A 267,479-nucleotide genomic window follows, 5' to 3' on the forward strand; every position below is an offset into this window, starting at 1 on the left:
CCTTTTGCTATTTAGAGATTTTTATATTTTTATATTTTTGTCGTTTCCATGGAAATATGATGAACTTAGGAAATTTGAGGGTACTGCTCTTGTCCAGAGCATATTTCCTAAACCGTACAACCTAGCTTCACAAAACTTGGTACACTTACCAATTAGGCTCAGAAGTAGTGCCTTTTGCTATTTAGAGATTTTGAGAATTTTATATTTTTGTCGTTTCCATGGAAATATGATGAACTTAGGAAATTTGAGGGTACTGCTCTTGTCCGGACCATATCTCCTGAACCATACAACTTAGCTTCTCAAAAGTTTTTGCACCTATCAAGCAGGTTATGTAGTGGTGCCTTTGCTATTAACAGATTTTATCTTTTTTCAATTTAAATTGAAATTTGATGAACTTAGGGTAATGTCCTCGTCTGGAGCATATCTTCTAAACCATGCGGCAGAGATTCACCAAACTTTATGCACATATCAATCATGTTCACTTGTAGTGCAGTTTGTTATTTATAGATTTTAATCTTTTTAATTTGTAGTCCCTGACATATAATTCTAAGGTGTACTATTTACCGATATCATATACTATATATGATGTGAGCTACATAACCTAGTACATTCTCTTTATGCCTTTGTGTCATGAGGCTACTACAGAGCTATTCATATGCGAATCTGCGAAGTTATTGTTATTACAAGTTCATGAGATCATCAGAAAGTGAGCTACATGAACCAATATTTAATAACCTTCATTATATTTCTGGTTTTGGCATCAAGGAAAAAGATTTCCTTGCCAATCTAAATACATTTGAAGGTACACACAGTTTACCGACATGCCACGTCGGGGGGATATGTCATCTTCGGATGACTCTTGAATTTATACTAGATCGGTACACAAAAATACATCATCTGTGAAGTAGTTTAGTTGACCTTGTAATTAAAAATATATTTCCATTGATTTTATTCCATCAATGTGATGAAAAAACATTCAACATACAGAACTATTTACCATTTTGTACAACAGAAAGGCTGTTCATTGAACTTTGCATTTTAGATTTCTCAACACACATAAATACAACTGCAGTATTTAATAGTGCTTACTCAAAGATATCATACTTTCACATCAAACAGGCTGCAAACATGTCTGTCACGAATTAAAGAAATGCATTTTGATATTTTCTTTCGAGGGTATGCGCCTTAATCATTTCCAGATGGTCTCAAAAGTTTATGTGGTCAACAAATTAATATATTGTTATTGTAATAGATGAATCACAATCATATTTGAATACAAAAATGTCACTCTCGTTTCTTTTGATATCAAATATATCAACACTTGTCAGTAGGAGGAAACCCTCATTGGCCAGCCTGGGAATTTGGCTACTTTAATTCTGCATATTCTGGTCGATCAAATGACACAAAGTACGTTTCTCTATGTAACAGTGTTAGATATTATTGTCAAGTGCTTAGACTACTATTAAAGCATAAGCACTTGAAAATAAGACACATTTGGTGACATATGTCACAAAATAATTACTCCAAAATGTTCATGAAACTCAACAAAATGATCATAAGTTAAGGTGACTAGTTTCAATCGTCATTGTGATTGGTATGATGAAGTAAAGTCAATATTTTCTTTTCTGATAACTCAGTGCTCTGTAATCCATAGATCTCACCAAAGTCAAGTGAGCCTTTGTCATGACCTGCTTGTCCAGCGTCTGACATCATTGTTGGCTTTGTCTATGAACATCATCTCCTCAGAAACCTATGGACCAATGAAGCTGGAACTTCACATGATTATTCAATGATAACTACTGAATTTGTTAAGAGGTTACAATCTATTTTCAGCATGGCCACCGTGGCAGTGATATTGAACAACCCATTAAAAGTCATCTCATGTGTGCCAGTAGTTAGTATTAGGGAGTAACACGTTTTTATTTGCGACATAATGAAGTTTAACCTTGATTCTACCTATACATCCCTGTGGGGATTCCAGGTTAGAATAGGTCCCCAGCAACATTTGCTGGTCATAAGAGATGACCAAATAGATCGGGTGGTCAGGCTCGATGACTTGGCTGAAAGCATGTCATCGTACCCCGACGGCATGGATCTTTGTTCACAATGTCAATTACATGATTGACTCGATCATTTACACATTTCACAAAAAGATGACTAATCTACTTACAAGGTAGAATGCTGAATCATTGCATGAATGGTATGGCTATAAACAGATTCAAGTTTGTTCAAGGCTTCATGATTGGCTGTCAGCCTAGGTATTATAGACGATGTGGCAAAGACTTTGTCTAGCGCCTTTTTTATCCCCCTGGTATATAATGCTGGGGGATATAGCGATCAGCCAGTCCGTCTGTCCGTCCGTCTGTCCGATCGTAATCATTTCCTTTTCCGGGGCAGAATTTGAAAATCATTCAGTGTATTTGATCGAAACTTGGCAAATCTATCAGGCACATACTGAAGTGGTGCCTTTTGATATTATGGGATTTTTCTATTTTATATTTTTTAAAAAATTTTCTGGAATGAAGTTGGACATAGACTCAATTGGGGATGGGGTCAGTTTCCGGGGCAGAATTCGAAAACCATTCAGTGTATTTGATCGAAATTTGGCAAAGCTATCAGTGATATTTTGGGATTTTTCTAATTTTTATTTTTTTTAATTTTCATGGAATGAAGTTGGACATAGACTCAATTGGGGATGGAGTTTGTTTCCGGGGCAGAATTCGAAAACCATTCAGTGTATTTGATCGAAACTTCGGCAAAGATATCAGGCACATACTGAAGTGGTGCCTTTTGATATTTTGGGATTTTTCTAATTTTTATTTTTTATAATTTTTCTGGAATGAAGTTGGACATAGACTCAATTGGGGATGGGGTTCGTTTCCGGGGCAGAATTCGAAAACCATTCAGTGTATTTGATCGAAATTTGGCAAATCTATCAGTGATATTTTGGGATTTTTCTAATTTATTTTTTTTTATTTTCATGGAATAAAGTTGGACATAGACTCAATTGGGGATGGAGTTTGTTTCCGGGGCAGAATTCGAAAACCATTCAGTGTATTTGATCGAAACTTCGGCAAAGATATCAGGCACATACTGAAGTGGTGCCTTTTGATATTTTGGGATTTTTCTAATTTTTATTTTTTTAATTTTTTCTGGAATGAAGTTGGACATAGACTCAATTGGGGATGGGGTTCGTTTCCGGGGCAGAATTCGAAAACCATTCAGTGTATTTGATCGAAACTTGGCAAATCTATCAGGCACATACTGAAGTGGTGCCTTTTGATATTTTGGGATTTTTCTCATTTTTATTTTTTTAAATTTTTATGGAATGAAGTTGGACATAGACTCCATTGGGGAACGAATTCGTTTCCGGGGCAGAATTCGAAAACCATTCAGTGTATTTGATCGAAACTTGGCAAATCTATCAGGCACATACTGAAGTGGTGCCTTTTGATATTTTGGGATTTTTCTCATTTTTATTTTTTTAAATTTTTATGGAATGAAGTTGGACATAGACTCCATTGGGGAACGAGTTCGTTTCCGGGCCAGAATTTGAAAACCATTCAGTGGGTAAACAATGTATGCTTCTTAAAGAACATTCAACTGTTGACTCATTACATACAGTATTGCACATTTACTAGTGGTTACTTTACAGACAGCTGCCGGGGGGATACGTCATCTTTCTGATGACTCTTGTTTCAGAATATATTGCACCAAATATTCAAAAGTCATCATACAAACTTGCCAACATTGTAAGGTTGAAGTGATGTAAAATCATCAAAATTGATAATTGACTTCTTTTAAAGAGAAAAGATTAAGCATTCAAAGATGTTAAGACAACTTTATTCTGAGAAGTCACATGGCCAAGAGAGTGGAGACTTTGTTCGAATGACAATACATACTTTCATATGACATTTGCTACCAGAAAGTCAAACTTCGAGGTCACTACATACAACTGATGAATATAGGAAATAGATTCACGTTTTACAATGTAATGGTGTCACCAAAGTGAAATTATGTTGCATAGGGGAACAGTGACAAAAAGTAGGTTACTCTGTGTAACAGAATTGTAACATCAATAGCAGATGACACTCCCTCCCAAAAGCAAATATACTTATTCAGCCATCAAATAAAGAATGCATGAGGGACTGCGAGGTAGGTTGTCCCTTGTATCTATAGCTGATTGTTTCATTTGTGGCAGACATATATAATGTCCCAAGGGTGAGATAATGCCCTGCTCATGATGTTACCATGTAGACTTGATTATGTCAAGGGATGCTGCCCATTGTATTGTCATGGTTCTCAATTTCTTGTGGTTTCCCACTTGACTATAGCAGCCCTTTTGAGTTTATATATTTTCATAGTTAGAAAGGCTTAAGTAATGAGCTAGAAGGAGAAGGAATAATCTTGGTGAATTCATATCACAAGATTAATGTGTTAACTACATGATGGTTGTCCAACACCTGAAAACAGACCTCCCTGAAACTGACGCCATTATGACACTCATTCCAGGTAGAAATACAAACACAATTGTACTTAATGTTGAAGAAGCTCTTTCTCCAGCTGCAAGCCAAAGGCAGCTGAAACAATTCAATGTATAGATGCGAAGACATATTTCAACAGCAACATTGATGATGGAGAAAACTACTTATGTAACAAGTGTGGTGAATGTTGGCACTATTCATGCTATTCCTTTGTACACAAACTTCATGACATAGTAATAGAGCCACAGGTGTTTTAACTTACCTGAATGTTTCTGGAATATTTGAAACATTAGATCATGAATAAATCAACATACATAAGTTGTCATAAATTCTGCCATGTTAAAATCAAATGAACAAAAAATTACTGGTAATATGGTTTGACTTAGGTCTGCTGGTGAAAAAGAATATATTCATGAAAATGATGTTAATTAACATGATGTTATTTTGACATTACTACAAGTGGTATAAAGCTGAATAAACTAGTATGTTCCCCCAACATCAGCAAGTAACAATTTATAGGGGAGGTGTCCAGTTACTGCTTATGTAAGTGCATACATAATACTTAATCTGTGAACACAATATAACTCATGTATGAAAACCCTTGTGAAATGATCCTTCAAACTTAGTCACACATGGCCCAGTATTGTTATATTGGTGACAAGTTACTGTGCACTTGGTTGTGCCAGTCTTGGGCTTTTGTGCCTGAGGGTTTATGATATTTAAAACCCGAATAGGTGGCATAAGGTTTTTAAGTATGATAAAAACCAGAGGGGAAGTGTTTATCTATCTTATAAACCAATTAAATAAACTGAAAACAACATTTATCAACATTGTTATCTTTTAAACGTACTTTCCATGAACCTTGGGAAATGAACATAAAATATGTGCAGCTGGCATAGGGTACCAGGACACATCTCTTCCTCAGTGGGGGAAATAGGCGATGCTGTGTTCACCAGGACATATCTCTCACCAGTGTGGGAAACAATCAATGCTGTGATCACCAGGACATATCTCTCACCAGTGTGGGAAATAGACGATGCTGTGTTCACCAGGACATATCTCTCAGCAGTGTTGGAAACAATCAATGCTGTGTTCACCAGGACATATCTCTCACCAGCGTGGGAAATAGACGATGCTGTGTTCACCAAGACATATCTCTCACCAGTGTGTGAAATAGAAGATGCTGTGTTCACCAGGACATATCTCTCACCAGTGTGGGAAATAGACGATGCTGTGTTCACCAGGACATATCTCTCACCCAGTGTGGGAAATAGACGATGCTGTGTTCACCAGGACATATATCTCAGCAGTGTTGGAAACAATCAATGCTGTGATCACCAGGACATATCTCTCACCAGTGTGGGAAATAGACGATGCTGTGTTCACCAGGACATATCTCTTCTCCAGAGTGAGAAATAGACGATGCTGTGTTCACCAGGACATATCTCTCACCCTGTGTGGGAAATAGACGATGCTGTGTTCACCAGGACATATCTCTCAGCAGTGTTGGAAACAATCAATGCTGTGTTCACCAGGACATATCTCTCACCAGTGTGTGAAATAGAAGATGCTGTGTTCACCAAGACATATCTCTCACCAGTGTGTGAAACAGAAGATGCTGTGTTCACCAGGACATATCTCTCCCCCAGTGTGGGAAATAGACGATGCTGTGTTCACCAGGACATATCTCTCACCAGAGTGGGAAATAGACGATGCTGTGTTCACCAAGACATATCTCTCACCAGTGTGTGAAATAGAAGATGCTGTGTTCACCAGGACATATCTCTCCCCCATTGTGGGAAATAGACGATGCTGTGTTCACCAGGACATATCTCTCACCAGTGTGGGAAATAGATGATGCTTAGTTCACCAGGACATATCTCTCACCAGTGTGGGAAATAGACGATGCTGTGTTCACCAGGACATATCTCTCAGCAGTTTTGGAAACAGTCATTGCTGTGATCACAGGGACATATCTCTCAGCAGTGTGGGAAATAGGCGATGCTGTGTTCACCAGGACATATCTCTCACCAGTGTGGGAAATAGACGATGCTGTGTTCACCAGGACATATCTCTCACCAGTGTGGGAAATAGGCGATGCTGTGTTCACCAGGACATATCTCTCCCCCAGTGTGGGAAATAGACGATGCTGTGTTCACCAGGACATATCTCTCACCCTGTGTGGGAAATAGACGATGCTGTGTTCACCAGGACATATCTCTCAGCAGTTTTGGAAACAATCAATGCTGTGTTCACCTGGACATATCTCTCACCAGTGTGGGAAATAGACGATGCTGTGTTCACCAGGACATATCTCTCACCAGTGTGGGAAATAGACAATGCTGTGTTCACCAGGACATACCTCTCCTCAGTGATAAGGATTATCAAGGGAATAAAAAACCGGTGGATCACACGTAGTTCTCGTAAATTGCAATCATGATACGATCGCCTGTTCATGGTCTGATGTTTGTCCAAACGAATTCGAATGGTGTAGAGTTCACCTCCTTCATCTGCGCCGACAGAACGTAATGGACTGATGTTTAGACGTGGTTAGGGACACTGCTGGATTACTACACATCATTTTGGAATTATGATGTCTTTTTTGTTTAACCTTGATGTCAAATAAAGGTGATTATGTTGAAAGAAACATACGTCAAGAGTGGTCACAAAAAGACGCATGATCCTACCGGTTAGATATGAATAAACGTTATGGAAGGAAGAAACCAAATGGCTCTACTGAAGGAGTTATTAGTAACAGACAGTTTACAAACAAAATACACAACAATGATAAAATGTTGGTCCTTCACCCAACTATTAATGTACGAGGGGATATCAAAAAGTTTTCAATGCGCTACACCTGATGTACATGAATGTCTTAGCTACTGATGCTTTGTAGAAACATATTGCTGGCTGCAATTATTTTGTCACAACACTTCGTGGGAGAGACCTACCCCTAGTGAATTGGCAAAATGGACAAATCTGAGTACAGAGCGGTGATAAAGTTCCTTGTCCAAGAGGGTCAATCTGCCAAACAGGTGGAAGAGTGATTGACTGCAGTTTATGAAGTGTCTTCCCCATCGTCTGCAACTATCAAACGGTGGGTGAAGGAATTTCAGCGTGGCAGAGAGAGCATAGAAGATGACGCCCGGTCCGGACGGCCATAAACCAGTACCAGCCCTGAAAACATTGACACTGTACACAAACTAGTGATGGAAAACCGCCGTATTACTCTTCATGAGCTAGAAGAAACAACAGGCCTATCATATGGATCCATACATAATATAATTCATGGCAAACTCCACATGTCCAAAGTGTGTGCCAGTTGGGTCCCAAGAATGCTTACAGATGACATGAAGCTATCAAGGGTCACCATCAGTGGAGCCTTGCTAACTCGGTACAACGCCAACCCAGATGATTTTCATTTTAGGATTGTAACCAGTGATGAAACCTGGGTTTATCATTATGATCCGGAGAGCAAACAGGAGTCGATGGAATGGAAACACGCCACTTCAAAGAAGTTCAACGCCACCAGATCCACCAAGAAGGTTATGATGACATCTTCTGGGACAGCAAAGGAGTGATTCACATCGACTACCTGCCCCATGACACCACAATGAATGGGGAGTAGTACGTCAAGTTATTGAAGCAGGTGCGCCAATCCATCAAGGTGAAATGCCGTGGAAAAATCCGTCGTGGGATTCTGCTACACCATGACAACGCACCAGTCCACACGATCCGTGTTGCAATGGCAGCTGTGCAAGAATGTGGCTACGAACTCCTCCCTCACCCACCCTATTCTCCAGACCTAGCCCCCAGTGACTTCCACCTCTTCCCAGGCTGAAAAGAAACACCTCCGGGGCCGGAGATTTGAAGATGACGATGAGCTAACTGCTGCTGTGGAAGGTTGGTTAGGGGACCAGAATGTTGACTTCTACCGATCGGTCATCAGTGACTGGCAAACTAGGTGGAGCAAGTGTGTGGAGTTGGGAGGGGACTATGTTGAAATATAAAGTAGTAACAATCCAATTCTTTTACCTTTTCTGTGTGAGGCTCAAAACTTTTTGATATCCCCTCGCACTTACCGCCAGGTAAGGCTGTTAAAACATGACAGTAATCAATGGTATCATGGAGGTAATCAGCCTCACTGCTTGTCCTCTCCTGGTGACTAGGTCCCGCCATCCTCTGTGGGTAATCAACCCCAGTGACAAGTTCCCATCATCCTCTGGGGGTAATCAACCCTAGTGACAAGTTCCAATCATCCTCTGGGAGTAATCAACCCCATTGACTATTTCCCATCATCCTCTGGGGGTAATCAACCTCAGTGACAAGTTCCAACCATCCCCTGGGGGTAATCAACCCCAGTGACAAGTTCCAACCATCCCCTGGGGGTAATCAACCCCAATGACTAGTTTCTACCATGCTCTTGAGGTAATCAACCCCAGTGACTAGTTTCTACCATGCTCTGGAGGTAATCAACCCAAATGACTAGTTTCTACCATGCTCTGGGGGTAATCAACCCCAGTGACTAGTTTCTACCACGCTCTGGAGGTAATCAACCCCAGTGACTAGTTTCTACCATGCTCTGGAGGTAATCAACCCAATGACTAGTTTCTACCATGCTCTGTTGGTTATCAACCCCAATGACTAGTTTCTACCATACTCTGGAGGTAATCAACCCCAATGACTAGTTTCTACGATTCTCTGGAGGTTATCAACCCCAGTGAACAGTTTCTACCATGCTCTGGAGGTAATCAACCCCAGTGACTAGTTTCTACCATGCTCTGGAGGTAATCAACCCCAATGACTAGTTTCTACCATGCTCTTGGCGTAATCAACCCTAATGACTAGTTTCTACCATGCTCTGGAGGTAATCAACCCAATGACTAGTTTCTACCATGCTCTGTTGGTTATCAACCCCAATGACTTGTTTCTACCATACTCTGGAGGTAATCAACCCCAATGACTAGTTTCTACGATTCTCTGGAGGTTATCAACCCCAGTGAACAGTTTCTACCATGCTCTGGAGGTAATCAACCCCAGTGACTAGTTTCTACCATGCTCTGGAGGTAATCAACCCCAATGACTAGTTTCTACCATGCTCTGGACGTAATCAACCCTAATGACTAGTTCCTACCATGCTCTGGAGGAAATCAACCCTAGTGACTTGTTTCTACCATGATCTTGGGGTAATCAACCCCAGTGACTTGTTTCTACCATGCTCTAGGGGTAATCAACCCCAATGACTAGTTTCTACCATGCTCTGGAGGTTATCAAACCCAGTGACTAGTTTCTACCATGCTCTGGAGGTAATCAACCCCAGTGCAGTTTCATGTCTCAGTTTAGTCAGTTCTGTCACAGTGTTTCAAGTCGAGTGCTGCATCAATATTGTATGTGTCCTCATACAGATCTTATATTGTTACCGTTTCTATAAATCAATCGATAAGTAATCGTGAGGAAAATGAGTCAGGGTCACGCTGACCGGGAATATGGATACTGGTCATCCGTGCTGTGTCTGTATCAACTTACATAGGTATCGATGTATGTTGTCGCTGTGTTGTCGTACAGAAAGGTCATGTATCGCTACAGAAATGGATGATACATTTATTACATAGTGAGCAATTGATCAATACATGTATTTGAGAGACCGCCATTGTTACTTGACATGACACACGTTATCTGGAATTATTCTGGTTGGATCTCACGTTGAGGATGAGCTACGCCCCCTCATTAAGTATCGTCTTTTTCTATGCCACGGTCGGAATATAGGAAAAAGACAGACAAGAAATAAAAGCTTCGTGGTCCAGAGTACATTGAATTGTTGTAACCTTTAACTCAACTGGCGTGTAATGTCAGGTGCGCTTATGTAGCCGCAAGTCGACTGTTGTCCGTCGTCGTCCTTAAGGAGTTTGCATTTGTTATTTTTCTCTCACGGCAGCCAGGACAAAACGCAAAGGGACGGAAACCATTTGGGTGAGATGGTCGCCAAATGTAGTTTGGAATTAGTCAGAGGCATTTTGATCGGAAAATATTGAAAAAAACTGTAATTTACGTGAATACATTACCTCTAATTATTGGGGATCACACTATCAAATCTTTAGATATTCAGACGTCATCTTCACAACCAACAGATCTAATTAGTTTTGATGTAAACCCTATCCTTACCCATTTTATGTTCGCACTGTAACAAAGCAGAGGATTAAATCAGAGAAGGTGTCTCTTTCTGGTATGAAAAAGTCCGCTTCGGAGTGACACCAGGGTGACAAGCGTGACGTTCATACCCCAGCTCACGAGTCAGATCATGACAGATCGTTTTCAACCATAGATTACCATTCGCCCAGACATACCGGGTAAGTCAAGGAAGGGAACGGTAGGAAATATCAAGACTCTCACATTTCTCCATCTACCCATGATTTACATGATAATAATCGTCCACCACGATCGTCTAGTCGCAGGTGGACTGGATTTCATTGTCAATCTCCACAGGCCTATAAGCGTTATGCCTCAAGACGACATGAGGAAGCGAGTGCAGTTGCTTCGAGACCTGATGAATATGTCCCTTTACTACTGGTGGTCAAGCGCACGGGTAGAGTTCAGGCGAACCTAGGTCGCCATCCTATCACGGTTATTCAGCATGCTCCTCATGCAGTTCAAGCCACAGGTAGTTCAAACTGTCTTCAACAGATTAAACTTTATCACTGAAGAAATCATCCACTCAACTAACCAGAAATTTTAACATTCCAACGTCAGTATGGCATCTAGACTTCAGAAACGCCTGGAACCTGGAAACTACTCGGTTTAACGGGAAAAGACATGTGGCTCCAGGGTGGAACTCTTTTCGTGGCCAAACTTGGAAAGGTAGAGCATCACGCCAAAGATGAACATACCTACCCCAAACGTGGCAGAAGCCAAGGTAGAGGCGTCTTCAGAGGCGGACCTTGTTGTCCATGACTATGGTCACGTTCTACAGGCTCATCCAAATCCTGTAGACCTTTCAATTCGATTGCAGATTACCAGTTTTCAACATAATGCAAACCCGGTGTAAGGTGCCAAAATCTACCCCCCTTCAGAGTATACCTGGGTAGATTATGGGAGCTCCTAGAATCTACCCCGGGGTAGTTTTTGTGGACTTCCCAGAATCTACCCCCAGGGGGTACAATCTGGGAGTTACCAGAATCTACCCCAGTGTAGATAATGATAAATTGTTATCGAATCCAAAATTCAAAATGTTGTTTTATACATGCAACAAATAGAGAAAACTAACATAAAATATGAGAGCTATTTTATTCTCAAAACCAATATCCATTGATTCCATGAATTATGACAATGTCACTGGACATTAATTACAACGTCAAAGTGTTCATGGAGGTTGGTCAGATACACTGCACCAATGGAGAGCTTCTCAAGCGTGAATGATGCTGGGTAGCATAGCCATTTCAGCTCCTTTCCATAATGGGCATAGACAACAATGTCAGTGGTCGTCTGATGCAGTACGCTGAAAATTGCAAGTTAAGCAACAACGACCCCTGGCTTCTCGACATTGTAAGAAGAGGGTACAAGCTTCATTTCCTACAAAGCCCATAGGGCAGAAGCCAAGCTAGCAGCCGTGAACTTGGCCACACACAAGCAACTAGACTACAACCGAGTTGCCGACCTTCTCTACGATTCACAGTCAACGGAAAGATGAGTTCCACATTCTACCGTTTGACATGTCAATCGCTTCATGGTTTATTGGGTATTACCACCCCCTTCACCGGGTTTGCTCAACTGAGTCTAGTAAGATTTCACGACAACATCAATGACTTCCTATCGACCAATCTAGAAAAGTAAAAAAATCAAGCACAACACACTCCTACTAATTCAGCTACTCTCATATCGAGGGTTCCTTGTTCACCCCTACAAGTCAGAGCAACAACCAACTCAAGGATCCCCCCCCCCCCCCCCCCCCCCCCCCCCCACACACACACACACACCCACACACCCACACACAACCACCCATGGTTCACGAGATCGCTACTACGTCTCATGGACGAAACACACAACACGTTACTCCTGGAGCATCCTCCTCTTCTGCTATATCAAGGATTAGAAATATTTCATGTCAGTCTCATCCATCTCAACCATCACCATGGAAATTATGACAGCAGAAATGCAGGAGTTCTGTTTCCCTCGGGCTGCATCAGATACCCTGACTTCCTACTCCATCAGAAAAAAGATGTGGGTTTTTGACATGGCACTACTGAAGATCAGCACTGGCCTCTGTACTTCAAAGTGATGGCCTCTCTATAGGTATTCATCCATTACTAAAACGACTCTTGAATTCATTTTCACTTGAATACAATGAAACTTCACGCACATTCCCAAAATGGAATTTGTCAGTACAAATTCATCACAAGCAAGCCTTTGTCAAAAAGGCCATTGCAAAGGCTGCTGTAGCAGGATGGCTCAAAACATGCAACATGTCAGACACACTCTCTACACCAACATTGGAGGTTTGCACAGCTCACGAAATTAGAGCCTGTCTAGATGAAACTCCATCGAACAAGTGGTGGTTAGCTGTCATTGGGAATTTCTAACTTCTATTTGAGTGACGTACAACTCGATCTTGGGGTGCTATTCACTTTGAGGTCAGTTGTGACAGTCCAGGTGGTAGTAACCCAGTAACCGCTCATCCCTTTTCTTGGGAGAAATAGCCTTTAAACCTAGTCCAGTGGTGGAAGGTAAGTCGCTGGCTAACGTCTGGATTCAGAGATCTTGGAGATATATAGCTTTCTACATGATCGTCAACGGACGTAACACTGTACACTGTCAGATCGATCCACGCCAATAACATGTTGGTTTCATCGTGCGTGTAACCTGACAAAGTTGATATTTTCATGACTTTCGAATAACTAATCTGCATTAACTGATAAAAAAAACCGTGCAGAAATAGCAAAAGTACTCATTAATCATTTTTGTTTGGGTTGCTGTGGGTAAATACCTAAGACACGCTCACGCAAGCCTTCCTGTGTGTCACCCGCACGTGAAACTCGTGCCAACTCGTGGTATTCCCGACAGGTGATACGTTCCTGTGGACAGGTATGTTATTGTCTTTATCGAATCTGCCATACACGCATATGTGTTCCAAAATGGATTAGATGTTCAAACAAAGACTTTAGTAAGTATGATGCTTCTTGTGGATGGTTGCTATGGAGATAGGTATCGTGACAATCGGCATTCAAAATAGCTACCTGTCCATCAGTATATCCGGTCGACAGAAAGGTTGACCACTTGCATTGATGCATCCAGTGTTGAGCACTTTCTTCTGTGGGTAGATATTAGACTCTAATATACATCCGGACAATTCTTTTTGGTCGTTCTCGCCTACATGTAGATGGTTACATACTCACTCGTCCTGACAATTCTCTTTGATCATTCTCGTCTACTGGTAGATGCTAAACTGCAATACTCACACTGACAGTGCAACCCTCGCAGTGTCTCGACCACATACAGACGTTATTTGACCACCCTCTTCTCTATATCAATATTTGACCATTCTCGTCTACATATAGATGTTATACATACCCTGGTGGCGTTATTTGACAACCCTCATCTACATATAGATGCTATACATAACCTGATGTTGTTATTTGACACCCCTCATCTACATATAGATGTTAAAATACCCTGATGGTGTTATTTGACCATCCTCGTCTGCATATAGATGTTATACATACCCTGATGGTGTTATTTGACAACCCTCATCTGCATATAGATGTTATAAATACTATGGTGGTGTTACTTGACCATCCTCGTCTACATATAGACGTTATACATACCCTGGTGATGTTATACATACCCTGGCGGTGTTATTTGACAACCCTCATCTACATATAGACGTTATACATACCCTGATGGTGTTATTTGACCATCCTCGTCTGCATATAGATGTTATACATACGCTGGTGATGTTATTTGACCATCCTCGTCTGCATATAGATGTTATACATACGCTGGTGGTGTTATTTGACCACCCTCGTCTGCATATAGATGTTATACATACCCTGGCGGTGTTATTTGACAACCCTCATCTACATATAGACGTTATACATACCCTGATGGTGTTATTTGACCATCCTCGTCTGCATATAGATGTTATACATACGCTGGTGGTGTTATTTGACCATCTTCGTCTGCATATAGATGTTATACATACCCTGGCGGTGTTATTTGACAACCCTCATCTACATATAGATGTTATACATACGCTGGTGATGTTATTTGACCATCCTCGTCTACATATAGATGTTTTACTGTAATACTCACTAAGGGTAGATGTTATACTGTAATAATCACTAATGGTAGATGTTATACTGTAATAATCACTAAGGGTAGGTGTTATACTGTAATACTCACTAAGGGTATATGTTATACTGTAATACTCACTAAGGGTATATGTTATACTGAAATAATCACTAAGGGTAGTTGTTATACTGTAATAATCACTAAGGGTATATGTTATACTGTAATACTCACTCAAGCTAGATGTTATACTGTAATACTAACCCTGACAGTGTTATTTGAGAAATCTCGTCTCTATGTAGATTATATAGTGTTAAACACACCATGTCAGTGCATTTCATCACTGAGTTACGCACATCTGCTATTGTGCATTACCATATTGAAACATTCACTATGTTGCCCTGCAAATAGGGTCCTGTGGAACACAACAGCGTTTCGCCCTATCCAAACTGGGAATGTACTGGTCCTTGCAAACATGGCGAATAATGACGCTGTTCCGCCCGTTGCCGACGAAATTAGTACAAACAACTCCAGTGTCTATTGCTTCGTTTTTGTCCATTTATTCAACTGTTGGAAAATGAATACATTCCAACTATATTCCTATTCTCCCATCTGCACTACAAACTGCGGCATTCATATCATTGCAGCTGCATGCCTTTTCGTTATTCTGTTTCCTACTGACAATAGCTGGTTCAATATTCATGGCTCACTAGTGCCTGTTACCCCGTTATTGAGACGTGGGCAGCGTATACACGTTTTTCCCCCCAGTAATCTATACAGATGCATCTTATTCCTGAAATATACGATATTTTCTTCTTGTGATTAGTCTATACGCAAGGGTATTTCAACGGTTTTATACTTTGTATGTGCACAACCTACTCGTTCTATGAAATCGATACCATTTATTTCTAAGCTTCTTCTCTTCGTAAACGTTGGTTTAATGTATTCCTGACAATACATTTTGGTTTTGATTCAGTTTGAAACACTTCTGTTGGCTTTACACGATTTTACAAATGTTTCACTTTTTACATTTATGTGAAGCGGGGCAATATAAGTATACATGATTTCGTTGTTTTAAACCATGTTCAATGATTAAATGTTCATATCAAGTAGACCGCCTCCGTAATCCTGTGGATAGAGGGTCAGCCCTCGGAGTGGAAAGTCGGTGGATCAATACTTGTTCAGGGGGCACGGGTGGCCCAGTCGTCTAAGGCGCCGCCATTCGTTGTGCAGAGTTACGTCCCTTGGGCACGCCAGAAACCTATGGTTGTTGGTTCGAATCCCGGTTCGCCCCGATTATGTTTCTAGGTTTGTCAGCACCGTACCCATGCTCGTGGGTTTCACCGAAGTCGTAAACGTCTGATACCTACATCACTTCGGGCTTTCCTCCCACATTAAGCTGACACTCCGTCATATAACTGGAATACTGTTAAAAGCGGCGTTAAACCCAACTCTCTCACTCACTCAATACTTGTTCATGTTATCTGTAGCGTGAGGTAGCCTCACTATTTGCAATACATAAGTGCCTATGCAGAGTTTCTGCCCTTGAACGTGCCAAAAATGTACGATGGTGGGTTCAGTTCCCGGGTTCGCCCTGATTGTGTTTCTATGTTTGTCAGAACTATTCCCATGCTCGTGGGATTCATCATCCCAGCCCCGTTTCTCCTCCCACATCAAGCTGACGCGCTGTGATGTTACCGAAGTACTGTTCAGAGCGTCTCTTTTAAAAATTAGTGTGTGTGTGTGTGTGTGTGTGTGTGTGTTGTGAGTGAGTGAGTGAGTATAAATTTACGCCGCTTTTAGCAATATCCCAGCAATATCACGGCGGGGGACACCAGAAATGGGCTACACACATTGTACCCATGTCGGGAATCGAACCTGGGTCTTCGGCGTGACGAGCGAACGCTTTAACCACTAGGCTACCCGGCCGCCCCTTTTGTGTTTCGAAGTGTCCTACATTGTCTGCAGGTGCGCCATTGTTCTTTGCTTATTTTCTGCGAACGGAAGAGTCAGTGTGTATCGACTGCCTTACACTTAAAACACATCTTAATACATATATATGTGATGCGTGTAAGGCCATACGTATTATTCTGGGCAGACTGGGGCTTGTATTTCTCTTTTGTAAGGCTGGAATTAATTAACATTCAGAGTGTATGTGACATCAATGTATGTGCCTTTCTGTTAAGTCGAATCTAATGTACATATAAATGGTGTGTGATAATGCCGTTTGTATCTGCCCGATTTCTAATGGTATGCGATATACCGCGTCTGTGTTGTTCTGACTCGTTCTGTATCGACCGGCAGCATGTAGTGATGGCTGTCACTGGCACAACTTGTAAAATATTACAAGTTCAAACAGAGACCATATAATAGATTATCTATTATATGGTCTCTGGTTCAAACAACCCTTTATATAATCGTTCTTATTTCTGACTGAAGGTTTTATGCTATAAATGATTAAGAAGATTGGATTTGATAGTATGATTTTTTTCTGTTTTGTGAATTTAATATCAGATGCTTAATAAATCTTCATACATGTGCAGTTTTCAGTGAGTCAATGGATGTGTAAAAAACAACAAAAGTTACCATCGTGTCGGGTACTGTCTGTGGGCCGCGAGAGAGTAGAGCGAGGGGCAGATATAGTTCGTACTGCTAGCAGTACTAAAATCAATAGCCAGCTGGCTTTTACCACCAGCACAGGAGGTAAGCATTGAACCGCACGTTATGGCATAAATGGCATGCGCGGCAATCTCTAACATGGCTAAATCTGCAACTAATTTGTACTTTTGATTCTTCGTTTTTGACAATTAACAATGGACTGTTGATGGTCCCTCCAGGTAGTGTGAGTTATCTCCCTCGTGCCTCAGCTCGTGTCGCGAGAGGGCGTCGGATTAAGCCGAGACCAGTGCACTGACAAAGTTGAGGCGAGCAATGGATTTACTTAGGTGATAATACGTCAAGTGAAAAATCTCAGCATGGCGCTTCAAGTCGTGGTTATTGGTGCCACCAATGTGCCGAATCCAGAATCATTCGGGAAATGTGACCCTTATGCCACCATAGACTTCCAAGGTAAGTGGAATTACTTCTAAGCGAAAAGTTATCAAGCGGAGGTCACCGGCTTCCCAAGCATGACTGTAAACACCTACTGGCGATCTTTCAGTATAAATATTATGTTTGGCAAAATCTTATCATACAAAGTAACTCGATGTTTCTCTATGTTTCGCAGGTGCTCGGAAAAAGACACAGGTCATAAAATCTGAACTTGACCCAACCTGGAATGAGGTATTTAATGAAAGTTATTTTTAACTTAACGATATGTTCAGTGGGCGTGGTCGCCATGTAGTTTCGAAGTCGTGGGAGCGGGGGTGGGGTTTATGTTTGTTTAATGGATTGCTTGTCTGCATCCAGATAATACCCAAATCAACATTGTCATAGAATTCTGAAAAAGAGTACCTTGTGAGAAGTCCAGAAGAATATATAAATTCCATGGGCAGTTGACAGATTCGATAAATCAAATTTCAGTGTTGGATGTGTCACCTGCCCTGCCTGCACAATGATATATATTACATTGTATACATTAATGTAAATAGTTGCGAATGGTGTAGGACCATGTGGTATAGTGTAGTGGCATATATTCATTATACAGGTGTGGCTAATGACTGCCATAATGTATTGATAATTAAAGTCACTTTCTTTTATGTACAGTTATGATTGATATAGAAAAAGTTTTGAATATTAAAAATGTACTTGAAGAAAAACATACACGGTCACTTAAGTGGTGCAGCATATTTGGTATGTTGATGTACGTTTGGCTGTAAGCTAATGTTTTTGGCCACTGACTATAAATAAAAAATACATGTCAATGGGAGTATCTGATTGTGCTAATCAATTTTAATTACTTCTCACACCTACTTAGATAGATTTTTTAAAGATATAACTGTCTTAAGTTATTGGCTATATTTTGTTTATATTATTATTACATATGCAGTGAAGTAGTTTCTGAAAGTGTGGGTGAAGGTATAGTGTGGGTAGGCATGTCTGTTAGCATGACCAGTGTATGTTTATGTATGTGCCTGAGGTATGTCAGGCATGTACATGGAAAGAGAGTGTTGACGGTAGGACGCTGGAGACAGGTCCTTTTGTCCCAGGCATAAGTTTGACCTCAGCACACTGTACTGTGTATGTGAACCTGTCCACTCAGCAATGTCTAGTTAAACCTTTAGTTACTGCCTCTTTTCCGCCTTGCACTCAGGTTGAACCAAGTAGTAAATGACCTGTGTCACTGTGGCCTTCCCCTCACCCACGTCATCCTATCAGCAATGTTCAACCCAACTCTCTAATCTCCATACTTATGTCTTCAGGTACATATATATCCTTAGGACAGACAGGGGTTACATATATATCCTTAGGACAGACAGGGGTTACAACAAATATTTTTGGTATTAGGGTTTGTATCGGAAGTACCCAGATGAATCCCTTGAAATAGGTCTAATTACCAATGTCAAGTACACAGTCACCGGGGGCATAGCTGGGGGAAAATAAAATGTAAGCAATTATAATGCAGTACTTATTTTTCTTAAACACTCATAGCACTTATCAAACACAAGCAGACCAGTGCAACATATCTAAAACAGAAATATCACGAAATAGCCTTACCATGTTCCGTTTTGTTACACATTTTAAGTTTAAAACAGTTTCATTATCGTGATCAAACCCAGATATCTTCATAAAACAAAACTTGTCAATGCAAGAGAATAACCACTCCAGATTGTCCACCGAAACAGATTCCATCTGGCATAAATTGCAAAATTGCTGTGAAGATTAATTGAATTAACCAAAAATTATCTTACTATAACAAACAACTGAAAGAAGAACACACTGAAGTACTTTTTTAAAAATTATTTATTTTGTTTTTTAACAATTTTGATGTGTAAGTTACACTACTGGTCACAAAGGTAATACCCTACGGATCTCAAAAATACATTTGTAGCATGGGGTAACGTTTTGTGCACACTTCAGTCATGTTAAATGTATGCCACAGACATTGTTTCTGGGTTTTTTACTCTTTGTACCATTTTTCTTAACTTCAAATGACTGAGAAGTTATTATTTTGGTAGTTTTGATTTATTTTAGTTACACTGTTGAGTACACATTTCCAGGAGCTTTCCATACATCTATAAACACATGGTATTGTTTCCAAAAGGGGTCACATGACCAGTCCCTAATGCTCTATGGTTGGAAATTCTGTTTGAACATGGTTTGGAGAGATACTGTGTGATGAGTAGGGGAAACTGACATGTCATGCAAGCTCTACAATATCTGACTGTGGCAGAGATAAATAGATGTGTACAATAAGATGCTCAATCAGCACATACCACAGGTGCTTGTGACATGAGCTGAACATGCACTGTATGTTGTGGCCATGTGCAGGAAACTTGGAGCTTGATAGATGACAAGTTTGGCTCTATATGGCAGTGATATCACTAAACTATTGCTGACTTGAGACTCAGCTACTCTGTCAGGACTGTATTTCTTTGTGCCAAATCAAACATGTATTTGTCAGGAATGGTTTGTGACTGGCCTACCCCTGCATATTGTACATGTCTACATGTCAGTACCAGAAGTAGACGACTCTCAGAAAGTTTTCAAGTTGTTTAAACACTTTGTGGAACCTCATAATACTGACAAGATCCTGTTTTGTTGTATTTTGACAAGCTTTCAGATAGGGAATAGGACTTGGCTGTGAGTTTCCTGTGTTGTTGACTGCTATGAATGTAGGAGGAAATATCTACTACAGCCTGGAGTTGAAGGTCAAAGAGCAGTGAAACCAGACTAATCATGCACTGCGACACTGTAGTTATCACATTACTCAATCAACATAATTGGTGCAGCAATAGTTTCCTACAAGATCAAAGCCACAAGTATGATATGTGTGTTGTGTGTGTTTTGTGATTTAGTTGAGTGATTGTGATGTGTGATGTGTGTGTGATGTGTGTTGTGTGTGACTGAGTCCAGGAGAATGTGCTGAATGCTGCTGTGATGGCCTAGGGCAGTGTACTGTGTCATAGATAGGTAGACCTGGTGGGCTGGGCCTGTCACACACCACACAGCCAGCCATATGGCCCAGACCATACAGTACATAAGATTACCCATATTAACATAAGTAAATTCCTGAATGATTCAATCCTGACTGTGTCATTTATAACCAGTTTCTAACAGGATACCTTGTAACAAGATACTTAACACACAGGAAGAACAATCATTACCTCAATTACCTGTGTTTGAAAACTGCCTTAACTGGATAGAAAAGTGCAAGTAGGTTACATGTTCTATGTAATGTGTCTGAATCTTTGAGGATGATATGTCTAGGTTTCCAGTTTTGTGTATCTCATATCTGACCTCCACTTACCCCAAAACTCTAGTGATACTGCATATTTGGCATATCCACTGCAAATCCATTTGTGTTAAAATTCCTTTCAATTTTGAGTTTAACAGTTAATAATCATACTGATTTTTATGAAAAGTATTATGAGTTTGATCCCACTGGTACATATAGGCAATATAGACGTCCAGCTGGTTACAGAGACTCATGGTGGATATCCTTTTCATTGATTTTACTACAGCAAGGTTTTCTTTTCTAGAAGAATTTAATGTTCAGAGAAATGATAGATGCTGTTTGCATTATTAAACAAGCAGCACTTGTCATCATGAGTCATTAAGCTTCTTGGTATTTGTAAAACTGTCATTTGTTCCTGAACTGAGTCATTGTCGGAGGCCTAACTGATTCACTGGGGTGTAATCTATTCAAGTTGGCCTTCAAATTAGGCTGGATATTTTCATGATAATTACTGGCAGCTTGTTAGACGATGCATGGCAGATCAGACCTGGGAGTTTGTCTCCCCAAGAGTGTTCATTTGAAGTATGAATTCAGAAGTAACTGGCTTTGTAACATGCTAGTCCATGAACAACATAGTAGATACAGGTGCCTGTGTTTTCTTGTGGGAGTGGCTGGCAAGAGTATGACATGAACTCTACTAGTCAAGGGTAATGACTGCTGTACTAATTAACAGACCACGTGGCTCTGTGCACGTGAACAAGTCCTCCAAGCATGAGATAGAGCTTGCTGTATTTAACATCACTTGGCCCTGCAGCCACCTTGTGGACCACCTCTGAGTATTGCAGTCAATGGTCGTCCTCCACTGTGTATTGGAACACATTTGGATAGTTGAATATGTAAGGAATTAAAGCTGAGAAGATATCAGAGTAGTGATATGTATATGTTCCTAAATGCAAGTTTGAATGTATGCATTAAGTGTTTCCTAACCCTGGTAGTGGGTCAGATACATGGACTGTTATCTAATGTCCTTCAAAGACATCTGGTATAGGGGAACAACAATTACATAACACCGAATTGATACAGCAAGGCAGTCAACTTTTCTACAATGTAACAAATTTTGTTGTTCTTAGGACAGATAAGTCTTCTGATCTTATGGACAATATGATATATGAACATGTGTAGGCCTGAAACCGGAACAGTACATTGTGTTTGTCCTCGTACATAACATATTTTGTCAAAAGAATTCTTTGCTGTTCCTTTCTTGGTTTGGTTTTGTATTACAGAAGATGATCATGCATGCATATACCTTGTTTGATTCAATTGCTGCTTCTATATTCTGCTAACTTGTACAAAGCATTCTTTTCAATATTCTTCTTGTATGGTAATAAGTATGATCAAAGAATTTCCTTCCAGCTTATAAAAAGATTCAGCTTCATTTTTTTACCATCTCGATTTCGAAAATATATTTTATCTAAAGAAACCCCCCACAGAATGCACATATAGCTTCTACTCCCTTTTGGGTGCTGATGGCATAGCACTCAGGAACTACAGCACATATTTTGGCTCATTGGCTGGGTAGAAAGTGCACATGGCAGTACTCCAGTGGAAGGTTTGTTCAATCTTCGGAATAAACCATCTGATTAGAATAAGATTGACACTTTCACTAAACAATGTCATCTACCAAAGGTGCAGGTAGATATATTGGAAGGTGTATGTTCTGTATGCCACTATGTGACAAACAATGATTGTGGACTTGGCCTCAGTAGGAGTTCCAGTGCCCCTCTCACATCTGTTACGATCAAGTCCAGGCACAATCAGGAGGATAATGGAATAATTTGTGTTGGTCAACACTGACAGATGCATTATGTGCTTGATATTAATATGTAAACCTAAATAATATCATTTATTGCATTGCTGAAGTAGCCATACCTACATGTGGAAGCTCGTGGGGACGTGTATTTCCAGCAGCCTGCGGCCACCTGTTGCAGGGATAACTTCACCACTGGGAGTGGCTTAACAGTCACAAAAAGCGGCTCAGTATTAAATATCCCAATGAACATGCACTGGTTATCAATCAAGTATATAATTGGATAATGGAAATGGCCGACATCACCATTGTCCAAACTGAACTTTAGTTCATGCCACACTGTACATGCTGCATCTGCAATTGTAACCCCAGGAGTAGATTCTTGGTGCACACATTTCTCACTTTTGCTGTGTGTACATATCACTTTTCAGAGATTCTGGGTCCTTGATTCCCTGTCTGTGAACTTATCCATTTCGATCAGGTGGTATGTCATTTCGTTGTTTTAGATAAATTGAGAAACAATACAAATGGAACATGTTTTACAGCACCATGACCTTCCCCTCCTCACACTATAAAGCAACTAAAACTGGATACAGAATCCTCTTCTGATTACTTCTGCAGTAAGCATGCTGTATGTGTACCGTCGTAAGCATGCTGTATGTGTACCGTCGTAAGCATGCTGTATGTGTACCGTCGTAAGCATGCTGTATGTGTACCATCGTAAGCATGCTGTACGTGTACCGTCGTAAGCATGCTGTATGTGTACCGTCGTAAGCATGCTGTATGTGTACCATCGTAAGCATGCTGTACGTGTACCGTCGTAAGCATGCTGTACGTGTACCGTCGTAAGCATGCTGTACGTGTACCGTCGTAAGCATGCTGTACGTGTACCGTCGTAAGCATGCTGTATGTGTACCGTCGTAAGCATGCTGTATGTGTACCGTCGTAAGCATGCTGTATGTGTACCATCGTAAGCATGCTGTATGTGTACCGTCGTAAGCATGCTGTATGTGTACCGTCGTAAGCATGCTGTATGTGTATCGTCGTAAGCATGCTGTATGTGTACCGTCGTAAGCATGCTGTCGTACGCCAGCTATGGTGCACCCTACTAAGCATGGTATGATGTTTCGTAGCATCATGATGACACTGGCATCATGCAGCACACTTCATAATCTGGAAAATCTGTCACAGGAAATGAATAATAGCCTGATGAGTCTGAAGTATGTGATGTGATTAAACATGGTAAGGGTGACCATCTGAAAATAAACTGTTTGGGTACACTGGAAGCACCACATGAAGAAAATAGCATTAAACATGATAGGAGTGGTGGGGGTATTACTCAAAATGGTAAATTAATAGGTATTTCCTGACTGAAATGTAGACCTCAAGACAGTTGCCATTACAGTAACATGATGCATCAGTGGCGTCTCAGAGAACCAGGACAGATGACCTGCCTGATGGTCATTCCTCTTGGTGTACATCCCAGCCTGCCTGATCACTCTTCCATGTGTACATCCCAGTCTGCCTGATCACTCTTCTATGTGTACATCCCAGTCTGCCTGATCACTCCTCTGTGTGTACATCCCAGTCTGTCTTATCACTCTTCTGTGTGTACACCCCAGTCTATCTTATCACTCCTCTGTGTGTACATCCCAGTCTGTCTTATCACTCTTCTGTGTGTACACCACAGTCTGTCTTATCACTCCTCTGTGTGGACATCCCAGTCTGCCTGATCACTCCTCTGGGTGTACATCCCAGTCTGTCTTATCACTCTTCTGTGTGTAAATCCCAGTCTGTCTTATCACTCTTCTGTGTGTAAATCCCAGTCTGTCTTATCACTCTTCCATGTGTACATCCCAGTCTGCCTTATCACTCCTCTGTGTGTACATCCCAGTCTGTCTTATCACTCTTCTGTGTGTACACCCCAGTCTGCCTTATCACTCCTCTGTGTGTACATCCCAGCCTGTCTTATCACTCTTCCATGTGTACATCCCAGTCTGTCTTATCACTCTTCTGTGTGTACATCCCAGTCTGCCTGGTCACTCCTCTGTGTGTACATCCCAGTTTGTCTTATCACTCTTCCATGTGTACATCCCAGTCTGTCTTATCACTCTTCTGTGTGTACACCCCAGTCTGCCTTATCACTCTTCTGTGTGTACATCCCAGTCTGTCTGGTCACTCCTCTGTGTGTACATCCCTGTCTGTCTTATCACTCTTCTGTGTGTACATCCCAGTCTGCCTTATCACTCCTCTGTGTGTAAATCCCAGTCTGTCTTATCACTCTTCTGTGTGTACATCCCAGTCTGCCTTATCACTCTTCTGTGTGTACATCCCAGTCTGCCTTATCACTCCTCTGTGTGTACATCCCTGTCTGTCTTATCACTCCTCTGTGTGTACATCCCAGTCTGTCTTATCACTCTTCTGTGTGTACACCCCAGTCTGCCTTATCACTCTTCTGTGTGTACATCCCAGTCTGCCTTATCACTCCTCTGTGTGTACATCCCAGTCTGCCTGATCACTCCTCTCTGTGTACATCCCAGTCTCTCTTATCACTCTTCTGTGTGTACATCCCAGTCTGCCTGGTAACTCCTCTGTGTGTACATCCCTGTCTGTCTTATCACTCTTCTGTGTGTACACCCCAGTCTGCCTTATCACTCTTCTGTGTGTACATCCCAGTCTGCCTTATCACTCTTCTGTGTGTACATCCCAGTCTGCCTTATCACTCTTCTGTGTGTACACCCCAGTCTGCCTTATCACTCTTCTGTGTGTACATCCCAGTCTGCCTGGTCACTCCTCTGTGTGTACATCCCAGTCTGTCTTATCACTCCTCTGTGTGTACACCCCAGTCTGCCTTATCACTCTTCTGTGTGTACATCCCAGTCTGCCTGATCACTCCTCTGTGTGTACATCCCAGTCTGTCTTATCACTCTTCTGTATGTACATCCCAGTCTGCCTTATCACTCCTCTGTGTGTACATCCCAGTCTGCCTTATCACTCTTCTGTGTGTACATCCCAGTCTGTCTTATCACTCTTCTGTGTGTACACCCCAGTCTGCCTTATCACTCCTCTGTGTGTACATCCCAGTCTGCCTGATCACTCCTCTGGGTGTACATCCCAGTCTGTCTTATCACTCTTCTGTGTGTAAATCCCAGTCTGTCTTGTCACTCTTCCATGTGTACATCCCAGTCTGCCTTATCACTCCTCTGTGTGTACATCCCAGTCTGTCTTATCACTCTTCCATGTGTACATCCCAGTCTGTCTTATCACTCCTCTGTGTGTACATCCCAGTCTGTCTTATCACTCTTCTGTGTGTACACCCCAGTCTGCCTTATCACTCTTCTGTGTGTACATCCCAGTCTGCCTTATCACTCCTCTGTGTGTACATCCCAGTCTGCCTTATCACTCTTCTGTGTGTACACCCCAGTCTGCCTTATCACTCTACTGTGTGTACATCCCAGTCTGCCTTATCACTCTTCTGTGTGTACATCCCAGTCTGTCTTATCACTCTTCTGTGTGTACACCCCAGTCTGCCTTATCACTCTTCTGTGTGTACATCCCAGTCTGCCTTATCACTCTTCTGTGTGTACATCCCAGTCTGCCTTATCACTCCTCTGTGTGTACATCCCAGTCTGCCTGATCACTCCTCTCTGTGTACATCCCAGTCTGTCTGATCACTCTTCTGTGTGTACATCCCAGTCTGCCTGGTAACTCCTCTGTGTGTACATCCCTGTCTGTCTTATCACTCTTCTGTGTGTACACCCCAGTCTGCCTTATCACTCTTCTGTGTGTACATCCCAGTCTGCCTTATCACTCTTCTGTGTGTACATCCCAGTCTGCCTTATCACTCTTCTGTGTGTACACCCCAGTCTGCCTTATCACTCTTCTGTGTGTACATCCTAGTCTGCCTGGTCACTCCTCTGTGTGTACATCCCAGTCTGTCTTATCACTCCTCTGTGTGTACACCCCAGTCTGCCTTATCACTCTTCTGTGTGTACATCCCAGTCTGCCTGATCACTCCTCTGTGTGTACATCCCAGTCTGTCTTATCACTCTTCTGTATGTACATCCCAGTCTGCCTTATCACTCCTCTGTGTGTACATCCCAGTCTGCCTTATCACTCTTCTGTGTGTACATCCCAGTCTGTCTTATCACTCTTCTGTGTGTACACCCAAGTCTGCCTTATCACTCCTCTGTGTGTACATCCCAGTCTGCCTGATCACTCCTCTGGGTGTACATCCCAGTCTGTCTTATCACTCTTCTGTGTGTAAATCCCAGTCTGTCTTATCACTCTTCTGTGTGTAAATCCCAGTCTGTCTTGTCACTCTTCCATGTGTACATCCCAGTCTGCCTTATCACTCCTCTGTGTGTACATCCCAGTCTGTCTTATCACTCTTCCATGTGTACATCCCAGTCTGTCTTATCACTCCTCTGTGTGTACATCCCAGTCTGTCTTATCACTCTTCTGTGTGTACACCCCAGTCTGCCTTATCACTCTTCTGTGTGTACATCCCAGTCTGCCTTATCACTCCTCTGTGTGTACACCCCAGTCTGCCTTATCACTCTTCTGTGTGTACATCCCAGTCTGCCTTATCACTCTTCTGTGTGTACATCCCAGTCTGTCTTATCACTCTTCTGTGTGTACACCACAGTCTGCCTTATCACTCCTCTCTGTGTACATCCCAGTCTGTCTTATCACTCTTCTGTGTGTACATCCCAGTCTGCCTGGTAACTCTCCTGTGTGTACATCCCTGTCTGTCTTATCACTCTTCTGTGTGTACATCCCAGTCTGCCTTATCACTCTTCTGTGTGTACATCCCAGTCTGCCTTATCACTCTTCTGTGTGTACACCCCAGTCTGCGTTATCACTCTTCTGTGTGTACATCCCAGTCTGCCTGGTCACTCCTCTGGGTGTACATCCCAGTCTGTCTTATCACTCCTCTGGGTGTACATCCCAGTCTGTCTTATCACTCTTCCATGAGTACATCCCAGTCTGCCATATCACTCCTCTGTGTGTACACCCCAGTCTGCCTTATCACTCTTCTGTGTGTACATCCTAGTCTGCCTTATCACTCTTCTGTGTGTACATCCTAGTCTGCCTTATCACTCTTCTGTGTGTACATCCCAGTCTGCCATATCACTCTTCTGTGTGTACATCCCAGTCTGCCTTATCACTCCTCTGTGTGTACATCCCAGTCTGCCTTATCACTCTTCTGTGTGTACACCCCAGTCTGCCATATCACTCTTCTGTGTGTACATCCCAGTCTGCCTTATCACTCCTCTGTGTGTACATCCCAGTCTGCCTTATCACTCTTCTGTGTGTACACCCCAGTCTGCCTTATCACTCTTCTGTGTGTACATCCTAGTCTGCCTTATCACTCTTCTGTGTGTACATCCCAGTCTGCCATATCACTCTTCTGTGTGTACATCCCAGTCTGTCTTATCACTCTTCCATGTGTACATCCCAGTCTGTCTTATCACTCTTCCATGTGTACATCCCAGTCTGCCTGGTCACTCCTCTGTGTGAACATCCCAGTCTGTCTTATCACTCCTCTGTGTGTACATCCCAGTCTGCCTTATCACTCTTCTGTGTGTACATCCCAGTCTGCCATATCACTCTTCTGTGTGTACATCCCAGTCTGCCTTATCACTCCTCTGTGTGTACATCCCAGTCTGCCTTATCACTCTTCTGTGTGTACATCCCAGTCTGCCATATCACTCTTCTGGGTGTACATCCCAGTCTGCCTTATCACTCCTCTGTGTGTACATCCCAGTCTGCCTTATCACTCTTCCATGTGTACATCCCAGTCTGTCTTATCACTCTTCCATGTGTACATCCCAGTCTGCCTTATCACTCTTCTGTGTGTACATCCCAGTCTGTCTTATCACTCTTCCATGTGTACATCCCAGTCTGCCTGGTCACTCCTCTGTGTGTACATCCCAGTCTGCCTTATCACTCTTCTGTGTGTACACCCCAGTCTGCCTTATCACTCCTCTGTGTGTACATCCCAGTCTGTCTTATCACTCTTCCATGTGTACATCCCAGTCTGTCTTATCACTCTTCTGTGTGTACACCCCAGTCTGCCTTATCACTCTTCTGTGTGTACACCCCAGTCTGCCTTATCACTCCTCTGTGTGTACATCCCAGTCTGTCTTATCACTCTTCCATGTGTACATCCCAGTCTGTCTTATCACTCTTCCATGTGTACATCCCAGTCTGCCTGGTAACTCCTCTGTGTGTACATCCCTGTCTGTCTTATCACTCTTCTGTGTGTACATCCCAGTCTGTCTTATCACTCTTCCATGTGTACATCCCAGTATGCCTGATCACTCCTCTGTGTGTACATCCCAGTCTGCCTGATCACTTTTCTGTGTGTAAATCCCAGTCTGCCTGATCACTTTTCTGTGTGTAAATCCCAGTCTGTCTTATCACTCTCCATGTGTACATCCCAGTCTGCCTTATCACTCTTCTGTGTGTACACCCCAGCTTGCCTTATCACTCTTCTTTGTGTACATCCCAGTCTGCCTTATCACTCTTCTGTGTGTACACCCCAGTTTGCCTTATCACTCTTCTGTGTGTACATCCTAGTCTGCCTTATCACTCTTCTGTGTGTACATCCCAGTCTGCCATATCACTCTTCTGTGTGTACATCCCAGTCTGCCTTATCACTCCTCTGTGTGTACATCCCAGTCTGTCTTATCACTCTTCCATGTGTACATCCCAGTCTGCCTTATCACTCTTCCATGTGTACATCCCAGTCTGCCTGGTCACCCCTCTGTGTGTACATCCCAGTCTGTCTTATCACTCCTCTGTGTGTACATCCCAGTCTGCCTTATCACTCTTCTGTGTGTACATCCCAGTCTGCCATATCACTCTTCTGTGTGTACATCCCAGTCTGCCTTATCACTCCTCTGTGTGTACATCCCAGTCTGCCTTATCACTCTTCTGTGTGTACATCCCAGTCTGCCATATCACTCTTCTGGGTGTACATCCCAGTCTGCCTTATCACTCCTCTGTGTGTACATCCCAGTCTGTCTTATCACTCTTCCATGTGTACATCCCAGTCTGTCTTATCACTCTTCCATGTGTACATCCCAGTCTGCCTTATCACTCTTCTGTGTGTACATCCCAGTCTGTCTTATCACTCTTCCATGTGTACATCCCAGTCTGCCTGGTCACTCCTCTGTGTGTACATCCCAGTCTGCCTTATCACTCTTCTGTGTGTACATCCCAGTCTGCCATATCACTCTTCTGGGTGTACACCCCAGTCTGCCTTATCACTCCTCTGTGTGTACATCCCAGTCTGTCTTATCACTCTTCCATGTGTACATCCCAGTCTGTCTTATCACTCTTCTGTGTGTACACCCCAGTCTGCCTTATCACTCTTCTGTGTGTACACCCCAGTCTGCCTTATCACTCCTCTGTGTGTACATCCCAGTCTGTCTTATCACTCTTCCATGTGTACATCCCAGTCTGTCTTATCACTCTTCCATGTGTACATCCCAGTCTGCCTGGTAACTCCTCTGTGTGTACATCCCTGTCTGTCTTATCACTCTTCTGTGTGTACATCCCAGTCTGTCTTATCACTCTTCCATGTGTACATCCCAGTATGCCTGATCACTCCTCTGTGTGTACATCCCAGTCTGCCTGATCACTTTTCTGTGTGTAAATCCCAGTCTGCCTGATCACTTTTCTGTGTGTAAATCCCAGTCTGTCTTATCACTCTCCATGTGTACATCCCAGTCTGCCTTATCACTCTTCTGTGTGTACACCCCAGCTTGCCTTATCACTCTTCTGTGTGTACATCCCAGTCTGTCTTATCACTCTTCCATGTGTACATCCCAGTATGCCTGATCACTCCTCTGTGTGTACATCCCTGTCTGCCTGATCACTTTTCTGTGTGTAAATCCCAGTCTGTCTTATCACTCTCCATGTGTACATCCCAGTCTGCCTTATCACTCTTCTGTGTGTACATCCCAGTCTGCCTTATCACTCCTCTGTGTGTAAATCCCAGTCTGTCTTATCACTCTTCCATGTGTACATCCCAGTCTGTCTTTTCACTCTTCTGTGTGTACATCCCAGTCTGCCTTATCACTCCTCTGTGTGTACATCCCAGTCTGCCTGATCACTTTTCTGTGTGTAAATCCCAGTCTGCCTGATCACTTTTCTGTGTGTAAATCCCAGTCTGTCTTATCACTCTCCATGTGTACATCCCAGTCTGCCTTATCACTCTTCTGTGTGTACACCCCAGCTTGCCTTATCACTCTTCTGTGTGTACATCCCAGTCTGTCTTATCACTCTTCCATGTGTACATCCCAGTATGCCTGATCACTCCTCTGTGTGTACATCCCTGTCTGCCTGATCACTTTTCTGTGTGTAAATCCCAGTCTGTCTTATCACTCTCCATGTGTACATCCCAGTCTGCCTTATCACTCTTCTGTGTGTACATCCCAGTCTGCCTTATCACTCCTCTGTGTGTAAATCCCAGTCTGTCTTATCACTCTTCCATGTGTACATCCCAGTCTGTCTTTTCACTCTTCTGTGTGTACATCCCAGTCTGCCTTATCACTCCTCTGTGTGTACACCCCAGTCTGCCTTATCACTCTTCTGTGTGTACATCCCAGTCTGCCTGGTCACTCCTCTGTGTGTACACCCCAGTCTGTCTTATCACTCTTCTCAGTGTACATCCCAGTCTGCCTTATCACTCCTCTGTGTGTAAATCCCAGTCTGTCTTATCACTCTTCCATGTGTACATCCCAGTCTGTCTTTTCACTCTTCTGTGTGTACATCCCAGTCTGCCTTATCACTCCTCTGTGTGTACACCCCAGTCTGCCTTATCACTCTTCTGTGTGTACATCCCAGTCTGCCTGGTCACTCCTCTGTGTGTACATCCCAGTCTGCCTTATCACTCTTCTCAGTGTACATCCCAGTCTGCCTGGTCACTCCTCTGTGTGTAAATCCCAGTCTGTCTTATCACTCTTCCATGTGTACATCCCAGTCTGCCTTATCACTCTTCTGTGTGTACATCCCAGTATGCCTTATCACTCCTCTGTGTGTACATCCCAGTCTGTCTTATCACTCCTCTGTGTGTACACCCCAGTCTGCCTTATCACTCCTCTGTGTGTACATCCCAGTCTGCCTGGTCACGCCTCTGTGTGTACATCCCAGTCTGCCTTATCACTCTTCTGTGTGTACACCCCAGTCTGCCTTATCACTCTTCTGTGTGTACATCCCAGTCTGTCTTATCACTCTTCCATGTGTACATCCCAGTCTGCCTGATCACTCCTCTGTGTGTACATCCCAGTCTGTCTTATCACTCTTCCATGTGTACATCCCAGTCTGCCTGATCACTCCTCTGTGTGTACATCCCAGTCTGCCTTATCACTCCTCTGTGTGTACATCCCAGTCTGTCTGATCACTCCTCTGTGTGTAAATCCCAGTCTGTCTGGTCACTCCTTTGTGTGTACATCCCAGTCTGTCTTATCACTCCTCTGTGTGTACATCCCAGTCTGCCTTATCACTCTTCCATGTGTACATCCCAGTCTGCCTGATCACTCCTCTGTGTGTACATCCCAGTCTGCCTTATCACTCCTCTGTGTGTACATCCCAGTCTGCCTGATCACTCCACTCGCTGACTGGGTTGATGCATGTCATCCTATCCCAATTGCGTGGATCGATGCTCATGATATCAATCACTGGATTTTCTGGTCCAGACCTGAATTTTTACAGAGCACCGTCATATAGCGGGAATATTGCTGAGTGTGGCGTTAAACAGCCAACCAACACTAGAGCAGCACTTGACAGATATGCTGGTTCTGTTGTCTCTGCATTTTTAGAACTGCACGAGACGGACATGTTGGTCTCACACTCACAAACAATCTGCACATAGTAGTGGCAGAAATCATTTAAACACAAAATATGAAGCACATATTTTATACATAATTTGTTGATTGAAATTAAGATTATGACTAATTATTAGTTTTATTCTTAAAAGAAATTGAAGTAATGATGACATCCCCCCAAAAAAGACATAGTGGAAACCAAGACTTTCCAGGACACATCCTGCATCTGTGTCCCCCCAACTTTCCAGGACACAACCTGCATCTGTGTACTGACAATCCAGGACACACCCAGCATCTGTGTACTGACAATCCAGGACACACCCAGCATCTGTGTCCCTGACAATCCAGGACACACCCAGCATCTGTGTCCCTGACAATCCAGGACACACCCTGCATCTGTGTCCCTCACATTCCAGGATACACCCTGCATCTGTCCCTCACATTCCAGGACACACCCTGCATCTGTGTCCCTGACATTCCAGGATACACCCTGCATCTGTGTCCCTCACATTCCAGGATACACCCTGCATCTGTCCCTCACATTCCAGGACACACCCTGCATCTGTGTCCCTCACATTCCAGGATACACCCTGCATCTGTGTCACTCACATTCAAGGATACACTCTGCATCTGTGTCCCTCACATTCCAGGACACACCCTGTATCTGTGTCCCTCACATTCCAGGACACACCCTGCATCTGTGTTCCTCACATTCCAGGACACACCCTGCATCTGTGTCCCTCACATTCCAGGACACACCCTGCATCTGTGTCCCTCACATTCCAGGATACACCCTGCATCTGTGTCCCTCACATTCCAGGATACACCCTGTATCTGTGTCCCTCACATTCCAGGACACACCCTGCATCTGTGTTCCTCACATTCCAGGATACACCCTGCATCTGTGTCCCTCACATTCCAGGATACACCCTGCATCATTGTCTCTGACATTCCAGGATACACCCTGCATCTGTCCCTCACATTCCAGGACACACCCTGCATCTGTGTCCCTGACATTCCAGGATACACCCTGCATCTGTGTCCCTCACATTCCAGGATACACCCTGCATCTGTCCCTCACATTCCAGGACACACCCTGCATCTGTGTCCCTCACATTCCAGGATACACCCTGCATCTGTGTCACTCACATTCCAGGATACACTCTACATCTGTGTCCCTCACATTCCAGGACACACCCTGCATCTGTGTCCCTCACATTCCAGGACACACCCTGCATCTGTGTCCCTCACATTCCAGGATACACCCTGCATCTGTGTCACTCACATTCCAGGATACACTCTGCATCTGTGTCCCTCACATTCCAGGACACACCCTGTATCTGTGTCCCTCACATTCCAGGACACACCCTGCATCTGTGTTCCTCACATTCCAGGACACACCCTGCATCTGTGTCCCTCACATTCCAGGACACACCCTGCATCTGTGTCCCTCACATTCCAGGACACACCCTGCATCTGTGTCCCTCACATTCCAGGATACACCCTGCATCTGTGTCCCTCACATTCCAGGATACACCCTGCATCATTGTCTCTGACATTCCAGGATACACCCTGCATCTGTCCCTCACATTCCAGGACACACCCTGCATCTGTGTCCCTCACATTCCAGGATACACCCTGCATCTGTGTCCCTCACATTCCAGGACACACCCTGCATCTGTCCCTCACATTCCAGGACACACCCTGCATCTGTGTCCCTCACATTCCAGGACACACCCTGCATCTGTGTCCCTCACATTCCAGGATACACCCTGCATCTGTGTCACTCACATTCCAGGATACACCCTGCATCATTGTCTCTGACATTCCAGGATACACCCTGCATCTGTCCCTCACATTCCAGGACACACCCTGCATCTGTCCCTCACATTCCAGGACACACCCTGCATCTGTGTCCCTGACATTCCAGGATACACCCTGCATCTGTGTCCCTCACATTCCAGGATACACCCTGCATCTGTCCCTCACATTCCAGGACACACCCTGCATCTGTGTCCCTCACATTCCAGGATACACCCTGCATCTGTGTCACTCACATTCCAGGATACACCCTGCATCATTGTCTCTGACATTCCAGGATACACCCTGCATCTGTCCCTCACATTCCAGGACACACCCTGCATCTGTGTACTGACAATCCAGGACACACCCAGCATCTGTGTACTGACAATCCAGGACACACCCAGCATCTGTGTCCCTGACAATCCAGGACACACCCAGCATCTGTGTCCCTGACAATCCAGGACACACCCTGCATCTGTGTCCCTCACATTCCAGGATACACCCTGCATCTGTCCCTCACATTCCAGGACACACCCTGCATCTGTGTCCCTGACATTCCAGGATACACCCTGCATCTGTGTCCCTCACATTCCAGGATACACCCTGCATCTGTCCCTCACATTCCAGGACACACCCTGCATCTGTGTCCCTCACATTCCAGGATACACCCTGCATCTGTGTCACTCACATTCCAGGATACACTCTGCATCTGTGTCCCTCACATTCCAGGACACACCCTGTATCTGTGTCCCTCACATTCCAGGACACACCCTGCATCTGTGTTCCTCACATTCCAGGACACACCCTGTATCTGTGTCCCTCACATTCCAGGACACACCCTGCATCTGTGTTCCTCACATTCCAGGATACACCCTGCATCTGTGTCCCTCACATTCCAGGATACACCCTGCATCATTGTCTCTGACATTCCAGGATACACCCTGCATCTGTCCCTCACATTCCAGGACACACCCTGCATCTGTGTCCCTGACATTCCAGGATACACCCTGCATCTGTGTCCCTCACATTCCAGGATACACCCTGCATCTGTCCCTCACATTCCAGGACACACCCTGCATCTGTGTCCCTCACATTCCAGGATACACCCTGCATCTGTGTCACTCACATTCCAGGATACACTCTGCATCTGTGTCCCTCACATTCCAGGACACACCCTGTATCTGTGTCCCTCACATTCCAGGACACACCCTGCATCTGTGTTCCTCACATTCCAGGACACACCCTGCATCTGTGTCCCTCACATTCCAGGACACACCCTGCATCTGTGTCCCTCACATTCCAGGACACACCCTGCATCTGTGTCCCTCACATTCCAGGATACACCCTGCATCTGTGTCCCTCACATTCCAGGATACACCCTGCATCATTGTCTCTGACATTCCAGGATACACCCTGCATCTGTCCCTCACATTCCAGGACACACCCTGCATCTGTGTCCCTCACATTCCAGGATACACCCTGCGTCTGTGTCCCTCACATTCCAGGACACACCCTGCATCTGTCCCTCACATTCCAGGACACACCCTGCATCTGTGTCCCTCACATTCCAGGATACACCCTGCATCTGTGTCACTCACATTCCAGGATACACCCTGCATCATTGTCTCTGACATTCCAGGATACACCCTGCATCTGTCCCTCACATTCCAGGACACACCCTGCATCTGTCCCTCACATTCCAGGACACACCCTGCATCTGTGTCCCTGACATTCCAGGATACACCCTGCATCTGTGTCCCTCACATTCCAGGATACACCCTGCATCTGTCCCTCACATTCCAGGACACACCCTGCATCTGTGTCCCTCACATTCCAGGATACACCCTGCATCTGTGTCACTCACATTCCAGGATACACTCTGCATCTGTGTCCCTCACATTCCAGGATACACCCTGCATCTGTGTCCCTCACATTCCAGGACACACCCTGCATCTGTGTCCCTCACATTCCAGGACACACCCTGCATCTGTGTCCCTCACATTCCAGGATACACTCTGCATCTGTGTCCCTCACATTCCAGGACACACCCTGCATCTGTGTCCCTCACATTCCAGGACACACCCTGCATCTGTGTCCCTCACATTCCAGGACACACCCTGCATCTGTGTCACTCACATTCCAGGACACACCCTGCATCTGTGTCCCCCCAACCTTTCAGGACACACCCTGCATCTGTGTCCCTCACATTCCAGGATACACCCTGCATCTGTGTCCCTCACATTCCAGGACACACCCTGCATCTGTGTCCCTCACATTCCAGGATACACCCTGCATCTGTGTCACTCACATTCCAGGATACACCCTGCATCTGTCCCTCACATTCCAGGACACACCCTGCATCTGTGTCCCTCACATTCCAGGATACACCCTGCATCTGTGTCACTCACATTCCAGGATACACCCTGCATCTGTCCCTCACATTCCAGGATACACCCTGCATCTGTGTCCCTCACATTCCAGGACACACCCTGCATCTGTGTCCCTCACATTCCAGGATACACTCTGCATCTGTCCCTCACATTCCAGGATACACCCTGCATCTGTGTCCCTCACATTCCAGGATACACCCTGCATCTGTGTCACTCACATTCCAGGATACACTCTGCATCTGTGTCACTCACATTCCAGGATACACCCTGCATCTGTGTCCCTCACATTCCAGGACACACCCTGCATCTGTGTTCCTCACATTCCAGGATACACTCTGCATCTGTGTCCCTCACATTCCAGGATACACCCTGCATCTGTGTCCCTCACATTCCAGGACACACCCTGCATCTGTGTTCCTCACATTCCAGGATACACCCTGCATCTGTGTCCCTCACATTCCAGGATACACTCTGCATCTGTGTCCCTCACATTCCAGGATACACCCTGCATCTGTGTCCCTCACATTCCAGGATACACCCTGCATCTGTGTCCCTCACATTCCAGGACACACCCTGCATCTATGTCCCCCCAACCTTTCAGGACACACCCTGCATCTGTGTCCCTCACATTCCAGGACACACCCTGCATCTATGTCCCCCCAACCTTTCAGGACACACCCTGCATCTGTGTCCCTCACATTCCAGGACACACCCTGCATCTATGTCCCCCCAACCTTTCAGGATACACCCTGCATCTGTGTCCCTCACATTCCAGGACACACCCTGCATCTATGTCCCCCCAACCTTTCAGGATACACCCTGCATCTGTGTCCCTCACATTCCAGGATACACCCTGCATCATTGTCTCTGACATTCCAGGACACACCCTGTATCTGTGTCCTCGACATTGTTTGGTTTGGTGGTGTTGTCGCCAGTCCCTCAGTCCGATGCGTGTCAGTGGAGATGTTCAGGGTTTCCATGAAGCTGATTACAGCATGACAATCAGAGACATCAATAATGCACAGTGTCAGTCTGGGAAATGGTTCAACCATACCTGGAGGAAACAATACAACTACATCAGCTGGTATTAAGGTTATGGAATGTATGTACATCACATTCCCTTGGGGTACATATTATAGATGCACAATAAAGAAATTGTTAGAGAATTACAGCAACAAATAAGAAAGGCTGGAATTAGATAGTGACAGTCAGGGTCAAAGTCTGTTGTAATAGATAACATATTATCACTGATAATCCTTCCATCAGATACATTCCAGACTTTCCCTTGTGACATGTGAGGTATCAGAGGAAATTCTACCATCATCACCTATATATGCATATAACATGTAGAAAAAACTATATCCTTATGATAAAAAGCAAACTATACAACTCAGTGCCACTTGTATGGTCATTCACCCAGGAAATGGCTTGTTAAATAGAATCATGTTGTCCTCTCAAGACCACTTGCCTGCTGTGCAGAGCATGAAATCAACAGAGCATTAAATGACTAAGAATTCAATATGAGCCTCATTCCCAGTAGACTGACAGTAGGCCCTCACATCAAGGATGTCTAATTAACATGATTAAGGAGCTAGTGTTGCTAGTGGAGAAGATTCAGCCAAGGCCAGATCTTCCGCGTTCCTGCCCCACTCAAATTGAGGTGGGGAAGGTTCAGCCGAGGCAAGATGTTCTGCGTTCTTCCTGGCACCCTCAAATTGAGGTGGGGAAGGTTCAGCCGAGGCCAGATGTTCCCCGTCCCTGGTGCCCATGATATTCATGAAGGGTTTTTTGTGTACTCATTTCTCTGTACTATTCAATAATGATTGTGGCATTAAACAACAAACAAACAACATGATACTCAGAAATACATTCCATTCTCGTGTCAATCTGAGCCTGTCCCTTCACTGTGGAGGACTGACTGATGTAAGCTTCACTCTGATGTCATACCCACTCCACCCCATCCCTTCAGTGTCCAGGACTGAATGATGTATGATCCACTCTGATGTCATACCCACTCCAACCCATCCCTATAGCGTCCAGGACTGAATGATGTAAGCTCCACACTGATGTCATACCCACCCCATCCCTTCAGTGTCCAGGACTGAATGATGTAAGCCCCACTCTGATGTCATACCCACCCCATCCCTTCAGTGTCCAGGACTGACTGATGTAAGCCCCACTCTGATGTCATACCGACTCCACCCCATCCCTTCAGTGTCTAGGACTGACTGATGTAAGCTCCACTCTGATGTCATACCCACTCCATCTCTTCAGTGTCCAGGACTGACTGATGTATGCTCCACTCTGATGTAATACCCACCCTATCCCTTCAGTGTCCAGGACTGACTGATGTATGCTCCACTCTGATGTCATACCTATCCCATCCCTTCAGTGTCCAGGACTGACTGATGTAAGCTCCACTCTGATGTCATACCCACTCCACCCCATCCCTTCAGTGTCTAGGACTGACTGATGTAAGCTCCACTCTGATGTCATACCCACTCCATCTCTTCAGTGTCCAGGACTGACTGATGTATGCTCCACTCTGATGTAATACCCACCCTATCCCTTCAGTGTCCAGGACTGACTGATGTAAGCCCCACTCTGATGTCATACCCACTCCACCCCATCCCTTCAGTGTCTAGGACTGACTGATGTAAGCTCCACTCTGATGTCATACCCACTCCATCTCTTCAGTGTCCAGGACTGACTGATGTATGCTCCACTCTGATGTAATACCCACCCTATCCCTTCAGTGTCCAGGACTGACTGATGTAAGCCCCACTCTGATGTCATACCCACTCCACCCCATCCCTTCAGTGTCTAGGACTGACTGATGTAAGCTCCACTCTGATGTCATACCCACCCCATTCCTTCAGTGTCCAGGACTGACTGATGTAAGCTCCGCTCTGATGTCATACCCACCCCATCCCTTCAGTGTCCAGGACTGACTGATGTAAGCTCCACTCTGATGTCATACCCACCCCACCCCATCCCTTCAGCGTCCAGGACTGACTGATGTAAGCTCCACTCTGATGTCATACCCACCCTATCCCTTCAGTGTCCAGGACTGACTGATGTAAGCTCCACTCTGATGTCATACCCACTCCACCCCATCCCTTCGTGTCCAGGACTGTCTGATGTATGCTCCACTCTGATGTCATACCCACTCCACCCCTTCAGTGTCCAGGACTGACTGATGTAAGCTCCACTCTGATGTCATACCCACTCCACCCCATCCCTTCAGTGTCCAGGACTGACTGATGTATGCTCCACTCTGATGTCATACCCACTCCACCCCATCCCTTCAGTGTCCAGGACTGACTGATGTAAGCTCCACTCTGATGTCATACCCACCCCATCCCTTCAGTGTCCAGGACTGACTGATGTAAGCCCCACTCTGATGTCATACCCAACCCATCCCTTCAGTGTCCAGGACTGACTGATGTAAGCCCCACTCTGATGTCATACCCACCCCATCCCTTCAGTGTCCAGGACTGACTGATGTAAGCTCCACTCTGATGTCATACCCACCCCATCCCTTCAGGGTCCAGGACTGACTGATGTATGCTCCACTCTGATGTCATACCCACCCCATCCCTTCAGTGTCCAGGAGACTGATGTATGCTCCACTCTGATGTCATACCCACCCCATCCCTTCAGTGTCCAGGACTGACTGATATAAGCCCCACTCTGATGTCATACCGACTCCACCCCATCCCTTCAGTGTCCAGGACTGACTGATGTATGCTCCACTCTGATGTCATACCCACCCCATCCCATCCGTACAGTGTTCATCACTGACTGATGTAAGCTCCACCCTGATGTCATACCCACCCCATCCCTACAGTGTCCAGGACTGACTGATGTATGCTCCACTCTGATGTCATAACCACCCCATCCCATCCCTACAGTGTTCATCACTGACTGATGTAAGCTCCACCCTGATGTCATACCCACCCCATCTCTTCAGTGTTCCCCAGCTAACACCCGACGTTGTCACAACGTTGTGGAAAGGTTGTGGATTGGTAATGTCGTGATAATACGTTGTCACAACATTGTAATAACGTCAACGTGCAACGTTATTTCACAACGTTATAACAACGTTGCACATTCACGTTGTGAAAACGTTGTGCATTGGACATCACACAACGTTTTGTAGCTACGTTTCTGAAACGTCGGTGAAACGGTATAGAGTTTGCTTCTCGATAGTCATAAAGGAATAGAACTGCTTTATCAAAATCAACATGAATTTGTCAGAATACCAAGGCAGTAATGCATTATCTTTGTATATATTCGTCATTTAAATTTTCATCTCTTAATACTAAAATTTCCAGAACGTAATTGCGTATCTCTATGACAACGTTATTCCATAACGTAACAACAACGTTGCAAATTAACGTTGTGATAACGTTGTGCTTTGGACATTACAACACTTTTTGTAAATGATGTTTAGGAAACCACTTGTAGATCTACCATCTCTTAGTTTTATTTTTTTTAAACATATATATCTATAACGAAGTTATCTGTCTACAAAATGTTGTCACAAGCAATATTACAGTTAAAAACAATTGCGCCCATTTTTTGCGGCGTGAGTGCGACTGCTGAAAAGTTTAGCCTGTTGCCTAGTGAAGTGACGTCACATTGTCGCGGAAGATTTGTTGTCACCAGCCATCTTAGTTCAAGCTCACTCTAGACATATTAGAAGTCTACAACCAAGAGATTGTGCAGCAACTGGAACTGGACAGATGATCTGTGAATTCGGATGAGGTAAGTTCATTTTTCAGAAGCAGCCTCCGCTTGTTGATATGTTTCTGTACATGCAGATCGTCAAATGATTTAAATGTATCGTATTCTACCATGACATTGATGAATGCTTGATTCTGATTGGTTAAAAAGAGCTTTCCTTTTTGCTACGGAAACCCCTTTCAAATATAGTAAGCCTTTTCACCAAAAAAAACGTGCGTATGAATACAAAGATAGCCTACATATTGATTCACAGAAAATGGCTGCCGATCTATCACCCCCATATGAACTGAAAAACATATCTATATTTCCCTAATACACGCTGGGTCTCTAATACCAGACAGGTCTCTAATACACGCCGAGTCAAGGGTTCTCGCGAAATTAATAGACGGCGTATAGTGTCAAACAGAGGAAATACGGTAGTTTGATATCGGATGTTTTTGGCGTTCTGGGCCGCAACCCTGACTGCTTCGATGATGACATTAAAAGATTTAACGAAGGCATATCTTTTGCATACAAATGAAATGTTTATGAAACTGTTAGATCTACAGAAATGCTCTATGGTGACCAGAATCGGAACAATTTAAGCTATTTCCTCATTGAAACAACCGACAATGAAAGTAAAATATAACATTATAAAAATTGTTTGAAAAAAACAACATTACATCAGCTATTCGTTTAGCATTTTAAAACCTTTTTCTATTACCCGTCACCCCTACAATAGAAATGATGGCATGTTCGATTTCCAAGAAATGACCTCTCTCTCAAATTTCCGAAAAACGACAGCGAAGTCCACAGTGTTCAACAGTGTGCAACAGTTTGATAGAAATTAAAACATCTTTCTTTGGATTAAGTTAGGAGTGTTATTTGTCAACTTCGTTTGAAAAAATATGTGTTTTGAACACTTCTTATGAACTACTCATGACTTTGGTGTTTTTTAATCTTGAACTTTAGTAATATTTGTTACATATATAACTACCTGTGACCACTTTTCGGAATGTTCTAAGATCGCGGACCTGTGCACCTGTGTTATTGCGCGTAGCAAGAGAGCGCCGTTTTCAAAGCGTAGTTGCAGTCATGGTAGAATGGAGATAAACTTACTGTGTTTTGAAATTTGATGTAGTCCCACTGTAGAATAGGAACCTCTTTATTATAATTTGGAACCTTCGCTAAAGCGCTCGGTTTAAAATTATAATAAAGAGGTATCTATTCTACAGTGGGACTACATCAAATTTCAAAACACAGTAGGTTTATCTCCTAATTATTCAGCAGTGGCAGGGTTTAGAATGCAGTTTGCCGGTCACTTTCACTTAGCGTCAGTGATGATATTAATATTTGATACACAGAACATAATGTATATAAAGGTGAAGGAGGCCCAAGACTTTTCCATATTATTATTTTATGGATACCAAGGGTAATTACCAAGGGCAAGCAGTATATGTTTGACCAGAATTCAGTCTGGCGGCATTTTGTGGCCGTCATATTATGTTCGGGTTTCGATCGTAAACGTGTAGGTCTGTAAATAGGTCTAACTTATGCATCGCCTACTGACCACTGACAGTTATCGCCATTTCTTCCGTGTTATTTCGGAAATCATAACTATTCAAAGTTTACTTGTACTAATCTTCGGACTTTGATTTTTGTGAAACAATGTGGCTCATTCAGGCCATGGGAAAGGTTTAGTATATTTCTCTTATACAGCGAAGAGAGGGAATCAAAACAATGGAAGTATTTTCAGATCGACTCTCTGTAGGCTACTAGTTATAGCCGTAGTCTTAATGCGCTCAATGAAGTTATGAAAAATTGTATTTTCGGGAAGAGATAGAAACATAGTTGTTGTTTCCGAACAGGCCTAATTAGCACTGACTGAAGTAGCCTAAATGTGGACCATCAGGTTGTTGGTGCTGTCTATACATTATATTTTAGCAAGGCTCTTATCATGGTGTATATTTATTATTTCCAAAAAAGAATCAATTCATCATTTTCCGATAACTAGATCTATGTCCGACTCCCTTCTAATGAAAATGAGCAAAAGTAAAACGAGTCTCGAGTTGCGCGCTATAACGGGGTGTTTGCGGTATTGTCATATTGGTGATGATAAGCTAGTCGATAGTCAAAAGTTAAATAACACAATATATTGTCAGTGCTTTGGTCATCGTTTGTTGATTATTAAGGTGAGATAGGTGTAGCCAATGTGCACCAATGAAAAATACAATGGAATTGATAGCAACCCTATTCGTTCGGTTTTCGATCTTCATATGTTGCCAAGTAGGCTACCATACTAGGTCTACAGAATTATATTTAACGATATTGAACTGTATTATGTTAATAAACGTAGTAACAAATAAATTTCAATAAATATTTACAGAGCTTTGTAAATATTAGAACATAGATTCTGTATAAATATCCTGGCATATTAATATGGAAAATATTAAGGTTAGTATTAAAAAAATAATCACAATTTTAATTAGGATAAATACCCCAAAGTGTTAACACTTCTATTCATAATTCATATTCAACATTCATGCTTTAAATATGGGAACTATTTATTTTATTTGGCAATACTTATTTTTCATTTATGTATATATTTCTCAAATAAGGTTTTAGAAACTTGGCCAACATATTCACTTGAATCACTAGTTTGTGATGTACAGCAGAAAGGTAAAGTTACTGCTTTTGAATAACTACAGTTGATCTATTGACTGATAAAACTATTTGCCAATACTAACACCAGTTACATCATGCTCTAAGTAAATGTGATTTATCTATACAGTACTGGTTTATTCAAAAATGTGATACTTTGTGGTTTCTGTTTTTCTTTCAGGTGGAGAAAACAGTATTGTGGGAGCATATTTGTTTATAGGGGCACTGATCTAACGCCATTCCCCGGACTGGTTGTTGCCTTTGTTATTGTTTTTTCCCCCGTGAGTACCCGGATGATACGCAACGCAACTGAGCGTGACCAGAGACTGGGCTACCGTCTGCAAGGACAGCTAAATAAACTTGGAGGCAATATTTGTTTTACGCATTTTTGCATAAACACTGATTGGTTAACTGTGATCTATAAAGATTCGACAAAGGGCGCATGTTAAAAAATTTCTTCAGCCTAAACAAACAGACAAAAAGAACGGCGGAAATCATCGGAATTCGTCATTTGGAAAAAACCCAGATGGTTATAGTTTAATACTAAAAAAAGTATCCATGCAGTGAAAGCATTTTCGGATTTCGGATTGTGTAATACGATTACTACTCCCTTGTTGTCATACACGTTTTCTCGTATAACCCTACACTTGTGTATTTGTCGTCATTCACTTGATGCTCAGTAAATGAATTTATTACAGGTACAATTAGTGGTAGCACCACTTACATTACCTGACAAAGGTTCTCATTTGGCATTTATTGTGTCTGGGGTAATTATTCAATCTAAATCCAGGTTTGAAGTGAGGTTATGTAATATGCACGTGGCAGCCCAGCAAGAGATGAATGATCAGTTGATTTACTTTTTTTTGTAAATCAACGGATCGTTCCTAGTCATCAAAGGATCAACAGAAAATACGTTGATTGATTAATCACTGTTATCTTGCACAGTGGATATGTCAAAAGTGAGTGTTTACATGTCTAGGTTTACTAAAACAAAGGGAATACACTCATATCATGGCGTGAAGTGCCGATGTAAAAACAACATACAATTTGTTCAAAGGGTTAACTGATAATGAGTTGAGTTGCTCATTGTTATCAAACTCAATGGATTTTTTAGGAACCGTCAACGTAATGAAAATAGTTGTCACGTGGCCTTTCTCAGCCGACCCTTGAGACTTGACACCGAAACGATATATATCTTTTAGAATATTTGATAGTTACAGAGACACGTGACATCGAATAAGTTATTTTGTATAGCTGCAGACGAGTGGGATATTATTCCTTTGTGTGGATATTCACGGATACATTCCTCGAATAAGGAAGCTGCCTATTTATACACATAAATTTGGTAAGTTGTAATTATGGTATTTGCATTTTGTTTTCCTTCATTTGAACCGATTCGTTCTTGTTTTTCTACGTCTTGGTTGGGAAATTCTTCAGTGCGCGATAGACGTTGTTTTCACAGGTCATTTCCTTTGTAAGCGTGTATAGATTACCGTCAATTTGTAAAATGTGATTCTCTCAGGCAATTTTTAAAATGTGTAAATATTTCAGTCATTTTGACTAAAACATCTGTCCAGATTGATTAAGACGATCAAATGGGCCTACAAACATCACAACAGATTATTATGTAGGATTAGAAGCCAAACAACATAGAAATGTACTTTCAACGTAACATTTTCAGTCTCTTGGTGATGACATTAAACATCAAAATGTTTGGAATTCGTTATCATAATAATACAGATGGAAATGTTTTTCAGTCACTTTGTAAAATAACTGAATATTTAGACGTTTAATAAATATGTTACACATTTTGACAGTAAAAAAATATACACACTATAAAAAAAGCAATGCTCAGATGAAATATTTACTTTGTGTTGCAAGTCAAAATAGTGTAAACGAAGATCGCAAAATTACCAAGCAAGTGACTTATCAAAACTTCGTCACGATTACCGATGCTACCCACAAAGATGCCTACATTTCCTTATTATCTCGAAAACTGTATTTCATTTTGTTGATCAATGTGACCATACGCTCTTATTACTACCGGTATCCATAAAAGTGACTAATGCGCTTACGAATGGCGCAACAGAGGTCGCGAGCTAGTCTAGATTTCTGCTCTACATCCGGGTACTCACTGGGAAAAAACAATAACAAAGGCAACAACCAGTCCCGGGGAATTGCGTTAGATCAGTGCCCCTTTAAAGTACATCACTGACAGAAAGGTATGTATGATGCAATAATATATACAAACATCTTCAAGAATTAAAATTTAGATGATTCTTATTTAATTATACCCACAATCTAAAAGGGCGGGGGTATAAAGTTACACCAATGATTCAGTGCTAAAAGCTTTTCTGCCTATGTATGATCCAAGAGCATGATGGTATTACTGTCAGCGCCTTCTTCGCACTTTCAGAAGTTTTTAACTGTTTAAAGACTGACATCAGACATCAAAATATTATTTTGGGGAATGCAACCATTATTTTGTTATGTCAGAAATATGTCCCTTGCCTTGCCATTTTATAACATTTGTGTCATTTTTTATTCAGTTACCAAGGCTTAAGGAGAGACTATGGATACAGTTGAAGATCATCCCTGTGACTTTTCATTTGAGGATTGAGAAGGCTCCTCAGCCACTCAGCCCAAGTTCTGACTTGTCATTTAATAAATAAATAAAGGTCACCTCAACCAGAATTCTATTGTCATATCGTTGCTGGGAAATGGATCTTAGGACATCAGATGCATATACTATTCTGTGTGTCACAGTGTTGCTCTCAATGCTGAATGTATGGGGTAAGGCCAAGAAAATTTAAATGTTTCAATTTGTGCAGGGCTTATTGTTTGATGGTTTTTAATTTGCAAATTCGTGGGAAAATCAAATATCTTTTAATTGTTTTGAAACATTTGTGAACAGTTTGCACATAGCCTTGAAAACTGTTTGGGAAAATAAATATTATATAACCAAATTGTACATGTAATTTAAAACATTTAGATTTTTATCTTGGCCGTATTTCAAACTCTGCCAAACGAGAGTGCATTTAGTGTCGCCATATGTATGCGATACCTACGTTGTCGCGACGTTTTGGATAAACGTTGTAGCAACGTAAAAAATGGATGTTGTGGCAACGTCTTGATTTGGTTGTATTTTGGTTTACACACAACGTTGTAGCAACCAATCTGGGAGTCTACAGATTGACGTTGTGACAACGTTACATCACAACGTTGTAGCAACGAAAAGTCAACGTTGTCACAACGTTGTCACAACGTAGAATTGTTTGCTGGGTCAGGACTGAATGATATAAGCCCCACTCTGATGTTATACCCACTCCATCCCTACAGTGTCCAGGACTGTCTGATGTAAGCTCCACTCTGATGTCATACCCACCCCATCCCTTCAGTGTCCAGGACTGAATGATGTAAGCTCCACTCTGATGTTATACCCACTCCATCCCTACAGTGTCCAGGACTGTCTGATGTAAGCTCCACTCTGATGTCATACCCACCCCATCCAATCAGTGTCCAGGACTGTCTGATGTAAGCTCCACTATGATGTCATACTCACCCCACCCCATCCCTATAGTGTTCAGGACTGACTGATGTAAGCTCCACTCTGATGTCATACCCACCCCATCCAATCAGTGTCCAGGACTGAATGATGTAAGCTCCACTCTGATGTCATATCCACTCCACCCCATCCCTTCAGTGTCCAGGACTGTCTGATGTAAGCTCCACTCTGATGTCATACCCACCCCATCCCTTCAGTGTCCAGGACTGAATGATGTAAGCTCCACTCTGATGTTATACCCACTCCATCCCTACAGTGTCCAGGACTGTCTGATGTAAGCTCCACTCTGATGTCATACCCACCCCATCCAATCAGTGTCCAGGACTGTCTGATGTAAGCTCCACTATGATGTCATACTCACCCCACCCCATCCCTATAGTGTTCAGGACTGACTGATGTAAGCTCCACTCTGATGTCATACCCACCCCATCCAATCAGTGTCCAGGACTGAATGATGTAAGCTCCACTCTGATGTCATATCCACTCCACCCCATCCCTTCAGTGTCCAGGACTGTCTGATGTAAGCTCCACTCTGATGTCATACCCACCCCATCCCTTCAGTGTCCAGGACTGACTGATGTAAGCTCCGCTCTGATGTCATACCCACCCCATCCCTTCAGTGTCCAGGACTGACTGATGTAAGCTCCGCTCTGATGTCATACCCACCCCATTCCTTCAGTGTCCAGGACTGACTGATGTAAGCTCCACTCTGATGTCATACCCACCCCATTCCTTCAGTGTCCAGGACTGACTGATGTAAGCTTCGCTCTGATGTCATACCCATCCCATCCCTTCAGCGTCCAGGACTGAATGATGTAAGCTCCACTCTGATGTTATACCCACTCCATCCCTACAGTGTCCAGGACTGTCTGATGTAAGCTCCACTCTAATGTCATACCCACCCCATCCAATCAGTGTCCAGGACTGTCTGATGTAAGCTCCACTCTGATGTCATACTCACCCCACCCCATCCCTACAGTGTCCAGGACTGTCTGATGTAAGCTCCACTCTAATGTCATACCCACCCCATCCAATCAGTGTCCAGGACTGTCTGATGTAAGCTCCACTCTGATGTCATACTCACCCCACCCCATCCCTACAGTGTCCAGGACTGTCTGATGTAAGCTCCACTCTGATGTCATACCCACCCCATCCCTACAGTGTCCAGGACTGAATGATGTAAGCTCCACTCTGATGTCATACCCACCCCATTCCTTCAGTGTCCAGGACTGACTGATGTATGCCCCACTCTGATGTCATACCCACCCCACCCCATCCCTACAGTGTCCAGGACTGACTGATGTAAGCCCCACTCTGATGTCATACCCACCCCATCCCATCCCTATAGTGTTCAGGACTGACTGATGTAAGCTCCACTCTGATGTCATACTCACCCCACCCCATCCAATCAGTGTCCAGGACTGTCTGATGTAAGCTCCACTCTGATGTCATACCCACCCCATCCCTTCAGTGTCCAGGACTGACTGATGTAAGCTCCGCTCTGATGTCATACCCACCCCATCCCTTCAGTGTCCAGGACTGACTGATGTAAGCTCCGCTCTGATGTCATACCCACCCCATTCCTTCAGTGTCCAGGACTGACTGATGTAAGCTCCACTCTGATGTCATACCCACCCCATTCCTTCAGTGTCCAGGACTGACTGATGTAAGCTCCACTCTGATGTCATACCCACCCCATTCCTTCAGTGTCCAGGACTGACTGATGTATGCTCCACTCTGATGTCATACCCACCCCATTCCTTCAGTGTCCAGGGCTGACTGATGTAAGCTCCACTCTGATGTCATACCCACCCCACCCCATCCCTACAGTGTCCAGGACTGACTGATGTATGCTCCACTCTGATGTCATACCCACCCCACCCCATCCCTACAGTGTCCAGGACTGACTGATGTATGCTCCACTCTGATGTCATACCCACCCCATTCAATCAGTGTCCAGGACTGACTGATGTAAGCTCCACTCTGATGTCATACCCATCCCATCCCTTCAGCGTCCAGGACTGAATGATGTAAGCTCCACTCTGATGTTATACCCACTCCATCCCTACAGTGTCCAGGACTGTCTGATGTAAGCTCCACTCTGATGTCATACCCACCCCATCCAATCAGTGTCCAGGACTGTCTGATGTAAGCTCCACTCTGATGTCATACTCACCCCACCCCATCCCTACAGTGTCCAGGACTGTCTGATGTAAGCTCCACTCTGATGTCATACCCACCCCATCCCTTCAGTGTCCAGGACTGACTGATGTAAGCTCCACTCTGATGTCATACCCACCCCATCCCTACAGTGTCCAGGACTGACTGATGTAAGCTCCACTCTGATGTCATACCCACCCCATCCCTACAGTGTCCAGGACTGACTGATGTAAGCTCCACTCTGATGTCATACCCACCCCATTCCTTCAGTGTCCAGGACTGACTGATGTAAGCTCCACTCTGATGTCATACCCACCCCATTCCTTCAGTGTCCAGGACTGACTGATGTATGCTCCACTCTGATGTCATACCCACCCCATTCCTTCAGTGTCCAGGGCTGACTGATGTAAGCTCCACTCTGATGTCATACCCACCCCACCCCATCCCTACAGTGTCCAGGACTGACTGATGTATGCTCCACTCTGATGTCATACCCACCCCACCCCATCCCTACAGTGTCCAGGACTGACTGATGTATGCTCCACTCTGATGTCATACCCACCCCATTCAATCAGTGTCCAGGACTGTCTGATGTATGCTCCACTCTGATGTCATACCCACCCCATTCCTTCAGTGTCCAGGACTGACAGATGTATGCCCCACTGTGGATTCGTTGACGTGGTATTTCCTTTGTGGGGTTGGGTGGCGTGCAAACACAAATCAATGGGTTCATGTTCATGAAGTAGTTGCTGGCTGGGTGTACTTGGTACAGAAGTCTGTACAGGTGTTTTGTTGTCATCATTATCTCTGTACATCAGTGGGGGGGCTGATATGACATCTTATTGAATGATAACCCTGTACTGGGAATGTCTTGTTATCTGGCTGTGCTATGGGTATAATTATCATTACATTGTATATGTGTTTAGGGCTAAGAAACTGAATCCTGTGTTGTTGTCTCTGATGTCCATGCATGTTTAGCTCATGGGTAACAGAATTATTTGAGGTATTGTAGGGATTTCAATTCAGCAGGCGATTTCTTTTCTTGGAAAATACAGATTGATTATCTGGTGCATATATAGAGAGCTGACGTGCCTGTCAAAGACAGGGGTAGTAGTGTATATAAAGAGAGCAGATCTGCCTGTCTGTGGGAGACAGTTGGGAGACAAGGGTAGTCGTGTATGTATAATTAGAGAGCTGATCTGCCTGTCTGTGGGAGACAGTTGGGAGACAGGGGTAGTCGTGTATGTATATAGAGGGCTGACCTGACCTGCCTGTCTGTGGGAGACAAGGGTAGTCGTGTATGTATATAGAGAGCTGACCTGACCTGCCTGTCTGTGGGAGACAAGGGTAGTCGTGTATGTATATAGAGAGCTGACCTGACCTGCCTGTCTGTGGGAGACAAGGGTAGTCGTGTATGTATATAGAGAGCTGACGTGCCTGTCAAAGACAAGGGTAGTCGTGTATGTATATAGAGAGCAGATCTGCCTGTCTAGGGGGGACAGTTGGGAGAAAAGGGTAGTCGTGTATGTATATACAGGGCTGACCTGACCTGCCTGTCTGTGGGAGACAAGGGTAGTCGTATATGTATATAGAGAGCTGACCTGCCCGTCTGTGGGAGACAAGGGTAGTTGTGTATGTATATAGAGAGCTGACCTGCCCGTCTGTGGGAGACAAGGGTAGTCGTGTATGTGTATAGAGAGCTGACCTGACCGTCTGTGGGAGACAGTTGGGAGAAAAGGGTAGTCGTGTATGTATATACAGACCTGACCTGACCTGCCTGTCTGTGGGAGACAAGGGTAGTCGTATATGTATATAGAGAGCTGACCTGCCTGTCTGTGGGAGACAAGGGTAGTCGTATATGTATATAGAGAGCTGACCTGCCTGTCTGTGGGAGACAGTTGGGAGACAAGGGTAGTCGTACATGTATATAGAGAGCTGACCTGCCTGTCTGTGGGAGACAAGGGTAGTCGTGTATGTATATAGAGAGCTGACCTGCCTGTCTGTGGGAGACAGTTGGGAGACAAGGGTAGTCATGTATGTATATAGAGAGCTGACCTGACCTGACCTGCCTGTCTGTGGGAGACAAGGGTAGTCGTGTATGTATATAGAGAGCTGACCTGCCTGCCTGTGGGAGACAGTTGGGAGAAAAGGGTAGTTGTGTATGTATATAGAGAGCTGACCTGACCTGCCTGTCTGTGGGGGACAGTTGGAAGAAAAGGGTAGTCGTGTATGTATATAGAGAGCAGACCTGCCTGTCTGTGGGAGACAAGGGTAGTCGTGTATGTATATAGAGAGCTGACCTGACCTGACCTGCCTGTCTGTGGGAGACAAGGGTAGTCGTGTATGTATATAGAGAGCTGACCTGCCTGCCTGTGGGAGACAGTTGGGAGAAAAGGGTAGTTGTGTATGTATATAGAGAGCTGACCTGACCTGACCTGCCTGTCTGTGGGAGACAAGGGTAGTCGTGTATGTATATAGAGAGCTGACCTGCCTGCCTGTGGGAGACAGTTGGGAGAAAAGGGTAGTTGTGTATGTATATAGAGAGCTGACCTGACCTGCCTGTCTGAGGGAGACAGTTGGAAGAAAAGGGTAGTCGTGTATGTATATAGAGAGTTGATCTGCCTGTCTGTGGAGGACAAGGGTAGCAGCGTATATATACAGAGCTGACCTGCCTGTCTAAGGGAGAAAAGGGTAGTTGTGTATGTATATAGAGAGCTGACCTGACCTGCCTGTCTGTGGGGGACAGTTGGAAGAAAAGGGTAGTCGTGTATGTATATAGAGAGCAGACCTGCCTGTCTGAGGGAGACAGTTGGAAGAAAAGGGTAGTCGTGTATGTATATAGAGAGTTGATCTGCCTGTCTGTGGAGGACAAGGGTAGCAGCGTATATATACAGAGCTGACCTGCCTGTCTAAGGGAGAAAAGGGTAGTTGTGTATGTATATAGAGAGCTGACCTGACCTGCCTGTCTGTGGGGGACAGTTGGAAGAAAAGGGTAGTCGTGTATGTATATAGAGAGCAGACGTGCCTGTCTGAGGGAGACAGTTGGAAGAAAAGGGTAGTCGTGTATGTATATAGAGAGTTGATCTGCCTGTCTGTGGAGGACAAGGGTAGCAGCGTATATATACAGAGCTGACCTGCCTGTCTAAGGGAGACAAGGGTAGTTGTATATAAACAACTATCCTGTCAGGGCACTTCACATGAGTTGAGGATTGGTATTTTATTTTTTGACTTTATGAGGTTCTGTTTAGCAAAGGTAGAGGTCACTATTCAGGATTGTTTTTGCATGGTTTTGTCATTGTACATTTCTGAGGAATGTTACCTCTGGAAACATGAGACTAGATATTTGCATGAATATGTTGACTAACATCTTAGATCAGTGTCAGTCATGATCTGAAAAAAAGTTCTTTACAAAACTTGTCTGAGTTAGTTATAGAAGCAATTTTGATAGCTTGATGCAATTGTCATGTAAACATGCATGTTTTTAGTGTAAGTTCCAATACACATGTCATACATTCATACATTAACAAGATGAACTGTGATCCATTTCAGACATTTGACTTTGACCTCCAAGGTGTGGGATTGACTGGAGGTGAGGAAATTATCATCACCGTCAAGGATTGGGAGAGAGTTGGAAGAAACCGGTAAGATATTAGTAACAGATGGCAGGGTGACATATGTGATATACATATATACATTATACAGATTTGATATGTCTGTCTGTGTGATAAAGATGGAAGAAAAGGATGTTGGGGTTTGTATAAAGAGCTGGCATGCCTGATGGAGAAAAGGGTGGTGGTGTATACTTAAGAAATAAATGAAGAGAGGGAGTTGTTTATCGTACATTAAACACTGCAGGGAGAATAAACCATGAGGGACACAGATCTTGAATTCAGATACCAATATTTCAGCAAGTGCAAAGGTCACCGGATATGATGTCACGGACAGGGATTTCTGCTGATAAACTTTCGTAACAAAACTTCTGAAATATTTCTCGTGTCACAAACAGAATAAAGACAAATCACCAGTATCAGTAATCACCAGCAATAGGAAATAACAATGTGACTTTGCCGATATAACTGGCATATTATTTAATCCACTTGACCTTGCATGCTCCTATTACCTGGAAATGGTAGACGGTCAATCAACATGCCATATGCAACTTTCTCGGTATCTTTTATTTGAACCTTTGTTGATGTTATGGTGAATATAAATGTAACTGATGTACACGCTGTCTATAGATGCGTCTATATATATACATACGTCTATAGATATCGTCAATTTGAAATGATCACCCTCCACAACAGGTGCGCAGAAATGGGCATGACAAAACATGTTTCAAAATAACATTCATGCGTTGGTGTATATGGAGGATATACACAAGTGCGCCCCTCATGGTTTTTTCTCCCTGCAGTGTTTTATTGTACGATAAACAACTCCCACTCGTCATTTATTTCTTAAATATATCACACACTGGTTTATTCTCCCTGCAGTGTTTTATTGTACAATATACAACTCACACTCTTCGTTTATTTCTAATATATGATAGCAACATTATGCACAGCCTCTTTAAGGATGATAATAAAATGAACAAGCATTAAAAACATTTACACCTTTATAAATAATGATGAATCCAACGTTTAGCAATTTCAAGCATATTCTCAAAATCTTCACGTGGATTTGTTGTACCTTTTCTCCAAGTACGAAAGGTTAAGTGGTGCATATGTAGAGAGCTGACCTGCCTGTCTGTGGGAGACAGTTGGGAGAAAGGTTAAGTGGTGCATATGTAGAGAGCTGACCTGCCTGTCTGTGGGAGACAGTTGGGAGAAACGTTTAGTGGTGCATATGTTGAGAGCTGACCTGCCTGTCAGTGGGAGACAGTTGGGAGAAACGTTTAGTGGTGCATATGTAGGGAGCTGACCTTCCTGTCTGTGGGAGACAGTTGGGAGAAACGTTTAGTGGTGCATATGTAGAGAGCTGACCTTCCTGTCTGTGGGAGACAGTTGGGAGAAAGGTTAAGTGGTGCATATGTAGAGAGCTGACCTGCCTGTCTGTGGGAGACAGTTGGGAGAAAGGTTTAGTGGTGCATATGTAGAGAGCTGACCTTCCTGTCTGTGGGAGACAGTTGGGAGAAACGTTTAGTGGTGCATATATAGAGAGCTGACCTGCCTGTCTGTGGGAGACAGTTGGGAGAAACGTTTAGTGGTGCATATGTAGAGAGCTGACCTGCCTGTCTGTGGGAGACAGTTGGGAGAAACGTTTAGTGGTGCATATGTAGAGAGCTGACCTTCCTGTCTGTGGGAGACAGTTTGGAGAAAGGTTTAGTGGTGCATATGTAGAGAGCTGACCTTCCTGTCTGTGGGAGACAGTTGGGAGATAGGTTTAGTGGTGCATATATAGAGAGCTGACCTTGCTGTCTGTGGGAGACAGTTGGGAGATAGGTTTAGTGGTGCATATATAGAGAGCTGACCTTCCTGTCTGTGGGAGACAGTTGGGAGAAAGGTTTATTCTTGGCTCCCTCCTCCTGGTTCATGGCTCCTACCTCCTTGTTCTTGTGCTCATGTCTCCTGGTTCATGGCTCCCTCCTCCTTAGGGTCTTGGCTCCTGGTTCATGGCTCCCTCCTTGTTCTTGGCTCCCTCCTCCTTAGGGTCTTGGCTCCTGGTTCATGGCTCCTAGCTCCTGGTTCATGACTCCTAGCTACTTGTTCATGGATCCCTCCTCCTGGATTGTGGCCCCTGCCTCCTGGTTCTTAACTACCTCCTCCTTAGGGTCTTGGCTCCTGACTCCTGGTTCATGGCTCCCTCCTCCTTAGGGTCTTGGCTCCTGACTCCTGGTTCATGGCTCCTAGCTCCTGGTTCATGGCTCCTAGCTCCTGGTTCATGGCTCCTAGCTCCTGGTTCATGGCTCCTAGCTACTGGTTCTTGGCTCCTAGCTCCTGGTTCGTGGCTCCTAGCTCCTGGTTCATGACTCCTAGCTACTTGTTCATGGCTCCTAGCTACTGGTTCTTGGCTTCCTCCTGGTTTGTGGCTCCTACCTCCTGGTTCATGGCTCCCTCCTGGTTCTTGGCTCCCTCCTCCTTAGGGTCTTGGCTCCTGACTCCTGGTTCATGGCTCCTAGCTCCTGGTTCATGGCTCCTAGCTCCTGGTTCATGGCTCCTAGCTCCTGGTTCATGGCTCCTAGCTCCTGGTTCGTGGCTCCTAGCTCCTGGTTCATGACTCCTAGCTACTTGTTCATGGCTCCCTCCTCCTGGTTTGTGGCCTCTGCCTCCTGGTTCTTGGCTACCTCCTCCTTAGGGTCTTGGCTCCTGACTCCTGGTTCATGGCTCCTAGCTCCTGGTTCATGGCTCCTAGCTACTGGTTCTTGGCTCCCTCCTGGTTTGTGGCTCCTACCTCCTGGTTCATGGCTCCCTCCTCCTGGTTTGTGGCCCCTGCCTCCTTGTCTTTGTGCCCCTGCCTCCTTGTCTTTGTGCCCCTGCCTCCTGGTTCTTGGCTCCCTCCTCCTGGTTTGTGGCTACCGTCTCCAGGTTCTTGGCTCCATCCTCCTTGTTCTTGGCTCCTGGCTCCTAGCTCCTAGCTCCTTGGTCTTGGCTTTCTCCTCCTGGTTCTTGGCTCCTAGCTCGTGGCTCCTAGCTCCTGGTTCATGGCTCCTAGCTCCTGGCTCCTTATCCTCTCTCTTGTCTCATGTCGACTACAAAGTAAATCACTATCAGTATGCACTTTAAACTGTGGCGTAGTAGGGTCTCGTGCTATTAAATTGCTATTAGTCTGCACACATGTGATTGCATGTCACTATATAGCTGCAAGAAAGACTGGTACATGATGTTTTCTGTGGGTGAATAGAGATGACTTCGTCTTTATGTTTGCAATGTTATATACCAGTTGTGGTGAAATGATACTTCACTGTGTTTCCTATATTTCTGTTTCCCGTGTGAGTTTCCCTGGGTTTTAGTTGCAGCAATCAGCATTATGCCTGTGTTCCAGAACAGGGTGTCTATAGCTCGCCAATAGGGACATTCAATAAGGAGAGTTATCAAAGCTTAATGCAGGTATTATGACGAACCATTCCCTTTGTCCAAAATAGCTGATGTAATTGTTGATCTGCATGTTGAATACAGCGGACCTCAGAAACTGATCTTGTGTGTTGGATGAGAGAGTCTTCAACAAATATGGCTTGCTACACACACTAGTGACAGTCATTATTCTTAGGAAAACCTCATGACGTCTTGTGTTGGTATACATATTTTGTGATCAACATCACAGATCTCAACTCACAAGACATGACACTCATGCTATATCCATTCATTGTTACATCCATTCATTGTTACTCCATTACAAAGTGTACAATTCTAAGTAAAAAAATTTAATGCCATTGTTGTACTTGAGACTGAGATGCTGTTCTTGAGATGCAAGTAGTCACGATAGTTGAGAGCTTTGTGCTGGTCATGTGTTTGTACTCATTCTTCAAGGTGACTATTTATGTTTTCATTACATGATGCCTAAATCATTGGAACATTTCTGAGTTAATCAAGCTATAAGAATATGGCAGAATGGGTTTCATAACATAACCATGATTTTAGTTGAAGTTGTTCAGGTCAAATATTATTTGATTGGAAAGCCCCACAAATCTCCTGTAATGACAGAGTAAGGAGGCTTACCACAGGCTTGTCACACATTGGAACACACTTTCACAAGCAGGAGTCGGGAAAATGCAAGTGAATAATGTTTCTATAATCATTTCATATTTACATGTAAATATCTTTTGCCACAGAATCTGTCATGCTTATTCAGACTCTGTGATTCTCAGTAATCTGTATTTGTAGTGTTCAGTGACAGCCTGCTGGGAGGCAACTGGATGTACCACTGGTAGTAAGGTTACTGCCTTCTATTATATATAAATATCACCATCTGCAATTAGAGAAGCAAGGCACTGTTAAAACTCAGCCCTACATGGTGGTGTGCTTCTAAAACAGTACTTCTTGGGGTAGGTATGTGGTTTAATATATGGTCTATATGGATTCATTGTTGTATGTATTTTAAACTATACATGAAGGGTACTCGGTAGATGGACTGACTGTCTTTGAACTGAGGTCATATGTTATACATGCAGGGCATCGTGTTGATGTAGAATCTGCCCATGGGCTCCATCATGCTCCATCATGCTGAGGTCATATGTTATACATGCAGGGCATCGTGTTGATGTAGAATCTGCCCATGGGCTACATGATGCTGAGGTCATGTGTTATACATGCAGGGCTTCGTGTTGATGTAGAATCTGCCCATGGGCTCCATGATGCTCCATCATGCTGAGGTCATATGTTATACATGCAGGGCATCGTGTTGATGCAGAATCTGCCCATGGGCTCCATCATGCTCCATCATGCTCCATCATGCTGAGGTCATGTGTTATACATGCAGGGCATCATGTTGATGTAGAATCTGCCCATGGGCTACATCATGCTGAGGTCATGTGTTATACATGCAGGGCATCATGTTGATGTAGAATATGCCCATGGGCTCCTTCATGCTGAGGTCATGTTATACATGCATGGCATCATGTTGATGTAGAATCTGCCCATGGGCTACATCATGCTGAGGTCATGTGTTACACATGCAGGGCATCATGTTGATGTAGAATCTGCCCATGGGCTCCTTCATGCAGAGGTCATGTTATACATGCATGGCATCATGTTGATGTAGAATCTGCCGATGGGCTACATCATGCTGAGGTCATGTGTTACACATGCAGGGCATCATGTTGATGTAGAATCTGCCCATGGGCCCATTCATGCAGAGGTCATGTTATACATGCATGGCATCGTGTTGATGTAGAATCTGCCCATGGGCTACATCATGCTGAGGTCATGTGTTACACATGCAGGGCATTGTGTTGATATAGAATCTGCCCATGGGCTACATCATGCTGAGGTCATGTGTTATACATGCATGGCATCGTGTTGATGTAGAATCTGCCCATGGGCTCCTTCATGCTGAGGTCATGTGTTATACATGCAGGGTATCATGTTGATGTAGAATCTGGCCATGGGCTCCATCATGCTGAGGTCATATGTTACACATGCAGGGCATCGTGTTGATGCAGAATCTGGACATTGGCTCCATGATGCTGAGGTCATGTGTTATACATGCAGGGCATTGTGTTGATATAGAATCTGCCCATGGGCTCCATCATGCTGAGGTCATGTGTTATACATGCAGGGCATCGTGTTGATGCAGAATCTGCCCATGGGCTCCATCATGCTGAGTTCATGTGTTATACATGCAGGGCATCATGTTGATGTAGAATCTGCCCATTGGCTCCATCATGCTGAGGTCATGTGTTATACATGCAGGGCATGTGTTGATATAGAATCTTCCCATGGGCTCCATCATGCTGAGGTCATGTGTTATACATGCAGGGCATTGTGTTGATATAGAATCTGCCCATGGGCTACATGATGCTGAGGTCATGTGTTATACATGCAGGGCATTGTGTTGATATAGAATCCGCCCATGGGCTACATGATGCTGAGGTCATGTATTATACATGCAGGGCATTGTGTTGATATAGAATCCGCACATGGGCTACATGATGCTGAGGTCATGTATTATACATGCAGGGCATTGTGTTGATGTAGAATCTGCCCATGGCCTACGTCATGCTCCATCATGCTGAGGTCGTATGTTATACATGCAGGGCATCGTGTTGATGTAGAATCTGCCCATGGGCTATGTCATGCTCTATCATGCTGAGGTCATGTATTATACAAGAAATGCATTTTGTGGAATGTGGTAAAAATATAATGAAATGTCTACACACTTGTATCTTGTATTTAGAAAGAAAACAATGTAATGTACTCATTCAACTGAGTGTTTGGAAGTTGCTTTGCTTCAAGAAATTTGCTGTTCACGTGATAACTTGTACATAGTAAATCATTAAGATTAATATATTCAAGGTAAATATATTAATTTGATGACAAATGTGCTGAGTTGCTATGTACAATTAGCACATGTCAATTGTTATGACAGCACCAGTGTTATCCCTGCATCTGATGTTTGTTTATTCCGATGCTGGTGTGATGTAGAGAGTGTATTACAAAGAGATTACAAAGTGCATTAATCTGTTTCTTACACACCCTAAAATTGCACCTTTTTAGCATCGAATCGATGCATTTTGTATGTTCTCATGATCGCAGTGGCGCATTAATACATAGTACAACGGTCATGAGTGACGTCGTCCGACGCACTGCTTACTATTCATAAATAATGTGACCCTCCACCTGAGCCTAAAAACGTTTCCGCCATCATTACAAAGGCGATGATGATAGTGCAAACTAGATAAGATCAAAGAACCCACATGAGGAGGATTTTCGTCCAAGAGAATTTGTCAGTTATGCAGATAACTATCGTCGTCGTTGTGTGTGACTGCATCAGTCGTGGCATCACACAGGATGGAAACTTTTACGATTTCTGTTGAATTTACCTGATCATTGTAATGTATATATTTTTAATTCCATAAATCATGCAACGAAACTCTTCCCACAAATATTCTCAAATGCGTCAGCTAATGTATGCAACAATTAGACGAATTGATCTCTCAAAATAGGAGAGTGTAAAATCTGAAGTTACATCTCAACAAGTACAGTTTTCCGAGCAGAGTGTTCCTTTCCTCACCGACCGCCTCCGTGGTCTAATGGTAGAGTATCCGCCCAGAGAGCGGAAGGTCCGGGGTTCAATCCTCAGCCACGTCATACCAAAAGACGTTAAAAGATGGTACTTGTTGTTACCCTGGCAGGCGCTCAGCATTAAGGGGCTAAAACAAGGACTTGTCGGCTCAGAGTCAGTATACTGTGTCTGAGTGGGGTATTCATGTTAAACTGCGGCATGGTATTTCAGTGTGTTAGCACTATAAATCGCTATTAGTCTGGACTAGTACAAGCAGCCACACACACACACATACACATGCATGCACGTCGCTATATAAGTGCAATAATCTTGGACGCGACGTTAAACCCCATTTCACCTCACCTCGTTTCCACACCTAATTTATTTCGTTTGATGCCATCTCGATAATTTGTTTTTGTGACAGACCATTTGTCATTTGGTTCCAAAATGTGTGAGGAATTCAGGGATGCATGTATAGCAGCTGAGTTTGAAATGTACGTGATTTAATAGGTGTCTGACAAAACGTGATTTTGTTAGCACTATCCACTATGGCGGAAAATGCACTTCAGCGTTCATGTTTGCTAATTTCCAAAACATTCTAAACGGTTCCAGGTTCCTCGGCGACGTTTCAGAATTATCATTGGTGTTTTGGTAAAAAACAGATTTCCGTGATCACTAATATGCTATTTTTGAAATTCAATCCTTCGACTAAATATCCGATAGTTAGATTTCTAAACACACAGAAATTTTGCTTTGCCTAAAATGACAGTGGATGATATCACAGAGGAGTGAATTTCCAACATAATTCAAAACGTTTAGTGTGCGTGATGTATTTTGAATTTTAATATATGGAGGTGACTGACAACAGTGATCATCGTCATCATAGGACACACAGCTTGTTGCCTCCAAGGAAGGTGAGGGGTAGATCTCCCGTCATTCCTCCGAAGAGATAGCTTCTACACATATAGTACAATGGAATTGTAGAGGACTGAGAAGTAATATTAACAATTTACAGCTCATAGTTCAGGATTTTAAACCTTCAGCATTTTGTCTGCAGAAAACGTATCTAAAGCAGACAGATATTTTTAACTTACGTCAGTTTAATGCATATCATTATTTTTCCTATGGGTGAAAGGGCCACTGGAGGATCTTCAGTCATTGTTAAGAATGATGTTATCCACAGCCCTGTTATATTTAACACCAATCTACAAGCCGTTGCAGTTCGACTCACTTTGAACGTCGTTTTTACTTTGTGCTCTCTGTATATTCCGCCTTCGTCAGCTCTTCAGCTGACTGATCTTCAAGCTCCCAATGATCAACTCCCCAAACCTTGTATAATCATGGGTGATCTAAATGGCCAAAACCCACTCTGGGCAGGTACAAACACTAACACTAAAGGTAATATACTTGAAGATTTCATCTCTAATACTGGCCTATGTATATTTAATGATGACTCAAGCACTTATCAGCATCCTACAACTGGGACCAACCTACTCTTCTCTGAATTGTCACTAACTGATTCTAACCTTCTCAATGTATTTGAATGATCAGTCCACAATGACCTTTGTAGAAATGACCATTTCCCAACTATTATTAAAACAATAAATCCATATGATATTCCACCTTCAACAAGATGGACCGCCTCCCTTTGTCTAGTGGTAGAGCATCCGCCCGGAGAGCGGAAGGTCCGGGGTTCGATCCCCGGCCGCGTCATACCAAAAGACGTTAAAAGATGGTACTTGTTGATACCCTGTCTTGCGCTCAGCATTAAGGGGCTAAAACAAAGACTGTTCGGCTCAGAGTCAGTATACTGTGTCTGAGTGGGGTATTCATGTTAAATTGTGGCATGGTATCTCAGTGTGCTAGCACTATAAATTGGCATCAGTCCAGACTAGTACAAGCAGCCACACACATGCATGCACGTGGCTATGTAAGTGCAATAATCTTGGACGCGCGTTAAAAAACCCATTTCACCTCACCTTTATTTCAAACATTATGCACAAACAAAATATATCCTGATTGTTTCAATGATGTTGCTGGTCCTATTCCGCTTTTTTCTGAAGTTTTAAACGGAATTACTGATGAATGTTTTCCCAAATCTACTGATCCACATGTTCGTAATCCATGGTTCAACACTGATTGTAAACAAGCCAAGAAAAAAAGTAGAAAAATATTTTTGCCACCACCCAACTGTCATAACTTTAAAAATTTAAATGCAAAAGCTTGTCGTATGTTTAAACAAAATAAACACCAATCTTGGCAAAACTGTGTACATTTCAGAACACCTATGTCTAAGGTTGGGAATATGGTGCAAAGGATTAATGTTAAGGTTCTAAATCTAGTGTTCACCATCTTAAGGATGGTGACACATTATCAACTGCTAAATCTGATATAGCAAATAAATTGGGAGAAGCTTTAGCTAAACATTCATCCTCATCAAATTATACCCCAAACTGTAAAGTTAAAAAAACAGAAAAAAAAGAAAATTAATTCTGATGATAATGAGGATTATGATGAAATCTTTTCCAACCATGAGCTGCATACCGCCTCTGGGCAAGCTTGTGATGCTTCTACAGGTTCTAATAATATCCGTCATCAATTACTTAAACATTTACCTGATTCCTGTTTAGAGACATTGTTAACTACCGGTATGTTTGATGATATCTGGACAACAGGGAATTTCCCTTCATCATGGTGAAATGCTGTCGTTATTCCAATACCAAAACCTGGGCAGGATCATACTGATCCTTCTAATTATAGACCAATATCACTTACCAGCTGAGTTTGCAAGACCATGGAAAGAATGGTAAATAACTCACTTATATGGTATTTAGAAACCAGTAATCTTTTAACAAATATTCAATGTGGTTTTAGAAAAAAAGAAGTACTATTCACCTCTTGGTTAGACTGGAAACATTTGTGAAAAATGCTATCTTTAATAAACAACAGGTGGTATCAATATTTCTAGTTACTTTATTGTCCATTGATGACAGGTTTTTATTTAATCTAAACATATGTATTCTTAATGTATAACTTCTTTTCATGACTGAAATATTGCCGATGAGACGATAAATATTCACTCACTCAAAGAATGTGGCAGCTTCAGAGTGGCAGCAGGGACTTCTTCATCGTAGGGTAGAATCTGTCATCCAGGAACACGGCGGTTACACCCGCTGCTCATTTTCATAATTGTGATTAACTTTGTGAGATAACAATAAAAAATGTGTTTGGACAGTAATGGTTGTTCATACCTGATCATGGAACCTCTTAGGCCCATAGTTTTTGTGGTTATCAATTTTGCTCAATTACAGTACTAACAACGCGTGTCGGTCTGACGTTGATTAATGAACAATTTGCATACTCGTATATGCAAGTGGCCAACGTATGGTTCCTGTAGGAAGTGACAACTTGGAGACGATGGCTTGTGGTAAATACAGTTCTACTTTATACATGTTAATATATACATACAAAAGACAATATGTGCCAGGTCAGTACATAGTGGTAGTGGTTGTTGTCTAGGTGCCCCGGAGCACCCAGCCTAACCCTAGCTAGGCTAAGGGTAAGACCTTTCTTTTTTCTCTATTCTCTGACTGACTGATATAAAAGATTTAACGTGCGCTTTCCGACTGCATCATATTTCGCACACGGGCCTGGCCGGACCATTTAGTGTATTCCGAGAAGGGTGAAAGTGGTGTGTGCAACCCAAGAGGGGGCTTTTAGGGGTTGCTTATATTGATTTTTTGAAATTTTTAAATTTGGAATAAACGCTGAGGTGGGTGGAGGAGGGAACTAAGGGAGCCGGGTGAGGTGGGTGTTTGTATGTTTATTGGATTTTGGATTGGTAGATTAATTAGTTTTTAGATGCGCTTAATTAGGTCTGTTTTGATTAGGAATTACGCCTAGGGCATTGAAGTTTTCTAGTTTATTTTGAGGGTTTAGTATTTCATCTAGAGTAGGAACCTTATTTAGATTGAGGGTGGTTTGTAGTGTGGTTCTGTGTGTTTGGTAGTGGGTGCAGTGGATGAGTGCGTGTTCTGTGGTTTCGGGTTGTTTGCAGTGGGGGCAGTTGCCTGTGATGTGTCTTTTAAGTTTTTTTAGGTGGTTATTTAGGTTTGTGTGTCCTGTTTGGAGTTTTGTAATTAATCTGTCAATTTTTTTAGAGGGGTGTAGGATTTTAGGTTTGGCTAGTGGTTTTCTGAGCACTTTTTTGATTTGGCTATTTGAGTTTTGATATTGATTATGCCATTTTTTGGTTATTTTTTGTTTGTTTACACTTTTAATTTCTGATTTTGAGATGGGTACGTTAAGGTTTATTTCTGGTATTTTGAGAGATAATTTAGCTGCTTTATCGGCGCTTTCGTTGCCGTAAAATCCTACGTGGGCGGGGATCCACAAGAAGGTTATTTGTTTGCCTGCTTTTGTTAGGTCGTTGGAGCTTTTAAGTATTTGGTTTATTAATTTAGGTCGTTTTTTGGTATTTTTGTTTTGGAGGGCTTGTAGTCCACTAAGGGAGTCAGTGAGAATTAGGATTTTTTTTTTTTTTTTTAGATTGTTGGTTATGCAGGGCTGAGGCCATGCCCATAAGTTCGGCCGTGAATATAGATTGGTTGTTAGGGAGTCGGTAAGATTGTGTGGATATAACTGGTTGTGTGGTATGGACTCCGAAGCCTGTGTGGTTAGAGATCGGGTCTGAAGATCCGTCAGTGTATACGTGACACCAATTTGGCCATTTTTCGTGTATGTATGCAAGTGTGGTGGTTTTAGCTATGTTTGGGTCGGTTTGTTTATTTCTTTGGTTAGCTAGTGTTGTGTCTATTTGGGGTATTTTGAGTTTAGGGGTGAAGATATTTTGCAGTTTTGTTTAAGATTTTGAGTTTGGTGTTCATTGAGGTAGTTAGTTATTCTTTGGGATATTGGGGTGAGTAAGGGGTGTTTGCGAGCTAGAGCTTGGTTTCTTGGGCTAATGTTTTGGTTAATAAGGTTTTGTTTGGGACGCGGCCCAGAAATTAAGGCTTAGATGTTCCCTGCATGGATTTAGTGGCATTTCTCCTGTAAGGGCCTGAAGTGAGGTGTAGGAGGTGCCATGTTGGGTGCATGTAATTAGTTTGAGAGCCTGATATTGTATTGAGTCAAGTTTTTTGGATAGAGAGTTGTTTAGGGTATTGTATATAGCACAGCCATAGTCTAGTTTTGATCTAATTAGTGTTGTATATAGTGAGAGGAGGGTATCTTTGGAGGCTCCCCAGTTAGAGCCGGTGAGACATCTTAATGTGTTATGGTCTTTGCTGCATCTAGTTTTTAGGTTTTGGACGTGAGCCTCCCAGGTGAGGTGTTGATCGAAAATAAGTCCTAAGAATTTGGTTTGTTTTATGAATTTGATTGTTTGGTTGTTTAGCTGGAGGATTGGGTAGGCAGATTTCATGTTTTTATGTTTGAATACTACTCCTGTTGTTTTATCTGAGTTAAGGGAGAAGCCCCATTTGTCTGCCCATTGTTGTATTTTATTTAGAGACTTTTGGATTAAGTTTTCTGCCATTTTAATGCATTTAGTGCGGATCCATAGGGCTCCGTCATCCGCGAATTTTGAAGTGTTTAGTTTAGGGGATAAGCCCTCGAATAGATCATTTATCATTATATTGAAGAGTGTTTTATATAGCCAAGGTCACCTGACATTTAGTAAGTAATAAATATAAATGTAAACAGTAAATCATCAGTGACATACTTGCACATCCTGTTCAGGATGGCAGATGGTTAATGTACACAAAAATAGGGATTAACAAATAGGATTAACATCTTAAATAACTGCAATTAAATGTTTCAAGGCATATAGATGTCATGGCTCCAGGGTAATGAGCCTTTGCAATCAAATGTTCTTCAGACAATGGATGTCGTAAATCAGTCGCTATGACAGTACTATCACAACTGTGTTGTTACTGCAATTATAACATGAAACATTTCCATCTTTCCCTGTGTTTTCATTGGAGTCTCAACTGACATAAGACATTTAATTCCCCACAAAAGCTCATTCTTGACTTAAATGAAGCCTTGTTGGTGTACAGATATTGTTGCAACACCAGGGTGTTTGCTTGTCATAAGAGGCGACTAGCGGGATCTGGTGGTCAGAGTCGATGACTTGGTTGATGCATGTCATTGTATCGCAAATGCGTGGAAAGATGCTCATATGATATCAATCACTTGATTGTCTGGTCCAGACTCGATTATTTACAGACCGCCATCATCTAGCTGGAACATTGCTGAGTGCAGCATTAAACAACAAACAAACAAACCAACGACCGGGGGCTGATTAAGTAAATTTTAACTGTGTAGTTCTTTCACATGTTCTTGGTGAATTTCTTCTGTGCAAAACAGACTGCACTTGGTCGTTGTTGTTAGGAGGCAACCTTGGATGTTATTAGGAAAGATGATACTCCAACACCGGATGATGTTACCAAGGTTTGGCATACCTGAAGTTTGCACTTTTCAAGGAAGTGCTTTCATGAATCATTGAATGGCCTCCTCTATTGGCTGCAGTGGACAGCTTGGGCACATTGCGGTAATCGGGGGACATTTCTGTATGCATGTTTCACTGCGTGCCCGATATGTGAGATTTAAGTGATCCACGATCGCTAACATTTTCAGTGTAAACCTGTTCAGCACATCATCTCTTCTGTGTACGTGGTGTATATGGCACCTCTGAGCACCTTATGATGGAAACTAGATGTTTCATTTTGCCTTAAATGTTCTGGTACTTTATGTGGACGACACCATAATGGGGTTTAAAGTTGAAAATTTAGTTTTTGTGAACCTATTTGAAGATATTTTCTTTTGATCTTTTCACGAGTAAATAAGGTAGAGAGTTTCAAAGTGTGTGAAGGCTGTTACAATATATATATATATTGAGAAGCAGTATCTTGTTTTGGATGTCCTGACATTATTTACAAATATTTGAATGATTGATGCTGACAGAAAGACTAGGCACTTAATAAACTTGTTAGTTCCCAGAGATATTCGGCCAACTTCATGATCTTCTGAAGACCTTCGCAACTGATGACACAAACCCAATAAAGGCCAATATTTTGGCATCTCTTTTCAAATGGTATTGAATTTTGACATATGTTTAGTTAAATGGGGCCAACCACACATCTTCTGTTTTTTGTGAAATCTCGAAGTTTGACCTTGATTCAACCTTTGCAGCACGAAAGTAGTTGTCACCATGGTGAAAATGCTGCCGAATACAGTACTTATCGAAGTAGGCCAAAAAATTTGAACAGCATGACCAGGACGCCACCACACTCGCCTGCCACCATATTTCATTATCTGGATAAACTGACTAGGGTTTGACAAATGGTTGCAGTGGAAACTTGATTTCAAGCAGACTGGTGAAGCAACAGGTGAAGACTTTGTTGGTAGCATACTCCAGCAAGTTTTGTTGAAAATGTTGTGATGAGGGGACACAAATTGAAACACAAAGGTGAACCCAGACAACAGTATGTACAGAACTGAATAGTGTTGTCAGTAAATGATCAATGACTGATCAGTAAATAATACTGAAACTCACAGTTTTAGGTTTCCAATCAAAAAGGCAATACAATACAATAGGTCAAATAAGTGTCAGGAGCACCAAGTAACCAGACCTGCGTTCAAAAGGCCTAGGTGCTTTCTTAGCGGTTTTCCAAATGTCGTTGCAGTCTGATTTTAGTAATATTGTTGAACATTGTCTATGTAAAGTATTATTGTTTATAATAGAGATACGATAAACTATCTTGTATTTCTTATATCTTATCCACAAGTTAACTTTCCACTGAAAAGTGATTGCGTATCGTATTTGACTTCACAAAATATCTTGTTCCCTTAGCAATCAATACATCAGTGATGCGGTAGAGTTCATGACCTTGAAAATGTTCCGAGTATTTTGGAAATCCTTAAATCCAATATCCATATGGTTCTCTATTTGATTTCGGAAATTCCACTAAAGTTTGGATGCCATACTGTTCTTAAATCTTACAGAAAATTGCTATTGAATAAAAATAATCAGAATTCCGTCTTATCACATATACTCTTGAAATGGGTCGAACGTAATTTATTAACTATTCCATACTATTAATAAATAATGAAATAATATACTCTTGAATTACTGTTTGTACATAACGTGTGTATGGGTGGGTAATAAAAATAAATTAATCACCAGATTTGCCAAAATGGGGGCAAAATTGAAATGAATAGGCCTATCAGAAAACCTGTATTGAAGCCGTCAGTCTTTATAAACAACGGTGTGGATTTAAGAACCCAAATAAAATCTTATTTCTTAAAATTGAATTCCATATTTTTTATTTTCCCACTTACAAAATGGTTTGATGTTATTCATATTTATTTAATTTCAGTATATTATTGACAGTTATTAAGGGGAATAAATTAAATACACATCTGGTAAGACATATCATATATTGCCAAAAAGGCATGAAAAACGTTTTATAAATCACATAAAAATAATTCATTATTAATAGAGTTACAAATAACTCGTGCAATATCATTCACATGCACTGGTATATTGTTTGCGTCAACCACGATTGTGGTTTTCTACAACGGCAGACAACAAACAAATAAACCAACAAATCGCAATGTTTTAGATTTATGTAAGAAAAAACAAACACCTATGAAAATATATGAATTTACATTTTCATTGAGTTTCACCAAATGAAGGTTTATATCACTTCATAATATATTACAAAAAGAAATCATATGAGTGTTATTAGGATAAAAAACTTCATACCAAATATTATTATACATCTATCTTGTTCACAAACAAGGAAAAATACCCAGTGTTGTTAGGGCTTTCTAAATGCAGCTAAAACAATTGGGTTTTATTTGGTTTAACAAGTGACAAGTCTTCCACTAAATGTAATCACTAATGTGAAAGTATTTAACTTCACCATTAAGTGCATGTATGTCTAACAAGTTCTTCCATGTAAAAAAGGTAATGTTCACAGGTCCCGCATTTGTGCAAGTCCGCCATCTTTGTCCCTCGGCGTACCTCTTCCTCAGTATGCACGGAGGCGCTAGAAAGTGCACACAGCATGCGTTTCATTCATTAGGAAATATTCGGAGGCACTCTCTAGCACTCTCTGGCGCATCGGCACCCAACGTCTTAATGAGTGCACCTCAGCCCTAAAATAAATATAACTGCACTCATGAATGTTAAAGAATGTTGTCACTGCCAAATGTCTTGAAACAGGCCAGGTCTCTGATTAAATGCCTTACATTTCCATGATAAAAAACATCTACATTTGGCTGCAGCATCTAAATACATACCCCTTCCATGGACTGTCTGCCGAGAAGGTTGCGTTGTGGGTCTCACAGCAGCTCTCTCTTGGGTATGATATTGTTTTGTTTAACGTAGCATCCATCAATGTTCGAGCTATTTGACGGCAGTCTGTAGATTATCGTGTCTGTACCAGACAATCCAGTGATTGACTCATCAACCAAGTCATCAAAGCTGACTACCTGATCCCGTTAGTTGCCTCTTATGGCATGCATGGATTGCTGAAGACATGTTCTAACAAGGGGTAGTATTAGTGTAAGATTCATTGATATGACATAGGTTTTAGACTCATATGTAGACATGTTTGTTCGGAAAGAGACACTGGTCCTGTGACATTCATTGGTGCTGTGGTTACAGTGGGTTGTTTTAATGTCCAATGGCCACACCTGTGAGTGTTGGTACACAGTTCTAAGAGAGGTGTTGCAATGTCATAATCTACTTCTGACCATTTTGTTTAAATTGAATTCCATGTAAATGTTACCAAAAAGAAAGATGTGTTTTTGGATAAGAAGAAAATGTTGATGCTGTTTGTTTTAATATTAACATATATATTCCCAAAATTCTGAAGAACATATTATGTGTTAAAGTACCCATTGTATTCATATAAATTAATTTGTTATTGCTTCTCATGGTTTTTTTTCAAGGTGGAATGAAATTTCTGATTTTATATATCTTGATTCCATGGATGACAGAATACTCTTCTATTAAGAGTTGTCTCCCTTATGTCACATTTGGCATTCATTCATCAGTGTGCGTGCCTGCTTGGGACTGATTGTTATTTAGGGTTAAAAAAGCATGAATAAGACACAGACAGTCACACATATTGTATCCCCTGTGTGCTGTATTTTGTTTTGAATCGAGTGCTAAAAATGTTTTTTTTATGAATAGGTGGATGTTAACTGTGTTCATGTCGGTTGGACTGTTCCACAGGCATAGACAAAGTAACATCCAGACATTTTCACTTTGCACTTTATTTTTCTTTATGCCATGTTTCTGTAATCCCTCGCTGATATCATGTATCAGTTTAAATTGTTTGTAAATCTAAAACACTGCCATGTGTAAGTGAATAGACACTTTGTTTAGGTGCCACACCCTACATTCTGTAGAAACAGAAGACTATTGACTAGATTCGTGCCAGGGTAAAATATTGTGTCAAGCTGTGTTTCCATATGTTGGCCGGAAGAGAATTAATGAATCATGTAATCCAATCACTGTCTTGTCTTTGTCATTACATTACATTTTCATACTAATCAGTGCTCAAAGTATTTATTTCAGTGGCTAGTATAGATGGTGCTGATTCACAGAGACACACTGTCTTTAAAGGGATATTGAGCTATCGAGCTTACTTGGCTCTGCTGGCCTTATTCCTTGAGAGAGGACCCTGCCCTTGTGACCACACCATGGTTGTAGGGTCATCAATTGACTACCTAATCTGAAATTAGAACAGAGAGGCTGAATACACGCTTCTAGGTGTGCTTTACATAGTGATTTGATTAATTATGTAGATATACTGCTACAACTGTAACAATGAGGTGCATGACAATATAGCTTTACACATCATTGAGACTGTATTGCTAGCTCTCCTTAGGGGAGAATAAAACACCCACTTGGAAAGGGTTTTCATAGATATTTTCTCAATGAAATTTAAGTATTTTATGATGTGTTTATCGAAATGTGTAGACTCATCCAAACTGAAACAGATGAAAAATGCTTGAATGGACTGTGTAAGATGTAAGGATGTGACAGAGGTACTAGGCTGGCCGCAACGAACTCTGGGTAAGAAAGTGATTGGCTTCATAAGATTGATGCATATTTATTTTGTAATCTAGGCTTTTATGTACACTGGCTTCTAATGTAGTCAAGCTGGCAATTAGTATTGGTCAACTCATTCGCAAGAAAAACATGTAAGCTTTCTCTTCAATTTAACTCTAATAAAAAACATGACAAGCGAGTTTACTCTGCGCAGCGCTTGTGTTGTCGGCAAGAATTGAATCAGGCAGGAACTAAGTGTGTGACAGGCATGATGTAAAAACACTCTACTGTCAACGGAATGTCCCTTTAAGATGTGTTGACTGTGTGGCCTAGATTGTGTTTACTGGTGTTGGTTGTCACTAATTACAGTGGCAATTGAACAGTAAAGCCTTTAGATCTATACAGAAACGTCGCCTTTACAGTAATTGAGTAAATAAAGAAGTTGTTATCCATAAATTGTCTGTACTTTGTCATCCATCAACTACGTTCTATGTAATGCCTATCAAAAAATTAAAGGCTCTATTGTGATTGTTACATGTGTTATCAAAGTCAAGTATAATTGTTGTGCCGACAATGAAAGTAGGTTTTCACATGGTAGTTTTGTAATATCTATTAAACCTAATCTGGATCAGTGCTATCCTCTTTAAATACATTTATCACATCATAAAATAGTGAATTAAGTTTGGTTAACCTAAACCAATTTAAATAAAACTTATTTGTTTTGTACAAATGTAAAAATTGAGTTATTAGTTGTGTCAGCTATTCACCTGAACGTGCAGGAGACATTATCTACATATGTTTCAATGCATGTTTCTTGTTGTCCCCTGCGCAGAGTGGGGGATATAGTATTCACGACCGTTCGTACGTCCCACCTGTTTGTTGCCGCGTTATCTCAAGAACTAAACACCGGATTGTCTGGATTTTGGTGACCTTGACCCAATTTTCAAGGTCACAGCAGGCAAATCTGCTTTTGGAGTTGGAAAACGGTGTTGCCGCGATATCTCAAGAACTAAACACTGGATTGTTTTCATATTTGGAACTATGGTGTATATACAGACTCCGCAGACACCAGTCAGTTTTGGTGACCTTGACCCCATTTTCAAGGTCACAGCAGGCAAATCTGCTTTTGGAGTTGGAAAACGGTGTTGCCGCGATATCTCAAGAACTAATCGCTGGATTGTCTTCATATTTGGAACTATGGTGTATATACAGACTCCGCAGACACCAGTCGGTTTTGGTGACCTTGACCCCATTTTCAAGGTCACAGCAGGCAAATCTGCTTTTGGAGTTGGAAAACGGTGTTGCCGCGATATCTCAAGAACTAATTGCTGGATTGTCTTCATATTTGGAACTATGGTGTATATACAGGCTGGGGACATTTCGTCACTTTGTGACAAGTACTTGTTTGGTCTGTTTCTAAAAGATGCAAATAAACGCCCAGCCATAAATACAGCATTGTTTCCATAAAAAATACTCTGCAAGTTATTCCATGGCTAACAAAGCAAATGTTTTTAGTTTATGTCTCCATCAACCAAAAACATGTTTAGGTCTTTCCCCCCAACAGACCACTGCTTCATGACTGGCTCGTTATTGGCTGGGCTGCATTAACTGTCTGATTGATGTCGCTGATTCATGTTGTTTGTACATTTTATTGTGTTACTATTCTTGATTCTTGTATTAATTTATGAGAATTAAGTCAAAATAATTTTGCGTTTTAAGTAGTTATATACATTAAAGTGAATTCTTAAATGAAGTAACAAAATGCTAACATCGTGCCAGCTGATTAAGTGTGGCTTTGATTGTAAGATCTACATTTTAATCAGATTTTAAACATTTCTCAACACCACTTTATGAGGCCATTGCATCACACAATGAGAGATCATGAAGACATGGTGTGTAAACATGTATGAAATCACACTTTAACCTCATGCCATCACATTGTTGCTCCATCAATGGCAAAACTGAAGGCAGTATTGATTTCGGTATTCCTGTGTCAGCCTGTGGCAAGCTTCATGCACCAGCTGTCCAATATGAAAGAAATGTAGACATTTTTAATAACGTATTGGCAGAAATTGATTATGCCACTAGATGGCTGGAACAATATAGGACATTTACCGTTGTGGATTCAACATACCTGTTGCCCATCCCCTGACAACAGAGCCAGACTGAATGTTACTCATTGTCATACACTGTTGTTACAATGATTCTTACAGATTAAGGAATATTATGGAAAATTTGTTTCAGTTTTAGGATTCTCTGTTAGTTGGGAATATTTGTTGTGGGCACCCAAGGTGTGCAGTCATCTAAGGTGCTCCCTCAGGCATGTCACACCTTGCATCGTGCTTTCAAATCCCAGATTGACCTTTATTATATTTCTAGGTTCCTCAGCAGCACCATACCAGTGCTCATTTCACTAGATTGGCGAACTTGTTAGTCCTAATGTATATCCTTAGTATATCTGTGATCGATATATCTATATATCTATATTTGTGATGCATTACATTACCACAGTCCTGTTATAAACAGACTTCCTTTTCCAGTAACCTGTCACCACAAACTTTTAGTCTGTTTGACATTCTAAAATCACGGGGTGCTTTTTATGGCAACTATGGTAACTGAAATACTGTTCAAAGTGGAATTAAACCAAACTCACTCACTCTGGATATTTATGCAGAAAACGTTTGAACATCCATGATATGTCAGCAACTGATATTAGTGGCTTCTTTGTTCAGTTGTTGACTTTACATATCCAGGTGGCACCACATTTGGCTGACCAAAGGTCCATGTGAGCTTGTGGCATGGTTCCTTATATGGCATCTACCTGTCATTAATTTTCGGGTGCTTTCTCCTACTGAAGGAATTTAGTGTAAGGATGAGAGGACTTTAAGAGGATGTCTTGCGTCATTATGAAGGAACTTTTTCATGGTGATGTTAAAGAAAAGCTCAAATTGTGTCAAATCTTTTGAATTTTCTTCTCAGACACCACTACGATGTCTAAGCTAGTGATGCAATCGTATGTCTAAGCTAGTGAAGTATTGATATGTATAGAAGCAAAGCAAGGGGTTTCAAAGCTGTTCAAGCCAGTAGAATTCACAGATACTCTTACAGAAAAGAAACAGGCGAAAATGCGAACATTTGAAACCCAGAGAACTAAAACAGTTGATAGGTGTCTTGCCCCATAACAACACTTATTTTTTCATGGCATAGCATTGATAGATATTTTTATCCTTTTAGAAAAAAAACATTGATATTATAAGTGTGGAAAATGTGTAAGCATTATTTTGTTCTGTTACACTTGCAAGGGCAGGAAAAGAAACGCCATCTTGTCGATTCGAGTTGACAATTGGAATTATGTCATCCTGAATTGGAACTTTCTCCACAATAAAGTCACCAATGTCATAATCGAAATGACCAAAGTCACCCTGATTATCTCGAACAACTCTACGTCAAATTAAGAGTCACATGAAAATGTTTTGTTTCTCATCATATTGAAGACAAGGAAACTTGCAAAGTTCTTGACAGTTGTTTACAAGCAGCAATCAACTTGGATGCGCTCATGGAGCGTGGGGGGCACGGGTGGCTGTGCAGAGTTGCGTCCCTTGGGCTTGCCAGAAACCTATGATTGTGGGTTCGAATCCCGGTTCGCCCCAATTATGTTTCTAGGTTTGTCAGCACCATACCCGTGCTCGTGGGTTTCACCGAAGTGGTAAACGTCTGAGACCTGCATCACTTCGGGCTTTCCTCCCACATTAAGCTGACACGCCGTGATATAACTGGAATAATGTTAAAAGCTGCGTTAAACCCAACTCACTCACTCACTCACTCATGGAGCGTGGTTGCTAACAGATCAGAAAGAGGGAAAACAAAAAGTTTTAGAAAGTAACACAAGAAATCAACAGTGCAATCCAAAAGTACCATGTACAGGATGTTTTTTGATAATAGTATTCACGAAAACATTTCTTTCCTAAAAATGCAAATTACTTTATTAATTCATCCGAAGGTCGCAACCCTGATCACGTGGGCTTTTGGAAGGAATCTTGTGATGACGCCGTGAATGAGGCTGTGTGTATTACGGGTACATTGTTGAAATCAATTGACCAGGAAGATTGTTGAGGCATTGACACTATGACAGATGCTAGTCGTGGATGGAGAAAATATGCATCTGAGAGAAACATTGTTGCTTAGAGCTTCGAGACCAAACATGTTCATGCCGAAGTAGTTTAGGAAGATCTGTGTAGCCAGTTGCCTGAATAAGTTTGATGAAAATAATGTTGAAATCTATTTTAACGCACATGACAGAATTAATGTGAACAAATATTTATCTGAACATCGTTTAGAAGTATGTGAGGCTGTCCATATTTTATCTCCATTCTGACGTGAAATAATATAAAATTTAATTTTGTATCTCAATTTTTCCTGCCGCTGTTGAAAATTGTGTGCCAATCTAATGAAAGAAATACTACCAGATCTACCATTACACCGTCATAAAAGAACCAGGTCAACTTTATCTTTCTTCAATTAATTCATAGACTAGATTCTAGTACCAAGTGTTCAAACTTTTTTTTTAAATGTCATAAAATTAATAATACAATTATAGGAGGACATTTTTAATAAGTAATATATTTTATTTCGCCTGCCCTCTTTCTTGTTAGTTGAGGCTTGAGGGGAGAAACACATACAAAATATATGGATGGCCTTATGCAAATGACACTTGGCATGCCTATCAACAGGGGATCTGGGTCAATGCATGGCACCTGCCAAGTTTCTAGGATCGAGGGACTTCGGCACGAGGAGCTTTCGGACAAGTGTGAATTTGCAAAAACAATAAAAACATATGACGGAAACAAAAAAACAACTACTTTCATCACTTGAAAGTATTTGTGACCATTACCAGAGTTTATCACACAATCGTCGTCATCCAGGTTCCAGATGAAAGCAAGCCGAACACAATGAAAAAAACCACACTGTTGAAATCACCAATTGCAGTATATGTTGTGAGAAATGCTATTTATAAACTGCAGATATACCATACACCACAGGATTGCGATTGGTGCCGTGATACACATTATGGTGTTTTGTTCATAAACACTGCTCTTATTCATCACGACAAGTGTATTTCGTTCTCGTCCAGAGACTAGGGAAGAACTATAATTTGTGTGTTGGACTGTGTTGGATAAATTGTGGACATTCCTCAGTATCATTTTATGAAGATGTGAAGACACCATGGCAGGTATGTTTTGAAACCCAAAATGTGGTTGTTGAAAAGTCTTGGAATCATTTGATGGATATTTACTACCATTAAAACTTGTTGTCAAACAGCCCACGTGGATGGATGTTTACATGACGTCACCCGTTTATGCATAAAGCAATGAAATTTGTGTGTTATCATGAAGTCATATTGACCTATCAGATCACTCGTATAAGCTCCGCCCATTAGAGTGCTGTAGTTCCTACAGCTGATGCCACTTTAAATATATCCTTTCCTGAGCTGAAAGTGTACAAGAGATATTTCTCTAAAGACGTTAAAGCACACCAGCTTTTTTATTTGACTGTATTGAATCTGTCAAAACAGGTGGGTATTGCTTGTTTTGAGTAGTATGTAATGATTATAAGTTTTTTCAATGATACTTTACCTGAATAGTTGTTACCATAACAGTAAATAATACTATATTGATACTATTCTGCCTAATGACAAAAACAGAACACAATTGAAGCTGACACACTCTTTACTCATTTTCACCACATATAATATTCAGCTCTCTTTGATAGTACCTGGTGAGCTAGTGCCTCGATCAACACAATTCTTATGCTTTAATATGAAAATGTTAAAAATTGAATTCTTTATTGAATTTTTTGTTTTCATTTCATGAATGCCTTGGTATACATGGTATATTTCCATTCTCCATGAGAGATATGAAAAGTATGAAATCAAAATAAACTTTGAGCTGAGGATTTTACATAAATAACATCAAGTAACATGTGTTGTGTATCCAGTAAGGAATTTGATATGATCAAGCTGACAATTTGCATCCAGAAGTTTCAATTCCACCCTCAGTCTGTATGTAACAATTGATGTTGCAGGCAACTTGGTACCGCGAAAGTACCATTGCGTGAATTGGCAAAAGGAGGTCGTCAGGAACGCCAGCTTAGCCTCAACCTTGTTGATGCCAACGAGCGCCCACTGCAGGTAAAACTCTATTTTGAACCTGTTCCACTGTTGAGGCATCTTAAACTAAAGTTAGATTCCTGTAGGTTTGTCAGTACACCTGTGTGTTGTCCAGTACACCTGTGTGTTGTCCAGTACTCCTGTGTGTTGCCCAGTACACCTGTGTGTTGCCAAGTACACCTGTGTGTTGCCTAGTACCCCTGTGTGTTGCCCAGTACACCTGTGTGTTGCCCAGTACACCTGTGTGTTGCCAAGTACACCTGTGTATCCCCCAGTACTGCTGTGTGTTGCCCAGTACACCTGTGTGTTGTCCAGTACACCTGTGTTGCCCAGAATACATGTATGTTCCCCAGTAAACCTGTATGTTCCCCAGTAAACCTGTATGTTCCCCAGTAAACCTGTATGTTCCCCAGTAAACCTGTATGTTCCCCAGTAAACCTGTATGTCCCCCAGTACACCTGTGTGTTGCCCAGTACTCCTGTGTGTTGCCCAGTACACCTGTGTGTTCCCCAGTACTCCTGTGTGTTGCCCAGTACTCCTGTGTGTTCCCAAGATCTCCTGTGTGTTGCCCAGTACACCTGTGTGTTGCCCAGTACTCCTGTGTGTTGCCCAGTACACCTGTGTGTTGCCCAGTACTCCTGTGTGTTGCCCAGTACTCCTGTGTGTTGCCCAGTACACCTGTATGTCCCCCAGTACTCCTGTGTGTTGCCCAGTACTCATGTGTGTTCCCAAGATCTCCTGTGTGTTGCGCAGTACACCTGTATGTCCCCCAGTACTCCTGTGTGTTGCCCAGTACTCCTGTGTGTTCCCAAGATCTCCTGTGTGTTGCCCAGTACCCATGCGTGTTGCCCAGTACTCCTGTGTGTTGCCCAGTACTCCTGTGTGTTGCCCAGTACTCCTGTGTGTTCCCAAGATCTCCTGTGTGTTGCCCAGTACACCTGTATGTCCCCCAGTACTCCTGTGTGTTGCCCAGTACTCCTGTGTGTTGCCCAGTACCCATGCGTGTTGCCCAGTACTCCCGTGTGTTGCCCAGTACACCTGTGTGTTGCCCAGTACTCCTGTGTGTTGCCCAGTACACCTGTGTGTTGCCCAGTACACCTGTGTGTTGCCCAGTACTCCCGTGTGTTGCCCAGTACACCTGTATGTCCCCCAGTACACCTGTATGTCCCCCAGTACTTCTGTGTGTTGCCAAGTACTCCTGTGTGTTGCCCAGTACACCCATGTGTCCCCCAGTACTCATGTGTGTTGCCCAGTACTCCCGTGTGTTGCCCAGTACACCTGTATGTCCCCCAGTAGACCTGTGTGTTGCCCATTACACCTGTGTGTTGTCCAGTACACCTGTGTGTTGCCCAGTACTCCTGTGTGTTGCCCAGTACACCTGTGTGTTGCCCAGTACTCCCGTGTGTTGCCCAGTACACCTGTGTGTTGCCCAGAATACATGTATGTTCCCCAGTAAACCTGTATGTTGCCCAGTACACCTGTGTGTTGCCCAGTACTCCCGTGTGTTGCCCAGTACTCCCGTGTGTTGCCCAGTGTACACGTGTGTTGCCCAGTTTAGGAGACTATTTGCCAGTACTCCTGTATGTTGCCCAGTACACCTGTGTGTTGCCCAGTACTCCCGTGTGTTGCCCAGTACTCCCGTGTGTTGCCCAGTGTACACGTGTGTTTCCCAGTTTAGGAGACTATTTGCCAGTACTCCTGTATGTTGCCCAGTACACCTGTGTGTTGCCCAGTACTCCCGTGTGTTGCCCAGTACTCCCGTGTGTTGCCCAGTGTACACGTGTGTTGCCCAGTTTAGGAGACTATTTGCCAGTACTCCTGTATGTTGCCCAGTACACCTGTGTGTTGCCCAGTACTCCCGTGTGTTGCCCAGTACACCTGTGTGTTGCCCAGTACTCCCGTGTGTTGCCCAGTACACCTGTGTGTTGCCCAGTACACCTGTGTTGCCCAGTTTAGGAGACTATTTGCCAGTACTCCTGTATGTGGCCCAGTACTCCCGTGTGTTGCCCAGTACTCCCGTGTGTTGCCCAGTACACCTGTGTGTTGCCCAGTACTCCCGTGTGTTGCCCAGTACTCCCGTGTGTTGCCCAGTATTCCCGTGTGTTGCCCAGTATTCCTGTGTGTTGCCCAGTACACCTGTGTGTTGCCCAGTACTCCTGTGTGTTGCCCAGTACACCTGTGTGTTGCCCAGTACACCTGTGTGTTGCCCAGTACTCCTGTGTGTTGCCCAGTACTCCTGTGTGTTGCCCAGTACTCCCGTGTGTTGCCCAGTATTCCCGTGTGTTGCCCAGTACACCTGTGTTGCCCAGTGTACATGTGTGTTGCCCAGTTTAGGAGACTATTTGCCAGTACTCCTGTATGTTTGGAAGTATACCTGTATGTGGAACAGTAGACTAGGAGTTGGATCAGTAGATTGGTGAAGTGAAATGGCGAGTGTGCTAGCCAACAGAGACGGTAGATCATTAGATTAGGTGGATCTGTAGACCAGTTGGAACATTAGATCAGTAGTCCAGTAGACGAGTAGCTCAGTAGATGGGGTCAGTATGTGGGGTCAGTTGACCAGTATGCAGGATCAGAAGACCAGTATTCAGGATCAGTAGACCAGTAGACCAGTATGTAGGGTCAGTAGACTAGTATATGGGGTCAGTTGACTAATATGTGGGGTCAGTTGACCAGTATGCAGGGTTAGTAGAGCAGTGTGCAGGGTCAGTTGACCAGTATGCAAGGTCAGTAGAGCAGTGTGCAGGGTCAGTTGACCAGTATGCAGGGTCAGAAGACCAATATGCAGGATCAGTAGACCAGTATGTGGGATCAATAGACAAGTATGCAGGACCAGTTTGTGGGGTCAGTAGACCAGTATGCAGGATCAGTAGACCAATATGTGGGGTCAGTTGACCAGTGTGTGGGGTCAGTAGACCAGTGTGTGTGGTCAGTAGACCAGTGTGTGTGGTCAGTAGACCAGTGTGTGGGGTCAGTAGACCAGTGTGTGTGGTCAGTACACCAGTGTGTGTGGTCAGTAGACCAGTGTGTGTGGTCAGTAGACCAGTGTGTGGGGTCAGTAGACCAGTGTCAGGGGTCAATAGACCAGTGGCAGGATCAGTAGACCAGTGTGTGTTGTCAGTAGACCAGTGTGTGTTGTCAGTAGACCAGTGTGTGTTGTCAGTAGACCAGTGTGTGTTGTCAGTAGACCAGTGTGTGGGGTCAGTAGACCAGTGTGTGGGGTCAGTAGACCAGTGTATGGGGTCAGTAGACCAGTGTTTGGGGTCAATAGACCAGTGTGTGTGGTCAGTAGACCAGTGTGTGTGGTCAGTAGACCAGTGTGTGTGGTCAGTAGACCAGTGGCTGGGGTCAGTAGACCAGTGTGTGTGGTCAGTAGACCAGTGTGTGTGGTCAGTAGACCAGTGTGTGTGGTCAGTAGACCAGTGTGTGTGGTCAGTAGACCAGTGTAAGGGGTCAGTAGACCAGTGTGTGTGGTCAGTAGACCAGTGTAAGGGGTCAATAGACCAGTGTGTGTGGTCAGTAGACCAGTGTGTGTGGTCAGTAGACCAGTGTGTGTGGTCAGTAGACCAGTGTGTGGGGTCAGTAGACCAGTGTGTGTGGTCAGTAGACCAGTGTAAGGGGTCAGTAGACCAGTGTGTGTTGTCAGTAGACCAGTGTGTGTGGTCAATAGACCAGTGTAAGGGGTCAGTAGACCAGTGGCTGGGGTCAGTAGATCAGTGTGTGTGGTCAGTAGACCAGTGTAAGGGGTCAATAGACCAGTGTGTGGGGTCAGTAGACCAGTGTAAGGGGTCAGTAGACCAGTGTGTGTGGTCAGTAGACCAGTGTGTGTGGTCAGTAGACCAGTGTGTGGGGTCAGTAGACCAGTGGCTGGGGTCAGTAGACCAGTGTGTGGGGTCAGTAGACCAGTGTGTGGGGTCAGTAGACCAGTGTGTGTGGTCAGTAGACCAGTGTGTGTGGTCAGTAGACCAGTGTGTGTGGTCAGTAGACCAGTGTAAGGGGTCAATAGACCAGTGGCTGGGGTCAGTAGACCAGTGTGTGTGGTCAGTAGACCAGTGTAAGGGGTCAATAGACCAGTGTGTGGGGTCAGTAGACCAGTGTAAGGGGTCAGTAGACCAGTGTGTGTGGTCAGTAGACCAGTGTGTGTGGTCAGTAGACCAGTGTGTGTGGTCAGTAGACCAGTGTAAGGGGTCAGTAGACCAGTGTGTGGGGTCAGTAGACCAGTTTAAGGGGTCAGTAGACCAGTGTAAGGGGTCAATAGACCAGTGGCTGGGGTCAGTAGACCAGTGGCTGGGGTCAGTAGATCAGTGTGTGTGGTCAGTAGACCAGTGTTTGGGGTCAGTAGACCAGTGTGTGTGGTCAGTAGACCAGTGTGTGTGGTCAGTAGACCAGTGTGTGTGGTCAGTAGACCAGTGTGTGTGGTCAGTAGACCAGTGTAAGGGGTCAGTAGACCAGTGTGTGGGGTCAGTAGACCAGTGGATGGGGTCAGTAGACCAGTGTGTGGGGTCAGTAGACCAGTGTAAGGGGTCAGTAGACCAGTGTGTGGGGTCAGTAGACCAGTTTAAGGGGTCAATAGACCAGTGTAAGGGGTCAATAGACCAGTGGCTGGGGTCAGTAGACCAGTGGCTGGGGTCAGTAGATCAGTGTGTGGGGTCAGTAGACCAGTGTTTGGGGTCAGTACACCAGTGGCTGGATCAGTAGACCAGTGTGGGGTCAGTAGACCAGTGTAAGGGGTCAATAGACCAGTGTCTGGATCAGTAGAGGTCCAGAAGGTGGAACTGAGTAAACCAGTTGTGGGAATACGTTGTTACTTGGTGACACATAAATGTCAGGAATACATGTAAGAGACTTATTTGTCAGTTTTTGCTATTTTCAGTTGAATTTTGAATCTGAATGAATTTATCTTGACAGTAAACAAACCTTTGCAAGTGAGTAAGTAGTAATCAATGTTTGTTCATTACACTGTATTGTTGTGGTAGTACAACTGCCCTAAATGGATCAATCAAATCTCGAATATGCCAACAGCTGGAGATTTTGCATCATAAAACGCTTTGTGTGGCAGCAGTTTAGCCTTGTCGATATCAGGAACTATGTACATTGAAGTGGGCATATCGGACAGTTGGTATCATTGTCAGATGTGTACGTAGCCTGCAGTGCGATTGTGGTCAGGCATCCTACACCTTCTTAGTCTGGAATACCTCTGCACTGTAAGGTAAAACTGGACACTCTCACCACATGACCTAATTCATAAAAATGGATAGAAAAAGATTATACACGAAAACTTCTGTGTAGTTTATGGTAGGATTTTAGGTGAGGGAATGTTGTTGTTTGTGTATTGATGGTACAGCAGTATGTGGCAAGACTTGTCCAGCTGTTGGTCAGGCACGTATATCTGCCCTCAGTGGAGGCACTCTTCATGGATGGTTTTTGATGGTGTTGAAATCAAATGTGGTTGACAATCTCCACAGAAACAAGGCTGTAGTGTCACTGCAGTCAGAATTTGTATATTAATTATCAGATTTTTCACATTAACGTGTGTTGTGTGCATAATTAAACATTTATACACTTTGAGCAAGGTTTGACAATAGGCAAATCTAGGGCAGAATAAGTCCTAAGTGCCCAATGCTTGTCCTAATAGCTCCCTGTTGTGTTGTGTTGTGTTGCTAACCCAACTCCTTTAAGACTATAAGTAGAATTGTGTATTATTCCCCAGGGGCCAAAGGAATGCTTCCATTGCCAGAAGATGTGGTGAGGCTGAGGCTGAGGCTGAGGCTGAGAACTTGCCAGCATGGCAAGATGATACAGACAGTGACAGGCCATTCGGTTAACTCACTAGTCTTCCCTGCATTGCTAGTTTAGCTGTTGAATTCAGAATGGCCAACATTGAAAGCACATTTGCTACCATTAGTTGAGTGTGAGATGACTCATGGGTGACTGGTATGTTGGAAGGTTTAATGGGAGTGGGAGTTTTAGTGTTTCAGTTTTGCCAATGGTTGTATCTATGAGGACTTTTATGTTTGTGTCTTGCTAACAGCTTCAATCCTTCTGCGATTGGAATGTGCACATCATGCTGACCAGAAAGACATTATTTGATTTTGTTGACTCTTTACAGTCTTCATCTGTTCAGTATTAGAAAGAATGATAATAGATAACCAAATATCTGATAACTATTCACAAAGAGCAATACTGTGCTTCCATTAGCTGAGTAAGAAATTGCTGTATGGTCTACAGTGCCCAACCCGACAGGAAGTAACAACAAAATGTTGTCCAAATTTGGAATGACTGGAGCACAAAGATGACTACCTTGCCTCCCCATGTAACACTGCTCCACGTTTGTGTTGCAGGCCAAGGTAAACGTGAAGATCACCTACACTCCACCCAAGGGCCAAGGAGGAGGTGGAGACGGAGGAGTAATGGGAGGAGGTGAGGAATCAATCAGCTTAAAGGGCGGATCAGCATTTTTAGAAGGGAGGATCACCTTGACAACCTCTTCAAAATCTTTTGTTAAAGCACAGGAAGATTCTGTGTCCTCAGGAACAGTTTTTTTAAACTATTTTGTTTGTATGAACTTGTGGTCTTTCATGGTCATAAGACAAGGCAACAGGTGTTTGGTTGGACTAAATATATAAATGCCATTTATTTGACATGATGTTGTTTTTGGTTAGTGGAGTAGTTGGGGTTGTGGGAGGCTCATTGTGGTAAGTGGAGGATGTGCAGGAATAGGACAGCAACATGCAGCAGATTGGCAGGGAAGGCGTTCATCGCTTCAAGAGGTGTTTGCAGTTGGCAGAGACTTCATTCAATGCATTTTGTCAAATATTGGAAATGTTAGGACTATAAATATATATAATACAAATAACTTTTATCTATTTATGTTTTATTATATATTTTTTACTTTGGCTGCGGTAAATAGAATATTAAAAGAAGTGTTGTGTATTGAACATGTATGGTGAAAGAGGACACCATGTAGCAGTCTGTGACATGTACAGGCACAGTGATTGGTGATGTGGGAGAAGAAGAGGAAGAAGGGGAGGAGGAGGAGGAGGACATGGTAGATGCTCCAGTGGACCCTGCTACAGGCCAGCCTAGTAAGACAAAGAGGAAGAAAAAGAAGAAAATGGGGACTCGTCGCCTGCGTGGCAAGATATCACAGAAACCACAAGATTTCCAGGTAGGTCAGATATGTTTCTTTGTCTGTAGGAAGTAAAGATGCTACCAGCTGCAGGCTGTTGGAATGTGTGTATTTCACAGTATCTTACTCCTCTAAAAGAAATGTGAAGTCCCTTGCAAATTACTTTATTCCATGTGCAACTATGATAGACAGGGTTATTTTTAGGACATATCCTACAGGGTGTACCTCAGGTAGCCATGTTTACAGGAGGGTAACAGCTAATGCAGGAATGCACCCTCATGTCCACTGAAGTGTCCTGAAATCATGAAATGTTCACAGCAAAATAAAATCTTGTGAAGTATTTGAGAATGCTACACATGAAGAAGTATGACTGCTATGTTGCCACACACACATCTATTACAACACTGCCAAATAATTCCTAACTTAATCTAAGCAACATAGGCTCAGCATCAAACATCAACAAACTCTGTACTTCAAACAGAACTGTAATAATCAGCTTCAACCCACAACAAGCTGCTATGCTGTAACTCCTGACAGCTGGTGGTGCATCAGGCCAACAGGAAACTCATTTTAGAATGACCATTTCCACTGTACTACGGTGGTAGTTCACTTTAAGAGTGTAAACAATTCTGTTGAAAATGGAAATTTAGTGTTAAACCTAGGGAAACATCTAACCTTTTCTGTCCATAGTGATGGTAATGACAAAGCAAGGCATATTTAACACATGAATTTTAATGTGTAACAGATATATATTTTTCTCCTCCCTAATTGTGTGTCCTGTGTATGCTCTCTCACAGGATGCAGCAGCTGGTGTGGTAGAAGGAGACAACTCCTTTATAACTTACTTCCATGCTATCCAGCAGTATCTCTATTGATCTGGAGCTGATGTTCCTTCTGTAGTTCCAGACACCCTAATATATAGTTGTGGAAGCATAAAAATAAGTTTAGGTGCAGATTTGGTCTGCAGGTTTACCTGTCAATAATATAAGTGTGTATAAGCAGTGTCACGAGGGGAGCATGTGGCTTCATGTGTCCTGCGAGTGGTATAAAACCTAACAAGGGATACCCAAAATCACATGTACCCCTCGTGATACTGCTACAATGAATTTATTTTACTGACATGTTTCAATCTGCCATTGTAAAGGAATTCAAACTAATTACAAATTGACAAATAACAGCTGCTCTATTGAGCTGAGACAGATTTTCACTGACTTGGAAAAGACATGCAGACTTTTGATTCAAAACGGGGTTGGAGGGATATAATCCCCCCGAGCAGAAATCCACGTTGGGTTATAAGGATCTGTTCTCTTGCTCAGATATTTATTGCCATTCCAGGCGCGATACATTGTATTTTATGAAGATCAATTGAACCATCAGATCTGAACATTCTGACATGGAGGTATGATAAGGAGGCTTATTTATGACTCCTCAGGAAGGCATACAAAGCTGTAACTGCCTGAATAATCATTGCAATCCTTTCCCTATGAAGTCTGCCTATTTTAAAACTGTCAGTCTCCAGTAACCTTTGCTTGTCGTAAGAGTCAACTAACATGGTCAAGTGGTCAGGCATTGTGACTTTGCTGATCAGCGGGAATCATTGCTCCTGCTATCTACCCTTGGTTTGCCTTTCCCCGAACTGATTATGTACAGGCCACCATGATACAGCTGAATTAGTAGCAATAACTAGTATGGAAACCAACATCCACTCACTCCATCACATGATGTTTCAGTGTTTATGCACACTGGGCTTTCCTCCAGCTTTCAGCTTACATGCCATCCCTCACACCAGTCCTCTGCCTGCTGTACCAGGATGTGCAGGGACTGGCCTCATATCATCATCTGTATAAGTCTTCATTCATTCTGAACAGCTTCAAACATGGTCATAAGTTTTATAGCAGAGGCACTGCAAAAGTAAGATTCGTCTGTGTTTTTGCATATTATGATTTTAGCCTAAACATAATCACCCAAGCATATGTGTAAATGATACTTGAATCAGTCTCATTCAAATACAACCTTGAAATCAATGTTATTTGGCCCTAATGCAGGTGGATGTTTCATAATATCTTTAATTGATTTATGCATTTTTCAGTTTTACCAAAAATTATTATTTAGGAGTGATCAATGAAGAATCTGTTTGCCTAGTATGTTGGTAGTTAATTGATGTACATGTGACCGACCAGGAATGGGTTGGGGCAAGTAGGCATGGGTTGGGCAAGTAGGCATGGGTTGGGCAAGTAGGCATGGGTTGGGGCAAGTGGGCATGGGTTGAGGCAAGTGGGCATGGGTTGGGGCAAGTAGGCATGGGTTGGGGCAAGTAGGCATGGGTTGGGCAAGTAGGCATGGGTTGGGGCAAGTGGGCATGGGTTGGGGCAAGTAGGCATGGGTTGGGCAAGTAGGCATGGGTTGGGGCAAGTAGGCATGGGTTGGGGCAAGTAGGCATGGGTTGGGGCAAGTAGGCATGGGTTGGGCAAGTAGGCATGGGTTGGGGCAAGTAGGCATGGGTTGGGGCAAGTAGGCATGCTATCTGTCAACAGTTGTACATGGTCTATGCCCATTTCTTGCAAACTGCCTTGGTGAAGAATTGAGTACTAAGTGTGAAAAAGCACTCACTGACTACAGACTGCCTTGATGAAGCATTGTGAAACAACATTCATTCACTGACTACAGACTGCCTTGATGAAGCATTGTGTACTGCTGACATAAGCGTGAAACAACATTCACTCACTGACTACAGACTGCCTTGATGAAGCATTGTGTACTGCTGACATAAGCGTGAAACAACATTCATTCCCTGACTACAGACTGCCTTGATGAAGCATTGTGTACTGCTGACATAAGCGTGAAACAACATTCACTCACTGACTACAGACTGCCTTGATGAAGCATTGTGTACTGCTGACAATAGCGTGAAACAACATTCATTCACTCACTGACTACAGACTGCCTTGACGAAGCATTGTGTACTGCTGTCATAAGCGTGAAACAACATTCATTCATTCCCTGACTACAGACTGCCTTGATGAAGCATTGTGTACTGCTGACATAAGCGTGAAACAACATTCATTCATTCCCTGACTACAGACTGCCATGATGAAGCATTGTGTACTGCTGATATAATCATGAAACAACATTCACTCACTGACTACAGACTGCCTTGATGAAGCATTGTGTACTGCTGACATAAGCGTGAAACAACATTCATTCATTCCCTGACTACAGACTGCCTTGATGAAGCATTGTGTACTGCTGACATAAGCGTGAAACAACATTCATTCCCTGACTACAGACTGCCTTGATGAAGCATTGTGTACTGCTGACAATAGCGTGAAACAACATTCACTCACTGACTACAGACTGCCTTGATGAAGCATTGTGTACTGCTGACATAAGCGTGAAACCTCACTCACTCACTCACTCACTCACTCGATGGACTCTACTGGTTATGTTGGCTGGCCTGTGGGCCTTCAGGGCAGCACTTCATACACACATTCTTATTAGTTATTACCGCCTGTTATTAGTTTGTTTTAGTTATACACATGTGGATGTATCACAGCCTCACACTGGAAGTAGTGTTCACATGGAACATACTTTGGAACTCTATATATAGTTGTTTCCCTTTGCACACCAAACCACTCTGTATTGACGTCCTGGGTTTCCGCGGCCAAGTTTATGATGTGGGAGTTGTGTGTTTGTCAGTACCAAGTTGCTGCATTGTGGTGGTATGGATGCAGGCATGTCACTTGGGCCAGCTGTTGCCATCGGCTGTGCAGCTTCATAATTACACCTACGTAAACAGGCCAACCTGCGTAATGGAGGCATTGTGACCAACATTACATGGAAACGATCAATGCTGTCTTGGAGTTCTTTGGGTTTTTCATCTATTTTTTTCTTTCAACTGATTAATCAATTTTCATTGTGTGTATGTTGATAGTCTCTCAAATAGATTAAGTGTTATGTTCTTTTGGTACATGTACCTTGGATTCACATTTCATTGATATTGCAATATGGAGTTTAGTGGTCTAAACTGTCATTGTGTTTATGGTGGGGGATCTCCTATTTTGACTCAATTTCACAAGTGTATCTTTTTGTTATATGTTAATTTGACGTTTTATATGTAGATTACTTTGGAATAATGATACATTGATGTATGAAGTATTTGTATATGTGAATCTGGTATGAATATAGAAACCTGATAACTAGTAGGAATAGAGGTTCAAATATCAGTTTTTGATAACAATTTTCATTTTGGACCAGCAATAGCTCATGTTCACTTTGAGAATATTCCTAGTGATGTAAGCCTAGTGGTGGGTTTGTGAAGACATACATGGAAGAACTGATTACATGTGTTATCAGTTACATCCATGCTGTTCATGAGCCAACGGCAGCAGGAAGGGACATATCAGTTACACTCATACCTCCTATCTCCCGCTGCACCATCTGCTGTAGGTACACATACTGTTTAACTTCTAATTTGATTAATGGTTGTACAACATACTTGGAATAGCAAGCAGAAATTCTGCATATCACTGAGATGTGTTAATTGCCTGACATACTAAGTTTGGCTGAGAACAGAAGCTAGATGAACATCCTGAAAAATACCCTGGTAAGTTAATCATCAGCTTCCAATTAGACAATTAGTCTGCAGTGTCAACACTTTACCCCAGCCATTACTACCAGGCAGTGGTATATGTACATACATTACATTGTAGCCCTGAAATTACAACCTCTAGTTATCTCACAGCTGCTTGTGTGCTGACTGAGGCAACTTGTGTGCACTGGGCTAGGATGCCTAAATGTCACGCCAGTCATTCTGTCATATTATAGCAGAATCATTCGTTGGCAGGTCATAAAAGAATGTACACGGTATTGAAAGCAGTTTGATATAAGAGCATTCAGTATGACCGACAGCTGACGATGGGAATAATAAAACATTGTTATGCATGAGTGGCAGAATAGAAAAGAGAATTTATTGACAAATGTAATTGAAACAAGTGACGTAAATGATTTCCAGTAGAATATGAGAAATGCTGGAACATGTGTATGTGAGATTGGGGAGTGTTGTCTGGTGTCTTCCACAGAGACAAGTCATATACTAAAGACACCCGGGATAAAATCAATGAGAGTTAACGTCCTAGGTGAAACATTCACTTGAAGTTTATGGCTGAAATGTTTCTGGAAGAGTGACAGCACATCTAAAATACTACCATTGAAGAAAACTGACAGTTAGTGAATCAAGGTGACGGGTTGCAGTGGACAATCCTTGGATGTTGTAATTACTACCAGTTACTACAACTGACCCTTCTTGGACCAGAGAGATATATCAGGCTTATTCTATTGAGCTAACTGCATGTTAATTACCATATTCACGGTCTCTCGGCGCTATATGCTGCTGCAGTAGTGTATGGTATCTCACTGTGGTATAGTTCCATCTGCCGCATGTTTGATCTTTTCATGTACACAGTAATTTGGTGTGACCAACATTCCAGGGAGTAGGCCCCTTGAACACTAATTGCTTGCAGCAGTGTACTTCATGACTGATCAGGAAGGCCTATTGGTGAGTCTTCAGCAATCATCTACTGATATGCTGTGTTTTGAGGGTCACTGGTGTTAGTTAAGACATAGAACAGATGTCAAATTTAAGAGGCCTGTTAAGCATGAGAACTTAATTGTGTGGACTCTCCAGGAGGATTGCGTACTTCACGGATAATGATAACCCAGTCCAACATCACTGATTAACATGGTTTTCTCAAAGAAGAAGAAAAGCAAGGAGGAAGGGAGTGCATCTTCCTCCACCAAGGCAGCTAATGATGACGATGCTGGTGGGGCTGATGAGCTGGATGCGGTGCCAGATGATGAACCAAGAAAGAAAATGCCAAAGAAGTTTGCCAGTGGTTCCAGCAGCCAGCGCAGCAGAGATCTTCTGGACCCAAACAAACCTCTCCATCTACAGGTGGGCAGGGCTTCAGGGCCTGGGTAGGAAAGGGAGTGTGCAGTACTGATGCCATTTGATACTGTGTTAGTGTTAGTATGACCTCCTGCCTCCTGAATTGAAAAGTTAGTGTTTTGTTTGGCATCATGTCCAGGTTAACAGTATTCCCTACGTTCAGAGTACAGCTGGTGGGGGGCAGGGAGTTGTCACATCTTTTCAAACAAGGTTTATGTGGATATTTTAGTGACTGGTTGTGTACTTTCGAGAAGTGTTGCTTAACAGAACAGTCATGTTATTACGTATTTCATTACTGTCAGTATGTGGTGTTGTATTGATCTCATTTGTTTCAACCATTGTAACTGTCATTAAACTGTAAATATGTCAGGTAGTTGTTAACTTTATGTGTTGTAGTTGTTAACTGTGATGTAGTGGTTAACTGTGATGTAGTGGTCAGCTGTGATGTAGTTGTTAACTGTAAGTGTGGTGGTTGTTAACTGTATGTGTAGTAGTTGTTAACTGTGATGTAGTGGTCAGCTGTGATGTAGTGGTTAACTGTATGTGTGGTGGTTGTTAACTGTATGTGTAGTAGTTGTTAACTGTGATGTAGTGGTCAGCTGTGATGTAGTGGTTAACTGTATGTGTGGTGGTTGTTAACTGTATGTGTAGTAGTTGTTAACTGTGATGTAGTGGTCAGCTGTGATGTAGTGGTTAACTGTATGTGTGGTGGTTGTTAACTGTATGTGTAGTAGTTGTTAACTGTGATACAGTGGTTAACTCTGTGGTGCAGTGGTCAGCTGTGATGTAGTTGTTAACTGTAAGTGTAGTAGTGGTCAACTGTATGTGTAGTAGTTGTTAACTGTGATACAGTGGTTAATTGTGTGGTGCAGTGGTCAGCTGTGATGTAGTGGTCAACTGTATGTGTAGTAGTTGTTAACTGTGATACAGTGGTTAACTGTGTGGTGCAGTGGTCAGCTGTGATGTAGTGGTTAACTGTATGTGCAGTAGTTGTTAACTGTGATACAGTGGTTAACTGTATTGTGCAGTGGTCAGCTGTGATGTAGTGGTTAACTGTATGTGTACTAGTGGTTAACTGTATGTGTAGTAGTTAACTGTGATGTAGTGATTAACTGTAGAGAAATATTTAACGGTTTCTGAGTTATGCTCCGGAAACGATTTCGGGACGCACACACGCACGCACACACACATGCACGCACATACGGAAACTTTGCATGTTTACCAGACACATACTGAACTGGTGCCTTTTGTTATTTCTTTCAAAAGTTTGCATGTCTACTAGGCACATACTGAACTGGTGCCTTTTGCTATTTAAGAATTTTATAAATTTTTATTTTTTACGTTTCCATGGCAACAAGATGAACTTAGGTTCTGTGAGGGTAGCGTTCGTTTCGAGCATAACTCATAAACCGTTCAATATTTTTTCATGAAACTTTGCAGGTTTGTCAGGTACATGCTGAACTGGTGCCTTTTGCTATTTAGAAATTTTTATTTATTTATGTTTCCATGGCAGCAAGATGAACTTAAGTTCCAAACTCTTCTTTTTTTTACAATTTCCACGACAAGTTCCACCTTGGTTAAAAAAGGTTAGGGTTAGTTTAGATTTAATTGTGTAATAAATTCTGCAACAGGGGTGGGGAATATAGCCATGTTAGTGGCAAACTCTTGTTAACGATGTAGTGGTTAACTGTATGTGTTGTAGTTGTTAACTGTATATGTAGTAGTTGTTAACTGTGATATAGTGGTTAACTGTGTGGTGTAGTGGTTAGCTGTGATGAAGTGGTCAGCTGTGATGAAGTGGTTAACAGTATAGTTAAGTGATGGGATGTAGGGCTCTCGACAGACAGGTGTTGTGATATAGCCTTATTGAACAGACAAGAAACTGAATTAGATATTAGATGGAATGTGTCATATTCATTTTTAGTATGACACATTTAATCAATATTTCTGGTTTAAGTGTTTATATATGACCAGTGTCTCTGACATCTATTGCAATTATGTTCTTCCACTATATTCATACTGGTATGAACTGGCATAACTAGATACCCAGACACATTAATCAATAATTAATATTATACGTTGTACATAGAATTTTGCCCAGGGTTATAAACTGTTTACTTAATTAACATATTTTTACCTTGATGACAAAAACATAGTTTCCAATGGCTTGATATTGCTGCGTTCATGGAGCAGTAGAGACATCATTCAAACAAAGGTCCAATTCCTTGGATCATTACTAAATAGAGTTCCATATATTTCACCCTTTGTGTGGAATCTCTCTGTAAAGTTTACTACATTGAAAATAGAAAGGAATATTGCCCTGTCATCTGCCTGGTAAATCAGCACCAAGTCCATCGAGCTATATATGAAATCAAGACTACAATTTTTATTCTCTTGAAGTTTAATTATGCCCCCATGTCTGTCTTCACCTGTTTCTGTATGATGTACCCATGTCTGTCATCACCTGTTTCTGTATGCTGTCCCAATATCTATCATCACCTGTTTCTGTATGATGTCCCCATGTCTATCATCACCTGTTTCTGTTTGCTGTCCCCATGTCTGTCCTCACCTGTTTCTGTATGATGTCCCCATGTCTATTTTCACCTGTTTCTGTTTGCTGTCCCCATGTCTATCATCACCTGTATCTATATGATGTCCCCATGTCTATTTTCACCTGTTTCTGTTTGCTGTCCCCATGTCTATCATCACCTGTATCTATATGATGTCCCCATGTCTATTTTCACCTGTTTCTGTTTGCTGTCCCCATGTCTATTTTCACCTGTTTCTGTATGATGTCCCCATGTCTGTCATCACCTGTTTCTGTATGATGTCTTATCTCACCTGTTTCTGTTTGCTGTCCCCATGTCTGTCCTCACCTGTTTCTGTATGATGTCTTATCTCACCTGTTTCTGTTTGCTGTCCCCATGTCTGTCATCACCTGTTTCTGTTTGCTGTCCCCATGTCTGTCCTCACCTGTTTCTGTATGATGTCTTATCTCACCTGTTTCTGTTTGCTGTCCCCATGTCTGTCATCACCTGTTCCTGTTTGCTGTCCCCATGTCTGTCATCACCTGTTTCTGTTTGCTGTCCCCATGTCTGTCCTCACCTGTTTCTGTTTGCTGTCCCCATGTCTGTCATCACCTGTTTCTGTTTGCTGTCCCCATGTCTGTCATCACCTGTTTCTGTATGATGTCTTATCTCACCTGTTTCTGTTTGCTGTCCCCGTGTCTGTCATCACCTGTTTCTGTATGATGTCTTATCTCACCTGTTTCTGTTTGCTGTCCCCATGTCTGTCATCACCTGTTTCTGTTTGCTGTCCCCATGTCTGTCATCACCTGTTTCTGTTTGCTGTCCCCATGTCTGTCCTCACCTGTTTCTGTATGATGTCTTATCTCACCTGTTTCTGTTTGCTGTCCCCATGTCTATCATCACCTGTATCTATATGATGTCCCCATGTCTATTTTCACCTGTTTCTGTTTGCTGTCCCCATGTCTATTTTCACCTGTTTCTGTATGATGTCCCCATGTCTGTCCTCACCTGTTTCTGTATGATGTCTTATCTCACCTGTTTCTGTTTGCTGTCCCCGTGTCTGTCATCACCTGTTTCTGTATGATGTCTTATCTCACCTGTTTCTGTTTGCTGTCCCCATGTCTGTCATCACCTGTTTCTGTTTGCTGTCCCCATGTCTGTCATCACCTGTTTCTGTTTGCTGTCCCCATGTCTGTCCTCACCTGTTTCTGTATGATGTCTTATCTCACCTGTTTCTGTTTGCTGTCCCCATGTCTGTCATCACCTGTTTCTGTTTGCTGTCCCCGTGTCTGTCATCACCTGTTTCTGTATGATGTCCCCATGTCTATCATCACCTGTTTCTGTTTGCTGTCTATTTTCTATCATCAACTGTCTCTGTTTGCTGTCCCCATGTCTGTCATCACCTGTTTCTGTTTGCTGTCTATTTTCTATCATCAACTGTCTCTTGTATGATGTCCACATGTCCATACATTAGATTATGTATCTTTGCTTGATATATATGTAGTGAAACCAATGTTATAATTTTAAAGATGCAGTTAGATGTCCTTTGGATTATCTTCATTGTTTCTCTTTGGAGTTGTTAGTTAAGGAACACATAGGGAGTGTAGGTTCTTCCTTGTCATTCTCACGCGGTAGTGTCAAATAGGCCTTGGTTATATAGCACTGATTCTTCAATCTGACTAAGTGCTGTATGTTGTTATACTGTCAAGTGTCATATCTTTAATTAGCATCAGAGAACTTGTTTGAATATTACGACTGACATTTTGCTGTATGTACTAGGTCCATGTTTAGTTGCCATTATGGTGCACACTTAGCAGATATACTTAAGTGGAATAATTGTCTGTAGGGCAAGTATGCAATGTATAGGTCATATTTAGACCAATTGTGGAGTTTTCTAAGTGTGCAACATTCCATGTGTGGCTGTCGAGATAACTCCCAAGCTTTAACCAAGACAAGTGCTAGTGCTGGTGCATAGTCTGACTGTAAGTGGCACCTATATGTATGTGGATCAGCAATACCTTTGACCAGGGGTCCGGAAAATTTAAAATCCCAATCGGACATTTGCATTTAGGCCACGCCCCCTTCAAATGGTGTATTTTCGTATAACTTTTCATACACATTAAAAGTTGTTACGTATGGTGTTCCCTCGTTATTGCAACTTTGGTTACAGCGCATGGTAAAGTATGGCTCCCCAAATTTACCAACATTTTAAATAAACTCAAGTTTTCCAATCACACGATATTTTCCCCCCATCTCAGAAAACATTATCAGCTGATCACCACGATCACGTAACACCGGAAGTACCAGTCAACTGAGGTACGCAATTTAATCCTATCATTATAATATCTGGTAATAAAAAAAATGTTCACTGTTTACCTGGACTAGAGTTTGCAATATATATTCAATATTTCATTCAAAAATTATAATAATGTTTACAATAATTTTGGCGAAATTGTATGCGAAATTTACAGCAACCACGGTCAGTTTACGCCTTGAAACGAACTTTAGTTGCAAGAGAATGGATACACATATCATAAATACTGTACCATGACTCGCTAAAATCGAAATATATGTAGCGCATGAAGCCACTACGGTGACAGGTCAAAATCGTTCCATACATAAAAAAATATCCTGCATACCATCTGTACCAAAGTGCTACGCTTATGGTTCTTAAAATTTTAAGCATATATGGTTGAAACTGCAACTAAAAGAACACGATATTGGAATATATTATTCCTGATAAAATAATAGTTTTATATACAATTTCTTCCGACCATTGCATCAAAATTCTTTGAAGATGTATCTTTGTGTACGTTTTACTGAATCACCGGTAGATTTGGAGAAAACGTGTGCACAGCTGATTGCTATTTCCGGCTTAGTTTACGAGAAAATACACACGGTAATCTTAATCTCTGCACATAAAACAATGTCTTGGAGAGCAGGAAATACATCTTAAATGGTAAATTATCATGCCTAGTGATGTTTTATGTCAAATTTCATACTTTTATTGACCAAGTTTGACCTGTTTATTCACCTGAATTCGCTGAAGGGATATGATAACGCTCATCAATTATTTGGACTCCGAAGGTAGTGTTGTTTGTTTTTTAAAATGTCCGGAAATTTTTTTTTAAATGTCCGGTTAGCAATATTTTAAATCGGATATTTGAGATTCCCTATCGGACATGTCCAGCGCATATGACCGTTTCCAGACCCCTGCCTTTGACTTCTTAAAGGGACTTTCACATCTTTGCCCTAAGGTAAAGACAGAAACAGACGGAAAATGTTTTGACAATTATTCATCACAAACAAACTTTTCAATGAGTATGAATGTAATACAAGACACATTTATTTTGTCCTTGAAATGTTACCCACCTTTTGAACATAATGATGTGACTTGGCACTCATACAGTTTGTAAATGATGCATAACACCCTAATTAAAACTATCCAGCCTATGTCTAGTGACTTAGCACTCATACTGTTGGTAAATGATTTTGTAAATGATGTATAACACCCTTATTAAAACTATCCAGCCTATGTCTAGTGACTTATCATTCATACTATTGCTAAATGACTTATAACACCCTAATTAAAGCTCTCCAGCCTATGTTTAGTGACTTCTCATTCATACTGTTGGTAAATGACGTATAACACCCTAATTAAAGCTCTCCAGCCTATGTTTAGTGACTTATCATTCATGCTGTTGGTAAATGACGTATTACACCCTAATTAAAGCTCTCCAGTCTATGTCTAGTGACTTATCATTCATACAGTTCGTAAATGACGTATAACACCCTAATTAAAGCTCTCCAGCCTATGTCTAGTGACTTAGCATTCATACTAATGGTAAATGACGTATAACACCCTAATTAAAGCTCTCCAGCCTATGTCTACTAACTCAGTGCTTATGCATAATCTAATCACATTCCCATAGAGCATCATTTGTCTGTACTTTGCTGGTGGATATTTTACAATATGTGTAACTTTCTCATTGCTGTACAGCTAAAAGATTGCTGATGTGACATGAATTGTGAGCTCACTCCCCCCTGCTTGTGTATATGCTGTGGGAGGAACCCTGTATTCATTATTGTATTCTGTGGGTTGTTTTCACACAAACAACAACACACAACTGTACCCCTGCACAGTGAATGTATTTCATCATAGTTCATGCAGATACACTTCAACGTCAAGCAGAGCTGACGTATGCTGTCTCAGTGTGAAGTCCTCAGAATCATTTAGTCAATATAATACATAACTTGAGACATCAATATATTAAATTGCCATAGAGACTGTTCCCAACTGTTGTGTATAATGTTTATCTGACTGTCAATATTCCTGTGTCTTGGTTGTGTGTGCTGCCCTTGCATGGGCGTGTGCCAGCTGACGCCAGTGTAGACAATATGTGGTATTACCAGACTGTTCTACAAGCAAACAACATCAGCAGTAGATACAACAAAGTCAGTGCTTGACAAAAGACAGGTTCTCCTTAAGTAACATAGACTTTAAGTTTATGCTAGATAATAAAAAGACATTGATACAAATTACGAAGTAAGACTTTTTTCCAGTGTCCCAGCATGAATATGTGTGTGTATGAAATTATTATTGATATTGTAACTGTATGACGCTGCATCTGTAGAAATAATGTCATTTGGCCTGAGGTTTTATATGTTCTATGGTACTATGGTTCTGGTGTTCTAAACCTTCCCAGTGGGGTGCTGGTTCCCGGGGAGTCACAAGACACTAAGTTTGTTATGGATAGATATAGGTGTATATATCTCAACTCAGTAAATGGGGTACACATGGAGTGGTGTAGGTAGGCATGCAAGGCTGGGTATATGGAAACATGCAAGTTAGGGTATTCAGGATGCATGTTTGTAGGTAGGCATGCAAGGCTGGGTATATGGAAACATGCAAGTTAGGGTATTCAGGATGCATGTTTGTAGGTAGGCATGCAAGGCTGGGTATATGGAAACATGCAAGTTAGGGTATTCAGGATGCATGTTTGTTGGTACTGGGTAGGTATGGAAGTGAGAGTAAACACTTTGTCAGAGGAAGAGGTCAGGGCATGAATCCCTATGCATGGAGGTACAAATCTGTGTGTGTAAATGTATATTTGTATGTTTTAATTAAGAAAACAATTGAGGATTTCTATCATATCAGGATTTATTCATGACTGCATGTGATATTGAAGGTACAAGGTAAAGGTGCCTTAGAGGCCCTGTGAGGCTGTGAGGCTATAGGACTAAAACACTGCATTTAGCACATGTTATGTACTTTTAAAACACAATACACTATGATAAATTATTGTTATTATTATATATTTACAAGAACAGAATGAACAATATCTTAAATATAGCTGAGGTTGACACAGAGAGTGTAGCAACAACCCAAGGCCGTAGGTGAGAGCTCTCCTTAGTTTGACCGTCAAAGCCCTGTTGTTGTTGCTGCTGCTAAATCAAGTCTTTCTGAATACCATGGAAAATGATAATCACTCTTATGTGGTTTTCCCTGACAACATTCTCTGCCATTGCCTCCCTTGATCCAATCCTTGCTATCACATCACCTCACTTCGCTCGGGGGCACGGGTTGCCCAGTCGTCTAAGGCGCCATGATTCGCTGTGCAGAGTTGCGTCCCTTAGGCACGCCAGAAACCTATGATTGTGGGTTCGAATCCCGGTTCGCCCCGATTATGTTTCTAGGTTTGTCAGCACCATACCCGTGCTCGTGGGTTTCACCAAAGTGGTAAACGTCTTAGACCTGCATCACTTTGGGCTTTCCTCCCACATTAAGCTGACATGCTGTGATATAACTGGAATAATGTTAAAAGCGGCGTTAAACCCGAACTCACTCACTCACTCACTCACTTCACTCACTGAATGCAATATTTTTGTGTCTTGGAAAACTTTCTACATCTGTTCTAAATAACTGCCTTAATAACATTTTAGAAAGTAATAGACTTCTTAGTGAAGCACAGGCAGGCTTTTGAAAAAGTTTTTCTCCTCTAGATAATATTTTCTCTTGAATAGTTTGACTGATATGCATAAATCTAAAAATAGTAAATTACATACTGTTTTTGTAAGTTTTGAGAATGTCTTTCATAATGTCTGGCAGGTAGGTTTATGGCAAAGTTATTTATTAAAGGAAAATTAGGAGAAACAATTAAAGTAGACTACAATATGTATCGTACAATTGAGTCATGTATATCATCATGAGGATTGATTCTGCATTTTTTCAACTGTTTTAAAGGTCTACGCCAAGGAGCACATTTGTCACCTCTGTTATTTTCATTGTGTAGAAATGATGTTGAATGATATTCAGTAAATAGTGCCTGTGAGGGTGTTAAAATTGGTGATATAATTGCATATGTGAAGGAATTTCCAGAGTTAATGATGGGACTTTTTGTCAGTCTTGAAAAGCACTTTATCATCCAAAACTGGCTCCCACAGGAGATATGGCTTGGATGAGATCAAGCGATATCTACACTGTAGATATCGCTGCAAAGAAATTACATCACAATGCTTTGCAGACCATTGTGACATCACTGGTTACCATGACGTCACAATCAAATGACATCACTAATGGCTCTGTTACTGAAGCTGTTAGCAGTACTTTTTACACTGAAGACACAGCTAATTACTGTCTCCAAATTGAAAAAGTTGGAAGAATGATGTTGGATGATAAATAAAATCTCACCCTCGTGTCTTTTGACATCAAATATATCAACACTCGTTGATAAAAGTGGCAAAAAAACATCGGCATGCCTCGGAATTTCTCCACTTTTATTAACTCGTGTTGATATATTTGATATCAAAAGACACTCGGGTCAGATTCTCTATGTTTGTTATAATTATCTTGGAATAATATTTCATAAAAATAATAAGTATAATTCTGCTATTAAATCATTGAGAGGACAAGGTTTGAAAGCAATGTTTTGTATACAAAACATGAAACAAAGCTTGAACTTTACTCTTACCACCAGATTATTAAGGCATATGACCAGATGGTTGTTCTGATAATGTTATATGGTTGTGAAGTCTGGAGGATCTAGTAATTTGAAATGTTAGAATTAGTACATAGAATGTTTATTAAGAAGATTTTATAACCACTCCTACCTATATGCTGTATGGTGAAACAGGGCGCCTTCCCTTCAGTATCATTATTTTAAAAACGTATATTATTTTATTGGTGTAATTTACTGAATTTTAAAATCCGAGCAAGCTTTCATGTATTGTTTATGCTAAGTTATGAGAGATCAATAGTGGCAATGTATATCAGCCTCCTTTGTTGAAGAAATACTTCAGATGAATATGGCTATCATCTATTTGGATAACTCAGATTGTAATCAGTGAGAAATGGTTAGAAAATGTCCTATATGTAATTCTGGAGAAGTGGGTGATGAATACCACTATATGTTCGAGTGTATATGTTTATAACAAGAAAGAAAGAAGTTATTACCTGAGTATTGTTGTAGTCGTCCTAACTTTTTTAAATTCATAATCTCTTGACGGAATGTAATAGCTAAATAATTGGTCATTTAGTAAATATATTCCATGTGTTTTTAATTCAGAATTCGATTGAACGTAATATCCTCACAAGACCGATACATATTCACTGCAGCCCAGAATGCCATCTGTGATGTATTTCAGTGCCGTATGAAGGATTGCATGTTTCATTTCGCCAACCTACAGACTTACGGTACTTTAAAAGGATGAGGGTCTAGATTTTAGAAATGATCTTAGCTACGATTAATCTAAACAACTTATGTTTAAAGATAGGATATCTTAAGTTTAAGATAAGATACATTTTCAAAACTATCTGAAATCTGTCGCAGATTGTACAAGGTTACGATACCTATCGTAACTCTGACAGAGAACTCATTTGTGTCAGAGATTTTAAAAGGGGGGTGTTTCCCAGTCACGTCACAGGGATTTCCCAGCCACTGACAATAACAACAACATGGAAAAGTGACACAGAGTTCATGATCACATTGTCAGGTCACTCTGTTTGACATGCAACAATTTGAGTGACAATCTGTACAATCCTACATATGTCCTACATGTAGACATTTTGGTAGTATGATAAAAGATGCCATGACTACCCAAACACACATAGGATTCATGTGCTGGGCATTTTTCAAACCCAATAAATGTTATACCGGTATTCAATGAGTGTAACACTATAGCTACATGTATTAGAATCGAAATGACATGCAAAAAGATACTTCACTATTTTCCCTTCAACTGGTCCTCTCGTGGACATGGAACTTTATGTAAACATCGCATACAAAGTCAAGGACGAAAGTAAAGGGGATATAGTATTCACGACCGTCCGTACGTCTGTCTGTCCGTACGTCCCACCTGTTTGTTGCCACGATATCTCAAGAACTAAACTCTGGATTGTCTTCATATTTGGAACTATGGTGTATATACAGACTCCGCAGACACCAGTTGGTTTTGGTGACCTTGACCCCATTTTCAAGGTCACAGCAGGCAAATCTGCTTTTGGAGTTGGAAAACGGTGTTGCCGCGATATCTCAAGAACTAATCGCTGGATTGTCTTCATGTTTGGAACTATGGTGTATATACAAACATCAGTCGGTTTGGGTGACCTTGACCCCATTTTCAAGGTCACAGCAGGCAAATCTGCTTTTGGAGTTGGAAAACGGTGTTGCCGCGATATCTTAAGAACTAAACACTGGATTGTTTTCATATTTGGAACTATGGAGTATATACAGACATCAGTCGGTTTTGGTGACCTTGACCCCATTTTCAAGGTCACAGCAGGCAAATCTGCTTTTGGAGTTGGAAAACGGTGTTGCCGCAATATCTCAAGAACTAATCGCTGGATTGTCTTCATATTTGGTACTATGGTGTATATACAGGTGGGGGACATTTCATCACTTTGTGACAAATGCTTGTTTTAATCTGTCTGAGGAGCGAAATAACTTCATTGTAAATGTGTGAGATTATTGTGGTGAAAATGTCTATTTCATATTGATCAGTACATTTCATTCAATAAACGTTTTCTGCAAAAATATATTGGAAAGTGAATTTTGGACAATGTTCAATATATCCCACTTTTTGACAACATCTTAATTCCAAACGAGCATGAGATTCCATTTTTCTTAATTTGATTTTGCAAATCGTCATTCTCTAAAATATGATACGAAAATCTGTGCTTACCTTTTGCTGTCACAATTGCTATATTTAATGGAATACATCTATGCCGTTAAGCCCCTGTTTTTGAAGCATGCACATGTTCAACAGATAATATTTAATCACTTGAAATCAAATATTTGTCTTTCAATAATATATACATGTATAACCTAGGTGTTGTTATTAAAACAAAACAAAGTACAATTACTTTGGCTGGAAAAATATGAAATGTACTCTTTATACAAATATGCTATACAAAATATCTGATCATATGTATTTCCTTGTCAGATCAAGAAATACTACACTGTAAAGTTAAAATTCAATTGTTAAAACCATTAAAATTAAGACTAAAGCATTGACACAAATTCAATCCAGAAACATTGTTACAGCGGAACACCACACTTTATGAAAATGGACACATTGAGCAAGATCTCTCTCAACTAGTGTATGAACTAAGATTAGACCCTGAGTTATCAATAAGGTCACGGCCATTACTTTAGTCTTCTGATACCTTCCGCTTTTATCCTTCCCCAAATTATGGAAAAGGTATGTTGTTTAACACTTCTTCAGCATGGACTTGGATAGAAATATTTTGTAAGTTATAGGCTCCATAGTTATATGGATCGCTGTCACGATAAAGGTCATTTCTGATGTTAAATCTTTGATGCGTTCTTCATGTTTTTGAAGTGTCAATTTAAATCACAGAGTTTAACGAAATAGAATGTCAATGTTTGAACATAAAGCAGACTATATGTTACTTAGGGCTACAACAGTTTCAAAAATAGGCTACGATAGCCTTCGATGTCTTCACAATAACTTTATGATAAATTTAGGGCTGCGATCGTTTCTAGGCCCAGAGCTACACAGAAACCATCATGGCCCAGATGATGTCAGTGCCTCAAATGAAATATCTGCTATCTATAAAGATGCTATACTTTTTATGGGCCCTTTTTTGTTAAGAGATGTAGATACAGACACAACATAAATATAGTAAAAGATTCATCTTTTGTTTACAAGTTCATCCTTTCACTTATTACCATACTTTCTTTACTTCATCAGTTTTGTCTACTGTGTCCCTTCCATGGGAACCTTCTTAACTATTTAATTGTAATTATTTCACAGATAGTTTTGTGGAAGATCTTTCCTTACGCTACATATCAAATGAAGCAGAACATCGTACTTCATGTTTCTTGTGATAACATTGTCGGACCCTCAGAAGGCCTTCAAGTTCTGGTACTGCAACTTGTCCAAGTACGATTTCAAGCTGCAGTTTTGGCATCTTCCATTGCTATATGAGATGTCTGTCACACAAGGTTCAACTACAGTGCATATTACAGTGCAATGTTTGTTTAGACATGAAATGATGATAGTTGTAGTGGGTTATTTGTGCAGCATTAACATGTATGATGCTTGTTGCAGATCCGCATCAAGGTGATTGAGGCCCGTCAGCTACAAGGTGCCAACATCCAGCCTGTCTCCCGTGTCACAACCTTCAACCAGACCAAACAGACACGTGTCAAGAAGTCAACCAACAGTCCTTTTTGGAATGAGTCCTTCTTTTTCAACTTCCATGCATCTCCAGCAGAGTTATTTGATGAACTCATAGAATTTCAGGTCAGGAAATTTCTCTCAAATTCTTTGGCCCCTGTTTTTGAAAATGTATTCAACTTCAATGATTTTCCTATACATCTGCTACATACATGCAAGTTGCACCAAAATTTTGACTCCTTTTGTCTGTTGCAGGTATTCAACTCCAGGAAACTACGATCAGATGCTCTCATTGGATCTTTTAAGGTTTGTACTCTTTGAGAGATATTTTGGTGTATGTGATGATGTTCTTACAGGTCTGGGTTCGAACAACTACTAAATTGATATTGATATTATCTGACACACTGCTTCTATGCAACAATTCAATATCATACAGTTGACTAAATAAAAAAGTTGGTTTAAGAATCTACACCAGATAGTTGCTAAAATTTTAATTGAGAAGTAGATCATCAATACTATCTCGACATTAGTTAGTTTATCCGGTGGCCTTAACACAGCAACAACAAATTTCCCCTGATTGGCTGAGTCTTCAGTATAGCTAGTGGTCTATGAACAGATTTCCCCTGATTTCCAAATTTGAGATACAGATAACAATATTTGCATATGCATGAACATGTTGTATGCTGGGTATGGAAAGAAACTGAAGCTATTGCATTCGACAACATGGTGTTGTTAGTGTATCGGCACACCAGGCCATTAGCTGAGCTACATGCAGAGTCAGTGGCTGAAGGTTAATGTGAGTATAGACATATGTTGATGTTGATGTACTTCCCCACCAGTCAGTACTGTCGATGTGTCTTGTGGTTGCAGTGCGACATTGGACTGGTGTATGACGCCCCACAACATGCATTCATCAACAAGTGGCTGCTGCTCAGTGACCCCGAGGACTCCATGGCAGGGGCCAAGGGCTATCTCAAGATTTGTGCTGTGGTGCTTGGGCCTGGGGATGAGGCACCGGTAAGTCCATCTTTCCCTGGTAAGGTCTGGTGAAGCGTTTTTATTTGGCAAAGCAAATCTATGTCAACACAGGCTGATCAACTGAGCATAACTTATACATACATTATACATACATTATACATACATTATAAGCCTTTACCATCATAGGAAAGCTGCCATTAAAGTCATCTGTGCTGAAGTGCAAAATTTGCTTTTAGAGTTATTGATTATCTATGTCATCAAGACCACAAGGTTCTTTTACTGTCAACATCTTCTCCCTAGCTACTGGGTGTATCAAGACATAGGGGTGGGGGCATCCCCGACCAAACAGTTGCTCTATTGTTAGATGGTAAATAGTGATTGTAGATGTAAAAAACGTGACAGAATTAAAGAATGACATTATATGATAAAGAGGTTATCACGCTTGTGTGTTTGGGGATGGTAAATATCCTGTATTAGGAATAAACACTAAGTATTTAGCTCGCCAAGGCTCGCTAAATACAATGTTTATTCCTAATGCAGGATATTTACCGTCCCAAAACACACTCGCATGATAACCTCTATATATTCCCCACTTACCACTGTGGCAATGAGCTCATCACTAGGTGCGCAGTCAAGTTCAAGGGTAAGGTCACTTGACATCATTCTATAAAAAGTTGAAATAAGGCCTTGACAAGACTAATAATGGCCATAGAAGATAAGTAAAAATACATTCGTTCTTATTCCATACCACATTCATACAGTTATAGGCTTAGGAAATGTTTGAATTATAATTTGATTTACTTAAGTTTATACCGGTATAACCATATTTAACTAAATAACATACTGTATTGATGCTATACGATACAGTTTAAATTTAAATGAATTAAAATTTCACATACAACCAACTGTACTGATGGTTGAAACACCTACTTTTCTGTGACCACCAGCTAAATTTAATCATACACCGGTGCATTATTCTAACACCTCTTAAGAAATACGATATACACAAAACCATATACAATACATGAAATACACCAATCAATAAACTAACCTGGATAATGAAATCCTCAAAACACAAACACTAAGTTTCAAGAATATACACAATATTCCAAATCAAAAGGGCTGCTGATGAAGAAAATGATGAAAGTGACTTCCTCAAACCAATGTGGAAGGCTGCCTAAGCTTATTGTTGTGAGGGCTTGTATGACTCTAAGGGTTTGAAGTGTACTGTCTGTGAAGTTAAAAGCTGAATGAAACATCTAAAATATCAAACGAATATATACAAATATTTAAAACTTGACTTGGCTGCATAGTTTTATGAAACAGATAAAAGACTGATATATCTTGCTTTCTAAGTAAAAGAAATAAGGACAGACCAAACCCACAGCTTAATATTTGTATCTTAAATTGAAGTTGCATCAAATCATTTCCATGAGATTTATGATGTTCTGGTGCATGCTTTGTTTAGAGTATGAAATCAACATCAGCAGACGAGGATGAGGACATCGAGAGGTAGGTGTTTGTATTACTTTGTCCTTGCCAATCCCAGTCTCCTGAATGCCTGTGTGTGCATGTAGATCTATCAACATCTGTTAAAATGAGTTCTTATATCACCTGACTGAAAGTCAAGTGAGGTTATGTCATAGACTGTTTGTCCAGCGTCTATGGAAAACATAGTCTCCTCATAAACCACTGAACCAAAGTTGAAATTTCACATACTTGTTCCCACAAATGATCCCACCAATTCACATACGATTTTCAATATGGCCACCACAGCAGCCACATTGCAAAACCTATCAGGGCCATTATTCTGTCATTTTTGTACAAAATATCCTTACAGTTGTCCATGTGTAGTAAGTAGTCTGGGTCAACATATATGTTGCATATATTGAAATATTTTAAATTTTGGCCTTTGACCATGCTCCTAAATTCTTTCGAAATGCATTCCCTTTCACTAAAACATCCTCTCCTCGTAAACCACTGGACCAATGAATCTTGACATAATTATTCTCTGATGTCACCTGAATTTGTTCAAGAAGTTTGATCCTAATTCAGATATGGCCAGGTGCACAGGTGGCCCAGTTGTCTGAGGCACTGCAATTTGCTGTGCAGAGTTTGGCCCTTGTGCAGGCCAGAAACCTTTGATTGCAGGTTCAAATCCTGGTTTGCACGGATTATGTTTCTAGGTTTGTCAGCACCATACCAGTGCTTGTAGGTTTCACCAAAGTGGTGAACATCTAAGTCTTGCATCTCTTGGGGCTTTCCACCCAAATCAAGCTGACACACTGTGATAAAGCTGAAATACTGTTCATAGCTTCCTAAAACCCAACTCCCTTACTCACTCAATATGGCCACCACAGCAAAAAAAACCTGGGATATGTTTGAGCAAAATGTAATGTTAATTTTGGGACTCAATCGTACATTCTGTCTTTGCAATATTTAAAAATTTGACCTGGTTATTGTCATGCTCTTGTATTAACTCAAAATTCATATTGGCCCTGTAAACATCTTTTCTGCAAAGGAGGAGCTGAGCTTTGACATGTCTGTTTCTAAATATGTTGAAGGATGTGTAGTGTTGTTAAATAATATTTTGAAGAATGTGAAGTGTTGTTAGATAATATTTTGAAGAATGTGAAGTGTTGTTAGATAATATTTTGAAGGACGTGTAGTATTATTGAGTAATATTTTGAAGGATGTGTAGTGTTATTGAGTGATATTTTGAAGGATTGCAGTTTTATTAAATAATATGTTGGAGAATGGGTAGTATTATTGAGTAATATTTTGAAGGATGTGTAGTGTTATTGAGTAATATTTTGAAGGATGTGTAGTGTTATTGAGTGATATTTTGAAGGATTGCAGTTTTATTAAATAATATGTTGGAAAATGTGTAGTATTATTAAATAATGTGTCCCCAGCAACCTGTTGCGCCCAGCGGGTGTACAGCTACGCCCGGCCACCTTCTTGATGCGTCTCTACCGTGCTGAGGACATACCGAGAAGTAAGCTTCTGATCACATATAGGATTCATAAACAGAACATGACTGCTGATCAAACTGAGGAATATGAACAATTCAGTTACCAACACTTACAAGCAACATGATTTTAACACAGTATTTGTAAATCTATTGGTAAACTCAAATCCTGTTCATGCCAATGTACGTTGACATGCACACAATGGCCCTGTGTTGGGTGTGTAAGGGAGTTTCGGGTAAGCAGTGTCTGTGTGTCTGTTACAGTGGACTCGGCCTTCATGGAGGGAGTGAAGAAAGTGTTCAACATCGGCGAGGAACAGAAGGAGCTGGTTGACCCCTACTTCGTCTTCTCCTTTGCAGGGAAGGAGGTCAGTGCTCGTCTGTATTGTACATAGACTCAAAGAGGGTAGCAGATGGGTTTATGATTGTTATTCGGTTGAAGATCGACCCATAGGGGTTCTGATTATATATTTTGTTCCAGTTGAAATTAATCTTCTTTTTGAAATTTCAACTGAAATCTTTTCCAGTAATTCTCGTGTTCTTTACAATTGTGGTACATTTTCCATTAAAACATTTAAGATGTTCCTTTCTTTTCCACCCAAATACAAGACAACATTAAGCTACCCTGGTCTACCTGTACAAGAGGAATGTTGTGTACATATTTTGAAATTAAAAAATAACACAATTTTTAAACTTATCCTGCATTTCTCTTTAATGCATTTACCGCGGTGCTTTGAAAGAAAGGCGAGGTTCTGAAAGGACCAGCTGAAGAAGACATTGTTCCAGCTAGTTGCTCCCACATGACCATGTACATGATGACGTCACACACCATCACACTACTGCTGTCAGTTAGACGGAACAGTCCTGTTGGAGTTCTCGAGCTCCAATCCATTGACATCCAACACTATTTGTATTTTTTGTGATATATATCCTTCTTCTGGTTTGTGATTTCATGTCTTGATTACTATTTTTGCAATTGCATTAATATTTAATGCCTGATGGTGGCTTTTTGTCACAGTAAATATCAAACATATTTTATTCACATTCCCTTGCGTAATCTTATCCTTTAATCTGACCGAGGAGTGAACTCACTATGATTACAACTTCTGCTTCATTGCTGATTAATGTCATGTTGTACTCAGTACCATGGTTACAAGTCGGGCTGTGACCCCCACCCCACCCTTAGTGTCTGGACTGTTCCGATATTTGAAAACAGATGCTAAGTGTAGCTTTTGTATACCCATCTCTCCCAAAGCCTTCTCCAAGTACCTGTGGGTTTCTTGGAAGCGCCGCTCACAGAAACCTCAGACACAGTAAAAAGGAAATATCTGACTCCTATGAGACTGCTGAATCTCCACCAGCCGCAGCTACCCTGTCATCTTTGGGTTGGAAGTTCCCACCAGTGTCTATGCCTCTGAGTAGCACCAGCAACCAAGAGATCGGCTTTCCCACAAGCAAACGACCTGTCATCAGCACTCTTGCCAGAGCTCCTGAGCAGCTACATGGTGCTGCTGGTGCTGGCGCCTCTGGGATTCAGCCTTCTGCCATTCCAGCAGACGCCTTAACAGCTCCTCCAGGCTACGTATGGGAATCCCACCTGGTTGCAGATGATGCAGCCTCTGGCGTCTTACACACCCGCCAAGGCCTCTGGTTCACAAAGCTTCTGCTGCACTACCGGTGCTTTCTATGTCGCCTGGTTAGGGTACGCTGTCTTTCTCTTGGGTCCCATTATTACATGGGTCATTGGGGGGTTTTCCTCCAGGCAATCTTTTAAGTCAGCTCACTTCAAGCGCTGGTCCAGAAGCCGTTCACCTATCCGCCGCTCGCAGCACTACCACTCAGATTCAAAGCTTTTGCTGCACTACCGGTGCTTTCTATGTCGCCTGGTTAGGGTACGCCGTCTTCCTCTTTGGTCCCATCATTACATGGGTCATTGGGGGGTTTTCCTCCAGCACGCTTCAAGCGCTGGTCCAGAAGCTGTTAACCTATCCGCCGCTCGCAGCACTACCACTCAGATTCATCCTTGGTAGAGGATTTTAATATTATTCTCTGAGTGGGACACCCATCCCAGCCTTACCCAGATGCCGGATTGGATAGCAGACCACCTGACTTAGGTTGCGCCTTCACCAAGTCCAAGCCTAGCTCCATTTCGCCGAAACCAATGCTAAAGGATCTGGTCTCAGCATTGGATGAAGAATTTGTGTTTTTATCTTTATCGTTGGCGTTGAAGGTTCCTGGGTTTAGGAGGGACAATTTCCCAATCCATGCTTTGGATATGGTGGACTGGGCACACATCCGGGATGAGGATCTCCATTGTATGGCAGGGTTGTCTAAACCAACAACTATCCAGATACTAGACACACGATTTGCCTATCATGCAATGGTCTGAAGTATCCTTAAGCCCTTGGCAGCACCTGGCCCCATGGTGAGGGTTCCCCCCAATATCTCCCTGTCTAATCGACGTTGGCTGAATGATTCCACAGAGAGGGCAATAGAATTTGTTTCATGTGGTTTCATGTGGCTTCTGGTCGACATGATCTGCACCAAATTTGTGCATTTCTACAAGGTTGGGGTGCGCATCCTGAGGACCAGATGACCTGAGGGCTGTGGGCCGGTGCACGGCGCCTTGACACATCAAGAACCTCGGAGGCACTCATTGACATAATCACACTGGAAGGAGCGCCTCAGTACACTCAATTCGCCTTTTCCACTGACAACTTCATGGTAGTTTGGAGCCTTGCCAATCAGGGGACGACACACTCTCCCTCCCACCTTCATCAGTCGTTCCAGTTCTACAATCTGGTAATTTGGCTTTGGTCCAGCACATTCCCTGATGTTGGAACATTTTGGCAGATCCATCTTGGCTGAATTTTCCTTTATCTGTGTACCAAGCAACACCTGGAAGGCACCACCATTACTATACTCTTCGCAAAACGGATATATTTTACCATAAAAGCAAAATTAGCAGACCAAAAGGTGCAAAATGAAGAGGTTTAATGTGTTATAGTTTCAGTGACAAATCTCCCACCGGATCAAAATTATCACAACAAGGACATGCAAACCATTAGTCAGGAAACACGTACGATTCGGAAAAATGCACCCAGTGCATTAACAAAAGGGCCAAGCAACTGCACGCACTGCGTGTGCAGCAGCACTATGAACGGTATCAAAATTTGGGTTTGTGATTGCCTGGCATCTGCGTCAATTGAACAGTGACAGTTCAACAACATGCCAAGATTAACAGAAGTGCAAAGAAACAACGTCATAGTCCGCTTGCAGACAGGGGAATCGCGATCAGCTGTAGCCAGGGTTTTCAGTGTAGTGCAATGGGATCAGTTTCAACAACATGGCATACTTGTCTCTTCCATGGGAATTAAGCCGCTGTCAATTCCAACAGGGGACATATGCGTTATTGATGGTAGCTGACCTTCACCTTGGACTTTTCCTATGTACCGATAACTGAGATGACTGCAATCACCAAGTGTTCTCTCCACAAAATTTTGGCTCAATACCTTGTACGGTTCCTCGTATAAATGTATTTTCCTACCTCACACAAATCTGACTTCGCATTTCCTTATTGGTGGCTCTTAGCTTGGTGTTGGCAGTTCCGGAAGATCCCGGAACTGCTATTACGCTCATTGCGCCTTGAAGATCAGAAGGCCAAGACCGGTCTTTCTCCATTCCACCTTTATCATCGACCGTGGGAGCCGAATACAAGGAAGAACTCTTACTTTGCCCTGTGTGTGCATTATGAGTTATATCCATCACAGACTTTGCTTGGGGCTTGGAATGCCTTTTCATTCCTGTATCCCTGACCTCCATAACCAAAGCCAAAACCACACCACATTGTGGTTGCGAGTTATCAGCCCTTCAGGCTTATGGAATCGCCAACTTGGATCCGCTGAGAGCTGATAACCCTCATGAGATTCGATGGGTTCGCTCTGCACAGTAGTTGCTCTCTTTGAGCCATCATGGAAGGATGATTTTTGTGGTCAGACACTGTCTTCGCAAGCCACTACCTGATGGGAGATGTCAAAGGCGTACAAAGTCTTGGCCCTCTGGTTGCAAATCAGTTTCTAGACTTTAGCGCACACTAATTTCTCCTGCTGCTTTTTACCGGGACGTTCTCATACGCTCTTACCATCTGTGGACAGGATTGGATGAAGTTGTTGCAGATCTGCACAAGTGATGCGCTCAAGGACTGCCATAAACTACTGGAGGGTTTATGTCACTGATGACTGCATCTGAAAGTATGCTCTCCACTGTACCGTCCGCTAAAGATGCATCAAGGAGTAATGCAGGATAAGTTAAAAAATCTTGTAAAAATCTAGATGTTTGTTATATTTGTATACTTATCCTGCATTACTACATCTTACTGGCCCACCCGGCACAAAGCGGCTTCCTACGATGTCTTCAGATGTTATGATCTAGCAGTAATGTGATGGTCTGTGACGTCCACGCTTCTGTGGTCACGTGGGCGCTGTGTGATGGGATTGGCTGCACAACTAGTAGGAACAACAGGGCTCCAAAAATCCACTCGTCTGCTCGTATTGATGAGTGGTAACTGATGTTGGGCAAGCTGAAATTATCAAATACTCGTCCTGACGGACGAGCAGATACTTACAGCAGTTTAATTTATATTTGTTTTGATGTGCGATATTGACATGGAAATCACGTATAGCATTAACAATTAGGCTGAGGTTTGTCTATTGATGTATCTTTGCACAGGCTTTGCGCTTAAACCAGTCTTTATTTATTGATGTAAGCGGCCGGTTTCTAACGAAACCAAACTGGCGGATATGAGAAAGTTTTTCTCGTCGGAGGGTCGTGCTGACAAAAAGTTGACTGCACAGGCGGAGAAACGAAAACTTAGTAAAAAACAATACGATACTGAAAAAGCGAAAACGTGTTGTACAATCTGCGTGGTTGAGTGAATTTGAATGGGCAAAATTTGACCTGAAAACTTTTGAGGATGTTGTGAAAGGAATCTTTAAACTTTATTACTACTCTCCTAAAAGGAGAAGGGAATTGTATGCTTTTGCTGAAATTTTGGATAAAGAGTTAAAACACTATGGAGGAGTGAAAGAGGTGAGATGGTTTTCAAGCCAAAACAGAGCACTCAAATCTTTACTGGATAACTATGAAGTTACCATAGTGCACCTGGGAGAAATTGCATCTGGGCGGGATGATTCTTCTGCAAAAGCCAGAAATTACCTTAAAGAAATGAAAAGTGAAAGATTTCTGAAAATGCTGCATTTTATGATAGACTTTACTGATCTTGTGAGTGAAGTATCCAAAGTGTTCCAATTACAGAAGACACTCATATCAGAGGCCCAGAGACGAATTGAGGCTTTAAGACTGAAGTTTCTCAAGATGAAGACAAGAAGAGGGAAAATGTTTCAGAAATTCCTAGAAGAAAGTAGAGAAGGGAAGTTCAGAGGAGAACAGATTACTACTGAAAAGAAGGGAAGAACAAAGAAGAAAGATGAAGGAGAAAATGACCTTTACAGGGACATTGACTGCATGTTGGAGTCAATTGACATAGATCTCCAGGAGAGGTTCATCAAACACCTTGGTGGGGAACCACATTCTTTATTCAATGTGTTTGATTTCAAAATGTTGCCAAATTATGAAACAGAAGTAGAGAAATTTAGAGAGTATGGAGATGAAGAGATTCAGAGGCTTGTTGAAATATACAGTCCCCTCCTTACAGGTGAAGAGAAGACCAGTGCATTTGATGAATGGCTTGACCTCAAGATGCATATGAAAGATTTGAATGACAGACCAGTGGTTGATGCTTATGAAAGTGTTTTGGCCAACTACAAGTCACAAAGCAACATGACACACATCTTGCCTCTGGTATCAATCATGCTAACAATTTCACCAAGTACAGCTGAATGTGAAAGAGGATTCAGTCGGATGAATATGCTGAAAACCAATCTGAGAACATGTATGACTCAGGGTACCTTGAGTAATTTGATGCATATTAGCATTGATGGCCCCTCTCTGGATAAATTCAATCCTCAAAAGTCTATCCTACACTGGATGCAGAGTGGAAAAGGTACCAGGCTTGTTAGCGGACACAGATGTCCAGGACCAAGAGTCAAGTCATCAACCATTACATCATGCTCTACAGAATCATCTCCAGGAGTCTCCTCTTCCACAATCACCCTGACCGAGTGACAGGCTGATGTGAAACTTTTGCTCTGAACTTTGGGGTCTACAGTACTGTTTATCTCCCCTCCCCTGCAGCTTAATATAATGTATTAATATCACACTGACAGTGACAGACTTATGTGTCTTTCATCATAACTTAACTGTTCAAAATAACTTAACTTATTATTCCTTAATTTATTCAATATTGTCTTACTGTGGAAATAAAAACACAAAACACAAAATAAATCTTGAAACAATTTATTTACTTTGTTTTCAGTGGTTACATGGTACATGATACATGATATTGTCTGTTCAGCATTGAGCAATAGGGCAAGTGAAAATTTGGCAGGACGAGTACAAAATACAAAGTACTTGCCCTGCAGGACAAGTAGGGTTGCAAAAATTGTTCGAGCCCTGAACAACGTCTTCTCCTTCACACAGCTTTGTCTTTCTGTCATTAAAGAGTAATGCAGGATATAAATATAAAGAATATCTAGATGTTACTAGTTTTACATCTTAATTATTATTCCTGCCACCAATAATGGACATGATCATAATTTTCTATCTGCATGATGACAGACCTTGAGTAATCAATATGTTGTGGTTGCAGGTGAAGTCGAAGATCATGTACTGCTGTGATCATCCTGAGTGGAACCAGGAGCTCCGGCTGGGATTGCAGGTATACAGTTGATATTCTCACAAGCTGACCATGTCCAGAGTCCGGGCAAGAATACCTAGGTCCCCAGGCAGTCACTATCGAGGACAGTATAGCTAGATCCCCAGGCAGACACTGTTGGGAGTCCCAAGCCAGAATAGCTAGGTCCCCAGGCAGACACTGTCCAAGCCAGAATAGCTAGGTCCCCAGGCAGACACTGTCCAAGCCAGAATAGCTAGGTCCCCAGGCAGACACTGTCCAAGCCAGAATACCTAGGTCCCAAGGCAGACACTGTCCAAGCCAGAATACCTAGGTCCCCAGGCAGACACTGTCCAAGCCAGAATAACTAGGTCCCCAGGCAGACACTGTCCAAGCCAGAATACCTAGGTCCCCAGGCAGACACTGTCGAGGCCAGAATAACTAGGTCCCCAGGCAGACACTGTCCAAGCCAGAATAACTAGGTCCCCAGGCCGACACTGTCGAGGACAGAATAACTTGGTCCCCATGCAGACACTGTCCAAGCCAGAAAAACTAGGTCCCCAGGCAGACACTGTCCAAGCCAGTATAACTAGGTCCCCAGGGAGACACTATCCAAGCCAGAATAACTAGGTCCCCATGCAGACACTGTCGAGGACAGAATAACTTGGTCCCCATGCAGACACTGTCCAAGCCAGAAAAACTAGGTCCCCATGCAGACACTGTCCAGGCCAGAATGACGAGGTGCCCTAGCTGTGACCAACTGTCCTTATTGACTGATTTTCTTTGTGCACTGAGAGTAGCAGTTAACTCTGCACCCACGACAATCATAAGATGACTTATTATGTACTGTGAGTTAGCCTTGGACTATGTGTTGCAAGAAACTGTTGTCTGTTTCAGTTTCCAAGCATGTGTGAGAGAATTAAGTTCATGATCCGAGACTGGTAAGTTTTCATTGACATCTGCAAATGTTGGACCAGGTCATACACCTTTGTGTCATGTGTGAAATTACACAATCCAAGGAAACGATATTCATGTTTTCATGCTTGAAATCTCTACTTTTGAAATGTTGATCAGTTAGGTTATGGATGCATTGTAACTCTCATCCTGAAGTGTCATGTGCTATTATGTAAAAGTATTACTTCTGTAATTCAAGAATGAAATGATTCTGAATGTGGTGACCAATGTGGGCCTCTTGCACACAATAGATAACTTTTTATACAAGGCACAGCAAGGGACTCCGATGGCCCACAATTTGGACTTTGCAAATCCTCTGAAATGTTTTCCGGTATCTCAATTTTTAATTTTAAACAGTTGCTATCATGCCTATTTTCTTTATCTTCCTCTTTTATTGTTTTGGCCTTGCTTGCTTTCTTTGCGGGAGAATGAATCTATGATGTGTTTCAGTGTGTTTGTTATACAGTGAAGTAAGTTAGCTGCTGCTCATTACCTTCAGCCTGAGTTAGTTTGGCAGTAAGTTACTTGTGTAGGTTCAGAGGGAACACTGCAGGATATTTATTTTTTGTCAGTAACACTTTTGCCAAGAGTTACCTGTTTCCAAGAAGACTTTGTACCCATCATAAGGTGATTGCAGTGTCCAGAGAATACATACCATAAGAAACTGAACAGTTGCACATTTTGTTATTTATTTAAATTCTAGAATGCCAATCAAACATACGATTTTAGAATAGTTAATACAGCCAATGTATTTACCAAATTTGCATTTTATTAGTTTTCATATTTTTGTAACTCCTCAGTGATTAAGGAGTGATCAAAAAGTGATCGATGTTGAAATCCTATCTCATCCACCAATTGTTTATGGATGTATGTCTTGATACTGGTACTAGACTGAACTCAACTGGCCTGTTTGCATTTATGTATACCATCTCTGATAAAATTGAATGAAATAGTTCTTTTTAAAGATTATGTATTGTTGATATTTCTTGTGACTACAGGGACCGCGTCAACGATGATGATACCATTTGTTCCTGCATTCTCAACACCACTTCAGTTTCTGCTCCCGGGGAGCTGGGTTGGTTTTGTTTGTAGTCCCAACCCCCCCTCCTTCACACCACACCCCGCACCTCACCCGTGCTCCCTGGGCACCACTCAGTGTCCCCAGTACTGAGCTGCTGCTGCTGCTGCACCGAGATGCGGTGGTGTTGTGTGGAGGTCCGGGAGTGACTGTATTCCTGTAGCTGCCCAATGTATCGGCAAACCCACACCCATACCCCTTGTTTCTCCCTAGGGTAGCTTCACATACAGTAGCATGTTGTGTGTCTGTAATAACCTGTAATGATGTGGTGGCTCAGTGACCGGGCAGAGCTTTATGGTTGTCATATTGGACAATGTGGTATATCCCTGCTTGGCTTGCTCAACATGATACCTCCTAAACTGAGATCTATAATATTGCATGGGGCTCCATCTGTGCTTCTAACATCCAGCCTTTCTTCATGTATATTTCTTCTTTCTATATTATTTCTACAAGCTGTATGTCTCACTTTCATGTGAGATTGCCCAACAGAATGTTTATCTTGGAATCACAGAAAGAAACTGGTAATGGTTGTAGCTCTCTTGTTGTGTGACAAGCCATTCCATGACGTAAAAGGCGACTATGCTTGTCGTAAGAGGATAGGGTGGTCAGACTTCGTTGAAGCATATAATCGATTCTAATTGCGTGGATTGATGCTCATGAGGTCCAGCCTCGATTATTTACAGACCGCCGTCATATAGCTGGAATATTGCTGAGTGCGGCGTTAAACAACAAACCAAACCAAACCAAACCATGACTGTTTAGCAGCAGTGTTAAGTGCCACACAGTAGGTAGAACTGTTGAGTACCTGTCTGACTAGGGAATTACTGACACCCTGACTGTTTGACAGCTTGTGTCTGTATAACTGTTCAACCATGTGACTGGCATGCCTGTACTAGGGAATAACTGACACCCTGACTGTTTGACAGCTTGTGTCTGTATAACTGTTCAACCATGTGACTGGCATGCCTGTACTAGGGAATTACTGACACCCTGACTGTTTGACAGCTTGTGTCTGTATAACTGTACAACCATGTGACTGACATGCCTGTACTAGGGAATTACTGACACCCTGACTGTTTGACAGTGTGTGTCTGTATAACTGTACAACCATGTGACTGACATGCCTGTACTAGGGAATAACTGACACCCTGACTGTTTGACAGTGTGTGTCTGTATAACTGTACAACCATGTGACTGGCATGCCTGTACTAGGGAATTACTGACACCCTGACTGTTTGACAGTGTGTGTCTGTATAACTGTACAACCATGTGACTGACATGCCTGTACTAGGGAATTACTGACACCCTGACTGTTTGACAGCTTGTGTCTGTATAACTGTACAACCATGTGACTGGCATGCCTGTACTAGGGAATTACTGACACCCTGACTGTTTGACAGTTTGTGTCTGTATAACTGTACAACCATGTGACTGACATGCCTGTACTAGGGAATTACTGACACCCTGACTGTTTGACAGCTTGTGTCTGTATAACTGTACAACCATGTGACTGGCATGCCTGTACTAGGGAATTACTGACACCCTGACTGTTTGACAGCTTGTGTCTGTTTAACTGTACAACCATGTGACTGACATGCCTGTACTAGGGAATTACTGACACCCTGACTGTTTGACAGTGTGTGTCTGTATAACTGTTCAACCATGTGACTGGCATGCCTGTACTAGGGAATAACTGACACCCTGACTGTTTGACAGTGTGTGTCTGTATAACTGTTCAACCATGTGACTGGCATGCCTGTACTAGGGAATAACTGACACCCTGACTGTTTGACAGTGTGTGTCTGTATAACTGTACAACCATGTGACTGGCATGCCTGTACTAGGGAATTACTGACACCCTGACTGTTTGACAGCTTGTGTCTGTATAACTGTACAACCATGTGACTGACATGCCTGTACTAGGGAATTACTGACACCCTGACTGTTTGACAGTGTGTGTCTGTATAACTGTTCAACCATGTGACTGGCATGCCTGTACTAGGGAATAACTGACACCCTGACTGTTTGACAGTGTGTGTCTGTATAACTGTTCAACCATGTGACTGGCATGCCTGTACTAGGGAATAACTGACACCCTGACTGTTTGACAGTGTGTGTCTGTATAACTGTACAACCATGTGACTGGCATGCCTGTACTAGGGAATTACTGACACCCTGACTGTTTGACAGCTTGTGTCTGTATAACTGTACAACCATGTGACTGGCATGCCTGTACTAGGGAATTACTGACACCCTGACTGTTTGACAGCTTGTGTCTGTATAACTGTACAACCATGTGACTGACATGCCTGTACTAGGGAATTACTGACACCCTGACTGTTTGACAGTGTGTGTCTGTATAACTGTTCAACCATGTGACTGGCATGCCTGTACTAGGGAATAACTGACACCCTGACTGTTTGACAGTGTGTGTCTGTATAACTGTACAACCATGTGACTGGCATGCCTGTACTAGGGAATAACTGACACCCTGACTGTTTGACAGTGTGTGTCTGTATAACTGTACAACCATGTGACTGGCATGCCTGTACTAGGGAATTACTGACACCCTGACTGTTTGACAGCTTGTGTCTGTATAACTGTACAACCATGTGACTGGCATGCCTGTACTAGGGAATAACTGACACCCTGACTGTTTGACAGTGTGTGTCTGTATAACTGTACAACCATGTGACTGGCATGCCTGTACTAGGGAATAACTGACACCCTGACTGTTTGACAGTGTGTGTCTGTATAACTGTACGACCATGTGACTGGCATGCCTGTACTAGGGAATTACTGACACCCTGACTGTTTGACAGCTTGTGTCTGTATAACTGTACAACCATGTGACTGGCATGCCTGTACTAGGGAATAACTGACACCCTGACTGTTTGACAGTGTGTGTCTGTATAACTGTTCAACCATGTGACTGGCATGCCTGTACTAGGGAATAACTGACACCCTGACTGTTTGACAGTGTGTGTCTGTATAACTGTACAACCATGTGACTGGCATGCCTGTACTAGGGAATTACTGACACCCTGACTGTTTGACAGCTTGTGTCTGTATAACTGTACAACCATGTGACTGGCATGCCTGTACTAGGGAATTACTGACACCCTGACTGTTTGACAGTGTGTGTCTGTATAACTGTACAACCATGTGACTGGCATGCCTGTATGTTGTGTGTCAGTGCTGTATGTATTGTTGTTCAGCATGTTTACATTACAGCCAGGATAATTGTGGTCAACAACTGGAGACAGGGTCTTTGTTCATAATTCAAGCAACCATTCAATTGATTATTTTTTGCATATTCCTTACCATAGTAATATAAACTCATGCTGTAAAACTTCCAGTTTTGGAACTATCCTTTGATTTCCTGAAAAAAATGTTGATGTTAAAAACAAATATGTATTTGAGATAAGACCATAAGATTTAATCTGAAAGTGATACTGTGATTGTACAAAAAACAAAAACAGTATTATTCTAGACATCCGAAAATGAACACTGATTTAGTATGTTCATACTTATATATGTCAGCAAATGACTCTTGACAACATGGTAGTGTCCCAGGGACTGATAGAGCCACTGGACTGACAACATGGTAGTGTCCCTGGGACTGATAGAGCCACTGGACTGACAACATGGTAGTGTCCCTGGGACTGATAGAGCCACTTGACTGACAACATTGTAGTGTCCCTGGGACTGATAGAGCCACTGGACTGACAACATGGTAGTGTCCCAGGGACCGATAGAGCCACTGGACTGACAACATGGTAGTGTCCCAGGGACCGATAGAGCCACTGGACTGACAACATGGTAGTGTCCCAGGGACCGAAAGAGCCACTGGACTGACAACATGGTAGTGTCCCAGGGACCGATAGAGCCACTGGACTGACAACATGGTAGTGTCCCAGGGACCGAAAGAGCCACTGGACTGACAACATGGTAGTGTCCCAGGGACCGATAGATACTGGACTGACAACATGGTAGTGTCCTAGGGACCGATAGAGCCACTGGACTGACAACAAATATATATGAACAAACTTGATTAGATATAATGTGTATACCTTGTTCATACTGCAGGGATCGACTGAATGAAGATGACAACGTTGGAACATTCTGTTTACCAGTATCAGTAATTTCATCACAAGGAGACACTGGTGAATACTTTACTCCAGGCCTCTCTCCCCCATGTCAAGCTCACTTGCTCGCACCTACTTGTACATGCCGCAGTCATGCTGGGGAAACCAAGCAGTGATCCATTGGTATTTGGATACTCTGAGCTCAAATGTTTCCCACTGAAATGACAAATGAAAGGAATAATGCATACATCTTCAGTGTTTTTTCACTATTAACCTGTGAAGTAATTAAGAATCACATGTTAAAGTTGCACCATGTGCACCACCTGTCACATTTCTCCTGACATTTGGCTTCTGACAAACTGGTGGTAGTGCATGTGACTAGACCCAGCTGAATGCAGGGCAGTGACATGGGTGAGAGAGTGTTCGGTGAATAGCAACTCCGGCTAACATACAGGCTGCCCCCATCGGGACCACGTACAGGCTGCCCCCATCGGGACCACATACAGGCAGCCACCATAAGTACCACATACAGGCAGCCACCATAAGTACCACATACAGGCTGCCCCCATCAGTACCACATACAGGCAGCCACCATAAGTACCACATACAGGCAGCCACCATAAGTACCACATACAGGCAGCCACCATAAGTACCACATACAGGCAGCCACCATAAGTACCACATACAGGCTGCCACCATAAGTACCACATACAGGCAGCCACCATAAGTACCACATACAGGCAGCCACCATAAGTACCACATACAGGCAGCCACCATCAGTACCATATACAGGCAGCCACCATCAGTACCACATACAGGCCGCCCCCATCGGGACCACATACAGGCCGCACCCATCGGTACCACGTACAGGCAGCCACCATCAGTACCACATACAGGTCCCCCATCAGTACGACATACAGGCAGCCACCATCAGTACCACATACAGGCAGCCCCCATCAGTACAACATACAGGCCGCCCCCATCGGGACCACATACAGGCCGTCACAATCAGTACCACGTACAGGCAGCCACCATCAGTACCACATACAGGCCACCACCATCAGCACCACATACAGGTCCCCCATCAGTACCACATACAGGCTGCCCCCATCAGTACAACATACAGGCCACCACCATCAGTACCACATACAGGCCGCCCCCATCAGTACAACATACAGGCAGCCCCCATCAGTACACCATACAGGCCGCCCCCATCAGTACAACATACAGGCGGCCCCCATCAGTAAAACATACAGGCAGCCCCCATCAGTACAAAATACAGTCCGCCACCATCAGTACAACATACAGGCCGCCCCCATCAGTACAACATACAGGCAGCCACCATCAGTACAACATACAGGCCGCCCCCATCAGTACAACATACAGGCCACCACCATCAGTACAAGCCATATTTTACGTCTCTGGGTCAGAGATCACAGTGTTCCAGTGCTCCTAGACAGAGATGACAATGTTTATTTCATGTTGGATGATAAAAAGTCTTAAAAAATGTGTCCAATGTTTTGACAACTTCTTCAGCTGAGCAGATGTATAATCTCCACTGGGGCCATCATTATTGATAAATGGCTTCATGAAGAAGAAGTCTTCCTTGGCAGCACTATCAAAAGATATCTGCTTGTAAATGTTAGAGTTGAAGTTCTGAAACTGTGGTTAGTTAGGCTGTAACTAACTGTAAACACAAGACACCAGGGAAAACCAATACCTTAAAGTAAATTGAAAACATGTAGTATATGTAGTATATTTGTTTGGCAGAGAGGTAACTGTTTGCTTCACGTGCGAGGTGTCACATGCATGGGACTTCATGTGTGACATTCAACATGTGCTCTCTAGCAGTCAGCCATCTCAAATGACATGCACATTTGTAACTTTTCCTGAATAAATGTTACAACCTTCTGAAAAATGTCATATGACGGTTACAACAGTATGAAAGGCAATACTACACACATAAAGAATATGACACATCAGCCTATATTCTCAAAGCGCATATTTATAAGCAACTGCAAAGACTTTAAAGACGTACCAGTTATACAGGGAAGTAGGTCCTGCACAACTATTATTCAGATTACTAGCTTTGGTGAAAACCATTTTGTGTTCCCCCAGCTAGGGGAAATATAGGGTGTTTATGGGGAAGTTCGGGCAAGTCATTTGGCTGTCTTGCCTGATGAACAATGAGGCACTTAGATGGTACATAGGTTGTATTCATGTTATTATTGTGCCTCTTTTTCCTGATCACTCTAGAAGATCAATCATAACTGCACCCAAATGCTTGCTCCTGACTGTGCAGGTGTTCCAACAGTTCTCTGGACCACACTGAGCGGCCCCATCACTTGACACTTTCCCCCTGCAGTAGTTCTGAAGAGGATGAACCCCAAAAATGCATTTTTGTTTTTTCTGTGAATGTGCATCCTGCATAGATTAGATATAACAGTTCTATGCAGTTTGAAGAATATCCACTCCCTACCCGCAGCCACACAGGTAGACCTACATACCCTCCTCCCAGTACATGACATGCAGTAAGCCATGGATGATAGCTGGAGTTTGTTCTGTGCAGCCACACAGGTAGACCTACATACCCTCCTCCCAGTACATGACATGCAGTAAGCCATGGATGATAGCTGGAGTTCGCTCTGTTTGGAGATCTGTTGTAGAAAGAAGTTGTGAATATGTAATCATTACATACCAATATTTTGTGTCAATTGAACAATATGCTGATTTATGCTCTATGGTTAATCGCATGTGTAAAGATGTGTTCTTTTCTCATTGTGTTTTCTGTAATTAGTTAATGCAGCACAATAAGATACTTCTTTCATACATAATGTCCTGTTTAGGATGTGTGTCTAATGTGTGACTATGTTTGTATTTGTGCAGACAAGGATGAGGGTAACTTGGTCTCCATTATTTCTTTACATGTTCCTGTTCTCAGTGTTAAGCAAAATCCTAATTCTCCATGCTCTGTTTGGTCTGTGCAACATTATGTTATCCTTATTCCCATCTGCATGCTAACTGTTTCATGTAATGAATTCCTTACATCAGTGAGGACACTACTGTAGTTACTATACTCAAGAAAATACGGTAGTTTTGTTGTAGTGGCCTCAACTGCTTCCTCTGTAATACCATGTTTTTCAATTTTATGTAGTTACTCTGAGTTGGGTTCGGTTACAATAACTTCTAGCCCCATTCATCATTGTTTATGTATCTATTTTGCCTCCAATGAAAATCTTCTTTATCCTGTGTTCTACTCATCTGTATTTTACAAGTGATGTGTAACTATATGCTATAAATGCTTATAAACAAGTCCCACTTGAGACTGCTTGGTGTTCTGTAACAGCTATTAACTGTCCTGCATGCCTCGAACCCCCATTCCTCATGCACAGCTAGGTCCGACACACAGTCCCAACTACACCTGTACACCTAGTCCAGCCCAAGTAGTCATGGACACAGCTTGCAGTGAGAGTGCATGGCTGATTGTAATGGCTTTCCTTGACTGATGTTGTAACAAGACATTGACCTTTATACAGGAAATGACCTTGATCTCTTAAGCTCTGGATCAGAGATTCTCTTCAGTACAGCTATTAATTTATGATGCATACTTGAAATCTGAATACTGCCAAAGAATGATCCCTATAAAGAAAGATTTTTCCCATTTTTTAACAATTGTTATCTCATTATAGGATTTGTGTTGCATAATCAGATATTAAGATGTCGAAATGATGGATAAAGTCTTTTCACTATTTTCATATTTCAACAAATGCTGTATCATATCAACTAAACATGTTTGTGGTCTGACTGCATGTAAGCTTTTTTCTGTAGGTTTCCTGCCCACATTTGGACCATGCTATGTAAACTTTTATGGGTCAACAAGGGAGTACTCGGACCTGCCCGATGAGTATGAGGATCTGAATCTGGGCAAGGTGGGCAGTACAATGTAGTCTATATTCCCTGAGGGTATTTCCCATTGGATGAGAAATAACACAGTACATAAATCATACGTACTCTATTAGAATATCACTTCAAGAGCACCAGTGTATTGTTTACGTCATCAGGACAACATTGATGATGTCATTCAAATTTTATTGGAATGTTAGGTCAGAAGGATTCACAAGATTGTTGACAATTGTTGTTTTCTAAGACGGTGGTCGTGGTCCGTGCATTTACTATGGGGGAGCTAAAGATGTTTAAACAAATAATATTACACTCCCGTTTGTGTCATACTGATTCTATGACATTGTTTCTTATAATAATCTTGTAAAATAATCTCTATCTTCTGCTTTGCCTTAGCTGTGCAGCCTGACTCCTTGTTTATATGAATTGCAGGGTGAGGGTGTGGCATACCGAGGACGGGCCCTGGTGGAGCTAATTACACAACTTGGGGAGCTGCCAGAACAGTCTATAGCCGACATAAACAGTGACGATATACTCCGAGTCCAGGTTCGCCATCTCTATCAACATGTACAGGGATCAGTGTATCTATCAGGCTGGAGGCCACATCAACAGTGTATTTAAGTAGTATCAGGCTGGAGGCCACATCAACAGTGTATTTAAGTAGTATCAGGCTGGAGGCCACATCAACAGTGTATTTAAGTAGTATCAGGCTGGAGGCCACATCAACAGTGTATTTAAGTAGTATCAGGGTGTAGACCATCTCAACAGTGTATTTATGTAGTATCAGGGTGTAGGCCACATCAACAGTGTATTTAAGTAGTATCAGGCTGGAGGCCACATCAACATTGTATTTATGTGGTATCAGGATGTTGGCCACATCAAGAGTGTAGTATCAGGCTGGGGGACACATCAATCATGTATTTAGGTAGTATCAGGGTGTAGGCCACATCAAGAGTGTAGTATCAGGCTGGGGGACACATCAATCGTGTATTTAAGTAGTGTCAGGGTGTAGGCCACGTCAACAGTGTAGTATCAGGCTGGGGGACACATCAATCGTGTATTTAGGTAGTATCAGGGTGTAGGCCACATCAAGTGTAGTATCAGGCTGGGGGACACATCAATCGTGTATTTAAGTAGTATCAGGGTGTAGGCCACGTCAACAGTGTAGTATCAGGCTGGGGGACACATCAATCGTGTATTTAAGTAGTGTCAGGGTGGAGGCCACATCAACATTGTATTTAGGTAGTATCAGGGTGTAGGCCATGTCAACAGTGTAGTATCAGGCTGGGGGACACATCAATCGTGTATTTAGGTAGTATCAGGGTGTAGGCCACGTCAACAGTGTAGTATCAGGCTGGGGGACACATCAATCGTGTATTTAAGTAGTATCAGGGTGTAGGCCATGTCAACAGTGTAGTATCAGGCTGGGGGACACATCAATCGTGTATTTAAGTAGTGTCAGGGTGGAGGCCACATCAACATTGTATTTAGGTAGTATCAGGGTGTAGGCCACATCAAGAGTGTAGTATCAGGCTGGGGGACACATCAATCGTGTATTTAAGTAGTGTCAGGGTGTAGGCCACGTCAACAGTGTAGTATCAGGCTGGGGGACACATCAATCGTGTATTTAGGTAGTATCAGGGTGTAGGCCACATCAAGTGTAGTATCAGGCTGGGGGACACATCAATCGTGTATTTAAGTAGTATCAGGGTGTAGGCCACGTCAACAGTGTAGTATCAGGCTGGGGGACACATCAATCGTGTATTTAAGTAGTGTCAGGGTGGAGGCCACATCAACATTGTATTTAAGTAGTATCAGGCTGGAGGCCACATCAACATTGTATTTAAGAAGTATCAGGGTGTAGGCCACATCAACAGTGTATTTATGTGGTATCAGGCTGGAGGCCACATCAACAGTGTATTTATGTGGTATCAGGCTGGAGGCCACATCAACAGTGTATTTATGTGGTATCAGGCTGGAGGCCACATCAACATTGTATTTATGTGGTATCAGGGTGTAGGCCACATCAACAGTGTATTTAAGTAGTATCAGGGTGTAGGCCACATCAACAGTGTATTTATGTGGTATCAGGATGTAGGCCACATCAACAGTGTATTTAAGTAGTATCAGGGTGTAGGCCACATCAAGAGTGTAGTATCAGGCTGGAGGCCACATCAACAGTGTATTTATGTGGTATCAGGATGTTGGCCACATCAAGAGTGTAGTATCAGGCTGGGGGACACATCAATCGTGTATTTAAGTAGTATCAGGGTGTAGGCCACGTCAACAGTGTAGTATCAGGCTGGGGGACACATCAATCGTGTATTTAAGTAGTATCAGGATGTTGGCCACGTCAACAGTGTAGTATCAGGCTGGGGGACACATCAATCGTGTATTTAAGTAGTATCAGGGTGTAGGCCACGTCAACAGTGTAGTATCAGGCTGGGGGACACATCAATCGTGTATTTAAGTAGTATCAGGATGTAGGCCACGTCAACAGTGTAGTATCAGGCTGGGGGACACATCAATCGTGTATTTAAGTAGTATCAGGATGTTGGCCACGTCAACAGTGTAGTATCAGGCTGGGGGACACATCAATCGTGTATTTAAGTAGTATCAGGGTGTAGGCCACGTCAACAGTGTAGTATCAGGCTGGGGGACACATCAATCGTGTATTTAAGTAGTGTCAGGATGTAGGCCACGTCAACAGTGTAGTATCAGGCTGGGGGACACATCAATCGTGTATTTAGGTAGTATCAGGGTGTAGGCCACATCAACAGTGTATTTAGGTAGTATCAGGCTGGGGGACACATCAATCGTGTATTTAGGTAGTATCAGGGTGTAGGCCACATCAACAGTGTATTTAGGTAGTATCAGGCTGGGGGACACATCAATCGTGTATTTAGGTAGTATCAGGGTGTAGGCCACGTCAACAGTGTAGTATCAGGCTGGGGGACACATCAATCGTGTATTTAGGTAGTATCAGGGTGTAGGCCACGTCAACAGTGTAGTATCAGGCTGGGGGACACATCAATCGTGTATTTAAGTAGTATCAGGGTGTAGGCCACGTCAACAGTGTAGTATCAGGCTGGGGGACACATCAATCGTGTATTTAGGTAGTATCAGGGTGTAGGCCACGTCAACAGTGTAGTATCAGGCTGGGGGACACATCAATCGTGTATTTAAGTAGTATCAGGGTGTAGGCCACGTCAACAGTGTAGTATCAGGCTGGGGGACACATCAATCGTGTATTTAAGTAGTGTCAGGGTGTAGGCCACGTCAACAGTGTAGTATCAGGCTGGGGGACACATCAATCGTGTATTTAGGTAGTATCAGGGTGTAGGCCACGTCAACAGTGTAGTATCAGGCTGGGGGACACATCAATCGTGTATTTAGGTAGTATCAGGGTGTAGGCCATGTCAACATTGTATTTAGGTAGTATCAGGGTGTAGGCCATGTCAACAGTGTATTGGTATTTACCGGTAGTATCTTTTTGGTACAGGTTTCATTTGTTGACTGACATGTCAAAGATTTCAGCCTCATGCACCAATGCCTCTTACTCTTAAACAGAAGTTCATGCGGCGCCGGAAATATCGTCTGCATGCTTCCTTCCTGAACGCCACAATGATCAGTGAGATTGATGCCCCAGTGGAGTTCGAAGTCAGCATAGGTGAGTTGTTAATAGTTGTTTGTCAGTTCATGTTTTGGAAATCATATTAGAGTAGTAATTCTCTTTTCAATGAAGTGTCTGTAGACTGGTGGAGAGTTTATCCTGTTTGTACAGTGATTGCAAGCACATGGCTTATCATTGCTAAATAATACCTCGGGTTCAGGAGCTAGGTAGCAGTTTTAGCCTCAGACCCACCAGAAGACATGATAACCTGGGTGTACCCCCTCAGACCTCTTATTATCCCCCGCCACGAAGTGGAAGGGGGATATAGGAATGGGTGCCGTCCGGCCGTCCGGCCGTCACATTTCATTTCCGGAGCAGATCTTGAAAACTGTACCATATTTCTTCACCAAACTTGGCACATAGATAGATCTAGAGGTGAACTGGTGCCTTTTGATAGTTTGGGATTTTTAAAAAAGTTATTTTTCGAGTTTCCATGGCAACGACTTTGATTTAGACTGAAAATGGCGGTAGTCCTCGTTTCCGGAGCAGATCTTGAAAAACGTACCATATTTCGTCACCAAACTTGGCACATAGATAGATCTAGTGGTGAACTGGTGCCTTTTGATAGTTTGGGATTTTTAAAAGAGTTATTTTTTTAGTTTCCATGGCAACGACTTTGATTTAGACTGAAAAAGGCAGTAGTCCTCGTTTCCGGGGCAGATCTTGAAAAACTTACTATACTACAAAAAGGCCCAGTGAACATAGTTCACAGGAGCTAATGCATTGCACACACCTGACATGTCATATTGGCGGGGGATGTGAGTATTTCATGCTTGTTTGTAGTTGGTTTTCTTATTCATATGAGGGGCGGTCGGGTAGCCTAGTGGTTAAAGCATTCGCTTGTCTCGCCGAAGACCCCGTTTCGATTCCCGACATGGGTACAATGTGTGAAGCCCATTTCTGGTGTCCCCCACCGTGATATTGCTGGACTAGTGCTAAAAGCGGCGTAAAACCATACTCACTCACTCACTTATTCATATGAAAATTAAATGTTGTTAAAAATGTATTTGAATCTTTAATTTCCTTCCGACATAAAGGAAATTATGGGAACAAACTGGATGAGAATGTGGCCCCCTGTGCATCTACCACACAGCCCACCAATGCTGTGTTTGATGGCTGCTACTACTACTTCCTGCCATGGGGAAACACCAAGCCATGTGTGGTGGTCGACAGTCACTGGGAGGACATCAGCTTCAGGCTGGAGGCACTCAACTGTCTCCTCAAAATCATCATGGATCTGGTCAGTCCATGGATAGTTATCTTGCAGGGCATCACTGGTATTAGCTCTGACATCGTCCTAAACCTGCTCGATAAATGTTCATATTTGGATTTATTCAAACTGAAAGTTCAGTGGTTCTTAATGTAATGTAAACGTCCATAGTCCCATAAGAACAGATAAATATTCTAATGTTAAATATGCACTGTTTTTCAGGAAGCCAACATTGAACGAGTTCGAATAGGTATTAAAGCAAAGTTGCCAACACCTGAATTAGCCCAGCTCCTGATTTCACTGCTGGACCAGCTGACCCAAGACTGTAGGTGAGTGTGCATGCGTTGTATGAATCCCGGAAGTAGATGGGGTCATGTACAGGGAGTAGATGGGGTCATGTACAGGGAGTAGATGGGGTCATGTACAGGGAGTAGATAGGGTCATGTACAGGGAGTAGATGGGGGTCATGTACAGGGAGTAGATGGGGTCATGTACAGGGAGTAGATGGGATCTTGAACTGGAAGAAGATGGGGTCATATACAGGGAGTAGATGGGGTCATATACAGGGAGTAGATGGGGTCATGTACAGGGAGTAGATGGGGTCATGTACAGGGAGTAGATAGGGTCATGTACAGGGAGTAGATGGGGTCATGTACAGGGAGTAGATAGGGTCATACACATGGAGTAGATGGGGTCATGTACAGGGAGTAGATGGGGTCATGTGCAGGGAGTAGATGGGGTCATGTACAGGGAGTAGATAGGGTTTCTTGAACTGGAAGAAGATGGGGTCATGTACAGGGAGAAGATGGGGTCATGTACAGGGAGTAGATGGGGTCATATACAGGGAGTAGATGGGGTCTTACACATGGAGTAGATGGGGTCATGTACAGGGAGTAGATGGGGTCATGTATAGGGAGTAGATGGGGTCATGTACAGGGAGTAGATGGGGTCATGTGCAGGGAGTAGATGGGGTCTTGTACAGGGAGTAGATGGGGTCATGTACAGGGAGTAGATGATGTCATGTACAGGGAGTAGATGGGGTCATGTACAGGGAGTAGATGAGGTCATGTACAGGGAGTAGATGGGGTCTTGTACAGGGAGTAGATGGGGGTCATGTACATTGAGTAGATGGGGTCATGTACAGGGAGTAGATGGGGTCATGTACAGGGAGTAGATGGGGTCATATACAGGGAGTAGATGGGGTCATGTACAGGGAGTAGATGGGGTCTTGTACAGGGAGTAGATGGGGTCATGTATGGGAGTAGATGGGGTCATGTACAGGGAGTAGATGGGGTCATGTATGGGAGTAGATGGGGTCATGTACAGGGAGTAGATGGGGTCATGTACAGGGAGTAGATGGGGTCATGTACAGGGAGTAGATGGGGTCATGTACAGGGAGAAGATGGGGTCATATACTGGGAGTAGATGGGGTCATGTATGGGAGTAGATGGGGCCATGTACAGGGAGTAGATGGGGTCATGTACAGGGAGAAGATGGGGTCATATACTGGGAGAAGATGGGGTCATGTACAGGAAGTAGATGGGGTCATGTACAGGGAGTAGATGGGGGTCATGTACAGGGAGTAGATGGGGTCATATACAGGGAGAAGATGGGGTCATATACAGGGAGAAGATGGGGTCTTGTGCAGGGAGTAGATGGGGTCTTGTACAGGGAGTAGATGGGGTCATATACAGGGAGTAGATGGGGTCATGTACAGGGAGTAGATGGGGTCATGTACAGGGAGAAGATTGGGGTCATGTACAGGGAGTAGATGGGGGTCATGTACAGGGAGTAGATGGGGTCATGTATGGGAGTAGATGGGGTCATATACAGGGAGTAGATGGGGGTCATGTACAGGGAGTAGATGGGGTCATGTACAGGGAGAAGATGGGGTCATGTACAGGGAGTAGATGGGGTCATGTACAGGGAGAAGATGGGGTCTTGTACAGGGAGTAGATGGGGTCTTGTACAGGGAGTAGATGGGGTCATGTACAGGGAGTAGATGGGGTCATGTACAGGGAGTAGATGGGGTCTTGTACAGGGGGTAGATGGGGTCTTGTATGGGAGTAGATGGGGGTCATGTACATTGAGTAGATGGGGTCATGTACAGGGAGAAGATGGGGTCATGTACAGGGAGAAGATGGGGTCATGTACAGGGAGAAGATGGGGTCTTGTACAGGGAGTAGATGGGGTCTTGTACAGGGAAAAGATGGGGTCATGTACAGGGAGTAGATGGGGTCATGTACAGGGAGTAGATGGGGTCTTGTACAGGGGGTAGATGGGGTCTTGTATGGGAGTAGATGGGGGTCATGTGTCACAGCTCTAGGTGTAGAAGATGATTTTGTTTGGTCTGTCATTACAGGAAGCCACTTCCAGAGTCAGTGACTGGCCAGCATATTGCCACCGAGTTGGACAGACTGCTCAGTGCATATCGCCAGAACGAACTGCTTCACATCATAGAAGTAGCCACAAAGCTCAGGGAGAATGCAACTGATGTGAATGAAGCACTGTCTGAGATAGAAGGATATCTGTCATTGCTGAAGAACTTGGCTACAGAGGTAAGAAAGCATTGTTTTTCCTTCAAGTGAAGTACTGGTTCATGTGCCTTTATTATGGACATTGACAATCTATCCTACTATTGTGATGCCACTTGAGTGGGAAATTGAATTCCTGGAAATATTTGAGTAATGAATACATGGATATTTTGTTTTCAACTTTGAAAGATTTGATGAGATGTATAATGATTCTGCAGCCCCAAAACAGCATGCCTGATGTGGTTATCTGGATGATCAGTGGAGAGAAGAGACTGGCCTACTTCCGTATCCCAGCCAACGACCTGATCTTTGCCTCAGACCCTGCGTCCAGAGGACGACACTGCGGACGTCTGCAGACCATTCAGCTGAAGGTTAGAGGGTGGTATTTATCAGATGCCAAGTGTGATGAACACTGTTACTTCTTGCCACTCACTGTATGTAACAGAGGGACAATATTGCTGATTAGGGCCCAAATTTAAGTCATTCTGTAATCCATCACTTTTGGAAAGTCTTTGGTGTAAAATTATCTCTCTCTATATATATATAAAAAAAGAAAGGATATTATCTACTACTATTGGATGCTAGCCATGGAAAATTTACCTGGGTTTCATAGTTGAAATCATTAATATATGAAATGTGATTTGGTTTTGTCAAGTACAATCTATTGGCAGTATAGATTCTTTTGTTTTGGAGTTAATGGCTAGATCACAATACATGTACCAGCAGGATTGGCATGCCTCCTTATCTCTAGGCTCTAAAACATTCTCGTACTCCTTATTTAAACCCATTTTTTGGGTTGAACCATATATTGGCTGCATCACTATAAATAAGTTTCATGTGGCTTTGGCAAGGTTATAAGATGTGGCTCACGTCATCTAAAATTAGAAACTGGTAGATACGTGAGCATGCCTAAAAAACAAAGAGTATATGATATGTGTAGCTGCGGTTATGTTGAAAGTGAATACCAGTTTATATTAATATGTAGTGCACATTAACATCTACGGCAACTGTATTTCTCCCAAAGGTATTATATATTTCCTAGTTTACACAAATTTAACATGTTAATGTCAGAAAACAATACGAATACTTTACAAAAGTATGGGAATGTTTATTTCCTATGCTAATAATTTGAGAAAAGAAATGTTAAAAAATGGCTGTAGCACCATTTCAACATGTAATGAGCCGATGACCCATACTTAGTGAATAAATGATGATGATGAAAGTCCTTGTATGGTATTCCTACTGTATTTGCATGTACATACCATATACATGCCGCACATATGCTGTGCTTACTGGCATTTGTGTACTGCAGTTCCCTGGCAGCAAGGCTGAGAAGGACAAGAAGTTTGAGGTGCCAGCTATGATTCGTGTCAAGCTGTGGCTGGGTCTACAGAGCCAGGAGATGGAGTGGCACAAGATGCAGAAAGAAGGAGAGCTTGCTGTTTTTGCAGAGACGGTGAGTAGCACTTGTTGCACTTGTAGCAGAGGTAGCATAGTAGCACAGATTGCAATGGTAGCACAGGAAGCACAGGTAGCAGAATTAACATTGGCAGCACAGGTATCAGAATTAGCACAGGTTGCAGAAGTAGCACAGGTCTCAGAATTAGCACTGGTAGCACAGGTATCAGAATTAGAACTGGTAGTGCATGTAGCAGAATTAGCACTGGTAGCACACGTATCAGAATTAGCACTTGAAGCACAGGTATCAGAATTAGCACTGGTAGCACAGGTATCAGTATTAGCACAGGTAGCACAGGTATCAGTATTAGCACATTTAGCACAGTTATCAAAATTAGCACTTATAGATTGATTGACTGGTATCAGATTTAGCATTTGAAGCACAGGTACCAGAATTAGCACTTAAAGCACCGGTATCAGAATCAGCACTGGTAGCACAGGTCTCAGAATCAGCACTGATAGATTGGTTGACTGGTATCAGATTTAGCACTTGAAGCAGAATTAGCACTGGTATCACGGGTAGCCCAGGTAGCAAAGGTATCAGAATTAGCACTTGAAGCACAGGAAGCACAGGTATCACAATTAGCACAGGAAGCACAGGTATCACAATTAGCACAGGAAGCAAAGGTATCACAATTAGCACAGAAAGCACAGGTATCAGTATTAGCACAGGAAGCACAGGTATCACAATTAGCACAGGAAGCACAGGTATCACAATTAGCACAGGTAGCCCAGATGGCAGAATTAGCACTGGTAGCTCAGGTATCACCGGTAGCTCAGGTAGCAGTATTAACACTTGAAGCACAGGTAGCGCTGGTAAAAGAATTAGCACTTGAAGCACAGAGGGCACAGGTATTAGAAGTAGCACTGGTAGCACAGGTATCACTTGTAGCTCAGGTATCACTGGTAGCTCAGGTAGCAGAATTACCAATTGAAGCACAGGTAGCGCTGGTAGAACAGGTGTCAGAAATAGCACTGGTAGCTCTGCTCAGGTATCACTGGTAGCCTAGCTGCACATGTGAGGTTCAACATCTGTATGGAGAATGTCATCTCTTGGAAGACATGAACTCCAACTTAGAGACTGATAACTGCATTTGTTTTAAGAAGTCAAGTAGAGAATTTGCTTGGAGAATCTGTGAAAATGGAGAAAACTGGGAAACAAGCTGTGATTAAGTACCTTCATAGAAAGGGAATGTCACAAGAGGAACTTCATGAGGGTATGACTTCCTTCCTATTTAGCTGTTGGAAATAGTAATTCAAGAAATGGTCTGCAGAACTTAAGTTCAGGTGTTTTATATCCTCATTTATTTCTTCAGTATCAGAATGAAGTGAGCATCTTGGGAACCTGGACAAACAAAGGCCCTACCATGACCCGTCCCAAGTGGTCGGACAGCCAAGGGAAGGTCAGTGTGCTGCCCATGTGCCGGCCTCCAGGCAGGAGGTGACACTGACGGTGAAACCTGAAGGAGCAGTGTTCCATCATCAAAGACGAGAGACACAACCAAAATATTTTTTTAAGAGAAAATGTCCTCATGCATACTTTCAGAAAATATCCTCATGCATACTTTCAGAAAATATGTTTTTATGTCTAATAACTTATCCTTCTTCTGCATATCTTTCTGTATTGAGATGACATAAAATTAATCTGGAATGTGGTGATCGATGCACAGATACTTTATTACAGCATTAGTGTTATTATGTGTGTTCAGGTGTCTCTGCCACAAGATGGCTTTGATCCCCCACCAGGATGGCGATGGGATAGTGACTGGTATGTCAGCCCAGAACTCAGGTCAGTAGCCTGCTCTCGAATCTTCTTGTACTGCTCATTTGTGAAGACTTGTAAATGCTTATTGTTAGTATAGGGTTATGGTTGAATCTGTGTTGTGTATTATCCTCAGCAAGTAATCTGATATCATATTGTGATGGTGGTAAATAGCTTCTATATCATCTACCTTTGCTAGGATTACATACACTAGCTTTCTGTTTTCATTGCAGTATGCTGTTTGACAAAGATGCTGGTCATCATCAGTTTCTAGAGGACATTTATGAGTGCCAAGCACGGAATCTGCCTGGTGGGCACTGGGGTCCAGCATCCAGACCCTGGGCAGATGTGGTAGGTGTTACCATGGAATGTTGTACTAGCTAATGTATGGCAAGCGCGGAATCAGATCAGTCAAAAATACAAAGTTGAAATAAAGGACAAAAGTATGCGATACTGGTCAAATGTTACAAATAAGATATTAAATGTTACTAATAAAGGTCAAAATACAAAACAGACGCTAATTAAAAACTACAAAGTTGAAATAAAGGTCAAAAGTATGCAATAAATAGTCTAATGTTATGAAAAGAAAGAACAATGTGTACAGTGCGCACAAAAGGACACTAAACTGCTAAAGGACATTGACGATAAAGAATGCCAGATGGCACTGCAATTTCTAAAATATTCCGAGTTTAATTAATTGGCTTGTTTCCCTGTGTATATGAAAACTGCATGCCGAGGTGCACAATGTATTACGTCATTTTTATAACATCTGGAAGGTGAACATGAATGAGAATTGTGCTCACCCACTGTGTCAGCCTCAGACTATAAAATTACACAGAGATATAAAATGTTAACTGCAAATATTAAACTGATTTCAAAAAGAGACACTGTTAAGTTTTGTTAGGCCTTAAAAAAACAGCAAATATCGCCACTTATTATCATACACCAAGATAACTACTGTGCAACAATTTGTTTTATTTAACAGCTTTTTCGCAAACTGAGCGAACAAAATGCTGCCGAATATCCTGAACGACAAAAACCTATATCAAATGGATTTGTATGCATTTGTATAACATTATACATTCGATAGGAAATATGGCTTGCCATAAATGAAGTTGACACAGTGCACAACATTCACTTTTCAGATGTAATGAAAAGGTGCGTCTGAAACATAACTTGGCATCATGTAACACCCTCGTGTTGCACCAAGCAAAAAAACCCTTTCCTGATGACGATGCATACCGTGACATGTATATATACAAGGTGTACATCATATACATATGTGATGTCAGACGGTTGGTGCACAAGGGAGATAGGGAGAGGTTGACTTTCGCCATGTCCTAGATAGGAGTTTGACAGCTGATTAGCTATTTCTTGGGGTTTTTATGTTCTGAGTTTACTGTGTCAGTTATGAAGATGCTTGAAATATGTTGAAAACTGATAAACCTTTTGCCATGTGTCCAAATAGGTCACATGCCAATACTTAACAAATTGCCTAACTGATGCCATGTGCAATTTATTTCATTTTATAGATGCCAAATTTTTTTTTTCTGTTCCAAAACGTTTTTTGTTAGTATCCTTTTTGATGAGATGCATTGCCCCTACGTACAGAGATTTGCCGTGGGTTGCAATGGTATATGAATAGTCATGTTTCCCACAGAAGACAATTCTCATGTACAAATCATGCAGAATTCATCATTCAAAGATCAATCCGTTTTCTGATTTTATTTCAACTAGACATACTGCAATGAGGTAAATAACAGCTTGTTTGTTTACTTTCAGCAGCATTGCTGAATGTTGACTATGCTGTCCTTTTATTATGTTTTTGGATGACACTTTATGAATGTTGTCATCATTTGTTCAAATTACAGTCATCTTTCAGGCTCCACTTCATTTGAATGTTGTGTTTCTTTGGTCATGAATGTCTTTATGTGAAACAATATAAACTATGTGGATATCATTGTTACCAATGAAGTATTGATGTAAGTATTCCACAGAATTGTAGCTCTTGCTACCTTGTGATGGACTGTATCATCAGTGGTATGTGTGTAGTATGATTGCATGTCTTGCCAGCATTCCCTTCATTCTATGCTCTACAATTCATTGATAGAAGTGACTGATTTCACATTTTCATTAATTATTCAACATTTTACCTTTCTTCTAAACCTTTTTGAATATATTTTGATTATGTTTGTCTCAGTTTACTAATAGCTATCTGATGTTACAAGTTCAGTGAATATTCCACAACAATGAAGCTGTACAGAGTTCTCCAGTACTATGTGTTCTTACATTGGTTTTATGCTGAAGCCTTACTGATAAGTGTCCATGGCCTTAACATTGTGTGTAGTAAATTCATATCCTGTAAATTATGAAATTAATGTGTCACCAAATTTTTGCAAGTGTCTACCCCAGGAAATTAATGCAGGTAGCCCTACGTTTGAACTTGAAAATCTGATCTAATAACACCAAGCCTGGAGACGTAGAATCCAATGATATAGTATGGGGTGATAGCAGAATATTATCTTCACAAACTTAACTTCAACTGGCTGACTTATGATTCAGCTTAAATAAACTCAAACTTACATAAAATCAAAGCAGCAAATTCCATGTAAGGCATATGCAAGTGAGATAGGGCCAGGTAAATGGTGAAATTGTACAGGTTCTAAGTGTTCATACACAAGTTAGAGCAATCCTTTGAACATAATGAGCAGTTACATTGTTCTTGTGAGCTTTGTTATGTAGGTCATTGTTTCCATCCATGTGCAGTGAACCTGACATGACAATATGCTCCAATATGTCCACATACAAATGAGTCATTTTATTAATGCAAGCAAGGGACACTTGCATTTTTCTCATTGATTTCATACTTGCATTAAGTTCATGATTTACAGCTATCTTTAGTTTACATACTACCATCAGTTTGGAAGACTCTTGGTTCTCATTGGTCAATCAGAAGCTAAAATCAATATAACCACCTCTGATTGAACACCCACATCAGCACAGAAGGTAATATTGATCAAAAAGTACTTCTTTGTCAATCACTGTCTGTAGGCTTTTAGAAATCATGTACAATTATTGGTTACAAATCCAGATTTGCAGTTACAATAGTCTATGCTGGAGTGACAATACATTTTGGGCAGAAAACATGAGAAAAAAATCAATAAAGAGGGTGAAGTTGAAGTTTTATGGACAGCAGAGCTTGAAGCTTTATTGGTGTTTTTCTTTAGGCAACTGTGACATCTCATTTTTTGCATCACAATGGCGGTTTAGTAGTGACATGCGGTGTAGAACAAAACCTTGCAAGATTTGCTTAATTTCTCTGAAGGGTTGCCACTTCATCTTGTCTCATGAAGTCGCTGTGCTACACAGTTTCAATGCTTGTCATATATGCAGGTGAAGTATGATGATGTGAAGAAAATGATGTTTGAGCATACAAAACGCCATACTTTGTTTAAAGGCTATGATGAGTGTTTTGTTTAATTCAGATCAAAAACACATTAATATCTTCGCTACACCAAAGATGTCAGGATAGGTATGTACACATCCAAATGGACAGTAGATTTCAACCATGTGAATATTGCTGTGGATTTTGTTACTGTAGCGCAAATGTGTTATAGTTGGACAGTTTTCAACATTTGTTCTATGGAGAATGAAAGTATTCTTTAATACCTGTGCCCATTTTCAGAAAGGAGACCCATGTCCAGCCAAGGAGGAGGTTCCTCTGCCAGGAGGGTGGAAGTGGGATGACGAGTGGCAGGTGGACCTGAACAGAGCTGTAGATGAGGAAGGTAAGACCAGCCTGCAGCAGTGGGGGGGCCAGGCCCTGTTAGCTTACACCTGTGTACTTTTCCTCCTATTGCTCTGCTTACTTTTGGCAGCATAGCAGTAGAGGAGAAAGTGAAGACATCAGGTGGTATTTTTCATGCACTAGATGGTTTTATGTCTTCACTGATGTAGTAATGTGAGCTGTTCGATGGGTGTGTTTCAGCATGGGAGTACTGTGTGGAGGCCACGATTGGTGGATATGGGCCTGTGGAGAAAACATACCACTTGTGTCGACGTAGACGCTGGGTCAGGTCTCGTACCATGGTCATGGATACAAAGAAGCAAGTTCAGAAGGTAAAACAGCACAAAAACTAAACAAAATGTCTTTGATTCTGTACAAGTATCACTTGTCCCCAACTTGTATTTTCATGATTCAAATAAACTGTTTTACATAAAAAAATCCAGGGGGCCAACTGCAGTTGGGGTAGTGTATAGGTATGTTAAACTTACAAAGAGATTGCAAAACATTGGTTAAATAATAAATAAGGATGTCACAAAATTAATTCTGATATATCAATACAAATTTGAAACTTTGTAGAATGTTTCAAAAGATATATTCAGACCATAATCACAGATAATTTACCTACCGCCCGGGTATATATATATATATATATATATATATATATATATATATATATATATATATAAATCATTAAAAAAATAACTACCGATCCTACCTAAATAATAACTTTAGTACCAAGCAAAGGGTGAAATCATGATGAATGTAAATATGTTTATTTCAGGACTGATAATAGGAAAGCATTCATCTGACAGCAAGCAAATATTAAGAGTTGTGTAATTATTTCGGAAACATTCAGATTTACTTGCATTTCTGGAGTCAAAATCAGAAATTTTATGACAACCCTAGATTATTTAATGGCACTGAACTATGTTTTACCCCATCTCCTTTTCATACACCTCTGTAACCAAGGACTTTCATTGCGAATTAGTGGCTGTTATTGAAAATCACAATATGCACCATTTTGCTCACTCAAAGACAAGCAGGACCACATTCATTGAAAACAATGACAACAATGTGCTTTAGGGCACTTACAAATCTCAGTTGTAATGTTGACAATGATAAGAAATACATGAGCATAACTATAGATTGGTTTTGGAAGGCCTGTTTCCTTACTTTTATTAGTTGTTGTCAGAAATGATGACGCCTCCAAAATAATGTAATTCATGTTAGGGGAAGTTCCTATGTTTGGTTCCAAGTCAATCATCTTGACCAAACAAAACAATACCTCTGTGTTATTCATGGACATAGAAATATATTATTTTCTTGTTTAACGGAGGAAGACAAGAGTAAATTTTTTTTAATAATTAATTGATTGTTTTGATTAATTAGATAAAATGTGATTTAGCTCACCTGACAGAAAGTCAATTGAGCTTATGTCATGGGTTGGTTTTCCTGTGTCAGTTGGCAATTGGCAGCTCAGTATCTGTAAACATCTTCTCCTGAGAAACCTCTGGACCAATGAAGCTGAAACTTTGTATACAAGTTCCCACGTATGATTGCATCCCAGTTTGTTCAAGAGGCACCATGGCAGCCATATTGCAAACCACATTTATTGCCATTACGCAGACATTCTTGTTTATCTGATGACGTTTGGTAGATTTGCAGTTTGTAGTGGGGCTCAACATATATGTTTGTTTTTGAGATTTTTTATAGTTTGACCCTGATTTGACCTTTGCCTCGACTATACTGAAAGCTGAAACTTGTTGTGGCTATTACTGAGACATTTGTGTTAAAAATGTTATGAAATTTGGTAAGAGGTTGAAAGAGCATGAAAAAGCATGTGAGGTGTGTGTTGTAGTGCTATCTATAACACCCTGTGTACTCCCCAGGAGAAGCAGAAACAAAAGGCAGCTGAAGGATGGGAGTATGCACCGCTCTTCAACATGAAGTTCCACTCACAGGAGCGAACCATGGACTTGGTCAGGAGAAGACGTCATCATCGCAAGATGGTTGCAGAAGACCCAAAAGCCAGTTGTTTCTTCAGCCTAAAGCCTGTGGTAAGAATCTAGCACCATATAGTATATACACAGAAGCACTTTGAAATCTAGTGCAATGCTAGACACTGGCAATGTACATTTATGGCCCATGTTTGTGACTGTTACAAAAAGTAAATTCCCTAATCGAAAGCGAGACTGTGACCTATTTTTTACCCTAGCCTACTTCCGTATAGTATAGTATGCCTGTAACCACAAATCATATCAGAAATCACCTTTGGTTTGTGACACTGTAAAGAACTCAATGATCATGTAAGACCATCTAAACTTGAACACTTGAGAGTACTTAAATTTCTTTAATTGATATCTACATGTGTATTGCATAATTGGTCAAATAAAGGACTAGAATGTTATGTGCTTGACAGGGCTGAGTCCCTCTTTCAACTTGACCATACTTGTTGGGATAGGGACCGCAGTCCAGTGTTTTCTTTAAATTGAATATTTTTTACCTATTTCTTTTTAGATCTATTAACCATTGAGAAGAAAAGAAATCATAATAACATCACAAAAATGTATGTGCTTTAGCCCACCCAAAACCACCCAAGCGAGTTATTTTCAGATTTTCAAGAACAACAGTTTGTAAGATATGAAAGTTTTCAAGGAGCAAACTGTTCCAGTCCATTCAGTGGCTATAAGTGCATTTGGCCAGAAACATTCCCTTTGTTCCAGTCCATTCAGTGGCTATAAGTGCATTTGGCCAGAAACATTCCCTTTGTTCTAGTCCATTCAGTGGCTATAAGTGCATTTGGCCACACTATTCCCTTTGTTCTAGTCCATTCAGTGGCTATAAGTGCATTTGGCCGCAACATTCCCTTTGTTCTAGTCCATTCAGTGGCTATAAGTGCATTTGGCCACAACATTCCCTTTGAAAATATTTATTATTACTGAAACTATTTGCAAGTGTGTCAATGCAAATGTCGTCATGAAACAAAAGACTGATGCAATGTATTGTCATACAATTTTATTGTATGATTACTTTCTTAACATTCATTTCTTGATACAATCATCCTAAAAGTAATCACTCATAATTATTTTTCATTGGAAATCATTATACTGACATGAACAGATTTGTATTTTATATACATATATGCATCTTTTTGCAATGAAAATATTCCATCTTGATAAGGAACAATCAGTTTGCAAACTCAATGACCATCAAGCCCCCTTCCCCAAAAAGAAAAAAATACAGCATCATAGTACTAGAAATTCTAGAAATACTGCAAAACTCAACGGATTCAAAATAGTTCATACTCTAAAATTTGATTTTCCATGTATGTCAAGGGATTAATTTTGAAACGTGTAACCTGATAATTTAGAAAGAATGAGGAGATTACGCTATGAGATAGATAAATAATTGTCATGATAAAAAACTTCCCTAGACTGGTTAGGAATTAGCTGTAATATTTACTATTGAATTAAAAGCTTTTAATCAGTGCTGTGGGAATTGTAGACATTGAGATTATCATAACTTGGTCCCCTGCTTAAAGTAAATGTTCTATTTAGACTTTCTTTTCACGCCATTTCTGTTGGGTAGCTGATCTATGTTGGTCAATAAATGTACTTATGGATAAACGTATAAATCTGTCTTTTATGGCAATGATTGATGAAGACTATGGGATTCAGACATATATTTTGTATGCATGTACAAAGTTGCAGTGACCATAAGAACAATCACCTCCTGGCGACTGTTTGCTGCTCCAGGAGTACAGAGCAAGTACTGACAGAACGGAGCTAGTTCTATCAAGTTCACAAGTATTGGAAAGGGGCTGTGAATTTATCCACTTTTAATCCAATGACTGGGCTAAATGAACATTTTACATTTGAGACCTCATATGCTTCAATTTAAGTGAAGTCTGTACTTTTGATGATGTTGCTGCTGCATAACCGAGGTCCACTTGTTGAAGGACCTTGATCAATCCTGTAAAATATGATTACTTTGAAATTAGTTAAAAATATATTTTACCCCTCTCTGACACATCTCAAATGCTACAATATGACTTTGGTTATCTCTGCAGTAATTGATGGGAGTTCCCCAGAAATAAATGGAATCAAAATCTTATGGGCCATGTTATTGATTTGGTTGGAATACACTGCCAATTTTGTTTTTGTCATTTGAAAATGAAGGAACTACAAAATTAATTGATGAGATGAAAGTCTTATCACTATGTAGAAATAATCTTTGGATTCATTGCTACCAAACAACATAAGCATATACTGAAATTATCTCTCATATGCAATGTCATGACAAATTGCAACATGTGGCATGCATTGTCCTGTGGTAAAGTGATTTTACAATATGGGTCTGAAGGGACATGATGACAGATAACTTTGTCATGGTACCATACACATGTCAAATTGCCGTCGATGACAATTTGAGGTGATGTACAGTGATGCCTCCTCACACCATTACGCTCCCACCACCAAATGCAGAACGTTGAACAACACAAACATCAGCCTAACTTGAAATCTGATATCACTGCTGTCAAGATGAAACTTCAACTTATCACTGAAGAGGACTAACCAACATTCCTGTAACCTGAATCTCCGATGTTGTCTTGGCCATGCCAGGCCTGCAGTTCACTGATGTGCAGTAAAAGTGCTGAAAGCAAGGGTTGCTATGGGCTGTCAAAGTTGCAGTCTGAAACTGATTTTACAGGTGAACCGGATGGATATGATTTTGTTATCCACAACTGGTTCGCACAGGAGATATCGCTTGAGTAATATCACTGCAATGAAATTGCATCACAATGCTTTGCAGACCATTGTGACATCATTGGTTACCTCCCGGTTCGCCCCAATTATGTTTCTAGGTTTGTCAGCACCATACCCGTGCTCGTGGGTTTCACCGAAGTGGTAAACGTCTAAAACCTGCACCACTTCGGGCTTTCCTCCCACATTAAGCTGACACGCCGCGATATGACTGGAATACTGTTAAAAGCGGCGTTAAACCCAACTCACTCACTCACTCATTGGTTACCATCACGTCACAATCAAATGACATCACTAATTGCTCTACTACTGAAGCTTTTAGCTGTACTTTTTACACTTAAGACACTGCTTATTACTGTCTACAAACTGCAAAAGTTGGAAGGATGATGTGTTGCCAGGCTGTTGATAGTGACCCCAGATCATCTGTATATTGCTACGATGAACACCAAAATGCCTAGCAACAACTTTTCATGCAATTCCTGTTTCAAATATTCCAAATGCTCACAACTGCTCACAACTGCTCATAACGTTTACGAGGTTTGGCCATCAACAAAGTTGCTTTACACAGGAAAAACACTTTAACAATTTACTCTGTGTTTGAATTGACTCAGTCCCACATGTTCTGTGAATGCATAAGATTTAGTGGATCGAGGTAGATCATGGCAAAGTGATTCTACACATGATTCTAAAAATACATGGCAATTACCAGTAGATTTTCATGTGATTTTCATGGCTTGCCTGAGCAAGTTTGTGGACTAGAGAATATCAGTGTTTAACATGGGATTGAACACGTCACTTCTACAAAGTTATTACTATATAATAACCCTTCAGGGTCGGAATAACCCTCTGATTTTGGTCTGGATGCATCAGTCACACAATGTAGTAGATGCATGGCTCACACAATGGAGGAGATGCATGAGTCACACACTGGAGGACATGCATCAGTCACACACTGGAGGAGATGCATCAGTCACACAGTGGTGGAGGAGATGCATCAGTCACACAGTGGTGGAGAAGATGCATCAGTCACACAATGGAAGTGATGCATGAGTCACACAGTGGAGGAGATGCATCAGTCACACAGTGGAGGAGATGCCTCAGTCACACAGTGGTGGAGGAGATGCATCAGTCACACAGTGGTAGAGGTGATGCATCAGTCACACACTGGAGGAGATGCATCAGTCACACAGTGGTGGAGGAGATGCATCAGTCACACAATGGAGGTGATGCATGAGTCGCACAGTGGAGAACATGCATGGCTCACACAGTGGTGAAGATGCATGGCTCACACAATGGAGGTGATGCATCAGTCACACGATGGAGGTGATGCATCAGTCACACAATGGAGAAGATGCATGGCTCACACAGTGGAAAAGATGCATCAGTCACACAATGGAGGTGATGCAAGGCTCACACAGTGGAGGTGATGCATGGCTCACACAATGGAGGTGATGCATCAGTCACACAATGGAGGTGATGCATGAGTCACACAATGGAGAAGATGCATGAGTCACACAATGGAGGTGATGCATCAGTCACACAATGGAGGTGATGCATCAGTCACACGATGGAGGTGATGCATCAGTCACACAATGGAGAAGATGCATGGCTCACACAGTGGAAAAGATGCATCAGTCACACAATGGAGGTGATGCAAGGCTCACACAGTGGAGGTGATGCATGGCTCACACAATGGAGGTGATGCATCAGTCACACAATGGAGGTGATGCATGAGTCACACAATGGAGAAGATGCATGAGTCACACAATGGAGGTGATGCATCAGTCACACAATGGAGGTGATGCATCAGTCACACAATGGAGGTGATGCATGAGTCACACAATGGAGAAGATGCATGAGTCACACAATGGAGGTGATGCATCAGTCACACAATGGAGGTGATGCATCAGTCACACAGTGGAGAAGATGCATGGCTCACACTATTGAGTTAGATATGTTTGTTGATGATGTATGGTACAAAGGACAAATTGCCATTGTGTTTCAGAGAAAAGCTTCAGTGCTTAAAAGAAGCCAGAGTTTGAAGGAAGCTCTGACCCCGAGGGTAAGGTGATGAAGTTCAGGGTATAGGGAAGTAGTGTCCGTTTGTAGTCCGGGCTGCTGGCTTATGTGGCAATGGCAATCACTGGATAGTTACAGTCTACAGTTCCTCCTTACATTTACATGACTTCTGGACTCTTCTGGTTACAGACCAGTAGGGCTGTTACATGGCACGGCATTTGTCCTCATTTGGAGTCTCCAGACGATAAGTCATTGATATTTACCCAGTTTGCTTTTCCCCCATGAAAGACATCAGTCAATCATAATTAAGTTATAAGTATTTGATATGGAATCATTGGTGTCAACAATTAATAACTTTGTTATCTGTCTGTTGAATGTCCCGACTGTGTTCCTATGTTGTGCAGACTGTAAACCATGCTACTGTAGTCGGTGGATTTCCGTAGTATGCCAGTGGCACCAGCAGCATATCATTAAATTTATGAATTTATGTTTTTTTTAATTTTCTGAATCATTTCAATATGGTTAACATAGTTTTCTTTCATTTTTTGAAAATTTAGATGTCATATATGTTCAGTCTGACAGTAAAACAATGGTTTCTCAATCCTAACTGACAAATATTAGTGAATGTAGAGCTCATTCAGTTTGAAGACGTCATGTGAACACAATGGATTGTATAGCCAGCCAACCCAGTCAGTGAATATTGAGGTAATCTGTCATTGTGTACTGGACTCTTCCACTACTGCAGCATATACCACAGGTGAGCACAAACCTGACAGTATTACTGGTGTTAGTGTCAGTCTGTCTTGGCATCAACAGTCCCTGTAGTTTCTTTTCTCTTTTTGTCTTCATCTTTGAACTAGCAATGTATTTTTTGTATCAGTGACTAGAGGTAAACATCTGATTTAATTTAACTTCCATAGTAGAAGCAACAGGTTCAAGTGATTTTGCCAACTTACACCCAGTTATGGGTGATATATGATTTCTCGATAATTTATCTTAATGACCTGTAGTTGTGTCAGTTTCACTTGCACAAAATGCAAGTTCAGAAATGCTGTGAATTCCCTGCATAGAATCATCTGCAAAAACTGCAGCATGATGTTATCATAATGGTTTGTTGTCAGGAAAGTTTACTTCACTGTCTTTAATCCATTTCTTAATTTCACTTTGAACCATGACTCGTATGAAATACACTCTAGGACGGGGGAAACATTCTAGAGCAAGGTAACATACCCAACATTAAGTTAAAGGCAAACCAAATAGTAGCTAGCATGGTTAGTGTGTGTCCAATCACATTAAACATTAAACTTGTCAGTCATGATGTTCCTATGGGGGATGAAAGATCAGTGTCTTTGGAGGTCCTGTGTCAGGGCCCAAATACTCTACACAACTCTCAATGCAGCTGAAAGATTGCTGAAGTCAGCTGAGTTCCTCTTACAAGGGGCTTCAGTTTAGTTCTCGTGTACTTGAACATATATTTTTTCCTACATTTCATTTCTTTGCACCTCAAGATTCTAACTTACCTTGTGAAACCCCACTTTAGCGTATCTCATACGATTTCCACCCAGGTGAATACTTCAGGCTGCTTAGTCAGGCCTGCATCTCTCACATTGTTTTTCATAAACTTCTCTGAATCTTGTTAAACCCTGTCAATGTTTGTCAAATTAAGCAATTTGTATTGTGTTATACTGAACAAGATATCAAGAAGGAGAAGTAAATGGTATGTATAGAGTGGTTACTGTGAGCAAGCCCCAACAGTTGGAACAGATGGAATGAGAATGGTGATACCAACACTACACGTAGACTGGGAACACAGCACTACACGTAGACTGGGGACACAGCACTACACGTAGACTGGGGACACAGCACTACACGTAGACTGGGGACACAGCACTACACGTAGACTGGGGACACAGCACTACACGTAGACTGGGGACACAGCACTACACGTAGACTGGGGACACAGCACTACACGTAGACTGGGGACACAGCACTACACTTAGACAGGGGACACAGCACTACACGTAGACTGGGGACACAGCACTACACGTAGACTGGGGACACAGCACTACACGTAGACTGGGGACACAGCACTACACGTAGACTGGGGACACAGCACTACACGTAGACTGGGGACACAGCACTACATGTAGACTGGGGACACAGCACTACACGTAGACTGGGGACACAGCACTACACTTAGACTGGGGACACAGCACTACACGTAGTCTGGGGACACAGCACTACACGTAGACTGGGGACACAGCACTACATGTAGACTGGGGACACAGCACTACACTTAAACTGAGGACACAGCACTACACTTAGACAGGGGACACAGCACTACACAAAGACTGGGGACACAGCACTACACGTAGACTGGGGACACAGCACTACACGTAGACTGGGGACACAGCACTACACGTAGACTAGGGACACAGCACTACATGTAGACTGGGGACACAGCACTACACTTAGATTGGGGACACAGCACTACACGTAGACTGGGGACACAGCACTACACGTAGACTGGGGACACAGCACTACACGTAGACTGGGGACACAGCACTACACGTAGACTGGGGACACAGCACTACACGTAGACTGGGGACACAGCACTACACGTAGACTGGGGACACAGCACTACACGTAGACTGGGGACACTACACGTAGACTTGGGACACAACACTACACGTAGACTGGGGACACAGCACTACACGTAGACTGGGGACACAGCACTACACGTAGACTGGGGACACAGCACTACACGTAGACTGGGGACACAGCACTACATGTAGACTGGGGACACAACACTACACGTAGACTGGGGACACAGCACTACACGTAGACTGGGGACACAGCACTACACTTAGATTGGGGACACAACACTACACGCAGACTGGGGACACAGCACTACATGTAGATTGGGGACACAACACTACACTTAGATTGGGGACACAGCACTACATGTAGTTAGGGAATGAAACCAGAACCATCCACACACACTCCCAACTTGGAAATTTGTTTGCATATGTTCTGAACTTACTTTAAAGAATGCATTTTGTTGCAACAAATAATAATGTAGCTTGTTGAGGATTTGCTGATCTCTACTCTTGTTCTACTCTGCCTCTCTTGTTCACCTGGCAATTATCATAGCCCTCAGCCCTTCCTGATAGGACAACATTTCTTCCTCCACATTTGATTTATTAAGATACATTAAAGTATGTGAATAGCTCATAGCTACAGTATCATGCCATAAGTTAAGGGACACTTGAGACATCCCAAGTTCGACAAGTTCGACATTTGGTTTAGCACGTCTAACTTTCGACCCGCGAAAATGTTATGATGTGGAACTTTGGCCACAGATTGATGATGTCGTCAAGTATCACATGCCACATGCTTTATTGTCGTCAGCTCCGTTTCGCACGATTTCTGCCACTGACTTTATTATGGTTTGGAGAAGGAATGCATTTGAATTGACATGCATTTGAATGGTAAATCTTGCAGAGAAATAATCAAGAATAGAAATTGTGCTCGATCTACCCAAGAGCACAGTGCATGGCGTGATTCATCGCTTAAGCGAGAGAGGAAGTTTGGAAAATCAAATTTTTAAACTTATCCTGCATTACTCTGTTTTGCATTTACTGCTGTCTTTTGACAGAAAGATGAACTGTGTGAGATCCAGCTGCTGAAGAAAGTTGTCCGAACCAGTCCAGGAGGCAGCGCCCTCTCACAGTGGGCACGTGACCCGGAAGTCATGACGTCACATCAAAACACATAACTGCTTTGTCACCTCCACGGACGGACATACTTTGTATCCCTTGTGGAAATTAAAGCTTTTTATATTTTGCGTGTTTCTACATTCATCGTATGCTTCTACATTGTCACCTGTTTATGGGCTGTTACCTTTAGGGTCTTCTGATTCATAATTTGTAACGTTTAGCGCTCGTTTTTGGCCCTATCCTTCAACTCTACGAGTATCCAGGACACACCTCACTCAAAGTGCTCGTCGACCCCCTGATATGGCTTACAACTCGGAGACTGCGGTCTTTCTACACCACTCTCACCTTTATCGACAGCATCATCCCTTCCGGTGACGCCCGTAACAGGGCGGGTCTTCAGTCTCCTCAGCCATCTACTTTGACAGCCATCTACTTTGACGGCAGCGCTGTCGACAGCGCTCCCGGTGTCTGAGTATCTAAGCCTAGCTTCCCAGCGCCTCCGGGCGATACCAACACAACCGGCACTCCCAGCACCACAAGCTCTCTGGAACTCCTGGCTCTCCCAGCGCCTCCAGCTGTCTGGCACAAGCTATCTGGCACTCCCGGCGCCTGCAGCACCTCAAGCTCTCCAGCGCCCGCCAGCACCCAGATCAACAAGCTGAGTATCTCAACCGATCTTCTGAATCAGCATAAAGAGTGCCATTGGCAATTGCCTCTACGGTGCCACTGACATCTGCTACTATTACTGACATCTCATAGATCATCACACAGCAAAGCAAGGTGAAACCACGTCTTTCAAATGTTGATGATCCTGTCGCTGCTCTCCTGTACGTCTTCAGGATCGTGACTAGGAGGAATCTTTCAACCTATAGACATTTTGTCTGATTCAACTTGCCCACTGGCGATGGTCTCCTTAAACCCATTGTTTAAAGCGCCATGCTTTCGGAGAGATGACCTGCGGGTTTCCATCGAAACGGAGCTTCTGGTGGACAGCATCTGTATCAGAACTGGCAGATCTTCACTGTTCAGACTCAACAAACCTGTTTGACCCCTTCGTCATAGGGTACCGGGTACCCACTTCTCGGGATCATTGTTGACTGGTCTCGCATATCACGGTGTATCATATCGTTCTGCACCGGCCCCTCAATTCGACGCTGACATCCACTGTCTTTTTCTTCGACAACACCTACACCAACGCTCCTCTACCCAGCCTCAGCACCAGCTTTCCTCAAAGAGACTCTTCCTCGGCGCTCCCACATTTTTTTTGCAAAATTCAGGGTCATCACTTGTTTGTCTACCACACAGTTCATTGAGGATTGTCTGTGTGTGGAGATTGCACCTCATTTCTGGCTCCAATGCAGGTTTCTCAGTTACTGAGTTTCATCGCCCCCTTGCTATGAGAACGATAGCGCCTATACAGCGTTCAAGGGATGAAAAAGATTGCCTTCCTTTGTACAGTTTGATCTTTTAGACTATGACATATTCATATCTTCAGCCTTGGCTACCAGATACAGCGCCAATTTTCTACTTTGTCCCACGTCCGTTCCATCAACCGCTTTTGACTACTTGCCTAGTATCGTGTTGTCGTCCTTCATCTACACCTCGATATAAGAACAGGAGCACTAATATAACGCTCAGGGGATGGAAACGATCACATAACTTCACATTACTTCGTGCAGTATGGTGCGATCTACCCAAACTACAGTTTTACAGAGTTCCTCATTCTCTTATGGACACACTGCCTCGACTTACGATTACCTTGTTACGTCGATGCCTCGGCTGTCGATTGTGGAGCTGGTTTATTTTGTCCACATGGGGTTTGGTTCGCAGGCGAGCACACCTCTCCACGTATCGTCCCAACAGTACACGATCGGAGACCCCTGTTGCTGACTTTTCAACTTAACAGTCTTGTAGACGCCCTCATTTACCATGACTTCCTGCTCTTCCACTGCCAATTCCACCTTGTCAGTGGCTTGTGTTCTGGGATTGCCCACACCAGCCCACTTTGTTACCGACTGTGATCCGGATATCAACACCATTGGCACAGCAACAGCCTCGCGATAAAAGCGCTTATCCAGGACGTCACTTACTGGCAGAGAATTCTCTGTCACGCCCTGTAGATCATGTCCATTGACTGCATCACCATGGTGTGGTGTGTGAGGAACCAGGGCACTCTCCACTCTCCATGCCTGCTAAACCAGACCTTCTGCTTCCTCGACTTGGTGGTCAGCCTGGATCTGTACTTTAAGAAAAAGGAGCTTGTCTTGCATTCACCAGGTTGAGAGCATGTTCTGACACAGGCTCTGTCCAGGCCTAACTAGGTGGCTCCCACTAAATGGAAGCTCCACCCAGAAGTCTTCGCCAGACTATGTCAAATGATCGACACACCAAACATCGATCTGTTCGCCACATCTCTGAACTGCCAGCTGTCCCATGCATTTCACCGGTGCTGGATCGGGCCGCTGTGGCAGTCGATGCCTTCAGTTTTTCCTGGGAAGGATTACACGCATAATCTTCCCTCTCCCACTGATCCAGGCCACTCGTCATCTGACACTGATTTTGGTCGCGTCTTGGTGGCCGGCCAGAAGTTGGTTTGTCAACCTCCAAAACATCGCCAGAGACAACCCCTGGAACTTCGGAGGTGGTCCAATCTTCTGCTCCATCCACAGAGTTGGTTGCCACACCCTAAAACCCGCCTGGCACATCTGCAGAAAGCCCCATGAGCCAAGGGCTATTCGGCTAGGGCAGCCAAGGCTATTGCTTCAGCACACCATCCATCTACAGGGGGACTGTATGATGATAAATGTTGCTCGTTCCAGGCATTCTGTTCAGACAAACACCAGGATCCGATGACAGTGTCACTGCAGTTCCTGGCTCAGTTCCTTATGTATTTGCACAGCACCGGTCGGTTGAAGGGCCCTACCATCTCCACATATCTGGTCGCCATGAACTCCCATCCCGGACAATCGGAGAATGACAAAAATTCCCGAACTGCAGGCCTGGCTGCGCTCATTCTGTCTTGAAGACCAGAAAGCCAAGTTCAGACCGCCTGCATTGGATCTGAATGTGGTCTTAAACGCTCTTCGGATGGCTCCCTTCGAACCACTCCACACGTCTTCCTTCTACGACCACTCGGGTCAATGAGCTCCACGCCCCCAACGTCTCCCATGTCTGGTTCAAAGTGGTACTCAGGGCGCCTTTCATCATGGACCATGCTGGGACTTCATCGTAAATCATCAATTCCCAGGACAGCCTGATAGATCATTCATTATCCCCTACCCCCTCATCCATTGTGGGTGCCGGCGATAAGGATGAGCGTTATAATGCCCAGTAAGGGCACTGAAGGTCTTCTACAGCAATCTAAAGCCTGCCGCAAGTCTAGGAAAGACCTTTTTTCTGTCGGTCTGCCCTTCGTCGCAGTCATTGGTCAGCCGGAATAATTTTCACTGTGGCTCCGGGCGGTCATCCTCTAAGCTTATAAAGTCACCAGATTGGACCCTCTCCCCAAAGTTATCATCCAACGCAAAGTCAAGGCAATCGCATTTACCATGGCTCTTCACAGTATAACTGTTCCATCCAGTCGCTCATGGAAGCCTGTCCTTGGCAATCGGACACCGCCTTTGCCAACCACTACCTCCGTGATGTAGCCTTGGAAGATGTCGCCAGCGTTCAGTTTTGGTCCCTGGTTGTAGCCCAACAGGTCACCTATCACCGACGCCACTGATTCTCTGATACCCTGAGCGGGGCCCGTCGACCTCTCTGGTGTTTATCACCCCAGACAAGATGGCTCTCTTGCATTCTGCATTCGTTCTTAGGTCAGTTTTTAGTTTTTGGCTCAATCTATTTCTGTCACTCATCCAGGTTTTACTTTTTGCATCAACTCTTGTTTCCTGATGACAGGAATGGTAGTAGATGTTGACGCTGACGCCAATGCTGCTGATTCTCCGATACCCAGAGCAGTGCCCGTCGAACTCTCTGGTGTTCCTCACCTCCAGACAAGAGGGCTCTCCTGCATTTCGCATTCGCTCTTGGGAATGGTCATAGATATTACTGCCAACGCCGCTGATTCTTTAATACCCCAAGCGGGGCGCGTCGAACTCTCTCGTGTTTATCACCTCAGATTAGAGGGCTCTACAGCATTTCACTTTCACTCTTAGGTAAGTTCTAGTTTGGGGCTACCTGCCTCATTCTATTTCAGTTGCCTATTTAGGTGTTTCCTTTTTGCATCGACTCTTGTTTCCTGAAGACATGAATGGTCGTAGTAGTTCCGGTCATCACTTGTATGTGGTGCGGATTCATCGGACCCTGATGAGGGTTTGTTATGGATCACATCTGAAGGTATGCCCACCAGCCATGCTGTCTGATAAAAATGCAATACGGAGTAATGCAGGATAAGTTAAATGTTTTGGGTAAAATCTAAATATTTTTTACATTTGTATACTTATCCAGCTTTACAAAGTCTAAGTTCCCTCCCTTCACTACGCTGCCTCCCAACGGAGATTAAGATGTTATGTTTAAAGCAGTAATGTGTTTTGATATGACGTCAAGACTTCCGGGTCACATGCCGAACGTGAGAGGGCGCTGCTTCCTGTACTGGTTGGGACAACTGACTTCAGCAGCTGGGTCTCACACAGTTTGTCTTTCTGTCAAAAGACAGCAGTAAATGCAATATGGAGTAATGCAGGATAAGTATACAATTGTACAAAATATTTAGATTTTACTAAACTGGTAGACTGAGGATTCTGAGCACCTGTGACAGAGGTGTGTTGATTCCTGGTGTCAAAGTCAATAGATGATCATCGCTTACAGAAATTACTAACAACTTAAATGAAAACAGGCCTCCTACTGTTTCCAAGAAATAAGTTATATGAAATAAATTACAAACTCAACATCCTATTTCAGTCACTCACATGGCCAGCACAGTCTCCAGATATGAACATTAGAGAAAATATTTGGCTTTGTATCAAAAGAGAGATGACAACATGTGTTCATAACATTGACACTACCAGAGATCTGCAAGAAGAGATTTGTGACATTTAGGAATCTTTGATTGTTGATTACATAAAATATTTATACATGAGCAATCCATGCAGGATTTTGAGAGTATACACAACAAAGGGTTACACCACACATATTAGGTATGACAGTTTTATATTTTGTCTTTGGCAAGCAACAAATAGAACAATTTACACTTCCAGGTTCGTGACATGACTCAAGTGTCCCTTAGTTAACGCATGGTACTGTATATGGAGTACTGCTTGAAGTTATCTTCAGTGCAATTCAGTTTGGTTTCAGCTGCCTCTATTTATTTAAAGTTCTGTTAGATTATATGATAAATAGGTTTGTCTTTTATGCACATATTTAAAAAGATAATTGGTCTATCATATCAAGATGTTACATATGCAGTTTGCCAAGCGTTCCTCAACTCCAACACTGCCTGAGCCTACAGATCCCCCAGTGGTGAGACAATACTTCAGGCTCTATATTTGAAGGTGCTCAGTAGATTGGTCATTTTGGTGGATCTTTGTAGTTGAAGGATGTCAAGCATAGTGTCATCTGCATAACAGTCTTCGGTTGTAGTCAAACGAATCCTTGTGGATGATCTTGGTGATTGATGTCATACATGTCATGCATACAAATGTTTTCATTGTTAGCATTCTGTGTAGATGATCTTAAGTTTTGAATTCCTGTATTTTAGGCTTACAAATGTCTTCAGAACAACCATCTCTGACTGTAGTCATAGCATTCTGTGTAGATGATCTTGAGTTTTGAAGTCCTGTATTTTAGGCTTACAAATGTCTTCAGAACAACCATCTCTGACTGTAGTCATAGCATTCTGTGTAGATGATTTTGAGTTTTGAATTCCTCTATTTTAGGCTTACAAATGTCTTCAGAACAACCATCTCTGACTGTAGTCATAGCATTCTGTGTAGATGATCTTGAGTTTTGAATTCCTGTATTTTAGGCTTACAAATGTCTTCAGAACAACCATCTCTGACTGTAGTCATAGGATTCTGTGTAGATGATCTTGAGTTTTGAAGTCCTGTATTTAAGGCTTACAAATGGCTTCAGAACAACCATCTCTGACTGTAGTCATAGCAATCTTGGTAGCTACTCCTGATGATAGATGTCATTCTGATCACAAATGTTTTAGGATGACAATCTCTGTGAGTAGACATAGCATTCTGTGTAGATATTCTTGAAGATGCATGTCATAGCTTTAACTGATATCTTTGGTGTGACAATCTCTTGCAGATTTTGTAGATGTTCTTAAAGTTGATGTCATACCTATTACAGATGTCTTCAGTAGGAAAATCGCCATTCTTGGTACTACAATCTTAATATCTAAAGACCCTGCATAACGTTGGGCATTCCTCCACCCACGAACTTACATGCTGTGATATAACTTGAATACTGTTAAAATCTATGTTAAACCCAACTCACTCACAATGTTATGTTGTATATTATCATCATTTCACAACAAGTGTTGAATAGGTTATCAATGTATGCATTTCTGGGTAATATGATAATACCAGTTTGCCATTGTCAAGCCATCTAAGTGCATTGTGTGGTCGCGTGCGTACATGCGTGTGAGGGTGAGTGGGTGCATGGATGTGCATGTATGCATATGTTTGTGGTCTGTCTGTTATGTAAATAACATGCCTTACTGTATAAATACCACATGGCACTTCCTTGACCATGCACTAGGAGACCAGTTTGGTGCACTGATTGACAACGTGTATCAGTGCTATGTGACAATTGAACTGTTTTTGCTTCATGCACATGTGTTCTTATGAAGATTGTATGCTTTTCTTCCAATTCTCCTTCTGGAATACAGGTCAATGAGGCTGAAGTATTACAAACCTTAGAACCTTATTTTAAGCTTAGCAGAAGTAAGCTGATTATTTTGCGTTTTGTCTTTCACCTGTTTTGTTAATGTCATGAAGTATAAGGTAGGGTTTTTTATATAAAAATGTTAATTTGATTTGCTCGTAGCTTGGAAAGAAATCCTTTTTATATTGCATATTTGGTCAATATCAGTCATGTCAGAGGATACTTGAAAGTGACTAAAACCTCGTCTGGGTCAGATTTCCAAGCAAGAACTTCAGCGAATAATAATACCATAAGATCATCTGATATTTCTGCTAAACTGGATTAAGACAACTTCCTTCAGAAGACCCATCACCTGCACCTGCAAGTGGCCAGGAAAATGTCCATTTGACAAGGATTTCAAAAATTCTTTTTGGTTATTCATAATTTGCTACATGTTTCATTCAGTTAGGTTAATGCCGACATATTTAGAATGGCAACAATGGAATGAAAGCGCTCTCAGTATTGGTATTTTGGTATTTGATAAAGTTGGTATATATTATGAGTTTCACAGAGATTTGAAAGAGTCAATCCAATACATTTTATGTGATTATATGGTTTGTTGTTTATCTGTATGAAACCAGGACTTTGTAGAATTGAATCTTCGATGTTGCTTTTGGTATCATTTATCTCTGTGGTGAGCTGTTGTATCTCCAGAAGCACCTGCTGCTGAAAGTTACCAGTGTGTTATTGTATGAGGGTTGTGTTCCAGGACGGAGATGACAAGTTGGATGCGTCCCTCACTGCACCACGGATGTTTCTCACCTTTGACAGTAAGTATGTTGTAGGTCATATACTTTTTCATTTGAAAAGTAAATTCTATTTTTTTTTCATTTAAAATCCTGATGATCAATATTTTAAACTGGACAGTTGTTTTATATCATCATAATTATTCAGAATTGTTGATAATACTGATGATTGGTCCTGTTGAAGTTATTGTGGGGCTGTGACGGTTCATTGCTGCAGGCATGTATCATTGATAAAGTTGTTGTGTGTATAATAATATATATAATAAATATATAATAATAATAATAATAATAATAATAATAATAATAATACAAGTTTGTACGTATTGGGCCAGAATGGGAGTTTGTTTGAGAATCCAAGGTTTCGGGGGCTGGTTGATATAATCTATGTTTAGTCCATCAAGTAGGCAGGTGCCCTTCCATGGTAACATCTATAGGCTATACACAGCACCTTGAATTGGTTTCTTGCCTCAGCTGGAAGTCAGTGCAGGGACCTTAAGGCTTGAGTGATGTGGGATATTGTGTGACATCCTTCAGTAGGTCTTGCCACTGCATTCTGTACATGTTGGAGATTCCTCAGTTGTTCATATTTTATATCAGATGATTGTTTCTGTAGTCCAGTCTTGATAGTATCAATGAACACACACAAAAAACCCACAGTTACGCTAACTTTTGCAACATCAGTGCTACATGACAGATCATCAGTGACACTTAACAGTCAGTTTCCTCATTGATACTTGTCATGAAGTTGAAAACGGTCAAGGTGAGTTATTTGATTCTGAACAGTCTGTTCCGGAATGTTTACAAGAAGTAGAAGACAATAGGTTTGCCTGACATGTATTAACTCCTCTCCCAGAGTCCTACAAGTACCAGCTGAGAGCCTACATCTACCAAGCCCGGGACCTCCTGGCAGCTGACGACTCCGGACTCTCAGGTAAAGTAAACTCTCCCACACAATTAACCTGAACTACTGCTGTTCTGAGTGTACTTAACTTTGTCGAAGGTACTTATTTGGAAAACTATGAATGATTTCTTCTGATTGTCCAAATAAAAAAAGACTTGATAATTACAGCTCTGAATCAGTTATTTTTATTGAGGCATATCAAGAAATCACTCATGTCCTTATCCTTACATCAGTACTCTATATCCTAATCCTTACATCAGGACTCTGTATCCTAATTCTTACATCAGTACTCTATATCCTAATCCTTACATCAGTACTCTACATCCTAATCCTTACATCAGGACTCTATATCCTAATTCTTACATCAGTACTCTGTATCCTAATCCTTACATCAGTACTCTATATCCTAATCCTTACATCAGGACTCTGTATCCTAATTCTTACATCAGTACTCCATATCCTAATCCTTACATCAGTACTCTACATCCTAATCCTTACATCAGGACTCTACATCCTAATCCTTACATCAGGACTCTATATCCTAATCCTTACATCAGGACTCTATATCCTAATCCTTACATCAGGACTCTGTATCCTAATCCTTACATCAGTACTTTATATCCTAATCCTTACATCAGGACTCTATATCCTAATCCTTACATCAGGACTCTATATCCTAATCCTTACATCAGTACTGTCGTAATCCTTACATCAGTACTCTATATCCTAATCCTTACATCAGTACTCTATATCCTAATCCTTACATCAGTACTGTCGTAATCCTTACATTAGTACTCTATATCCTAATCCTTACATCAGTACTCTATATCCTAATCCTTACATCAGTACTGTCATAATCCTTACATCAGTACTCCATATCCTAATCCTTACATCAGTACTGTCATAATCCTTACATCAGTACTCTATATCCTAATCCTTACATCAGTACTGTCATAATCCTTACATCAGTACTGTCATAATCCTTACATCAGTACTCTATATCCTAATCCTTACATCAGTACTCTGTATCCTAATCCTTACATCAGTACTGCCGTAATCCTTACATCAGTACTCTATATCCTAATCCTTACATCAGTACTCTATATCCTAATCCTTACATCAGTACTGTCATAATCCTTACATCAGTACTCTGTATCCTAATCCTTACATCAGTACTGTCGTAATCCTTACATCAGTACTCTATATCCTAATTCTTACATCAGTACTCTGTATCCTAATCCTTACATCAGTACTGTCGTAATCCTTACATCAGTACTCTATATCCTAATCCTTACATCAGTACTCTATGTCCTAATCCTTACATCAGTACTCTATATCCTAATCCTTACATCAGGACTCTATATCCTAATCCTTACATCAGTACTCTATATCCTTATTCTTACATCAGTACTCTATATCCTAATCCTTACATCTTTATCCTAATCCTTACATCAGTACTCTATATCCTAATCCTTACATCAGTACTGTCATAATCCTTACATCAGTACTCTATATCCTAATCCTTACATCAGTACTGTCATTATCCTTACATCAGTACTCTATATCCTAATCCTTACATCAGTACTGTCGTAATCCTTAAATCAGTACTCTGTATCCTGATCAGTACTCTATATCCTAATCATTACATTAGTACTGTCTTAATCCTTAAGTCAGTACTCTGTATCCTAATCAGTACTCTTTTCAAAGAAATGTATAGGAGAACATATTGGAAGTGTATTGAAATCCTACAATTTAGAAGGCACTTAATTGCATCAAGGACATGACCAGTATTTGAAGGGTGTTGGCTGACATGTTACAAATATAATCTGTCATTGAAGTATTTGCTTGTTACTGTCAGTAGTAATAATGACTGTGTTATTTGTGCAGATCCGTTTACCCGAGTGTCCTTCCTGACACAGAGCATGGTGACTGAACGTCTACACAAAACCCTCTGCCCCACCTGGGATCAGACACTCATCTTCGGGGAGATCGAAGTGTATGGAAACCCCAAGGGGATTGAATCTCAGCCTCCAGATATAATTCTGGAACTATTTGATCATGACACATTTGTAAGTATGCAACCTTCTTCCGTACAGAGAATCATTCCATTCTCAGCCCTAGCCGCCTGTACTATCTTCAGCCCTAGCCGCCTGTACTCATCCTATCTTCAGCCCTAGCTGCCTGTACTCATCCTATCTTCAGCCCTAGCCGCCTGTACTCATCCTATCTTCAGCCCTAGCTGCCTGTACTCATCCTATCTTCAGCCCTAGCTGCCTGTACTCATCCTATCTTCAGCCCTAGCTGCCTGTACTCATCCTATCTTCAGCCCTAGCTGCCTGTACTCATCCTATCTTCAGCCCTAGCCGCCTGTACTCATCCTATCTTCAGCCTTAGCTGCCTGTACTCATCCTATCTTCAGCCCTAGCTGCCTGTACTATCTTCAGCCCTAGCTGCCTGTACTCATCCTATCTTCAGCCCTAGCTGCCTGTACTCATCCTATCTTCAGCCCTAGCTGCCTGTACTATCTTCAGCCCTAGCTGCCTGTACTCATCCTATCTTCAGCCCTAGCTGCCTGTACTATCTTCAGCCCTAGCCGCCTGTACTCATCCTATCTTCAGCCCTAGCTGCCTGTACTCATCCTATCTTCAGCCCTAGCTGCCTGTACTATCTTCAGCCCTAGCTGCCTGTACTCATCCTATCTTCAGCCCTAGCTACCTGTACTCATCCTATCTTCAGCCCTAGCTGCCTGTACTCATCCTATCTTCAGCCCTAGCTGCCTGTACTCATCCTATCTTCAGCCCTAGCCGCCTGTACTCATCCTATCTTCAGCCCTAGCTGCCTGTACTCATCCCATCTTCAGCCCTAGCTGCCTGTACTCATCCTATCTTCAGCCCTAGCTGCCTGTACTCATCCTATCTTCAGCCCTAGCTGCCTGTACTCATCCTATCTTCAGCCCTAGCCGCCTGTACTCATCCCATCTTCAGCCCTAGCTACCTGTACTCATCCTATCTTCAGCCCTAGCTGCCTGTACTCATCCCATCTTCAGCCCTAGCTGCCTGTACTCATCCTATCTTCAGCCCTAGCTGCCTGTACTCATCCTATCTTCAGCCCTAGCTACCTGTACTCATCCCATCTTCAGCCCTAGCTGCCTGTACTCATCCCATCTTCAGCCCTAGCTGCCTGTACTCATCCTATCTTCAGCCCTAGCTACCTGTACTCATCCTATCTTCAGCCCTAGCTACCTGTACTCATCCCATCTTCAGCCCTAGCTGCCTGTACTCATCCTATCTTCAGCCCTAGCCGCCTGTACTCATCCTATCTTCAGCCCTAGCTGCCTGTACTCATCCCATCTTCAGCCTTAGCTGCCTGTACTCATCCTATCTTCAGCCCTAGCTACCTGTACTCATCCTATCTTCAGCCCTAGCTACCTGTACTCATCCCATCTTCAGCCCTAGCTGCCTGTACTCATCCTATCTTCAGCCCTAGCTGCCTGTACTCATCCTATCTTCAGCCCTAGCTGCCTGTACTCATCCTATCTTCAGCCCTAGCTGCCTGTACTCACCCTATCTTCAGCCCTAGCTGCCTGTACTCACCCTATCTTCAGCCCTAGCCGCCTGTACTCATCCAATCTTCAGCCCTAGCTGCCTGTACTCATCCTATCTTCAGCCCTAGCCGCCTGTACTCATCCCATCTTCAGCCCTAGCCGCCTGTACTCATCCTATCTTCAGCCCTAGCCGCCTGTACTCATCCTATCTTCAGCCCTAGCTGCCTGTACTCATCCTATCTTCAGCCCTAGCTGCCTGTACTCATCCTATCTTCAGCCCTAGCTGCCTGTACTCATCCTATCTTCAGCCTTAGCTGCCTGTACTCACCCTATCTTCAGCCCTAGCTGCCTGTACTCATCCTATCTTCAGCCCTAGCTGCCTGTACTCATCCTATCTTCAGCCCTAGCCGCCTGTACTATCTTCAGCCTTAGCTACCTGTACTCATCCTATCTTCATCCCTAGCTGCCTGTACTCATCCTATCTTCAGACCTAGCTGCCTGTACTCATCCTATCTTCAGCCCTAGCTGCCTGTACTCATCCTATCTTCAACCCTAGCCGCCTGTACTCATCCTATTTTAGTGATTCTTGATACTCAAGGGTCAGCTGCCAATATGCATCTTATTCTCAGCTCAAGCTTCTTATGCTGATCCTATTCTTAATAATAGCTCTCTCTACCCATCCCATTCTTAGCTCTAGCTGCCTATACACATTCCATTCTCAGCTCTAGCTGCCTATACACATCCCATTCTCAGCTCTAGCTGCCTATACACATTCCATTCTCAGCTCTAGCTGCTTATACACATCCCATTCTCAGCTCTAGCTGCCAATACACATCCCATTCTCAGCTCTAGCTGCCTATACACATCCCATTCTTAGCTCTAGCTGCCTATACACATTCCATTCTCAGCTCTAGCTGCCTATACACATCCCATTCTTAGCTCTAGCTGCCTATACACATCCCATTCTTAGCTCTAGCTGCCTATACACATCCCATTCTTAGCTCTAGCTGCCTATACACATTCCATTCTCAGCTCTAGCTGCCTATACACATCCCATTCTTAGCTCTAGCTGCCTATACACATCCCATTCTTAGCTCTAGCTGCCTATACACATTCCATTCTCAGCTCTAGCTGCCTATACACATCCCATTCTTAGCTCTAGCTGCCTATACACATCCCATTCTTAGCTCTAGCTGCCTATACACATTCCATTCTCAGCTCTAGCTGCCTATACACATTCCATCCTCAGCTCTAGCTGCCTATACACATCCCATCCTTAGCTCTAGCTGCCTATACACATTCCATTCTTAGCTCTAGCTGCCTATACACATTCCATTCTCAGCTCTAGCTGCCTATACACATCCCATCCTTAGCTCTAGCTTCCTATACACATCCCATTCTCAGCTCTAGCTGCCTATACACATCCCATTCTTAGCTCTAGCTGCCTATACACATCCCATTCTTAGCTCTAGCTGCCTATACACATCCCATTCTTAGCTCTAGCTGCCTATACACATTCCATTCTTAGCTCTAGCTGCCTATACACATCCCATTCTTAGCTCTAGCTGCCTATACACATCCCATCCTTAGCTCTAGCTGCCTTTTGACTAAAGAAATATAAATACTTGGTTCTCAGGCACTGCCTTCATCATCACAAGGGATGCAGCACGTTTCGTTATTGTTCCATTTTAAAACCCCCAAGATCTTTAGATATTCCACGTCTCAAACACACGACCCAGGCAGTGAAATGCTAAAATACTTACATTTACTTCTATTACATTCCTATTCTCTATATTACTATTCTCAGCTGTAGCTGCCTATACCCATCCTATTCTCAGCTGTAGCTGTCTACACTGATCCATTTATCAGCTCCTGAAATAAAGGGACTTGTGTGTTCCCTGATAGAATGATTTCTATTGAACCTTATACACAACCATATTTCAGGGACATGTGAGACTAATGTATCAGGGATGCTGGTTGCTGATGAACAATTGTGATTTTGGTTCCTAAAAGAGAAAAGAGGTCTAATATTCATAAGTCATTGTCATGGAAATAACCCAGTACCATAAGATAAGAAAAACCTATGTCATTATCCCACAGTTCATTACCTCTGTTTGTACTGACACTGTATGTACATATGTAAGAAGAGAAAGGAAGTCAACACAACACCTACATGAACACTATGCAGTTCCCCCCAATGAAATACCTCATTCCAGGGTTAAGATTGGTATTTAAACCATGCATCGTTTATTAGTTACATAATTTTCAACTACTGAATCAATGATGATATTTATAAGAGAGCTACGTGATGCAGTGTCAACCATGTATGCCAGTGTATCCTGGCTGTAGCAGCAAGATGTTTTTCGAGCAGGGCTTAAAGTTGTTCTTATGTCATCCCAGGGTAAGCCTGAGTTCCTGGGGCGGTCCAAGGCACAGCCTATGGTGAAGCTAGACCCAGGAGATGCCCGCACACCAGTTCTGCAGTGGTATGAAATAAACCGTATGGGGCAGAAGGGAGGCGAGCTACTTGCAGCATTTGAGCTATTTCTGGTGAGTCGAACTTTGTGTTCATGATGCCTATGACCCATCTGCCTTGTCCTCTGATTTGGCTTACTCTTTTTTATCTGTGGTTTATAAAAGCCTCAAACACTCTAAGTTTGAAAGTTATACATATATGTTCCACTTCATTATGACATTTCATATTTGAATTAATAAAAAGTATAGTTTGAACAATGCTATATATCAAATATATGTCTATTCAGATGAAAATGCTGTTGATATCATGCAGATATTTGTTTTCATTCCACCCAAGCTTCTGACCCACTGTGCATGCATGAATGAAAAGTAGTGCAGCCATTATACTTTCTGCTGCTTAGTGATATGTTACCTTCACTCTCACAAGGCAGGTAGCAACATGTTCATGCAGCACAGTGTAGGAGAACACACTGACACAAGCAGAAAATATATACCTGCAGCACAGTGTAGCAGAACACACTGACACAAGCAGATTACAACATGTCATTCATGCAGCACTGTGTAGCAGAATACACTGAGACAAGCAGATTACAACATGTCATTCATGCAGCACTGTGTAGCAGAACACACTGACACAAGCAGATTACAACATGTCATTCCTGCAGCACAGTGTAGGAGAACACACTGAGACAAGCAGATTACAACATGTCATTCCTGCAGCACAGTGTAGCAGAACACACTGACACAAGCAGATTACAACATGTCATTCATGCAGCACTGTGTAGGAGAACACACTGAGACAAGCAGAAAATATATACCTGCAGCACAGTGTAGCAGAACACACTGACACAAGCAGATTACAACATGTCATTCATGCAGCACTGTGTAGCAGAATACACTGAGACAAGCAGATTACAACATGTCATTCATGCAGCACTGTGTAGCAGAACACACTGACACAAGCAGATTACAACATGTCATTCCTGCAGCACAGTGTAGGAGAACACACTGAGACAAGCAGATTACAACATGTCATTCCTGCAGCACAGTGTAGCAGAACACACTGACACAAGCAGATTACAACATGTCATTCCTGCAGCACAGTGTAGCAGAACACACTGACACAAGCAGATTACAACATGTCATTCCTGCAGCACAGTGTAGCAGAACACACTGAGACAAGCAGATTACAACATGTCATTCCTGCAGCACTGTGTAGCAGAACACACTGACACAAGCAGATTACAACATGTCATTCATGCAGCACAGTGTAGCAGAACACACTGACACAAGCAGATTACAACATGTCATTCCTGCAGCACAGTGTAGCAGAACACACTGACACAAGCAGATTACAACATGTCATTCCTGCAGCACAGTGTAGCAGAACACACTGACACAAGCAGATTACAACATGTCATTCCTGCAGCACAGTGTAGCAGAACACACTGACATAAGCAGATTACAACATGTCATTCCTGCAGCACAGTGTAGCATAACACACTGACACAAGCAGATTACAACATGTCATTCATGCAGCACAGTGTAGCAGAACACACTGACATAAGCAGATTACAACATGTCATTCCTGCAGCACAGTGTAGCAGAACACACTGACATAAGCAGAAAACATATACCTGCAGCACAGTGTAGCAGAACACACTGACACAAGCAGATGACAACATGTCATTCCTGCAGCACAGTGTAGCAGAACACACTGACAAAAGCAGATTACAGCATGTCATTCCTGCAGCACAGTGTAGCAGAACACACTGACACAAGCAGATGACAACATGTCATTCCTGCAGCACAGTGTAGCAGAACACACTGACATAAGCAGATTACAACATGTCATTCCTGCAGCACAGTGTAGCAGAACACACTGACATAAGCAGAAAACATATACCTGCAGCACAGTGTAGCAGAACACACTTACACAAGCAGATTACAACATGTCATTCATGCAGCACAGTGTAGCAGAACACACTGAGACAGGCAGATTACAACATGTCATTCCTGCAGCACTGTGTAGCAGAACACACTGACACAAGCAGATTACAACATGTCATTCCTGCAGCACAGTGTAGCAGAACACACTGACACAAGCAGATTACAACATGTCATTCCTGCAGCACTGTGTAGCAGAACACACTGACACAAGCAGATTACAACATGTCATTCCTGCAGCACAGTGTAGCAGAACACACTGACACAAGCAGATTACAACATGTCATTCATGCAGCACAGTGTAGCAGAACACACTGACAAAAGCAGATTACAGCATGTCATTCCTGCAGCACAGTGTAGCAGAACACACTGACACAAGCAGATTACAACATGTCATTCCTGCAGCACAGTGTAGCAGAACACACTAACACAAGCAGATTACAACATGTCATTCCTGCAGCACAGTGTAGCAGAACACACTGACACAAGCAGATTACAACATGTCATTCCTGCAGCACAGTGTAGCAGAACACACTGACATAAGCAGATTACAACATGTCATTCCTGCAGCACTGTGTAGCAGAACACACTGACACAAGCAGATTACAACATGTCATTCCTGCAGCACAGTGTAGCAGAACACACTGACACAAGCAGATTACAACATGTCATTCCTGCAGCACAGTGTAGCAGAACACACTGACATAAGCAGATTACAACATGTCATTCCTGCAGCACAGTGTAGCAGAACACACTGACACAAGCAGATTACAACATGTCATTCATGCAGCACAGTGTAGCAGAACACACTGACATAAGCAGATTACAACATGTCATTCCTGCAGCACAGTGTAGCAGAACACACTGACATAAGCAGAAAACATATACCTGCAGCACAGTGTAGCAGAACACACTTACACAAGCAGATTACAACATGTCATTCATGCAGCACAGTGTAGCAGAACACACTGACATAAGCAGAAAACATATACCTGCAGCACAGTGTAGCAGAACACACTGACACAAGCAGATTACAACATGTCATTCCTGCAGCACAGTGTAGCAGAACACACTGACACAAGCAGATTACAACATGTCATTCATGCAGCACAGTGTAGCAGAACACACTGAGACAAGCAGATTACAACATGTCATTCATGCAGCACAGTGTAGCAGAACACACTGACACAAGCAGATTACAACATGTCATTCATGCAGCACAGTGTAGCAGAACACACTGACACAAGCAGATTACAACATGTCATTCCTGCAGCACAGTGTAGCAGAACACACTGACACAAGCAGATTACAACATGTCATTCCTGCAGCACAGTGTAGCAGAACACACTGACACAAGCAGATTACAACATGTCATTCCTGCAGCACAGTGTAGCAGAACACACTGACATAAGCAGATTACAACATGTCATTCCTGCAGCACAGTGTAGCAGAACACACTGACACAAGCAGATTACAACATGTCATTCCTGCAGCACAGTGTAGCAGAACACACTGACACAAGCAGATTACAACATGTCATTCCTGCAGCACAGTGTAGCAGAACACACTGACACAAGCAGATTACAACATGTCATTCCTGCAGCACTGTGTAGCAGAACACACTGACACAAGCAGATTACAACATGTCATTCATGCAGCACAGTGTAGCAGAACACACTGACACAAGCAGATTACAACATGTCATTCCTGCAGCACAGTGTAGCAGAACACACTGACACAAGCAGATTACAACATGTCATTCCTGCAGCACAGTGTAGCAGAACACACTGACATAAGCAGAAAACATATACCTGCAGCACAGTGTAGCAGAACACACTGACACAAGCAGATGACAACATGTCATTCCTGCAGCACAGTGTAGCAGAACACACTAACACAAGCAGATTACAACATGTCATTCCTGCAGCACAGTGTAGCAGAACACACTGACACAAGCAGATTACAACATGTCATTCCTGCAGCACAGTGTAGCAGAACACACTGACATAAGCAGATTACAACATGTCATTCATGCAGCACAGTGTAGCAGAACACACTGACATAAGCAGATTACAACATGTCATTCCTGCAGCACAGTGTAGCAGAACACACTGACACAAGCAGATTACAACATGTCATTCCTGCAGCACAGTGTAGCAGAACACACTGACATAAGCAGATTACAACATGTCATTCCTGCAGCACAGTGTAGCAGAACACACTGACATAAGCAGAAAACATATACCTGCAGCACAGTGTAGCAGAACACACTGACACAAGCAGATTACAACATGTCATTCATGCAGCACAGTGTAGCAGAACACACTGACATAAGCAGAAAACATATACCTGCAGCACAGTGTAGCAGAACACACTGACACAAGCAGATTACAACATGTCATTCCTGCAGCACAGTGTAGCAGAACACACTGACATAAGCAGAAAACATATACCTGCAGCACAGTGTAGCAGAACACGCTGACACAAGCAGATTACAACATGTCGTTCATGCAGCACAGTGTAGCAGAACACACTGACACAAGCAGATTACAACATGTCATTCATGCAGCACAGTGTAGCAGAACACACTGAGACAAGCAGATTACAACATGTCATTCATGCAGCACAGTGTAGCAGAACACACTGACACAAGCAGAAAACATATACCTGCAGCACAGTGTAGCAGAACACACTGACACAAACAGACAACAACATGTCATTCATGCAGGACAGCTAAAGTTATATTTGAGCTATTTAATTTCATTGAATGTACAGATGACAGGGAAAGATTTGCCATTCCTTCCACCTAAAAAGGGCAGCTTGTACCTGGTACCAAATGGAATCCGTCCCGTCATGCAACGCACAGGCATTGAGGTAGGAATGTTATGTAGACATTGATGTTACAAAGTAGACACAATTTATGGACAACAACTACTTTAATACTGTAGAGGTGATAGATCCTCATACCGTTGTCAAGCAAGACTGAATGAGGAACATTGTGCAGAATATATATAGTAGGTGGAAATAAACAGTAATAACAATTGCATGCATGAGTTAGCTGATGTTAGTTAAAAGAACTGCTGTTGATAAAGACCATGAGCTGTATGTTGTGTTCAGGCATTGCTGTTTGTAAAGAACCTGGGAAGTGTATAATGTTGAGTCACAATACTGTGTCAGTTGTGAGAATAAAGATGGATGTTTGAACGAGTCTGTGTTCAGTTGTTGTACATACATCCACAGGCCTTGTGCTGGGGAGTACGCAACATGAAGAAGTTCCAGATGTCCAGTGTGTCGTCCCCAAGCATAGAGTTTGAGTGTGGTGGTCATGTTCTTAACTCTGTCACCATCAAGGATACCAAGAAGAACCCAAACTTCTCTGAGCCGCTTTTATTCTTTGATGTGGTTGGTGCATTGCTTGAATTACTGTCTCCTGTGTGCCCTTCAGGCAACGTAGCCATCCACATTTCAGTCCATGTCGTAGCGAACTTCTCTAATTTGATTGCAAAGTGATCTCAAAGGTAGGCCTTATATAAACTGGTCATGGACCCCATTATACAAGAGTTTATTTTGGAGCTACATCTGTTTTAAGTCCATGATAAAGTAACAGAGTTATGACAGTGCGTTGTGAAACAGGACAAGTATTGTGTTTGATATTTCATAAATTGCCAGGCTGCCATCAGGACCCAAAGGCTTTATAAACCTGCAGGCCCTGACTATACTCTTCGGGCCCTCATTAGAGACAACTACAGCTTATTGTAACAAATAAATCAACATGTAAATTTACTGCAGGCCATAAGGAACCATACAAATTTGTAACAAGGGGCCCGAAACAAGATCTACCTGACACGGGCCTACAGGCCAGCACCTATTTCGAACACTGCTCATATATCACACTGACACATGCTACCAAAAAATATACTTTTCTCTCTGATCATTTGAAATTGGTCATTTTTTATAATTGTGTACCATTTAAGAAAAAAGAATGTCTGTATAAAGTTTGATTTTCTATCTGCTGCTGTCCATTAACAGATGCTGCCGAAGGAGGAACTGTACATGCCACCTATGAACATCCGTGTACGCGACCATCGACAGTTTGGTCGGAAGCCAAATGTTGGTGTGTATGTGTTGAGGACCATGGAGGATTTCCGCTGTGAGCCCTTGTTGCCAGCTGCAGATGAGGAGGAAGAAGGTAGGAAAGGTCAAGGTTATTCAAACATGCTCATATTCAAGTATGTGAAGATGCTGCAGTTAAATCATTTCTAACTCTTCATGGTCACTGTGTGAGAAGACGACAGTATTTTGTCATGTTGCAACTTTGACTTGTACCATGATGATGATGGTGATAATGATGATTATTATTAATATGATTATTATTATTATGATTACAAGTATGTAAATATGAAATATGAACAATGTTAAAGAAGTAGGTAGACATTTCAGAAATGTTATTATGTTTGCAAGATTGATGGTTGTATGAAGCAGTAGGTTACAGCGTTTTGGGATGTCCTTGAACAGGTAGCATTGTGGGGAATGGTCCAGCTGGAGAGCATGTGGTTGACATGCCCCAAGAAGAAAAGCTGCCCAAGGTAAGCTTACATCAAGAGTCTGATCTATGTTTATGGTAGTATTGCATAAGATATTAATGTCATGATAGTAATAACAATAATATTCATCATATCAGCTGCCATATGTTGTAACAGTAGTGTTGCTGTGTTTGGTAGACCATGCAGTGCTGTGTTGTATGTAGTGTTGCCAAGTAGGCATGTCACATTGTTACGTCACACTCCAGAGAGATCCTATCATCTACTACTCCCACATTTGTAGCCATTCTTCTTGTGCCTAAGCTGTTCCTGTCCATACTCATTGTATATGTTGTCTGTCTCTACTCAGAAACCTTGGTTTAATAAACTGAAAAAGAAAGAGAAAGAAGAAGAGCCTGAAACACCGGTAGTTTTGAGTGCCTTTGTCACAAATATGTTGTTACCATTCTTTTCTAACAATTTAACATCTAATTTTTCAAGTATTTTTAAAAATATAAAATAGACTTTCCTTCATGTTTCAGTCCCATTTTTTGCACTTTATTTTCAAGTGATTTTTTTTCTTGTCCACTTTTATTATTTCTCAACTTGACTGTAAGTCCAAATGAACTCATCATCTGTCTGTCCATCTTCAGGTGCCATCAAAGCTTCATGTTATTCCATTGTGTTGTGAGATGGTAATTGTTAATTTAGACTAACATTGAAGACACCAATATTTGTTGTTTTGGTTCAGTAATGAATTGAACACTATGGGGTCTATATCTTAAGGAGCCATTTTACAAATATGTTATTATTTTAACTTTCTTTTGCCAAATTGTAACTTCACCTTAAAGGGGATTTCAAGGCATTTTTATTGTTTTTCAGTATGTTTTCGATACAGTCCTGCATGATTGTTTTCATACATTTCTAGATTAAACAAGAACAAACAGTTAACAATGTGTATTGTGTTATGCTTAAATTCACAATTCCAAATACAATATGGCCTCTCTCAACCATCTTATGTGCTGGTAATTTGAATGTCATTACCTTTATGTCTTTAATGAGCAACATATTTTCTCTGTAAAACTATATGATACTGTATACGATTTGGAATGTTTTTTCTAATTACTTTCTGAATTTCAAACTTTCAGCTTTTGTTTAATAGTTAGAAAAGACATATTTTAGGTTATAACTATAGAAAACGAAACGATGAGGACATTATGATTGTAGTGCTGTATGTGTAGGCTGAAGTGTTTCAGGTTGATGCACATCAATGACACACCTGGAAGGATCTGGAAATGGCTCCTTATGCTGTAGCCAATTTATCAAATGTCAAATGTTCCCAAGATGTGTAACATGTTAACGTTTTGATTATGTTCAATACATTGGCATCAATAATTGGTGTCAATTATGTGGATGACCTCTGTTGTATACCCAGTGGACAGCTTCAGTGTGACAACCAGCTACTCACCAGAATTGTTTTTCACCTTTGTCAATTGTATTTGAACATATTGCTCACATGTTTTTTAGAAGCAGCCTCTTAAAGGAGTTATCAGCAAAATTGGAACAACAATGGCGAAATTAGTGAAACGGGTAACAGTGGCATTATGTAGTTGACCTCGTCTGTTGTCTGGCTTCACTGGATGCCAAGCGTGAATGTTGCAGTCTCTCTCTAGCCTCTCTCTGTATTCTACAGTCACTGTCTGCAACATTGTACATGTATCTGTTTGTGTGATTGGAACAGGGAAACTTGTGTATTTTGTAATTACATGTTAATTCACCAAGTAAAATATTAGCTGAAATATATTGAATAATCCAATTTCTATGCTACCAAGCCATTGCTTTGTTTCTTCTATCTGCAAGAGAATAGTTCACAGAACAATCACCTCAGTGGGAGGGGCCACTATCCAGAGCTTGGCCCAATATGTTAGCTTTGAAGCATGGAAGGTAGTGGTGTTTGGCAGGAAAGGATGTTAGTAGTAGAAGCAACATATTGTCTAGTACAGTAGATGTAGTATTTGCACAGCATGGCATCAGTGTAGAACATGATGGATACTGTAGCCTGTTAGCATCAGTGTAGGACATGATGGACAGTGTAGCCTGTTAGCATCAGTGTAGAACATGATGGACAATGTAGCCTGTTAGCATCAGTGTAGAACATGATGGATACTGTAGCCTGTTAGCATCAGTGTAGAACATGATGGACACTGTAGCCTGTTAGCATCAGTGTAGAACATGATGGACAGTGTAGCCTGTTAGCATCAGTGTAGAACATGATGGATACTGTAGCCTGTAAGCATCAGTGTAGAACATGATGGACACTGTAGTCTGTGAGCATCAGTGTAGAACATGATGGATACTGTAGCCTGTTAGCATCAGTGTAGAACATGATGGTCACTGTAGCCTGTTAGCATCAGTGTAGAACATGATGGATACTCTAGCCTGTTAGCATCAGTGTAGAACATGATGGACACTGTAGCCTGTTAGCATCAGTGTAGAACATGATGGATACTGTAGCCTGTTAGCATCAGTGTAGAACATGATGGACAGTGTAGCCTGTTAGCATCAGTGTAGAACATGATGGATACTGTAGCCTGTTAACATCAGTGTAGAACATGATGGACACTGTAGCCTGTTAACATCAGTGTAGAACATGATGGACATTGTAGCCTGTTAGCATCAGTGTAGAACATGATGGATACTGTAGCCCGTTAACATCAGTGTAGAACATGATGGACACTGTAGCCTGTTAGCATCAGTGTAGAACATGATGGACATTGTAGCCTGTTAGCATCAGTGTAGAACATGATGGATACTGTAGCCTGTTAACATCAGTGTAGAATATGATGGACATTGTAGCCTGTTAGCATCAGTGTAGGACATGATGGATACTGTAGTCTGTTAGCATCAGTGTAGAACATGATGGACAGTGTAGCCTGTTAGCATCAGTGTAGAACATGATGGACACTGTAGCCTGTTAGCATCAGTGTAGAACATGATGGACAATGTAGCCTGTTAGCATCAGTGTAGAACATGTTTGTACATAGACTCTGCTTTCATATTGGTTTGGATACAATAAAAAGCAGCCAAGAGGACATCATGTATAAGAAACACTAAATGGCATAATGTCCTCTTATGTCATGAAAGTAATCCATTATCCCAAGTTTAGAATGAGTCATAAAATTAATGTGTGTAGAGCTTCTGAAATAAGTTAGACTACAATATTGTTGTATGGGACATTAGGCGTGGGATTGAGTAGCTGCTTCTTCCACATGATGTTGGACATTCTCCTGCAGCTGTAACCAGTAGCAGCAAATTCCAAATAAGGCTGATGAAGATTGTTCAGGTTGCAAGTGTTGGTATACCATCTTTTGAATGAAAATAAGTATCATTATTTATTCCCCACTGTGTGATAGAGCTGTTGTCTGCCTATATAAGATTACTGGACAAGAAAAGTGAATATTATATCTGATTGATCAACTAGATTAACAGTGACCAGATGTGTCTTGGAACTTGTCTGATTTCTTGGTAGAATTACTCTGGTCTAGAAACAAGCCAGGGTTTTGTGGGCAAGTCATATATTCTTGTAAAGGTCAACAACTCACAAACTCAACACCAATGTTTTATTTCCTCTTCAAAGTGCCTCTGTATAAATCATCTAGCAGAGCATCAATATGTAACTATTGTCCACAGCTTGTCGCCCACAATTCCCATTAGTGAATTTATTTTGGTGAAGTAAAGATGATGAATGAAACTGTTTCTGTATGGTGAACATGTACCTTAGTATCTGGGAGGTTGGAACACTAATCCACCGTAACACCGTCACCATGATGTATATATCCTACTCACCAACCAAGTATGGTAATGGTTAACTTGAAGTTCAAATTAAACAGACCCAAGTAGATTATCGATATTGTTGAGCACACATACCTAACCCCAACACTAGTTTGCATGGTAATTTGTGTTAGTTCAGAGTCTGGTTTCACACATACCTTCAGACCACCAGTAAAATATGGAAAAATGTATTTTTCTGTTGAAAGAGTTCAGGATCCATGTTTGGAAAGAGGCTATCGTTTCCGCAACTGGAGTTGCCTGATTTTAAGAAAAGTAGACGGGATATGGAGGTGTGTGGATGACCAATCACAGCCCATGTAACATCACACCAAGCTTGAATTTCTTTCAGTTTCAATATTCACGTTTTTTACAGCTTCCACTTAGTTGGGTCATTGTAGCGACGGTGCTTTCAACACGCACAAGTTATGAAGCACTATGATTTATTTTGGAGCATGATTTTGATATGATTTGCAGTATGTTTTACTTAAGTATGTTATATCAGGCTTGCACAAACTACAAAATGTAAGCTGTGTGTACCTTTGACAAATAATACAAAACTGTCGAAGTCTGCCCCCATTGTCTGTTGATGCCCAGACTTCAACATGACCTGAGTATGCTTCTGCTTACACAGTTGTATTTCCACAATGGTTCACCGCACAAACAGCCCTCTCTCAAGTCTTGACAAACTGTAGGATGTACAGGAAAATTGGGCAACTATTACCTCATTTGAAATGACAGTCAGTTTGAGTACCATAGTAAAGTATGGATGATTGCTGGCAAGTTTTATTTGGATTTTTTGTTATACTATACATGTTTTCTCTAAAATGTTATCTAGATATTATCTCAGCCATATCTTACAAATATGTGTCATATGGATTATGACAAAATACCAGTGTCTGTTCCCACCAGTCATATGGGTTGTAACAACATACCAGTGTCTGTCCCGATCAGTCATATGGGTTATAACAACATACCAGTGTCTGTCCCCACCAGTCATATGGGTTATAACAACATACCAGTGTCTGTCCCCACCAGTCATATGGGTTATAACAACATACCAGTGTCTGTCCCCACCAGTCATATGGGTTATAACAACATACCAGTGTCTGTCCCCACCAGTCATATGGGTTATAAGAACATACCAGTGTCTGTCCCCACCAGTCATATGGGTTATAACAACATACCAGTGTCTGTCCCCACCAGTCATATGGGTTATAAGAACATACCAGTGTCTGTCCCCACCAGTCATATGGGTTATTACCAGGGGTCCGGAAACCGTCATATGCGCCGGACATGTCCGATTGGGAATCTCAAATGTCCGGTTTAAAATATTGCTTACCGGACATTTTAAAAAGTATTGTCCGGACATTCTTAAATTTTGACCGGACATGATCAACAGTTAGGACTGAGCAGTTTCTGTCTGCAGTTGCAACACAATGAAGATTAACTACACTGACAAGCTTTGTTTGTTTTGATTGCTGTAAATACATCGTACCTACATGATAGTCCAATCGGTCAATCACTGTAATAGGCAATAAACTGAGTTGACACTGATTATTCGAGGATTAATTACTGAGAACATCCTGTAAATTTGAGTGAAAGGTGTTTACAAATGTACATAAATACCTTGCATCATCGATGTACCTCATTATCCTCACAATGCTACGATACGTAACCTCAGACAAGTAGCGAAAGCGTGACGATAGCCAGTCGACCGATGCAGATCAGTCGAGCGGATCTGCCAAACCCTCAAAGTCTGGACGATCATTTTGTAAGTCGTGGCTAACGACTTTCACTTGGTTGACATGCAATGAGGATTTGCAGATTTTATCGTTTTCAGTAGCTAGTCGTATATTGAATCTTGATTGACCGCCATTTTGCTTTCTCGGACGATCGATATCAAATTTTTTTATGGTCAATAATTAAGTACAGATGAAAAAAGTATTCGAATAACTATTGCTATCAACGATATTTTAGTATTTGTGATTAAATTATCTGTCTTGTTTTTTAAAAAAAACTTTTCCCATGAGGTCACGTGATAACCAAATATGGGATAATAGTCTCGATCCAAATGTTACAACGCGTACACTTGAGCAAACTCATGAATATAACACATGAATATTAATTAGACCGTTCACTACGTTTAAAATTTTCCGGACCCCTGGTTATAACAACATACCAGTGTCTGTCCCCATCAGTCATATGGGTTATAACAACATACATACATAAAGTATCCAAAGAAATCAAAGCAGTAGTATTTGGTTAGTCAGGCCGTAGGGACGGATAATTTTTGTTCATCTAGTTCAGAACCCAGCTAACTGCTCACCTAACTGATTCAGGGACTGTCTGATGTTGTCCGAAGTGAGTAGTGTTGGGGGTGACTTGCATGTACACCTACTGCTTACTGGAGACTCTTACATAGGTGTGTGGGCCAGGTGTTGAAGCATGTGCATGTGGACATCTGTGTGTTCTCTAGCCTCTTTTACTGTGTACAATGTATGTTGTTACCATCTACACTAGTGTGCTTCCAGATACTTGTTGATACTATGACATGTTGGCAGTGTTTGAAATAGCTGCCTGTTAACCCACAACCAGAGATAGTGTTGCAGACTTGTAGAATAATTGAAGTGTCTTTTCAATCTGTTAATGTACTGGACCTCCCATAGATTGTGACAATATTGTCAACTGAATTCTGTCGGCCAGTACATCGATCAGCTTCAAAAGTTATTGTTGTTTCGACCACTGTTGGTCATTATTGTATATCTTCCAGTATTTTGGAGGTTTTGTTTCAGTGTGTATATGTGTTTGAATATGTCTCAAACAGGGAAACGCATTTCCTTGACCATGTTTGGACATGGCGTACACCCTGCTCCTGATTTGCTGCCTTCAGGATTGTTTCATGGACACAATACTTGTCTACAGGCGTGTTCAGCAACAACTCAGGTTCAGAATGTTCAAAACACTCAAACATTCTGATATTCAAATATCAAAGAATATATACCTTTCCAAACTTTTTTTTATCATTTGTTGTTTAATGCACTGTGGTGAGAGTTTCTTATTTTTGTAGTATGCTTGTAAAGGAGTGATGCCTTCAGTTGGTGATGGCTGTAACTGTGGTATTGGCAGGCCCAAGGGCAGGCAATCAAATGAACCAGTTTCTCTTTCAGCAGTTTGCCACCTATATTTAACAAATTTGTAATTTATGTCTTATCTTATTAAAAGTCAGATTAAAATAATAAAATGACTGTTGTGACATGTTTGGCTAGATCAAAAGTACAATGTTTGTTCTCTTGACAAATGATATAGATGCCTTATATCTGATGTATATAGCTCTAGTATAATGACAGCACCTTGATGTGACAGTACTCTAGTGATAACAGCTGGTATGTAGCATTGCTATCAACAGACTTCCTGTATAGGAAGAAAGACATGTTCAGCATTGGTGCAGTTAGCTTAGTGAACTACTATGTTGTAGAGGAGGAGGAGGAATGTGTGTGATGTGTAATGTCAACTCTGCTACAGGATCCTAACCTGCTGGATGAGGAGATTGACTGGTGGTCCAAATACTATGCCTCCACCGGAGAGACTACCAAATGCCGGAAGTACATGGAGCTGGGATACGACAATCTACTGGTACATATCACATTACTCACTACAAACATTCAACTTATGCTGATTTGAATAATCAAAACCTTCAAGTTGATACTAGTGGGATGCTTTACAGCCTTTATATACATGTACTGAGACACCCTGAAAATGCAGATCAGAAATATTTCGATTTTTTTTTTTATTTATTTATTTATTTATTTTTATTTTTTTTGTAGGGAAGTTTCATTATTGGCACATGAGGATGAAATGCTTGAGTTTAACACATTATGTTAGGGCTAAAAATATAATATTTTGATTTTACGCCGCTTTTAGCAATATTCCATCAATATGACAAATATCAAAAAGGAACACCAGAAATGGTCTCCACACATTTACTTACTGTATTCTAGGCCTTGTTTTATACTCCGAGATTAAATTTACTCTGTGTAATTGTCTCTTTTTCCCTGTCATTTTTGTGCAATTTTCACAAACTTCAGTCCTTCACACAAACAGAAATAAACATACATGAAAGAATGTTTATTCTTGTATGATATTTATTTCAGATCTTGAAATCTGAACTGGAGAAGACAGAGGAGTTCAATGGCTTTGTTGACTTCTGCCACAGTTTTGATTTGTGTCGGGGGAAAAATGAGGAAGAGGAGGAGTCGAATGTGGTTGGGGAGTTCAAGGTGAGATGATGTCTGTGTGTCTCTAAAGTCTCCCAGGAATACTTGCTGCAAGGGGTATGTGGATAGGGAGTTCAAGGTGAGATGATGTCTGTGTGTCTCTAAAGTCTCCCAGGAATGCTTGCTGCAAGGGGTATGTGGAAAGGGTGTTCAAGGTGAGATGATGTCTGTGTGTCTCTAAAGTCTCCCAGGAATACTTGCTGCAAGGGGTATTTTGATAGGGTGTTCAAGGTGAGATGATGTCTGTGTGTCTCTAAAGTCTCCCAGGAATGCTTGCTGCAAGGGGTATGTGGATAGGGTGTTCAAGGTGAGATGATGTCTGTGTGTCTCTAAAGTCTCCCATGAATACTTGCTGCAAGGGGTATGTTGATAGGGTGTTCAAAGTGAGATGATGTCTGTGTGTCTCTAAAGTCTCCCAGGAATACTTGCTGCAAGGGGTATGTGGAAAGGGTGTTCAAGGTGAGATGATGTCTGTGTGTCTCTAAAGTCTCCCAGGAATACTTGCTGCAAGGGGTATGTGGATAGGGTGTTCAAGGTGAGATGATGTCTGTGTGTCTCTAAAGTCTGCCAGGCCCGCTTGCTGCAAGGGTTATGTGGATAGGGTGTTCAAGGTGAGATGATGTCTGTGTGTCTCTAAAGTCTCCCAGGAATACTTGCTGCAAGGGGTATGTGGAAAGGGTGTTCAAGGTGAGATGATGTCTGTGTGTCTCTAAAGTCTCCCAGGAATACTTGCTGCAAGGGGTATGTGGATAGGGTGTTCAAGGTGAGATGATGTCTGTGTGTCTCTAAAGTCTTCCAGGCCCGCTTGCTGCAAGGGGTATGTGGAAAGGGTGTTCAAGGTGAGATTATGTCTGTGTGTCTCTAAAGTCTCCCAGGAACGCTTGCTGCAAGGGGTATGTGGAAAGGGTGTTCAAGGTGAGATGATGTCTGTGTGTCTCTAAAGTCTCCCAGGAATACTTGCTGCAAGGGGTATGTGGATAGGATATTCAAGGTGAGATGATGTCTGTGTGTCTCTAAAGTCTCCCAGGAATACTTGCTGCAAGGGGTATGTGGATAGGGTGTTCAAGGTGAGATTATGTCTGTGTGTCTCTAAAGTCTCCCAGGAACGCTTGCTGCAAGGGGTATGTGGAAAGGGTGTTCAAGGTGAGATGATGTCTGTGTGTCTCTAAAGTCTCCCAGGAATACTTGCTGCAAGGGGTATGTGGATAGGATGTTCAAGGTGAGATGATGTCTGTGTGTCTCTAAAGTCTCTTAGGAATGCTTGCTGCAAGCCGTATGTGGAAAGGGTGTTCAAGGTGAAATGATGTCTGTGTGTCTCTAAAGTCTTCCAGGCCCGCTTGCTGCAAGGGGTATGTGGATAGGGTGTTCAAGGTGAGATGATGTCTGTGTGTCTCTAAAGTCTCCCAGGAATGCTTGCTGCAAGGGGTATGTGGATAGGATGTTCAAGGTGAGATGATGTCTGTGTGTCTCTAAAGTCTCCCAGGAATACTTGCTGCAAGGGGTATGTGGATAGGGTGTTCAAGGTGAGATGATGTCTGTGTGTCTCTAAAGTCTCCCAGGAATACTTGCTGCAAGGGGTATGTGGAAAGGGTGTTCAAGGTGAGATGATGTCTGTGTGTCTCTAAAGTCTCCCAGGAATACTTGCTGCAAGGGGTATGTGGAAAGGGTGTTCAAGGTGAGATGATGTCTGTGTGTCTCTAAAGTCTCCTAGGAATACTTGCTGCAAGGGGTTTGTGGATAGGGTGTTCAAGGTGAGATTATGTCTGTGTGTCTCTAAAGTCTCCCAGGCCCGCTTGCTGCAAGGGGTATGTGGAAAGGGTGTTCAAGGTGAGATGATGTCTGTATGTCTCTAAAGTCTCCCAGGAATACTTGCTGCAAGGGGTATGTGGATAGGATGTTCAAGGTGAGATGATGTCTGTGTGTCTCTAAAGTCTCTTAGGAATGCTTGCTGCAAGCCGTATGTGGAAAGGGTGTTCAAGGTGAGATGATGTCTGTGTGTCTCTAAAGTCTCCCAGGAATACTTGCTGCAAGGGGTATGTGGATAGGGTGTTCAAAGTGAAATGATGTCTGTGTGTCTCTAAAGTCTCCCAGGCCCGCTTGCTGCAAGGGGTATGTGGATAGGGTGTTCAAGGTGAGATGATGTCTGTGTGTCTCTAAAGTCTCCCAGGAATACTAGCTGCAAGCGGTATGTGGATAGGGTGTTCAAGGTGAGATGATGTCTGTGTGTCTCTAAAGTCTCCCAGGAATACTTGCTGCAAGGGGTATGTGGATATAGGGTGTTCAAGGTGAGATGATGTCTGTGTGTCTCTAAAGTCTCGCAGGAATACTTGCTGCAAGGGGTATGTGGATAGGGTGTTCAAGGTGAGATGATGTCTGTGTGTCTCTAAAGTCTCCCAGGAATACTTGCTGCAAGGGGTATGTGGATAGGGTGTTCAAAGTGAGATGATGTCTGTGTGTCTCTAAAGTCTCCCAGGAACGCTTGCTGCAAGGGGTATGTGGATAGGGTGTTCAAGGTGAGATGATGTCTGTGTGTCTCTAAAGTCTCCCAGGAATACTTGCTGCAAGGGGTATGTGGATAGGGTGTTCAAGGTGAGATGATGTCTGTGTGTCTCTAAAGTCTCCCAGGCCCGCTTGCTGCAAGGGGTATGTGGAAAGGGTGTTCAAGGTGAGATGATGTCTGTGTGTCTCTAAAGTCTCCCAGGAATACTAGCTGCAAGCGGTATGTGGATAGGGTGTTCAAGGTGATATGATGTCTGTGTGTCTCTAAAGTCTCCCAGGAACGCTTGCTGCAAGGGGTATGTGGAAAAGGTGTTCAAGGTGAGATGTCTGTGTGTCTCTAAAGTCTCCCAGGAATACTTGCTGCAAGGGGTATGTGGATAGGGTGTTCAAGGTGAGATGATGTCTGTGTGTCTCTAAAGTCTCCCAGGAATGCTTACTGCAAGCGGTATGTGGATATGCTGTAAGTGGTATGTTGATGTGTTTAGGTAATAAGTCAGGTATTATGAACCTCTATATGAAGGATTATACATTTGTCATTTGTTGTAGGGTTCATTCCGAGTTTACCCTCTGCCTCAAGATCCAAGTGAACCCCTCCCAGTGAAGATTCTGAGCAATCTGCCCAGCAGTGATCCTGATGAATGTGTCATCCGGGTGTATGTCATCAAAGCCATCGAGCTGCAGCCCAATGACCCTAGTGGTTTGGTTAGTGTGCACTATCTATGTGTCAGTAACTAGGTTGTGTAGACCATTTGTCATGCATGTCAAGACAGTACATTGTCTTTTATCTATTCCTCTTACACTTTTCAGGATCCATTTTCAGATCCATTATCTTGCTTGGTTTGTTGAGAAACATTTTTTTTATTTCCAACAAAGGCTTAGGCCTATTCTTAAGAGGAAACCAAAGCATGTTTCCTTTTTGTTGTATATCAATGAAAAAGTTGTTCCATTGAAAGCTATATGACCTTGTGATGGGTAAATGTTTCTGCAGGCTGACCCCTACCTGGAGGTGTTGCTTGGTAAAAAGAAGCTCAACACAAGGGATGACTACATTCCCAACACGACAAATCCAGTGTTTGGCAAGTAAGTGCATACTCTGGCAATGTAGGATGATGTATGGCAACAGATATACAGGAATCAGTATTACCCCAGTGGGATGGAACTAATGAAACGTTAAGTGGTGATGTATATTTAGCTCACTAGTATTGATATTAAACTTTCAATTGTTCAGGAAAGTTGTCACTTGGCGACCATCTGTTTATCAGCAGTCAATAGACTACCTGTTAACTACATCACCTCAAAACTATCTATTTTTCATGATGAACAATTTCACATGGCCCCTGCCCTAAAACATGAGACTTTATGTGGGTCCATGAGACAGAAATTTTTTTTATATTGTTTTGATAGCTCCATAACTACTCTTCTATACAGAGAGATAGATTAGATAGAAATTCTCTCATCCAGTTGGACTTAATGTTACTGTCAGATGATTTGTTCTTTCGAATTTTTGGGGGCCTGGGACATTTGTCATCTTCTGATGACTCTTGTATTTATTCAAATTGTAAAAATATGACCTTTTCAAAAGCCAGACAGCCAAGAGAACTAGCTATAGATGTTGCAGGATATGTTGCTTTGCAAGGGAACTTTTTATAAAAGGTGGATTACATGCTCATAACTGAAAAAAAAGAAGAATGTTTTACGAAAAAGCTCATCCAATCTCATTAAAATCAGATCTTAGTTCTAGCTACTGCTAAACAAAGATCTGAGGACATCCCATTACGGGTCACGTCAGACCGACCTTGCGCGAACTTTGACCGACCAATGGAATGACCAATCAGAAGGCAGCTTTCTCCAGCTTTACGGCACTAATTTCAAATTGGTGACTACGCTTCGAAACATATTTTGACAAATTCTCCATAACAAATTTGAAACCTGAACAAAACAATATTCTGGAATGGCTAATAGATAGTCTAGATTGTATGGATTCGGTCGTCAAACCCGTAATTATCGTTCGGGATACCCTGTGTTAAAGTTTCACATTCCGACTGTCACTTTCATAATCTTGACGCTCTGATTGGTCGGATGAAAGGTCGTTCTGACGTGACCCCAAATAGGATGTCTTCAGATCTTTGTTTAGCAGTAGCGAGAACTAAGGTCTGATTTTAATGAGATTGAAGCTCATCATAACCAAAGCAAGTTTCTTATATATAACATCACATCTCACGTATATGCTAATGTCCTTCTTGGTGCATAAATAATCCATAGATTTCCTCTCAACACCTGCTTTATCAGTGTGTTCTGGGTAGAATAACTTCATTGTTGTACATTCTTGATGGCTGAAAATGTCACTGCTTACATGCTTCTCACTCAAGCAAATCATGCATGTTTGATCATTGTGCTAACATAATGAAATCTCTATTTTTCAGAATGTTTGAAATAGTGGCTTCCATTCCTTTGGAGAAGGATCTCCTCCTGCGTGTGAAAGACTACGATCTGATCTCATCGGATGATGTCATTGGAGAAACATTGATTGACTTAGAGAACCGTTTTCTCACAAAGCATAGAGGAACATGTGGCTTGGCCAAGTCATACTGCACGTATGTGATTGTGTATATGACACATTTTGAATGTCTAATTGATTCCAAGCTAAAGTGTTAGAATCCTAGTGTTATTATTCTAGAAGAGAGGGAAGACTATTTGGCCACTGGTTCTAACCTTCCCATTTGAGTGGCCAAAATCTTGCAACACTTCCAGAGCTATGGCTGTCCACAGTTGATGCAGATGTGTTTTCTCTTCACAGGTCGGGCATCAATGAATGGCGTGACTGCATGAAGCCCAAGGAATTGCTGGAGGAATACTGTCGAAAGCGTAACCTCACAGGGCCTATGTTCTATGGCAACAACAGTGTCAAAGTGGGCAAGCGAGTGTATAACCTGGCTGAATTTGGTGAGATGATGATTACAAATACTAAGTCCTATCCATGCTACAACGAATTGTGTACCTTATTTGATTATATAACAGTACTGGTCTTCTGTTTGTTATTATTGTTGGTACATGGAAACTGCTATTGAACTGGGCTGACATACATGAGCCTTGTTACACTTCATCTCTGAAGGAATGACTGACACAGGTTTTCTATCTCGCTACAACATCATCCAAATTGCTTCTGATCTTTGATGTGTCCATAACACAGTGTGAAACTATTTGCACAAACACACCTTGTACCATGGTCAATTTGGTAATTGTTCAGGTAGTAGATTTTTTTGTGAGATGTTTAGATTTTGACCCTTGTTTGACCTTTTCAGTTTGGACTGACTAGTAATTTTCCCAGCATGCAGCATAGTCTCTGAAAACACCATCGTCTTAAGACCCCAGGACAGATACAGCTGAATCTTCACATACTTGTTCCCACAAATGTTGACCCCTGAAAGCTTTCAGTAGCAGTTATATTGCAGACCTTATTTTGGCCCGTGTCAGCCATTTCAGCTCAGAATGTTAGTATACCTCTTGATTATTGTATGGATGCCATTATGTGTGCAGAACAAAACAAGAAAGCCAACTCCCACTGGGGTCCTCCTGAGGAGCGCCTTGCCCTGGCCGTGCTCAACACCATGCCGCTCGTGAAAGAACATGTTGAAACACGCCCATTGTTCAACCCTCTACAGCCAGGGATAGAGCAGGTGCATACTACAGTAATTCTGTAAAGCAAATCAACAATGTTTAATGTCACAACCTATGTCCAGTGTTATAACATGAAAAAAAAAGGTCAGTGAAAATCTGTATGAATTTCTGTTGGGTAAAAACAAAAAACCTCCACACACAAAGTAAAAGTGTTGGCTCACGTAGGACACCGATTTTTGAACTTATCCTTCATTACTCTTTAATGCATTCACTGCATGTTCTTGACAGACAGAAGAGCTGTGTGAGGTCTTGCTGAAGAAGAAGTTGTTCCAACTGGTTGTGTGACTAATCCCATCACGTATCATCACATTGCTGCTGTCACTCAGAGAGAACAATCACCTGTTTTGATTACTCAACTTTACCCATTACAATCCTTTGCATGTTATTACAACACTATAGTTTATGTGAATTATATCCTTCGTATGGTTTGTGTCTTCTTATGTTACATATGGCTTTTACCATTGCAATAATATTTAATGCTTGATAGTGGCTTTTTGTCACAGTAAGTGTCAGGTGTATTGTTGTTCCAATTAACTATTTTGATTCACTTCATGGTCACATTTTTTCGTGTAATGCATTTTGTATTCTTTCTATTGCTTGGTTCTTCTCATACATTGTTGTACCTTTACTTCCCTATGGTTATTGAAGTGTTGTATTCTCCTTTCTTTGCGTTATCGGGGACATGGGTGGCCCTGTCGTCTAAGGCGCTGCGATTCGCTGTGCAGAGTTGCGTTCCTTGGGCACGCCAGAAACCTATGATTGTGGGTTCAAATCCCGGTTCGCCCCGATTATGTTTCGAGGTTTGTCAGCACCATGCCTGTGCCCGTTGGTTTCACCGAAGTGGTAAACGTCTGAGACCTGCATCACTTCAGGCTTTCCTCCCACATTAAGCTGACACACCGTGATATAACTGGAATACTGTTAAAAGCGGCGATAAGCCCAACTCACTCACTCACTCACTCACTCACTCACTCACTCACTCTTTGCGTAATCTTATCCCTTCACCATTGTGTTCTGTGATTTGGAATATTACATACACACACAATCATGGTTCGATTGATTACACCTTCTACTTCATTGCAGATTTATGTCCTGTTGTGCTTAGGGTCACGGTAACAAGTCTGGCTGGAACCCCCACCCTTTGTGTCTGGACTGCTGCCATATATGTTTGACAGCTTCAAATGTAGCTTTTGCATACCCCTCTCTCCCACAGCCTTCTCCAAGTACCTGAGCATCTCTCGGGAGCGCTGTTTGCAGCAAGCTTGTAGACAAGCTAAATAGAAGATGTCTTACTCCTCTGGGACTGCTACATCTCCACTAGCCACAGCTTCTCCAAGTTCTTCTGGCTGGAAGCCCTTACCAGCGTGTACTCCTGTAAGACCAGCCTCCCCTGTATCTCTTCTACCTGTGTTGACAGGCAAACACCTCCCCTCATACGGTTGGCAGTGTCTACTCCAGAGACAACAGTACTCCAGATGCCGATGAGCGAACTGAAGACTATGTCTATCTACACGTCAATGACCAGGTGGCGCCTTAACAACTCATCCAGGCTCCCTTATATGGAACCCTCCTAGTTGCAGATGATGGCTTAAATACAACGATCAAAGAATTTTCTTTCTGTCGCTTTTAGTAGACATGATCTGCACCAAAAGTTGAAGATCACAAATTCACGACCAATTTGACATTTGACAGAGTCGTCATATGCTACTGGATACCCATCTTGGGATCATAGTTCACAAGACAGGACCAAATGTCACACTTATCATGGTGATAAACATGCCCCTCCACCGGCCATGTCACACATTCTACACAGACCTGGGAAACGCCAGTTGTCTGTCAACAACACAGTTCACAGTCCGGGGACGACACATTCACTCCTTCAACAGACGTTCTTGGTTCAGATGGTTCTTGCATCTGATCCTGTTCTGGTCCAGCATATTCCCAGATGTTGAAACGCCCGGCAGACGCCCTCTCCAGACTAGACAAGGTAGCTCCCACAGAGTGGAAACTCCATCAGTGCCTTTGATCTTGTCAACACCTCGGTTACCAGCCAGAACTTGATAGCGTCTTAGTGGCCAACAAAGGTCTGGTTCATGGATCTCAAGGAGATGTCTGCCAACAATTCCACCTCAAAATCCCAGATTGGCCAAACCTGCTGATCCACTCTCACAGAAAATAGCCCCACACAGCTCCAGACATCCTCATGCCTGGTGATCTACTCGACAAGGGCAGCGAAGGCAATCACCTTGGCGCACAAAGCTTCCACCAGGGGCCTTTATGATTACAAGTGGCACTCCTTTGAGAGTTTCTGCAAGGAGAAACACCAGGACCCCACCTCAGTGTCACCCCAATTCTTGGCTGAATTTCTACTGTTCTACACCAAAAGCTTCTTCTGAAGGGCAACCCCATCACAACCCACCTTGTGGCCCTAAACTCAGTCTTGACCAAGATTCCCGAACTCCAAGCGTTATTACGCTCCTTTCGCCTTGAAGACCAGAATGCCAAGCTCAGATCCCAGGCATTGGATCTGAATGTGGTGCTTACCCTTCTGAGAGGTGCTTTTTGAGCAACTCCACTCGGTGTCTTACTACAACCTCACCAAGAAGACTTCTCATGTCTCTGGTTACAGCGGCACGAGGGAGTGAACCACATACTTTTGATGCCACCCGTGTTAGATGAGTGCAGAGTGCATGGAGCCGTTAATCTTGGGCCGTGCTAGGACTTCATTGCCAAGAATCAACTCCCAGGGCAGCCAGACAGATCTTTCACAATCCTGCCCCTATCTTCAATAGTTGGGGTTGAGGATGAACAGGAACTTCTACTTTGTCCGGTGTCTCTTCTGCGATGATTCATTCGATGCTCTAAGAATCATCGAGGACAATGTTCCCGCCTTTTCATCCCTGTATCTACAACATGACAGGTGGAAGTTAGCCGCAACACGAACTCCCAATTGCTCCACGCCATCATTTTTCAGGCCTATGAGGCCACGGGACTGGATCCTCTGAGAGCCAACAACCCACATGAGATATAGGCGGTTGCCTCTACCATGGCGCTTCACAGAACTGCTCCATCCAAACCATTATGGTAGGTTGCTTCTGTTTCTTGGACACAGTTTTTTCCAGCCGCTACTTCCGAGATGTCGCCTTAGAAGACATAGTAGTCATCTGCAGCTTTGGTGCTTCTCCAAGGTCCCGAATCCCAACCTTTTGATCTGTCCGGTGTCACCCCAGACTAGAAGGTTACGTGCTGCATGCATTGGCTCACCAATCCTCGTTGCCATTAAGAAGCTCCTACTGTCCAGAGCCAGCCTTACCCAACCTGCGCAGTGTTCGCACCCTGACAGGGGCGTTATTCTGCTAACCAGCAGTTTGGCTTCATAATACATTAGCGCACACTAATTTCTCTTGCTGCTTTTTACCTCGACAGCCTCATACTCTCGGACAGTCCACGGACTGGATTGATCGCAGTAGTTCCAGATCTGCGCAAGTGATACACTCAGCGACTGCCGTGAACTACTGGAGAGTTTATGTCACTGAGGACCGCATCTGAAGGTATGCCCTCTGCAGTACTGTCCAATGCAGATGCATTAAAGAGAAATGCAGGATAAGTTAAAAAATCTTAGTAAAATCTAAATATTTTTTACATTTGTATACTTATCCTGCATTACTCCTTAATGCATTCACTGCTTACCTTGCGACAAAAAAACTGGGACAGCGTACCGGCGATGGTCCTTGGGTGAATGGCTCTGTTCCGTAATCCCACTTTTAAATCCCGCCGTCGCTGTTCCTGTGACCTCACGTGACCAAAGGTCAATTCTTCACATCACTGCCTGTCACCCGAGCTTAAAAAACATACTTTGGAGGTTTCCGAAGCCAAAGTGGGGAGGCAAGTCTGCGACGGGTGGGCCTTAAATTTTTTACTTATCCTGCATTACTCCTTAATGCATCTGTATCGGACGGTATGGAGGTGGGAAATCCTCACAATACAGAAAGCTCAATAATTCACACCCCGACAACATGACACAGATTGTTCAGTAAACCGTTAAGCGGAAAAGTTGAGAGAAAACGCCTATACGGTAGGGTATTACAATGTGGCAAACAATTGCACATGGGAATTAAAGAATAGTTCCCTATACATTTTTGTAATAAAGACAACGAGCTGCTCAGCCAAATCTTTACTTACTATATAATTATAGCCCTGATGACAATAACTTGTCTTCCCCTGGCGAAATCTGATCGATTACACCGAACAGGAAAAGGCTCTGTATAGGGTGCGTACATTATTTGCGTCGAGGGTTGGTAACTTGCTGAGCTACAACCAACGGCCCAAAACTCTGTACACCTTCAATGTTCTCGAGAGTCACATCGCGAAGATAATGACTAGCGAAAACTGTGTCAGACCTCCAAAAACATCCTTCCATGATTGTCTTGATAGTACGATTGCTGTGTAAGGCCATGGTAGAGGCTAATGCCCTGATCTCATGAGCATTATTCGTTCTTGGTGGATCCAAATTGGCGATCGAATAGGCCTGAAGGATGACTGCACGTAATCATAAGGATATGGTGTTGCGACTGACCTCGGTTGTGGATGTAGTAGATACGGGTATAGATAACCGCTTCCTCAAACCACGCCTAGTCTTGGAGCGGCGGATGATAATTCTCCGTGCCCGTACCGGACATAATAGAAGTTCACCCTCATCCTCACTGCCCACAATCGTCGAGATTGGTGGAATGGTGAAGGAACGATCAGGTTGGCCTGGTAATTCATTTTTGGCAATAAAATCCAAGCACAACCCTAGATGTACCGCTCCGTGCGTCCCATGCTCAAAACGAACCCGGGTGATGTCGATTGCATGTAATTCGCTCCCCCATGCCGCTGTGGCTTATGCCAAGAGAAACATTGTTTTCTTGGTGAGGTCATAAAAGGAGGATGCATTGAGGGGCTCAAAATGGGGGCCCTCGCAAACCTCGAAGAACCACGTTCAGATCCCACGCAGGTGGGCGGAACTTGGTCTTCTGATCCTCAAGCCTGAATGAGAGTATAATAAGGCCTGTAGTTCTGGGATCTTAGTAATCTTACGATTATCCAGAACGGCCAACACTGAGTTAAGTGCAACCAAGTATGGTGCTACCTTTCAAGTGTCTCTGGGTACACAGATGTAGGAGGTATTCAGCTAAAAACTGAGCTGATGCCGTAGTAGGATCTTGACCTTTTGCCTTGCAAAAAGTTTCAAACGATCGCCACTTATCATCGTAAACGGCTCTAGTAGAGGGACGATGAGCTAAGGTTATAGCTTTTGCTGCCCGAGCCGAATAGCCTTTTGCACTTTTTAAGACGAACCAACCAACCGTGCAGATGAAATTTGTCCGGTGTTGGATGAGGCAATTTGCTGTGAGGGTGGATAAGTAGGTTGGACCACTGTGGAAGGGGTAGTGGATCGTTTCCTGCTAGCTTTCTGAGCTCGACGAACCACCCTCTCGCTGGCCACCAGGGCGCGACCAAAGTCAGAGCAAGTGCTGTCTTATCTCTTGGATCTTTTGTATTACCCTGGGAAGTAGAACTGGTGGCGGAAATGCATACGCCTTTAGTCCTTCCCAAGGAATGCTGAATGCATCCACCGCCCAAGCCCTCGGATCTGGTAACGGGGAGACATCTGTCAAAAGTTGGTGGTTTGGGCAAGTTGCAAACAGGTCGATGTTTGGTTGCCCGAACTTCCGAACCAATATTTGGAATGCTTCTGTGTGAAGTTTCCACGCGGTGGGTGCTACCCTGTCTGGGCGTGATAGAGCATCGGCCAGAATGTTTCGACATCCTGGGATGTGCTGAACTATGAACTGTAGTTGCAGCCGATCCACTAGATGGAAAAACCTGAATGTCTGTTGAAATAGCTAGTTGGAGTGTGTTGTTCCCTGATTGCGCAGGCACCACACCACAGTGCTGTTGTCTGTGGATATGGAGAGTTGGGATGATTGTAGTTGATTCTGCCAATGGGATATGGCTAGAATTACGGCTTCCAACTCCAGATTGTTTATGTGCCATTTCCGATGAGCGCTCGACCATAGCCCTGAGACTGTCTGGTCTTGTAGATGAGCACCCCACCCCTGAAGGGAGGCGTCTGCGAATAGGTGTAGATTTGGGGACAACCCTGATAAATAGATTCCTCATAAGACATTCGACTCTATCGTCCACAAACGGAGATAAGGTCTCAAATGCGTTGTTAGCATGATGGCCCTGAGTGGATCCTGACTCCTGATGTAGGGATTTAGGAATTGTTGTATTGGGCATAACTGTAATCGGCCTCTGTTGGTTAGGTCCTGGGCTGAGGTGAGTAACCCTAGCAACACTTGCCATTGGTGAAGTGTGCGTGGTTGACAAAGAGCAGGTGACAGGAGGCGTAAAATCTTGTGCCATCTGTCCCTGGGGACCGACAGGAGGTTCTGATCTGTTTAAAATAGTCCTCCTATGAACGGGAGTCGAAATGATTGAGTTAACTCCGATTTCGCCTCGTTGACTATCCAACCCAGTTGATATAGTAGTCTTGTGGTGAATTCCCGGTGGCATACTAACGTTGTCTATGTACGACTGGAACCAAATGTTCCTCAGCTGTAGAAACACAGTTATGGGCTTCATTATTCATGTAAATAGCCACGGGGCCACTGAAATGCCAAATGGGAGGTCTGCCCACTGGTAGTGGACCCCATTGAACTGGAACCTGAGGAATCTGCAATCTATGGGATCAATCGGTGTGTGCAGATATGCATGTTGGCCTTTAAAAGGACATGTTGCTTCCTTGGATAATTCCCCGGAATGGGTGCCGTGGTCAACGGAGGAAAAACCTCTATGTCTAGTTGGTAACCCTGGCGTAGAATGTTGAGAACATAATCGTCCCTGAGGATGCTCCAGTTCTTCCAAAACCGATTCAGTCTCCCACATACGGGGGTATCGACAATTGGGACGACTGGGGGTAGGAGATCCCAGTCATGACTGTCTAACATTTCAATGGTTGCCCCTCCTATCACCTCCCTTACTGTGGTATTTACCACGTCGGGATTGATAAGAACCCTGGGATTTCCCTCTACCACGCCCTTTGCCATGAAAAGAATCTTGCACCTGTCTTTCCTTAAGCGACTCACGTCTAGGCCTGTAGTTGCCTGACTTGCCTGATCCCTGGGACAAATTTTGAGAAACATGCTCCAAAGCCTTGAGTGCTGTTTCATCCCTAGCATAACTGGAAACCTGATAAAGGTTTTAATACCCTTCGGATTTCTGTTTCAATAAACGCAACTCTGATATCCTGAACCTTAAGAGTGGTAGGCCTTGACGAGCCTGTCATTCTCTGTATATCCTCATCCAAACTATGTGCCTGGTTTGCTGCCTCAAAGCCATGAATAGGAAATTCATCTTTCCTAAACCTGGGAGGTCTGAATGACAGCGTAAGTGTGAGCCTGGAGAAGTCCTCATCCAAAGATCTAATCATATCTGACATCATAGGGTCAATCGGAATCGACCTAGGATGTGTCCAAATAGTATCTATTTTATCACGTCTTTTTTTCCGCCTCAAAACATCAAATACAACTTCACAACATGTTGAAAGTAATATGAAAAGAATACATCACCCATCGCTGAAGAATTTTAGAAAGGTAGACGAATTTGAAGGTCTAAATAAATAAAAAAACGAGAGCTCCGCTGGAAACGTCCTAGCTATGTCGCGACAGGCAGTAATGTGAAGAGTTGACCTTTGGTCACGTGAGGTCACAGGGACAGTGACGGCGGGATGTAAAAGTGGGATTACGGAACAGAGCCATTCACGCAAGAGCTATTCACCCAAGGACCATCGTCGGTACGCTGTCCCAGTTTTTTTGACACAAGGTAAGCAGTGAATGCATTAAGGAGTAATGCAGGATAAGTAAAAAATTCGTAAAATCCTAGATATTTTGTATGTTTGTATACTTATCTTGCATTACTTCATCTAAAGTGGCCCACCTGTGGCAGAGCTGCCTCCCCACAATCTAGCAGTAATATGATGATCCCTACTGTGCTCATGTGGAAGCTGGGTTCCAACAACTTCTTCAGTAAGACCTCACACAGCTCTGCTTTCTGTCAAGAACAAGCTTTGAATGCATTAAGGAGTAAGGCAGGATAAGTATACAAATACATATATAATTCTTGACATGGGTACAGTGTGTGAAGCCAATCTCTTGTATTACTGACATTGCTGGAATAGTCCTAGCAGGCAGACAGACAGACACACCATCCACACACTCACACACACACTGAGAGACACACAACATCTTGCGAGTGAATGTACAGTCAGGTATATCACAGATTGCAGTAATGCTGTTACACAGCCTGGAACCTTTACTGTTCTTGTGTTTCACTTACCTATGTCCACATAGATTGAATCAACATGAAGCCTTCTTACATACAACCCATCTCTATGTGACAATGTTTACTTTCAGGGCAAGCTGCAGATGTTTGTAGATATATTCCCCAAGTCACTGGGGGAACCAGGGCCACCCTTTGATGTGACTCCCAGAAAACCAAAAGGGTATGAAAACAGCAGCTGTCAAGTGTTTCTTGACTATATTGTTTATATACTGTTCTTCAATTCTGCTATATAGCAATGCTGTAGCTGTGTGTATATTTCATGTCTGTATGAAAGATGAACTATGTGTGCATATGGGTAAACCTATGTTACAGGTACATTGTGTGTGTGTGTGTGTGTGTGTGTGTGTGTGTGTGTGTGTGTGTGTGTGTGTGTGTGTGTGTGTGTGTGTGTGTGTGTGTGTGTGTGTGTGTGTGTGTGTGTGTGTGTGTGTGTGTGTGTGTGTGTGTGTGTGTGTGTGTGTGTGTGTGTGTGTGTGTGTGTGAGAGTGAACATCTGTTACAGGTATGCCCTGACTCTGTGTGTATATATGGGTAAACATCTGTTCCAGGTATGTCCTGAAGATCATCGTCTGGAACACAGTGGATGTTGTGCTGGAGGAGGAGTCCATCACTGGGGAGAAGATGAGTGATATCTATGTGGTGGGCTGGCTGCAGGGGATAGACGAAAAGCAGGAGACAGATGTCCATTACAGGTGGGACTAACATCACTTGTGCACGAGGTTAAATCCGTCTCACCTCCTTGTCGCGCTGTGTATACTCGGTCTCTACACGCTATGACCTACTGTAAAATGGGGATACATTCCAAGTATTTAACTTGACATCAACAGCTTGTTATGATCATTTTTTTTACCTTGACAGTTTGTACAAAACAGAAGTCTCCGGATTAACAGGAACATTTTCCCTGTATTTATGTTTGTGAATATGACTACGTTACTTTCTTTATATAATGACATTTATGACATTGTAAAGCATTTGTAATGAAATTTATAGGTCTTTGGATGGAACAGGCAACTTCAACTGGAGATTTGTCTTCCCATTTGAGTACTTGCCCGCTGAGCAGACGATGGTGGTGCGTAGGAAGGTGAGTCTGTTCACAGACTGCTGCAGTCTTACCCAATGGACATACAGCTGGTGTAAGGTACATGGACATATAGATGGTATATGGTATAAGGCACACGGACATACAGATGGTGTAAGGTATATGGACATACAGCTGGTGTAAGGCACATGAACATACAGATGGTGTAAGGTACATGGACATACAGCTGGTGTAAGGTGTATGGACATACAGATGGTGTAAGGTATATGGACATACAGCTGGTGTAAGGCACATGAACATACAGATGGTGTAAGGCACATGAACATACAGATGGTGTAAGGCACATGGACATACAGCTGGTGTAAGGTACATGGACATACAGCTGGTTTAAGGCACATGGACATACAGATGGTGTAAGGCACATGGACATACAGCTGGTGTAAGGCACATGGACATACAGATGATGTAAGGCACATGGACATACAGCTGGTGTAAGGTGCATGGACATGCAGCTGGTGTAAGGTATATGGACATACAGTTGGTGTAAGGTATATGGACATACAGCTGGTGTAAGGTACATGGACATACAGATGGTGTAAGGTATATGGACATACAGTTGGTGTAAGGTATATGGACATACAGATGTTGTAAGGTACATGGGCATACAGCTGGTGTAAGGAACATGGACATACAGCTGGTGTAAGGAACATGGACATACAGATGTTGTAAGGCACATGGACATACAGATGTTGTAAGGTGCATGGACATACAGATGGTGTAAGGTACATTGAAATACAGATGTGACAGGGAGATGATGCTCTTGTACCGGCAGTCTTCTTTACAACTCTACTGGATCTTTCAATGCAGGAACACTTCTGGAGTCTGGATGAAACTGAACTTCATCTGTCCCCAATGCTCTCGTGTCAGATATGGGATAACGACAAGTTCTCCGCTGATGACTTCCTTGGTAAGCGTTTTGCTCCCTTAATTATAACTTTTGTCCTGGCTGTGACTTGTCCTCCAATTGCTGCTTGCTCATGTCATGAAAGGCTATATTTTGGTTGTGATTGACTTGAATCAGAGGCCATGTAAAATGTCATTTGTTCAGTCATTGTTTGCTTCAACATATCTAACAACTAGTTTTATCAAACACAGGAACTTTGGATGTCAATCTGAACTCAATCCCAAGGCCAGCAAAGAAGGCTTCCTCTTGTTCCCTGAAAACCATCCCTGATATGAACAACACTAACGCAGTGAAGTCTGTGTCCCTGTTTGAGTGTCGGAGACTCCGTGGCTTTTGGCCATGTTATAGTGACGAGAGTGGAGAGCGAGTGCTAACGGTCAGTTTGTCATCATGTCAACCATAGGATTACAGGTGTATTGTAAATTATTTACAGATTATGAGACTTGTGTTTTGTTATTTGTCTTGAGACCAGCTGATCATACACACTCAAAGGCTCAGTTAGTGGACTTATTTTCACTTACAAACTTTTATATGAAATTGTGGATTTGAACCAGGGAAAATGTTTTTGTAAAAGCTTGCTGGTTTTGCAATAAATATTGTGGAGAGATTGCTTGAATCTGGTACTTTGCGGTATGTTGCCCACCCAGCAGGCCCATCCTGACTTCAAAACAACAACATTGATGTCTCCAGTGTTGCAGACAGCACATCAGTGGAGAATGGTCCTCATTACTAATTAGTCATGTTTCCTTCTTCACTCAGCCACTGGCAGGAAATGTTTACAGGCATCAAGGTGAAAGTTACATTGCGCCATATGTTCTTGCCAAGGCGATCACTGTGGAGGTTATTGTGTGATGACCTGTGGTGGAGTAATGGCAATACGGAGGACTTTGATGTTTGTGATCATGCGAATTTGAATGCTGGGAGATGCCGGGATGAGATTTAACAATTTTTGTAACAGAACAGCCCTTGAGTGACCTTCCAGCCCAATAACTCTGTACCATAAGTTGCAGGAGCTGATCAACAGTATCGATTCAATACAATGTTAGGGTGTTACCCTGGCCTGCACGATCCCCTGATCTGTCACAAATCAGATATGTCTGGAATAAAATGGAATGTTTGCAACATCTTCCACATCCCCCAACAACATAGCAGAAAAAACATTGGTCAATCCTTCCTCAGATATGGAAAGCCGTCCCCTAGCCTTTATTTGACATTTAGTGGCTTCTTTGAGGTGGAGGAGACCTGACTGCATCTATGCACAATGTGGACACAGTCACTACTGTATGGCGGGAACCTGCCTGTGAACCCCCACATGTGACATGACTCATTTGCATATGATTGGAGCACACTTCATATGTATATATCTAAAGACTATGTATAAAATTTGTATATAACTTTGACATGTTCAATATGAAGATTGAACTTCAATCAGTGTCTCTTTGAATAATGCATTTATACATTGAATTTATTTTTAAGGGAAGCAACTGGTGGTGTGTTTTTTTACAAAGGTATGTTTTTGTCACAGGGAAAAATTGAAATGGAGCTGGAGTTACTGACAGCTGAGGAGGCAGCAGAGAAAGAATCTGGTCTCGGACAGGAGGAGCCCAACATGCACCCACATCTGGACCCTCCAAAGTGAGATACTACTTCAGGCATATAAATTCAGCTGACACAGATTCCTTCCACAGGACAGTAAATATGTGTACCTGCAAAAATAGAGATAATCCTAATCTTAAAATCATCATGACAGGTGATAGGACTGCCACAAGTATTTACTGTTGAATATTTGGTTGGCAAGTGGATGATTGTTTCCAGAAACAGATTTTGAATGAAAATTACAAGAGTTCTGTAAGAAACAGGTGATTAATAGTGTTGTGATAGCATAAAAGTGGTTACTGAAATACAAATATGTATTTTACAGGCGGCCAGAAACTTCCTTCATGTGGTTTACAAGTCCATTTAAGACCCTGAAGTACATCATCTGGCGCAACTACAAGTGGTACATCATCAGCTCCCTGGTCATCCTCATCCTCATCCTCCTTGTCGTGCTCTTCGTCTACTCCTTCCCAGTACGTACTTCTCCAGGTCTTCTCACACATTCAGTATTGCTACACCTTGATGTAACTTGTCAGATGACCGGTCACCTTCACTTAAGGATTGACTGTACGCGGATTCTTACAAAAGTTTGCACATTGGTTTTTCGATTCATACCTCAATGAAACGAAAAAAATACACAGTCAATGCTTATAATTAAATTCGACAGCATAAAACATGTTTTATCTACAATAGTTTAACCCAAAACAGTTGTATATATCAAAACAGACAAAAATGACGAGATTGATAAACATTCCAGGTGTAGGAATACATACTGTGGCGTGACATGAATCAGGTGATTGTTTAATTTATGCACATAAATTGACACGCCCACACTGTCAGTAGCCAATCAACGGAGAGCAGGATCAAAACAATGTTCATTGGACCTGTCAGTTAAGACAAGTTGCGAAAAGAACTGCAACAGTCAGACTGTAACGAACTGGAAGAAATATGTCCGGTAGAAGGCGGCTGTTTCAAATTACATGGTCAGCTACCGCCAGATTCAAACATTACTTCCCTGATTACGGTAAAACACAGTTGGAAAAATGCTAGTTAGAAAGGAAACCCGAAGACATGAAAGTTGAACCGAGGCGAGCAGAAAAAAAACAGGCGATCGAGCCTGCACGTTTGCTGTTTCATACATTCTCGGCCTTCGGTTTCAAAGGTTTGTTTGGGCAATGAATATGCATGAAAGTCGCTAAATGTCCTGTGCATGACGATACACGTGAGCAGAAAGGGAATTCCCTCGGCTGTAATATTGGGATTCCCCGACATTCCGAAGTAATAAAAATAGTGCCCCTCGGTGGGCGTGGCTTAATTTTTTACATTCATTGGGAAATGAATGCAATAACACGTGACCAATTCAGCTAATCAGAATACAGGAATTTCAATGAACACAACGAAAATTTAATTATTTCAAAGTGAAAGGTGTCATCTGGCCAAACACTGGTGTTTTACAATAATTGTCATTTACAGGACAAGTTCTATAACCAGCAACATGGATAAGTAAAACAACACTGTTTCCCCTTGTCAGATGGATACTAAACAACACACTGTTTCCCCTTGTAAGATGGATAATAAACAACACACTGTTTCCCCTTGTCAGATGGAAACTAAACAACACACTGTTTCCCCTTGTCAGATGGAAACTAAACAACACACTGTTTCCCCTTGTCAGATGGATACTAAACAACACACTGTTTCCCCTTGTAAGATGGATAATAAACAACACACTGTTTCCCCTTGTCAGATGGATACTAAACAACACACTGTTTCCCCTTGTCAGATGGAAACTAAACAACACACTGTTTCACCTTGTAAGATGGATAATAAACAACACACTGTTTCCCCTTGTCAGATTGATAAGAAACAACACACTGTGTCCCCTTGTCAGATTGATACTAAACAACACACTGTGTCCCCTTGTCAGATGGAAACTAAACAACACACTGTTTCACCTTGTAAGATGGATAATAAACAACACACTGTTTCCCCTTGTCAGATTGATAAGAAACAACACACTGTGTCCCCTTGTCAGATTGATACTAAACAACACACTGTGTCCCCTTGTCAGAGAGACAGTGAAATTCTATGCTTTGTCCTCCTGCAAGAATGGCAGTAAACTACACATGATGTCCATTTGTCAGAGACAGTACACTTTTATCCACCCATGAGAGCTCATTAATGTCGACTTGTTGGAGAAACACTTAACTTTACTGAATGTCTACTAAACGGAGAGACGCTAATCTCCACTTTCAACTTTTTAGAGAGATGGTGAACTATACTTTATGTTCACTTGTTGGAGTGAATGAATGATTGAGTGAATATGGTTTTACGCCGATTTAGCAATTTTCCATCAATATTACAGCGGGCACTTGTTGGAGAGACATTTACCAACATTTTATACCCATTTACAGGACACCAATGTCTACATGTTTACAGATAAAAGCTGTGATGAACTTAGATATCGCCTTGCAGTAACTGAATACACTTGTTATTCTTCAGGAGCTGTAGGAGTTGTGGTTATTGTTTCTGTAGTGTTTATGTATTGTATTTCAGGGGGAGATTTCAAGGAAGATTGTTGGCAACTAAACGGATGATTGCTGCTGTGCCACCAAACCTGCCACCGATGTGTATATTGTTTGATGCTGGCTCTGAGGCTGTAAAGTCTGTAAGTCACTGGAGTGTAAGTACAGTGGCAGGACATACCTACTCTTGCATGTACAGTGTAGAGATTCCTTTCATCAAACTGTGTGGTTAGAGGGGTCCTTTCAACAAAATATTTTTGCATACATATAGATAGGTAAAGCCATTACCAATGAACTCTTGTTTCTTTATAACTAAATGTTGTATGATAAGGATATTGGCTGTGAGACATTTTTGACCAGTGTTAGTTCTAGTCTTGTTGACAACGTGTTGAAAATGATTTGTGTCTCAGGGTACTTTGATGTGTGAAGCAACACTTGCAGCTGTAGGATTGGTGTCACATAGGTACTAATGTAGCAACATTTGCAGCTGTAGAATGGGTGTAACATGGGTACTGATGTAGCAACACTTGCAGCTGTAGGAAGGGTGTAACATGGGTACTGATGTAGCAACTCTTGCAGCTGTAGAATGGGTGTAACATGGGTACTGATGTAGCAACACTTGCAGCTGTAGAATGGGTGTAACATGGGTACTGATGTAGCAACACTTGCAGCTGTAGAATGGGTGTTACATGGGTACTGATGTAGCAACTCTTGCAGCTGTAGGAAGGGTGCAACATGGGTACTGATGTAGCAACTCTTGCAGCTGTAGGAAGGGTGTAACATGGGTACTGATGTAGCAACATTTGCAGCTGTAGAATGGGTGCAACATGGGTACTGATGTAGCAACTCTTGCAGCTGTAGGAAGGGTGCAACATGGGTACTAATGTAGCACCGTTTGCAGCTGTAGAATGGGTGCAACATGGGTACTGATGTAGCAACTCTTGCAGCTGTAGGATTGGTGCAACATGGGTACTGTGATGTGTAAAGCAACACTTGCAGCTATAGGATGGGTGTTACATGGGCACTGATGTAGCATCTCTTGCAGCTGTAGGATAGGTGTAACATGGGTACTGATGTAGCAACACTTGCAGCTGTAGAATGGGTGCAACATGGGTACTGATGTAGCAACACATGCAGCTGTAGGATTGGTGTAACATGGGTACTGATGTAGCAACACATTCAGCTGTAGGATAGGTGTAACATGGGTACTGATGTAGCAACACTTGCAGCTGTAGGATGGGTGTAACATGGGTACTGTGATGTGTGAAGCAACTCTTGCAGCTGTAGGATGGGTGTTACATGGGTACTGATGTAGCAACACTTGCAGCTGTAGGATGGGTGTAACATGGGTACTGATGTAGCAACACTTGCAGCTGTAGGATGGGTGTAACATGGGTACTGATGTAGCATCTCTTGCAGCTGTAGGATGGGTGTAACATGGGTACTGATGTAGCAACATTTGCAGCTGTAGAATGGGTGTAACATGGGTACTGATGTAGCAACACTTGCAGCTGTAGGATGGGTGTAACATGGGTACTGATGTAGCAACATTTGCAGCTGTAGAATGGGTGTAACATGGGTACTGATGTAGCAACTCTTGCAGCTGTAGGATGGGTGTAACATGGGTACTGATGTAGCAACACTTGCAGCTGTAGGATGGGTGTAACATGGGTACTGTGATGTGTGAAGCAACTCTTGCAGCTGTAGGATGGATGCAACATGGGTACTGATGTAGCAACATTTGCAGCTGTAGAATGGGTGCAACATAGGTACTGATGTAGCAACTCTTGCAGCTGTAGGATGGGTGTAACACGGGTACTGATGTACATTAATGGATGGATGAGTGGGACTACTTCTGTCTACACACAGTCACACTAGTCCTGTCAGTATATGTGACAGGTTCTGCAACATGCTTCAGTAAAACTCTCTTCATCTGCAGCATTATTATAGTAGAGGGTACTGTTTGTACATTTGTCATGTAAACAACCAATTGTAACAAAAGCAAATTGGCAATCAAATCTGTTATTAATAAATACCAAATGATGACATTATCTTTGGTTTACTAATGTAATGATTATAAATAAGTTAAGAGATATATTGTGTTGCTCAATGTGATATATTACGTGTGTATCCTTGTGACAGTATTTGTGTTACAGGTATCTGTAATGTTGTCACCATCAGTGCCAAGTCTGTTTCTGCATAGCTGGTGAATCTCAATATATATGTATACATACGTTCTCCTTTGCAATGTAAGTCAGGTTATTGTAGTATCAATTCGTTGTTGTCACTGACACTGTTTGTTACCTGTATGGCATACTTGAAGTGCACTACACCCAGTTTCTGTCTTCCCTGCGGCAGCACGTAGTTGTGGACACTCTTAGTGTACTGTTACAGTTTCTGGTAACAGGAAAGATGCCAACAATATTTGACAGTGCTGACATGACTAATACCCTCAAGGAGAGTTGAATTGTTAACATTGTTAATACCACTGTATGAAACACAATGTGTCACAATGTATAGATATATCTACTTGGTTTATATACCTTCTGGTGCAGGTCGCAGGACATCATCACTCAAAACTACAATATTTCATTGTCTCTCTCTATGTTCCTCTGCTCATTTCAGTGTGGTTGAGTAGACATCTTCCAGAATAAGGGTCTAGTGATATAACAACTGCCTTTTTGTTCTCTGCCACTGAAGAATGTAGTTACCTTCTCACTTCTAGTTCTACCCAAACAACATCTGTAAGTAGTTATGTGAACATCTCATGTCTTGCTCATTTTTCTTTAGAATACTCCTTACAGTTGGTTCAGAAGCATCTGCATGTGTCTCTTGTGGAGACTATGACCACAAGATTAACTTTACTAATATGAAGAATCGTGTTGTCCTTAACTTTGTTTGAGTAGTGTACTTAGACTAATACTGACACTCTGGGACACTGCAACACATCAATGGAACCAAATGAATTGCTGATGCTGCATATGTTTAACATACAAAACTTGGTATTTCTTAACTTTTTGTGTACCAGAAATTGTGTTTTCTAGTGAAAGATTGTTTTTTTAAGGAAGCATAATGTTCTATTGTCCTCCATTAATGTGGCAATGTCAGTGATATTAAGTTCAGATTGTAGCAGGTTCACCAAATTGATTTTCATATGGATTAGCATTTACCCGATTTGGTGCAATATCTTTGTTTGTTTGACCCGGTTTTTCTCAGAACAAAACTACTGGTAGTTGCTTTATCTAATGAAACACTATTGAAATGATGTGGTTAAATGTGAACAAAGTCTCCAACATGTGCTCCACTTTGCACTGTTGTCTTCACTGTCCTGAAAGTAATCTGTTTGGCTGGATATGCTGTCACCGAACTTTGCCAGGGGAGAACTCAGTAGCAGGCTTCTCATGATACTGGTAATCTCTCTGACAACTCTGGTATCATACAGGACTGGTGTTGACAGAATGTTCTACATTTCGCTTAACTCAGCACCCAGAAATGTGAGAAATGTGAGGATTATTGTGTTTCCTCTGGAGAACATGTACAGAATGTGACTATTGATTCAGTGCCTATCAAACCTGCTCTAATATATGCAGGTGATACCAGCAAATCCGTCAACCAATGTCACTTGCCTTGCTATCTTCCTCCTTCACATAGAACTGTTACACGGCTGGTATACAGCTTCATAATCTTGACTGTCTGCAACTGCCTTACTCATGGTATGTTTGCTATCTTGACTGTCTGCAACTGCCTTACTCATGCTATGTTTGCCAACTTGACTGTCTGCAACTGCCTTACTCATGCTATGTTTGCTATCTTGACTGTCTGCAAGTGCCTTACTCATGGTATGTTTACCAACTTGACTGTCTGCAACTGCCTTACTCATGCTATGTTTGCCATCTTGACTGTCTGCAACTGCCTTACTGAGGGTATGTTTGCCATCTTGACTGTCTGCAACTGCCTTACTCATGGTATGTTTGCCATCTTGACTGTCTGCAACTGCCTTACTCATGCTATGTTTGCTATCTTGGCTGTCTGCAACTGCCTTACTCATGGTATGTTTGCCAACTTGACTGTCTGCAACTGCATTACTCATGCTATGTTTGCTATCTTGACTGTCTGCAACTGCCTTACTCATACTATGTTTACCAACTTGACTGTCTGCAACTGCCTTACTCATGCTATGTTTGCAATCTTGACTGTCTGCAACTGCCTTACTGAGGGTATGTTTGCCATCTTGACTGTCTGCAACTGCCTTACTCATGGTATGTTTGCCATCTTGACTGTCTGCAACTGCCTTACTGAGGGTATGTTTGCCATCTTGACTGTCTGCAACTGCCTTACTCATGGTATGTTTGCCATCTTGACTGTCTGCAACTGCCTTACTCATGGTATGTTTGCCAACTTGACTGTCTGCAACTGCCTTACTCATGGTATGTTTGCCATCTTGACTGTCTGCAACTGCCTTACTCATGGTATGTTTGCTATCTTGACTGTCTGCAACTGCCTTACTCATGCTATGTTTACCAACTTGACTCTCTGCAACTGCCTTACTCATGGTATGTTTGCCATCTTGACTGTCTGCAACTGCCTTACTGAGGGTATGTTTGCCATCTTGACTGTCTGCAACTGCCTTACTCATGCTATGTTTGCAATCTTGACTGTCTGCAACTGCCTTACTCATGCTATGTTTACCAACTTGACTGTCTGCAACTGCCTTACTCATGGCATGTTTACCAACTTGACTGTCTGCAACTGCCTTACTCATGCTATGTTTGCCATCTTGACTGTCAGCAACTGCCTTACTCATGCTATGTTTGCCATCTTGACTGTCTGCAACTGCCTTACTGAGGGTATGTTTGCCATCTTGACTGTCTGCAACTGCCTTACTCATGCTATGTTTGCTATGGTCACTTTTGACAACTGTGCCACGCATGGTAGGTCATTATTCTTTCACTGTCCTCAACTGCCTAACATGTTTAATGGATGCTTTGAGAACAGTTAATCTCGATTAATGTATTTCTAAGTGGCAAGCACAAAAGATAATCACACATAAGAACTACTAGATGTTTATTTTTGCAGCATTCATATCATATGTCGGGGCTGGGTTTTATTCTTTCTATCATTTTGTACTGAATATTTAGCTGAATCATATGAACAATAATACCTTTACCATCTAATGTTTTATCAATATACCTACCATGTGTTTGTTACCCACAACAAAGTGATGTCTGTATGATACAGACTGACCATTTATTCCTTTCCTGACTTGATAATAATGAAACTTTAGTTTGTCCAGTGACAAATAGACAGGTCAGTCCCTAGCAATCAGGTCATGGCCGATTTACATCTTGCTACTCTGGCAAGCAACATCATCTATACCTAAAGACCTTGCTCTTATGACAACCAATACCGACCTGGTCATAATGAGGTATTACTGAATGCCACAGGCTACCAGATGTAGCGGAGGGCAATGGTTGTTTCATCCACCTTGGATGGTATTCATACTTTGCTCTAACTTTGTCATCTTTCTTTTGTTTCCTGTCAACATATTTATCTACTATGTTATGTATACATCTTGCTCTTTATAATATCTACTCATTAAAGAATTGTAAAAACAACAGTATTTTTGTTGTGCTTGAATAGGATGCAATTAGGTCAAGTGTAATCCAGAGAAACAAAATTTACTTTCTTGATTCTGAACCTATTAATTCTTATGACTACAAAAACAGTAAATACATATTCATAATACATGATTTCTGGCAGTCATTACACTATAAAAAATCTTCTGATTTTAACAGAAGTCCTCTTCACTGTCAACTATTCATAGTTAGTTGTGGAGGTAATAGTATCTTGCCTCCAGAAAATCTCACTTCTTTCCTGTGTGTACTGTTGTCAACATCAGAAACAATTCAGAGTTGTTGCAGCACTTTATTTAGTAGTTGTGTTTTGTATCAATAGTTATTATTCTGTGATACAACTGAAGATGAATTATAATCAGTTTACAGTTAAATCACCGTGTGCCAGCTTAATGTGGGAGGAAAGCCCAAAGTGATCCAGGTCTCAGACGTATACCACTTCGGTGAGACGCACGAGCACGGGTATGGTGCTGACAAAGCTAGAAACATAATCGGGGCGAGCCGGGATTCCAACCTACAAACATAGTTTTTTGGCGAGCCCAACCGATGCAACTCTGCACAGCGAATCGCGGCGCCTTAGACGACTGTACCACGCGTGCACACAGGTGGAGCTGTGTTGGATCCCATCACACAAAGATATTCGTGGAAATGCAGACACACTGGCGAAGCTAACTCTAGAGTGAGTGAGTTAGGTTTAACGCCGCTTTTAACAGTATTCAAGTTATATCTCGGCGTTTGAGCTTAATATGGGAGGAAAGCCTGAAGTGATGCAGGTCTTAGACGTTTACCAGTTCGGTAAAACCCAAGAGCACGGGTATGGTGCTGACAAACCTAGAAACATAATCGGGGCGAACCGGGATTCGAACCCCCAATCCTAGGTTTCTGACGTGTCCGAGGGACGCAACTCGGCAGTTGCAGTTAGATCCGCTTTCTGCCGTAGATCTCCTAAAGCCAAGAGATGCATCTGCGAAGGCGAAACTAACTCTATTTCTGAGAGAAGTATCATGGAACTGTTCTAGGTGAACAATACCTTCCAAATGACGTGCTGGTTTTCTTGGGGAATTAGTCAGCAAAGAGCCAGAGTCACAGGAGACTAATCACAATTTTATTTACAAGAACAATTAACAATTTACAATTTATGCTTAGATAATAACTGAGGGTGCCACAGAGAGTCGGTACACACTCTGGGCTGTGGGAGAGAGGTCTGCTTTGTAAGAGAGTCAAACCCCTTCTCTGCTAGAACTTGGCTACAGTATGTATTTAATGAAAGTTTGAACAATAGAAAGGAATGTGATTGGTTGATACACGATTGGTTGTGTCCTATGCTAAATGGATGGCTGGACAGAGGGAAATACTAAATCATGTTAATCCTGTTGGACTGGCACTAATCTTGTTGACATATTTACTGGATGCTTTGAAAGAGATTAGGGTGTCACTATAGATGAGCTTGTGTGGGGCTAATCCTTAATGCCCTATAGACGAGCTTGTATGGGGGCTAATCCTTAAGCACTATAGACGAGCTTGTATGGGGGCTAATCCTTAATGAGTCTTAATTGAAGTAATGTTATTCTAATATACCCCGGTAGGTGATGACAGATATACTTAAATAAATATCCTTTGTCTGGGAGATGGGATCTTGATACCTTAGGCTAGCAACCATCTAAAAAGCTATAACTGAAACTACTGATATTTTATATATGCATTTTACCTGATGATAATTATTACTTGCTAACTATAATTATATGAAATGGTGTATAAATATTACACCATGATAACTCATAAAAGCACTTGATGTAGATCTAATTATTATAAGATAACTTAGTATAAATGTTAACCATGATAACTTCCCCTCCGTCTGAAAAAGTTTGGACCCCAAACGTGTAAAAATAAAAATAATGAAGGCTTAGATGGACAATGTATAAAGTTAAACTGGTAGTAGTGAATAATAATTATTATAGAGTCTCTTTGATATAAGGAAAACATAATATAAAAATGCTGTCATCAGGGAATCTGGATGTGGAGCTGGCTTGTCTTGGCACTCTGTACTGGTGGTTTTATGGGTGATGTAGGAGGCCTTGAGTTCCACATCCTGGATTGGGGTTGCAAGATAGTAGGCTGTGTCCATGGAGGTTTTACATGGAAACAAAGAAAAGAGAGTTAGCATGTTCAAATAATATGTCATATATAAATACTTCCTCAGTTTGTCTGTATTAACTAGAAAATAAAACAAATATGATAATTATGATGTAAAAGATCAGTACATAATTATTACTAAACGGTGTCATGGCCAGGAAAAATGTATTGGCGGCAAATTACAAAAGTATATCATGAGAAAAATAGTAATATCCTTCTATTTTTTGGATACAATCATTAGACGAATTATATATACATATATGTGCATGTGCATATAACAAGTGCATCGTTTATTACACTAATACGGTATACAAAAGGTGTTAGAAAGGTGTATAACCTTTTTAGAATTCTTTGTTAGTTTTCGTAACTATTTGGTTTGCCTTTTCTTTGTTTTGGTTCATTTCGGTTGTTAAGTTTGCTTTATTTCAATTTGGTTTGTTTCGCTTTGATTGTCGTTCGGTTCAATGTGATAGGGTTTGGTTTATTTTGCTTCGGTACGGTTTGCTTCGCTTCGGTATGGTTTGGGTTCGATTCGCAGTATGGTTTGCTTCGCTTCGGTACGGTTTGGGTTTCGATTCGCAGTATGGTTTGCTTCGCTTCGGTGCGGTTTGGGTTTCGATTCGCAGTACGGTTTGCTTCGCTTCGGTGCGGTTTGGGTTTCGATTCGCAGTATGGTTCGCTTCGCTTCGGTGCGGTTTGGGTTCGATTCGCAGTATGGTTTGCTTCGCTTCGGTGCGGTTTGGGTTTCGATTCGCAGTACGGTTTGCTTCGCTTCAGTGCGGTTTGGGTTTCGATTCGCAGTATGGTTCGGTTTCGTTTCACTTTGCTTTTGAGATTGGTTGATCAGGTCAATGCTCAAAATTTGCTGTGATACAAATAACTCAGATGATCAGGCTGATGCCATTTGTTCTCAACTGGCAACCCATAGTGAAAAGACTGGACACAAGTAAACATAACAAGATACAGCTAATAGCTGTTTCGTGATTTGCACCGTTTATTCAGGAGATTTTGTATTTTGATCAAGAATATGTTCAATTGGCATTGTTCGGTATGTACGGCGAGTTGATCCTGGTATGGTCCATGGGGACTAATGTCTGTGAGTGAAATACGGTAGTAAAAGGTGTTCATGTTTCCAAAGTCTTCATGTGGAAAAATAACCCTTTGGGATTTATAAATTGGTGCTTCCTCTGGATCATATCGAGGATTATCTTCTAGACAGGACCAATTACGGAGATCCTCCCAGCTATCATCAAGGTAGCGCTGTATGAGGTGGGGAGGAACACTTTCAAAATAGCATGTGAAGTCAGTATCAGGAAATCCTTTATATAAGACCTTGACATAGCAGTCTCCTTGAATAATTTCAATGCCCAGAACTCTTTCTATTTTATGATCTATTTTTCGTAGGTGTTTTGGAAAAAACAGATATGGTTTGACAACTAATTCTATGCATGGTTTGGTGTTGACTTGCTGGACATTCCCTGACATTGAATTACCTGACAGAACATTGACTGATTTATTGTCTTGTGCTGTTTCCTTTTGGTCGAAAAACTTATGATTCTTCAGTGGACGTTTTCGACGTTTTCCTGACATACTTCTTTTGAGGTGAAATTCTCTCCGAATGGAGTCTGGAATGCTGCTGCCATACTCCCATGTGTTTCCTCTTTCTGGATCCTTCCATTTTACTCTGTAGTACATTTTGCCATTTGCTCTCTTGGAACTAACAATTGAGTGGATGTCCTCTGGATTGAAGACTTGAGGGATATCCTTGGTTTGATTACCTGATGTTGGACTTGGAGGTTGTACCTGGCTGTCGTCGGGTTGTTTTCTGGATTTGGGCTGGTGATGCTTACTATTCACTCCCCTTTTCCCTTTGTTTACCTTTTCATTTACCTTGGTTGGAGCACTAGGACCTGGTGTGGCATGATTTTTCTTCATTGTTGCCGTGGGACTGGTAGGTTTTTCTGTTGTACTTGAAGTTGAAGCAGGGTTTTTCTTCTTTGTTGGGGTCTTTTGCTTCGGACTCTTGTTGCTGGAAGTACCTGCCTTTGTTTTGGAATTGACCTTCTTACCTTTCTGTTGTGGAGGTGATTGATCAGTAGCCTGGTAAGTTGAACTTGTTGATGGGGAATTGTTGCTGTCAAACTGAGTATCATTGACTGGTTCCTCGTTGTCATCCATGACTCCTGAATCTATGTCACTGGGGTTATTGAGGTATGGTTCTGGAGGATACTGTGGACGATCAGCAGGATCAAAATATGGCTTCAGACGGTTGGCATGGACCAGTGGTTTGTGTATTTTGTCGTCAGAACTTCGGCGTAGTTTGTAGGTATAATTTGGACCTGTATGGACGATATAATAGCTACCATACCACTTTTTGGTTAATTTGTTGGAAAGGCCTTTTTCAACTTTTTGACAGTAAAGCCAAACTCTTTGACCTGGGGCGAATTCTGGTTCTTTAGCCTTTCTATTATATTGTTCTGAATACACCTCCTTAGCCCGAGCAGTGTTTTCAGCTGCGATTGTTCTAGTGATTTCAAGCTCCTCAAGCAAATTGGAAAGATAACTTTTGTTATTGTGGCCTAAATTTTCTTTTGGAATTAATGCTACATCTTGTGGAGCTCTCATTTCTCGGCCGAAAAGCATAACATATGGGGATTTTTGAGTTGATGAATTTGGAGCCATCCGATAGGCCATCATGATGCCAGGAATGAAACGGGGCCAATCATTTTGAGACTTGTTACAATAGGCTCTTAGTGACTGATTGATATAGGAATTGAGCCTTTCTACACAGCTGTTTGTTTGAGGATGGTATGGGCTGGTATGGGTAAATTTAATTGCCAAAAGTTCACAAATTGCTTTGATAAGTTTGGACATGAAGTTCTGACCTCTGTCTGAAATTAAGGTCCGTGGTGCGCCATACCGACAAAATATTTCTCTGACCAGAACATCTGCTACTTCTTTGGCTTCTTGGGTCCGAAGTGGAAAAGCTTCACACCATCTAGATGATGCATCTGTGATAACCAAAATGTACTTGTACTTATCTGGTGTTGTTGGCAGGGGACCGAGAATGTCAACGTGCCATCGGGTGAAGACCTCTTCTACAGGTAGTGGACGAAGTGGTGCCTTCTTGCCATGGTAGTGCCTCTTGGTCTGTTGACATACCTCACATGTCTGGACATAAGTGGCAATATCGCTGTACATTTTGGGCCAGTAGTACTTAGGTCTCATGGTGTTGTGCATCCTTTCTTTCCCATGGTGGCAACCGCCAAACTCTGAGTCATGATAGGATTGCAGGACTTGATTTCTGAGGGTTCTTGGGACTGCCAGCTGTTTAATGAACTTGTCTGCATGGCCTTTCTGTCTTTGTGGAACAAATCTGTATAGGATGCCTTCATCAATTTCAAAAGTATTGGCTTCAATAAGAATCTTTTGACGATCCTTTTCATTTTGTGGAAGGACATCATCCTCTTTGTAGTCAAAGATTTGGATGAAATCTGGACAAATCCTTTGTAGGTGACGTAAATTTGGATGTTCTTTTATACTTACTTCAACCAATGTGTCTTGGGTAACATCAGCATTTGTAGCATGTAATGCTGCAACAACATTAACTGGTACTGACTGATAATCCTCTTCATATTCAAAGGTGACTGACCAATGTGTTGTCTGTGTGTCTGATTCTAAGTGATTGACAATAGGTGTGCAAATATCCTCAGTCTGAGTTGTCTGTGTGACCCGTGTGGATGAATGGGTGTTTGGCAAGATTGTGGTATTGCTAGTTGATTTGCTTTGCTGAGTTGAAGTTACTGAGAAGACTGTTTTCTCAGCATCTTCTTCTGTCTGATCATTACAGTTAATATTTTCCTCATATTCCCTACGTGAGAGAGCATCGGCATTCCCATTGGCTTTGCCGCTGCGATGAACAATGTCAAAAGTGTAGGTAGAAAGTTCCAAAGACCATCGCCCTAACCTACCTGTGGCATCCTTGATGGATTTCAGCCATTTCAATGCTATATGATCAGTGTAGACTGTGAATTTGGAATTTGCAAGGTATGGACGAAAGGATCTAATGGCTTCAACTAGAGCTAAGCCTTCCTTTTCTGTAATGCTCCAGTTCTTTTCACTGCCATGAAGAGCTCTACCACCAAAAGCTATTGGATGTTCATTATTTTTCTCGTCTTTTTGACTCAAAACAAAACCTATGCTCATATCACTGGCATCAGTTGCAAGAAGAAATTCTTTGTCAAAATTTGGATACGCCAGAACAGGTGTATTACTCATAGCATGTTTGAGGGTGTTGAATGCCTGATCACACTCAAGTGACCATTGGAACTTTGGTTTCTTTCCTACTTCTGCCTCTGAATGCTTCTTTAGCAAGGCATTCAGTGGAAGCGCTATGTGAGCGTAATTTTTCACATACTTCCTGTAGAAGTTCGTGAGACCTAAGAAGGAGCGGATCTGCTTTTGTGATTTGGGCACTGGAAAGGTTCTAATTGCTTCAATCTTTTTGTCATCAACTTGAACACCTCCACATGATAAAACATGACCCAGAAAAGAAACTTTGTCCGTTGCAAAATTGCATTTGGATGGCTTTAGTGTCAATTTTGCCTGTTTCAGATAGTAAAATACTTGCTCCAGATGTTGGAGATGCTCTTCAAAGTTTTTGCTGTAAATTATCAAATCATCAATGTAGATCAGCGCAACCTTAAAAAGCAATTTTCTTAGCACTTTGCTCATGAGCTGTTGAAAACAAAGTGGAGAATTTGTCAAACCTTGGGGCAAACGTTTGAACTGATAAAGGCCTTGATGGGTGACGAAAGCAGTTTTATGCTTTGAATCTTCATGTAATGGCACTTGGAAGAAGCCATTAGCAAGGTCTAAAGTTGAGAAGATCTTAGCTTGTGCATTGGCTATGTTATCAACAACATCATCAAAAACTGGAAGAGGCCATGACATTGGTAAAGTGACAGAATTCAACTTTCTGTAGTCACAAACAAATCTATATGAGCTATCACGTTTCTTGACTAGGATAATGGGAGCTGAATACATAGAAGTAGACTCCTCGATCAAATCATACTTCAGGAAATCATCTATAAGCTCTTCAGTGACTTTTTGGAGATGAGGGGATTGGCGATATGGTCTACACTTAACGGGTGGGTGGTCGCCAGTGTCAATGATATGCTGGTGCATGTCAGTCTTTCCTAAATCTGCAAGACTCGTTGAAAACATGTCTCTATTTTGTCCCAAGAATCTAAGTAGTCTGTGTCGTTGGTCAGGAGTCAGTTGTGTATTGGTCAAATCAAATCCTAATTTTTGTGCAATTTTAACATAATCCCTGGTGTCATTGTCTCTGTTCTCATTGTCGGTGTTAACGGTACTGATGAATGGTTGGTCAGAGCCGATTTCAAAAACAGAGTCTTGGTCAATGTAACTAAATTTGCCTACAACTGTACCCTTGTCAAGAACTTTTTCTTCTTGGGAGGGATTCATAAGCCTAAAGGTAGCAGTTTTGCTTTTCACTTTGGAAAGAGTTCTACCACCTGCTACTTCAGAATGAGCAGTGAGGGAAGCAATGGGTTCAATCAGGATGAGGGAATCCTCTTTGACCTCTGATAGTCTAACCTTGAAATGAATTTCACTCTGAGGGGGGATGTAAATCTGATCTATTGTTTTTGCGATTCCACTAATCTCTTGCACTGAATTGGCTATGAAATTGATATATTGCCTATCTGAGGTGCTGTTGTTAAGTATCAAGGAATGACAGCTATAATCTAAGACTGCATCATTGCCATCAAGGAAGTTCTCACCTAGTATCACTGCTTCTGGTAGTGTAGGCAGAACATAGAATCTTTGAGAAAATTCCTGATCCTCAATGACAAAATCTAACACAACTGAACCTAACACTTTATGCAATTCGCCGCCAACACCTTTAACCTGTGGAAAGGGTGAGTTTCCAAGAGTAAGGTTTTCAAAAGCTGTGCTCAGAAAAGCAGACGAAATACAAGAAATGGATGCCCCTGTATCTACTAAACAATTTGTTGTTTTTGTGCCAAATTTTGCCTGAATTACACTTTTGGCAAGGGGCGTAACTAAAGACACTGTTGGAATTTCACTTTCAAAGTTACTTTCCATACCAGACTCCATATTTGCCATGACACCTATTAGTATGTACCGTACTAAATTAAAGAAAGACAAATAATCAACAATGTAGTACTTACAATATTTGAAGACTTTTTCTTTCGTTGTTGGTGTCTTTGCAGGAGTTGGTTGTCTTTAATCCAGTGTTGAGGTCAGAGGTAGATGCAGCTTGCTTGTTATTCCATCAGATGATCACGGTTGGACATGTCCTCCAATGGGTTCTTGTAGTTGGTTGTAGTTAGTTCCTGGACTCCGTGGTTCCGAAAACGATGATTCTCCGCCAAATTATCATGGAACTGTTCTAGGTGAACAATACCTTCCAAATGACGTGCTGGTTTTCTTGGGGAATTAGTCAGCAAAGAGCCAGAGTCACAGGAGACTAATCACAATTTTATTTACAAGAACAATTAACAATTTACAATTTATGCTTAGATAATAACTGAGGGTGCCACAGAGAGTCGGTACACACTCTGGGCTGTGGGAGAGAGGTCTGCTTTGTAAGAGAGTCAAACCCCTTCTCTGCTAGAACTTGGCTACAGTATGTATTTAATGAAAGTTTGAACAATAGAAAGGAATGTGATTGGTTGATACACGATTGGTTGTGTCCTATGCTAAATGGATGGCTGGACAGAGGGAAATACTAAATCATGTTAATCCTGTTGGACTGGCACTAATCTTGTTGACATATTTACTGGATGCTTTGAAAGAGATTAGGGTGTCACTATAGATGAGCTTGTGTGGGGCTAATCCTTAATGCCCTATAGACGAGCTTGTATGGGGGCTAATCCTTAAGCACTATAGACGAGCTTGTATGGGGGCTAATCCTTAATGAGTCTTAATTGAAGTAATGTTATTCTAATATACCCCGGTAGGTGATGACAGATATACTTAAATAAATATCCTTTGTCTGGGAGATGGGATCTTGATACCTTAGGCTAGCAACCATCTAAAAAGCTATAACTGAAACTACTGATATTTTATATATGCATTTTACCTGATGATAATTATTACTTGCTAACTATAATTATATGAAATGGTGTATAAATATTACACCATGATAACTCATAAAAGCACTTGATGTAGATCTAATTATTATAAGATAACTTAGTATAAATGTTAACCATGATAGAAGGACATGCAGCTACTCGAACATATATAAACAGAACCACCAAAGACAAAATTGATAATCATATCAAAATACGAAAATAGGAATCATATCTATATGAAAACAGAAAGTTTATGAATACAAAAACTCGAAATAGATATATGTGTACCCTACTCACACACACGAGTCCCAAAGAGGGACAGGTCAGCCGAAAGTGCAAAGGCAGAAGGTGACCTCTTACACACTTAAAGCAACACCGATATCGACACGTTTTATGGACAGAGAGATAAGAAAAAAAGACGCAGGCAGGGTTAGCATTATTTCCTTGGTTAGTTAATAGTTAATTATAAGTTGACATTTTTAAAAAGTTTTGAATAACATGAAAGAAATATTGGTGCATATCAGACTAGCAATTAACAATATAACCGTGATGTAATACAACCCAAAAGGAACACTTTATAAGGCGCTGTTTTAACTGTTTATTCTGCATTTCATGATGTGAGTAATTCATTTATTGATTCCAAAGAATGAATTTATATCACAAATTTGATTTTATGATATTATGAACTATTTATTGATATCGCAAAGTCGATGTTAAGATACTAGTAAAAGAATTTATTGTATCAATGTATTTTATCATATAAAGAATCGAATTTGTGATATTTGAAAGTGTTTTTTATATCACAAATTGAGAGAATTACTTTTGTTAGAGTGTTTTGGCAATCGGTTCTAGCATATTGGTAGATATATATTTATTGGCGCATCTTCTACTGGTAACCTCCCAGTGTGACCACCGACCTGCCTTAGCCTCACAGAACACATTGTCCACACTGGGAATTGGATGAAGTCACAGTGTCCACACTAGGACAACGGATCGCAATTATTAAGTAACTGTGTAAGGAGGGATTAGCAACTAATTCTGTACTGATAAAGACAATTTCTGTTCTGTCCAGAAATGTTTTTAAAGCATTTTTAAGTATTTCGGTTTCAGATTTTTTAGCAGAAAATTAGTCTGTAATAAATATCCCCACTTATGTCCGTCAGTCACATTTCACAATAGATGCTAGAGGTGACATTGTAGCTGGTAAACATCAGGGGGTAGACATCTTGCTTGATGGAATTAGATACAACAAACGGAAGGACAAAAAGAACAACTTGGGTCCATTTTTGAACACTTCGTGTAGATGTCGTAACTTTTACATATGTAATCATATTCAGGTGATGTCTCTGCATGTATGTTATGGCAAACTTTTTTTGTTATTTAATCAATTTTCCTCATGGCTATTCTTGGCCTGTGCAACATAAGCTATAGGATTACAGATGTATCATTGTATTTTATTAATATTATTATTTACCATCTTACTTACTGCATGCTCTACTTGAGACGTTTTATGTTTACATGTCACCATAAATTATAGTTATTGCTTGTAAGCTCAACACAATTGACTAATACTGATTACACCCGATTGTAAAACTAGTAATGTACTTTAAAAAGAATTCATTATTGTAAATAGCAAACTGATGTATCAAGGATTGAGTAGAAGATATATTTTCAAGGTATCCTCGATAAAATGAAGCAATAATGACCACGTGAATAGTTCCTCATGGTATTATATAAGAGAGCTACGCGATAAATCGCAAACAACAATGATGAACGAAGCGTGGTTTATTTCATGATAAAACATTGTCATTTCTGGAGATTCAACTTGATGAGGTCGTAATTAGGACGACGATATTTTTGAGAGGGGAGTGTCTATTAAGTTGCTCACCATAGATGTAACTGAACAGCGCATATGAACGCAATGGCCGAACGATCGCACCCAAAAGTGGGAGAAATATGACAATCGGTATTGGGAGAAAACGTGCAGATAATCGACGTGAAAACTGTGAGAATACCCAACTTAACACACACACGCACGCACGCACGCACACACACACTCGTACATAAAATGGAGTTGTCCGATATTGCCGAGGTCGGAATGTAGTCGGGGAGTCATCATTACTTAAATACTAGTAAATGGTTTTTTTAAATCTTGCACAATTTATTGACATTCTTAAAAAGGCTGTACATATGTTGATATCTCATATAAGAAGTAAACGACGAGTGGTATATTCTCCCAGCAGTGTTCCATTGAACGATAAAAACTTCCGCTCTTCGTATATTTATTAAATATCTTTAGCGTTTGTCTCTATGACCTTAGACCCATTTTGGAATAGTTCGTGTTGATAGGTATCGTAACATTTACATATGTTATCATATTCAGGTGATGTCTCTGCATGTATGTTATTACTTTGTTACACAGTGGTTTTTGTTTGGTGATATGATCTCCGTTATCTGTCTTCAAGATAAGCCATCCCCATCCCTCACAGCATAAGGACCAGCATAGACTAACATTTAGTCTCTGATTTAGTCTTTTTCATAAAATAAATATATTCCACAGTCATGGTGCAGGACTAGGACCAGCACTGAGCCTGTTGATGGTTTCATTTTGTAACTTGAAACTCCACAATCTCTGCTCAGGTGCGAGCACATTCTGACCACTGGAGGATAGTGTTATGGCAAACCTCTTCCCATATTTAATCGACTTACCTTCTGCCTATTCTGGGCATGTGGAACATAAGGTTTAGGATTACAGATGTATCACTGTATTGTATTAATATTACTATTTACCATGTTACTTACTACACGCTCTAAATGAGACGTTTCATGTTTACATGTCACCATAATTTACAATTATTTAAGCTCAACAAAATTGGCAACTACTCTAAAACACATGATTGTAAACTAGTAATGTATGTTGAAAAGAACACATATTGTAAATGCCAAAATGATGTATCAATGATCGGGTAGAACATATATTGAAAGTAGTGCGTAGAAGTTATTCAACAGACCTGTGAAAACAGTAACATTTGTACCTCTCCTGGGGGCCATTATGCAGCGGTCATCTTATACATAATCCCGCGCTCACGTCTACTGATCAATGCAGGCGGTACATTTAGTAGAGCTCTCTCTGCCTCAAATGTATCCTCCATGATATAACCTACTCTCATTAAAAAAATGCTGTTCTTTCTCAGCTTCATGACTTTCGCGAGACAAAGAGACCCAACCATCATCAAGTAATTCGGGTCCAGTAAAAACAATGATCCGCCAAGCCTCATTAATATAATCACTGGACGTCGTACTACAGACGTTTAATGTCAAATCACACAATCTTTTCAATGACAATAACATTTTCCAGGATCATGTGTTCTCTTAACATCATCGCAAAAGATCTTGCAGAAGCCAAAGGTCCTATAAATAAGATGGATCTGATTGATCACAACGGTACTCATATTTTCCAACAAAATTACATCTAAAAACTAGACGTCAAAAAGTACATATAATAAAATGTGTTTTAACACTTTTCATCAGGATATCAAAACTCGCTCTCCTTGTTATTACCTCCATTTTCAGCTTAACATGGGTCCTCCTTTGATCCCTCTTAAATGAGTGTGTCCCGCGTTGCACACGGTTGGCGATCGGGGTGCACATGGTATACGCATTTCTGTGTTTTTCTTGTAATTTGAGAGTCCCGGTGTAGCAATATCCCGTGTTTACTGTAGCTTGACCAGTCTTACTGTAGCTTCACGAAAGCGAAGAGATTTTAGAGTTGATTATTGCTAGGTTTCGCTCTTCCGGCCCAGAACCACCAAGGTGAACCGTGACCAACGGGGTCACATGTTGTACTGCAGAAGCATAGACACGCGGGCATTTCAGACATTTCATTTGCATATTTTTAAATGTTTGTTGCTTTCACATTTTCTCAGAATTCAGAAACCAGCAAAGAAAAAGGCGATATGAAATATATACACACTAGTACAACAGCTGAAACTGTCTGCAACACTAGTTCGAACCACGTGCCCGCGGCAGAAAGAAACGTTCACAGTTGCATCACATCCTTGTTGGTCGAATGGGGAGTAAAGTACTATCTACTAAGTGTTCATAGCTATCCTCAACTAACGCCGAGCGGTATGTTTATACACTTTTCTAAACTCCAATTGGATATATTTATAGTATACTACACTTAACTGACATGAATGTGACATGATATGTTTCAAGATACCTTATAATATATGTTATAATTAAATAAAATATGCATCGTTGTTGAGTTTAGCATGTTCAAGCATTCGGCGGCTTCAGTCCTGAGAGTTTCTAGGACTACACAACCTCCTGTACCACCCAGCCACCCACCCAAAGCCACATAACCACATACAACCGACACCCTGTCGTCACACAAGCACCCACCCAGCCGTCCACAACCGACACCCTATACCACCCAGCCGTCCACAACCGACACCCTATACCACCCAGCCGTCCACAACCGACACCCTATACCACCCAGCCGTACACAACCGACATCCTGTACCACCCAGCCGTCCACAACCGACACCCTATACCACCCAGTCTTATACAACCCACACCCTGTACCACCCAGCCGTACACAACCGACATCCTGTACCACCCAGCCGTCCACAACCGACACCCTATACCACCCAGCCGTCCACAACCGACACCCTGTACCACCCAGCCGTCCACAACCGACACCCTATACCACCCAGCCGTCCACAACCGACACCCTGTACCACCCAGTCTTATACAACCCACACCCTGTACCACCCAGCCGTACACAACCGACACCCTGTACCACCCAGCCGTACACAACCGACACCCTGTACCACCCAGTCTTATACAACCGACACCCTATACCACCCAGCCGTACACAACCCACACCCTGTACCACCCAGTCTTATACAACCGACACCCTATACCACCCAGCCGTACACAACCCACACCCTATACCACCCAGCCGTACACAACCGACATCCTGTACATCCAAGCCGTACACAACCGACACCATGTACCACCCACCTGTACACAACCGACATCCTGTACCACCAAGCCGTATACAACCGATACCCTATATCACCCAGCCGTACACAACCGACATCCTGTACCACCAAGCTGTACACAACCGACACCCTATACCACCCAGCCGTACCCAACCGACACCCTGTACCACCCAGTCTTACACAACTCGCACCTTGTACCACCCAGCCGTACACAACCGACACCCTGTACCACCCAGTCTTACATCGACACCCTATACCACCCGGTATTACATCGACACCCTGTACCACCCAGTCTTACACCGACACCTGTACCACCCAGTCTTATGCCGACACCCTGTACCAACCAGTCTAACGCCAACACCCTGTAACACCCAGTCTTACGCCGACACCCTGTACCACCCAGTCTTACACCGACACCCTGTAACACCCAGTCTTTAACGACACCCTGTACCACCCAGTCTTACGCCGACACCCTGTAACACCCAGTCTTACGCCGACACCCTGTAACACCCAGTCTTATACCGACACCCTGTACCATCCAATCTTACACCGACACCCTGTAACACCCAGTCTTAAACGACACCCTGTACCACCCAGTCTTACGCCTACACCCTGTACCACCCAGTCTTACACCGACACCCTGTACCACCCTGTCTGTCACAATGTAGGGGTGCATTTGGATCATGATAAATATGTGAGGGTTTAATGACGCTTTGAACAGAATACCCGCTTTATGTGTGAGTGAAGCCTAGTGGTTAACGCGTTCGCTCTTCATGACGAAGACTCGACTCGATTCCCGACATAGGTACAGCGTCTGAAGCCCATTTCTGGTGTCCCCCGACGTGATATTGCTGGAATATTGCTAAAAGCGGCGTAAAACCAAACTCACTTATGTGTGAGTGAATGAGTGAAGCCCGACGTCACAAAATGAGTGACTTGGCGTTCGGCAGCTTGGCTCTTGAGAGTTTCTTGGACCATCCAATCTTACACCGACACCCTGTAACACCCAGTCTTATACCGACACCCTGTACCATCCAATCTTACACCGACACCCTGTAACACCCAGTCTTAAACAGACACCCTGTACCATCCAATCTTACACCGACACCCTGTAACACCCAGTCTTACACAGACACCCTGTACCATCCAATCTTACACCGACACCCTGTAACACCCAGTCTTATACCGACACCCTGTACCACCCAGTCTTACGCCGACACCCTGTAACACCCAGTCTTATACCGACACCCTGTAACACCCAGTCTTACACAGACACCCTGTACCATCCAATCTTACACCGACACCCTGTAACACCCAGTCTTATACCGACACCCTGTACCACCCTGTCTTACGCCGACACCCAGTACCACCAGGTCTTACGCCGACACCCTGTACCACCCAGTCTTACGCCGACACCCTGTACCACCCAGTCTTATGCCGACACCCTGTACCACCCAGTCTTACGCCGACACCCAGTACCACCCAGTCTTATACCGACACCCTGTACCACCCAGTCTTACACCGACACCCAGTACCACCCAGTCTTACGCCGACACCCAGTACCACCCAGTCTTACGCCGACACCCTGTAACACCCAGTCTTACGCCGACACCCTGTAACACCCAGTCTTATACCGACACCCTGTACCATCAAATCTTACACCGACACCCTGTAACACCCAGTCTTAAACGACACCCTGTACCACCCAGTCTTAAACGACACCCTGTAACACCCAGTCTTACGCCTACACCCTGTACCACCCAGTCTTACACCGACACCCTGTAACACCCAGTCTTTAACGACACCCTGTACCACCCAGTCTTACGCCGACACCCTGTAACACCCAGTCTTACGCCGACACCCTGTAACACCCAGTCTTATACCGACACCCTGTACCATCCAATCTTACACCGACACCCTGTAACACCCAGTCTTAAACGACACCCTGTACCACCCAGTCTTACGCCTACACCCTGTACCACCCAGTCTTACACCGACACCCTGTACCACCCTGTCTGTCACAATGTAGGGGTGCATTTGGATCATGATAAATATGTGAGGGTTTAATGACGCTTTGAACAGAATACCCGCTTTATGTGTGAGTGAAGCCTAGTGGTTAAAGCGTTCGCTCTTCATGACGAAGACTCGACTCGATTCCCGACATAGGTACAACGTCTGAAGCCCATTTCTGGTGTCCCCCGACGTGATATTGCTGGAATATTGCTAAAAGCGGCGTAAAACCAAACTCACTTATGTGTGAGTGAATGAGTGAAGCCCGACGTCACAAAATGAGTGACTTGGCGTTCGGCAGCTTGGCTCTTGAGAGTTTTTTGGACCATCCAGTCTTACACCGACACCCTGTAACACCCAGTCTTATACCGACACCCTGTACCATCCAATCTTACACCGACACCCTGTAACACCCAGTCTTACACAGACACCCTGTACCACCCAGTCTTACACCGACACCTGTACCACCCAGTCTTATGCCGACACCCTGTACCAACCAGTCTAACGCCAACACCCTGTAACACCCAGTCTTACGCCGACACCCTGTACCACCCAGTCTTACACCGACACCCTGTAACACCAAGTCTTTAACGACACCCTGTACCACCCAGTCTTACGCCGACACCCTGTAACACCCAGTCTTACGCCGACACCCTGTAATACCCAGTCTTATACCGACACCCTGTACCATCCAATCTTACACCGACACCCTGTAACACCCAGTCTTAAACGACACCCTGTACCACCCAGTCTTACGCCTACACCCTGTACCACCCAGTCTTACACCGACACCCTGTACCATCCTGTCTGTCACAATGTAGGGGTGCATTTGGATCATGATAAATATGTGAGGGTTTAATGACGCTTTGAACAGAATACCCGCTTCATGTGTGAGTGAAGCCTAGTGGTTAAAGCGTTCGCTCTTCATGACGAAGATTCGACTCGATTCCCGACATAGGTACAGCGTCTGAAACCCATTTCTGGTGTCCCCGACGTGATATTGCTGGAATATTGCTAAAAGCGGCGTAAAACCAAACTCACTTATGTGTGAGTGAATGAGTGAAGCCCGACGTCACAAAATGAGTGACTTGGCGTTCGGCAGCTTGGCTCTTGAGAGTTTCTTGGACCATCCAATCTTACACCGACACCCTGTAACACCCAGTCTTATACCGACACCCTGTACCATCCAATCTTACACCGACACCCTGTAACACCCAGTCTTAAACAGACACCCTGTACCATCCAATCTTACACCGACACCCTGTAACACCCAGTCTTACACAGACACCCTGTACCATCCAATCTTACACCGACACCCTGTAACACCCAGTCTTACACCGACACCCTGTACCACCCAGTCTTACGCCGACACCCAGTACCACCAGGTCTTACGCCGACACCCTGTACCACCCAGTCTTACGCCGACACCCTGTACCACCCAGTCTTACGCCGACACCCTGTACCACCCAGTCTTACGCCGACACCCAGTACCACCCAGTCTTAAACCGACACCCTGTACCACCCAGTCTTACACCGACACCCTGTACCACCCAGTCTTACGCCGACACCCAGTACCACCCAGTCTTACGCCGACACCCTGTAACACCCAGTCTTACGCCGACACCCTGTAACACCCAGTCTTACGCCGACACCCTGTAACACCCAGTCTTATACCGACACCCTGTACCATCAAATCTTACACCGACACCCTGTAACACCCAGTCTTAAACGACACCCTGTACCACCCAGTCTTAAACGACACCCTGTAACACCCAGTCTTACGCCGACACCCTGTACCACCCAGTCTTACACCGACATCCTGTAACACCCAGTCTTTAACGACACCCTGTACCACCCAGTCTTACGCCGACACCCTGTAACACCCAGTCTTACGCCGACACCCTGTAACACCCAGTCTTATACCGACACCCTGTACCATCCAATCTTACACCGACACCCTGTAACACCCAGTCTTACACAGACACCCTGTACCATCCAATCTTACACCGACACCCTGTAACACCCAGTCTTATACCGACACCTTGTTCCACCCAGTCTTACACCGACACCCTGTCTTACACCGACACCCTGTACCACCCAGTCTTACACCGACACCCTGTAACACCCAGTCTTACGCCGACACCCTGTACCACCCAGTCTTACGCCGACACCCAGTACCACTCAGTCTTACGCCGACACCCTGTAACACCCAGTCTTACGCCGACACCCTGTAACACCCAGTCTTACGCCGACACCCTGTAACACCCAGTCTTATACCGACACCCTGTACCATCAAATCTTACACCGACACCCTGTAACACCCAGTCTTAAACGACACCCTGTACCACCCAGTCTTACGCCTACACCCTGTACCACCCAGTCTTACACCGACACCCTGTACCACCCTGTCTGTCACAATGTAGGGGTGCATTTGGATCATGATAAATATGTGAGGGTTTAATGACGCTTTGAACAGAATACCCGCTTTATGTGTGAGTGAGGCCTAGTGGTTAAAGCGTTCGCTCGTCATGACGAAGACTCGACTCGATTCCCGACATAGGTACAACGTCTGAAGCCCATTTCTGGTGTCCCCCGCCGTGATATTGCTGGAATATTGCTAAAAGCGGCGTAAAACCAAACTCACTTATGTGTGAGTGAATGAGTGAAGCCCGACGTCACAAAATGAGTGACTTGGCGTTCGGCAGCTTGGCTCTTGAGAGTTTCTTGGACTTAGGTTCTCCAGCTACCCGATAAATTGGGCTGTCTACTCTCCGGAGATTGGGAATGAATATCATTATTAACTTTAAGCTATTTGTGCGTGTTAACTGCTGTAATACTGTGTATTACGAAATGTCCATCGCTGATATCCCGACTTACTTACTTGTGACTCTTATTACAAACACACTTTTGCCATCCTGAGTGGTACACACACCTCATGTGACAACTCCGATGACACATGACACAAACGTGATAGAGACAAGGAATGTTTTCGTCACCTCATCAGCAACATTTTCAAAGTTTGACAGATGAGGAAGCGGTGTCCCCCACCCATTATGCACATCATCACGATGCTCAGCAATTGCTAACCCGCTTTGATGGCACATGTTTCCAATGAATACATCACGTGTCATCTAATATGATTCTACTGTACAATTTCGCTCTGTGAATTACCTAAGGCCGGGGAAATTATGAACATAATAGATAATGGCTTAGACAAAATAACAAGCAATTCAATAAATACATATGTTTGTTAAACTAATTAGATATCTTTGGGCACAAACGTATGGGTAATTATGTGAATGTGAAAAAACATATTGAACCAGTTAAACATGATAAACCGAGTTTAAAGGGTTCATTCGACAACAGTTCTGGTAAGTAATATGCTCAAGACAAGGCCATAAATGCATGTAACACACTTCCACAGTTCTCCATTAATAAATAATGAAAAAGGTTTTCTTCATAACTTATAGCCAGTGATTCATTACTGTTATCATTTGTCAAATATTCATTAAATATTGTCATGGGTAAATGTTATAAGCGACGCAATTACATATATTACTATAATATTAAAACCAGACGTTTCAGGTCTCTGATTATTTACAAATATCATAATCACAGAGCGTACTATTCCTATTCCTATTCAGTTTAGTGTTGAATCCGATCAAGAAGAAAGACGTGCAGTCCATGTGGCGAAATGTCAGTGTGGGGTATTGTCCGAGCGGGGAATGGTCCTACATTCTCGCGAAATATATAGTGTCTGTGAGTGAGTTTAACTGTTATGTCACACCAGCAATTATTGCTATATTGGGACGAAATTATTACCAGTTTGTTGTACTAAATGTAACATGGCTGCTTTACTTGACATGCATATTTACTAATATTACAGGTGCTTGAATGCCTCGGTAGTTCGTGAGGAATTAGATATTTTAGTGTGTAAACAAATCAGTCAAGCTTGAAGCAATAGATGAATAAGCCCATAAATTTGGACCGCACTATAATGAATGTTAAAAATTAACAACTAAAAACATAGAACCAGGGAGTCGATAAATAACCAAAGTTATGATCCTGTTGAGACGATTGGCAGTTAAAACGTTGGAGTAAATGACAGTAACTGATTTCAGCATTCCCCAGTGATATTATCAAATACATAATCATCCATAACCGTCCGTGAGACAGCTCTCAGCTATATCTTGTGGGGTCAATCGTCTTTAACATGTCTAAGATTAAAGTCACTTTAAGGCACTTGGTAAGTCCTGACTGGCCGCCCTGATCATCTGCTGAGGTTTGGCAGCACCATGACTGTGTTGGTGGATGTCAGCGCTAGCTATGTGTGACCTAGATGTTATCAAACTGCGCCAAATGTCTTAACGCTCCACATTTTGCTTAATTGTACAAAAATAAGTGTGTTAAAATCTGTTTACGTTTTGCTATATTGAACCATATATATACACTGTATTGCTGTATAAATAATCTACCCTCCTGCCATGGAACTTAAATATATTTGTGTATGATCTTCATATGCCACTGTCTGTGGCCAGAAAAGCAAATAAAGTTATGCCTTATGACCTCTATAAGCCCTGCTGACGCTGTCATGATGTTCAATTTCAATCTTCCACAACATCGAGAATAAACGTTAATAAATATTTGCTCTGGACAAATACCTATTGTGTATATTTTGGTAGACATGAAACATCATAGTTAATTGTGAATACGCTCAGCACACATACACAAAACAACTCATGACAGATGAATTGGTGCTTTGACATGCAACAAAAAAGAATCTTGTTGATTTCCAGGTCATCGTTTACTTCTACTACATGCATAGTGGAAGGCAAGATCGGAGGTGCCGTCGAGCTTTTATTAGGCAAAAGACAGTGTCGTCCGTTTCGCTTTGAACCACCACTCCACCCTGTCGGTAGGAGTTATCTGATCGGTGCGCAAATACCCGTGCCCAGTTTATGGCGTTGTCAGTGTCGAATGATGCTGTGATAGATGAGGAAAAATTCGTTGTATATCGTATATTTTTTGTTGTGGACGGTCCTCTTCTTTGCTTTAAATGCATTTAACCCAGTCCGATTTTACCCGTTTAAAATATAAGTTATTAGCGTTAAATGAGAATAATTGGTATTCAGAATTGTGGATTGATAAAGGTTTACAAAATGGAAATAAGCTTCCTACTTATTGATTGTTCAAACATTCGCTGTCAGCTGAACCCTATGTTACATGTATTATGAACAGGTCTTATCGTAGTATCCTTAGCAAGTTACGCTGCGGCACATTACCCTTACAAGTTGAATTTGGTAGATTTGCTAAACCTATAAAACATTTACAGGATAGAATTTGTAAATTATGTAATAATAACGCTGTAGAAGATGAGATACATTTTCACATTAATTGTCCATTTTATTCTGACTTAAGATATGATTTATGTTTGAGAATTATAAAGTCTGATGCTACATTTATTTCATGCTCTTCTGTGGACCAGACGGGGTACTTAATGAATTGTAACACGTATGTAAAACCTCTTGCCGCACTTATTTAAAAAATGTTTGCACGTAGGCAACATTTCATAATTTAAAGTTATAATACTTTTTTATTGGGTTTCGCAATCCTGTAAGTTGTATTTCTATTATATAAATAATGTTTCTCATTGTTCATTGTGTCTCATAGGCCTTTAATGGCCTGATGTTGTATGTATACTGAACCGCAAAAGAAACGTCACTATGGATCGATATATGAGAAACCTTATTTGTCCAAACACTGCAAAACATACTTTGAGAAATATTGAAAAGATGAAACTTAGCAAAACTGATCATCAAGGTTGAAATTAATGTGTCAAATGTTCTTAAAGTGAAACACAAAACTAGTCTCTGAGAAAATGGCATCACAAGTCAGTATCTCGTGTGTCCGCCATGTGCATTGATGACTGACGTGCGACGTCGATACATGGAATGGTTTAAGCGGTTGATGAAGGTCATAGGCACTTGAGCCCACACTCTGAGGAATGCCTGACGCAGTTCATCTGCAGTTGTCGGCCTTGGTCCGACGTTATTCAGCCGTCTTTGAATCTCGTCCCACAGGTACTCAGTGGGATTTAAATCGGGACTGAGGGCAGGCCACTGCATGGTTCTGACGCCATTCTGTTGGAGGAAGTCTCTTGTTGCTCTCGTAGTGTGGGCACGGGCGTTATCACGCTGAAACTCGTGGTTGCGGCGCCGCGCCAAATGAGGTATGGCGTGTCGTCTCAAGACTTGATTAATGTACAGAGCTGCTGTGATACCATTGCCTCTCCCTGGACCGACGTTCTGGAAGACCACAGGGCCGACCCTCTGTGCAAGACCAATTCAACCCTACACCATGATGCTCGGACCACCCAACGAGTCTCTCTCAACAACACAAGCATCCGAATAACGTTCCCCACGGCGTCGACTACGCTCTCTCTCTCTGACATCTGCTGATGATACAGTAACGGCTCTCGTCGGAGAAGAGGACTCTTCTCCACTGTTGGTGGCGCCAATGATGGTGCTGTGTTTCCCACTGAAGACGGTTCCGACGATGACGTGGTGTCAGAATGGGTCCTCGGTGTGGCCTGTCACAGTGGAGATGTCCGCACTAATGTGTCGCTTGTGTGTCCCCATGGTCTGTCGAGCAGTTACCGCTGCAGTAACAAAACGATCTTGAAGATGCTGTCGCACAATCCTGAGGTCGTTTGGTGACCCTTGGTCTTCAAATACGTGGTCGGTCATCTGTAGTGTTGGTGGTCTGGCACCGTTGCTGGAGCCTGTATAAGGTCCTTACGTGGACTTGAAATGCATCGGCTACTTGCCGGGCGGTTTGTCCAGCTTACAATCGTCCAAGGGCTTGGTGTCGCTGATTTCTTGTCAAACTTGGTGTTAGCAATTCAATAACGAATGAATGTTATCCGATCTGGGTGGATTTGTATAGGGCGAGAAATGGGGGAACGCATGTACATTTGAATTAGCACGGAACTCATGTGCATCGGGTTACCATGGCCGTTGCCGTGATGCGTTTGGGCGATAGGTTTTATTGTCATCTGCTTTGATTTTGTATCATCAAATTTAATTTTTCCGGACAAGGTAATGTTAAATTTTAGAAACTTTGACAAAAACAAGTATTTGTCACAAAGTGACGAAATGTCCCCCGCCTGTATATACACCATAGTACCAAATATGAAGACAATACAGCGATTTGCCTGCTGTGACCTTGAAAATAGGGTCAAGGTCACCAAAACCGACTGGTGTCTGCGGTGTCTGTATATACACCATAGTTCCAAATATGAAGACAATCCTGCCATTAGTTCTTGAGATATCGCGGCAACACCGTTTTCCAACTCCAAAAGCAGATTTGCCTGCTGTGACCTTGAAAATGGGGTCAAGGTCACCAAAACCGACTGGTGTCTGCGGAGTCTGTATATACACCACAGTACCAAATATGAAGACAATCCAGTGTTCAGTTCTTGAGATATCGCGGCAACACCGTTTTCCAACTCCAAAAGCAGATTTGCCTGCTGTGACCTTGAAAATGGGGTCAAGGTCACCAAAACCGACTGGTGTCTGCGGAGTCTGTATATACACCATAGTTCCAAATATGAAGACAATCCAGTGTTTAGTTCTTGAGATATCGCGGCAACAAGCAGGTGGGACGTACGGACGGTCGTGAATACTATATCCCCCGCTTCGCGCTTTCGCGCTGCGGGGGACAATTACCCAGATAGATGAACGACAACTTTTCATGCATTGTTACTTGGGGTGACGTTTCTTTTGCGGTTCCGTATATGTTATGCAAGTTTTTGTCTAATATGTACACATACAACATGTGACATATGAATGAAATATTTTCTTCTTCTGTTGTGTGAACCGATGCGCATGAACGCATCCCATGTGACGTCATAGATCCATGACTCGAGATGCACCACTGGTCTCGTGCAGGATTATCGAGTAAAGTTTGAAGTCACGTGCATCATATCGTGATAATAATAGTCATTCTGTGGTGAAACTTGACTGATAGTTTTGTCATTAATTGGTACACACGTGCAACATCTCTTCTTAACGTAGATACATGTCTACACATTTCTATGGTTCGCGTTTCTTTTGGTGGTGAGTATATATAATATATCCAGGAAATATCTATTGTGTATTAGATGATGATCGTGCCCCGAAATGTTATAACGTTAGATCTCAAGGCGAAACATTAAAGTATTCGTTATACAAGAGGGATGGGGGACACTGGCGGGGTTACACCAAACATGCGTTTTGAAATCTGTCACCGATATAGCCGCATACATAATTGTATATAAGGTAATGGTGAAACAAATTGACTTTGGATTTACTGGGGACTGACTGTACTCAACAACTTTCCTGTGTACATGCGGTGTCCAAGAATACGATTATGCATAGACACTACAAAGTTGTTTGACTTATTGGAGTTGCTGATTGACGAATAACAAGTATTCGTCATCCTATGCGTATGCCTCCATACAACAAATTTAAACATACTACTTGTGTAAAACATTATGAAGCTGAGAACTGAGGCGACAAGTATTACTCGCATTCACACACGGAAGCCAGCTGTAGTAGATATAAACTGGGCGGCAAAAGAAAGTATAGGTCGAGTTCCATGATCGATACAAAAATATCAAGGTTTTGTTGTTAATTATAATATAATCTAGGGAGGGGTAACAAATGATTGATCAACCACAGTTTGAATGAAATTGTGCAATCACAGGTAATGTAAGCTCAACGTAAACAATAGTGGGGTAAGATATTTCATTTTCCAAAGTTGTCTGAAATGTCACTAAAAAATTGTCAGACACACTACAAGTTCATTGTCGACACATTTGCCTTCAATAGCGTGTATGACCTCCAGCTGCCTCAATGCATGCTGTGATACGCCGCCTCATCGATGACGTCAGTCTTCTGATGACATGGACTGGAATCCGTTGCCACTCGTCTCTCAGAGCCTGCTGCAATTCTTGTCTGTTGACTGGAGGCTGATGGCGTGCTCTAATCTGTCTGTCAAGATGGTCCCACAGATGTTCGATAGGATTCATATTCAACCTGGTGTTGGTTTTGTAAGAACGGAAGCACAACTGGCTGCTTTACTTGATCTCTGTACTGCATAGCGTTCAGGTTTCCCTGTATAATCACCAAATCAGTCTTCTGATCTCCACAAATACCGCCCCACACCATGACACCTCCCCCGCCGAATGGATTGACCTCTCGAATACACGCCGGAGCCAAACGTTCCCGTCGTCGATAAACTCGTTCTCTGACGCCATTTCGAAACAAGTTAAACTGACTTTCATCAGAAAACAGCACTCGACGCCAATTTCTCACTTGCCAGCGTCGAACCTGCCTCGCCCATCGCAGTCTCAGGCGTCGATGTTGAGCAGTCAGTACTCGGAAAGGACGATACGCTCGGATTCCAGCTGCACAAAGTCATCGTAGTACTGTGCGTTGGCTTATGGGGTGTCCCAACGCTGTTGCTTCCGTCGCCGTCGCCGTTACGAATCTGTTCGTAGGTGAATGAGCCGTATCTGAGCGTCTTCCAGTGGTGTTGTCATTCGGGGTCATCCGGTTCTAGGCCTGTCCTGTGTCCTCCCTGTCTGCCTGTACCGTTGAATCAGCCTGGTTACTGTCAGTGGTGTACAACCAAACCTTCTGGCAATTTGGACCTGTGTTGCCCCCATTGTGACAGTCGTGGCATTTCTTTTGTGCGCTTTCATCACGTGTGGTTATACCCAGCAGACGAACGCATTTATACAGCTAACATGCACGTGCAGTTTATGCCATAGGCGGGAAACCTGTTTCACCATTTTTTTTTGTCACCGCACGAGCGCCGTCAAAGGTGGCTCGTTCGTGTGGTGTTTTTTGGTACCTGTTCCTGGGCAGTCATATTCCCAATACCCACTTTCCACTAGTTATCGCTGTTTTTAGGATAATTACAAATTGCCAACCTATACTTTCTTTTGCCGCTTAGTTTAGTAATGAATGAAACTTCGAACGTGACTTACTTTCTGCGTAGTTTCCATGTAGTATCTGCGGAGGCTTTTGTCATTGTGGTGTAACAAAAGAACAAATGCCCACGATATATAATTTATATACAATGTTTTAATCAATTTATATCAACAATAAGCTAATTAAGTCCATATCTGCGCGCCATGGATATGCTACAAACAGGATTGGAGCAAAACTAAGTTGCCAGACATTTAAATGTCCATCGAAACACAATACCATCTCTTTGGAGACGTTACCTCTAGCAGGACTTTCCACCGGCCAGGCGTCCGCGTGTGACGTCACGTCAACTATATTCTGTTGGTGAAACTAAGGACTCGACACCAGACTGACACATCAACAGCTCTGACACCAATTAGTGGCTGACCCGTACGCAACCGGTTGAGGGAGCACATCTGGCCCCGGGGTCCAGTCATAGGCCCAATTTGGTTTCCTCGCCACAGTCAGGTACGCCCAACATTGCTGTACTGCTGTAGCCGGCTGCTTTGTCCTGATGTCTCCCCCATAGGAGTGAGTGGGTTAAAATGTTATGTCACCCCGGCAATATCTCAACCATAGCGCGACTATCAAGGGTTAAACATAATAAATACATTGAGACTTACATAAAACCTGCCAACGAAGGGCTCTTCCCTCATAGGACATCTGGGATTAGCTGGAGCAGACGCCAACGACAAGACCAGAACCAGTCGGAAACGCTAGCTCAGTTGCCTCAATCTTTGGAATAACCACAATAACATCCCCTAAGGTTGTTTTTTTTTTCAATAGGCCGCTGTTGCCTCGTTTGTATTAACGCACATCGTGGTCACATCCGACATTGACATTGTTAATTAAGTTGGCCTGTCGTTGTCTCCTGTTACTAATATCAATGAATTTATTACGATGCACGATTGATCAGACGAATGACCATGTAGTATGTGCGCTTGTGTGTACGTCCCGTCAAGTTCTGTTAACTTATTCAATCATGTTGTACTTCATATGCCGTTATACGCGGCCTGAAACGCAAAGGTCTGTTCTGTTCTGCCTTGTATGACTTTTTCAAATGACTATAGTTAATCTGTCATGACAGGTGGGTAATGCAACATCCAACCTTCCAATTGTGGTATGGTAAACCGTATCCATGAGCACAACAAAAGCCTCGATGTTTCCTAACCAGTTGTCCACGGACTGCTAGATTAGAAGGCACAGACTGCGGTCATGACTTCACCCAGGTTCCATATGCTGTCTTCTTCCCACTGCCTTCAAATAGTGGCACTGTGTTGCTTCAGTCTCTGCATGCCGGGTACTTTACTGTATAATAGGCTAAGCTCGTTCCTCTAGTCGCATCTTTGGCGAGGGGCCAGCACTCGCATTCATTTCAAGATTTACAGTATTCTGATCATTTATGTATCTAATATGCATTTGCTTTCTTTTTTTAAAACAAATAATGCATTATAGTATCAGCAATAAAAAGAAAGTAAACTCATTAAATGATTAATAAACTAATTCTCATGGAAATATAATAGAGATTTTATACATAATCTGTACTGAAGTACACTACTGTGACTTTGTGGTTGATTATCCATAGTTCTTGGCAGACATTTTGCAAGATGGCCACAATTGCCTTCACTGGACAAGCCTGTTAGTGTGAAGATAGGTTTCTGCAACTGACTGTAAGGAGGCAGTATATCCAGTCTACCTTGTCTATTGGCCTCGTTGGCCAGGAATGAACTGCTTGTAATGCTACACCACAGTTAGGAAATAGACGTTTTTCAGCGAACAGTAGATTTATGAGAAACACACTAAAACAGTGGTGCTCTGGGGGACAAGGAGGAGTCGTTGTGAGGACAGTGCGACTTCCTTGTAGAACATGATTCGTTGTGCAGCAACCATGGGACTATGTTATTCTCACACAATTTATTCAGTGAAATGGCAACCATACCAAACCTGTTGTACTTTATATCCAGGATATAGTTTGTACCCAGCTGCATGTGTTTACTTGCCTCCGCTCATCGTTGTCCCTGTGATGTCAGAGCGGGCATTCCACTCATCAAGCGTAATTTTGTGCATTGTCTTTGATGTTATATATTCAGTGTTCGAGAACATTGGTTCAAACATGTCCAACGTGGTCCTTCATTACCACAATGACCGAATACCTTAGCGCAGAGTTAGTATTGTTGGTCCTTTTACAGTGACAGTGTCAATATGAATGCCGCGGGTGACTCTTGCACCTCATACATTATTTATCCCCAATAGTAATGATACTCAAAACAGGTGATGGTGGTCAGTACACATGTATTAATCGAGTATCCACCAGATAATCCAATGATTTATATGAGCATCGATCAATGCAACTGGGATACGATGACATGCATCAACAAAGTCAGCGAGTCTGACCACCCGATCCCATCAGTCACCTCTTACCACAAGCATAGGTGGCTGAAGACCAGGATCTTCAGTGGTCAGTTCTAGTGTAAGCAGTATGGGGTCTGGTGTTAGGCAGCAGCATAAGGTAGGCTGGGAGTGTAAGCATGTAGTAGCCTGGAATAATACCAGTTATGAAGTGCTAGCCCAATGAGTTACCACCCATGCAGTTTACACGAAAACCTCACTCAGACACTATACTGACACTTGACACAACCAGTCATTGTTTTATACCTTTTATACAGAGGGAAACATGTCAGTCCAAAGGGATGAAAGATGGATTGGGTGGTCAGGCTCTGTGACAGAATTGAGTGTTGCTCATTATAACATCACTGGTTTGTCTGGTCAAGACTTCCATCATATCTATAGGTTCCCATTATACTTCTGTAATATTTCCGAGTGCAGCGTTAAACAACAAGTAAACAAATAAATCCTCAAAAGGCAAATCAGAAACTTTAGTTACCCTGGACACAGTACATAAACTATTTGCATTTATTTCTTCAGTTGACTTTTCAAGAGTGTTAACAGATTAACATACTCTATTTGCTTCTGTAAACCTCATCAAGATCATCATTTTAAAAAATATATCATTTTCTTGTTTGTTGCATTCTACTTTGGTTCAATATTTGGGTAAATCAGTGCCACACCAGTCTGCTGGGAGCGTTCCAATAGGTGGATATCCAATCGTGTCGGGTGTTGTGTGAACGTGGGTCAGTGGATCCTCAGTATCTTGTATGGTGAACACCCCCACCATGTTCCACTAACCTAACCACAATACCTCCCCCTTCCCTATTTGAGGCTGCCTTTTAAACATGCATTTCAGTTGCTGTGTGGCACATTGAAGGTAGATAAATAACCTCTTCACATTCTGATACATTGAATCCTACTTTAGAGTTTATTTTGGTTGCAGTTTATTTTAGGTAGGAAGAACCTATTTTTCACACAGAACTTTATAGTCAGGAAGTGCTGGAGTTTGCATATGAGCTATTCATAATTTTCATGGTTTTTTTTATTCACTTTTGCTGAAATCTGTATTGTGGTGAAAGAATATGTTGATCATTGACTGAAACTGATGGTTGTTGATCACTATGTATACTCTTCATCACTGGAGATGTAGTTTGATATGGCTTCAAATGATTTAGTTGTACATTCATAAATCAAATGTCAATGTTAACACCAACTACTTCAGTTGGAAAATATGTTTTCAACATAAATTACATGTTATATCAAGTGCTAATTGACTGCAGACTACTTTCTTTCATCTTTCCCTGGCATGCTACGTTCTGATCACAAAATGCACCACTCCTTTTCCTAAAAGCTTGCACAAGGTCAAGATTTGTATCAGGATTGACATTCAGTCATTGAGTCTGTACCAGTGACAGAGGACTAGCTTCCTGGTTAGAGTGAGTGAGTTGGGTTTAACATTGTCTTCATAAGAAGAAGACTGGGACAGGCTCAACAGGTAACTAAAGTCTTGAGATGCCTGAGCTTGCCAGACCTGGACATTGTACAAGAGTTTCTTTCACTGTAAAACAACAAAATATACAAAAAGCGTTTGCATATACTTGCAAAAGCAAAAGTAGTTCCCTCTCTGCCATTTCTAGAAGTTCCAAGAAATAACAACATACCACCATGCATTTCCAGTGTGATACTTTCACTTTCAAGTTGGTGAAATGCATGCCTACTACAGATGACCTAATGACAACAAAGAGGAACCTTAAGGTATTTCCACGGTAACGACATCACTTCTGGTTTAAAGAACACATGTCAAATGTAACACAATATTAAACACAAAGCCCTATGTCTCCAGCTACCTTAAAAAGAAAGTTGTACTCATTTCCAGTTGAATGATATCACTTCTGTTTGTTGAAAATACATGTCATATTCAGAAGCAGAAAGTCCTACGCCTCTGACAATATTAATACGAACGTAATGCACTACCAGTTGCGATATATCACTTCCTGTTACATGACAAATGCAATACCCTTAAAACAGAAAATAACATGTTCTCCAGATTTAATCACCTTGACCTTCAATTTCAGCCAATCACATACTCAATTATTTTTGGTCGAAAACATAGGTATTAGCTCTTGCAATCATGTTATACAAACAGAGGGTGTTGGTTAAATACAGAAAGAAGCAAAACTACCTATGAATGACCATTCCACTGACCTAAACACTTCAACAATTCACCCTAGGGGTGATGTGAACCAAGTTTTATCCAATTACAATGAATGTTCCTGGAGTTATTGAGAACATAATACATATACACAAAGAAAAAAGTTGAGCACTCCCTAATATATTTCATAATTGTTTGGTCCCAATATTTGTAACAGTCATGAAAGAAATAATTACGGGAAGAATTATGTTTTCTCGAAATGATGTAATCAGTCGTGTGATGAAAGCTCACGTGCCATGCATGGTATGTCTGTGCAGCATGCTACCCTTGAGTATCTCTAAAAGCAGTATATCTAAACGTTAAAATTGCTTTCTTAACCTCGGTTTCAAACAGTGATTCCATGACATTGTGTGACCATGGCACGAAGGCGATTATCAAACGCCACAAGATGGCAAATAATCGGCATGCATAATGCACAAATTTCTTGTAATGCCACTGGTCAGAATTTGGGATATCATCACACTGTCGTAAGCCATTTAGTTGAGAAACATGCTCAGACCGGTGATGTACAGGATCATCCTTGATCCGGAAGACTCGTCTGAAACAGCTTTGGTTGCCACATTGTCGTTTCAGCCCCAGAACCGTCAGAAACTGGCTGAAAGCAGCAGGCCTGAGGGCTAGAATTGGAGAACTTGGAGATGGATCCTTTGGTCAGACGAAAGTCGCTTTCTGCTCCACGTCACTGATGGAAGAACAAGAGTTTAGAGGCACCGGGACACGGCCTACACCCCCAGGAACATTAAACCAACTGTTACATACGGTGGGGGCTTGGTAATGGCTTGGGGTGTATCTCTCATGATTGCAGGTTGGATTTGGTCACCATTAGAGGCAACTTAACAGGGGCTCAGAGCATTGCAATAACGACTCTACCCTGGCCAGCAATGAGCCCAGATTTGAAACCCCTTGAACATGTTTGGGATATTCTGGGGCAGCTCATACAGGTACAAGATCCTCCTGTAAAAGATTTACCCAATTGGAAGCAGCATTGCATCAGGAGTGGTTGTTGTTGACCCATGACTGGAGGCGTGAGACGTAGGGTGGAATGTGTCATCCGGGCATGTGGCAGTTATACCCGCTACTGATCTGTTTCACGTGTCATGTCATGTACAGACTTTAAGGAACATTTTCACACGAAACATCAAACGTAACTTGTTTACTTAATCCTGCAGCTCCATACTTTTTTTTAGGTATTGTCTAAGGTCAAAAACAGTACCTGTGTTACCATGATGTTTTTGTCAGTAAATTTCAATCACAACTCACCAATATCTTCTTTATTTGTTGTCATATGTTTGTTCTATCCGATGACATTGGTATCACCCAGCTCCTGTGGTCAGTCAACCCATACCATGATTTTTGACATTTGTCATGGTTCAGAAATAGGGGTGTGCTTAACTTTTTTCTGTATGTATATTTTGAATGTATGATCTTGAGAGTCAATTCAAATTTTAAGATACGTGTTAAGTATTTCAAGAACATTCCAAAGGGCTATCCAACATGTGAACCAAACATGATATCCTTATGTAGATACAACAAAACAAATAGTATATGCTACTCATTGGAAGTAGGTCACAGCAATCTGCCATTGATATCATCACTAACATTACCACTACAATCAAACATCTGCAGAAAATGGAATTTTAGTGAAAATAGCAACCATACACTACTTATGATACTGACCTGACACTCAGGTAACTCAGAACCTTTTCTAAATGATGTTTCACTGGACTACAGTAAATTTGTCTCTAGTTAGGCAGTAAATGAAGTTTGAGGATGATCTTGACCAAACATATCTATCGAGGCTATAAAGGATTCTGCAAGATTCTATGATATGCCTGAGATGCCAAGGCACCACATGGGGTTGCTTCATTATTAATTCATCCACATTCTTAGAGGTCTTGTCTCCCTGACAAAGAGTGATGATTCAGTTGACCTCAACAAATAAAGAGGAGACCGACAATGGACTTGTTTCATAAGCAGACACTCATTACATATACCTGAACTGACAGCTGATTGCCATGTTCAACTAACATTGGTGACTTCATAATTATGATAATGCACACACATATGAATAATTATTTTCTCCATTGTCAAACAAAATTCTTACATTCAGCTAATCGTAAACACAATTTAATTTGATTTGACACACATACCAGTACAACATTTGCATATGTGTGTAACATGTGAGCAACAGATAGTTATCAGGCAACGCATTCAGCCAGGTCATCAGAACAGGATATTTCAGTGACAGGTGTGTTTCCTTCCATCAATGTTGCAATGAATCTCAAGGCGGAGGTGGAAATTATAACAGTTGGACACGTTGGTTCCTAGTGTCATTTCAGCTATAACAAACCAGGCTAACAAATCCAGGGGGTTTTCATGAAAAATAAAGCCTGTCAAATGGTTTTCTAAGACTGCACTTATGCTTTTTCAGATATTCTCAGGCCTGTTAACTAAAGTAAAATATCAGTAAAATTCTGATATATTCTCACTTATTTCTCATCCCTCACAAAATTGTAGTTGATACATTGAGATGAATTTACATTGGCAAATTTGAATCCTTAAGAATCAGGGAAACCAAATACTTTGACCAAACCAGAGTCTCGGTCACGCTCATGTTTATCATCACATGCAAATGCCAGTAGATGTCGTTTTGGGTGCCAGGCAACTGTAAATGTAGGCGTTTCACACGGGATTTCTGCAAGTTTCTCAGCTGAAAAAAGGAAACGTTACCACTACAGTCCTGTCAAACACAACATTTTAAATGTATAGTATTATCATGATCATTTTAACAGTAATAAGCCTAACCCTGTATAATACTGTTTTCCTAATACACTGAACAACTGGAATTATTACAGAAGTGATAAAGCACATCTAAATGCTGTTCCTATCATGTCAGTGTCAACTCACCTGTTTCTACATATGCTATGTCAATCACCAGATCTTCTGAGGCTGAAGCCAGCATTTTCCCATCACAGCTAAAACTGAGTGTCCTCACTGGCCAATCCAGTCTACAATGTATACAGGTTTACAGATACAGTACATACGTTTCCAGCATACAAGGGACATGTGCATTTGGAGTTAAGGATATTGTTTAATAGTGGAGGCAATACCTTGAGAATGTTGCTCTCAGAAAATACTGCTGCATCCCACAAAAAAAGAAGGTCCACCCTGGAGAATGTCTGTTGTTTGCATCCGACATATGAATAAGTTGCTACTAAGGGTGAAACGATACACCTATATTCCGATGCATCCCGATACTTGACCCACGATGCGATATACGATAAACTTAGGCCCATTTATCGATACGCCACGATACGGAACGTAAATCTCAAGTACAGCGTTTCCTCGCTATTGTGCCTTTCAATAAACCGCTAACTTGGTTTTAGCGCGCTGTAACGCATGGCTCCCAAAAACGTACTTACATTTTTAATAAGCTCAGGTTTTACACCGACAGATGTTTTTCCCCATCTCAAAAAACATTATCAGCTGATCCCCGCAAGCACATAACAATGGAAATACCTGTCAGCAAATCCGAACTGAAGTACGCAATTCAATACCATTATCATACTATCTTGTTATTAAAACGTGTTCACTGTATATCTGGACTTGTGTTTGTAATATATTTTAACATTTTTTTTCAAAATTTCATTTAATATTGTTTTCATGAAGTTATGTGAAATCGTGTGTGAAGAGATACAGCAACCACGGTCAGATTACCGCTTTTGACGCATTGAAACAAACTTAAGTTGCTAGAGAATGGAAACATATATTAAAAATGCCATACTTTGACTCCTTAAAAGTCATATTTGTGGCAATTTGGCTAATATATGTCAACATAACGTTTTCGCAATCGAAATACATGTAGCACGGGAAGTCCCTAGGGTGACTGGTCAAATTGTTGCATGCGTAAAAATATCCTGCAACAGCAATCACCAGTACCAAAATGCTACACTTGTGGTTCTTATAATTTTAAATATACATATAGTAAAAGCTGTAACTAAGGTAACACGATATTGGAATATATTATTCCTGATAAAACAATAATTTCAGATACAATTTTTTCGACCATTGCATCAAAATTCTTTGACGTTGTATCACTGGTGGAGCACATTAATTATTTTCTGGTGTTTGAACTTTGAATTGTTTTTAAGGAAAGTTAGAGAAAGTTCCACTTTGAAGCTGAACAACTTCAGTAGTCTTGTTATTATAAAATAATTTTGACTGTTCCAAAATCATGAAAGGTGCAATCTTGACATGCTTTAAGTCTTGTTTTTTTTATCATTGTGTATCGAGATATGTATCGTATCGTGACCAGAATATCGAGATGCGTATCGTATCATGACCTTCCTGTATCGTTGCAGCCCTAGTTGCTACATCAAGAATATCAGCGCAACACAATCTAGATTGTATCTGACAGATTAACAAGGTTTACATGCAGAATATCAGCACACAGACCAACCAGATTGCTATCAAAAGGCTAACATGTATTGTTTGGAGCATGTCAGTACACACACAAACTAGATTTCTTTTAACAGGTTACAAAGTGGTACCTGACAAACAAGAGTGCTTTCAACAGGTTATAAACATACATTAAACAGACAATCAAGGTGGTACCTCCAGAAGATCAGCAAACCAGACAAACTTGAGTGCATCGTACACACCTGTATTATCTGTAGAATGTCGGCATACTGACCCAAAGCAAAATGCACCCAACAAGCTAAGAAGAACAGCTCACACACAAACTTGACTGCTGCTCCTATTCCAACATGGTCTTACCTGTAATTTGATGATATTCAGTCCTTAGTCTAACAAGGTCTTACCTGTAGAATGTTCGAACACACACAAACTCTGCTGCATCCCACAGACTGACGAGAGCATCTGCACTCCCAGTGGCAAAGTAACTTCCAGTCGGATCAAACTCTATACAAATACAGTTTGCAGGATGTGCATTCAAGACATGCTGCAATTTCAAGTCAGGATAACTGAAATCAGAGAATGAAATCAAACATATGGAAATCTGATAAAAAAAAATATTGTAATTCATATACTTATCCTGATATGACAGTATATAATTTCCTTTACTCTTCGACATCTTTAAGACAGCGTAAAAAAAGTTTGCTGATACTCACCAACAGACCACAATCACCAGTTTAGTGTACCGGTAACCTGTCCTTGAATCTCAGGCTGCTTTTATATTGTCAAAGACAAGAACCTCATTGTGCCTTATCCCTGTCATATCAGGATAAGTATATAAGATACAAAATTCTCCAAAAAAAATAAAATTTATTATAGTCCTGAAACGACTATATGCAATTACCCAAATCTCAGAAGGTGGGCCCGGGGATCGTTGCATCATCACTCCTACTGTTGCCAGACACATACTTTTGCACAGAATGTGTGTTCACTAGTCTTGTGTTATCAACATAAATTGTTTCGTCATTTCAAAGCTACATCATTTATCATATACCTATCAATGATACGAGGCATAGAGATGGTCATATCACATGGGGAGTGATAATCAAACCTGTATAACACTGTTTGGCTTGAAAATGAATTTTGAAAGGGTGATTGGTATGAGCTTGAGTGGTAGGAATTTGGAGTTACATCTCTTAGTGTGTTGTCTGCCTGTCTGCTCAGCTAGCCTTCCTGTGACAATGACTTTCAAACAAAGATAAAATATTGCATTCACATGCAAATAGAATTACGGAGATAGATGCTATCTTGGACAAAACTAAGGCCAGATTTAAATGGGAAATAATATGGTAACTACTAACTGAATTTCTTTGAGAAACAACAACCTACAAAAGTCCATCACTGGTCGATGCTGGATCTTGAGGTGTAGGAGAAGCATCCACCATTCACAGCAATCTCCCAGTATGGGCTTGAGTAGATGTTAATGGCATCTTCTGGGGTTCCTGAGATGCTGCATCAGTAGGAATTCTACCAACATATCTGGAAGGTAGTAGTTGGCAAAGGCAGTCCTTAATTATGTATGTGATGAAGCAGTTGGTGTATAACACTGACATAGATTCCAGTGCCCTGATCTCATATGGATTGTTAGGTCTCTAATCCAGTATGCTGATAGGCCTCAAGAATCCTCTCCCTTAGCCAGAAGGATAGGGTATTTTGGGTACATGAATCTTGCTGGTATGGGAGACCATCAGGAAGTCATCGGTGCAGCCATTGGCGAGCCCCAGGATGAGAGAGAGTGGGTGAATCTTTAACCTTCAGACTTCTTGGCCCAGATGTTGGTTCCTGGTGATGCAATGTAAAAAACCAGACCAGATGTACTCAACTCATGGTCAGGTATGCTTTAGCTTAATTGGGTTGAATATCTCAGTTCTGTGGGCTCTTAGGGCTGTGTTGAACTGTCCTCAAATGAATTGGAAAGACTGATATGAGAAAAGATCAAATTTCTCTTTCTTGATAATCCATCCAAACTGCTCCAGTAGATGATGCATAAAAATCTGCTCGTATGGGGTGCTTTTGAGTTGTCAACCTAAGATGTGACAGCATGCAGTTCTCTATGTATGAATGAAAGTTCATCCCTCGTTTGTGCAGGAAGGCCTGAATCAGGCTTGTGGTCCTGGTAAAAGGCCACAGGGACACTGGAAATATCATTCTTTTTGGATGGATAGGGATATGGAGATATGCACCCTGCAGATCCAGTGATACTAAACAGTCTTCCAGTTGTAGATTCAAACACATTTGGGCCTGTGGGAATGGAAGATCTTCCAATTCATCTTCAATCTGCCACCTGCAGACAATAGACATTCTGTCAGGCACGGGCTCCCAACAAGGTGCAGATGAGGCTAGAGGCAACAATGCAGGTGCGGTCAATAAAGGTGGTGCCATGACCAGAGGCAGGAGGAGACACAGTACCAGGTGTAGGTAGGAAGGGTGGCATCATGCCAGCTACAGGCAACAAACCAGGTCGGGATAAAGCCAACAGAAAAAAAGGGTATCCTTTGTGGTTATGTAATGGAGAAACCAAGACACCGAAGGAATGGTATGATTGTATAACCGGGTAGGCCTACCTGGTTATACAATCATTCCATTCCTGAGGTGGAATGGTTTGTCCAACTTATAAACCGCTATCCATTAATCTATGTAATTTTTGCAGCTTATATTTACGCGGTACACGGGTCGCAAATAAGCGCGGTATAACGAGACACGCTTTATAACAGTTGTTATTGCGGGCCGTTGCGCGGACTGCACATGCAGAAGAGGGCTGTACGTGCAGAAAGGACCGCGTGCGTCGTACCACATGGCATTGTGTCGTTGACTGTTCACAAGAGAGGATGTCTGACGATGACGATATTTTCCTTACTCAAAGTAAGTTAATTGATGAAAATTCAGAAAAGGATGAGGATGACTTTTGTTTCCGTTTTGGTGACCCTTTGTCAGATGATGAAGTTGCTAAAAAACTGCGGAGATGGGAAATCAATTTCCCTCACATTCAACTTCAATTAAATGTAAACATGCTGAAATAAAGTTTTCGTCTTGTTCTTGACATTTTTATTTGAAAGTTTTTTTCAAGTGCATTTTAGAGAAACTACAAATGACATCCGTCAATCGGGATTTCACGACAGGTATTACAATTGCTCCCCAGGTTTTACAATTGCTCTCCAGGTTTTACAATTGCAATTGTAAAACCTGGGGAGCAATTGTAAAACCTGAGGAGCAATTGTAAAACCTGCTGAGTGGTCTTACTACAAAAGCAAGGTCGTCTGGGAGATGGTTACAACACCATCATAGGTTTATAAATACAGATAAAGATATGCAAATATGAAAGGTCAGGTACTTTAAGTGTTTACAAACAAAAATGGCATAGCCCTTGTCAATTGGGGATTAAGTCAGAATTACTCATCGTGAATCTGGAGGAATAAAAGAGATAATAGTAATCATTAACAAAACAATAGTTTAAGATACTGAACATCATATGAGGGGCTTTTTTTAAGGTTTGGGCATCTTTGGAGATATCAATGGTGAAACAATTTTGTGAGGACACTAGCCTAGCAGAATTAGTTTCCTTAACTGTGTTTGTATATCTCTGTGGCGTGGTGTTCCAACATTTAAAACAGTTGAATTTGGCTGCAATATGTCTAAATTGTTACCTTTTTTCATTCTGTCACTGTGTGTACATTTTGTGACGAAATGACAGTTCAGGCACACTCTAAATGAAAGTGACGTCTCATAGACTAGAGTAGCATCCCTTTGATAAAAGGCAACTACTGTAGTGGACGGATTGATCGATTGCAGCAAAAGGCAAGTAGACATTATATGTGCCTCTATTTTGCCTATATGTAGTTATGCCTCTGTCTAAAAAGCAGGTTTCACATGGAACTATACAGACTGTGTTCACAGTCTGACTGACAAATCACTGACCTTCTGACGTAATAAATATTAATGCTCACATTCCAATATAACTGGCAATGTTTTCATACCGTTTGTGAGAGATGAGAATAGGATTGCTAAAGGCAATGTTTATTCCTAATATAAGATATTTACCATCCCAAGACACACTCGCATGATAACTTTGATGTCCTTATCTTGTAAACTTGGAGGAATGTACAGTGGGCGAGGAAGATCCAGCACTGACAAAGTCTCCGCAAGCACAGGAAGAGGTGCAACCACACAAGCAGACATTTCTGAATCAGACATAGAAGTGATAACAGGCACAAAAGCCCTGAATCAGGCATAGAGGTGATAACAGGCACAGAGGCCCTGAATCAGACATAGAGGTGATAACAGGCACAAAAGCCCTGAATCAGGAATAGAGGTGATAACAGGCACAGAAGCCCTGAATCAGGCATAAAGGTGATGACAGGCACAAAAGCCCTGAATCAGACATACCGGTGATAACAGGCACAAAAGCCCTGAATCAGGCATAGAGGTGATAACAGGCACAGAGGCCCTGAATCAGGCACAGAGGTGATAACAGGCACAGAGGCCCTGAATCAGGCATAGAGGTGATGACAGGCACAAAAGCCCTGAATCAGACATGGAGGTGATAACAGGCACAAAAGCCCTGAAGCAGGCATAGAGGTGATAACAGGCACAGAGGCCCTGAATCAGGCATAGAGGTGATGACAGGCACAAAAGCCCTGAATCAGGCATAGGTAATCCTCTTCTGGAAACCATTTAATCACTGATTCTAATCCTGACCGGAGATAAATTCCTCTGAAATTTCTCTTGAGGACTTGAAAATCAGAATGCATCAAGAATCAGTCAAATATGTGTTACCTTCACTAGAAATTCCTGATTAGATGGACCTTGTACTGCTATATTCGGTGATGACCTCATCTAGTTTCTATCTCTTCTGACTCTGGCGTCCCTTCTGGTCATCTGAACCTAGTTCTTGAAGCAGTTGATACTCAAGGTGCTCCTAATCCATCCTACACCTAATAGACAGGAAAATCAAGGGTGTACCCACCCTCTGATGCTGCCGGTGTTGGATCCTCCCCCGACCCCGACTTCAATATAAAGAGGAAACATTGGTAGATGACAGTTTGCCCCACGACAATGTGACCAAGGGAAAATATATGCCCTCTAGGTCCGGCTGCACGACACGCAAGTAAAAGTTGGTGAAGGTGTTTTGTGAGGCCCACTGACAGCAAGACACCACTTGTCCCACGAAACGGATGTCCATGAAGCGAGACTTGTGGCTAGGGCTCTGACTTCATGAGCGGAGCAGGATCCAAGACAGGGAGTGGAATTCTGTGCAGGGTATAACTCGCTGCAATGGCAGACTTAAGCCAGCCCACTACAGTAGACTTGGTGATGTCCTTGTTGGAATGAGGCATGCAGGATATGAAAAGTCTCCTTCAATGGCATCTATGTGGGTCTGTAGCCGAGAGTTAGAATTTGAGAGCTCTAATGGGACAGAGAATTTTGTCTGGGTGATCAACTCTGTTCAGAATGGGGTGGTTTCCAATTGAGAGTCTGTCATGTTGAAGTACAGAGTAAAGTGCCAATCTGTAACCTTCGGAACTCCTTGTCCTGATGTAGATGCAGTAGTAGAAAGGCCGCTACCATAGGGACGGAGATTGTATTAGTATTACATGTAGTTGTATTGTCATCTTCTCCACTGGATGAACTTATCCCATCTGTTGTCATGTATAAGGGAGGATGAAGGTCTCCATGATCTTGCCACAGCTTCAGAGGCAAGACTAGAGAACTTCAGGCGGTTAGATGTAGGCTGGGCAGATTGTCGTAGAAAATGTTTGACCAGGATGTAAGGTCCATTCTGTTGCCACTATTCTCCTCTGATGGACATGGATATCCCTTGTGGAGTTGAAATGTGCTCCTATGTATACGATGTCTTGAACCGGAGTGGTCTCGGATTTGGAGGGATTGACTAGGAAGCCTAGGTAGGTCATAAGCTGAACCAGAAATAGCATGTTCTGGTGCAACTGAGCTTCTTCTTGGTCTGCTGCCAGGAAATGGTCCAGGTACCCATGCATTCGTACTAGCTGGAGGTGGGCAAACCCGATGCCTGGTGCTGTAATCCTGGTAAACAGCCATGGGACTGTTGATATCCCGAATGGTAAGACCTGGAACTCGTAGCGTTGACCATTGTAGGTCAAGGCTGATGAGCCAATCTCCTGTCCTCAAAGTTGACCGCAACTTCCGTACAGATTCCATCTGGAACTTTGGAGGACGTACCAGGAATGTTTAGTTGAGGATCTGTAAGTCGATGATCATCCTCATGTCGGGTGAAGAATACTGGAGAGTAAAAACCTTTGGTCTTGTTGATCTCTGATAGTTTCCGAAAAGCTCGCTTCTTTAGTAGCTTCCTGACGTCCAGATCTGCTGCTGCTATCTTTGCTTCGACTAGACGAAATCTGCGGCCGACGGCCAGAGATGCCAGGATGGGATGCCTCTTGAAATGCAGTTTGTATCCATGAGCCACGACGTCTAGGACCCAGCGGCCATGCGTAATCTGCATCTAATTTTCCCTGCATAACAGAAGAGGCCCTCCCACTGGCCCTGGAGACGGCATTATGTTGAAAGACAGTAGGCATAAATCGCAGTACATAGACAATACCAGGTCGAAAGGGTCCATAATGGCGGAATGGGTGGCAAGGAAGTCAGAACCTGCGTTCACCTCTGCCCCCAGCAATAGGATCCTCGTTTTGTAGTGGGGCTGACAAAATAAACCCTGAGAAGACTGTAGTTTGTCGTACCCCCGACTTGGTTCTAAAGAATCCTTCCCGGGGGGGACAAACCTTTTCTTAGGTGGCTGTTAACACAACGAGTCCCAGGAACGCTTCGGGGGATAGGAAGATCCATGTGCCTTGACAGCTAGGTTGATAGTCGACACCTGGAATCGTTCAGTTGTGTCTTGTCTGACCTCGTCTATGACATGTCCCAATTGACCATTGAACATCATGGGAGCAGATCGGTTGCAACATTATCAACCTTTTCTTTTGGTTGGAAACAGCTTTTGAATGAATCTGTGCTAATAGTTGTTGACTCCAACTAGCTGGAGTAGCTGTGAAGACATCCAGACTTGTGTGGAGAGTAAGTCTTCCTGCATTCTGAGTATGGTGTCTAGCGGGCTGTGGATGAGTCTGACCTGATCTGTCCTAATAATCATAGGAGTCTCTCCGGATATGCTTTCATATGATGCCTGCAACGGTGGAATGCTGTGCCTGATACTGGTGACAAAACAGTTCTTATATACGCCAATGTCCACTGAAAGTCTGAACGCCATTGACAGGTCTTTACTCCAGGGAGCAGGTAACATGACTTTAGTATTAGGGTTGTGTACTAGCTTCATAAAGTCCTCGTCCAAAACTTGATGGTCTGGAAGTGGAGACTCATGGGTTTTAAACAACTTCCGCTTCAATGGAGGTAAGGATAGCTCGTCATCATGTCTGAGCTTGAGTAGACTTTCAGAAGCCTGATGTACCCTGTCTGCATAACTTGGCCACTGCAATGTCTGGTGGATATGTTGAGATGATGTAGGAACATGACATCCTTCGTATTTCGGCATCTTACATAGTGAATATTCTGTCATTGGAGGTTTGAGTACAGGCATAAAATGATATAACTCCTCAATGAGTTCCACAAAGCTGTATTCCTCTGTATAATCACGCTGGTGTGAATCGTCAGACTGATTAAACTCCTCATTTAGGTCCGATTCCGCCTCAGAATGACTGTGCGTAGGTCCCGGGAGGGATGGATGTTTGTCATAATCCATACACTCAACGTGTTCCAGTGCAGTCCGAGTGGTCAGCTTGGGTTCCATCGGTTGATTGTGACCTTGCCACTGAAGTGACGCTCCCGTAATGGTCTGCTTGGCTACTGTGGGTGAGGAAGATGGCCTCTTGGTACCCTGATGGGATCCAAGTGGAGATCTAGATGCCCATGTCTCACGGAAGGTAAAACTTGGGAGCTTCTACCCGGCTGGTCCATATGGTCATCTGGGGTAGGCCGTACAGCTGTGGCTGTGGTCTGAACAGATGGCTGTCAGGACTCAAATAGTCAAATAGCGACTCCATCAGATGGGAAGTGGGACTCCATCATCTTCTTATGCAGGTTGAAGAACTGTTGAAACATGTTCATAGAGAACACAGAATTAGATTAATTCGACGAAGTTGTAGGTAGAGACGCTGTGATAGGGTCAGACGCTGGGTCTGAGTCAATAGGCGGAGTCATGTCGACCTTCTTCTTAGCAGCTTCTCTTCTTCTAGCTTTAGTCAAGGCTTCTGCTTGTTTGTTGAAGGCCTTCTTCAACAGAGTATAGCACTGATCGCATCTTGCCTCTTCAGTGCATTTAGCCTCTCTGCACTTCCACACTTCCAGCAGTTGCTGTGTGGATCTCTGGTGATCCAATGGCCACTTCTTACAAGCAGGAGGAGGGGAGACTCCATGACGACCTCACAACACCTCACACCAGCAATACTTACGGATTGAAAACTTTGATCCAGGATGTTTCCATGCAAGGGATCAAAAAAAGAAGGAGGAATGCATAGAGTGTGATGATAAGTTTAAAAATTAGTTTTCTCAGTTATTTTAAAATGCAATTGATGGGACATATACATGATATAACATGTAACTGTTCTATGCCTGTTGAGGTAAGCATGCCGCACATACTGATATGGATATAACCATGTCTACGAAACTCTTAAGGCTAACCTTGACCAAAACCTAAGCAGGGCCCCCTTCTAGAGAAGGCATAAAACCAACTTTAACTGCATTACCGTATATGACCGCGTATAAGCGGAATTTTGAGGACCAGAAAAAAGATTCTGTAGAAAGGGGTCGGCTTATCCACGGGATACACTTTCATGATAGTATTTTTCAGATCGTGATCTGTCAGAAACATCGCCTGAATGACGGTCCGATAGATCACAACTTCCCGAAAGTTTGGAAGTTGCCACGACTAGAGCCATTATTGTTATAAATTATCAATAAAGTTATTATTATACACCAATGTTGTCATTATTAAAAAAATGTTATGCATGTTACTACTTCCGATAATAAGTTTTCAATTGAATGTTCAAAGTTTATTGTTCTTCGTAAACTTCACAATCTTTACATGTAACAATATATGTAATTCACAGCTAGAATATATAATCCCCAGATGAAATCGCTAATAGCTATTACGTACGTTTTGCAAAGTTCATAAATTGATAGTGAACAAGTGTCTACCTTTATTGAAAGAGGCAAAAAAACAACTGTATCGGCGAGTTATTCCGTTCGCCATTTGCAAAAACATGTGATCAGCTGTTTCCTGTGACGTCACAAATGGTGACCACTGTGATTGCTTCCTGTTGTTTAAAAAGCAACACGGTACACAAGGAAATGAGCATTGATAATAACGGGCCGATTGGTCTTGTCATGTTGTTTACACAAACATTTTCAAGTTGTGGGTGCTTAGCGATCGTGTTGGGAGTAAGGGCTTAATTCATTTGTTTTCGAGAGATTAGTTTAATAAATTGGAGAAGCCTGTGAGTAAGTGATGGTCATTCAATGTGTTCATAGTATGATAGTTAATTTAATTCAATTGGATTAACATACAATAGTGGTGTAAAGGGGGTTATAAAAGTCGGTATATTTTTACTGACTGACATTTTCATCATGAGTTGGAAACGAAAACGCCATGCTTACGATGCTGAATTCAAACTGCGAGTCTTCGCTCTAGCTGATATATTTTCTCACGGGTTCGTAATTCTATATACACCGATTCACAAAATGGCGCTTGTTGTTGATGGCAACATATAACGATCATTATGAGATTAAAAAAACCCACGAGAAACAGCTTCCCACATTATGAAAGTGGATGACTGGTTTGTTAAATCTTTATTAGAAATAATAATGACTTTTTCAATAAATTAAAATGATTTTCATCTTATATTTTTGAATATCTGCGAGTACCGGCACATGTCTTGCAGTCCGACTTCGCAGTGTTTTTTGCCTTTCAATTCCTGGTTCGGCTTATCTGCGGGTCATATCATTTTCTCTCGTATTTCAATGGTCAAGTTAGCACCTCGGCTTATCTACAGGGTCGGCTTATCCGCGGTCATATACGGTAATACTTTATGAGAAAATGTAACTACAACTTTCTTATGACCTTGACATTTGAAATTTTTATGACATAGCCCAAACAATTCTCTGGAGCCTTTTTGAAGAAGTCCATGGAAGATTAATCTCTAATGTCAATAATCTTTGTCCAGTAAACAATAGAGACACCACCTGCAATGGTGGTCTAATTCCACCGAAACCTTTAAGCAGTCCTGTTTCATGGGGCTGCTTATTTCCAGTATTTGAATTTATTTGTATTATATATATTTGAGTTGGCAGTGAGAAAAGTTGTTTTTCTCTGAAATTCTGAAGTCAAACAAATGTAACACACACATACACGAAGAACCATGGTTTCATTAGTGTTATCTTGCTTCAGTGTGTTCAGCATCTTAAGTTAAGGCAGTATACTTTAAACTTTAAAAGTCCAGTTTCCACCCTTGCCGAACTAGGCTGGAATTCCTAGGCTCGATCATAGTGCCACTGGTGTTTTTTTCCAGGTTATGTCCCTTCTAAGCCTCTCCTATGGACCAATCAGATTCAACCTCTCATATCACTTGCATTTGTAGCAAACAAAATAGTGGCGCACAGTCAAGACGATCGATAATCAAGACCTATATTGTGATAAAACAGGTCTTACATCGCGAAGTGCATCAAATCACATGAACATCTTCATTGAAAACATGAAAAGACTCGGAAAATATCTGTTGACGAGTTGGCAGTGCACATGCTTTGCAAATCCTGCAATCGACCGAAATCTGCACCACAGTTTACTAACCGGATTTCGATTTTTTGCGAGATTGTACTATGCATAGACTTGTTAGTCCAGCCAAAATGTAAATCAATAATACCAGCCTAGTTCGGCAGGGGTGGAAACTGAACTTATATAGTCAGTTAACTCTTTTCCCTCAGGAAGTTGCATGTTCAGTGACGATTAAATCATCCACAACTACAATGACAATTTCTTTTGGTGCTAATTGGGCCTGGTCATCCTGTTACCTGAGGATGTGTATGCTGCCTTGACCACTTGTCAGGAAGAAGAGATCACCATCATTGTTCCAAGATATTTCATTTACTTCAAATTTGAATTGTTCATCAGCCCTTGATCTATGAGTCTTTGCATCAATGAATGTGACCAGATCTTCCTTGTTGCCCACAGCAATAGTGCTTCCATCTGGAGACCAGCAGATGTTGATATTCTCACCTAAAACAAACAGCAGACAGTGAGAAGCTGTCTATAATGCCTTACTCATCATAGTAGGTGAATGTTGTTTAACAGCACAGCACTACTGCAGCTATATCATGGCATCCTGTACATGACATAGTGCCACAGCACTGTAGCTCACCTGCATACATAGTCAACAGTTTCAAATATCAATAAAAATAGTCACTTAACTGTTGCTATCAACAATGATATTAAATATTTCCAATGTAAATACATAAGTACTGAGAACTAAAAAACTAACACCTTAACCTAATATGATCTCATCATTGGGAGAAACAGACATGCCAAAGCTCAGCTCCATTTCAGAAAAGACGTTTACAGGGCAAAATACACATTTTGAGAGAATACAAGAGCATAGTAATAAAAAAAGGGCAAAATGTAAAATAGTCCAACTGTATTCCATGGTATACAAATCAAATACCAAATTTCATTGCATTTTGTACAAACATATCCGAATAAAGGCCAAATATTACATTTTCAAGATGGCCACAAGTCTAAAATCAGATTATAATTCATTCAGCACATTTAAGAAATTCCATAGCTGGGATTATTCATACAAAGTTTCAGCTCAAAATGTTTTGTGGTTCTAGAGGAAATGTTGAAAAGTTAATGATGGACAGACGCCTGGCACTGCACCATGACACTTAAATCAAATAATTTCAAGAAAATATGTCATCATTAGAAGAAATATACACAACACAACAACAAATGAAATGAACCTGAATGGGATGGCGAGTCATAGAAAACTTATATTTTGTAAAAAAAACTGCTCAGTAATGGAAATGAATAGCTTCTTCAATATGACTGCTGTGAAGGCCACTTTGAAAAGTCTAACTTGTTCAGCTCAACTATTACAAAAATATAAATATTGCAAAAAGGAATGAAACATATGTTGAGCCTCACTACTAACTACCCATACCACATTTCATTACAACTGACCTGTAGGGATTCTGGGTTAGAATAGGTTAACAGGAATCTATGTTGGTCATAAAAAGTCCACCAAATGAATCAGGTAGTAAAGTTCTGTAACTTGGTGGATTGTCTCAAAGTCTCATACCAGTTTGCTGCAGATTGTTGTAATTATTTGTTATGAAGCTCTTAATAATTCAAGCAAGTAAGATGAAAATAAAGCAAGTGCACTCCCAAATATACATTATTCCTTCAGGGTTATGAATAAAATATGGAAACTTCAAAGCTGGTTTTGATATAAATTTGTTTTCAAACTACTTATTATTTACAATAACAGCATACTGTGAAATAAAATATATCACTTGTTTGAGACACATTTTTTCCCAAAAATATCTGAAGGCAGAAGGGAATAATCAACTTATAAAATATGAAATAGAGCCAGAAGGCTCTGTAGCTTAATGAGTGAGTTCACATCAGCAATATTGCAGCCATAGAGCATATATAAAGTGATAAAGAAAGTGTTCACGAAAATACACATTTATCCATTTGTTCTATAATGATGATGCACAGTACTATAAATGTCATAAAGGGTTCTAGAATTTACAGGCATTTATCTTCAAAAGGTAGAATTCTTTATATATAACTGAGTCTGCTATTGAATAACAAGGCCGTAGTTGACTTTTTTTGACAGGGGGGCAAATAAGATTATTCATTTTTTATTCAAGTCAACTTTTACAATGAAAAATGTTTTCTATAAAAATCCAGGCTGGCTACGGCACTGGATAAGGTCAACCAACAATATAGGCCTAAGCCGCCTAACACATTACAGTTGTAACATTTTCTCTAAATAACAGCTTACCCTTTGTGTTAATTGTAGCTGCTGACTTGCTGGAGCGAGTGTCCCAGATGCGAACAGTCTTGTCCCCACTAGCTGTGACAAGGAGGTCTGAATTGCGTGGATGCCAACACAATTGATCAACACTGTCACCATGGCCACGGAATATGTGATCCTTACTCTGCAGAAAACAAGATAAATAGGAGAAATGTAATCATGGTAAAACAACTTATCGATTCAAAATTATTATGATTATACATCATAATCATCATAAAGGTAATTTCAGCATCACTCCTTCCAGTTTCAGGAAACATGTACCGACTACAGACAGATACCCTGCCTCCAGCTGGTCTAAATTAATCATGATAATAAGGAACCAAAAAAAATTTCTGACCTAGTGGATGTTACCTCTGCAAGCGGACAACATGCCCAAATTATTGCATTTCTAAATACAAAAGTCCCATGTCTTAACATGTTCTACTAAATCTGTTAATAAGACACACGTCTGGTCTGATGATGCCACATCAGCTTTTGGGAAACATGTTGTAAGAGCAGTAATACTTAAAAGCATCCCATACCCCTAGCTTTTCACAGTAGACAGTCATATGCGCTTCTGGCTTGATTATGTCACGTCCTTGACCTTTGACTGATTTGGACCAAAACTTTTCAAATTACGGTTTCATCTTAGTAGCTATTAAGAATAACATTTCAACATCTTTGCTGTTGTAAATGCAAAATTGACATGTTGTGCATATCTGTTACATAATGAAAAGTCTGTTGCTCACATACTGGGTTCATGCAAATGTGGAATTCCAAGCAAATTACTGGCAGAGATTGTTTTTCTTAAAGGGTAAGTAAAGTCAAGCAACTTTGCAGATTTTAATACTTTAGTGAATACTTAATCATAAATGCTTGACCAAAAGTAAATTTGAAAATGGGAAATAGTGTAAAAAAGACGGTAAAAAGAGACACACGAAATCGACCCCAAAACAGTATCACGGTTAAAATGGGTTCCCGCTGCTTGCGTGTTGCACAATTTCAATGATTAGCCCTGTCTGCCAGGTGGTTTATTTGGGGTCCACTGACTTATCCCACACCTATTGTTATGGGTACACGTTCACCCAAGCGCGGTGATGGGTAAGACAATAGGAGATTAAAGGGGCACTAATCTTTAGCTTTTTCTTGGCTGTCTGACACAGGCCGCTGGGGCTCACTAGCTGCTGTGAGTCGATTTGTTCGCTAATGCAACTGAGTGTGACAAGGGACTGGATCTATAAAGATTTGACAAAGGGCGCATGTTAATTAATTTCTTAAGCCTAAACAAATAGAAAAAAAGAATAGCGGAAGCTCATCTGATGTCGTCATTTGGAAATACCCCTAATGGTTATAGTTCAATAATAAATAAAAAGTATCTGTGCAGTGAAAGCATTATCGGATTTCGGATTGTAGGGATAATATGATTAGTACTTCCTTGTTGTCATGCATTTTTTCTGGTATAACCCTACACTTGTGTATTTGTCGTCCTTTACTTGATGCTCAGTTAATGAACTTATTACAGGTATAATTAGTGGTAGCACCACCAAGATTACCTGATAAAGGTTCCCATTTGACACTTGTTCTGTCTGGGGTAATTATTCAATCTAAATCCATGTTTGAAGTGATTTGAAATGTGTGTTATGTAATATGCACGTGGCAGCCCAGCAAGAGATAAATGATCTGTTGATTTACTTTTTTGTAAATCAACGGATCATTCATAGCCATCAAAGGATCAACAGAAAGTATGTTGATTGATTAATCACTGATATCTTGCACAGCGGATATGTCAAAAGTAAGTGTTTACATGTCTAGGTTTACAAAAGCAAAGGGATTACACTCATATAATGCTGATGTAAAAACAACATACTTTGTTCAAAGGGTTAACCAATAATACGTTGATTGATTGCTCATTGTTATCTAAGTCAATGAAGAACCGTGGACATTATGAAAATAGTTGTCTTGTGGACTTTCTCAGCTGCCCTTTGAGACTTGACACCTATGTGAAACACCTGAAACGAATACGGGTTATAATACGCCAAAACTATATATATATTTTAAAATATTTGATTGTTACAGAGACACGTGACATCGAATAAGTTTCTTTGTACAGCTGCAGATGTGTGGGATATTGTTCCTTTGTGTGGATTTTCACGGATACATTCCTCAAACAAGGAAGCTGCCTAAAATTATACATATAAATTTGGTGTTTTGTAATTTTGATATTTGATTGTTTTCTTTCATTTGCTATAGAACAGATTCATTCTTGTTGGTTTGGGAATTCTTCGATACGGGATAGATGTTGTTTTCAAAAGTCTTTTCCTTTGTAAGCGTGTATATATTAGTCAATTTGTAAAATGTGATTCTCTCAGGCAATTCATAAAATGTCTTAATATTTCAGTCATTTTGACTGAATAATCTGTCCATATATTTTACAGATTGACTAAAAATGATTTAGACTGTCAAAAGGGTTTTAAAACACCACAATATGCTAGGATTAGAAGCCAAACAAAATAGGAATGTATTTTTAATCCTAGCATTTTCAGTCTCTTGGTGATGATATTAAACATCAAAATGTTTGGAATTTGTTATCATAATAATACAGATGGACATATATTTCAGTCAATTTGTAAAATAACTGAATATCTAGGCGTTTAATAAATATCCTAAGTGAAAAATTTGCACATTTGACTGTAAAGATATAACACGATAAAATAAGCAAAACTTAGGTGAAATATTTACTTTGTGTTGCAAGTCAAAATAGTGTAAACAAAAATCACACAATTACCAAGCAAGTGACTTATCAAAACTATCTACCCACAAAGATACCTACATTTCCTTACTATTTCCAAAACTGTATTTCAGTTTGTTGATCAATGTGACCATATGCCCTTATACTATCAATAAAAGTGATAAATGTGCTTACGAATGGCAAGAAACAGGTCGCGAACTAGTCTAAAAAATAATAATAACAAAGGCAATAACAAGTCCCGCATCTTCCCGAGGCAAGGGTGTTAACTGACTACAAAAGTTCAGGTTCCTACCTTGCCGAACAAAGCTGGAATTTCGTGGCTCCATCGTAGCGCCACCAGTGGCCATTACGGGTTATGTCCCTTCGATATACCTTCTATTGACCAATCAGATTCCATCTCTCATATCACTTGCATTTGCTTCCAACAAAATGGTGGTGACCAGTCAAGATAATCTGATCAATAATCAAGATCTGTATTGTATTTAAACGGCTCTTACCTCACGAAGTGCATCAAATCATTTGAGCACCTTGATTATAAACATGAAAAGATTTGGAAAATATCTGTGGAATCCCAGTTGACAGTAAACATATTTTGCAAATCCTGCAGACAATCGATATCTGCATGTTGAAATCCATGTTCTTTACGAAACAAATGTATAGTTCGTTGCATGATTTTGATTGGACTATGCATACACTCGTAAGTCCAGCCAAAATGTATCTCCAGAATTCCAGCCTAGTTTCGGCAAGGGTGGAAACTTGACTTTTACAGTCAGCTAACTCCCTTGCCTCGGGAAGATGCCAGTCCTGGGGAATTACTTTAGATCAGTACCCCTTGGTGCCACGGGACCATACATGGTCCCTCACTTTTCACACCTGCATAGTGCCAAGGGACCATATATGGTCCTGAGAAAATGCCCTTTTTAAACCATGAATTTAGATATCAAACACTGCGGGTACAAAGTCAAAATTATAACCATCATCACCCCAATCATCTTAGCTTTAACATCGTGCAACTCATACTTTATATAATGCTACGGTTTGCGAAATATGGAGAGATTAATAAAGTGGCTACCACGCTTCTCGGCCTTTCTCTGCCATGTTTGAACACCATGCGAATGACGTCGATTTTTGATTATGCACCTATGTCACATACACGTAAATATTTTTTGACAAAATCCTTGTTCATAAGAAATAATATGACCAGAGTGGTCAGAAAGATATGTTTCTCACAACTGTATACTTATTCACGCAAATAAATTTCTGTTCACTCTTTGTAAACAAGTTTTATTTACACGTTTTGCATATTTATATCGACTATCAGTAATGGTGGAATGGTCGGTACACATGAGAAAACGACAGTGTATATTTCCATTACATTTACGACATTCATTGAATGAAATTATAACCATCATCACCCTAATCATCACAGCGTTAATATCGTGTCACTCATATTTTATGCAGTGCTGTGGATTGTGAATTATGGCGAGATTAGTAAAGTGGTTACCGCCCTTCTCGATCTTTTTCTGCCATGTTGAACTTCATATGAATGAAGCCATTTTTTTATTATGCACCCATGTCACATACACCTAACTATTATCATATCAGACAGCCAATTTAAAAAAGAAATCTGATCGGACAGGTCAGAAAGATTTACTTGTCCCCACTGTACAGTTATTGGCGTAAGAGTACTAACGTTGAGTCGGCCACGGAAGTTTTTTGTTCAAGTATTGCATATGTTTATCTGCTGTGTGTCATGGCGATATAGCACGGCACTAGAGACACAAAGACAGCACAGATTGTCTTTTTGTTTATGATGCTGATTTACAGAAAATATTCAAATCAAAGATATGGAAAGATAGCTATAATCGTTAATATTAAGTTGGTATAGTGTATATTTATGGGCAGGAAGTTCAGGATCAAAACCTAAACATTGAATGGCCAAACACGAAGTAATCGACAGGGCACGTTCGCATCATATCTGTGCCATGATTTCTTGTCTACCGGTTGAGCTACATGCTTGCTCGTTCAGACAAATAACTAACTGCTACTTTTTTCATATGAAATGACTAAAACTCATGTGTGATTGCTCAAACTACCTGACCATGTAAGTGACTTGCCCTTGCCTGTTTCACATTTTGTCGCAAATGGAGATTTAAAAAATGTGGCCACGACATCTAACGTGAGTCCTAACATATTGTAAACAAATTGTGTCACGGTCGGTTCCACATGTGGTAGCTCGGCCCCCATTTCTGTCGATGGTACACGCAATACAAACATAATGCAACTACTGAAGACATCAACATAACTTCTACAATAATGATATCTATTTGAATCTGTTGTATTAACCGCTTATGGATATGCTGTGCTGTTAAGTTCAATTGCGATTTGTTTTGCCTTTCATTGAATTGCTGAAATAGTATTTTCCATGAGACTAATGTACCTGGTACATGCTGTGATTGTACAAGATAATTGATAACCAATTGTGTATGCATATATATCATCAAATACACATTACTAATCTCTTCAGAAAATGGAATATATTATCAGCTCGTATTTCCAACATTCTGCCATGGATATTAGATTTACAAATTATTGATGTACACTGTACTCTTGATTAACGTATGCTTATCTATTGCAAGTCTTCAACTCTTATATAATAAGTCATCTGAAATGTCAGCAATGAGTAAACTTAATTTTATGTCGTTACAATCTACAATTTTATTCGAATAGGGTTATAGACAGTCGGTCATTTCCCGCCGCTGTGACAGTTGCGCATGATTTGACCTCACATGTTGTGACGTCACATGAAATGTTGTGGTAGTATAATGGATACACATGGTTTCATTTTCCCAATAACAATATTCTCTTTGAGTGAAATAGAGAGCATATCTAGTAAATCATGATTGGAAAATGTCCACAGCAACTGACGAGTGAATGAGACCGTCTATCATTTGACTAAAAGTGTTAGAATATTTGGCACAGTTTTCTAATTTGGGTATGCTGACATGTGCTTTTCATATCTGTTTGAAGGCTGGATATTCCCAAAACATAATGTGCATTTAGTGGAGTAAGGGAATGTATTTTTTTACAGTGAGAAAGCTGTCAAAATGGATCCAATATTAAACAACCTATATTTTTAATATTTTAGCTTCATCTATTAGAATCTCCAATGGTTCAATTTATAACATCAACAGTAAAAGTAATTAGATCCTACTCATAATATATAGATAATCGATTTCTGAAAGACAAAATGTTTTCAGTGTAAATATGACTTCATTTTGATGTTTCATATAATTTTATATATGTCCTTTTTCACTCTGCATTATATAAATTACCAAATACTTCGATCAGTGACATAGTAGTAATTACTTTGTTTTGTATCCTTAGTATGAAATAGATTTTATAAAATAAATATTTGTCAAAGAGCAAAATCAAAGCATTCTTGTGGTTCTTTTTTCACCATTTTAATTTGTATATCTTCCCTCCAGCTGTAGTTTAGCTAGGCCAAAATTTAAGGAAAAAATAGGAAAGATATAATAACTGAAAACCATTTACATTAAAGATCTAAAACTTTGAACTTCTGAACAGGATAGTTGACTGCAAACATAAGTTTGTCCGTCCTGTTACTTTCAATTGTCCGTCCTGTTACCGACCGGTTTCTGTAGTTCAGATTACATACAAGAATATTCAGTTAATTACACCTTATATGTTCAGGTGTAATCAATTGCACATACTTTTTTCGTATTTGTCAGATATTTCAAAATCTTGAAACTCCTGAACGTTATAGTTATATGCAAAAGCTTTTATATCAAAGCTTTTCAATTGTCCGTCCTGTTACTACGTTGTCTGTCCTGTGACCAGCACTTAAAATAGAAATATACTGATTATTTTTATTCATTTTTCAGAAGAACATATTTGAATTCAAACATATATCATCTAATGAAGTATGTGTCAAATATATGATGCAATAATCTGGGTATGTTTGTCATATTGGATTTGAATGAATTCAAATGTTTTCATTTGACTCAAATGCTGGACAAATCTGTCCATAAAATAATGTATCCAATCTCTATTTAATTGTATTCATTGAAATATTAAAGAATACATTTAAAAACAAGAACTGACATGATTTGTGTTGAACTTTGAAAAATATTGTTACAGAAAATATAATTGTTAACATGGTAACAGGACAGACATATTTTTCCTATTCAGTGTTAATTAATTATCATAATTAGGATATCATTGATTATTAAGGTGTCATTTTGCTTAACATTGTTATTCAGAAGTTACTTTGTGTACTGAGACAATGAAAAAGGTATTTTACAAAAGACGATTTTGATGTTTTTGCTTAGTTGAAATTCTGACATTTTTTGAGAATGACCCATATAAGACAAGTAATTGGTGAATATCTCTCAAAATAAAACGACACAACTAATTGGTGAACTCTTTTAAAATACACACTACAGAGTGAAAGTGTTTACAATATATATAGTAGTATACACAGTAGACCTGTACAATTCCTCGTTTTTGTTTTGACAAGACGTGCTTACATCGAACCATCATTTATAACCTGCCAATTTTGTTACAAGACAAAACGGGTATAAAATATGTTTGTTTTCTCTGTAGTTACATGTTTTTTTCATGTTTGATGAAAAGTTATAGGATAACAGTACGTGTTTGTTTAGAATAGGTCTAATGGGCCCCTACTAATTAATTGTCTACCAGGGGAATAGATCGTAGGGTTTTCTCACCAATCTATCGCGATCCAGTGAATAAGTACTGACTGTCTTGTCAAAAGATCCCGATGCTAACTTCCGGCCGTCACAACTCCATGCTACTGAGTGAACTTTGGCCGAATGGGCTTGTATATCGCGTATTCTGTTATTGTTTTGAAAATGTTTCAGCATGCTCTCCATTTGGGACGCCATTTTGAAATAAGCGCCATCTGGTAGATTCTTGCGAGTAGCCTACCCTTGATGCATTCGAAACAAGGAGCTTGCATTCGAAAGCAAGCTTCTTCCCAGCGCGTGACGCCTTCGTTACCCTACACGAACAGGCTCTCGCTGTGAGGAGCTTGCATTCGCCGTGTATCGCAGTCATTCGGAACATACCCTGAATGTCGATATGATTTGTTTCATGAAAGTTTGGCAGGACAAATGGAAAAGTGCGCCAACTAAAGCCAACCCTTGATCATTAGAATATCAGATCATGATCGATGATTATGTCATATTTTAGGATAAAGAATTAGAAATGATTTTTCTAATAAGCGAGATAATCTGACTACCACCAGACATAAGACTAACCGGGCTGTGGGTTCATTGAAGTAGGATTGTATTTGAAGGGATGCATGGGATTTACTGGCATGTTTATGAACATTTTATAATAAAATATAAAGTACTTTTTCATTTTGTCTTTTCGGGGAGGGCCGTGCCAAGGACTTGTAGAGAATCATTTAAAAATGTTATAAATAATGTTCTTTTGTAGTTTTTTTTTTTATGTAAAGCAGTTATATAGTAACAAATATACATTGCAGCCAACTCCACCCCTTCGTGTTTCAGACTCATAACTTTTTGAAACCTAAACTTCCCAAGGAGAGATATTTAGCTGTCTTCCAAGGTAAATGGTTTGCGGACAAGTTATATTCACTTTCCACGTTAATATGTAATTTGCCCTCTTACGGAGCTTGTGAAGGCCGGCGCAAACATCTTATCCATATTAGTGAATGTACTATTTAGGCACATCACCTGAATTATGATAGCAGTTTATCATATATGTTATGGGTGGAGTAGATCATTACCTAACTACTGTTTTCTTGACCCGCATAAGCATTTCGCCAAAGCTGAGTTATTGTTCTCAGTGGATGGTTCAACATTCTACTACTACTACTACTACTACTACTACTACTACTACTACTACTGGTTGTTGAGCTACCCAAGGCATCACAGCTTCCCAATTTAAAAGTATATCTTGAAAACGACATTTGAAAAAAATGCTCACAAGGGTCCTTCATGAAGAATATTGATACATGCAACCCGAATGAACCAAAATTTTGAATTTCAACTTAGACTACTTATTGTTCCCTTATCATGCTTATCGATGGCACTGACTGAGGCAGGTGACTGATGCCCTACTGTGCAAACTGCTACATCAGGGGAGAAGGATTGATTATACACGAGCGCCGGATGTTTTGCATAATGTAGTGTTACCGGGTACTGCGAGTGTGTATAGTACCGAGGCACTTCTGTTGGCGTTGAGGACAAATACATTAAGAACAGAGTATCGTCAAGAAACCCCTACGTATGTTTCATTTGTATCGTTAACTATATCTCTGAGTTGGTATCTTCTTTTGTTCCCGGTCGCGCCTGGTATGCAACCGACAAATATATGTTTGGAGTTTGCCTTGAAGGAAGATGCGTGTTTGTCGGTTGTTTAATATACATTCAGTAAGCTTTGCTTTATTCCCGACACAATCTTTTAAAATACCAGAGACCCTATACCAATAATGGTCTCTGAAAATACCAGTCAGATCCTAATTGACAGTTGAAATTGACTGTTAAAGGAAATTACTGGTTATACAAGTAGAAATTTACAACAAGTCACAAATGAACACCCGAATGTTCAGCGCAGCTAATGCTCCGCGATGCCCTCTGATGGATTGCGTCCCTTAGTCGTGCAATGATTCCAGTGTCACACTGATTATAATCGTAGGTTTATCATCACTAAACCCGTGCCAAAGTGGTGTCCGGCACACAAGACTTTCCAACTCAATCACATCCTAAAATGGGGACCGTGGTCAGAATCTTTGAGTTACGAGTTGATTATGTATCTAAGTACCCAGATAGCATGGAACGTTGTTCAGACCTCATGTCAGTGACAGCCTGCCCCAGACTCTTGACATGCCTCCGTGTACACTTATCCCAATCCGCCCTGGCAGTATATATACTTATGACGTAGTGCACTTCCTGACACTACTGCGCAAATCAGTTCTCTTATCTTGTCGACTTACAGACTTGCCAAAAAGGACTTCTTTGCGAAACAGCCAGCGGTTTTAAACAACACTCTTTTTCTCGTCATTTTGAATATGAACGTTCCACTGTTACTTTCATTTGAAAAATATATATACTTAGTTTATCCCTTAGTTCCCAATTTAATCATCGAACAATATATCGATTTTCCCCAGTGGAGATTCCTGGAGGGAATAGGTCCCCAGCAACCAATGCTGGTCAAAAGAGATGACCACATAGATCGGGTGGCCAGGCTCGGTGACCAATGCTTGTCGTAAGAGATGACCACATAGATCGGGTGGTCACGCTCGGTGACCAATGCTTGTCGTAAGAGATGACCACATAGATCGGGTGGCCATGCTCGGTGGCCAATGCTTGTCGTAAGAGATGACCACATAGGTCGGGTGGTCACGCTCGGTGACCAATGCTTGTCGTAAGAGATGACCACATAGGTCGGTTGGTCACGCTCGGTGACCAATGCTTGTCGTAAGAGATGACCACATAGGTCGGGAGGTCATGCTCGTTGACCAATGTTTGTCATAAGAGATGACCACATAGGTTGGGTGGTCACGCTCGGTGACCAATGCTTGTCGTAAGAGATGACCACATAGGTCGGGTGGTCACGCTCGGTGACCAATGCTTGTCGTAAGAGATGATCAAATAGATCGGGTGGCCAGGCTCGGTGACCAATGTTTGTCGTAAGAGATGACCACATAGGTCGGGTGGTCACGCTCGGTGACCAATGCTTGTCATAAGAGATGACCACATAGGTCGGGTGGTCACGCTCGGTGACCAATGCTTGTCGTAAGAGATGATCAAATAGATCGGGTGGCCAGGCTCGGTGACCAATGCTTATCGTAAGAGATGACCACATAGGTCGGGTGGTCACGCTCGGTGACCAATGTTTGTCATAAGAGATGACCAAATAGATCGGTGGTCAGGCTCGGTGACTTGGTTTGATAGCATACCCTGATTGCATGGATCGTTGCTCACAATATCGGCCAGTTATATATACTGAACCAAATTAAAAACTTCAAAATCCTTCAATTTTAACATTTTGACCAGTTATCATTGTGGGCCCTTATTGTGTATTTAAACAGTAATGGCCACGTATTGTCTTAAGATAACACCCGTTTTTGTGCAGGTGAATCGATCAAAATGATGTGCACAGCACTATAGTGGTAAAAGTGTTTTTTCACGTGCAACTGGTCACGTGGCCATAATACCGCACGTGTTTTCAGCCATACGTGTTAGCAGTCATTTACGAAAAAAGAAAAACACAAGAAAACAAAAGTCTTTACGGCCATTTGTCATGCCACGCCTTTCAAATGTGTAACGTGAACGTGGCATCGGCATGTTGCAGACGGGAACGTCCGTAGCTGAAGTCGCAAGGACGATGGATTGTAGTCGACGGACTGTCGATTTACAGACGCGTCTACAGCAAACGGGTACCACCGCTGATCGCCCTCGGCCTGGTCGACCACGTGTGACGCCACATGCAGAGGATCGTCAGATTGCCTTACGTCACCTCCGTAACCGATTTTGTCATGGTGTGGGGTGCTTTCTGTGGCAATGCACGTTCCAGGCTTCTTGTCATCCGTGGCAACCTCAACGCTGCTGCTTACCGCGACCAGGTACTGGCACCAGAACTTCTGCCTTTTATGGCAGCACATGGACCCGGTTTGATCTTCCAACACGACAATGCCAGACCCCACACAGCAATTTTGACAAGGAATTTCCTTCAGAATGCGGGAGTCAACGTCATGGACAGGCCGTCAAGGTCTCCCGACATCAATCCCATCCAACACGTCTGGGATGCTCTTGGCAGAAGTCTGCGCACTCTCCAGAACCAACCATAGAATTTGCAAGATCTTGGCACCATTTTGCAGCAACAATGGCGTCGTCTTCCCAATCATGTGTTCACAAGCATCACAAGGTCCATGCGGAGGCGTTGTGTGGCAGTTGTCAACGCACATGGTGGTCATACACGCTACTGCACCTGTGTGCCATCAGATTCTCGTGCTTGGGACTTATGATTTAAACTGTTGATGTTATTACCGAATACCGTAGGTGCTTGGAACAAACTATGTTTACCACCGTTAATTAAAATCCTTCTTAGGACATTAATGATTAAAAATTACCTTCTCTGATACATTTGTCCGTTGTTTATCATATATGGGATTACTTTTAAAAATGTGAAGTTTTTAATTTGACTCAGTATATAACAAATCAAGTGTCGTCAATTTACGTGAATACTGATTTAAGATCGCCAGAAATCGCATGATAGTTACAATATACATTAAAAGGACTGATAATAGGCGTATTACTACATATTGTGTAACTGACAACACCTTGATTATCAAAGGTTGTTCCCTATGCTGCACAGACACAATGTGTTCAGAAAATATGTCAACACACCAACTCTTGCTAAATGTTTTCCTATGACCACTGGTCTAACGTGCAAGTGCCATAGTTTCCTACACTGAGTAGACCGTGACCTGGCATCATCAAATAGCAATACAGTCTTACTAACCATCCCTAATAGATAGGAGCGGAAAACACAAATAGAAAGCCGATATAGTAGTGATTAATAAGCCCCGTGCGGGTATTGATCTGGAGTGAATAATTGATGGCCTATTAACCCCTGGTGAAACGTGGATCGATACACCCGCCACAGCCTCCCCGCACTGTCACTGGCTGCCGACACACTCCGCCAACTTGTTGTCAGCATGCCAAGATTGCAAGTTGTATAATTGATAAATGTATATCCAGAGTACTAAGTGTGAAGGTTTGTTTTTCATCAGTGCATAATGTGACACACACTGTTAAGTAAAATAAGATATCTCTATAAATACATAACTGGGCATGTTTACTGTGTGTGCATGAATAAAGATGCATGAGTATTTGAGACACTTTAATCGTATAGATGTCTTTAGTCACATCGGAGAATTCCATATGCAGGGTGTTTATCGGGCTCAGCTGTAAAAGTGGGGATCGGTGGACACTATGGCTGTTTTTTTTTCCACAACCAGGAATTTGAAATTGTGATTGTCATCGTTTTCCCACCGCATTCGTCGTTAAGCAGTGACCCTATTTAATTTCACTCTCCACAAAAAGGTAACAATACAGTATTTCTTACTGGATTGTTCCGTGAAAATAAAGTCTCTACGTCCTTTTTAACCAATAAAGTGTCACAAAACTTGATTAGTGTCTTTGATAGGGTTAACCTTTGGCATGTGCATGATTCGCGGTTTTCAACGCCACGGATATTGGGACGACTTGAAGCTGGTGAATCACAACGCGAACGTTTGGCTTCAACCGTTTACTTCCACATCAGTGATCCATCGGGTCATCCATGTTTTTGTTAGTTGTTTGTCGCTCTCAATATCTATTTCATACATCTAAATATGAAACAGATAAAGTGGTTTCAAAGGTCTGTTGTAAGTCTAGTTCAAGTGTGTAAACTAGTGGAAGGAACTTGGCCATTTGACTGTAATTGAACGCCATCAGATCATCCATATACCTGAAGCTAAAGTTCAACTTCTTGGCCAAATTCCCTGGTTTTGCTTTTGCCAATTCGATCAGAAATTTCGATTTATATGCACAAAGAAACACATCAGGGAGAAAGGGAGAATAATTGGTGCCCATGAAGATGCCTACTCCTTCCTGAATGTCTTTTCTCAAAGTTACACATTGATGTTACCAACGAGGAAGTCCACCATTTCACATATTGTTTTCTCAGTTAAATTCAGATACTTTCAAGTTTAAACGTTTTGAGAATCCTCATGGTAATGATGGTATTAATTCCTGAGATATTTTCAGGTTTTTGAGTCAAGTCAAAAGTTGTTAGTACTGAAGCGCGGTTTTCGCCGATTTCTTAATCTATTAACATAACGGTCTTATACGTTACATTGTTTAATATGTTCCTTGATAAAATAATCAAGTAGTGATGTGTATGTATAATGGTTATGTTGTTTGAGGCCCTGTCAGAAGGAACAA

General features: G+C 41.9%; 3 protein-coding genes across 11 annotated transcripts; 2 read left to right on the forward strand and 1 right to left on the reverse strand.

Annotated features, from left to right (window-relative positions):
- The first annotated feature begins 17,570 nt into the window (after nucleotides 1-17,570).
- LOC139452043 (myoferlin-like) lies at nucleotides 17,571-200,547 on the forward strand. Of its 9 annotated transcripts, XM_071233329.1 has the most exons (55): nucleotides 17,571-17,831; nucleotides 17,989-18,044; nucleotides 53,602-53,693; nucleotides 77,861-77,966; nucleotides 84,287-84,365; nucleotides 84,932-85,113; nucleotides 104,119-104,313; nucleotides 104,443-104,493; nucleotides 105,058-105,204; nucleotides 106,634-106,677; nucleotides 108,081-108,163; nucleotides 108,401-108,504; nucleotides 114,903-114,971; nucleotides 115,824-115,867; nucleotides 121,048-121,124; nucleotides 123,933-123,944; nucleotides 124,875-124,975; nucleotides 125,379-125,492; nucleotides 128,517-128,616; nucleotides 129,657-129,859; nucleotides 130,052-130,158; nucleotides 132,192-132,387; nucleotides 132,582-132,734; nucleotides 133,676-133,819; nucleotides 135,138-135,224; nucleotides 135,531-135,610; nucleotides 135,817-135,934; nucleotides 139,269-139,371; nucleotides 139,572-139,702; nucleotides 141,260-141,427; nucleotides 157,454-157,514; nucleotides 158,344-158,421; nucleotides 160,279-160,460; nucleotides 164,336-164,485; nucleotides 169,133-169,231; nucleotides 169,598-169,759; nucleotides 170,387-170,546; nucleotides 170,873-170,943; nucleotides 171,248-171,304; nucleotides 174,915-174,998; nucleotides 178,231-178,341; nucleotides 178,860-178,985; nucleotides 182,028-182,183; nucleotides 182,470-182,561; nucleotides 183,905-184,075; nucleotides 184,279-184,424; nucleotides 185,019-185,158; nucleotides 193,619-193,707; nucleotides 194,096-194,239; nucleotides 194,538-194,628; nucleotides 195,454-195,553; nucleotides 195,742-195,926; nucleotides 197,076-197,185; nucleotides 197,472-197,619; nucleotides 199,703-200,547. In XM_071233329.1, the coding sequence occupies exons 1-55, from the start codon at nucleotides 17,738-17,740 to the stop codon at nucleotides 199,733-199,735; spliced, it is 6,186 nt and encodes a 2,061-aa protein (XP_071089430.1). In that variant the 5' UTR covers nucleotides 17,571-17,737; the 3' UTR covers nucleotides 199,736-200,547. The 9 variants fall into 9 exon arrangements, with proteins under 9 accessions (XP_071089430.1, XP_071089433.1, XP_071089436.1 ...); XM_071233332.1 differs by lacking the exons at nucleotides 121,048-121,124; nucleotides 123,933-123,944 and adding an exon at nucleotides 116,879-116,955; XM_071233335.1 differs by lacking the exon at nucleotides 174,915-174,998.
- On the forward strand, nucleotides 200,545-205,280 carry LOC139452044 (uncharacterized). Its single transcript, XM_071233339.1, has 2 exons — nucleotides 200,545-203,118; nucleotides 203,262-205,280. Exons 1-2 carry the CDS (start codon nucleotides 203,025-203,027, stop codon nucleotides 204,668-204,670), a joined length of 1,503 nt encoding a protein of 500 aa, XP_071089440.1. The 5' UTR covers nucleotides 200,545-203,024; the 3' UTR covers nucleotides 204,671-205,280.
- Nucleotides 205,281-234,305: 29,025 nt separating this feature from the next.
- On the reverse strand, nucleotides 234,306-261,411 carry LOC139452346 (THO complex subunit 3-like). Its single transcript, XM_071233794.1, has 6 exons — nucleotides 261,228-261,411; nucleotides 253,716-253,872; nucleotides 251,722-251,926; nucleotides 241,011-241,172; nucleotides 239,098-239,198; nucleotides 234,306-238,900 (listed from the first exon to the last, which is right to left on the reverse strand). The coding sequence occupies exons 1-6, from the start codon at nucleotides 261,402-261,404 to the stop codon at nucleotides 238,749-238,751; spliced, it is 954 nt and encodes a 317-aa protein (XP_071089895.1). The 5' UTR covers nucleotides 261,405-261,411; the 3' UTR covers nucleotides 234,306-238,748.
- Nucleotides 261,412-267,479: the final 6,068 nt, after the last annotated feature.

The sequence above is a fragment of the Haliotis cracherodii genome, unplaced genomic scaffold, assembly GCF_022045235.1.
Source record: "Haliotis cracherodii isolate W230 unplaced genomic scaffold, xgHalCrac1.p SCAF_9, whole genome shotgun sequence".
NCBI lineage: Eukaryota > Metazoa > Mollusca > Gastropoda > Lepetellida > Haliotidae > Haliotis > Haliotis cracherodii.

What these genes read in the sequence shown, in the direction of transcription:
- LOC139452346 (XM_071233794.1), bottom strand. Translation starts at nt 261,404, where the DNA reads ATGGCGTCCCAAATGGAGAGCATGCTGAAACATTTTCAAAACAATAAC. An exon ending in AGCTACAATTAACACAAAGG is followed by an intron (nt 251,927 to 253,715) that starts GTAAGCTGTTAT and finishes TGTTTGTTTTAG; the next exon opens with GTGAGAATATCAACATCTGC. An exon ending in GGCAGCATACACATCCTCAG is followed by an intron (nt 241,173 to 251,721) that starts GTAACAGGATGA and finishes CTCTGATTTCAG; the next exon opens with TTATCCTGACTTGAAATTGC.
- LOC139452044 (XM_071233339.1), top strand. Translation starts at nt 203,025, where the DNA reads ATGCTGTCACCGAACTTTGCCAGGGGAGAACTCAGTAGCAGGCTTCTC. An exon ending in TCTGGTATCATACAGGACTG is followed by an intron (nt 203,119 to 203,261) that starts GTGTTGACAGAA and finishes TAATATATGCAG; the next exon opens with GTGATACCAGCAAATCCGTC.
- LOC139452043 (XM_071233329.1), top strand. Translation starts at nt 17,738, where the DNA reads ATGGCGCTTCAAGTCGTGGTTATTGGTGCCACCAATGTGCCGAATCCA. An exon ending in ACGATATACTCCGAGTCCAG is followed by an intron (nt 125,493 to 128,516) that starts GTTCGCCATCTC and finishes ACTCTTAAACAG; the next exon opens with AAGTTCATGCGGCGCCGGAA. An exon ending in TTGCTGTTTTTGCAGAGACG is followed by an intron (nt 133,820 to 135,137) that starts GTGAGTAGCACT and finishes TTATTTCTTCAG; the next exon opens with TATCAGAATGAAGTGAGCAT.